This window comes from Quercus robur, chromosome 5 (assembly GCF_932294415.1).
Source record: "Quercus robur chromosome 5, dhQueRobu3.1, whole genome shotgun sequence".
Taxonomy (NCBI): Eukaryota; Viridiplantae; Streptophyta; class Magnoliopsida; order Fagales; family Fagaceae; genus Quercus; species Quercus robur.
The window spans coordinates 2,821,689-3,072,118 of record NC_065538.1 but is presented as its reverse complement, the minus strand read 5'-3'; the positions used below and the strand labels follow the sequence as shown (position 1 = coordinate 3,072,118).

The following is a 250,430-nucleotide window of genomic DNA, read 5'->3' as shown; positions in this document are numbered from 1 at the left end:
GTGGTATACCCCTGGTAGAACAGGAGGTTGTGTCAGAACAAAGACACGCAAGGCAGGAACCAGACCTCATGGCCAGGATGACAGCAATGTTAAAGGATCTAGAGCAAGAGGTTCGTCTTCTCAAAGAGGGCAGGACACAGGAAATCAGAGACAATGTTCCCCCTACTGGGCACCAAGATGGGACGCAGCGAGAAGGAGGGTCAGCAGTGGGAGGAAGAGCCAACCCTCAGTACTTGACACTGGCAGATGTCAATGCCCTCCTGGAGCAAGAAAGGGAAAAACACTCAGGGATCCCCATCAATTCTCTCGGGATCCCCCGTTCCCTCCAGAACTTCTTGGCAAACCATACCCTAAGGGGTACGAACCCCCAAAGTTCCATCCTTTTGATGGGAGGAACGGGAGTGCTGTGGAACATGTGAGTAGGTTTGTCCACACTATGGGCCCCTATGCAGGAGACAGAGAATTATGTCTGAGGGAATTCGCCAAATCCTTAGTGGATAGGGCATACACTTGGTACACCACGCTGAGACCCGAGTCCATCAAAACCTGGGATGAGATGATGGAGAAATTCTGCGCCAAATATTACCCTGGTGAAGACAAAATCACTTTCCAGAATCTGCAAATGGTGAGGCAGAGACCTGGAGAAGATCCTGTTCAATTCATCAAAAGATTTGAAGATGTGTACCTAGACTGCTATGGGGACCATGAAGAAAAGGAGCTCGTGGAAACCTGTATAGCCAACATGCTTTTTGATTATAGGCTCAACCTTGAAAACCTATGTATCGCGCAGTTTGTTGACCTGTTACAGAGAACCAGAAGGACGGCGCAAACCATGAGGACAAAAAGGCTGCCCGCATCCCAAGCTATGACAGCATCAGTAGGAGAGAAAAGGAAGAGACCAGACGGGAAGGTGTTCGAGGAACCACCAGTGATCCCATGTACAGCTGAGGAGTTAAGCCATGTCCTAGACAAATGGATCGGAGATGGTGTTGTTAGGCCATTCACTGTGTCCAGGCCACCAACTGAAGAAGAAAGGAAGAACCCTTTATTTTGTAGAATCCATAATTATGTCAAGCACTCCACCAAGGATTGCTGGACCCTTCGCAGACTCTTCCACAAAAAGTTGAGAGAATGAACCCTGGAGCTCACTCAGAAGGAGCCGGAAGTGCAGAGGAACCCCTTGCCTAACCACAAAGGAAAAGGGGTGGTAGCAGTAGTAATACATGGGAACCCGGCAGAAGCAGGAGAATCTGAAGGATCCTTCCACCCGAGTATAGTCAGGACCCTCCAGAAGAATCCTAAGTTCAGGTCACTATTCAATCAATTAGGATTCGGAACAAAAGCAAGAAGGATGGCCACAGAGTCTCTCATGAGCATAGCAGCAGATTCAGGGATGGAATGCTTTACAGCTGAGTCACATGCTAGTCGAGCTTTCCTGGAGACAACCAATGCAATAACCTTCACTGATGAAGACATGGAGATTGAGCACCCAGACCACCGTAGACCCCTTTATCTAATGGCCACCATAAACGGCGTTCAAGTCAGAAGAGCACTGGTGGATATAGGGGCATCACTCAATCTCATAGTCTTGAGTACCCTGGAAGCTGTTGGCTTGGTTGACAGAAGGATCCTGGGGGCTCCCATGGAAATAACAGGATTTGGAGGATCGGTGGAATCAACAGAAGGATACGTGCAGCTAGCCTTAAGGGTAGGGCCAATAGTAGCTTTGACAAGGTTTCATGTGATTAATGCAGAAGTTTCTTATCACGTGTTGCTGGGACGCCCGTGGCTTCATAAACATCGCCTTATTCCATCCACGTTCCATCAATGCATTAAATGGAGGCTGAATGGAAGGCCCATAAGGATCTCTGCCAACCATAATCCTTTCAGCCAGGGAGAAGTGAACTTTGCAGAAACAATATTTTATGATGAGTTGGAGCCAGATGATGAGAACCCCGCCCCAGGGACCCTAGGGACACCTATCCTAGAAGAAGAAGAAGGAGGGAGGGGCACCCGTGACCTGAGGAACCTTCTAGAAAGAAAAAGACAAAAGAGGGAGCCCAGCTCTTCAGGATCCCGAGAATGTGTGGTGGTGCGGGAACCTGGGGGAAGACTGATCTATCGTTTGTGAAGGTGCGCGGGACCTGAATGCATTGTGCAGGAAAGTCCCGGACCACCAAGATGCATGATGGCCCAAGAAGTAATCCCAGAAGAACCAGTTAAGGAGGCCCAGATTCAGCCTGAGGAAGAATTAAAGGAAATGGATTTGAGGACAGAACCAGGATCCCGAAAGCCTGTCTTCATTAGCAGTCAATTGGTGGCTCAAGAAAGAGAACAACTGGTAACCTTGCTTCAAAAATACAGAGATGTGTTTGCATGGGCTTATGATGAGATGCCTGGTCTAGACCCAGGATTGGTGGTCCATTCTCTTAATGTGGACCCAGGAATGAGGCTAGTAGTCCAACCAGCTAGGGTCTTCCACACTGAGGTAGAAGCTCAAATAGTTCAAGAGGTCAAGAAATTGCTAACAGCTGGTTTTATCAAACCCATCCAACACCCAAAATGGCTTTCCAACATTGTACCTGTGAAGAAGAAAAATAGTCAGATCCGTTGCTGTGTAGACTTTCGTAACTTGAACAAGGCATGTCCTAAAGATGAATTCCCCTTGCCCAATATCGACCTCCTTGTAGATTCAGCTGCAGGAAACTCAATGTTCTCATTTATGGATGGGTATAGTGGATACCACCAAATCCGCATGGCAGCCAAAGATGCAGAGAAGACGGCATTCAGAACTCCGATTGGGAACTTTTACTACACTGTAATGCCCTTTGGCCTCAAAAATGCGGGGGCTACATATCAGCGGACCATGACAGCCATTTTCCATGACATGATGCATGAGGAGATGGAAGATTATGTAGATGATATTGTGGTCAAGTCAAAAACCAGAACAGGACATTTCCAAGTACTTGAGCAAGTCTTTGAAAGATGCAGGAAGTACAAGTTACGTATGAACCCCATGAAGTGCGCCTTTGGAGTGTCTGCTGGAAAGTTCCTTGGGTTCCTGGTACATCACAAAGGTATAAGCGTGGACCCAGCCAAGGCCACAGCTATCGCCACGATGAGAAGACCAACTACTGTAAGGGAACTCAAAAGCTTCCTGGGAAGGGTCTCCTATATTAGGAGATTTGTGCCTGGTTTAGCCTCAGCTACCGCAGGCCTATCCAAACTGTTGAAAAAGGGGAATGAATTTACCTAGGGGATAGAGCAGCAGGAAGCTTTTCAAAGAATTCAGAGCATCATGAATCATCTGCCCACCCTCCAGGCACCAGTACGTGGGCGACCTCTGTTGCTATACTTAGCATCAAACTCTCAGGCAATAGGAGGTTTGCTGGCACAAGAAGATGACCAAGGAAATGAGTAGCCTGTATACTATGTAAGCAGAACACTCAAGGATACCGAGACCAGGTACCCCAGAATAGAGAAAGCCTGCCTAGTGATCATTTATGCATCCCAAAGGTTGAAGAGGTACTTCTCAGCTCACCAAATCCTCTTGGTAACCAAGTCCCACCCCACAGGAAGGATAGCACAATGGCTAGTGTTGCTCTCACAATATGATATAGGTATAAGAACTCCCAAGGCTGTCAAAAGCCAGGCCATAGCAGATTTGCTAGCTCAATTCCCAGGAAAGGAGGAAGGCCCGTTGAGTGAAGAAATCCCTGGTGAGGTAGCAGTGGTGGAGATCCCAGGGAAGAAATGGACCATGAGGTTTGATGGGTCGGCTACAGCAACTTCAAATGGGGTAGGAATTGTACTAAGCTGTGAAAATAGGGATATCATGCCCCTATCTTTCAAGCTTGGTTTCTCATGCTCTAATAATGCAGCTGAATATGAGGCATACTTAACTGGGTTGAATATAGCACTCAGCATAGGAGTGAAACATATGAGATTGTTGGGAGATTCCAATCTTGTAGTCTCCCAAGTGAAAGGTGACTTTGCATTACGGGAACAAAGCTTAGCAGCCTACAGGACTTGGGCACAAAGGCTGGAGATGAAATTTCACACCTTCAGCATAGAATACACTCAAAGAAGTGAAAACAGGTTTGCTGATGCGCTCGCCACCCTGGGACCCCAAATACCGCTTAATGGGAGGGATACGCTGATAAAAATAGGAAGGCAGGAACATTCTATTGTAAGGATCCTTCAAGGGATGTACCTCGGAGAGTCCAAACAGTGGGACTGGAGGAACGAAGTCAAAGAAAAGATGAAAGAGGTAGGTCCTAGAGGGAACATCAAAGAACTAATGGATTACACTCAGATAGAAGGAGAATTGTATAGAAGGCTGCCAGGAGGGATACTGTCCAGATGTATCACCGAGAAGGAAGGAAAGTCGAAACTGGAAGAATTACACGCCCAAGTATGTGGAGTTGCAGAAAAGGTCAGCCTATACAGAAGGATGCAACGCATGGGGTACTACTGGCCAGATATGGACAAGGAAGCAGCAATCACACAGGGGAAATGCCAGGAATGTCGTTTGGCAATTGATAAAGAAGAAAGTTACGCGGTGTTTATTGCAGAAGATTGACGGGTTCCTTTCATAGGATACCTGGCTCAGGGGATCTTGCCAACCGACAGGAAACTGGCCCACAAGCTCAAAAAGTTAGCGTGCAGGTATTTCCTGCAGAATGATATTTTATTCAAAAAGGGATACCATGGGGATCCCCTCAGATGCCTGGGACCAAAGGAAGCTAGAGAAGTAGTCAGAGAGGTACACTCTAGAGATTGTGGAAGTCACCCAGGGAAAAGAAGGCTGTACAAGCAGTTACTGTTGTTGGGATATTACTGGCCAACGATGAAAAGGGACTCTGAGGAGCTGGTCAAAACATGTCGTGCTTGCCAAGTCCTGGGAGATGCAATTCACACTCATCCAAATGTCCTACAGGATATGACGACGCCATGGCCTTTTCATACTTGGGGGCTCGATCTCATAGGGCCTATAAACCCTCCATCCAACGGTTATATATGGATCCTGGCAGCCACGGAGTACTTTACAAAATGGGTAGAGGCCATCCCCTTGAAAAAAGCTACAGGAGCAGCTGTGGCAAATTTCATTCGAGACCACATCATTACAAGGTTCGGGATCCCCAGAAGATTGATCAGTGACAATGGAACCCCATTCATAAACAAAGATATGAAGGGATTAACTGAAGCATACCACATCAAGCATAGAAGATCTACCCCATATTACCTACAAGGAAACGGCCAAGTTGAGGCTACTAATAGGGTAATGTTGAAGATCCTTAAGAAAATGAAGCACGAGTATGGAGGGAAATGGAGTGACCATCTGGCAGATGTGCTTTGGGCATGTAGAAGCTCTGTAAAAACAGCCACAGGATTTTCCCCATTCTCCTTGGTCTATGGAACAGAAGCCATCAGCCCCGTGGAGTTAGTCATTCTTACACCAAGGGTAATTCTGGAGGAAAATCAAGGAGAAAGTGAGGACGCAAACAATGAAAAGAGGCTAGCAGATCTGGAAGGGGTAGAAGAAGAAAGAGAGCTGGCTAAAAAAAGGAGCCGGAGATACCAACAAAGAATGACCAGAGCATATGCACAAACAGTACGCCCAAGAGTGTTCACTGAGGGACAATTAGTATTAAGGATGGCGGAGCACGTGAGGAGGAACCTGCCAGAGCCTTCCAAGTTCACCCCAAAATGGGAAGGACCCTACATCATCAATGCAGCTCATGAGAGTGGGTATTATTACCTTGCCAAAGAAGATGGGACAGTCCTGACGGAACTCATAAACGGGAAATGGCTGAAGCAATACTATGCATAAGGACAAGGGGATCCCGGTACCTCAGGATCCTTTTACCAGCTTCACTATCTGCTAAGTTTTTTTATTATTATCCTTTTTTATTTTTTCAACCTTTATCATGAATTCTGGTCTAAGATAATTTTGTTCAGGAACATGTGATAGATTGACACTTTGTGGTCAATACTGCACCAAATGATTTTTTTTCATTGTTCCTTAAAAATGACCATGTTTTAATGAAGTTCCTGTTTCTTCAACATTTGAATCTCTCTTTAAATACTGCAACGACCAAATTTGGATAGATATAAGGAGGGATACCTGAGTCCAAAAAATATATGTAATACCCTTTTACATATGGCCCAGAATCCACCTCACAAATAATTTCAGATATCCCACAAACAGTTCCAAGTGCATAGGTCTAGGATCACAGAATAAAAGTGAAGTATCTAGGATACCTAGCCTAGCACTTGGCAAAAGGAGAACCTGTCAAAGTTCATGAACTGGGACCGTATCTCAAAAAAAATACATAGGAAAGGATACCAGTGTACCTAGTTTAGTACTTGCACAATAGATTACCGGGTACCTGGACCAGAACTTACAGTGAAGTTTGTGGAAACCATGGTCTAGGACTCAGGAAAGAAAAGAGTCATAAGAAAGTAAAGGCAATATATCCAAGAAAAAAGGCAGATTCACATACTAAGAAATGAGAAGCAGTTTTGAAACACAAAAAAAAAAAAAAGAGAAAGCAAAGAGTAGAACGATGTTCAAAAAAAAAAACTTATACAACCCCAAATTGTTTATGTAAGTCTAAAATAAGCTAAGGAATGAGGCCAGCCAACAGGGAGGCATCCGGAGAAATAACAGGCACAGTCAAAGAAGAAAGGATCCTCTGCCGCTTGACCTTCAAGTCTTGTAAAGTCTTATGAGCATGAGCCAAAGCTTCCTCAGCAGCAGCTATCTCAGTGTCTATACTTTTGAATGATTGCCTTTGAAACAGCATATGAGCCAGCAGACGCAAGTGATCCAGCAGAAAAGACAAATTGAACTTGGCCTCTAGAAGGTCTTGCACCACGCCTCTCCACTCTAGAAGTTTTTCTTCAGACAAGGCATCTACAGAGGAATTCCTCAGGGAAACCAGCACGGCACACAGCAACTCCATCAGAATATTGCCTAGAAAGATGCCTCCCCTAAAGCCACTGGTGAAATCCCCGTGACTCTTGAGCAGACTCTCTAGCAGCGGCAGGCCTTCCACAGGAACAGAGAAGCGCAGGAAGTTGCCATAAGAAGACCCAAAAACATGGAAGTGGCTGGCGGGAAGACTGTTAAATTCCAAGAGATCAAAGTGAGCCAGGAAGGAGGAAAGCCCTGAATCAAGATCTGAGGCAGCCACTTTCGAGGCATCCCCCATCACTGTGTCACCACTTGCAGAAATAGGGGGACTTGCAGCCTTTCGCTCTGGATGAAGGTCAGCAACTTGAACAGGTCTCACAATTCCTTCAGGGATAACAGGCTCAGAACCTGCAAAGCCTGTATCAATATTCAAAAAGAAAAGAAAAGGAAGAACAGATTTATTCTTAAAAAATAAAAAGAGAAGAAAAAAAAAGAAAAGAAGGAAAAACCAGTTCCGGCTTCTTGGGGTAGAGCCTCTTCTTCCTGATCCCCTGACTTCCCCGAGGATTCTGGGAAAGAACATAAGGCAAGTTGAAGAAAAGGTGAAGGACCAACGGCAAAATGGCTAAAGGAAGGAATAGATGCAGGGGGCTTCGCCATAAAAGAAAAGGAAAGAGAAGGGCGAAGGGAAGGAAAGAAAAGAAAAGAAAACACAATGGGAGCAGCACGCACTCACCTTCTGAGTTGTCTGATTCTAAAGAAGAGGCAACACTGGGAGCGGATTTCTCACTGGTTTGACCTAAAAGGGAGAAAGAAAAGGAGGAACTCAAAAAAAACTGAAAAAGAAAATAAAGATATAACGCTATTTCAAGGAAACAAGGCTTACCTGTTTGTTTGGATAAAGGAGTGTCTCCCAAAGCACCTTTATCTGACAAGAATTGAGGAAACACAGTCCTGATAGGACTAGGAGTACGTTCAAGATGGGGATTTTGAGATGAAGGGATCCCAGAGACTTTGGGATCCTGAGAATCCTGGGAATCTTGCATCGGTTGCCCGGTTTCCTCAGCTAAACCACCAGTAGGGGACTCCTTCCCCATAGCAGGAAAAACAACAGAAAGAGCTGTGATAGCTTCCTCTCCCAGAGCCTTGCCAGTCATAGGAGGGGATACCTCCACCTAAAGGAAGAAGAAGAGGAAAAGGCAGCGCCAAGTAAAAAAAAAAAACAACGGGAAATGCTAACAACACAATGACAGAACAGAAAGGAGAAAACAAAAAAAGGGAGACACACATACCACATCATCACCAGAAGATTGGCTTTTACCCTTCTTGTGATCAGACTTGCGCTTGGACTGCAAAGGAAATCATCACTCGTCAGCAAAATAAAAATAAGTGCAACAAGGTGAAAAAAAAAAAAAAAAAAAAAAAAAAGAAGAAGGAAAGAAGTCTTGCCCTTCTCTCTCTCTCAACAGATTCTCTGGAAGTCTTTTGCTTACTACGAGTACGCCCAGAGGGTCCTAAAGGAGGCTGGGATACCAAACCAGAGGATCCTAAAGAACCATGGACTGAAGCAGTCACAGGAACCTGGGAAAAAGAAGACTCTACCTTGGTCTTCTTCCGGGTCCTTGAAACCAAAGGTTCCCTAACATCCTTGCCTTCCTGAGATGCCAAGTGTGCTTGAGATTTCCCAGTTTTTCTTCTTTTCGCCTCAGAACCTATCTCCACACCCCCTGTACTTTCGCCAACATCAACAGCTTTCATTTTCTTCGGCCTGACGTCCTTACCTTTACTCGGAGCAGTGGCAGCACTTATTATCTCCATTGCACCTTTCTTGATGGGCACTCCAGAAGAAGCGCCAATAATGAGACTATCACCCAGCCAAGTCTCAGGAAAGTCCTGTCCATAAGCCACCCAACCTCCCTTGGAGGCATGCCACTCTGCGAACCCAGTCTTGCTGCTTACAGTAGCAGAAACAATCCCAGCAGTAGGAAGGGATAAACGTCTATTGGATGTCGGAGCAGAAACAATGCTAGGATTCGGGGCTTCCCGAACTGTACCAAAGCCAACATAATCAACAAAAGACTTTTGTACTCTTCTCCAATAACTGGTATAGCCGCTAGAAGCAAAGACTCCTCTCTGGGAGTTAGGCACTGCAAATTGAGGGCTCCTCCGTGACCAATAAGAAAAGGCCTGCAGCCTCAGGAAAGGATCCAAGGAAGGAAGGGATGGCACCACGTCCTTAAAAACTGGAGGGATGTCTTGGTCAAAACCAAATTGTCAGAGCACCCGGTGTGCTGAATAATGAGTATATTTTGCGCCACTTGAAGAAGGCACAGGAAGCCAGGAGGGGCTAATGCAGGCAAGATAAGCCAGACTGCCCTCATCACCACGGCGCAAGTCAAAGGTATTACCTGTAGAAGATAAAAAAGAAGACAACACAGAATCACACGCGAAGCCAGGACCAAACTCATGAGGGGATCTCCAATGTAAGCTCCCTGCTTGATCAAACAACTCCACAAGATTAAGGCCACCGCCTTTCAAGCTAATCCAACGAAAAATGATGGGAAAGGCATCAGTAGAATTGCCACAAAGACCCTTCACTATGTCAGGGGATCCTTGGAACTTATCCTTCATAAATTTCAAATTCCTGCACTTGGCCAAAGTAGCTGCAGAACGGTCCCACATGAAAATCTGAAGAATGGCACAGTGAAGAGATGAAGTGATCACGTAACAAGAATCACCCTCAGTCTCATCTCCATGAAGCTGGTCCAATTAAGAGTAAACATGACCCAAAAATAGAGGGGCCAAAGGATACTGGGTGCCTTGAGCCAACTTGATTGCCAACGGAAAAAATGAAGACTTAACTCCGTACCCAGGGAACTCACTAAACAAAAACTTACTAAGCCAAAAAGCCAGAAAACCGGCCCACCTCACTTCTTTATCCTTCTCACGAGAAAGGGTCATCACCCATCTCCCTTACCACCAGAAGAGGCAGCGCGACCACCAAAATGACCAAACAATTTATCCTCTACCACGAGATCCTCACCAGAAAGGCTAATATCAAACGGGCTCTCTTCACCAAACACCGGGAGTAGGAAATTATTAACCACATCTTCCAAGGTGATCGTCAATTCACCAACAGAAAAGAAAAAAGTATGAAGAGAAGGGCACCAACGACGTACCAGATGCCTGAGCCCTTTGGCGTCTCTGAAGCCCTCAAGGTTTCTGGAAATAGCCACTGCCTTTAGGATACCGGCGCGCTCCAAGCGACCCACAAACTCAGCATCAGACAGTTCCTTGTCTACCCATATAGGCCAGCCCTGAATCTTTCCTGGAACAAAATCAAAGAAAATAGGAACCGCTTCTCGGATTCCTTGCCTAATCTGGAGATCGAAAATCTCTCTAGGGTCAGGAACCTGGGCGGAACCAGCGAAACCCGCTTGGCAAAAAAACATCCAAACATGAGGGGATGGAGGAGCCTCACCATGAGATATATGAGGGAAAAACAAACTGGGAGAATACCAAGGATCTCGTAAAGGGAAGGCCGGACGTTCGGTAACCTCGTGAGAATCACTCGGAGCAGAACCAGAAGAACCTTCACCCTCAGAAGGACTGGGAGTACGCTCTCTCCTCTTTCGGGAAGAAGGAGAAGCCATCGGAACAACACGTACAATGAGAAGAAAGGAGATTGAAAGTGCGAAAAAGGGAAGACCAAAGTAACAGAGAAGAAGAGAAACTCAAAGAATGAAAAAAGCTCAGAGAAGCAAAATGATAAGATGAAACGGCTACAATAAAGGCGCAAGTAGCAGTTGGGGAAAATAGTTTATGGAAAGACGCGCTAGTTGCAAAAAATTTAATTTGAAGAAGGGATTAATCAGCAGTTATTAATGAGAAGCAATGGGAAACGAGAAAAGTGGGTAGAGGAGTTTTACCTCAAATACTCAACTGCCACGTCCCGTGTAAAGAGGAAGCTGCAAAAAGTAATAATTATAAGAGAACGCAACACGCAAAAAGGAGGTAACCAAAAGCAGCAGAAAGGGGCCGGGATCCCGAGTAAAAAGGGAAGGGAACCAATAGAAGTAGAGAAAAAGGGGATCCCACGAAAATCTTAGGAAACCTAAATCACTCATGCGTGGGCTTCAGGCAACCCACGAGCTCGGGGGGCTAAATGTTGAGGTCTGAAAAAGATCATAGCAAAATAAGCCCAAGAAGAATAAGTTAAGCCCAAAAAGAGTGAGTTAAGCCTAGAAGGAAAACTCAAGCTAAGTCCAAAGGGATTATACAGGAGACCCATGAGGGAATAAAAGAAAGGCCCAGAGGATCCCGAAGCCCAGAAAAGAGAAGCATCCAAAGAAAAAAAAGAGAGAAGACCACGGCAAAGTATAAGAAGCAAGGATCCTCAGGAACCATCAATAGGCGCGGATCCCTTCAGGCACAAAGAAAAAAGGAAGACTGGGACAGCTCGATAGAAAGAAGACAGAAAAAAAGAAAACAAGAAAACAAAAGTAAAAAAGAGCGCAAGCGACCTCTCATGGCACAGACAGAAGAGGCCTCGGGGAACCAAGACAGGAAAGAAGAATGATAACAAACGATTTTTAAAAAGGCAGAACAGGATTCCGCCCAAATAGGAAAGATAGAAGGCGCCAGAAGTGAGGATGCCGAGAAGGGCATACCTCAGCACTCCCAAAGAAGATGGCCAACCAGAAGCTTTCAAAAGAATCAGAACTGAGAGAAGGAAAGAATGAGAAGAAACAGAAAAGGGACTTACCGAGACAACAGGGACAAGACATACTCTGTTCGCAAAAGAACAAAACAGGGGAACCAATGGTTCCCCAAGAAGCCCAAAAAACTCCATTATAAAAGGAGGGGATGGGTTGCGAAGAAGGGGGCAGCGAAAAAAGTGAGAAAGAAAGAAGAAATTCTCTAGAAAAAGAACTATCAGAGAAAATCAAGAGTGAAGAGAAAATATTAAGGGAAAACAAAATATTGCTTCCCGGTATCCTGTAAAAGCCACTATTGCACATACTCGGATTCAACGAGAATCAAACTTTGCAAGTTTTGAAGGCTGAAATAGTCATTCAAGACTGCAATTTTTGAGCTTGATTGAACCTTGTAGCACGTCCTAGTGAGCTTTCTGTAATCAAACAAACAATGCATTAATGAAACTTTGCTTCATATTTCCCAGGATCCCCACAGCACTAATTTTTATCGCTTAGTTAATCCTGTTTCTTTCCTCCTGAATTTACCTTGTTAATTTTTGGCATTCTACGATATCCTTGTTTGTCATTTTGTTTGTATTGTCAGGAGTATTCTCTGCATTTCACTTGATTCTTAAACAGCTCGTTAGCTGCGGTGAGTCAAGGCCCGGTCCACCAAATCCTCCTTTTCATTTAGGCCTAGGATCCTTGGGCCTGAGTGTCACGAAAAAAGGGCACTCTCACAATGCTATTAGAACTCCATCTATCTCTCACCCTGTGATGCAAGGGATGGACTGGAAAGCATTGTGGAAGATGAAAATTCATGCTAGGCTTAAAAACTTGTTGTGGAAATTGGCTTGGGAAATCCTCCCTACAGCTTCAATTCTTAATAGAAGGTTTACCCTCCCATCAATTGAGTGTCACTTGTGTGGAAAGTCTCCAGAATCGTTGGAACATGTATTTTTGCAATGTGACTATGCAACTCAAGTTTGGCTCTTAAGCCCATGGCCATTGAGGCTAAATACTTTGGATTCTATTTCCATTGTAGATTGGGTGAAGTTGATTATTAACCCAAAATCTTTTCTGGCTCTAGATGATGAAGCTTCTAAAGAGTTCCAACTATTTGCAGCTATTATGTGTGATCACGTTTGGATGTGCAAGAATAAAGCTCGGGTGGAGGGAATCAAAATGGCCCCTATTGAGCTTGCTAGGCAGGTGTGTAATTCCTTTGAGGATCATAAGCAAGCTTGGAAGTTGGAGTATAAAAATTCCTCTAAGTAGTTTACTTGGTCACCGCCTCCTCCTAGTTGGATAAAATTGAATTTTGATGCTGCAATTAGAGAAGGAAAAACCTCAATGGCAGTAGTGGGTAGAGATCAGGAAGGCTTCTGTGTTACTGCATGGGCAGAGCAAAGAATTCCAGGCAGTCCGTTATTTGGTGAGGCTAGTGCAGCCTTGTTGGCTATTCAAAAAGCAGCTGATGCAGGTTTTAAGAAAGTTGTGATAGAAGGTGATGCTTGGAATGTTATAGAACCTCTGAGAAATCAAGTGGCAGCGCCTCATTGGAGCATTAAGACTGTGGTAGAGGATATTTTGTATTTAGCTAAAGGCTTTGATAATGTAAATTATTCTTTTGTTTGTAGGGAAGGTAATGAAGCAGCTCATCTGTTAGCTGGATGGGCTGCCCTTTTGAATTGGAATGGGCTAGTACCCATCTCTAATCTGCCGCCTTTGATTAGTCAAGCTATGGATCGAGATGGTCACAAGCCCAATCTGGATTGTGTCTCTTTGTTTTGCAAGAAATAAAGTATTTATTCAGCCCAAAAAAAAAAAATTTATGTTATAATGTAGAATTAAATAATAGCTTATTTAAATATATTGATTTTTAAACGAATGTCGAGTGTCCTAAAGTTAATGAGGATTTAATATTCTATTATTTTGCTTTTGAAAATATAGTCTTTGAAAATATATTATCTTTGATTTTTTTTTAATTTTTATTAAGTAAAAGGACAGTGCACTACAAGTCACAACTATTCTAAAGTCCCTCAATATATATATATATTTTTTTATGGAATAAAGTCCCTCAATATTATTTTGCAATAATGAAAGATGTTGCATACTCCGTAGTTGGTGGCTAGTTTAAGACCATCCAATAAAGTTCAAAGTTCCATGGCCATGCTAGTGGTAAAACATATGGTCTGAGCAAAACAACAAACCTATTGGTCAGTAAGGTTCTTGATGAGGCCTCCCTTACTTGCCAATCCTGAATTCCCTGGTGCAAAATCCTTGGTTTTAATGGTTGACTGGTTGAGTTTGAACTTTGAACCATGAGTGGGTTTTCAATTTGAATCAATTTATCTGCCAAGACTAATTTTTATCTCTTAACAAACATCAAAGCTATAAAAAAATTAAGAACCAGCAATAATTACTAGCCAGACCCAATTGGTTAACTATTGAATTGAGAACAGTGGGGTCCAGTTGGGAAATTTGTTTTAGTGCATGAAAACCCTCTACTTTTAAAAAATCAAAAATAAAAATTATGAGTTTTTGTTTGGCATTAAAGAGAGGTTTTTATTTTTATTTTTATTTTTTTAATTAGATAATCGAAGAAAGGAAATTTGAATTACGTACATTTCCCTTGAAAAACTTCAAGGGTTGAGACTCTTGGCATGAGAGAGTCTTTCTCAAAGTAGGCAAATGATGGGGTGTCACAAAAGTATCCGATCAGTCTGGTAATGATGAATTAAAAGGATTTTTAGAAGATTCTGAAAATATTCCAACTATCTTGTGTTCTTAAATCATAACTTATAAGTGCTTTATTAAATAAATAGTCAAGTAAATGGATGGCCATTGGCCTAGATCAGTAATCACTATTCACATTTTTTTATCTAAGCATTGGTTTTGTCTTTAACGTCCCCTCAAAGAAGCGTCACTATTTAAAGTTTAAACTAGTAAATATTTTTTAAAATCTTTTGATTAACCTTGTACATAATTTATTTAAGTTTTTCTTACCCTTTTTTTTTACAAGATAGAATTCTACTCTAACCTAATCTAAGTGTATATGTGTGTGAAGTTCCCTCCTGAAAACTTGAACCTCGGCCCTTAAAGTCTCAATACTACAAATAATTGTGTCCTTTGTGATGTATTGAACTTCCCTTTACCATGAAATCAAACCAAGCCGGCCTAGCAAGAGGAGGTAAAGACTACTCTTTGTTAATACTCAAGACTCAATATGAGGACTAAGGTTAGTTTATACTCTGAATATTCTGCTTGATTTTCGATAATGAAAGTGCTAAGAATCAAGAGCCGCCAAGTTCTCTGCTTCATCTTTGGTCTCTCTCTCTGTTTTGTTGTGTTTTCACTTTGTACACCTAATGAAATATTGGGAGAAAGGAACGATGGTGGATTTGGAGGAAATTGGTGTATGTCTACACTAATCTGGAGATGAATTTTATATAATTTTAATTTTTAACATAGGGTCAAATTTATAAATATGAAAATCTCAAGGAATTATTAAAAAAAAAAAATTGAAATCCTAGGAGGTTAGTTTGCAACTCACTTAAACATCATAGGGTGTTTTTATATTTTGGCCCACTGTTTAATTATGATTATATAACCAATTCTCAAATATAATAGTAATACTACCTAACGAGTTTTATAATGAACTATAAAAATCATTTAAATTGTTTTTTATGAAGTTATAATATATTTGCGCATTAAATGGGACATTCCCTAGTCAACCAAATAGCTACATAATTATATAGATTTAAAAGCTTTTGGAACAATCGGCTACTTCAACAAAACATCTCTCAAAATCAAAATCCCAAATACGTCTAAAGAGTTCCCTTTGACATAAGCACATAACAAGAAAAAAACTTATTGGTTGCCGCAACTTGGAGTTCTCACCTAACATAAAAGAGCTAAAAGGTTGAGATAAGATGAATTTTTTTTTAGAAGAAGAAAGATAAGATGAAATTGGAGGGACTTCAATTAAATAATTAATATACATATAAGAAAGTGATCTTCTCCTCACCGGGGTAATACTTAGCACAAAATCTCTCCATCATTTCATCCCAGGTTTTAATGGACCCAAGTCTCAGCATGGTGTACCAAGTATATGCTTTATCCACTAAGGATTTAGCGAATTCTTTTAGACATAGTTCTGTCTCCTGCGTAAGGGCTCATAATGTGAATGAACCTACTCACGTGTTCCACAGCGCTTCCATTTCTTCTGTCAAAAGGATGGAACTTTAGGGGTTCATACCCTTTAGGGTATGGCTTGCCAAGAAGTTCTGGAGGAAATTGGGGATCCCGAGAGAATTGCTTGGGGATCCCCGAAAGTTTTTCCCTTTCTTGCTCTAGGAGGGCACTAACATCTGCCAGTGTTAGGTACTGGGGGTTGGTTCTTCCTCCCACTACTGACCCTCCTTTTGGTTTAGTTTTGTCTTGGTTACCAACAGAGGGAACATTGTCTCTGATTTCCTGTGTCCTGCCTTCTTTGAGAAGGCGAACTTCTTGCTCCAAATCCTTCAACATCTCTGTCATCCGAGCCATGGGGTCTCGTTCCTGCCTTGTGTGCCTTTGTTCTGACACGACCTCCTACTCTACCAGGGGTACCTCGCCCCTCTGTTTGGAAGCTACCTCGTTTTCTCCCACGAGCTCAGAGGCCGCAGGTGGCATATTAGTACCTTTGTTGTTCCTTTGTCTTGGAGGCATGCTCTACGAAAGGATTGTTTCTTCCCTCTTCTTTACCCAATCCTTAGTGAAGTCGCCAAAATATGAGAGTGCTTTTTCCTTAGCACACAAGCCCAAGGATCCTGGGCCAAATGATTATAGTTTGGTGGACTGGGCTTTGGTTCACCGCAGCTAAAGGGCTGTTTAAGAACCAAGTGGTGCACAGGGCATACTTCCTACAATACACACAAGCTAGCAAGCGAGGATATTTGTATTGAGCAACAATCAAAACAGCAAAAGTAATGCAAAGCAATCAGTAAATATACAAAGTAATGGTTAGGGATCCTCAAATTAATAAGAAATACTTCATTAAATTTTCTTTATTATGATTATAGTGTGCTCACTAAGACGTGATACAAGGTTTAAGTAAGCTCAAAAATTACAGACTTAGATGGCTATTCAAACCTCTAAGACTTGCAAAGTTTGAATCTTTTTGAATCCGAGTATGTGCTATAGTGGCTATTTCTAGATACCGGGAGGTGGTTTACTAATTTCTTTAAGTTTTTCTTGACAGAACTTTCTCAATGATTCTGTTGTAATCTCCTCCCCTTTCTTCACGATTCTTCCCCCCTTTTTATAGTGTTATTTTTAAGGTCCCAGAGAAATATTGATTCCCATGTTTTGCCCCCTAGGTACCAGAGCCCGTTTTGTGCCCATCGCCCAAAAGGTTGAGTTTTTCCTATTTCTCATTTTTTTTTCTTCCTTTTGGTGCTGTTTCCTTGAAAGCCCATGACTGACTATCTATTTCGAAGTGCATTGATTTCTGATGTCACGTTCCTCATGATTCAACTTTTGGCCGTCCTTCCTCTTTATCTTTTTTCTCAAATGGGCGGAATCCCACTCTGCCGGTTCAAAAGTTCTTTGCTGCTACTCCCTTTTTTATAGTCCTTCATTCCGGTTCCTCGAGGTACCGTCCACTTGCGCTGTAAGAGGTCATTCTAGGCTTTCTTCTTTTTCTTGCTGGATCTTTGGTACTTGAGAAGGACGTATCTACCCTCTGTTTCTTGTGTTCTTTTGGCTTTTCCTTTAAGCTGTCTTAATCTTCTCTTGGCTGTGCTACACGCTTCGGGGATCCCGAGCCTTTGGCAGCCTCTGGGGATCCCGACTCAGCTTTCTTTTTTACGCTGATTCTTCTCCAATCTTCTGATCTGGGCTTTTTTTCTTTTTCTTCTTTCTTTTTCTCGTAGGCTTTCGAGTTTGTCTTTTTTATGGTTTTTGGGCTTCAAGCCTTTTAGGCTTACCACCTCTTTTCATTTTCCATGGCCCTTAGTGTTTATTTCTTTGGGCCGGGTTGCTGTGATTTTTCGGACCTTAACAAGAATCAACTCAACAAAAAGATTAAGGTTCTAAGGAGTGATAGAGGTGGGGAATATGAATCACCTTTTGGTGAGTTTTGTTTACAGCATGGTATTGTTCATCAAACCACTGCACCTTATTCACCTCAGCAAAATGGAGTTGCTGAAAGGAAAAATAGAACCTTAAAAAAAATGATGAATGCAATGTTGATAAGTTCCGGTTTACCACAGAACTTGTGGGGGGAAGCTATTCTTTCTACCAATTATATTCTTAATAAATTGCCTAAAAAGAAAACCAATAAGACATCCTGTGAATTATGGAAAGGTAGAGTACCTTCCTATAAATTCTTAAAGGTGTGGGGGTGTTTGGTAAAAGTGGTGTTTCCTATTCCTAAAAGGACAAAGATAGGACCAAAAACTGTTGATTGTGTTTTCATCGATTATGCTCATAACAATACTGCATATCGATTTCTAATTTATAAGTCTGAAATTCCTGACTTGCATGTCAATACTGTTATTGAATCCAGGAATGCATCATTCTTTGAAGAAATATTTCCTTACAAATCCATACAAGAATCAAGTTCTCTTAAGAGAAACTTTGAGTCTACGTCTAATACCTCTCATAATCAAGAGTTGATGGAAGAGAAGAATGAGGTTGAGCTTAGACGTAGTAAGAGGGCTAAAACGTCAAAATCGTTTGGTCCGGAATTTCTAACTTACATGTTAGAAGATGAATCTCAAAGCTTCAAGGAAGCTATCTCTACACCTGAGGCGCCTTTCTGGAAAGAAGCTGTCAATAGTGAGATTGAATCCATCTTACAAAATCATACATGGGAACTAGTGGATCTTCCACTAGGTTGTAAACCTCTAGGATATAAATGGATATTCAAGAGGAAATTAAAGGCTGATGGATCTATTAACAAGTACAAGGCAAGACTTGTTGTAAAGGGTTACAAACAAAAGGAAGGTGTGGATTATTTTAACACATTCACCTGTTACAAGAATAACGTCCATTCGGATGTTGATGGCTATTGCAGCATTGCATAACCTACAGATACATCAAATGGATGCAAAAACAGCATTCTTGAATGGTGAATTAAATGAGGAGATTTATATGGAACAACCAGAGGGGTTCATTGTTCCTGGTCAAGAAAAGAAAGTGTGCAGGCTTGTTAAATTTCTTTGTGGATTAAAGCAAGCTCCAAAGCAATGACATGAGAAATTTGACAATGCAATGATGTCAAATGGGTTTAGAATCAATGAGTGTGACAAATATGTGTATATTAAAGATACTGCAAATGGCTATGTCATTGTGTGTCTCTATGTTGATGATATGCTTATTATAGGTAACAATAATGATATCATTAAAGCTACCAAGAGAATGTTGACTAGTGAGTTTGACATGAAAGATTTAGGTGTTGTAGATGTGATACTAGGAATGAAAATTTCTAGAAAATCAGATGGATTTGTTTTATCTCAATCACAATATATTAAGAAAGTTCTTGAGAAATTCAAGGAATATGATGACAGTTCAGTGAGAACACCTATAGATGTAAATTTACATCTAACTAAGAATAAAGGGCAAGGCATATATCAATTGGAGTATTCGAGAATAATAGGCAGTCTTATGTATATAATGAACTGCACTAGACCGAACATAGCATATGCTGTTAGCAAGTTGAGTAGATACACTAGTAATCCAGGAGAAGACCACTGGAAGGCATTAGTTAGGGTTTTGAGGTATTTGAAATAACCCTAAACTATGGGTTGCACTACACTTGGTATCCAGCTGTACTAGAAGGGTATAGTGATGCTAATTGGATATCCGACACGAAAGATACCAAATCCACAAGTGGATATGTCTTCACACTTGGTGATGAAGCGGTATCTTGGAAGTCATCTAAACAAACATGCATTGCCAGATCCACAATGGAATCGGAATTTATCGCATTGGACAAAGCAGGAGAAGAAGCAGAGTGGCTTCGTCATTTCCTGGAGGATATGCCAATGTGGATGAAACTTGTGCCTTCTATTTGTATACATTGTGATAGCAAATTAGCTATTGGTAGGGCACAGAGTCATATGTACAACGATAAGTCTCGACATATACGTCGAAGACATAATACCGTGAGGCAATTACTCTCTAATGGAATTATTTCCATTGACTTCATAAAGTCGAAATAGAATATAACGGATCTGTTAACTAAAGGTTTGAGTAGAGAGCAAGTAAACTGCTCATCGAGGGGAATGGGGTTAAAGCCTATAACCTAAAGTTTCCATGACAGTAACCCCACTTAGTTGACTAGAGATTCCAAGATCTAGGTTTTCAAAGGGACAACAAAATTGTGGAGACTAGTTTTTATGACTATGGAGATTACATCTCCCACCCATTCCTATGATGAAATAGTGATGCCTGTAAGTGATGTTTAAGGTAAGCTTTGCTTTTAATGATTCTTATATCTTAGAATTTCGAGTGGAGTATAGCAGGATACTCTTAATAAGAATCACCTATATGAGTGTGAAATGGGCTGCTTCTATGAGAGTTTTAAGGCTGAGTTCTCTAAAGCACTTCATGAATTTACTACGATATGTTCAGGGCCGAAATGAACACAATTATAATAATTGAAATTTTTTTGAAAAGGAGCAATGTGAATTCTATTATCTTGGTATACACAAACGGCTGACAGTTCAAAAACATCATGATCACTAATTAGCTAGTATATCCGATAGTCTTTCACAAAGGAAGGTTCAAAGCCAAAAGCCACCTCTCCCGATACAGTAACTTTTCTTCTACTCTCTCTGTGTCTGCATCATCATTTGCATTGTGCTTTATCAATTTCTATTCATGTGGGAGATTGTTGGAAAAATAGCATGGAGTGAATAAGAAATTAATGTTTTCTATGTTCACTTGAAGATGTTATTATAAGTGGTAAAAATCCTTGAGTCCCACATTGGAAATGATAGAGAATATGAGTTTGGTTTGGATATTGGGTTAGGCTTTAGGCATGTGTGGACTAGGCCCACTTATCCAATTAATAATAATATTTTATTATTTTATTTTTGAGTCAGTAAGTTTGTATACAACAATTATCTCTGAAACAGGTTTTTCAGTTTTAAGTTATGTATAGTTCCATTGTCCCTCATTCATGAAAAAAAGAACTTTTTCAGAGAAAACTCTCTCAGTGAGATTTTTGTTCATTCATTTTGTGTCAAAGAGAGAGAAAGAGGCATTGAGTAGTTCGTAAAGCATGACCTTATGTACTTCTTTTTCGTGCTGAAGATCATTTTATCCTGGGAGGCAGGCGTACATGAGTCTCAAAGCACCACAGTGAAAGTGTGAGGGGCGAAATCTGCTTTAAGGAGATTATGTCAAACACAAGACTTGATCTCAATTGTTCATCCTTTCACGCATTTGGTCTGTGAGTCTTTAATTATTTGTAGATTTCTATTTATATATATTCAGTATTTATTAATTGTATTTGCCTTTCACATCTATTTGTGTTATTGCTTATTGTTAGATTTGTGCATTGTTCCTTTTGCTTTATCACAAAAGTAAATTGTTGTATTATTTTCAACATTTTGTTTGGTATTAAAGAGAGTTTTTATTTTTTTATTTTTTTTATTCAATAATCGAAGGAGGGAGATTTGAATTACGTACATTTCCCTTGAAAAGGTTCAAGAGTCAAGACTCTTGGCATGAGAGAGTCTTTCTCAAAGTAGGCAAATGATTGGGTGTCACCAAAGTATCCGATCAGCCTGGTAATGAGGAATTAAAACGATTTTTAGAAGATTCTGAAAATATTCCTACTATCTTGTGTTCTTAAATCATAACTTATAAGTGCTTTATTAAATAAATAGTCAAGTAAATGGATGGCCATTGGCCTAGATCAATAATCACTATTCATATTTTTTTTATCTAAGCATTGGTTTTGTCTTTAACGTTCCCTCAAAGAAGCGTCACTATTCAAAGTTTAAACTAGTAAATATTTTTTAATATCTTTTGATTAACCTTGAACATAATTTATTTAAGTTTTTATTACCTCTTTTTTTTTTTTTTTTAACAAGATAGAATTATACTCTAGTCTAATCTAAGTGTATATGTGTGTGAAGTTCCCTCCTGGAGACTTGAACCCCGGCCCTTAAAGTCTCAATACTACAAATAATTGTGTCCTTTGTGAAGTATTGAACTTTCCTTTACCATGAAATCAAACCAAGCCGGCCTAGCAAGAGGAGGCAAAGACTACTCTTTGTTAATACTCAAGACTCAATATGAGGACTAAGGTTAGTTTATACTCCTGAATATTCTGCTTGATTTTCGATAATGAAAGTGCTAAGAAGCAAGAGCCGCCAAGTTCTCTGCTTCATCTTTGGTCTCTCTCTCTCTTTGTTTTGTTGTGTTTTCACTTTGTATACCTAAGGAAATATTGGGAGAAAGGAACGATGGTGGATTTGGAGGAAATTGGTGTATGTCTACACTAATCTGGAGATGAATTTTATATAATTTTAATTTAAAATGAAAATTTTAATTTTTAACATAGGGTCAATTTATAAATATGAAAATCTCAAGGAATTATTAAAAAAAAAAATTTGAAATCATAGGAGGTTAGTTTGCAACTCACCTAAACATCACAGGGTGTTTTTATATTTTGGCCCACTGTTTAATTATGATTATATAACCGATTCTCAAATATAATAGTAATACTATCGAACGAGTTTTATAATGAACTATAAAAATCATTTAAATTGTTTTTTATGAAGTTATAATATATTTGCGCATTAAATGGGACATTCCCTAGTCAACCAAATAGCTATAATTATGTAGATTTAGAAGCTTTTGGAACAATCGGCTATCTCAACAAAACATCTCTCAAAATCAAAATCCCAAATACGTCTAAAGAGTTCCCTTTGACATAAGCACATAACAAGAAAAAAACTTGTTGGTTGCCGCAACTTGGAGTTCTCACCTAACATAAAAGAGCTAAAAGGTTGAGATAAGATGAAATTTTTTTTAGAAGAAGAAAGATAAGATGAAATTGGAGGGACTTCAATTAAATAATTAATATACATATAAGAATATCATCATCTATATCTATATCTATATCTATAGAGTTTAACATTGCTATGCTCCTATTAAATCACATCAGTGCTACATTATTAACTTATTTTTAATATTTTCTCTCTCTTTTTAAATTATTTTTCTCCTTATTAATTTGCCACCTTACAAATACACATTTTCTAGCATTTACTTACTTTTACCTTTTTGTCTCCCTACTATTCTATACCTTAACCTTACAATTTCTCCATCCCTTCATCTTCCTTTTATTTTGACTCTTCTCCTCCCAATTTTTTTACTATAAAAATTTGTTATTTTCTACTCCATTCAACTCCACAAATCTCATATTACTCTTCTCTCTCTTGCTTGGAGTGATTGTCGTGGACGACTGAAGTGAATTTGAAGATAAAGAAAGCTTACTGACCTGACTGTGGAATTGAATCCATGCTTGAAGTATGTAAATTAACTCTTTTTGCCATGGATTAAGGTGTTTTTAATAGAGCACAGTGTAGCAAATGGTGGTGATAAGTAAGTCATAGGGATTTTATTATGAAAAGTTTACTTGTATTATGTTTTAATGCTAAGGCATTTGCTTTTTCACCTAATTGATCCCTTGCATCCTGTTGAAATTGCTTGCTCCTTAAATTAGTACTGTTGCCTTAGCTATTTTTCAGAATTTATTTTTGTCAAGAACATTAACTTAAATTGTTGTCTTCATATGTAGGATGCCCTTTATCCAACAGATTTGAACATTGACTTTTTTCTTTGTTATTGAACCCTTCTCTCTCTTCTTGCTTCGGTTATTTTTTTTTTCTTTGTTTGAGTTCTAGTCGTGGGTTGATCTGAATTAAGGTTCTTTGTTTGATGTTCATTAGCAAGTTTTTACTACAGCATGACTTTATCTCCCCTTTGTTTTGGTGAGTTTTGTGTGTATTTATTTATTTATTTTTTATTTTTTTTAATTTGGAGTGGAAGGCTTGGCATTGGATGAATAGTGGTTGTTGAAAGATTCATCTCCAACATAAAGAAAGAAGTTATTTTGGCTGAAGTTTTGATGAATGAGATGTGGAGGAGAGGAGCTTATGATGGTTTTTAATTTTTACAAAACCCTCCCTTTTTTATCTTATTATGTCTTGTGTGTGTGTGTGTGTTTTTTTTTTTTTTTTTTTTTTGTGGGGAAGAGAGAGACATAAAAGTGGAGTAAAATTATATATTAGCCTTATTTTTTTTACAGAGGTAGGTTACAGAACTCTAACTAAGCTAACTTCAAGTGGATAAATTGTCAACTTTCAAACCACAGGTAAACAATTTAAATTTCAGTCAAACCACAGGTGGGCAAATTAAAATTTTCCCAACAATTAAAGACACTAGAAATACATTAACACTTAATGACATTAACCTCACCTTATTAAAGCAACCTACAAGAGGTCCTTACACCAAAATGATGATAATTCATGCTGTTGGAGGTGCTAAAAAAAGCTTTGTCCTATATTTTATTTTGTTGTCATACTCAACTACTTTCATGAAAGCTATGAAAGGAGTGTAAACTGCTTGCTCATGCAGCATGCAAAGTCAACCCAGAACCGTTGAGCTTTTGCTTGGTTATTTGATCAAGTTGCATTGCCATTTCAACTGTAAGATGATTCTTCCAATCTCTAATTTTACCTTTCCTAAAAAATATGTTGTTTCTAATCACCATATCTTTTAGTTGAATTTCCGCGATCCCACTTTTATTCACCTCCAAACTTGACATGTTCTCAAAACTACATAGGTTTATTATTTTTTGCACTACACCTTTATCTTCTTCCTCAAAGGAGAAAGGGTAACCCATGAACTGAGCCATTTTCTTCACCCAATATACAGCATCATTCATCAAATCTTCATACTTCAAAAATAATATCCTTTCCGGTGATTCCAAACTAGCTCTCCAATACCCCAATACATGGTCCCAATATGGTCCAGAAGAAGATAATCCTTCACAAAAGTACATAAATGCATTCTCCAAATGAAGATCTTCCCTGGCCTTAGTAACTGACTTTTGAGAATGGTGCCATAGAGATACAAATACATCCTTTGGATCCCTGCATATGTAAACAATCTTACAACCAGAATTTATAATGGATTTTGGTAAGGAAGTGTAGGAAATGTGTGTAGCAGAAAGTGGAACATTGAGATCCAGAGTTTGTGAGTTTGAAAGAAATTGGTACTCTATGAAGGGTACCAAATCATGTGATATTTTGGTGAGTAAAGGGTTTGTAGACTCATCAAAATGGGATCGTGTCATAATGGAAAAACTCAGAGCCTTCAACCAAGTTGTGCCAGATTTGGGAGCACTACTCAAGATCACGCTGTTGGGTTGAGGTTTGAAGTGGTCTTGAGTCGACAATATTCCTTCTATGGTATATCGACCGTACCAAAAACCTTCATACTGGTAGAGATCTACCGGCCAACAACCCTTTCTTCCTGGGATGGTTGACATGATCTCTGTGTATATGTTGGGGCTTTTTGTTTCAAACATATTCTCTTCTTTCTCATTGCTCTTTTGACCTTGGTTCATTTTGGAAGACAAGGACTCCATTGCTAGAAAGCAAAAGTAGCTTGGAATATATTGGAAATATATAGCTGAATGGGAAAGAGTGCCATTATATATAAAATACTAAATAGCTCGTTGAATACATCGTTTTTTATTTCCAACCTCCCATAATTGAGCTGGTAATGAACACTATATAAAATAAGTATATCTTGTCGCTTCATTTGTCTTTTCCCTCACTGTCTCGACAATGTCTCCGGTGTAGTTTTAATCCTGGAAGTGGATTACCACTAAAGAAAGATATGCCTGGCTGGAATGAATACAAATATAAAATGGTATGATATTAGCAGGAAATAGAAAAAGAGAAATATGGAATCCGGAAAACCTGGAAGTGGATTACCACTAAAGAAAGATATGCCTGGCTGGAATGAATACAAATATAAAATGGTATGATGTTAACAGGAAATAGAAAAAGGTCTGTGAGACTAGCTTTCTTTATTTATTCCAGCCAAAAATTTCTTTAATTATTCAATAGAATAATTAAAACTATACCAGAAACATTATCGCGCGAGATAGCTAGAGACAGTGAGGGAAAAGGCAAGAGAAAGGAACAAAAGAAAATATCGGGGCTGGATTCTTAAGCCCTATTTTTTTATGTAGCCAGGTTATAATATTATTAGCAGGTAGCAGGGAACCAAAAAAAAAAAAAAGGTCTTTTAATACGAGTTTTATCATTTCAGCTAAGCATATCTTCTTCAGTAGTTATCCACTTCCACGTTTTTCAGATTAATTGAATAATTGAAACTCAGCAAAAATGCACATTGCAATTTACGCTCCGTTTGTTTTAACTAAAATATTTGCAAAGGTAAAATGTAAAATATTATCAAAAAAACATTTTCATTTTATGTTTGATTGTATACATGAAAAAATATTTTCTAGTGTTTGGCACAATGTAAAATGAAAAAAAAAAATTTATTAAAAAATTAAAACTTTCTTTTATTAAATTCCAAAAAATACATATTATATTATATCATATCATATCATATCATATTATATATAATAAAAGTGGACTTAGACACCGTGGTTGTGCCATGTGACTTCACTAAATTGCAAAAATTTTATTAAATTTTTAGATTTTTAAAGAACTAAAAAGAAATAGTATACTACCAGGACTCTAATTCATTCCTATCATTAAGTAAAATTAGATTAACATTATTTTTTTATTTGTTAGGATATATTTCTTAAATTAAGGGATAACATTTTTCTTTTTGTTAAATTTGTCATTTTTCATTTTTGCAGGTTGTCTTTCATCATATACTTAAATAAAAGTTGGGTTTAGACGTTGTGGTTGTGTCATGTGGCTTTACCAAATTACAAAAATTTTATTAAATTTTTAGATTTTTAAAGAACTAAAAATGAATAGTATACTACCAGTACTCTAATGCATTCTTATCATTAAATAAAATTAAATTAACATTATTTTTTTATTTGTTAGGATATATTTCTTAAATTAAGGGATAATATTTAACATACAAAAATTTAATTTAGATAATATTTATCATCTAATTAATATTATTATTTTTATTTGTTAGGATATATTTCTTAAATTAGGGGATAATATTTAACATACAAAAATTTAATTTAGATAATATTTATCATCTAAATTTTCAAAATTTTAATTATTAAATTAATATTATTTTATCAGAATATCAAGCTACAAAACTTGATTATTAAGGGATAAGCATAATCCAAATTCTTCAAAAGGTGATTAATATAAATCTATCCCAAGAAACAATTAATATATATCTCTAATAATTTGATAATCTCTATGTATTCCAAAAAAACAGTATATATCTCCATTAATTTGATAATTTCTACGTGTATATATATATATATATATCAAAATCCCTTATAGCTATCAACCACGTTCTCTTTCTCTCAATCAACTCTTTTTTTTTTCTTTTTTTCTTTTTTCTTTTTTTCATTCTATTCATATGACCTTTTCTTAATTCCAATTTTTATGGGATAAAAACAAACACATTGATTAGATATCTTTAACTTCAATAAGATTTAAATGAATTATATTTCAAATGGAACTCTACCAATATATATAACCCTATATATCCTTTTTGGAGTGAAGCTCATTTCAATATGTGAATACCTAAATCCCATGACAATGCAGGTATACATTCTTTCTTTTATTATTATTATTATTATTATTATTTTCATTTTGTTTGTTTTCTTTAGTGTTATTATTGGTTTTTTGTCTTCATGTGATTTTAATTAATGAATTCAAAACATTCAAAAACATTGTCAAGTTTCTAAAGGCTCCTTCTTAGTTTTTGTATTTTATTTTTATTAAATTGATTAGGTTTTGTGTATTGGTTGCCTTTTGTTTAAACTAATTTTCTTAGCTTTGATCTAATTTATATGCTTAGGGTTAGGGTCTTACAATTAATGATTAAATATGGTTAGAATTAATAGATTAATTTTAACAATTTTCTTATTTGATTTTTATGTTACATCAAATTATCAAGATGTTCTACACGTGTATTATTGAATTATCAACTTTAATTTTAATTTATAACATTATCAAGATTATATTAATTTTAGATTTATCAACTATTTAGTGCATTTTTAAAAAAATAATTATCAATTTAAAATTTAATTTGGAATTATCAATTTAATTTAGTTTTAGGAAGAAATCTTACCCCTTATTTTAGTGAGATAATTATTTACACTTGATAATTTTTTCTTTTATCTTTATTGAATCTATTAAAATATATAATTATTTATACATTTATTTATAAGCTTTTTCATAAAACCATGCAACGCACGGGCCTATAACTAGTATTGAATAAAAATAAACCATCCATAACATGGATATATTTCTTCAAGGAATATATTTAAGGCACCTGTAAATATATAATCTAAAGAACGAAAAAAGCCTCCATCATACCAAAAAATAAATTGATAAAGAATCACCCATATAACATAGATATATTTCTTCAAGGAATATATATTGAAGGAATCTGCTATAATACATATATTGAATAAGAAACATCATTCATAACCAAAAAAAAGGGCAATTAACATATATTATTATAATTACTATCATCCAAATATAATATTGTTTCATAACCATCCCAAACCATGTCTATCAGTGTTGCATAACCATCCATAAGGACATTTAAAATAACAAAACCCAAAGACTACGACAATATAGCTAACATTAATACATAATCTTTCAAAATATGGGATTGTTCCATAATTAATAACCCAAAGACTATCATAATACCACTAACATGTTTCACAAAACATATCCAATAACTTCAAGTTAGAAGGTTTTGTTGAAAAATTTCTCCGACCAAAGATTTCTCAACCTATCTTTTTTAGCCATAAAAGCCCTTCCTGCCTTTTCACCATTAACCAAATGATCAAAAGTGTCAGCAAAGATGTCTACTTCAAAGCATTTAACATTCATCACTACTTTATAAAGCTCATTTGTATCAACTGTATCCAAACAAAATATAATTTTAGTGGTGTAATTTGCACTTTTATAAATGTCAAAGAAGAAAATGACCCATTTTGCTTGGTCTTGTAATTATTCCCATTTTTTGTGGGTATTGAACACAAGGAAGTCACTAAAGTCTAAAAAGAGTATTAAACTAAAATATGCCTATAAGTATTCAGCAAAAATATGCCTATAAGTAAATAAAATATACCTAAAAATATATTTAATTAATTGTAGTATCATATCCTCTAATTTTTCAAGAATTGTGGTGTTATCATGTCTTGTCATATTGTGTTCATGTCATTGTCAGTGTTCATGCTTCATGGTGTTTCAAAACTAATCTCTTCTATACTTAAATTACTCTCTCTCCTCTATGTATAACATAATGTTCTATCAAACTCATGATGATGAAATGATGAAAACCAGTATGTTCAATAAACTCTCTCAAGTTTTTGTTAAAGAGAAAATCTGAGACCACAAATCTTTTTACCACAATTTTGTCATAATTGTGATATGACTAATTGTGAGTGGTAAAAAAAAGAAAATGATTAGGTTATGTAAAAGTGATAAACAACCGCCCACAATCTACCACATCAAAATGATGATAAAGTTGCGGTGAAAAACGTTGTGGTCCCATAATGACACTTATGTTAAAACAGCCTCACAAGCTAGCGTTGAGACTGAGATGAGGTCTTTGCGCATAAATTTTGTCCAATTAGCTTTGTTACCTTCCTTTTAACTCTTGCCATGCAGGCCTAACCTGTATACCAAGTCAAATTTTCCGCCTACCCAAGAGGTAAAAGGAAAAGATTAGAAATTCTTTCTGGAAAGGAACAAAAGACAAATTTCTGAGTCACATTAATATGTGAGACAAGGCACATCTCTTTCACTATTTCAAAAGAAAATGCTTTTAATTTCTTGTCAACTAAGAAAGACAACCACATAATAATAATTTTAACAAGTAGCATATTTTGATTTTCATTTCTCTTTCACCAATTTTCAACTCCTACGCCATTTGGTAGAGAGTAGAGACCAAGTTCAACAACATAAATAAAACACGGTACATCTGGACTTGAATCTATTGATACATGAAATACTATTAACTTATTCACAAAATGTAGAATTCTCATGGACTACTACAAGCCTTTTTTGTCAGCATCAAAGTGATTCATAGTATACTGAACTCCATTCCAATTGCTCATCACGAGTCTGAATTGGCTAAGTTTAACTTAACATCAATTACATCAAAGATAAGAGAGAGCAATAGAGATGAATTTTTTTATGTTTCAGGGTACCATTTACTTCCTCTATTCTCTTCTTGCACCAATGCAACAGATAGCATTACTCAATCCCAGACAGTCAATGAGGGCAGGACATTGGTTTCTGCAGGTGGAAGCTTTGAATTGGGTTTCTCCAGTCCAGGTAATTCCAACAACCGTTACTTGGGAATATGGTACAAGAATATCCCGGTTACGACTGTTGTTTGGGTAGCAAATCGAAGCATCCCAATCAAAGACTTGTCTGGTGTGTTGATGATAAACAACACAGGCAATCTTGTTATTTTTAGAAAGCTGAGTATATTATATTTCACAAGGATGCTATAAGCCTATAAGCTAGGCCAAATTTGCCAAATAACACAGTTTTAGCAAAGTTTTAGGAAAGAAGCACTCGGACAAAATTATTTTATATAACACATTTTTTGAAACTTGAGTTTGACAAACTTGAATTCCAACTCAAACTCAAGTTTGGTATACTCGAATTCCAATTAATATAGGCTCTACTACTTTATATGCCAAAATGTGCTATATAACTAAATAATTTTGTTATAAAGCTTTTTACCTAAAATTTTGCTATTTGGCAAATTTGACCAACCTAGGTTTTTGTTGTGTGGCTCAGTGGCAGAACCACACACAAGAGTTGGGGGGCCAAATTTAAAAAAATTATTTTATAGTATTTATATTATTTACATTTTAAAAGATGTAGCATGTAAAAATTGAAGTTGGCTCTCCCAAATTTTGAGTCATTTCAATGGTACTCTTAAAAGAAAGAGAAATTATATTAAAATCATATAATTTAAGAGGTTTAACAAATTAAACTATGTAAAAAATGAAAAAATTTTGTATATGTCTAATAGAAGAAATACATGACTTTTGTATACTCATTAAAATTTAGAAGATGATAAATTCTCTTAGTAAATTAATTTATATGTGTGTATGTGTGTAAAGGTTTGTTTTAACTAATATATTAACATCATAACTTGGCCCTCCAAACCAAAATTTCTAGTTCTACCCCTGGTGTGGCTATTATAGGATCTTCTTCCTTATTTTTTTTTTTTTTAATTATTAAATTTTGGTAAGACATGCAAATAAGCCCTTACAAATTAAGAAATTTTTTTTTATGATCTTTCATTTTGGGTGAAAAGATGTAGTAAGATCATATTATACTCTTATGCTTTTTTTATTATATTTAAGTATCCCAAAAAGGGATTAAAAACATACTATATTACTTTTTTTATAGATTTTTTTAAAGCGATTGAATATTTAAAAGCGAAATTGACATCCTCAAAAACAGTTTTAGTAACGTCCATTTTAAAGGCATCAAATAAAATTTGTTAAGATGAAGTTTAGATATGAAATGGCAACCTCTTCATCTTAACTAAAATGGTTTTTTATTTATTTATTATTTATTTATCAAAATCTGAGTTTTGAAACATCATACCGTTTAGTAATTAGTAGAAGAAATATGAAATTACATATTTAAATATGTAATGTATGTGAATGTGTTAGAAACCCAATTAACCCAATTGAGTTTGTTAGTTACTTCAAGGGAACCAAGTCTTCCTAATTAATAGTGTGGGGATAATTTTTGCCTAGACCAAGTGTTGCACTTGTAGTCATTTTTGGCTTGGAGAGTCCCACATTGGAGAGTCCCACATTGGAAGGAAAGCCTCCCTCTTCATGCCTTAGTATCAAACTAGCGGTACTCTATCACCATTGGTCATCCCTTATCCCTTATATGGCATGAAGAGGGAGGTTTTCCTTCCAATGTGGGACTCGTACCAAACTAGTGGTATTCTATCACCATTGGTCATCCCTTATATGGCATGAAGAGGGAGGCTTTCCTTCCAATATGGGACTCTCTAAGCCAAAAATGACTACAAGTGCAACACTTGGTCTAGGCAAAAATTGTCCCCACAGATAGATATAGTATTTCGAGGGAGTCCACACCTCCAAAGTAAATATACTAAGTGAACAATCTATCCTATCATAATCTAATTACCCAACTCCTAATAACAAAATTAAAATTAAAGAAAAACTAGGTACGTAACAGAATGCATCAAAACGATTAAAGGCCAAGCTTTGTGCTTCATTGTCCATTTTGAAGGTAGTAGCTAGTTTTGTATTTGATTGTCCATTTAAGACAATTTTTTCTTCTTTTCTGTACTTCACTTTTCTTCTTCAGTCCCCTATTCATTCTAGTTAATTACATTCAATCTATTTCGGTCCACTTCAATCAATTATTTACAAAATATCTCACCTTATATATATAATTATTGAATGTAAAATATATTATTTTATTTCCATGAAAAAAAAAATTAAAAATTTTAAAACACTTTCAAATAATAAATATAAATAGCTAAATTTAGAAAATCTAATATATTATATTAACTATACTCTGTTAAAAAATGGTCACATTATTTTAAGAATGATTTGAGACTAATGCTCATCGTCAGGGCCGGCTGAAGCTATAGGCCACTTAGGCAGTGGCCTAAGGCCCCCACTGATAAAGAGGCCCCCAAATAACAATAATATATTATATAATATCCCATCAAAAAATTGTATAGTTTGAAAAAAAATTGTCTTAATCTTGAATATTTTCTCACATATGAAACTTATTCCGATATTGATGGATTAGATTTATTTTCAGAACTAAAAGTTCTAAAAGAAGTTTTGCAAATAAATGAAAACTCTCTAATTAATGTACTAAATTATATAAAGAGGCTAGAATCTTTTCCAAATGCATGTATTGCTTTCAGAATATTACTAACTATACCTGTTACAATTGCTTCCGCATAAATAAGTTTTTCAAAATTAAAATTAATAAAATCCTATTTAAGATCAACTATGTCACAAGAAAGATTAAGTGGATTAACCATATTACCAATTAAAAAGAAAATGTTAACGGAATTTGAATGCAAAAATTTAATTAGTAATTTTACCTCTCAAAAAGCAAAAAAAATAAATTTTAATTGAAAAAAATATATGAACTTATAATTAAATATAATAAAAGGCCCCATTTAAATATTTCGCCTAAGGCCTCTAAATTTATTGAGCCGGCCCTGCTCATCGTCCAATATTTTCAGTTTTTCACCTAACAAAAAAAAATCGTCAATTTTTGTTGCACATCATGTGAATATGCAATTAGTAAATCATAATACAACACGTACTTTACCGATAGCAAAGTGAAACCTTTTAAAGTATTATTTATTATTTTTATTATCATTTTTATATAAAAATGGTAAAAATTTATTCACGTTGTTTTTTCAAATATCCGCACGCACAATATCCACAATTGCATGCGTGATGTACACATTTTAAAAGACGAAAAGGTGATGTCTTTATTATCAAATGTGAAAATGGGATGTGTACAGAAAATGTGAAATCAGCTGTTAGACAATCCCTACCCAAAAAACATTAAAAATAAAAATAGAAATGCCAGCTTAGTGCAGCTGTTGGTGGTTCTGCAGAAAACACTCTGGTGGTGCAGGAATAGAGCATACGACCTACAGCTGGTCTAAGGAAATTTAGTCACACGACATGTAGTTTAGTAAGGGATGATTAGTGTCAATTCTGGTATGGTTGAAATGCCACGTGTCATGTGATGATTAGTGATTAGAAATTCTGTTGAAATTCTGTTATTCCAAGAGCATTTCTAGCTGAGTTAGTTAGGGAAATTCTCATGTATAAATATCTCATTACTTGTAATCTTATTAGTGTGTGAATTAATAATACAATTCAAAGATACATTGAATCTAGACTTTTCTCTCTAAAATATCTTGCTTTTCATGGTATCAGAGCCATCAATGGCGTCCTCTACTAGTTCAACCTCTGATACTACGGGTCTACAAGTTCTACAAGTACCACTGCTTCTAATCATGGCATCAATCCATCATTGTTGCTTCTCTCTAATATGGCGAGTATGATGACAATGAAGCTAGACTACAATAACTATTTGGTTTGGAGGCACCAAATTGAAGTAATCTTGGAGGCCGACTCTTTGATCAATTTCATTGAAGACTCCAATGGAGCTCCTGATCCATTCATGAAGGACAGCTTGGGAATTATACCACTGAAGCAAATCCTAAATATGTTCACTAGAAGAATCGTGAACAAGCATTGTTTACGTTTATCAATTCTTACTCTTACAGTGGGGCAGAAATCAGGTAAAGGAGTATGGAAGATTCTCAAGAAATGTTTTGCCTCTATTTCTTGTTCTCATGTTCTCGGTTTAAGGGATGAGTTGATGAGTCTCAAGAAAGGAACTAAGACAATTGATAGCTTCTTTCAGAGGATTAAAGAAATTTGTGACAAATTGAGTGCTATTGTTGTTTGCGTAGATGAAGAAGAGCTAATTCATCTAGCACTTAAAGGCACTTCCTCCTGAGTATGATGCATTTTGCTCTGCAATCAAGACCAGAAATGATGTGTTTAGTCTTGAAGAATTGAACACTCTATTGAATGCTGAAGAAAGATCCATCAAGAAACAATCCGGTTACAAAGAATCTACATCAATAGCTATGTTTATGAATCACTTCAATAATAATTTCAATAATCGTGGCAGAGGTAAGAACAATAGCAACAGATGTCATGGCAATGGTAGAGGTAATGGTAATGCTCAATTTCATGGGAATTTTGGTCTTGGTAGTGGTGGTCAAGCTTATGGATCTTTTGGCAATGGTTAAGGTTCATTCTTTGGACCTCCTAGTGGTTCAAGTTCGTCACAATTTCATTCTAAATCTGGCTCACAATTCTCACAAAATCAAAGGCCTACTTGTCAGATCTATGGCAAGAATGGTCATACTGCCCTTGATTGTTACCATAGAATGAATTTTTCCTATCAAGGGAGGCATTCTCCAGCCAAACTTGCTTCAATGGCTACAAGTTCTATGGCTGCTGCTGCTAACTCTACTCAGAATTCACAGTGGCTCACTGATACTAGAGCATCTGATCATGTTACTCCTAATTTGGCTCAACTCTCTCTTCATCAACAACCAACAATTGGTAATGAATCAATCACAGTTGGCAATGGGCAAGAATTACCAGTGACTCATATTGACAATGGTAAGCTAATTACACCCTCTCATGATTTCAAGCTTGATAATATTCTCTGTGTTCCCCAACTTGCATCAAACTTACTTTCTGTTCATAAGTTATGCCTTCAAAATAATGCTTTTTGTTATTTTGATGCATAAAAGTTCTCAATTTAGGATTTACCTATGGGGAAAATTCTTTACAAAGGATTGATTAAAGATGGAGTATATCCTATTCCTCCTCTGTCCACTCTTTCTTCTTCACCAGTCAGCTCTATTGGATTTGTTGCTGTGTCTAATCAAGCATTACCTTGGCATAAGAGGCTTGGTCATCCTTGCTCCAAGATTCTTCATTCTTCTTTATTTGATTTTTTTTCTATTCATGTTCTTGTTAATAATGACATTTGTTCTCAATGTCCAGCTTGTATAAGTGCTAAAATGCACAAGATTTCTGTTCCTAAACATGTATCAGATTCCACCTTTCCTTTAGAATTGATTCACTCTGATGTATGGGGTCTTGCTCCCATTGTTTCAGAACTTGGACAAAGGTTTTATGTCATTTTTGTGAATGATTTTACTCGTTTCACATGGATGTTTTTACTTAGACATATACCTGATGTGTTCAATGTTTTTGTTCATTTTAAATCTCTTGTTGAGAATCAGTTTAACACTACTATAAAAGATTTATAGGTCTGATAGGGGTGGTGAGTATGATAATCATAAATTCAAGTCTTTTTGCTTAGATCATGGAATTCAGCATCAATTTTCTTGTCCATATACACCTTAACAGAATGGTGTTGTTGAAAGGCATATAGTTGAGAGTGGTCTTGCTATGCTTCATCAATCTCAACTCCCTTTGTCATTTTGGTCATATGCCTGTAGCATTGCCATTTTCTTAATTAATAGAATTCCATCTTCTGTCTTGAATTTTGTCTCACCTTGGGAAAAGCTTTTTCATAAGAAACCACCCTTGCAAGCTTTAAAAGCCTTTGGTTCTGCATGTTACCCTTTTCTCAGGTCCTACCCTTTTCTGATTTATGGTTAGCTTCCTCGCTTTCTTTACCTGCTGAGTCTTCCTTACCAGTTGATTCTACTTCCTTTTCTTCTGTGTCTGCTGGTCTTGCTCCTATTGTTCCTTCGCTGCCTAGCCATACTCTCACTAAGATTCCATCTATGGATTCTACTTCTGTCCCTTCTTCCTCTCTACCTTCTTCTGATAATTCTATTGTCCTTGTGTCACATACATCTACCGTCAATGTACACCCTATGGTGACTAGATCCAAAAATAGTATATTTAATCCCAAAGCTCTTGCTGTTGCTACTGATTATACTACCATTGAACCTTCTTCATACTTTGTGGCTTCCAAGCACAAACATTGGGTTGAAGCCATGGATTCTGAGTTCAATAGTTTGCTGCAGCAGAAGACTTGGTCTTTGGTTCCTTTACCATCTGGTAAGAATATGGTAGGATGTAAATGAGTTTTTAAAATCAAGAGGAATAGTGATGGCAGTCTAGCTAGATACAAGGCAAGGTTGGTTGCAAAAGGGTATCTTCAACAATATGGCTTAGATTATGAAGAGACTTTTAGCCCTGTGGTTAAGCCTACATCTGTTAGGATTATTTTGGCTCTAACTGTTCAATTTGGGTGGTCTTTAAGGCAATTAGATGTGTCTAATGCCTTTTTACAGGGTGTTTTGCAAGAGAAAGTGTACATGACCCAACCTCCTGGCTATAGGGATCCTTCGAGGCCTACTCATGTTTGTCTTCTTCATAAGGCAATATATGGTCTTAAGCAAGCTCCAAGGGCTTGGTTTGATAGCTTTAGCACTCAGTTGTTTCATCTTGGGTTTCATGCTTCAGGGGCTGACAGTAACTTGTTTAACCTTACTCTTCTTGTGTGGTTTACCTTCTTCTCTATGTTGATGATATCATTATTACTGGTAGCAATTCTTCCAGTGTTTCAGACATTATTCAACAGCTTAGTGCCACTTTTGCTCTTAAGGATCTTGGACCTTTGAGTTATTTTCTTGGTTTGCAGTTTGAGTATACTCCTACTGGTATTTTTGTTCATCAATCCAAGTATGCTCAAGACCTTCTCATCAAGTTCAAGATGCTTGATTGTAAACCATGCTCCAATCCTTGCTCTTCATCTCATCATTTGGTTCCTACCAATAGTCCTTTGTTGTCTGATCCTACTGCCGACAGGAGTATGGTTGAGGCTCTTCAATATATGACTTTTACTAGGCTTGATTTTTCATATGTTGTTCAACAAGCTTGTCAATTTATGAGTCACCCTACTTCTCATCATCTTGTTGCTGCCAGAAGGATTTTGAGGTATATCAAGGGTTCCTTACATTTGGGAATTCATTTTCAGAAAGGTTCTCTTGCTTTATCTGCCTATAGTGATGCAGATTGGGCAGGAGACCCTATTGACAAAAGGTCTATTACAGGGATGGTTGTTTTCTTAGGCAATTCTCCAATTACATGGTTAGCCAAAAAGCAACCAACTGTTTCTAGGAGTTCTACAGAGGCTGAGTGTAGAGCTATTGCTGTTACTACAACTGAGCTCTATTGGTTAAGAATGCTTTTGAAGGATTTAGGGGTTTATTTACATCATCCCTTGATTTTATGGTGTGATAATGTCCCTGCCCTCTCTTTGGCCTCTAATCCTATTTTTCATGCTCTGTCAAAACACATAGAAGTTGATTATCATTTTATTCGTGAAAAGGTTATTAATAGGGACATGCTTGTTAAATTCATCTCTAATCATGATCAATTGGCTGATTTGTTTACCAAAGCTCTTCCCAGTCCTCGGTTTCATGCTTTGCTCACCAATCTAATGGGAGTTCCTCCCCTTAGCTTGAAGGGAGATGTAAAGCCACAGCAGGCTTAGTGCAGCTAATGGTGGTTCTGTAGAAAGCACTCTAGTGGTGCAGTAATAGAGCACACGACCTGCAGCTGCTCTAAGGAAATTAAGTCACACGACATGTAGTTAAGTAAGGGATGATTAGTGTCAATTCTGGTATGGTTGAAATGCCACGTGTCATGTGATGATTAGTGATTAGAAATTCTATTATCCCAAGAGCATTTCCCACTGAGTTAGTTAGAGTTTGTTAGGGAAATTATCATGTATAAATATCTCATTACTTGTAATCTTATTAGTGTGTGAATCAATAATACAATTCAGAGATACATTGAATCTAGACTTTTCTCTCTAAAATAGCTTGCTTTTCATATCCTATAAGGTAGGTCCTACTAATTAAAAGATGATGTAATGAATTTGGTGCTACATTCAGTAAGCAACGCAAAAAGTTTAATTGACATAGTCTCATATATGATTAAATTAATGATCTGAATCATTTTTTGTCCAGGATATTGCCCTAATGCTTCAATATGTTATTAAAGCATTGCATGGAGTCTTTCACGCTCAGTCCTCACATGGTGTCTAGTAATGTCTTTCACACTAGGACAGCCAGATAGTGCCATGGTGAGCTCTAGTTCATCCTTCAGCATTTGGATGACTTGTCTCACCCCATATTCACCCTTTGCTGCCAAACCAAATATAACAGGTCTTCCAATCTGCAATAGCATACATAGATTACTATAGACTTAAGATTAAGAATAAAAATAAAAGATTAAAAAAAAATTCAGGGGTTTTTTGATTGGAAAACACTGGTTATGGCTATGATTAACAATTTCCAGATTTTAATGCACTCCAAATACCCTATTCCTGATTTATCTTTCGTAATATATTTGTTACGAGTATGTGTGAGTGTTGAGTCCCAAATCAAGAAAAAGTAAAGAAAATTAAAAGATGATATCCATAGTTGGGTCCAAATCCATTTGTTAGGTTCTAAAGATTTAGGATTAAATGTTTAGAGTCTCAGTTTGTATATGTTGGCAAACCAAGAACAAAATCATGGCTAGAATAGGTGTTAGACATTGCTCAAAGTGTTTCAAGTCAAGTCTCAAGAATATTCAAGCTGCAGGAAAAAGAGTCATTTTCTGTGAAGCTCGATCGATTGAAAGATCAGGCTTGACCGATCGAAAATCACAGAAAAATAATTTCTGCAAAATTTTAAATTAGACCCAAGCCCACAAAAAGGTTTCAATTCAACACTCCTAAGTATAAAAGGAAAACTCTAACTATGTTTTGAAGACTCTTGTAAAACTTGTGAGTTACTCCTGTGAGATCTGAGAATTTCTGTACCTTCCAACTCTACAAGTGTCTACCGGAACAAGATCTACAATTAAGTGCTGGTGGGAATCTGGTTGCTGCAAGATTAACAAGCTGTGATCTAAAACCTTTGAGTGAGATCTCAAAGTTAGAATCGTGGGAATTTGTGTTCTGCAAATCCAAAAGAGAAGGGGTCTGTGGATTCGGAGCTTGCACGTGGTCGTGTAAGTAAGTTACTATAGGAGGTAGTAATAGATTTAGGGTTAAATCTTTTGTAAAAAATTCAATTCTCTTATAGTGGATTTTTTTTTTTTTTTCCTTTGAGAATAGCTAGGTCAAATCCTCCCTAGGTTTTTATCTTGAGATGGTTTGTTTCATTGGTTTTCTTGGATGATCATATTGGTGTATTCTTTACTTTTCCGCTGTTGTGCATGATATGATCTCTCTTTATTTAACCTAGATCTCATAAATAACCTAGTAATCATTGGCTAATATTTTAGGATAAACAATCTACTTTAAGGGGTCTAAACAAACAAACACCATTGGCTTTAGATTTACGGGTTGGAATGGGGTTCCAACATGTGTATTAAGAGGATCTTAGTAGACTCCCTAGTTGTCACTCCCACAACAATATCCAATAGTACTCTAAAAGTATTTCAATGATCCGGATATTCAACTTCAGCAAGGTTTTGTTTAATTATTTTTTCACATGCTAGCTAGGCACAAATTGGTTAAGCTCCCACTCAAGCATTAAGCTGAGAAAGAAGGATGGCAATCTAGCAGCACAGTATGATAGAGCTGTATCTCCAAAAGGCATCAGTTGGCTGCACAGACTTCTATTGACACTTGAGACTCACAACAACAACAATTGCACTGGTGCATGACTGTAAATTATACATGGTCTATTGTGACATCAATTACATGCTTAACATTGCATATGAGCAAAAAGAGGGTAGGAGGAGATGTTTATAAATTACATTAATTAAAGAGTTTGGGGTAGAGAGCTTACAAGGACGGCTTGTGCACCAAGGGCTAATGCCTTGAAGATATCTGTTCCTCGCCGTACTCCTCCATCAAAGAAGACAGGAACTCTTCCTCCGACAGCATGAACCACCTGCAACCGCAAGGTACACAAGTATCCTCAAACATGTATGCTAAGCTTGTTGATTGAACTTTCCATGCCAAAGAGCATATTAGTAACTAGACACAGATCCAAACAGAAAATTCAGGATTTCATGGTATGTGCATTTCCTGTATTATAATGCTTAAATTCCTACAAATTGTTATGTTGTTGAGGATGTCTTGCTACCACATTATCACCAAAAAAATTTCACTAATTAATAGAGACACACCTCTTCCAGAACATTAATAGTTGCATCCGTATAATCAAGTTGGCGAGCTCCATGATTGGAGACCATAATCCCTGCAACACCTACTTCTGCAGCCTTTATTGCTGCAAATAGTATCACGTCAGGTGTTAAGGAGACTTGAGATGTTGAACAGCAGGAAAAAGAGTGCTATGAATTTCTGGGATCAGAGTAAACTATCAAGAGAACCTAACGTAGTATAACTTACATGGACTAAAATAAAAATGCTTAACAGAGACGGTAGAGAAGGTAATAATAGGAAGGAGAAGATTACTTAGGATAGACAACAAGTCTCCTATACTATAATTTCCAAAGGTAAAAAAAGGATTTGAGTTTCCTGTATGAGTGGAATTTTTTTCAATTAAAAAAATAAAATCTTATAACGGTTACATTTAGAAATTTAGTGGGTTAAAATATTAATTATAAATGACTGAATTTTTCACTGGAAGGTTAAAGTTTTAAAAGGCTGATAAAGTTCTTCCTGTTACTAAAGGGAAGGAGAAAATTGGGAAGAAAAAGTAAAGAGATGGAAACATCCAAAGTAAAGGTTTGTCTTACCATCTTCACCAGTAAGTACTCCCTTGATGAGAATTGGCATGTTTGTAATTGATTTTAACCATTCTATGTCCTGCAGATGTTGTAATTTACTAATTAAAACATGGTTCTAGAGTGCTGCCCAGCCTACACTAAAATTAAAGAGTACAAAATATGACCATTACAGTAGTATCTTTAGATACTCATCTAGTGAAATGCAACTAATTTGCATATATCTCATTGACTTAAGTCATGTCAATGAGACTTTAAAATCTCTCTTTCCCTAATCTATGCTTGGTCCCTGGTAACTAAACCATGAGACTTTGCCAGTTCGTCAGACTAAAGTCCTGACATATTTGAAAAAGCATATCAAAAGGTAATCTACTTCGTTGCTGGTTTATACCTTCCAACAAAGGGAAGCATCCATTGTCTCCTTGGCATAAGCTTCTAAGTTTGAGCCATTATCCTGCAGAAGTTTAGTTTCTGAACAGTTATAACAATTTTAGTCCCAAGTCTGAATAACCAATTGCACTGCCACAGTACACACATACAGGCAGTATGCAATGAAGACTTGAGGTTGGTAAATGATCAGAAAATTCTATTAAACAAAACATACAGTTATGATATAATAATATGACACTATCCTTGGCGTAAATTTGTTAAATTGTGACGTCTACTCCATTGTAATCTTAAGGATTACAATACACAGAAGTACATCATAGATGCATTTCTCTATTACATTCTCAAACCTAAAGATATTTTGGGCAAAGGCAGAAACTGTGCCATATCCCACACTCTGATAATTGGTGATTAGTAGTGAACTGTAAATCTCAGATTACATGTAGTGATAAAAACAACAATAGAATTCAAAAGAAAAGGAAAAAAAAAAAAAAAAGATTTATAAGAAAAATGATAAAAACAACAATAGAATTAAATTGGAAAAAAGAAAAAAAAAAATTTGTTCACGTTGTGAAATGAAGGAAACATATTGAGCATGCATTTTGAGATATACACATTGTGTACCTTGTATTTCGAAATAATTCATATTGATTGACACAGATAGTGTTACATAAAGCACTTCACACTGATCGCTTGTTTTTTGGCTTATAAAAGGATGCATGATATGGTACAGTTAGAGCAATGTATTTTTCTTAAAGAAAATATTAGACAACTTGGTAAATAGAATAACCTCATCATTCTAAGCTGACATATTTAGATTAGAAAGTATGGAAAACTATTCCACTCACAGAATCAGCTTCAATTGATAAGAGACCCTCAAGATTCTTCAGTCGAGGTGCAACCATTCTGCAGGAGTTATTACAGTTATGCATTAAATGAGATGCATTTGACATAACTCATTGCATTGATATGAGAGAGCAATAAATAAGATATATTTGGTATTAGAGTTCAAATGTCAATCCGGTCCCCTTTTATAAAAGCAGCTATGCCAAACTTTGAAGGCAATTATATTATAGAAGGAAAAAGAAAGAGATGATATTTCACTTGTTCTTTATGTCTGCCTCCCTTCGACCAAGTCTGGGGGTATCAACAGTCAAAACAAGAGCCTTGTATCCATTTCTCTCAGCTCTCTGCACCAACACAGCTGCTATATCTCGCTTCTTGTATACCTACTCACAAAGGATAACCAAATTCAGTGTGTGTTTCTACCAAATAAGATAACATATGAGGAATGTATAACCAAAAAAATTTGAAATAATAAGATATCAAGAATAATTCAGTACATATAATTGAAAGAACCGAACAGCATTGCAGCCAGAAGCAACCTCTTCTACAGTGCAAGACGAAGTAAAGGATAGAACCTACATTAAAATATAATTCAGTGTGCCAGTACCCTGTGTAAGTATGAGCTCAAGTCATTGTTTCAATACCATTATGGTTTTACACGCAGCGGCTGCTCTGGCTGTGGCAACCTCTCCTGCAACAAAACAGCAAGTAACATAAGCTTTTGATAGGGGGAAAAGAAGTCTCAGCTGAGGACTCTTCCTTAAAGATTTAGACCTTCAGGGTGTGCCAACTTATGCAAGGCAGTTGGAGCAATCAGAATTGGTGCTGAGATTTTGTACCCCAATACAGTAGTTGACATATCTATTCTGCTTACATCCACAAGAATTCTAGGCCGAATCCTGAGAAAGCCACAAAAACTGAAAAGATAATAAAATGCCATACCCAGTTTGCTCTATTAAGATTAGAAGGTTTAGTATGTTACATGATTCTATGAAATGCTTCCACATTCTCTTTTAATGTGTACTGATCCTCAGCTCCACCAGCATAAAAATCATGGTACATTTTTGGAAGGGCTTCCCTTGCCAATTCTTGGAACTCATTCACATTTACTGGTTCACCTACCATTTTATCCTGGAAACATGGACATTTTTTCAATTTTTCAATAATCTGTTCCTAGAATAAATCTGAACAAAGATTAGAAGCACAAACTATGATAGACATATTAGAAGGCTAAGGCATGTTTGGACCTAATTGCAAAGATTTCCTAAAGGTGACACTTGGAACGATGGCATTTACCTAGAAGGTCACGAGGTTTGATGTTTTGTTTTAAGAACCATGCTTATATCATGGACTAAAACAATCCACAAGAAAGTATCTGAATACAATAAAAGGTATCATGTTCTTGATCCAAATCCTCTTGTAAAAGTTCATTGTACAGTAAAGCTATACCTAAATTAGATTTAAATACATGCACATCTAATACTTTTGGGTCCTTTTAAACGCTCCAAACCTCTAATCTCTTACCCTTTTTCCCAAAACAGCTTTTGAAATTTCAGTCCATCATTATAAATGGATATATCAACAAAACCAATAGTATTTTAATACATGAAACACAACTAGGAGACAAACTCAACTTTCAAGGGATGTCCAAATATGCTTCTAGTGTACATAATAACACACAGCTACTAGAAGTTACTAAGTGTTCTTCTTAAAAATCAAATTTGCAAGCACACCATCCACTTGGGAAATCTTATTGAAATTTTAGCAGCTCACAGTCACACCCAATATGTAAACCGATCAATATGTACGCCAATCAATAGTTTGCTTTGACCCAATAAACATGATGTGATGAGCCAGTTAGACACTAGAGTAACTTTACAAGACAATAAACTTGGCCTTAGTTAAGCTTACCAATGAGAGCTGAAAACCTTTGAAGATTACACAAACTGGATAGCCAGAGCACCTTCTAAGCATGAAGATTGACTAGAAGGTTAGTTGAATCAATATGTATAGGCCAGAAACATGTGAAGCAGGATATCAGTATATTGTATGTTAATTAGAGTGCCATCTTTGGGTGCTTTTGTTTGTCCATATTGACAAAGTCAATTATAATTGTCATTTTGTAGCATGATTGATTGAACAGGAAAGTGAGATGACAATGGCAAGGCAATAAAAAAAAATTAAAATTAAAATCCAAATAGAGGAAAAGTAGAGGACAAATGACAAGTGCAGTAGTATTAGAATGAGTTGTAATAGGGATACAAACAAAATTTCACAATATTTTTAAATTTGCCAGTCATTTCAGACGTGGGCTATTAGAAAAAGTAAAAATTTATCTATTTATATCAACCGATCAATATCAATCATCAATATATATATAAAAGCAGAGACCTCATGCGCCATGCGAGAGTGCATGAGATCCTATCAAGTGGCACTCTAATTTTGCATTTAACCTTTTTTTACCTCTTTCATTAAGTTTTTTTTACTGTTACCAAAAAGTTCACATTAACTTATTTTACTATTATCTCATTAATATCTCATTAATTGCCTAAGCTTACACAACACCTTTCACTTTTCTTCATGTCTTTTAACATACCCATTGTTTTAATATTTTTATTATAAAAAAAAAAAAAAGTAAGGACTAATAGTGATAACTAACGAGATAAGACTCTAGAGAGAGATAGAGATACAAAAATGTTATAGATTATTAAATAAAATGCACTATTTCACTATATATTACCAAAATAAAAAGACCTGAAACTAACAAAACATTTAAAAGAGAGAGAAAGAGGAATCTAAGAGGTCACCACCTCCGTTATACTAGTCTCTCACCACTATCAAGACATCGAAATCCCTATAGGTAATTTTTTCCCTTTTTAAATTAGGAGCTTAAATATGATTTAGGTTTAGGTAATTTGGTTAGTTAGTTTTTATTTTGAGTATATTAGTAGCGAGAATATTTAGTGTATAATGTAAAATCATATTCTATCATGATTTAATTTTAAATCGTTTATAAGACACATGCATACACACTTGCCCACACCATGTCTTAATGTCGTACTATCAATGAGTGGAAGACAATTAGAGAGATGGACATACTTTTATTTCATAGCATGAAATATGTGAACACAACACAAATTAGTCGATTTCCGTGGCCCTGTTACTTTTTTACATTTATTTTTGGTTTCATGATTTAAAAAAATAATAATCTTACCTTAAGAAGACTACAAATATGCAATGAAGTTACTAAACTAATTTTTAATATCTTAAAATGTAAATGTTTCTTCACTCTAATTTAGTTTACTTTTTTTTTTATAATATATGTAAAACACTATCCAAAACTGTTTTACATAAAATATTGTAAAATTATCCGTGCATCGGACGGCAACTTCCTAGTATATCTAAAAGCTGAAACGTAGCATTTATTGTTGTTACGTTCCTGTTAAGTCCACCTCATTTGCCACGTCATTGACCATATCATTAGTCTTGTGGGGCCCAATAGTTTAGGGGCCCGGCTCGCTCGCTTATGGGGAGTCCACAGGCCCCAAACTAAAGGAGGCCAGGGCCCAAGTCCAAAAATAGGAAGCCCAAAGTGGCCCGAAGATACAGCCGAGGACAGCTTAGTCCTCGGCAAACCCAAAGTCTCATGGATTAGAGTGGAATACAAGCTAACTTGAAAGATCAGAAAATATCTTGGGGAAGTTGTCCTTAATACCCTTCATTGATATGACACTGCACCTAACAGAGCCGGATTCTTAGGCTTTATTGATCATCTCCAACAATTTCGGGATTAGATTGATGGGACAGATATCTGTCCTGGAAAGATCGACCCTACACGTGGACGAGGGACAACAAACGTAGGCTAGTATAAAAGGAAAGGTAAACTAATTAGGAAGAGGCCCCCATCTCACTTCCTGGAAAAAACTCCAGGAATGAGAATGCCCGGATAATATATGCGCTCCACCACGGAAAACCCATCGACGGGTAACCGGAGAAAAACACTAGTGCTCCTCGGACTTGATCCGAGGAGTCCAATCCTTCAATTTATAAAGTTATTGGGCTTGGATATCCGGACTGAAGCCTTTTCTAGTCTAGGTTTATCTATGGTCCGGCCTTTACTAACGCCCCGTGACCCAACCCTAGCCTTTCAAGCCCACTCTCTACAAATTTTATTGTGAGGGATCCATCACGCGCGAGCCCAATGTCATTGTTGGGCCGCTTGAGAATCGTGTCCCTACAATTGGCGCCGTCTGTGGGAAGGCTTACGCGTTGGCACGGGTGGCGCATGAGTCAGCTCTCTAGCAAGCAGAGATTCACGAGTTTTTCCCATCTCCGGCGACGTGCAGTTGTTGCTCCGCCATAAGCTTCTGCTAGGGGCTACGCCTTGTACTGCTAACGGCGCGGGCAGCTCTAGGGGCTTCCGGCCTCAAGCCAACTCTCCCCTCCCTGGCCCAGGGGCTAACCTCCGAAAAATAAATAACTATAGAGAAAAGACTACTTAAAAAGAAATCTTACAAGTTTTGGACAGAACCAAGGCATTGCATGGTCCTCGGACCCAAGCCTATGGGGAAACCAAGTACAAAAAAGAAATCTTATAAGTTTTGGACAGAACCAAGGCCTTGCATGGTCCTCGGACCCAAGCCTATGGGGAAACCAAGTACAAACAAGAAATCTTACAAGTTTTGGACAGAACCAAGGCATTGCGTGGTCCTCGGACTCAAGCCCATGGGGAAACCAAGTACACAAAAGCACCATCGGAGTCCCCTACTTCCCAGTCGATTGCTCGGATGGATTATTTAGAGATTATCAGCCTTGGACGGTGTTCACGCGCTAATCACAGAATATTCAACTGTTATCCCGGTTAGTTTCCTAAGTTTGATTTACTATGAATTGTCGATATAATGCCTGGTAGTATTGATAAATTGGAGTTAGTTAGATTATGTTTCAAGCTATTTTGCTCTAAATATTCTGAAAGAAACACACGCATGGGGCACACTCACTCACAAAGTAGTGTAGTCAAAGGAACAGTATCCAAAACAAGTAAAGAAATTTCCATTATCACTAAAACAAAGAAATAGTACAGCGTACAATGAAAAGCTGGAATCAGTTTGCGTCAAAGCTCATTACATAACCGAAAAGAAAGGAAGATACAAGAGAATAAAATGAAGCTAAGGAAGTAGGTCAGAGGAGAGGTTGGCTACAGCCCCAAGACCTTTTTCTTCCTCAATACTTTCACATGCCCACAACTCAAACAGCAAAAGAGACCCAACTTGAGCCTGACACCGTTGAAGGAAAGGTGCAGGGAGTTGGAGGTTGAGGGGCTTTCTCTAAATATACGCCTGCCGCAAAGCAGAGGCGCTGATGGCGGAAAATCTTTCTTCTGTCACACCAAAATTCTGGCATGGACAGAATCTGCTTCGGATTTTGACTAAAAGAGGGAGAGATCCCCTTCCCCCTCGGTCGAAATGGAGTGTTCTCCTGAACTTATGCTTCCTGTGCCCATACCTTACTACTTTGAGTCTCATGAGGACACGGTGCTTCTGCGGCGGAGAGAGTTCTTTCTTCCCAACCCTTGCCTTAGACATGTTATGTTAAGGGAGGAGAGCTCCAGAAGTGGGAGTTATGATATGGGAGCAAACTGAAGGAGTTGTGCGTATATAAAGCAACTTTCTCCCCCTCCTGTTTATTTGAAAAGATAAGGGGGTGGCAGTCAACTCACGCAGCATCCCAAGGTACGCTACAGACAAAACAGTTCTGGCTCAACTTCCAACATCAACTGCAACCACAAGATTAAAGAAGCCTCGTAAAGGCGCACCTCGGTCATTGTGACATCAAAGAGTACCGCGTGGCCAGAGGTTGCAGAAATATCTCTTAATTCATGGGCTAAGTGGATTCGCGGCCCAGGCCCGCTTTGCGTGAGGGCCCAGGTACTGTGGCCCACGCCGAGCAATAGCCGTTGCCGAGGACAACCCCTGCTCGGCGCCTTATGAAATGCCTGATGAAAGGGAGAATCTGAACTCGAAGAGTTTTGGACAGAACCTAGGACTTGTATGATCCTCGGATTCAAGCCTATGGGGAAACCAAGGACATAAAAGTCATGGGCTAAGTGGATTCGCGGCCCAGGCCCGCTTTGCGTGAGGGCCCAGGTACTGTGGCCCACGCCGAGCAATAGCCGTTGCCGAGGACAACCCCTGCTCGGCGCCTTATGAAATGCCTGATGAAAGGGAGAATCTGAACTCAAAGAGTTTTGGACAGAACCTAGGACTTGTATGATCCTCGGATTCAAGCCTATGGGGAAACCAAGGACATAAAAGTCTTGGACAGAACCTGGGACTTGTATGATCCTCGGACTCAAGCCTATGGGGAAACCAAGGACATAAAAGTCTTGGACAGAACCTGGGACTTGTATGATCCTCGGACTCAAGCCTATGGGGAAACCAAGGACATAAAAGTTTTGGACAGAACCTAGGGCTTGCATGGTCCTCGGACTCAAGTCTATGGGGAAGCCAAGTACATAAAAGAAAAAGCGTAAGTTTTAAATAAAACCCAGGCTTTGCGAAGTCCTCGGACTCAGGCCTTTTGGGAAATCAACTGCTCGGGTGAAGAAGTTTCCCGGCTCAAACACGGGAAAAAGTTAAGGCCAGTGTGTTAAGAAGATGGCGAAACGAACTGATGATCGTTGGCCTAAGGAAATTATTCATTGGAAGGGTGACATGTCCTCGGATAACTACTTCTTACACCTTATCGAACACTTAGTCCCCATCTCGACTAATTTTAAGGTAAGTCTCGTTCTTTACTGGTCGGATTGTTATGTCGAATAATAATTTTGTTAAAGTTATTATGGCGTCTTTTTATTAGCAAGTATTTTGGCCATAGTTGTCATTGGTTCAAATGCTATACTACTGTGCCGAGCAGAACTTGCAAATTTATTAAAACATATAAACAGAACATGCGAAATAGAATAACAGTAACTTTTATTAATATAAAAATTTATTACAACGTACAAAGAAGGGCTTAAGCAAGCCTATACAAAAAATGAACTGCCGAAGCAGTAATAACATCCGTACTACAGATAAGTAAATCGCCAGGTGTCCTTTAAACTCGCCTTCAAAGTCTCTCTAAAATCTCTGCCTCAGCACTGCTCATATCAGGAGAAGAACCTTATATAGAAAAGATGAAGGAGAAGGAAGAAGAATTGGAACACATGGAAGCACTTCAGCAAGCTCTTGTCGCTAAGGAGTGCAAAGGAAAAAGAAGATGGAAGACATGAGCAGGAAGGAGGAGAAGAAGAGGGATGAAATGAAAAGAAAAGAAAGGAGCAAAAGAGGGAAAAGGGGAATCAAAGGATGGCGCCAGTGAACAAAGAGAGGAAGAAGCAAGGGCATTTAGTCTCTGCCTCAATCCTAACTCTTAGCACACTGGAGCCATATTAGGTATGCTCATGAGAGAGCAGATGGAGATGACAAGGGAGGTTTTCGACTCAGTCACACCGGAAGTGGGGTGTGACGAGTCCCTGCTTCGGATTTTGGCTAAAAGAATGGGGAGGCAAATCTTGAGTCTCCGCCATCCTTGCCCCGACCGAGCCATCTCAAATTTTGTTAGGACATGGCGTTTCTGGGAAAGGAAGGGTTTGTTCATGGCTGATTACTATGGGGGATGTATTATCGGATAAGGAATAACCCGATTGAAGAAGTGAACTCTGAGAAGGGCCTGAGGGATTCAGATGTGAGAAAATCACCTTCTGTCTTCTTTCTTTATATAGGGGACGAAGAAAAAGGTATATAACGCGTTCAGATCCCCAGGGAAATCTGCAGAGAAGAATGCGCCGTTTCGTTCCCCCACGCCATCAGTAACCGTTAGATCTGGGAGGTCTCGTAAATGGGAAGATATTAAAGACACGCTACAAATAACCAAACGTCATAATGGCAACGTACGCAAATTCAGGAAAACGGCTCATAGACCGGTACATTCCTCGGGGAGGTGAAGAGTCGCCAACGTTGATCAAGGGCTGAACTAAATGAACTGCAATGAAGGCTTGACATTATCAAAACCCACCTTTCCAACCATGACGTTGGACAGCAGGGTTTTGAGGGGCTAATGTGGGGCCCAATAGTTTAGGGGCCCGGCTCGCTCGCTTATGGGGAGTCCACAGGCCCCAAACTAAAGGACGCCAGGGCCCAAGTCCAAAAATAGGAAGCCCAAAGTGGCCCGAAGATACAGCCGAGGACAGCTTAGTCCTCGGTAGACCCAAAGTCTCATGGATTAGAGTGGAATACAAGCTAACTTGAAAGATCAGAAAATATCTTGGGGAAGTTGTCCTTAATACCCTTCACTGATATGACACTGCACCTAACAGAGCCGGATTCTTAGGCTTTATTGATCATCTCCAACAATTTCGGGATTAGATTGATGGGACAGATATCTGTCCTGGAAAGATCGACCCTACACGTGGACGAGGGACAACAAACGTAGGCTAGTATAAAAGGAAAGGTAAACTAATTAGGAAGAGGCCCCCATCTCACTTCCTGGAAAAAACTCCAGGAATGAGAATGCCCGGATAATATATGCGCTCCACCACGGAAAACCCATCGACGGGTAACCGGAGAAAAACACTAGTGCTCCTCGGACTTGATCCGAGGAGTCCAATCCTTCAATTTATAAAGTTATTAGGCTTGGATATCCGGACTGAAACCTTTTCTAGTCTAGGTTTATCTATGGTCCGGCCTGTACTAACGCCCCGTGACCCAACCCTAGCCTTTCAAGCCCACTCTCTACAAATTTTATTGTGAGGGATCCATCACGCGCGAGCCCAATGTCATTGTTGGGCCGCTTGAGAATCGTGTCCCTACAAGTCTTTTTTCATATTTATTTTTACCTCTATTTTTTTTTTACAATATTAAATATAAAATAATATTGCTTTTCAAATTTATTTTAGGCAGTTTTAATTTACATATTCATCTACTTTAATTTTGATGTTATAAGGGCAAGTTTTGAATCCTAAGCCCAAAAGATGAAAAGATTAAGGCTCAGCCCATCACAATGAATTTGTAGAGAGTGGGCTTGAAACTAAACTTCAATGAGTTGGACAGCAATCACAATAGGTTAAAGATGACAAGAAAACAAAGATAAATAAGTTTTGTGCAAAGAAAATCTTCCTCGGCAAAGTCTGAGGAGAGTAGTTCTTGTATATATTTCTCTTAGACTTGATTACAATTACAGTTCTTGTTGCTACATTATTTTTTGTATAGATTCTCAGATGATCCCTTTTGTAATGGGATCTTTCTTATTTATATTACCCTATTTTGCTTTATCTCAGCCTTCCACGTGTAGATCTAATTTCTGGCTTTGATCATTGTCCCATCAACACATTCTTGAGTTTTTGGGGATAACTGTAAGGCTAAATATTACTGTTCAGGTATCACATCCACATTAATGCGGTCAGGAAGTTAGTTGCAGAACATTTAATGCGGTGGTAGAAGCTTTCCCCTAAATATTTCTCAGATTCCTTTTGTCTTGTTCCCTCTTGACATTTATCCTTACCAATAGAACTGTCCAAAGTGTTACTCTTGATGATAGGTCATACCTTCTAACCTCTACTCTGCTCAGTTGAGGAGGCATTTCTTCTCGAACTACCTTCCCAAACCTTTGTGACCAGAATCCCTTCATAACCTACTGATTTGCAAGTCTTCGCCAATATCTAACCATCTTCGAATTGCTAGATGTCCTCGGACAAGGCCCACGGCTCAATATACACCCCTGGGCCTTTGATCCCTACAGATGTTATAACTAAATAATAAATCAATGGAACAAAATAATATTGACTTTACAAATTCATTTTCGACAGTTTTAACTTTACATATTCATTTATTTTAATTTTGATGTTATACATCATTTTCAGTTTCTTTAAGACATGCTCCATTCTCCACATGTATATATATATATATATATATATATATATATATAAACTGAAGTGTAACATTTATTGTTGCTACATTCTTGTTAAGCTCATCTCATCTGTCACGTCATTGAACATACCATTAGTCTTTTTTCATATTTATTTTTACATCTAATTTATTTTTACAATATTAAATATAAAATAATATTGCTTTACAAATTCATTTTAGGCATTTTTAATTTTACATATTGATCTACTTTAATTTTGATATTATAACTAAATAATAAATCAATGGAATAAAATAATATTGACTTTACAAATTCATTTTAGGCGGTTTTAACTTTACATATTCATCTATTTTAATTTTGTTGTTATACACCACTGTCAATTTCTTTAAGACTTCCCTTCTTCTCGTATATGTGTGTTAAAATACTTAATATTCTAAAAAATAAATAAATAAATAACAAACAGTCGATTATTCCCACATTAGAAAATGAGTGTGAGTTAAAGTGGTTTAAAGCATGTGCTGTGTATTAAAGAGATAAGCCATTTTGGATATACACCACTGTCAGTTTCTTTAAAACATTCTCCCATTTGTGTGTGTATGTGTTAAAATACTTAGTATTTTTAACAACAAAAAAACTAAATAATAAATCACTAGAAAATCAAAACAAAAATGTTGTTAAAATACTTAGTATTCTCAAAAAATGATAATAAATCAATGGAAAACCAAAACAAAAATGTTGTCTATATATATTCCCTTGGGCGATTTTAACTTGAAATATTATTTTGCCCATTTTTCTTCCTTTATTTTGACTTTTCTTATTCCCAACATTTTATTATAAATTTGCCACTCTCTCCCATTCTTTTGCGTATTTTTCCCATAAAAGGTTATTCCTCTCTCTCTCTCTCTCTCTCTCAATTTTTTTTTTCATTTTTTTGATGAAATTTTTTATTTTTCTTGCATCTCTACCTTAAATTGATGAATATTATTGACTAATTCATACCTGATCCTTGATGCAAGTATTTTTTTTTATCATTATTTTTACAACACTAAACACTTTAAATAAATGGTGTTTGTTGTTAATCTTATTTGGGGAATATCATATTATAATACGTCAAATTTTGTGTTGTTTTCAGCTTTTAAACAAAAAAAAAAAAAAAGTCTGGACAAGCTAATGAAGAAAAGTTAGTGCAGTTGAAGACAATGGTTTTTGTGTAGCTCACTTTAATTAACTATTTGTAAATATTTTGTTTAACAAATTAGTAGTGAATTATTATGTCTTTGTTATGTAATGTTCTTAGATACTTGAGTAATTGCTTTAAGCATTTATGAATATTTTATATTGTTCTTCATCTTTCTTATCTTATTATGTATCCTTTGAGACTTTCAAGAAAACATAGTCAATTTTGTGCTTAAAATTATTTATTTATCTATTCATGTTTCACATGTTGGATTAGATATAGTATTAGATTATGACAACATTAACATAATACTTCTTCTTTTTCAAAAACAATTCTCTACTTTTTTTCCCCTTTGGAATTGTACCCTTGGTTTTTTTAAAAGGAAAAATAGTTACAATCTTTATTTTTTTCCCTTTCTTTTTTTATTTTATTTTGAATTGTAGTTTTATTGAGTTTTATTAAAAAAAAAAAAAATTAGATATTTTTCTTGGTGTTTTTGATTGTATGACAAGAAAAAAAAAATTAGGTTTGAAAAAGTTGTTTAAAACTAAAAGAATAATTTCCAAATTATATATACTTTTTAATGATAAACAAAATATTATAAATAAATTTTATTAAAAAATTAATATTTTCACTAACTTACCTTTGAATTCTTGAGAAAAAATGTATTGTTTTGATTTTGGTACAACATATATTATATACATTATATTTTGTGATTGTTAATATAATAAATGAAAATATGATTATGAATTAAAATACTATTTATTAAATTAGTACAAATTGAAAAGAAAAAAAAAATTAATGAGACCATCCTAAAAATATTATCACAAGCAACAAGTGGGATCTGCGATTAGTGTACACTAATTTAGGAGTAGGCTTTATCAAAAAAAAAAAAAAAAAAGGAGAAGGCAATACACTGGATTCTTTAATTAAATTCAAATACAAAGTTGTATTAAATTTAATTGGCCTTGAAAAAGAAAATGTTATTTGTACTTCACTAATCTCCACGTGTTTAACTTTAATTGGAGAATCTAATATACTACACCTAGGATATTGTACCTAATTTCTACCATTAAAAAATTTAAACCTATAAGTTTCACTCCATGATAATTGTGTTTATTATCAAGTTAAGACATTAATTAGTTTTTGGTGTAGACCAGGTTTGAACCCAGGGTTAAGACATTAATTGATTTTTGGTGTAGACTAGGTTTGAACCCAAGATCTCTTATTCGATGACAAGAAATTTACTAGTTGAGCTAAATTTCAGTCCATTCAATCCATTTCGGTTCACTTTGGTCCATTATTTACAATATATCTCACCTTATATAATAATTGAACATATATAATGTATTATATTTCCTTGAAAAAAAAAAAAAAAAACTTAAAAATTTTAAATCACTTTCAAAATAACAAATGTAGATAGCTAAATTCAAAAAATCTAATATATTGTATTAACTATAATTTGTTAGAAAATAATAAAATCATTTTAAGAACGGTTTTGGAACTAACACTTACAAGTCCTGCTCACTATTTTCATTTTTTCACTTAGTCTTTTTTTTTTTTTTTTTTTCCTCGCATCATGCGAGTATGCAACTTGTAAATCATAATACGACACATACTTTACTGATAGTAAAGTGAAACCTTTTAAAGTATTATTCATTATTTTTATTATCATTTTTATATAAAAATGGTAAATATTTATTCATAGTCCCTTTTCACAATGTACCCATTTTAAAACACTGATTAAATTAATGGTCTGTATCATTTTTGTCCAGGATATTGTCCTAATGCTTCCATATGTTATTAGATCATTGCATGGAGTCTTTCACGCTCAGTCCTCACATGGCGTCTAGTAATGTCCTTCACACTAGGACAGCCAGATAGTGCCATGGTGATCTCTAGTTCATCCTTCAGCATTTGCATGACTTGTCTCACCCCATTTTCACCCTTTGCTGCTAGCCCAAATATAACAGGTCTTCCAATCTGCAATAGCATATAAATTACAATTGACTTAAGATTAAGAATCAAAATAAAAGATTTAAAATGAAAATCAGGGGTTTTTGATTGGAAAACACTGGTTGTGGTTATAATTAACAATTTCCAAATTTTAATGCACCACAAATACCCTATTCTAGATTTATCCTTCGTAATATATTTGTTATGAATATGTGTGAGTGTTGAGTCCCACGTCAAGAAAAAGTAAAGGAAATGAAAAGATGATATGCATAGTGGTTCCAAATCCATTGGCTTTAGATTTACGGGTTGGAATGGCATTCCAACATGTGTATTAAGAGGCTCTTAGTAGAGTCCCTAGTTGTCACTCCCACAACAATATCCAATAGTACTCTCAAAGTATTTCAATGATCTGGATATTCAACTTCAGCAAGGTTTTATTTATTTATTTATTTATTTCACATGCTAGTTAGACACAAATTGGTTAAGGTCCCACTCAAGCATCATGCTGAGAAAGAAGGATGGCAATCTAGGAGCACAGTATGATAGAATCTCCAAAAGACATCAGTTGTTTGCACAGACTTCTATTGACACTTGAGACTCACACAACAACAACAATTACACTGGTGCATGACTGTAAAATACACATGGTCTATTGTGACATCAATTACAAGCTCAACATTGCATGTGAACAAAAAGAGTCTAAGAGGAAATTTTTATAAATTAAATTAATTTTAAAGAGTTTTGTGTGTGTGTGTGTAGGAGAGGGGGGGGGGGGGGGGGGGGGGGGGGGGAGGAGCTTACAAGGACGGCTTGTGCACCAAGGGCTAATGCCTTGAAGATATCTGTTCCTCGCCGTACTCCTCCATCAAGGAAGACAGGAACTCTTCCTCTGACAGCATGAACCACCTGCAACCGAAAGGTACATAAGTATCCTCAAACATGTACGCTAAGCTTGTTGATTGAACTCGCAATGCCAAAGAGCATACTAGGAACTATACACACATCCAAACAGAAAATTCAGGATTTCATGAGATGCACATTTCCTGTAATAAAATGCTTAAAATTCCTACAAATTGTTATGTTGTTGAGGATGTCTTGCTACCATATTACCGCCAAAAATATTTCACTAATTAATAGAGACACACCTCTTCCAGAACATTAATAGTTGCATCCGTATAATCAAGTTGGCGAGCTCCATGATTGGAGACCATAATCCCAGCAACACCTACTTCTGCAGCCTTTATTGCTGCAAATAGTAGCACATCAAGTGTTAAGGAGACTTGAGATGTTGAACAGCAGGAAAAAAAAAATGCTAGAATTTCTGGGATCTGAGTTAACTATCAAGAGCACCTAATGTAGTAGAATTTACATGGACTAAAATAAAAATAAAAAAAAAATTTAACAGAGATGATAGAGAAGGTAATAATAGGAAAGAGAAGATTACTTAGGATGATCAACAAGTCTCCTATTCTATAATTTCCAAAGGTAAAAAAAGGATTTAAGGAGTTTCCTTTATGAGTAGAATTTTTTTCAATTAAAAAAATAAAATCTTATAATGGCTACATTTAGAAATTTAATGGGTTAAAATACTAATTATAAATGACTGAATTTTTCATTGGAGGGTTAAAGTTTTAAAAGGCAGATAAGGTTCTTCCTGTTACTAAAGGGAAGGAGAAAATCAGGAAGACAAAGTAAAGAGATGGAAACATCCAAAGTAAAGCTTTATCTTACCATCTTCTCCAGTAAGCACTCCCTTGATGAGAATTGGCAAGTTTGTAATTGATTTTAACCATTCTATGTCCTGCAGATATTGTAATTTACTAATTAAACCTTGGTTCTAGAGTGCTGCCTGGTCTACACTAAAATTAAAGAGTACAAAATATGACCATTACAGTAGTATCTTTTAGATACTCATCTAGTGAAATGCAACTAATTTGCATATATCTCATTGACTTATGTCATGTATTTTCTCCCCACCCTTTAAATCTCTCTTTCCCTAATCTGTGCTAGGTCCCTGGTAAGTAAACCATGAGACTTTGCCAGTTAGTCAGACTTAAGTCCTGACATATTTGAACAAGCATATCAAAAGGTAATCTACTTAGTTGCTGGTTTATACCTTCCAAGAAAGGGAAGCATCCATTGTCTTGTTGGCATAAGCTTCTATGTTTGAGCCATTATCCTGCAGAAGTTTAGTTTCTGAATAGTTAAGACAATTTTAGTCCAAGTCTAAATAACCAATTGCACTGCCACACTACGCACATACAGGCAGTATGTAATGAAGACCTGAAGCCGGTAAATGATCAGAAACTTTTGTTAAACAAAACTAACAGTTAAGATTTAACAATATGACACTGTCCTTGGCGTAAATTTGTTAAATTTTGTGACGTCTACTCCATTGTAATCTTAAGGTTTACAATAAAAGAAGTACACGATAGATGCATTTCTCTATTACATTCTCAAATCTAAAGATAGTTTGTGCAGAGGCAGAAACTGTGCCATATCCCACATTCTGGTAATTGGTGATTAGTAGTGAACTGTAAATCACAGATTACATGTAGTGATAAAAATAACAATAGATATCTAAGGAAGAAATAAAGAGATGAAAGATTTATAGAAAAATGATAAAAACAACAATTGGATTAAAATGTAAAAATAAATAAATAAATAACTATTTGTTCACGTTGTGAAATGAAGGAAACATATTTAGTGTGCATGTTTGAGACATACACATTGTATACCTTGTATTTCGAAATAATCCATATTGATAGACAGAGACAGTGTTACATAAATCACTTCACACTTCAAACTTGTTTTTTGAATGACAATGTTCAGATTAATGGAGGGTTTTTTGGCTTATAAAAGGATGCATGATATGGTACAGTTAAAGCAATGTATTTTTCTCAAAGAAAATATTAGAAACCTTGGTAAATAGAATAACCTCATCATTGTTAGCTGGCATATTTAGATTCAAAAGTATAGAAAACTATTCTACTCACAGAATCAGCTTCAATTGATAAGAGACCCTCAAGATTCTTCAGTCGAGGTGCAACCATTCTGCAGGAGTTATTACAGTTGTTGTTTAATGAGATGCATTTGACATAACTCATTGCATCAATATGAGAGACAAATAAATAAGATATCTTTGGTATTAGAGTTCAAATGTCAATCCTGTCCCCTTTTATAAAAGCATCTATGCCAAACTACGAAGGCAATTAAATTATAGAAGGAAAAAGAAAGAGATAACATTTTACTTGTTTTTTATGTCTGCCTCCCTTCGACCAAATCTGGGACAGTCAACAGTCACAACAAGAGCCTTGTATCCATTTCTCTCCGCTCTCTGCACCAACGTGGCTGCTATTTCTCGCTGCTTGTATACCTACTCACAAATAATTACCAAATTTCAGTGTGTTTTTCTACCTAATAAGATAACATTTAAGGAAAGTTTAACAACATAAAATTGAAATAATATGAGATCAAGAATAATTCAGTACATATAATTGAAAGAACCGAACAGCATTGCAGCTGGAAGCAACTTCCTCCACAGTGCAAGACGAAGTGAAGGATAGAACCTACAGTAAAATATATTCAGTGAGCCAGCACCCTGTGTAAGTATGAACTCAAATTAATGTTTCAATACCATTATGGTTTTACATGCAGCGGCTGCTCTGGCTGTGGTAACCTCTCCTGCAACAAAACAGCAACATAAGCATTTGATAGGGGGAAAGGAAGTCTCAGCTGAGGACTTTTCCTTATAGATTTAGACCTTCAGGGTGTGCCAACTTATGCATGGCAGTTGGAGCAATCAGAATTGGTGCTGAGATTTTGTACCCCAATACAGTAGTTGACATATCTATTCTGCTAACATCCACAAGAATTCTAGGCCGAATCCTGAGAAAGCCATAAAAACTATATAGATAATAAAATGCCATACCCAGTTCGCTCTATTAAGAGTAGAAGGTTTAGCATGTTACATGATTCTTTGAAATGCTTCCACATTCTCTTTTAATGTGTACTGGTCCTCAGCTCCACCAGCATAAAAATCATAGTACATTTTTGGAAGGGCTTCCCTAGCCAATTCTTGGAACTCATTCACATTTACTGGCTCACCTACCATTTTGTCCTGGAAACATGGATATATTTTCAATTTTTCAATAATCTGTTCCTAGAATAAATCTGAACAAGATCAGAAGCTCAAACTATGATAGTCATGTTAGAAGACTAAGGCATGTTTGAACTTATTGCAGAGATTTTCTAAAGGTGACACTTGGAACCATGGCGTTTACTTAGAAGGTTATGAGGTTTGATGTTTTGTTTTAAAGAACCATGCTTATATCATGAGACTAAAACAATCCACAAGAAAGTATCAGGATACAATAAAAGGCATCCTCTTGTAACAGTTTATTGTACAGTAAATCTATACTTAAATTAGTTAAATACATGCACATCTGATATTTTTGGGTCCTTCTAAACCCTCCAAGCCTCTAATCTCTCACCCTATTGCCCAAAATAGCTTTTGAAATTTCAGTCCATCATTATAAATGGATATATCACCAAAACCGATAGTTTTCTATAAATGAAACGCAACTGGGGAAAAATTGCAATTTTCAAGGGATGTCCAAATATGCTTCTAGTGTGCATAATAAGTAATGACACACAGCCACTGGAAGATACTAAGTGTTCATCTTAAATACCAAATTTGCAAGCACGCCACCATTCACTTGGGAAATCTAATTGAAATTTTAGCAGCTCACACACAATATGTAAACCAATCAATATGTAAGCCAATCAATTGTTTGCTTTGACCCAATACGCATGATGTGATGAGCCAGTTAGATACTAGTGTAACTTTACAAGACAATAAAATCTGGCCTTAGTTAAGCTTACCAATGAGAGATGAAAACCTTTGAAGATTACACAAACTGGATAGCCAGAGCACCTTCTAAGCAAGAAGATTGACTAGAAGGTTAGTTGAATCAATATGTATAGGCCATAAACATGTGAAGCTGGATATCAATATATTGTATGTTAATTAAAGTGCCATCTTTGGGTGCTTTTGTTTGTCATTTTGTAGCATGATTGAATGAACAAGAAAGAGAGATGACAATGGCAAGGCAATAAAAAATATATATAATCCAAAGAGAGGAAAAGTAAAGGACAAATGACTAGTGCAGTAGTAATAGTATGAGTTGTTACAGGATACAAACAAAATTTCACAACCTTTTTAAATTAGCCAATCACTTCCAACATAGGCCATTATAAAAAGGAAAAACTTATGTACGCTAATTTAAGCGTAGTACACTAGATTCTCTAATTAAATTCAAATACGTAGTTCTATTAAATTTAATTGACTTTGAGAAAGAAAACATTGTCTACGCTTCGTTGGTCTCCACGTGTTTAAATTTAACTAGCCATAGACCCATGTGATGTGTGCAAATATATAAACATTATGTAATGAGGTATAATATATAAAAAGTAACAATTACTTCAAATATTGTCTATTTTTTAAACAAATTTCTACAAGTATTTTTTGTCTTTTTATCTTTACAAATATATCATTCAATTTTTTTTTATTAATATTTTTTTAAGGTGAACCATATTCTTCTAACTTTTGCTATAGTGTGTTATATTTGCCTAATATACAACTAAAATTTATAAGTTTCAAATTTATTATTCAGATTTCTCATCTCTTAAGGAATAAGGATATTATTATAATAATCAAAATTCATCCAAAATTACAATATTATTTTAACCAAAATTAAAATGAAACCAAAGAAATGAAAGATATATTTTATAATAATTTTTTTTACTCAAACAATTGGTAGGCATATTTCAAATTCAAAGCCATGTAGATTGTGTTTTTATATAAATTCAAATTTCTATTTCCAAAAAAACAAAAAAACTAAGTATTAATCCAAACCAAAATTCAACCAAAGCTATAAGAGGGAAAATACTTTGTGATGAGAAATTAAAAATACACAATACCAAAACCCATATTTGTAAAATTTATTAAAAAAAAAAAAACCATCAACCTTAATTAGAGTTATAAGAAAGAACAAAAGTTCCACCAAAAGAAAGTAGAGAGACAGAATACTCACAGTTTTTGAGTTGGAAGATATGGATTGAATAGGAGAAATGATATCAAATTTATACAAAATAAAATGGAGAGAAAAAAAAAATCAAATTTTTAGATAGAGAAAATGATAAAAGAAGTGTAATGGTAAAGTAGAGAGTAGTAAGGATATAAAGAGGCAAAGGTGGAGGGGAAAGGTTGGAGGAGTCTAATAATAGGTGTGGACCAATAATTATAAAAATAGATGTGGAATAAGTTGTGGTCCTAAAATAACTCTAAATATCTGGTCATCAAATTTGTTCAAGTTCCTTATTTACTTAATTGTTTCTTTTTCTTATTTATGCTAGTTGTACCATAACTCTCGCATGACGTGTTATATCTAATTGCAGCCTAGACACTCATTGATGCTAAACGAGGTAATTGCAAAGGAAATTGGTTAATCAGATTATTTGTTCTTCCAACTCTCCCTTGATAACAACATAAGATAATTATAAAAATAGACGTGGAATAAGTTGTGGTCCTAAAATAACTCTAAATATCTGGTCATCAAATTTGTTCAAGTTCCTTATTTGGAGATAGATTAGTAGTTGGCAATCCCATCTTTCTATCTTCTTAGTCAACTATAGAGGGAGCATTTGCCGATGATGCTATCCTTTAAGCCCAAAGGGATGTGTACAAATTTTTTTATTTTTTGGGTGTGATTTCTCAACTCTCTTAATCTTGTTCTATGGCAATTTATTCATACCATTTTTACTTAATTGTTTCTTTTTCTTATTTATGCTAGTTGTACCATAACTCTCACATGACATGTTATATCTAATTGTAGCCTGGACACTCAATGATGCTAAAAGTGGTAATTGCTAAGGAAATTAGTTAATCAAATTATTTGTTCTTCCAACTCTCCCTTGATATTCTCTTGCTTGATGGTTGTTGAGGTCTAAAAAATCACAACACCCAGGCCTAAAGAAATAACAGAAGGGGCCATAGAAAGTGAAATTAAAAAGAGGTGGTAAGCCCAAAAGGCTTGAAGCCCAAAAGCCATAAAGGGACAAGCCTTAAAGCCTATGAGAAAAGAAGGAAGAAAAAGAAAAAAGGCCCAGATCAGAAGATTGAAGAAAGACCAGTGTAAAGAGCTGAGTTGGGATCCCTAGAGGCTACCAAAGACTCGAGATCCCCAAGACATGTAGCATAGCTAAGATAGGATTAAGATAGCTCAGAGGAAACGCCAAAAAACACAAGAAACGAAGGACGGATATGTCCTTCTCAAGCACCAGAGATGCAGCAAGAAAAGCAAAAAGCCTAGAGTAACCACTCACGATGCAAAGGAACGATACCTCAAGGAACCAAAATGAGGAGCTATAAAAGAGGAAGTAGCAGCAAAGACCTTCGAACCAGCAGAGATGAATTCCGCTCACTTGGGAAAAATGACAAAGAGGAAGGACAGCCAAAAGCTGAACCATAAGGGGTAAGAGGTTTTGAGGAACGTGAAATTAGGAACAAGCGCACTCCGAAATGGAAAGTCAACCATGGGCTTTCAAAGAAACAGCACCAAAAGGAGGAAAATATGAGAAACAGGGAAAGGCTCAACCTTCTGGGTGATAGGCATAAGACGGGTTTTGGTACCCAAGGAGTAAAACAGGGGAATCAATAGTTCCCCGGGACCCTAGAATGACACCATAAAAAGGGGGGAAAGCAGCTGGCAAAGGGCAGGGAATTTTTGAGCGAGCAATAAAAAAAATCTCGACAAGAAATCATTAAGGGAAATATCTCCCGGTATCCCAGAAACAACCACTATAGCACATACTTGGATTCAAAAGGGTTCAAATTTTACAAGTCTTAGAGGCCTAGATAGCCATCAAACCTGTAATTTTTGGACTTATTTGAACCTCGTATCACGTCTTAGTGAGCACATTGTAACAATAATTAAGAAAAACTAATAAAGTATTTCTTATTAATTTGAGGATCCCTAACAATTATTTTGTGTATTTCCTGATTACTTTGCACTCCTTTGCTGTTTTCATTGTTGATTCAATACAAATATTCTCGTTTTGCTAGTTTATGTGTATTGTAGGAAACATGCCATGTGCACCACTTGGTTCTTAAACAGCCCCTTAGCTGCGGTGAACCAAGCCCAATCCACCAAACTACAACTATTTGGCCTAGGATCCTTGGGCCAGTGTGCTGAAGAAAAAAGCACTCTCACAATGGTTTTGTCACTTGTGTTTGTGAGGGTCCTTTTTTGGACAGTGTCCAGGTCCAAGTTGAAGAAAGGACCCTAGGCCTTTTAATTGTTATTTAAATGGACTGGGCTTGGTTCACCGCGGCTAAATGGGTTGTTTACAAACCAAGTGGTGCATAAAGCAAGAACCCTACAATACGTACATACTAGCAAGCAAGAATATATATGTATTGAATAGCAAGAAACAGTAAAGGAACAATGTAATAAAGAGAGAAACAAAACAATTGTTAAGGATCCTTAAAACACTATGAAATATTTCATTACTTTTCTTCGTTGTAAATTACAATGTGCTCACTAAAACGTGTCACAAGGTCCAAATAAGCTCAAAAATTATAGACTTAGATGGCTATCTAAGCCTCTAAGACTTGTAAATTTTGAGTCCCTTTGAATCCAAGTATGTTTTATAGTGTCTGTTTTGGGATACCGGGCGTTATTCCTCTTTCTTATACTACTTTCTTTGAGTTTTTTGACAAAGTTTTCTCTATGATTCACTATTGCTCAATTGCCCCTCAATGTTGGCTGCTTCCCCCCTTTTATAATGTCATTCTGGGGTTCCGGGGTACCACTGATTCCCCCCCTCTGTTCCCCTGGGTACCAGAGCCTATGTCGTGCCAGCCACTTCGATGGCTGTTCCCTTCCTTATTTTCTCATAGTTTTCTTCTTTTGATGTCTTTTCCTCAAAAGCTTCTTGTTGACTTTCCTTTCTGGAGTGTCTCTAGAGAGCTGACTTCTAATCTCTCTTCCTTCAAGGCTTCTACACTTCATCTTTTCAAATTCAACTTTTTTTGCTACCTTTCCTTTTGTCATTTTTCCCAAGTGAGTTGATTCCATCTTTGCCAGGTTGAAAGTTTTCCCAATTACTTTCCTTCATGGTTCTTCTTTCTAGGTTCCCCAAGATACCAGCCCTTTATTCATGAATTATTAGTCCCAAGCTCTTTGATTCCTTTCTGCATCATTGGGTGGCTGATAAAGATGTTTCTGTTCTTCGTTCCTTGTGTTTTCTAGGCACTTCTTTTGAGCTGTCTTAATCTCATCCCAGCTTTGCTGCATGTCCCGAGGACCCCGGGCTTCTGGCAGTCCTTGGGTATCCCAACCTAGTTCTTATCACTAGACTCCCTTTTGATTTTTTGATTTTGACAGGCTGGGCTTCTTCCTTTCTTTCCTTCGTTTTTCTAAGATCTATCCCTTTATGGGTTCTGGGCTTTAAATTTTTTTTAATGGATTTGGGCCTACCATCATTTTCTCTTGTGGTGAGCTCAACCCTTTTATATGGGGTTTACCCACTGTGTTATTTTGGGCTTTGGTTTTATAACTTTTTAGACCTCAACAATGTTTCATAAACAAGTTCAAAAGTTCTCAATAGTGGCAAGAATATTTCATATTTTTTCTCACCTGTCATCTAATGCAAATTGCAAAAGCCACTTATTGTCAAGAGAAAAGCCGATGTAGATCATAGATGATTGAAAGGATCTTAAACATAGCATCTGATCTTAAATACTCCCAGCAGTTTTTGATAATTTGCTTGGGTTGTTTGTTTCCATGGTGCTATGGAAACCTTGCTCAACCCTTAATCTATATGTAGTTACCTACCATGGGGTTAAGGTTTCAAAGGTGGCCTGAGTCTAGCACCAAAAAAAAAAAAAAGAAAGGGAAATCACATCCGAAGCAAAGTTGCAATCCTAAACAAAGTTTTATTGATTTAAATCCAAATTAAATTATCCAATGCAACCTTCATTTAATAGGTCTTATTGAAATCCTATAATACATATTTATAAACAATGTTGAGCTACAGCACAAAGCATATTCCATGGACCACATTAAGACAAGCCCAAACCAAACTCTGAAAGTGATAGCTTCAATTCATATTTCTTGGCATCACTTTAGTTCAACAAAGTATGCTCTCTATGGCGAAAATTGGGAACTTTGTTCCCTTTTCACAATCTTCCGCTGTCCCTTATTAAACTTTCTTAAGACAAACTTATAGCAATAAATTAGACAAACAATTATCCACCACTGTAGGGACTGATAAAAGTGCTACGAGCTTTTTACAGTAACTCAATCAAACTATAGGCTGGAATTTTCTGAATTCCAGCCACCGCCATTGCTTTCCTGAAATCAGTGGCATGATCCCATCTCTCCACCCCAGCATTAATGTTTGATAACACCATGTATCGCCCACTATGCCATGGCTGCAATTCAAGTAGCCTTTGCCCCACTACAGTTCCCAGCTCAATGGCTCCATGGATCTTACAAGCACCAAAAAGAGCCCCCAACACAGAACCATCAGGCTCAAAAGGCATACTTCTTATAAAATCTGTTGCTTCCTTAAGTAAGCCTGCTCTGCCCAAGAGATCAACTACACATCCATAGTGTTCCATTATGGCTACAATCCCAAACTCACGCAGCATTGATTGAAACAACTTTAATCCCAACTCCACAAATTTGCCACGAGCACAAGCTGTCAGGACAGCAACAAATGTGACCTCATTAGGATGCTGGCCTTTCATTTTCATCTTCTCAAACATATCCAAAGCCTCCATCTCCCTCCCATTGGAAGCAAGAGTAGTTATCATCGCATTCCAAGTGCAAACCTCTTTAACCACCATTTGGTCGAAAACATTTACAGCATTTCTCAAACAACCTGTCTTACCATAAAGATCTATCAATGCCGTCCCTGTAAATACAGTCAATTCAATCTCATTCCTAATAACATATCCATGAATTTGCTTTCCAGAAGAGAGAGCTCCTCCATTTAAATTAGCACATGAAGAGAGTACACTAACATATGTAGCTTCATTAGGCCTTACCGAACATGCCATCACATCTTCATGCGCTATCATCTTTTGAAAAAACTTAATTGCCTCACTATAGCACCCATTCCTCTCAAACCCATTAATAATACTCGTCCAAGATACCACATCTCTCTTAGGCATGCATTTAAAGAGCAAAAAAGCAGACCCCATATCCCCATTCTTGCCAAACGCATCAAGCATCGCATTGTACGCAACAATGCATGGTTGCGAAATTTCCTCAAACACCTTACGGGCATCAAACAGCTCACCAAGTTGTGCATAGAATCTTACAAATGATGTTTGAATAAACGGGTCATGCAGAACACCGCGCTTGATGACTTGGGTATGAAGGGGTTGGCCCAAAGATGGTGAGGAAAAGGTTGCGGCTTTGATGAGGGAAGGGAAGGTGTGGCTGTTGGGAGGGGCTCCATGGGCAAGCATGTGAGTGAAGAGGACAAGAGTGTTGTGACCTTGTCCAAGATCTACATAAGCTCTTATCAAAGTGTTGTAGAGGAGGGTGCTCATCCATTTTGAATTTGGCGCGGTTGTGTTTGTACTATGGAGGAGGTGACCTTTGGTAATTAGGAGGGAATGGATTTGTTTGATTCGGTTTCGGTGTTTGAGCAAACGCTGGAGGAGTTGGAGTAGACACTCAGGTGAATGCTGCATAACAACCAAGTCAGGGTCTCCCAACACTTCAACTGGGAGTAAAAACTTGGATAAACCCTCTTTTTCTATGGTGAAGTGCCCACATTTCACACCTAGCTGGAGGTAGTTTACCCATCACAGCCTGCAAACTCTTTCAACACCTTGATAAACCTGTCAAAAATGCAACCAGAGTCAATTTCCCAAGCTGATAAAACCTCTTCTTCCTGATAAACAATTATTAATTTTTTGATAATTTCAGGAGTCTTAGGATGGTTGATATCATACTAGAGTAACTGGACACCAAAGACCAAACCATGACACTGTCAATATAGGCCGAACTGGGCCTCAGTTCAATCAGTCCAAGTGAGCTAGAAAAACAGGCTTTCGAGTGGAAAAAAACTGTTTTGTACTCAAAAGTGGTGATTCTTCAAGCAAAGAACTTTTGGAAAAAACAGAAAATAGATATATAGTGACAAAAAAATGCACTTCATCATTACATACAAAATCCTCTTTCTAATGCATACCAAATGAAATAGTGGATTCAAAACCACTTCAAACTTTCAATGAATTTTCCTGCTCAAATAATATCAAGTTCTGTTAAATCAGCAAATTTGTAAAAGAGAATCATTATTCACAAGTTTAAATTGGCAGAAAGATTTTAACTTTCTACGATGCTGCTTTCTAGAAAAATGTTATTTCAACTGATTAAAATATTACTTTACCTATTTTAACACGCGTCTAAAACTCCCTTTCTTTGTTTTTTGTATCCTCTGCGCTTATTCTATCTCTCTCCAGTGGCGGACCATCACAAGGACCAAGGGGGGCCTTGGGCCCCCCAAAATTTTTGAAAAAAAATTAATGATTTTTTTTTTTGAATTATCCTAAATAATTTAAATTTTTTTAAAAGTACGCTATCATTTTTGGCCTCATATCCGATAATATATATATATATTTAAGAAAGTCTAAAAATAAACATAACTTTCTTTTAAATAGAAGAATAATGCTAAAGATACAAACTATTTTACAAAAAATGTTACAAACTGCTAATATAGTGAGTAGTTATTGGTAAATGAAAAAGTAATATTAATGATGGGTCTAAGTGAAAACCAATAAGAGATTGATCACATTAACACTTTGTAAAAATATTGTAAAATAGAATACAATCCAAAATATTTTTCTTTTTCTTTTTAGTTCTATCATTTTTCCACTGCTACTGCAGTTTTGTGTTTACAGTATAAAAGTATAAGTTTTGTGTAACTAAATTAGATAAGAAAGAGTGAAAGACAAGTTTTGTGTTTACTGTATTCTTGTATTACTTTACTTTTCATTTGCTATCTTTTGACTTCATACACACAAATTTTTATAAATGGCCTCCCCAAAAATAAATTCTTGGCTTCGCCACTATCTCTCTCTCTCTGTCTGAAACTCACCACAATCGGAAAATTTTATAATTAAAAATTAAAATAAAAAACTAAAACAATCATCCCTATTTTTTTTTTTTATTACTTTATCATCGCTATTAATGTAGCTTTTTTTAAAATTTTCAGACTTTTTTTTTTTTTTTTCATTATTCCAGCAACAACTTTCTAAATATGCAAAAAAATATAAGATTGATATCCGAACCAGTAACTAATTTCAGCAGGGGCTGAAAGCTGAAGAGTTGAATTCACCAGCAGCAGCCGCCACAAATTTCAGCGGGGGTTTGGGTCTCGACCTCCTCTATTTTCTCTTTAAGTCTTGGGTTTATCTTGGGCTTAATTGCCATGTGTTAGTTCCTGGTTTCACAGGGAGGTATTTTATCGTGCTTTCAAGCTAGGCCCATAAAACTTCGGGCCCAAAAATTGAGTCACTAAAAATGACTCTTGAATCAGACCAACAAAAGAGATTATTCATTGTACAAGGGAATAAAAAGTAAATATTCATTTTAGTTAAATTTCATACCTGGAAAAGAATTATTATATTGCATATTTTTTGTTGCATCAAAATGCAATGGAAGGAGGACTACTTGTTTCACCATATGTTCCTTAGTGTTTAAGACAGGGTAGTATCTCATTTATAAACTCTTATTTGACAAACATTTAAATGTCTAAAGTTTGGAATAAAAATGAAACTGTTAGGGTTCCGTCAAAGTACCCTAATAATTTCATTTTTAATCTAAACTTAAGGGTCAAAATCTAAATTGAAAAAATTTGAAACAGTAATAAGACTAATTTGTTTTTGAGTCAAATCACAAGGGGGCATTTTGTTTGTCCCAAAGCATACAAAATCTTTTCAACATTTTCATTGAAACGTCGTAATTGAAAGTGTGTAGACTAAATTGTCACTGGTTCAAAATGCATTGAACAAAACTTGGCAAAAGAGTTTCTAGGGACCCATGTACCACCACTAAACACAATCTATGTAAACTTTCACCAAACTCCATCAGGATTGAAACTAGTGTTGTTTGAATTTAAAATGTGTCGGTACGCCACATTCCAAAATTTCTCTGGTCACCTTCTTAAATTTCTCTGGTCACAAGGCCACCTATCTTCCCTCCTCTGGCCATATTCTCTTCTTCGTTCATGCAAAAACTTGCATTTATCTCCAAAATGGCACCTCCCTTGAGCATAGTATCTGCATAGCTGATGTTGCATATGGCCTTGCCTCCGTGGTGGACTCATTGGTGGAAAGTGGTTCGTGCTTGTCAATGGTGGTGGGCTCCTTGGTGGAAAGTGATTCATGCTTGTCAATGGCTGTTCATTATAAGTCCTATCTGATAACCCTCTTGTCCCATAAGTATTTGGATATTTGTCGCTATGAGCTTGATAGTTGTTGCTTTGAATGTAAGATTGATGGCCACTGTACATTCTTTCTATATTACTTGCATGCATTGACTCAACAAACCTCTGAGAAGGTTGCTGATGGTGATAGTCATTTTTTGTTGTATTAGTTTGTTGCTGTGGCTGAGTTGCTGCTTTTCTTGGTTCAGAGAATAAAGCTACTCGAGTTTGCTCAGTTGGCCTTCCTAAATGAGTGAATGATCCCAACTGCTGAGGCCTCATGCCTAGTTTCCCTGAATCAAGGAATGCAACAAACTGTTGCTGAGAATTTGCTGGTTTTCCTGAATTAACAGATGGATCCATCTTAAGAGGTCCAAATCCTGATTTTTCTGAATTATAATTTTGGCCTGACTGTGAAGGTTGAAATGTTGGTTTCCTTGAATTGACCAATAAATCTGACTGTGGTGGTTGGATTGCAGATTTTGCAGTTGAGATTGAATTGAATTGAGATTGGTTTCTATTTGTCTCCTTTTTTGGGATCCTGAAATACAGACAGACAATATAAGCATGTACTAATGCAAGTACAACCATAATGATTGTGTAACCTCTATCATATTCATATATGGTACCAATAAAAGATAACAGTGTTCCAGTATGTAAGCAGAAGTGAGTACCGCATTTTCTTATTTTCCTTCTCTTGGATCCGTGATTCTCTATCAGACCTTGCAACAAACCCCCTGGAGTGCTTTTCCATCAAAACTTTCTGCCTCTTCCCTTCATCTTCCCATCTCTAAAAAGTTGACAACAATGTGATTGGTTTAATACTAAGCAACTAACAGAGGACTGAGAATAAGAAAATTGTTTATATCTTACAAACCTGTCTCAAAGTCTTTAGTCGGTAAAGGTTTCGACCCTTAATTAGGAGGGGATGAAGTGGTGGGAGTGGTTTCTCCCCCTTGCTCCAGAGTACTTCAATCTGTTTAGAATAGCAAGAAAGCTGTAAGTTAACTATTGCAATTAAGTGTAGAAACATACATGTTCACCCCGTTACTGAGTTTTATCTAAGGGCAAGACTTACGTCTAGTTCCTTAGGTTCTCAATTGAATTATAAATACACTGTTGTATTGACCAATATATTAAAAATAGTGTCATCTTTTTCAAGGACAGTTAAATTTAAACATGTGGTTCATTGACATCGGTCAATGAAACCACATACTTAAATTTAGTTGAGGAACCTTAGGTGCATCACCTAAGGAAATGTACATAAGTTTACCCTCCATCTAATGGAATGAGGTTAATCCACCAAATAAATCTATTTAAAATATACCAAAATACAAGCACAGAATAATAATCTCCATCAAACCTTCAAAAAAAGTTTATGGCTGCCTTTTGGACACTAACAAGTAATGCATGCAATGTATACATCCTTTCAGTATTATTCTATAAGGATAATAGATTTTTGACTTACAGTAAAGGTATGCTGTTGCTTGGCAGCACCATAGCTTTCTTTCACAATGCGGCCTGCAACAATCCTTTTGCCACAAGGAGGACCACTGGCACTTCGGGATGCTATATTGAACCTGAGATTTCCACATTAGAAGTGGAAAAGGTATTGAATTCAAACATCAGAAAATACTGAGAGAATAATGTGAGTGTTAGTAATTCATATTAGTAAGCATCATGCTCAAGTTTATCAACCATAGCCCATCTTGACTGAACTTCATAATGAGAGTAAGTACAAAGCATTGACAAGTGAGCAATCAATTGGACAACAATAATTACTTGAATACACCTTATGTGTGCACGTTACAATGCTATGCAAATGGTTACATCAAGCACTACTTCTAAATCTTTTGCCATTGTAAAATAAGAAGGAAAGGTGTATCATTCACTAAAATATAAGACATAAAAAAAAAATTAAAAAACTAAAAAAAAAAAACCCTTACATTTCATAAACATTTTGCTCAAACATAACAACATCACCAGTGCATGCATCACCTGTAAAAACCCCATTTATATTTCAGATTATAAACATGAAAGAGAAGAAATTTATTTGAACAATGCCAATCAATGACCACGAACTTCTACACTCTAGGCTTGATAAAGAAATTTGAGACAAGAAATACAAGAAATAAAGGAGATCATAGTAAGAAGCTGATCTGTATGATTCAATGAGTAATGAAATGTGCACCATCTAAGTAGTATACTAAATATTTAACGGGATTCAAATTATCCTAAAGTATCTTATCGTTGCTGTCCAAGCCCACTAAACCCTGAATTAGTAACTCCATCTGCTTCAATTTCATATGTGCAAATATATAAGAAAGAACAGTATCATAAAAAGGTGATATGTGAACCCTTCAAACCCATAAAAAGGTGAACTAGAAATTCAATGTGGTAATAGTAACAAATACAAATTTTTTACATGTGTTATATTGAAACCAATCAAGTTTGCCATTTCTCAGGGAGTCAAATGTTTGTGTGGATAGTCTAGCTAGCCCTTCATGGTAGCTTTTACCAACAAATATTCCACTCAGGAGTAAGGATTGCTTGGTCCTAGATTGTGACATGTGTATTCTTCTGTTTTCCTTTTGCTTGGAGTCATAGCACCAAAACCGATAAACAAACAAATAACCATCCATGGACCATGAATATTTAAATTAATATGTGCACCTTTACAATTCAACACAAAGCTAGAGGCGGGGTATTTTTTCTCCCCTCCACCATTTAAAATCCTGAAAACAAACATTAAAGATTATGAGAAACCACACAGTTCTTCAAAATCATTGCCACTTCTAAAGAATATGAGCTTACTCTAGATGCTCCTTAATGCGCTGAATGAGTGTATCCTTGTTGCCCGTCAATCTCAGTCCATTCTTCCTCAGATAAACCTTACACTGGTCCACTTTCAGTTTCTCTAGCTGGCCAGCTGCCACCAAAACAAAAAAATAAATTAAATTAAAATTTTCATACATCAAAAAAAGGAAAATACTGCAAGTAATCATCATGTTGTGCATTTCTGTGATTTGGCCTGTCTAAAATTGACTTTCCCTTGTTCTTGTTCATCTCAACAATATTGTGAAGCCTATATATTTCAGCAACAAACTATACTGTGCTATAATAACCTAATATATAACAACCTCTCTAGCTAGCCCTCTGCCACAACATAATTACAGAAAAAATCAATTCCATGTATAAACCAATAATAACATTCAAAGTTCAAACAAGTGATTATCCTCTGATATATTTCTATGATAGCTTCATCAAATTTAAACTTTTTCTTTTTTCTTTTTTCCCTCAACATTGCTGTATATTCAAAGTACTATGCATATACATGAAACTATCCAATACACGCATAGAAGCACACGCACACATTAACGTTTCACCCAATTCTATCAAATATTTATATCATATAATTCAAGAATCCATTAACTGTATTTAATTTCCCAAATACCAAGGCTAAGTTTAATTTGACCCAAAAAAGAACTTTCTTGAACATTAAAAAAATCAAATTAATGGATTAAACCTTCAATGATCTTTTGCACTTCCTCATAGCTTTTCTTATCTTTCTCATCAAGTTCTGGCACTACCACTTCCACCTCACTTGAATCTCCTTCACAATCCATATCATTATCTTCAACAATCCTGCATACACAACAAAAACCCCATTAAAACAAGACGTAAACACTTAAACCCAGATCAGAAATGCAAATTCAGAATTTAACCCCCCAAAAAAACCCATTAACAAAGTAAAGGGCGAGATACAAACCGAGCCTTTGATTTTTTGTTGTTTTTTATTGAGAGGTTAGAGAACTTGGCACTGGTTTTTTCAAGAATAGTGTAGCTTGGGTCTTTATCCGAGTCATCAGAATCTTGATCTGAGTAGGACCCTTCACTGTCACTGTATTCTTCCTCCTCTTCTGCAAATGGGTATTCTTTGGAGTGCTCCGAGACCGCCATTGATGGGTTTGTTTCTTGGTCTGGGTTTGAGCTTTGACGCTTAAGCAAAGCTTATATGAAAGGCAATTTTTTCATTTTTAGAAAGAGAAAGAGAATTTATATATTAGGAAACTCAAAAATTAGAGATGATATTAACGTTGTAAATTGACAAAAAACGGTCGGGAACATTTTGAAATTTGAGAATATTCATGTGGACATGTAGAGGCCCATTATCTTATGTGGTCCAAATGTTCATGAATGTTTTTTTTTTTTTAGTGTTTGTGATGGGCTTTAGAAGTAACAGTATATTAACCACCAAGTGTGGCCCAGTCACTTGTTCATCATTGGATAAGGCTCTGGGGTTCGACTGGATTTGCTCCCCAATTCGAGTCTCAGCAGCTACAACACCTTATAGTCAACGGCAAGCTCCCACCACGAGCAAAGATTAGTTGAGGTGTGCGTAAGTTAGCCCGGACACTTGGTAAAAAACCAAAAAAAAAAAAAAGTAGTAACTGTGTGCTTGATACTTTTAAGCCCATTCATAATGTCCTTTTTTGTAGGCACATTCATGTTGTCTTTTATATTTAAGATTGGGTCTAAAAAATATGAGAAAAAGAGAAGCTTAAAGAAATTTGTTTTTTTTTTAATTGTTAATTACTACATATGAGAAGGCATAAAGATGAGTTATAAATGTAGAGTATAAAAATAATCAGTAAGTTTAGGGGAAAAGAAATTTTCATTAACTTTTTTCATAATTAATCCAAAATTTTCATAATCATTAAGACATATACATGTTATAACTGGTGCATAGTAAATTGATATTAATTGTGGATTTTGTGTAAAAGTAACATCGTTTCAATCACAACTTGTCACCTTAATAAATTATAAAAATGTTATGAAAATAGTTGTGTTCTTTTTTTTTTTTCTTTTTTTTTTCAAGGGAGTTGTATTCCTAACTTTACTAAAAAAGAGTTTGTATGTTTCATGTTCAACAAGACAAGAGGATGGTTTGTGCTTTATGGTTCTTATTTTTGAGGAGAGGATGATAGTTTATGGTTTCTACTTTCTACTTTGGTTGTGTAGGACATAATTGGCTTCTATACAAAGTTGTCAAGTCTGATCTAAGTTAATTTAGAGGAATTTTTCAAGAATAAAAGTAGTAGATTTGAGCCTAGGATCCCACCTGTGGATTACAATAGCCATGAGAGGGTTTTCTTTTTTTCTTTTTTCTTTTTTAACTCCATGAGAGGGGTTATTTTTCAGTCAAAGAAAAACTTGGACATATTTAGTTAAACATAGAGAAAAACAACTATGAGACTATGAGTTGGCTTTTTAGCTAAACTAAACATATATGTTTAGATAAATTGTGATAATGCGTATACAACTTGCCGCCTTTAAATTTGGCGAGTCTAGTTTTAGTTTTTTTAGTTTTTTAGTTTTTTTTTTAGAAACAAATACATACAAGAAAGAGGGAATGCAGTTCTAACACAAAAGCAAACCATAGACTATGAGTTTAGTTATTAGAAACAAGAATGAGTTGGAGTTTTTATAATTGGATAAAATTAATTAAACGTCCTTATACAGTGAAGCTCTGGTTGGCTGATCGAACACTTCAAGGAAATTGGACATAGTGCCAAAAGGGGAATTTCTTCTCTGCGGCACAAAAGTATGCTATAAAAGTATTTGTATAACCAGGTGTTTTTATTTTTTTATATATTTATTATTTTGTCGGAACAGTAATTTTCATAAATTTGTTATCAATTATTGATCACATGTTTAATTGTAATTAGAGTAACATCACTTTTGTATAATAATAAAAAACATATCATCTTTTAAATATTAATCATAACATGTCACCTTAACAGTTACTAAAAATTAAAAATTAAAAAATTTGCATTCCTAAATCTATATATATAATAATAGGTGAAGTTATGAGAAACTTAAATCAGAATTCCAAATTAGAGTTCTAATTTTGCATCATATGTCCTAAATTATTTATTCTCAAAGAGTTTTATTTCTTAATTTTAGAATCAAATATGGGACAATAGTATAAATATTCATCCAAGTGAGCTATTAAGTAAAAAAATCAAAAAGTCTAGAATAAATGAATTGTAAAAAAAAAAAAATGATTCATAATAATTTAAAAAAATGGACAATTTATATTTTATACCTAATAATATCCTTACAAAATTTTTTTAAGAGTTAATAAAATATAAAAATGACTATCAATAGTATTTAAATTATATATATAAGAATTATATTATGCATCTTATTGTATATCTTTAAGTATTTCCATGCATATGCATAAGTTTACAGGCTAGTTTATTATACACGGCTGTTGATAATGAGACATAATTAATTGCAGCAAGAAAGTTAACCCCATAAGGAATCAGATTCCACACAATAGAAGCATATATCTTAAGCATCTTTTACAAAACAATTAACAAACCCTTATAAATGGATCAATGGAATAAGACACCGTATATAATAATTATTTTTTCCTCAACAATCCTTATATAATAAGTCTAAAATTAATTTGAACATAGTTTACAAATCCATTGAAACCATTGCTCCATTGTTCTTGACAAACTCCACATGTTTCCATTCAGTATGCAGTTTCTCACTTGGTGATGCATTTCTTCTAAATCAAAGTGTCAAGCACACATGTGAGTCTCTCTCTCTCATAATCTAACATTTGAATATGCTTTTCCATTTTCCTTCTTTTAAATAAGTTGGTTGAATTCTCATAATGCATTAGGACCAGATATCTCTATTATGTGATTTTATGTTTTGTGCGGTCTTGCTCATGGGTGGACCATGGCCCTTGGTTATGGTTTTTCCTTTGTTAAAGGGAAGGAGCATCGACAGCAGTAGAGGTAAAAATTTAGCTTTTTAGCTCTACCAAAAGTTACTTTATCTATTTTACCTACACACATGCTGCAACAGTAAATCTATTTTAGCTTTCAACATAATAAAATAATATAAACATCACAATAAAATAGTATATCCTCTACAATAAAATAATATATCTCACTACCCAAAAAACATCCACAGCACCAACCACAACCACAACCACCTCTACCATCAACCACAACCACCACCTCTACCATCAACCACAACCACCACCACCACCACCACCACCACCGCCACCACCACCATTCATCAACCATCAACAAACCCCATTCATCAACCATCAACAAAATCAAAACCCATTCATCAAAATAAAAATAAAACCCATCATCAACCATCAAATTAGCCAAAAGCCACCACGAAACCAGAGAAACCTAGCCACCATTCATCAACCATCAACAAACCCCATTCATCAAAATAAAAAGAGAACCCATCATCAACCATCAAATTAGCCAAAAGCCACCACGAAACCAAAGAAACCCAGCCACCATTCATCAACCATCAACAAAATCAAAACCCATTTATCAAAATAAAAATAGAACCCATCAACATAAAACCCAGTCACGGCGACAATGCTGTTTTGTCTATCACGACAACAAAATCAAAACCCAGCATCGGCGATCATGGGTCTTGGAGAACGAAGAGTAAAGGAAAAATGAGATAGCAAAGAGATTGGGGCTGAGAACGAAAAGATCAATCAGCGTTGTCGGCGCTGGGCAAGGGCTTGGGTCGGTGGCGAGTGGAGGAATTGAAGCTTGCAATGGGAAGAAATGAAGAGTGTGAGGACCGACTGAGGGGAGAGAGGAGCAACGGGTAGAAATGGGGAAGGAGGAGAAAGAAAAAAAATTAAAATATTCCAACCATAGTGTGAACACAAAATAAAATAATATTTTTTTTTAACCTTTGAGCTACATTGCATATCTATTTTTAGATGTGCACTGTAGCTGAGAAGCAAAAAAATTTGGTTATAGCTCCACTGCTGTAGCTCTACTTTTGTGATCAGTGGTGCTAAAAAAATAACAATATAGCTATTTAACACCATTGTTGTGAGTGCTCTAATGCTGTGAAAAGGAAATTGTGGGATTGGCTATAGCTTTTCCCTTGCTTAAGGTAATTGGGCATTCCATCCCTTGCTTAACGGTCACACCACCATAATGCATAATGATTTTCAATTAGTTTTTACAATTTTGTTACTTTATTCTTTCTAGAAATGGACTCTCTCTCTCCCTCTCTCTCAAAATTATACCATTTACCAATAATATGTTTCTTCTCTCTCGCAATTAGTGGGTCTCACTCTTTAATGGGACCCACCAATTATGAGGGAGAAAATATATATCTGGTGCAAGTTATATTTTTCCCTCTCCCTCTCCCTCTCCCTCTCCCTCTCTCCATTTTATTTGAATTTGAAAAAGTTGATTTCATATTTAAACTTGTGGCTACAATGGTTTTATTTTTTTATTTTTTTTATAGGGCCACAACTTGTGGCTACAATGTTGTCTCTGCAATAAGTTGAACATTTCGGGGATAAGTGAATATTATTGCCATAGCCATTAATGCCAATTGTCAAAAGTATATGACATTATGACTCAATTTAATGTAACTTTTATTTTTAATCTTTTGATAAGTATAGTTAACAATAACAAGTGCCGCCATTTATAAAGGAGAAGGTCCTGCATGGACAATTCCGCCAACAAAGCCACAAGTTTTAAGCAACTGTAGGTGTCTAGTCCCACGTATTTATAACAAAGAATGTCCAAAAACATATTACAGAATTTATCACACAATTTTTTAAAAATAACGTAATCATGAATATAATTGATAGGTTTCAAAAAAAAATTAATACAGGTCTAATTTATAAAAAATATAATTAAGTCTAAAATCCATATAACACTACTCTTCTACTACTGTTGATTAGATAGCGTATGTTCAATTGATTGAAATCACATTTTATTTTATTTTATTTTATTTTATTTTTTAAACCTCACTTTTAATAGATATAATCTTTCAAAACAATTTATTTTGAAAAGGCTAAAATATGAAGCTATTCACGGATCCATTTTGAACCATGAGATCAAGACCTTTACTATTGTCAGTTGTCACTAGTGAATTTGGCATCACATAGTTTTTAGTAGCTTATTTGTTAAAGGTAAGACAAATTAAAATTAAAAAAATAGTTTATTTTTTATAAAAAAATTCTAGTATTTGTTGCTTATTTAATAAAATGTAAGATTAAAAGTATAAAATTAGAAGTTATTCTTTATTTTCAAACTGTTTAAAACCTCACTTTTCTAGTTGTAACTATACTTGGGCCAACTTTCACCAAAAAAGAAAAAATTGGAGCATGAAATGCAATTAATTTTGTAACCAGAAATTTCATCCAAATACACTCTTACATTCTCTGTATGGGAGCATGGTTTTGCTTCAATTGTTGTATCATCTTTTACCAAATAAATAAGTAAACAACATTGTTTTTTTTTTAAATAAGCTAATTTATTTCATTTTTGTTTCATCTTTCAGCAAATAGAAAGGCTAATTGCAACCCAACTAATAAGGTATGCACTTTTGTTTTCTATATAATTATAAGATGAGTGTTAATAAATCTTGGGTAAACTACGTATTTGGTCTTTATCTTTTATACCATATTTTTATTTAGTTTATAACTTTTCAATTGTTTCAATTTGGTTCAAAAACTTTCTGTGTCATGTCAGTTTAGTCACTGTTGTTATCTCTTGAATGAAAATTGCTGACATTGCTAATTGCCAAACTAATTTTTTATTTTGGCCATTAGCCACATCAGCAATTTTCATTTAAGAAATAACAACAGAGACTAAATAGACACGGTACTGAACAGTTAGAGATCAAATTCACACAATTGAAAAGTTATGAACTAAATTAAAATATGATGTAAAGAATAGGAACCAAATACATAATTTACTTTTAAAAAAAACTTATAGCAAATTTCTTTTTGATAATAACTCATTAATATATATATATATATATATATATATATATATCTCTCTCTTTAAGAAAGGGGCGCCACCAAACTGTACCTATAAAAGATATAGTGGTTGGCTAAAGTCTATTGATACTCAAGCTATTAAAGACAGCCATCCTATTTTCACCAAATTTTACAAAAAGAAATGTTAACTTGCAATCTATTTTACAAATGGTTGATGTGGAGTGTGATTATAGGCAAGTAAAAAAATAATGTCAGAAGTAAGCATATAAGAGGATTAGTAAGAAATTGTCATATCAATAATTTATAAAAATACTGTAAAATAGTTTGTAATTATAACATTACTCATCTTACAACTACATAAATAGTAATACTTCAATAAATGTGTTGTACCTACAATAATAATATCATCAAAACTCCGGTAGTATATGTGGTATTGCCCTCATCATCACATGGTGTGAGGTTGATGAATTCACCAAAAACTCCTTTTGTTTTTTATTTAACAATATAAAAATCATAACTCGGTAAAAGGTTATTAAAATATAATAAATTACCATCAATTTGATTACAAAAGGCTTACAAATTAATTTGATGATCACATCTAATTATTTTATATTCTATACTTAAAATTTGATGCATGAGTTAATTTTATTTACTAAAATTAATAATATTTTTATCATCACTCAAACTTAATTAGATGTTTAGACAACCTCCCAAATTTTCTTGAACAACTTGCTTTTTGATGAGTAAATATTGTTAAGGGAGGAGGGCCACCAAACTTTACCATAGAGAGACTGGCTAAACCAATAATTAAAGTTACTTAAAACAGCCAAACTATTCCTACCGAATCTCACAGTAGATTAAGACTTCGCTTTGCAATTAGGTGTATAGACTGACTATCTTCCAAATTATACTTTTTGGATTAATAGGAATTGGCTAATGCCTATGATTAATCAAGCAGCCAACCTGTCATCTAGTGATCTAGTTAGACTAGATTTTGGCAGTCTATCTGGTTAGGCATGATTAATTAGTATGAAGTTATTGATTTTGAAAATAAACTATTCTTGTTTGGTAATTTAAAAAAAATAAAATAAAAATAAATCTATATAGTATATATAAAATGAAAACGTTTGGTTTTATTTTTTTATTTATTTAATTTATATCTTCTAATCTTGACATATAATCTTTTGAAAGCTCAAGCTCTCGCACTCACATACGCGCGCGCGCGCGCGCACACACACACACACATATATAAATATATATATATATATATATATATATAATTTGGTTTTTAGAGTTCTAAATAATGCTAAAATCTATTAATTTAAACTCATTAGTACTCACAATATTTTTGGACAAAGCAACCCAACGCTCAACCAATTCATATTAAATTTAATTTAATTTAGTCTTCAATAAACAAAATCTAAGTAAAGCCTTAAAAAATAAAACTCTAAGTAAATTAGACAAGTTTTTTTTATTATAAATTCTTTAAACTTGAGCTTTTATTTATGAATACTTATTATTTGAACATTTATCTTATATACATAGTTTTTATTGAACAATCTTGTGCATTGCACGAATTAACAACTAGTGTGTGTGCTCAGGTTAACAATTAACTATATACTATATGATAAAAGTAGAGTCCTAAATGTTATAGATGTTATGGTTATGTCAAATGGTTATAATCTATTTACGCCAATAGGCTATCATTTATTAAATACTTTAGTAAATTACATAATTATCCTATGTTTTAAAACTTTTGCATGATTAATTTCACATTAAACCCCAAATGTTAAAAAGCTTTTAATTAAGCTAGAACTCTTTAAATTGTTTCAATTTACACCTTCAATGAGTCGCTATCAACTAAAAGTAATGGAAATTCACACTGTGGCGAAAATATATCAAAAACGCACACAATTTTTTTTTCTTATTATGTGAAATTAAGAGATCTCTAGGATACAATATTTATGGGAATTATGAAATTATATAATAATGAGAAATTAGTTATTGTTATCAAAATATTACAAACAAAATAATATTATATAAGCTAATGTTCCAATAATCTCATCTCATATTCTATAAGATAAAAATTGTATTGTGGACATTATGATTGTGTCAAGTTGATGCATTATTTTTTTTTTCTTATTTTCCTCTCTCATTTTGTCTTATTATGACATGTGATGCTTCATCGATATAATAATTAACATAATTACCCTAAGTAAAACTATATTACCATTGTTTAAAAAAAGTTTAAACACACCATTGCAATTAAAATTCTACTACACGTAAAAGAATTCTAAAGGACTTCTAAGTATTATACTCAAAAAAATATTCCATAGTTAGTGGAGAACCATTATGTAATAAAACTCATTTGAATTATCAATGTGTTTGGTGGCCTAGTGGAAGGGGCTTTGTGCCAACAAGACTTCCTCATGCGAAACATCTTGAGTTTGAGTCATCCTTCCCCCACAAGCAACATGTTGATGCTCCACATAATTTCATCATTAATGAAGTCTTAGCCCGAGAGTAGTTAGACGCTACTATATAAACATCAAGGTAAAGAAGCCACAAGAACCTACAAAACCGAAGAGTAGCGCCTGAACTCCTACATTCATCAGTCACAACCAAACAGAGTGTTGCATCTCCTCGAATCAATTAAAGCCTTGATCACCCGTGAGCAGTCTTCCTCTAATTCTACACTGAACAAGCTTAGTTCCTTAGCAAACAAAAGCACACGACGTGCTGCCAACCTCTGCCAACTCCACGGACTGAACCAGAGGTAAATTCTGGCTTAATGCAGCGATAATTTGACCCATGTAATCACGAAACACCACTCCAATACCAGCACAACCCGAAGATGTTCAACTTTCTAAACTTTTGTACCTACATATGCACTCATTGACAGTCTCCACTCTCTGCCTCACACAGCACTCAATTGGTGCGTCTCTTTCGCCAGGACGACTCAGATTCCCCCGCAAACTAAAACGTTTTCAAACTGCTTCACTTCCATGTCATCTTCATCTTCATCTTCTTTGTCTCTCAAATTATTCAGAGCCTCTACTATGTATTTCTTTCTTCTCCAAGGACCAACGACAATCCACCTCTATTAATCAATGGAAATGGCTTCTCTTCCCTGTTTCCATTCCATTTCTTGCTGAATTACTCGAAGTTTTCAAATTTCCCATCTGGGTTTTTGTGCTTGGATTGTATTTGTTTGGACTTTACTCAATTGGGTTACACATGGCTTCTTGAAATATAGCTTCTTTTCTTGTAGCCATGTTGCTCTGCTTGACTGCTTCCATTCCATAATGCTGAATCTTATCTGGGTCTAATTCTATTTTGGACTCTTAGATTGTAGTTTCTCACTAAACTTTCAGGATTAGCAGAGTTCTTATCAGGGTCTTCTTGGTTCTTTTTGTTTGTAAGAGTGTGAATTCTTGGTGCCTTCAATGGTGGCTTCTGATTTAGCCTCTCCTCTCCGTACGTGGCTTGTGGCTGCCTGCATGTCTGTTTCCTTTGAGAAAGACCACACTCAAAGGAGACTGAGTCAATGGACAAAGAGAAGGAAGTTTGTGTCAAAAAGCATTAATCGTGGTGTTGCTTATTTTGTGAGTAATAAGCTTACAGACGGTTCTGGAATTCAAACCCTGATAAGTTCCTGTCTCACTTTCGAGCCTTGCAATGAGTTTAACAATTCGAAAGGGCAGTTCACATTATTAGCATCTCCGACTGCCTGGACTAGAAAGCAAAAGAGCATGAATCGTCCTGCTGCACACTCTGGTAATTGAATGTGTGTCTATGTTAATCAAAAGTGATATAATTTTTTATTTGGTGGCTTCTGGTTTCTATGCATGTTATGTAGTTTGAACTTGAGAGATACCTGTAGCTTTGAATGATGGGATTATTATTATTTTTTTTTTTTTTGATGAGTAGCTTTGGATGATGGGTTATTCTTATTTCTGCTAAGCTCTACCAACTTGAACAATTTAGTTAGATTTTTGCAGCAGCCTATATTTGTCTATAAATACTTCATTGATGTTTTGTGAGGAAAGGATCCATTCATTTCAAGGTTCCAATTAAATATTACAAATCCAAAGAAATATTTGTACAACATCATTTAAAATTTAACCGTGAAATAAACTCTTTCCATTTCACTTGAAATGGAGAAGATCCATTTCGTTTTGTGATGCGTATTGCAATATGTATGTGGGGTAGCATACTTGTGTTTGTGCACAATTGTCTGTGTATGTGAAGAGATGCGTCTCTGGAGTTCTTGGAATGTTTTTAATTTTTCCCCTCTCTGTATTGTTTGTGGAACCTCGGAGGGACAGGAAAGCTAACATTTATGGATTTATTATTTTGGTTGTGTAGATACCCAAATGTGAGGCTTTATATCTAACACAAATGCAAGCTCAGAATTTTACATAATTCATTGATTTTAAGGTTCATGACAATACTATAGGATGTTTTAATTGACTCGATAATGGAAGGAAAGTCTTTAAGCTCCTAACTTTTGTTTTTGTGCACATGACACAATGAACTAACCTGGATTCGTAATGTTGCTACCTTCAACTTGCTGGGTTACGGTAAAAAGTTTTGAATGTTTCTAATATATGCTGTTGATGGTAGGTGCTGTTAGTAATGTTTACCAAACTTCAAGCTTAGAGACTCTTTTATTACGGTTTCAGGCAATACTGTGGTTGTGAGACCAGCAGATGGGGTCACAACAAAGAAGAAACAGCTTACAAAGCAGCGACGTGTTGTCGTGACAGGGATGGGTGTGGTAACCCCAATTGGTGACGATACAGATGTCTTCTACAATAATCTCCTTGAAGGTGTTAGTGGCATAAGTGAGATAGAGGCTTTTGACTGTGCTCAGTTTCCAACGGTAAATCTTCGTTGGCTCAGTTCCCTGGTAGTAAATGGTTGCCTCTAGATGTTGACTCCAGTTATCTTTCTAACAGAAAATTGCTGGTGAAATCAAGTCTTTCTCAACAGATGGATGGGTCTCACCCAAGCTTTCCAAGAGGGCAGACAAATTCACACTTTACTTGCTTACTGCTGGCAAGAAAGCATTGGCAGATGCTGGGATTACAGAAGAGGTCATTGGAAAGTTAGACAAACGTAGATGTGGTGTTATAATTGGCTCTGCACTAGGAGGAATGGCAGTAAGGATAAGCTTAGATTATTTTTCACAGGAAATTGACTGTAGTCTGTAGTTGCTTCAAGATTTTTTTTTTTTTTTTTTTTTTTTTTTTTTTTTTTTTTGAGAAATTGCTTCAAGATTTCAAATTTATCCAAAACCCATAATTTTTTTTATCAGCTTTTTCTTCTACTGCTTGTATTTTTATGAGATATTTTAATCAGATTTTTCAGGATGCTATAGAAGCAATTAGGGTTTCATACAAGAAAATGAATCCGTTCTGTATACCTTTTACAACAACCAATAGTGGTTCTGCTTTACTAGCAATGGATTTGGTAAGTTTGATGCCAATGTTGATAGAAATTTTGGACGAGTCAACATCATATGTTGCTGCTGCAACCTTCTAGCTATTTCTAAGTTTGCAAATTGCAGGGATGGATGGGCCCAAACTACTCAATTTCTTCAGCTTGTGCAACAAGTAACTTTTGTATACTGAACGCAGCACACCATATTATCACCGGTGAAAGTGTAAGTGCAAGCTTTAGTCTCATTAAATGGATTTTGCAATAGGATCCTACATTGTTTTGGGAGCTTGTTTGAGAGAATAACACAAATGAATTTTAGTGTTTCCAAAGTAACTCTCATCAAGAAGCACTATTTTGATTTGAACGTTTAGGAGTAATGGTGGCCTTGATCATTTTTCTTTGTTCTTTGGAATAAGTTTATCTTATTCTGAAATGAAATTAGGCCAAATTCTGTTATCTGATTTGTGAAAATTTACAGGACGTTATGCTTTGTGGTGGATCTGATGCAGCAGTTCTTCCAATAGGTACAATACATACCTTTCTCATTCTGGATTTGATTTGAATATTATGTTCTCTACATTGTGAATTACTACCTCAGGCTTGGGAGGTTTCATGGCATGCGGATCTCTTTCTCAAAGGAATGGTGAACCTACCAAAGCTTCACGCCCCTGGGATATTGTATTGCATCCAACTCTATCTTCTACATGGTTACAATTATGCTTTTCATATTACAAAATCAGTTTCATGAGCTCTGGTTCCGAATGTGAATTAGACAGCTCATTGTTGATAGATTTTGTTCATTATAGCAGTATATAATATACTTATCAGAAAATAGGTAGGTATTATACATAATATGTTGAACTGGAAACAGTAACTGTAATATATCATTTAAAGATATATAAGTTATTTACTTATCATAATGTAAAAGTCCAAAAGAGTGATTTTAGAAAAATAAATAAATAAATAAATAAGTAAAAAGAAAATATCCCATCTATTTGCTGAATTGGTTTGAACTATTCTGTGTCACATTACCATTAACTCCAATATAGAATTCTAGATTTCACCCATATCTTCACCTACTTGTAATATAATTTTGCACATGAACAGAGTAGGGATGGGTTTGTTATTGGAGATGGAGCTGGGGTATTGCTCTTAGAAGACCTAGAACATGCTAAGGTATATCCGTAAAATTAATTTCTCTAGTTACCCCAAACGCTCTTGATATTTATATGTTTAGTTTAGTAGCTTAAACTCTTTTATTTTTCCTTTTTGGGTTACTTTTCTCATTTCTTATATGACAGAGAAGAGGTGCAAAAATATATGCAGAGTTTCTAGGTGGAAGCTACACTTGTGATGCCTATCACTTGACTGAGCATCATCCTGATGGTAGGTAGTCAAGTCATTCGGATTACTTTGATAATGCTGGTACTTGTGTATTAGCCTCATCTTTTCCTTTTGACTGTTTCTATATATTTTCCTCTCTCCTGTAGTTTTTTGCTGTCAAATAAGCTATCCATCAAAATTAAATACAACTATTCTTCTATGAGACATGGCAAGCAATATGTATTTTGGCACCTTATATTTGCAGAGTGCATTTGATCTAGATGAAGTTCTTAACTTATTTTTGCCCAAAATCAGGTAGAGGCCTTGCTCTTTGTATAGAGAAGGCCTTAGCCCAATCTGGGGTAGCTAAAGAAGATGTAAATTATGTAAATGCATATGGTAGTTCAACACCAAGAGGTGATCTGAAAGAATACCGGACCCTTATCCGTTGTTTTGGCAAGAATCCAGAGGTATATTGAAGGCAAATTTATCTAGTTCTTATTATCAAATTTACAATATGACATTACTTAGTTTGAGTTCTAATTCTTGCAGCTAAGAGTGAACTCCACAAAATCCATGACTGGTCACCTACTAGGTGCCTCAGGTGCTGTGGAAGCTGTTGCAACAGTTAAGGTAATTAGTTTCTGCTTTGTTTCTTGCACATTGCTAAGGTAATTAGTTTCTGCTTTGTTTCTTGCACATTGCTGAAAAACACTCATATGAGATTTGAAAAGATAGAGGCCAGTCCAAATCTTTTAGATGGCTTTGGCCTTACAGTCATTAACTGTAGTCTATATCAGAGAGCCTATGTGGCTTGAGGTGCTTGCACCGATTAGAGGGTTGTACTGAAGAGGAAGTTCCATGTTTCTTCCCTTTTTTGTTCTTCTTTTTTTTAGTTATTTATTTATTATTTTTGCTTAGATTATTGATGAGATATTGATCTCACTGTTTTGTTATTTTCTCCTTCCAAAAAAGAGAATTTTTTTTGAAACATTTAGGGCATATCTAGTAAGAGTATTTAAATATAGTTTTTTGTTTTGCAATTCATAAAATGGTGGGTCCCACACTTGAATCTATTATTTTGCCTTTTTTTTCTCTTTCTTTTTTTTTGGGGGGGGGGGGGGGGTAGAGAATCTATTGTTTAGCTAATTTTCTCTAAATACAGTTTTTAGAAAATTATATACTTTTTTCCTTGTTCAGAACAGAATTTCGAAAACGAGATATTTTCTAGATACAGAAAATGTTTTTAATAGTATAGTTGTAAACAAATTGAAAACAATGAACCCCACATATTTTTCCAAACTCTTCTATCTCTTAAATTAAAGAGCTTATCTTTGTCACAAAAGAATTTTCACACTTCAAATTTGAAACTTATCATCATAAAAAATAAAAATAAAAAATAAAAAATATACAAGAGCTTTATTCCCTTATCAATATTCAGGAAAAGAAAAGTAATTTACAGATTTTATACGTTACTTTTTGTAAAAGTTTTTATAAAAAATATCAAAAATAGAAATGGCCACCCAAACAATTTTTCTTTTTTGTTTTTAGTATTTTGAAAATTTTTCTTAAAAGTGGGAGCCAAACACTTATAATATAAAACTTATTATCTGAAAACTAGTTTCAATTTTAATTTTTTGAAAATTGTTTTCAAACTATTTTGAAAACAAAAACAAAATGCCTCCTACCAAATGGGCCATTCACTTTTGAAACTTATAGTATAGGGGTGTAACAAATTAAACCTTAGAAAAAAAATAAAAAAATAAACCATGTAACAAATTAAATCATAGGATTGCAAAAAATAATTAATTAAACTTCAGCCCATACAAGTGAAGTGACATTGTATTGGAGGTTTAATATTGGTTGGTGGTTTAGTTAGTGACTTTTTCAAATCTTAGGGTTTAATTTGTCACTTTTTACTATTAAAAAATGCCACTTTTTAAAAATTTAGGGTTTACTTTGTTACACCCCTAAATTATAGGGTTTAAAATGTAATTTCCTAAACACATTTCCTCCTTGATAGACATTGATGCACTAATTCATAATTTGATTGGATTCCTTTCTATTCATCATTATTGTCCCTAAAGTGAGATTTAACTTTCAAATGTAGGCAATACAAACAGGATGGGTGCATCCAAACATCAATCTTGAAAATCCTGATGAAGGCATGGTATGCTTCTATAATATGGTTTCTTATCAAATCTAATCAGCAAATAGTCTATCATTTTAACAAATTATTTCTAAGCATTTTATCAATCCACCAACACCATTTAAGATAACATTACGCTTGAAAGGATACTAGAAAGGCATTTGCTTTTAGAAGCTTGAATTTGTGCTAACTTGGTTTTATGCTATATGAATTTGAATAAGGACATGAATGTGCTTGTCGGCATCAAGAAGGAACCTTTGGACATAAAGGTAGCACTATCTAACTCATTTGGCTTTGGGGGACACAATTCATCCATCTTGTTTGCACCTTACAAGTGCATCTGATGTGTCAACTCAACCTGAAACTATTAGAGGGTTGAACAAAATTAGATTTATTGCAGCTTGTATTGATATTTTTCGATTTGGTAGTAAATCCATTCTATGATTGTACATATTCTAATCAAATCTAGTGGACTAAAATTGGATGACCATCTAATTGATTACTAGTTATTGATTAATGATAATGTTTCTATTACTTCTTTTCATACAAATGGGGGGTGGGGTATTCACATCTTTTGATGGGGGAAAAAGAGTCATTTTGTAGTGCTTCAAATTCTATGATTGTACAAATAATAGTCAAACAACAATTATGGTACAGTATGGACAACTAAGTGCCCGTTTGTTTCCACATTTTGAGCCCAAAAAGCGCTTTTTGAAAAAAGTCAGGCCTAAAATTGCGTTTGGTTAAGCCCAAAACGCAACTTTTTGATAAAAATTGCGTTTTGGGAATAGGCCAAAAACGCGGATTGAACGTGGAAATTTTATGGAGCTCTGAGGGTCCATAAATGAAAACGCGCACTGCGCGTTTTGATGGGTTACCGTTGCTAATGATGAAATTACAGAAATACCATGAACAAACACTACAAATCATAACAATAAACAATCTTTCTCTCAAACATCTCTAAACTCAAGCATAATCAGATTACCAGAATACAAACTCAAAAACACAGTTTTAAAATTAATCAAATCATAACAATAAAAGCAAAAAAAAAAAAAAAGACGAAAGACAGAAGCCAGCTGACCCATCTGGACTGGGTTGGGGACGAAGATGAGCAACAGCACGAAGATGAGAGCTCCCTGGAATGTTCTTGAATGAGGGAGAAAAGGAAAATTTTCTTATCACAGAGAGAGTTTTGGAATCAAGTAAAAAAAAAAGAGAGAGAGAGGGAGCTGGAGAAAGAAAGAGCTCCTGGAACGTTCTGATGAATGAGGGAGAAAAGGAGAGTAAAAGAGGGGTAGAGATAGTTGACAATGTGTGGAGGAGAAAAAAAAGAAATAAAACCTATGGTTGAAAGTGAAATGGAAAAAGGAAAAATAATATAAAAAATAAAAAATCCTAATTGAGAAATGCTACTGTAATATTTTCACAATAAATTTTAAATAACAGATTGTTATTAGTTAATATTGGTTAGTAAAAAAATAATTTCAGTTGTGGGTTCAAATTAGAACTAGTAACAACTTTTCACATAAATTTTGTTGTAAAAATATTGCGAAAAATGTTGTGAACGTAACACTTTTCATAATAAATTTTACACAGTAATTTGTTATTGGTTCTCATTTAAACCTACTAATGACGTTATTATTTTTCTTATCTACCATTAACAACTTGTCATATAGACTTTATTGTGAAATTTTTGTAAAAATGTTGTGTCCATAACTTGCATTAAGAGAGATAATTAAAACAAAAAATTCACTTATATATATATATATATATATATATCTTGTCCTTTTTGGTAATTTATAACTCAAACCTCCACTTTTATAAGTGCTAGCCAAACACTTAGCTTTTTCAAAAAGCACTTTTTAACAATTTTTACCAAACACTCAGCTTTTTAAAAATGCACTTTTTCATTATGCACTTTTTGAAAACTCCACTTTTTCATTATGCAATTTTACAAAAAGTTGAACCAAACTCACCCTAAATCAAAAGCTAGTGAGGAACCTTTTGTATGTAATGGATACTTATCTACACCAATAAGGAAATACAAGCAATACACATCTCGTGATCTATGCAATTATTGCCAGGGCAATCTCATAAGCACTCCTCTCAACCCCATATCTTATGCATTCGGCACATGCATTTCTCTTATAAGACTTTCATCAGAGCTTACTACTAATATTACTTTTATTATATCCCAATCATAGCAAGTCATGTTAACAGATGTGAAAATGTTGTCCCTCAGATTTATTTTTGTTAATATTCATATTGTGTCATTCATAAAATAGATAAACTTTAAGCAAGTACAGGCATTGCATATGGACATAAGACAGATATACAAGCACATATTTATATCATGTCATACTTGTAATAGTAGACAAGATGACTTAGAGATGATATGCTTATTTTTAATTTATCTTTTTTATTAAAAAAAAACTATTATTTTGTCATTTTGTGTGCGACCAAAATCCTCTTCTTAGTGGTTAACTATGCTAAATAAGATAAGGGTTACAATTAATTTTATTATGGGTTAATATTGATCCACAATGGGAAATTTGGATAAGAACACATCAATGACTACATAAAAGATGCATAGAAATGACTCCTTTTATTTCAATCTTATGGATCATGTTAAAAAAGTTTTTTTCAAGAACCTAGATCCCCTTTTTTCTCTATTTTCTCTCCCCTTTCTAGTTTATTCTTACTCTCTGGTATATTATGTGTTGTTTCTCTCTTCTCTTCTTTCTTCTTTGTATATGATTTATCTCCTTCTTTTTCATATTTTGTCCCTGTCCTCCTGGATAACTTCCGGTGTCCACCTAGATAATTCTTGTTTTATCAAGCTCTTTGTTCCTTGTTCATCATGAATGGAGACTTCTGGAGCTTATTTTAACTGTTCAAGCTTGTCCTTTTGCATTAAATACGATGGTGCCAGGTAGGTGATCTTCATTAATACAGAGGTTACTATAGAATCATCAGGAAGCTTTAGAAAGATTCCTTAGAGAAGTTTTCCTTCTTTAGGATTCTACCTCAGTAGCTTGGACAGGCTTCAGACATGACCTCAGTTTTTGGACTTGGGATTTTGCCTTGATAGCTCGAATGGTCTTCAAACCTATGGATTGTGACCTCGGTATTTGGACTTGGGATTCTACCTCGATAGCTTGGATAGTTTTCACACCTGATCAATAGCCTGAGGCTTGATATGCATGGGAGGGCTCATTGTCAAAATGGGTCAGTCAACGTTGGGTTTGTTTCCATTGTTTGGGCTAATGTTAAACAGGCCCAATATCCATCTTACTACACTTAATATCCATCCCACTACATTTTGCATTAAAAACAACATAATTTCTTTCATAGAAATTGTATTTAGATTTTAAACAAAAAGTAAGTGGTGCAAAAAAATTCATATATTTTGATCAACCGAAAGAAAGGCGCAGTTATAAACTTTGGAGAGGAGTAGAGAGTGGGACCAATTATACACTTTAAACAAACAAAAATGTCAAGTTGCGAAGCTCATTGATGACTCGGTCTAAAGATAACCAAAAAAGAGTTCACTTTAGAGGGAGTGGAATGCTTGGCATGTAAGGTACCGCCATATTAGTAACTTCCCGTGTGACTTCCTTTCCAATCACATTGCCCTCCCAAAGGAACCCAAAAAAAAAATAATAATAATAAGAATCCTAAGGATAAAAACGTTAACACTATGTTTGGTTTGAGAGGAAGAGAAAGATAAGGAAGAGTGTAGTGGACCTTTTTGGTTAAATCGGGTTGGGCTGCCTCCTGCGATACTGGGCCTAAATATTCTGAGTAAGGGAGTTGAGACCAGTCCAACTGCAACTCAATTTGGTCCGGCTTGTGTGCAAACTATACCTCGTCTGCCAGGAGCACACTTACGGCAAGCAAAACTGTTTCAGATGAGTCGTAGCAGACAGATATGATAATAATAAGATAAAAGAAAATACTTTGACTTCTTTATTAAAGTATAAATAGATAATCCCTACTTAAGAAAAGATAATCATAATTTAACAACAATTATTTTTATAAGAAAAGTAAGGGAAACAAGTGGGTAGTATATAGGTTAATTAAAAGAGGAAAGAAATCAGATTAAATCTGATCCGCAAGACCAAAACCAGAGAGGGAAGAACGCCTCTTCTCAAAGTGAATAATCTCCTAGGGAGATCTTGCCGTAGAAATTAATCACTTTGAGAGAAGTAGACCTGAATGGTTGGTGCACAAGAGAACTCTTTATTCCCGGCAGAGAGCAGGACTTTGAGAGGAAGAGAGGGAATCAACCTATTGGTGCATGCCTGCCGTTTTAACCCTCTATCTTTTTCTTTCCTTCTCTTTTAATATTCCATTTTCTTATCTTTTTTCTTTCTACTTCTTTTTCTTAATACTTGTTTTCTATTTCCTTGTTTTTGAATTCCTAATACCGTGGTGCTTGTGTCATCCCCCTCTTGTACATGGCAAAGGCCTCTTTATAGTGCCTGCCGTGACCAAATTTTACTATTTTAGCCCTTAACCACCTTTGTGTGGTCTGAGTATACTTGCCGACCACCATTGGTTCGTCTGTGTACCACTCCCCATCACCAGACAAAAGAAAACTATTTTGTTTATTTGTCTGCCGTGGCACCCCTTCCTGCTATGGTGTGGGTGCCTTCTCTCTCCCTATCCCTCATGGCATGCATCTAGTGGTTCCAACTTAGCTTTATTTCTTTTGGGTGGTATGTCATCCCAGCAGGACACTTCCCCCAAAAGAGCCCAAGCAGGAACCTCAAAATAGGTTTTTCCCCTCTCCCCACCGCCAAACCATACCCTCTTACCTCTGACCCATGACCTCACCGTGTCCTGTATTGGCTGGATATAGGCTGGTGAGGTCTGGGCCTTACGCGTGCCTCTCTTCCATGTATGTCCAAAATCTGTCTGCTGCTCATGCGTTTGCCGTGGTTGGCCTACACAGTCTGCCGTCCGTTTTTTACTATTTTCTAGTTCCCCTTTCGTTTATGGCTCACCCCACTTAGGGGCTGGGCCTTACTTGACGGTGGGCTTTACCTTTCTTCTGCCCACCATTTTTCCTGCTACCATCTCCTGCCATATCACTCTATCATTCCTACTGCGAAGTTGTTTGCCTCAATCCTACTGGGCCTCTTTGCGCCTGCCGTTTATTCTTCTCCCAATAGCCCAGTACGGCCATTGGTTCTTTTATTACATCACTGGCGGGCTCCTATGTCCCATTTGTTTTCTCTTGGGCATCCTTGGCCCATTTGCTTTCCTTGGGCTTCCTTGGTCCTTTTCTTAACTTTGCATTCCCATGGGCTTTTATTGAGTTCTTTGGGCTTCCCCGGCCCAATTACATTATCCCTCATCCTTGGGGTTCATAGGCTTGCCATCAACCCCTTACTTTCTTTGCTTTCATTACTTTGGACCTGCCGTGGTCCATTCTCACTTTTCCACATCATATACTGCCCATGGTTTGATTTTTCTCTCTTTTCGAGCTCCTTTAAGCGCATTTACCCCCTCAAGGCCCATTTGTTTATCTCATGGGCCTGTGATCCATTATTCCTACCGCTTGGGCTTAATGGGTTTTCTATCCATTTGCCAGCTCTTTTCTGTCTGTGTTGCTGGGCTTCTCCTTTCCACTTGGGCTTCCAAAATGGCCATCAACAAAGAGAAATTAAGTTTTTTCCGCTATTTGAATAGCATGATAGAAAAGAAAATGGGTTAAATTTGGTGGAAAATATATCACTCGAGCAGGCATTTTGTTTCCACCCAAATTGGGTGGAAATTGAGAGAAATGCCCATTAAAAAATACATTAGCTGCAATCTCTAAAAAAAAAAAAAAATACTGCAATTGTTGACTTTTAAGGGCTTTAAAATTACTTTTCTACCCATAAATTTTTGTTACTTTATTTACTTTATGAAAACATAAGGGCAAAAGCACACATATTTTACTTTTCTATCCTGATATGCATATCAAATCATCCATATAACGAGCCAATGAATAAATACCATGTGGAAGGAGGTAGAACCAACACATTACATTCACTCCTATTACAAAGTTTAGGCTTTTTTTTTCCGTAGTGGTATTCTAGTTATATAATATATTATAAGTCTGTTTAAAAAACTCTATATACTACTTCTGTGTTTGTGTATTTAATAAATATTATTGTTTCTTAAAAAAAAAAAAATAGAGATGTTTATCCCACATTAGTTGTGTATGTTAGAGTTTCAGTCCTTATAACCCTATGTTACTATTACAAAGGTTAGACCATTTTGTAGTGGTACTCTAGCAATTTGGTATACTACATGGGTGACTTGGTACGTTTGTTATAAGAAATGCTTCATTTAAGTCATGACATCGTGGGTTCTAGTTAAGTCTCTGATGGTTGAATAAGTAATCTAAGGTTTAATCCCTGCTTACACCAAAATTTGATTGGTGTCTTGATCTGATAATAAAGAAACATTAGTTAGAAAGGTTAACATGATCTTATTACGAGAAAATATTCAAAAGTATTAGAAGCAATAAACATATATACAGATTTCTCATATTTTCAAACAATCAATTTTGGCTCCTTATCCTATCAAAAAAAAAAAAAAAAAAAAAAAAATGGCTCCTTATATCTAGTCTTAAAGGTTACAGGTCTCTCTTCCACAATCTTACATGAAGATCTATCTCCAAAGAGGTACCTACCTATTGGACTAGTTTCCTTATCCCAAGCCAAAAAAGAACTAGAGTTCATATTGAAACACAATTTAAGTATATATGGGGATTGTTGAGTCTTAGGCTGCGTTTGTTTGGCGTAAAAGCATTTCAGGAAATGGTTTTCCAGGTCACCGTGTGTTTGGTTGCGCATGGAAAATAAAATTTTCCGGAAAACCATTTCATTTGACCATGTGTTTTTACGCTTTGACCCGGAAATTGGTTTACAATTTCATTTTCACTTCAAACCATTTCTGGACTCATCAAAGCGCAAAGAGAGAGAGAGAGAGAGAGAGAGAGAAGAAAGAAACTAGCTCACTCTCACAGTCACACCGATCCACCTAGAAAATTTCTCTCCTCACTCACTCTCATCACTCACACCAAGCCCAAGCCGAAGGACGGAGAGAGCTATTGCCGATGAAGCCCAGATCCAGTCCCCGACCCACGACTCCGTCGGTCTGATCGCGTTGCCTCAAACCCATCTCCGATGAACCTGGTTTGATCGTGCTCGCTTTCGCCTCCACCTTGCGATCTCGCCTCTAGATCGAACCCAATCGCCTCTACCGCGTGACCTCACCTTCGCCTCCGCCGCGCGACCTCGCCTCAACCCAGTCGCCTCTCTCTCTTCCTTCTTCTCTCAATTTGACCAAATTTGATGAATTTTTTTTCTGGGGTTTTTTTCTTTTGTGTTTCTGTATTGAGGAATGATATTATATATTTGTTTGGCAACTGAGAAAATGTGTTTTCTATGGTATTTTCAAGAACACAACCAAACACCAGAAAATATTTTTCAAAATTTTTTTTGAAATGCAACCAAACACTTGAAAATATTTTCATTTCCCGAAAATATTTTACATCTGGAAAATATTTTACACTGAAACAAACGCAGCCTAAGACTATTAATGCACAACTGATTTTAGAATGGTCACCAGATCTTTGTTTTAACCCAGAAGAGGAGGAAGACCACTCCAAACACAATGGCCACGGGAACCCACTTCCAAATCAAAGCCTAAAATTGAGATTTATAAGCAGATAAGTAATTTTTCAAAATACAGATAACATGAGAAACAAAAATGCAGATACATGAGAGAAACAATGCAATCTAGAAAAGCACATGGCAGCCTGAATGAGGCTAACAAAGCAAATGTCATGCATCTTTTCAATATAACACACATAAATACAATAAAGAAATTTTCTGTTATAAAGGTAACTGTAAGCGTACTCAAAGGAAAATTACTCACGCCAAGCTCATAGCAATAGCAATATTACAAGCCTGTAAATATGAATCTTTGCTAGGAAGGGTCTCGTGTAGGTCTCATTTCATAAGACTTGCAGTAGCCTTGTATTTATATTCAATTCTAAACAAGACATCACGACTCAATAAGCTGGAGCCTGGAGGCATGCACTAGTAATTTATTTTACATATAGCTAACAATAACATTTTATTAGATATAGATTTTTTTTTTTTTTCTCAATTGACAACTTTTAATGTTTCCTATGAAAACGTCTATAATTCAAATCCATCCCCATTATAACTATTTAATTATTAATAATATAAAAAGCAATTAATATTTACACGTAAAACAATTCTAAGGGGGTTTTTAGTACTATACTCAAAACCTTGAAAGAATTCATATCTTATGTAAACCATATGGTAGTAAAACTCATTTGAATAGCCACACGAGTATTGAAGTAAAACTTGTATCGCCTAAATTCACCTCCAAATCTAGTATGAGAATTCACATATGGAGATACAAAATGCATTTTAGATAACAATGTAGTAAAAAATTATCAAAAACACTCTCACTTCCTGCTATACATCATTGTTCAATCTTTTACATATTATATAGTGTGATCTAAATATACACGATTATTGTATCATTGTGTATAAATTTTATATTCCTCTTTTAATTAAGTACTCTCTTTCTTGAAGAATAGAATATAAGGTGTATTGTAAAGCTTGTAATGAAAAATAAATAAATCAAATTTCTTTTTTTGGAATAGAATGAAATTTTTTTAAAAAAAAATTATTAATTTACATCCCACTATTTATATAAGATTTACATTATAAATTAAATATTTACATTATAAACTAACCAAATATATTGAAAGTTAGCAGCATAAAAAGTGATTGGATTTGTGAATGAGAAATACAAGTTTCCTATATTCATAGGAATTAATGGGATAATGACAATACAGACATTAGTCTTTTTAGAATGTGGTTGTAATGCCCTTTTCAGCTCGTGGGAAATGACATTGTAGACATTAACCTTTTTAAAGAGAGTTATGTTGGTGTCATAGCTTATGGCACAACTTGTGGCACAACTCACCAATCACAACTCGTCACATGGGCGAGTTGTGGCACTAGCATAATTCTTTTAACGAAGGAGTTTCACGTGGAGAGAGTGGTTGTCAAAGGCTCAAATACGATTTTAGCAGGCTTCGCAGTCATTGATCGTACACGTGTATAATTTACATGAACCTGCCACACTCCAAAGTCCAACAATTGTCCTTTTTCAAAACCGGAGTTGAATGCTCCATATAATTTTGGGGCCATGCCCCAAATATTTTGAAAAACCTTCTAACAATACCCTCTGTGGGGGTTTTTTCCCCGCACACTTGGCTAATTCAAAAAATGTGTGTATAGTATACAGATAATAGATTGTGTGTGACAAATACTACATTTTTTTTCCTTCTTCTTTCTCAATTCTCGTATCATTTCTTCTCTTTCATAATGCATTCTATGTTGCAAAATTCTTCTTATTTCTTTTTCTTCTTCTTTTTTAGTGCTATTTTAGTTTAATTTTTATTTATTTATCTTATGATTTATGAATTTATTTTTTATATAGTTGTCTAATCTAGTTGAAATTAAATTCTATTTATTTTATGGTTTCTTATAGTGATTTTATTTTATTTTATTATTTATGTGGATATTATTTCTTGTAATTGTAAATATAGTCTAGTTTTGTTATGGACAAAATTTAGATACAGTATCTTAGGTACTGTTCCTTAAGTTCTTCTCTCAAAATTCTACCATGTGGATATTTAATTAAAAAATACACTTCTATTACAGGAGAAAAAATCCACAAGATAGAATCTTAAAAAGGGAACCTATGGAACAGCACCTAAGTACTATACCTAAGTCTTGCCCTTTTGTTATATACTGATATTAATTTCTATGAATGTAATGGACTTATGATTTTTCATAAGAATTATAGAAACACCAGATAAAAAATGACCTTAAGATGCTTAATCGAGTGTTTAGCTTGTTAGTATTTTTAAGTGTTGATAAAAATTACACTGATAAGAAATTTGGATAACAATAATCTTGCAGTATTATAAATGCGTTATGACTTACTTTGGATTTAAGATTTTTTTTTTTTTTTTAACTAATGCATAAACACATGTATGCATATATGTATGTTATGGTTGGAGTTTTTCTCTTGCATTACAAATCAATATGATAGTTTTACCTCACTCCTACAAACAAAAATTCCTAACTACGCTCCTGAGTATATGCACTCATTGTCATTGACAATCTCCACTTTGCTAGGTATGCTCTAATAGCTATGATGCATGGGTACAGATATTGGTATGGGTACAATATAGGTACAGGTATAGGGAAACAATATTTAAAAAAAAAAAAAAATTAGAGCACCATACATAGGGGATACGTATATTCATAATTTATTAAATATATTTTATATATATTGTTAAGCATTTATCTTTATATTGTTAAGCATATATTAATTTAACAGCAATAATGAATAATAAAGTGAATTCATAGCTATTAAATGATGTTTGGAATACAAACCAAGATCCAAAAGACTATATAAAAGATAACTAAGCGTTCAATATTGAAACCAATATATAAAACATATAAATAAAAATTCTTACAATTTTGGACCATCTTTCACTATTGAGGATGGGGTTAGAATGATATCTAAGTCATATCACGGATATATCCTAGATGTATTGATATATATATTTTTTAATGATTGGATATATATTTTAGAGATATCTAGTATGATAGTTATCGTATAGAATATCCGCGTATTCTAGATTAATAGTACTCACTTTCTGCTATCTGGGGCACTCAACCTTACACAGCACTTTGGTACGTCTCTTTCGTCCCGCGCCCCCCAAAAAAAGAAAAAAAAAAAGTACATTTAAAGCGTTGTCATTTGTCCTCAAATTATTCATAGCTTCTATCTACTGTGCATTTCTCTTCTTCTCCAAGGTACTAACAAAAACCCACCTCTACTAATATAAAAAAACGACTGTTCTTCTCTGTTCCCATTGCATTTCTTGCTTGAATTTGTTGGATTGGGATTCGGTGCAAATGCAATTATAACATGCAATTCACCCAAGTCCTTCACAGTTTTTTTTACTTTTCTTTATTTTTTATATATTTTTTTTTATTTTAACCATTTTAAACCTCAACCATCCATACTAATTGCATCAACAATTGCACCTAATTGCTATCCGAATTTGTCCAAGTTTTCAAGTTTCCATATGAGTAATGACAGATTACTCACGTGAGCTGTCAGGCCTTTCGGGGATGATAACATTGCAGACATTACTCATTTTAGAACGCTGTTCAAATGTCTTTTCAGCTCGTAGGAAATGACAATGTACGTAGAGTGTAGACATTAGTCATTTTAATGGAGGAGTATCACGTGGAGAGAGTGGTTGTCAAAGACTTAAAAACAATTTCAGCAGACTTAAATGATCGTACAAATGTGTATAATTTACACGAACTGCAGACCAACTATTGTCCTTTTCGGAACCGGACTTAATGCTCCATATAATTTTTGTACTAGCATATGCACTAATTGTCAACGACACTCTTCATTCTGGAAAAATATATTATGGATATATGAGTTGTTGGTAGGTCCCACTCAATTGTGAGAAAGTCTCTAAGCCGACATCCCACTCAACTGTGAGAGAGGGCTTATATACTCTTAAAGGGTATACCTTCTCATCTACTAATAATAATTGACACTCTCTGCCATCCAGGGCACTCTTCCTCACACAGAACTCTGTTACGTCTCTTTTGACTCTGTTTTCCCCGCAAAGTACATTTAAAGCGTTGTCATCTGTCAAATTGTCTCACTTTCCGTCTTCAGCTTCTTTGTATATCGCTCAAATGATATATTCATAGCCTCTATCTACTGTGCATTTCTCTTCTCCTCCAAGTAATGACAAAAACCCACCTCTACTAATCAATAGAAATGACTGTTCTTGCCTGCTTCCATTCCATTTCTTGCTGAATTTGTCAAAGTTTTCAAGTTTCCCATCTGGGTTTTGGACTTACTCAATTGGGTATTACATGGTTGTTTCAAAGTTAGCTTCTTTGTAGCATTGTTGCTCTTCTTCCATTCCATCACTTGCTGAAATCTTTATCTGGGTGTATTCTATTTTGGTCTCTTAGATTGTAGTTTCTTACTAAACTTTCAGGATTCTCAGTCTTCATCAGCGTCTTCTTGCTTCTTTTTGTTTGTGAGAATTAGTGTGAATTCTTGTTACCTCCAATGGCGACTTCTGCTGCAGCCCCTCCTCTCTGTACATGGCTTGTGTCTGCCTGCATGTCCGTTTCTTATGAGAAACACTACACTGATCCAAAGAGACTGAGCCCATGGACAAAGAGAAAGAAGTTTGATTCAAAATGCATTAGTCGTGGTGGTGGTGATGCTGATTTTGTGAGTAATTTGCTTACAAACGGTTCTGGAATTCAAAGTTCTTGTCTCGCATTCGAGAAGTGCAAGGAGTATAACCATTCAGAAGGGCTGTTTGCACTTGTAGGATCTCAGACGGCCTGGACTAGAAAGCAAAGGAGCATAAATCGTCCTGCTGCAATCTCTGGTAATTGAACGAGTACCTTAGACGTGGCAAAACGGAGGTTCAGGTTTGGTTGGAGTCAAAAGTCATGTCATTTTAGGCAAGTTAAAAATGGTCCGGTTAATCGGGGGCAGGTTAGGTCACGTGGACCCATAATTTTTCATAGTAACTTTTTATATATATATATATATATATATGGATTTTGCTTATGTGTGGCATAAAAACACACAATAACTAATCATTTTTTTTTTAAAAAAAAAATTCTTGGAAATTGAAACTATTTTTCAATTTTTGAAAAAATATTTCTAAAAATAAATAGCTTAATTTATGCCTTAAAGACACATATTAACCGGGTCCTCTCTCTCTCTCTCTCTCTCTCTCTCTCTCTATATATATATATATATATATATATATATATACACACACACATCACACTTCTTTTCTTTTTTAAGTGTGTGATGAGGTTTTTTTTTTTTTTTTTTTTTGGGATCTAATGTTATAATTTTTCTTTTTTAAAAAAAATTAAGTTTTTTTTTTTTTTTAAGACATGGATTAGTAATAGAGTGCCATATTTTGTAAGTATTTTAAGTGAAGTTGAAGATATATTTTTACTGAATTGTCCTCAAATTTTTTCTCTATTAAACCTAATTTTTAAGGGTATTTCTGAACCACATAAAAGTACAGTCTAAAAAAGAGAATCCTCTTATAAATAGTATAGATATATATTAGTTAGTTGTAGTGGCAGCAGGGACAGAGCAAGAACTTAAAGTTAGGGGGGGCAATTTTTCTGTTAGTTGCGTACGGTGGCTTTAGCTTCTGGGTCAATTGCTTAACAGCTAATGAATTTTTTTTTTTTTTGTGTTTTTTATGTGTGTATCTAGGTATGGACAAAATTATTTTGTTTAAAATTTTTTAAAGGATCAAGTTGTTTGTTTTAAATAAAATTGGTTGATTGAGTTTAATTGTTTTTAGCTTTACTATTGGTAATTTTTGTTGTTGAATAATTTTTTTGGGCTTGTTTATTTTGCTTTAGATTTTAGATCTGGCCTTTAAAATGAGGAAAATGCTAAAATTACTAACTTTTTTTTCAAATTATTAATATGGTAAGTGGTTATTAGTAAGTAAAAATGAGATGTAAGTAATGAGCTCAGATACAAACCAATAAAAGTTTACTACCACAACAGTTTACTACCACAACAGTTTGTAAAAATGTTATAGAAAATTTTGTGACTAGAGTAGTACTCCTAAATGAATCAATGATAATATTAAGGGGGGCAAAGTGTGATTTTGTAGAACAAAATTGCTAAAATTGGTGACTATGTATATATTAATTAAAATAAAAAATTAGGGGGGGTCATTGCCCCAACTAGTCCAAGTCTCCCTCCGTCCCTAAGTGGCAGTAGCAGAGCTATAAATTTTTTAATAATGTTAGAGATACAAACATTTTAACCAAAATTTTTACAAATTGTTGATTTGATGAGTGATTATTGGTAAATGAAAAAATGATATTAATGGTGAGTCTAGATGAAAATCAGTAAGAAGTTAGTCACATCAACAATTTGTAAAAATGTTGTAAAATAATTTGTGGTGTAGAATTATTCAAATTTTTTTAGGGGGACCAAGTTTTAGAGATACAAATTTTTTTACAAATTATTAATGTAATTATTAGTAAATGAAAAAGTGATGTTAATAGTAAGTTTAGATGAAAATCAGTAAGAAGTTAGTCATATCAACAATTTGTAAAAATGTTGCAAAAAAATAGATTGTAGCAGTGGCATTACTCAAATTTTTTTTAGGAGGACCAAGTTATATATATATATATATATACTTATTTATTTATTGCTTATACATGAAATGTTAGTAATTTTGATTTAATAAATGATATTTTCTTATATAAACAAAAATATTTTTATCAAATAATCGTTTACATCTTTGCAAAACAAAAAAACAAAAAAAAAAAAATCAAAACAAAACAAAAACAAAAAAGTAAGTCTTGACTTGTCTAAAAATATACAAGTCAATTTAATAAAAAAAAATATATATATATATATATATAATATTAAATTATATATGGTATACATTAAATACTCTAGTTTAATGTGATCTATATGACATATAAGAGTAAGTTTAGGGAATAAAAAATGCATTAGTCAATTATATAAATGCACATTTTTTAGTAAGAGAAGTGATACGTCCATAACATTTTTACAACACTTTCACAACAAATCTCATAAATGGTAAGTTTTTATTGGTTCTAATTTAAATCCATAACTTAAATTACTTTTTTACCTATCCATAACAACCAATAACAATCTGCCACTTAAGATTTGTTGTGAAAGTATTATGAAAATGTTATGACTATAGCATTTCTCTTTTAGTAGTATTCTAAGGGGGACCATTATTGAAATTTATGTCTAAAAATATTTTTTTTACCAAAAAAACAAGAGGGATGGAGGATTTTTTTAAATTCAAGGGGTTCATGCCCCCATAGACCCCCTCCCTCTGCCCCTAGTTAGTTGTTAAGTCATGCAACTAATCATTTGATATAAAATGTATTATTTTGAATTCATCACTCATATCAAGAAGGAGTTCAGCTCAACAAATTGAAGCTTGTTTAATAATTATAAAATTATACAAATCCCAACATTGCTAAACAAAACAAAATATCACAAACACAAAATAGTCTAGTCTACCATTTGAAATCTAATTAAGACAAACACACAAGTTTTACTTTTACACAATATCAACATTCCAAAATATAAAAACAAAATTACAAATACTGGCCCTATAGAATAGCTAATTTGATAAAGAATAAAAATATATATGAAATTTACAATCTTGAAAACTAATTTTATGATTTAATATCTTGAAAAATAATCTAATATTTGTGTATAATTTTAGATGCATTGTGGTTGACACTATGTTTCAATTTAGGAATATACATCAAAGTTTGATTGTTTAGTTACTTATACATGGAATATTTTATGAACATCATCATGTCATTGTTAAACAACACACACTCCAATCCATGAAATATCACTTTTTATTATGAAAATCCATTTATTTTGGTTATGAACTATTAAAAAATATGTCTAAATATCCATAATTTATACTAATTTTATTGATATACTTTAACTTCACTCTTATTTTCACACTTATGAATTATTCTCATATACATGCCTATAATTTCAAATATATGTTTTTAACTCTACTGCAACCAAATTATCTTGGCATGCACTTTATCATTTGATATCTTAAAATCATTACTTATCGCATTATTCAAGCAAGAAAAATGTATCAATTATTCATCTTTCAATTCATTTGTATTCAATTAGATAAAAGTCTCAATTGATTTATATATATATTTGAATGGCATTATCCAAAAAATGTTTTTTTAAATTGAAGAATTTTTTATAAAAAATATAATAATAATAATAATAATTAGTGCATTATATTTGTTAATAGAGTTTGAGTTGTGCATTGAAAAGTCAATAACAAACAAATAAACCAACCATGTCTTAATTTATTTATTCTTCTTACCAAAAAAAAGATTTTTTTTTTAAAATAGGTCTTGTCAAGGGTTAGCTTGGTCGAGTTGGGTTATCTGCAAAAAAAAATGTCAGGTTACAGGTCAACCCATTTTTACTTTGGGTAAAAAAAAAAAATGGAACTCAGGTTGGGTATTTTCCTTAGGGTTCAAGTCGGGTCTACGAATTTTGCCATGTCTACCCATGTTAATCAAAAGTGATATAATGCTTTTGATAGAATTATGGTTAAATGATTAAATTTACTATTTGCTAACAGCTTACACAACTGTTAATTTAACATGATATCAAAGTATAAGGTCTTGAGTTTAGTCTTTGTCTTCACTTTACCCTACTTGTGTTTGTGGGCACTAGTTTGTGTATGTGTGGAGATGTGCCTCTAGAATTCTTGGTAAGTTTTTAAATTTCTACCTTCCAGTGTCTGGCATTAACATTGGAGGGATAAGGAAAGCTAACATTTATGGGTTTATTGTTTTGGTTGTGTAGATACTCAAATGTAATGCTTTGTATCTAAAAAAATGCAAAGTTCTGCAATTTAGAGTGCGAATTTGGAATTCTTGATCAGTTTGTAAATTTTAAAGCTCAGCCCACATCTAAGCTACTAGGGTTTCGTGCCACTTATCATACATTATAAAAGAGACCATATAGGTTGAAATAAACAAGATAGAAAAGTGCTTCCTATTTTGTATCTAGGGTTTCTATATCTAGAATTCTCTTGTTTCTTCTATCTTTAGTTAAGTTTACTACGAATTGAGTTATTTAACGTGTATACTTTTATTATTTGATTGGGATTGATAAGGTCAGGTTGCTAGAATTTTTTTACTGCGAAACTAATTTGTTTTATTGGTTTTCTTAAGCGATCATATCTTTTGTTATATTTATATTTTGTTGTACTTGATATTGAAGGTTGTTGAATTAGTCTAAGCTTTCTAATAGATCTAATAATCAAACTCAGCCTGTTTTTGACTGGTCTAAACCAAATTATCAAACCTCAAAGATTAGATAATTTTCTTTAACAGTTTCAGGCGAAACTGTGGTTGTGAGACCTGCAGATGGGGTTACAACAGAGAAGAAACAGCTTACAAAGCAGCGGCGGGTTGTTGTGACAGGGGTGGGTGTGGTAACCCCAATTGGTGATGAAGTAGATGTCTTCTACAATAATCTCCTTGAAGGTGTTAGTGGCATAAGTGAGATAGAGGCTTTTGACTGTGCTCAGTTTCCAACGGTAGATCTTCGTTGGCTCAGTTCCATGGTAGTAAATGGTTGCCTCTAGATGTTGACTCCAGTTATCTTTCTAACAGAAAATTGCTGGTGAAATCAAGTCTTTCTCAACAGATGGATGGGTCTCACCCAAGCTTTCCAGGAGGGCAGACAAATTCACACTTTACTTGATTACCGCTGGCAAGAAAGCATTGGCAGATGCTGGGATTACAGAAGAGGTCCTTGGAAAATTAGACAAACGTAGATGTGGGGTTATTGTTGGCTCTGCACTAGGAGGAATGGGGGTAAGCATAAGCTCAGATTATTTGTGACACAAAATTGACTGTAGTCTTAGTAGTTGCTTTAAGATTTCAAATTTATTTCAAACCCATAATTATTTTTTATCAGTTATTTCTTCTACTACATGTATTTTTAAGAGAAATTTTAATCAGACTTTTCAGGATGGTATAGAAGCATTGAGGGTTTCGTACAAGAAAATAAATCCTTTCGGTATACCATTTGCGACAACCAATATTGGTTCTGCTTTACTAGCGATGGATTTAGTAAGTTTGATGCCAATGTTTGTAGAAATTTAGGGATTTGGGACAAGTCAACATCATATGTTGCTGCTACAACCTTCTAGCTGTTTCTAAGTTAGCAAATTGCAGGGATGGATGGGCCCAAACTACTCAATTTCTTCAGCTTGTGCAACAAGTAACTTTTGTATACTGAGTGCAGCACACCATATTATCACCGGTGAAATTGTATGTGCATGCTTTAGTCTCATTAAATGGAATTTCTAATAGGATCTTACATTGTTTTGGGAGCTTGTTTGAGAGAATAAAACAGATGAATTTTACTCTTAAATATTTATTGGAAAATTCTTTCTCATTTTCAAGTGTTTAATTGCTTGAATGTAAAATGTGATCAAATTTGTAAAATAATTTTTGTTAACTATAAAATTTCTTATAAAAAATTGTAAAATATTTTACCTTTAAAAATTTGGTAAAATATTTTACAAACACACACAGTGACTTCCCCTCTCCCCATCTGGTGGCTAATTCATTGGTCTGATGGGCTGGACAATTGGTATCAACAATCCTTAGGAGCCGCCACTCCAGTGACCAATGTCAGATGTATGGTGGTCGAAGCTACTGCTTCTGCGACTAGTGATGTCTATTCGGTGGCCGGAGACACCACTTTGGCTACGGTCACCTATGGTCTAATCACCGGACATCTGGTTGCAATGGCTTAGCCACCAATCTTGGTGGTTTGCTTGAAAAATTTTACAAATCATACCAAACAATATTTTACATGTAAAACTTTTTTCTTCAAAATAAACAGGGTGTTTCCACAAACAACCCTCATCAACAAACACTATTTTGATGAGAAAGTTTAGTATTAATGGCGGTCCTGATTATTTTTCTTCATTCTTTCGAATAACTTTATCTTATTCTAAAATGAAATTAGGCCAAATTCTGTTATCTGATTAGTGAAAATTTCCAGGACGTTATGCTTTGTGGTGGATCTGATGCAGCAATTCTTCCAATAGGTATGACACATGCCTTTCTCATTCTGGATTTGATTTGAATATTATGTTCTATACATTGTGAATTGATACCTCAGGCTTGGGAGGTTTTGTGGCATGCGGAGCTCTTTCAAAAAGGAATGGTGAACCTACCAAAGCTTCACGCCCCTGGGATATTGTATTGCATCCAACTTCTATCTTTTTATGGTTACAATTCTGCTTTTCATATTACAAAATCAGTTTCATGACCTCTTGTTCCAAATGTGAATTAGACAGATTGCTATATTTATCTTAAAATAGGAAGGTATTTTATATAATTAGTCATCGTGATACATGGGAATATATTATTATTTTGAAATATAGTGTAATATATAATTTATTCTCTAAAATTTATTGAAGATAATTTGGTTTCCTTAAAAATTGAACTTTTTATTTTTGATAAATAAGAAAATTATGTATTGAAAAAGTTACTTTATGCAAAAAGAGCATAAAGAAGACACAATACAAAAAGGAAAAAATGAATTAATTACTAGAGAGAAGCTAACTAATGAACAAAGGGAGCACATCATTAAATGTGAGTCCCCAAACTAGTAACTAGTCCAACAGAGAACCACTAAAAAAAGCAAGCAGTTGATTTCCTGAACTTAAAAATTGAACTATTTCTAAAAGTATTTTCCATTTCTCTATTTTTACAAATATATCATTATATTATTTTGGGTGTTTTGTTTTGTTTTGTTTTGGAGGAACTTGAGTTTGTTTCATTGACATATTCTTTTTAAAAGTACTTTATGTTATTCAAACTTTTGTTATAGTGTATTATGTTTTCCTTTTTATTTTTTTTATACAACTAAACTTTTTTAAGTTTCAAATTAACTATTCAAATTTCTCATTTTCTTCAAAAGATTATGTGATAATCAAACCTCATTACAAATGTACAATTAATATTACTCAAATAATTGATAGACACGTTCAAATACATAGTCATGCAAATTATATTTTGAATTTTTGATATAAACTCAAATTTTAACTTCCAAAATATCTAAGAATTAGCTTAAATCAAAATTATAAGAGAAGGAGCGAGTGCATGTGATGGGGAACTCAAAAAACACACCACCAAAATGTATTAACCTAAAGTAGAGATACAAAAAACACCACCAAAAAAAAAAACACACACACACACACACACAAAATAAAGAATAAAAATCGAGAGATAGGAAGGGAATAATCACATTTTTTTGGGTGGCAATGTGAGAGAAATAGCAAATCAATATATATATATATATATATATATATATAAGTAGAGACCTCATATGGAGAGCATGAAGTTTTGCCATGTGAGGCACTCTATGAAAAGAATTGAAATACTCTCAAGCCACATCAGAGAAAAGAAAAAATTTAAAAATAGGGAGTAGGGGCCCCTTATTTCCTTTGATTCAATGTTTCAAGACTAATTTTTGTTACATTTTTTTTTTAAATGTTTTAAGACTACTATTTGTTTTATTTGATTCAATGTTTCAGACTTTTCCTCTCTCTCAAAAACAAAAAACTATTCGCATTTTTATTCACCCTTTTCACTTCTACTCCTTTATATACACATGCTCACAATCCTTCATGACATCTAATTTCGAATACACTCCAACAAAAAACGATGTCATTTACCTTCAACATTTCAACAACGCCTACATAACTCTAGTATTGTGGTACCATTTGATCCTAACCTGATGAGTAGGCTATGACCAAGGAAGCAAGCTTGCGTTTTTTATTCGGTAATGGTAGCTTACGGTTTTGATGTTGAAGTCGAACATTGTGGATTTTGTAAAGGTTGTGATTCGCTTTGAGTTTTTAGGTGTTTGAGATTTTGGTTTGGGAAAGTCATAAATGAGTTTTTTTTTTAGAACTAAAGAAAAGAAAAAGAAACATTTTAATTGATTATTTATGAAATTAGTATTTTTTTTATATTTATATTTTGTGTTAGAACTCATTATTTGTAGGTGTAAGGACCAACAGATCTAGCAACCTAAGCCCACTTAGAACAATGAGTTGTACAGTTCAATTTTGGCCCAAATCAATAAAATTTGTAAGAGAGAGAAACAAACAACAAGAGAAGGCTCTACCCGAGGATAAAAATAAGGAAGAAAGGGTTGATGTTATAGAATAGATGAACAAATGTCTCCTTACAAGCCTACCCAAGGAAGCCAATGTTATACAGAAAGTTGCACTGTTCACTCTCTTCTCTCAATATTATTCTTCTTGTTTCTTTTTTCTTTTTTGATGCTTGTGTCTGGATCCCTCTTCTCTGAAAACCAACTTTTTCTTCTATACTTCCCCTTCCTTTGCATTCTGACCTTCCATCTTTACCTCCAAGTTTCTCCTCGTGACACTTGTCCCTTTAAACATTTGAAAAAGGTGGTAGATGGAGTTTGCTTAGCTGTGAATTACACTGTTCAGGTCACTTCCTCATCAATGCAGTTGATAAAGCTGTTGTCCACCATTTAATGTGGAGGCAACAGGCTACTCCTAACTAGAAACTTCCCCTACTCTCACTGATTCTCTCTTTTCAAACCATTCTTCTCACCTGGATCGCCTCAGAGTCCTTCGTCTCATCCCCTCCTCTTCTCAGGTGAATTTCCTCATCGGGTATGTGATACCCTCATATCAAATGGAGTTTGCTTAGCTGTGAATTACACTGTTCAGGTCACTTCCTCATCAGTGCAGCTGATAAAGCTATTGCCCACCATTTAATGCGGAGGCAACAAGCTACTCCTAACTGGAAACTTCCCCTACTCTCACTGATTCTCTCTTTTCAGACCACATTTCCCACCTGGATCACCTCAGAGTCCTTCATCTCATCCCCTCCTCTCCTCGAGTGAATTTCCTCATCAAGCATGTGATAACCCCATATCAATACTGCGACTCATTAGTCCCGTCCTCGGTCCTCAAGCACCCACAATAGGTTTTTTTTATTGCTCTTTTGTTTGGTATGAGCCATAATAATAAAAATAAAAATCAATTATGATTTCAAAGTATTTTCCACTATTTTTTAAAGCCCAACTAAAAAAAATTAAATTTTGATAAATTAATGTGTTTTTAACCAATTTCTCTTTATTTAATCATGTTCTCTTTATATTGATACTTACAAATGATTTCCTTAATTTCATTGAGAAAATGAATTGGGAGTTTGCAATTGAGGTCTCCATATTTGGTTGTGAAAATAGAGTGGTTGAGGAAGTGTATGAGAAGTTGCTTAAATTTATGTAATTTTAGGATATAAAAGTATTTTATGCTTTAATTTCTTATTTATAGATTTCAAAATCATTTAATCAATTTAATAAATAAAATCTACTTTTAACAGTAAATATTATAATATGTTATAGTCTAATAGTGTTATACAATTTTTTTTAATAAAATATAAATTAAGAAATCAAGATTCAAAGTATTCAACAATATTGTGAGTAAATATAAATATTATACAACAAAATAAGTATTATATGTAGGTTTTAATATACATAAAATATTATTTCAAATAAAATTGTAAAATAGTTTGCACATCGCACAAGACATCATATAGTTTATATAAAAGAAGATGAATTGAAGAGTACTCAAAAGAAAATGTATTGTTATAAATACCAAATTATCTAAGTTATACTATGTAATAGAATAACATTATATCATTATATACTATATAATGTCATAGTATAACATTTATCAATTAAAGAAAAGAAAAAAAAAAAAGATAGCAAAATTAAAACACAACCAAATTGCATTAACCCAAAGCACAGTTCAACACAAAAATTCATCAACCAAAAGTAGAGATGCAATAAAAAATTAAAAATCTACCAAAAGTAAAGAAGAAGTATAATTGTAAGGTGAAAAACTAATAAAGAGAAAAATATTCAAAAATGAGAAAGTAAGAGCATTCACATCAATCTCCTCAAAATTTTAGCTAAATTAATCCCAAAAACTTAACTTTTTTTTTAATTTAGCTATTCATATTTTTTATACACATATCAAACTTAATATTCTGTCTTATACTTCATTTAAATATTTTTTTATCTCTCTCTCATCTCTCAGTTAATTTTAATTTACACAAATCACAAGCACCACAACCAGCCACCACCGCAGCACAGCCACTCAACAACCACCACGGCATGACACCACCACCATTGCACCACCATATACAACAAAAACCAAAGCCAAAGCCAAAATCCAGCAACATCCGAAAGCCAAAGTTCTCGTGTGTCTCTAGTGGAATGTGTTCCCTGACCAGGTCTTGTACTTTCGATTATACTTCCCTACATTCAATGTAGTTCTATCTTTTATCTCAAAAGAAAACAACTAGATTATCAAACCCAACAAACCCAATGAATCACATACCCATAAAGAATACTTTCTCTGCTTACACAAATTCAAATGACAAGAACCAAAAATTGACATTTTTAAAGAAGGCGAACAACCACATCTCAACCCATTAAAAGTCATAACAGAGCATTTATTAATAAATGCTACGCTTCATGTAAGAATATGATAGTTATATAATATCACAATGTTCGTTAACTAGCTTTCCTTGGAAAAATATAAGTCCAATATTTTCTTAACCTCTTCTTTAGAGAAAGGGAAGACCAAAAGTTTGATTTTTTTTTTTTTTTTTTTTTTTTTTTTTTTTTTTTTTTTTATATAAGAAAATACCCCATCTAATTGCTGAATTGGTTTGAACTATTCTGTGACACATACTTGTAAGTCATGACTTGAGATACAATTTTGCATATGAGCAGAATAGGGATGGGTTTGTTATTGGAGATGGTGCTGGGGTATTGCTCTTAGAAGACCTAGAACATGCTAAGGTATATCTGTAAAATTAATTTCTCTATTTTCCCTAAATGCTCTTGATATTTATATGTTTAGTTTTAGCTTAAACCCTTTTGTTTTCCCTTTTTTTGGGTTAATTGTTCTTATTTCTTATAAATATGACAGAGAAGAGGTGCAAAAATATATGCAGAGTTTCTAGGTGGAAGCTACACTTGTGATGCCTATCACTTGACTGAGCATCATCCGGATGGTAGGTAGTCAAGTCATTCGGATTACCTTGATAATGCTGGTACTTGTGAATTAGCCTCATCTTTTCCTTTTGACTGTTTCTATATATTTTCCCCTCTCCTGTAGTTTTTTGCTGTCAAATAAGCTGTCCATTAAAATTAAATACAGCTATTCTTCTATGAGACACAGCAAGCAATATGTGTTTTGGCACCTTATATTTGCAGAGTGCATTTGATCCAGATAAAGTTCTTAACTTACTTTTGCCCAAAATCAGGTAGTGGCCTTGCTTTTTGCATAGAGAAGGCCTTAGTCCAATCTAGGGTAGCTAAAGAAGATGTAAACTATGTAAATGCATATGGTAGTTCAACACCAAGAGGTGATCTGAAAGAATACCGGGCCCTTATCCATTGTTTTGGCAAGAATCCAGAGGTATAATGAAGGCAAATTTCTTTACTTCTTATTATCAAATTTACAATATGACATTACTTAGTTTGAGTTCTAGTTTTTGCAGCTAAAAGTGAACTCTACAAAATCTATGACTGGTCACCTACTAGGTGCCTCAGGTGCTGTGGAAGCTGTTGCAACAGTTAAGGTAAATTAGTTTCTCATATTGCTGAAACCCCCTCATATGAGATTTGAAAAGATAGAGGCCCATCCAAATCTTGTAGATGGTCTTTGCCTTACAGAGATTAATTGTACCCTATAACAGAAAGCCTATGTGGCTAGTTGCACCAATTAGTGGGTTGTAATCAAGAGGAAGTTCCATGTTTCTTCCCTTTTCTTTTTTTTCTTTTTTTTCTTTTTTTTTTGGCTCAGGTTATTGATGAGTATTGATCTCACTATTTTGCAGTTTAGGGAGTATTAAAAATATAAAAATAAAAAATAAAAAACTTGTAGTTTAGGGATGTAACAAATTAAACCCCATAGTTTCTAAAGTATACTAAACGTTATGGTTAACAAAAAAACAAATTAAACTGTGTAGTTTCAAAAGTAGCAAACTAAACCATAGGGTTTCAAAAAATAATTAATTAAACTTCTGCCCATTTAAGTGGACTGATATTGTATTGGGGGTTTAATATTGGTTGAGAGTTTAATCTATCACTTTGTTTCTATACCCAAAAAAAAAAATGTCACTTTTTGAAATTTTAGGGTTCACTTTCTTACACCCCTAAATTATAGGGTTTAAAACGTAATTTCTCAAAAACAAAATCCTCCTTGATAGGCATTGATGCCCCTATACATAATTTGATGGGTTTCCTTCCTTTCTATACATCACTATTGTCCCTAAAGTGAGATTTAATTCTCAAATGCAGGCAATACAGACAGGATGGGTACATCCAAACATCAATCTTGAAAATCCTGATGAGGGCATGGTATGCTTCTATAATATGGTTTCTTATCAAATCTAATCAGCAAATAGTCTATCTTTTTAAAAATGGATTTCTAAGCATTTTATCAATCCACCAACACCATTTTTGTTTACATGGGGCTTGAAAGGATATACTAGGAAGTAGGAAGGTCCATGCTTTTAGAAGCTTGAATTTGTGTTAACTTGGTTTTGTGCTATTTGAATTTGAATAAGGACATGAATGTGCTTGTCGGCATCAAGAAGGAACCTTTGGACATAAAGGTAGCACTATCTAACTCATTTGGCTTTGGAGGACACAATTCATCCATCTTGTTTGCACCTTACAAGTGCATCTGATGTGTCAACTCAACCTGAAATTATTCGAGGGTTGAACAAAATTAGAGTTGCTAAAGCTCGTATTGATATTTTTGAATTTGGTGGGAAATCCATTCTATGATTGTACAAATGCTAATCAAACCTAGTGGGCTTATTGGATGACTATCTAATGGAGATGCAACTACTTTGATTGCATTGATTAGAGTTATTGATTAATTAATGATAGTGTTTCTAATAGATTTTTCATACAAGTGGGGGGTGGGGTATTCAAGTCCAGTTTCTTGGCGGGGAAAAGAGACATTTTGTTGTGCTTCAAATGCTTCAAGTTATATGATTGTACAAATGATAATCACGCAACAAATATGGTTTGGACAACTAAATCAAAAGCTAGTGTGAACGATCACCCTCATAATTTTTAACTAGTTCACCCATGTCTCAAGCACCCATAAACCTTCCTGCTGTGAGGCACCCATTGTATGAAATGGGTGCACTAGATACTTACCTGCACCAACAAGAAGGAAATACAAGCAATACACATCTTTTGATCTATGCAATTATTGCCAGACGTAGGGCAATCTAATGAGCACCCCTCTCAACCCTCTACCTTATGCATTCGACATATGCATCTCTTACAGTGTGAATCCATCCATATATAGGTAAGATAATTATTGCTCAATTCCTCATTTTTCCACCCCTCCTTTTTTTGTGTACTTCATGCTCTTTCTGGCATAAACTAATGTCATGTAATTACACACTGCGTCTTGAGGTCAAAAAAGTATCAATCGTGAAATGCATATCAAATCATCCATATTACAAGCCAATGAATAAATACCATGTGGATGGTTGGTATAACCAACTCTAACAAAGGAGTATAAAATTTAATCACGACATTCACTCATTAACTTATATAACACTGTGAATTGGTATGTTTGTTATAACAGATGCTTCTTTAAGTCATGACCTCAATCAATATAGGATTTTACAGAAATTCTAGTTGGTTAAAGAGTACTAACATTGGGTACCTACATATGAAATACAAATCATTCAGCTGGAATTGAAGTCAAAATCAAAGAAACATGAGTTAGAAAGGTTAACATGATCTTACTCTGAGTATTTCCATGTAAGTAATCAAAAGAAAATATTCAAAAGTAGAAGTAACAAACATATATCAAGATTTCTCATATTTTCAAACAATAAATTTGGCTCCTTATCTGGTCTTAAAGGTAACAGGTCTCTCTTCCACAATCTTACAAGCAGATCTATCTCCATAGGTACCTATTGGACTAGTTTCCTTAACCTAAGCCAAAAAAGAACTAGAGTTCGCCTTGAAACACAATTTTAAGTATATATGGGGATTGGCAATGAAACTGGAGTCTAAGACTATTTTGCCACAAGAAGTGCAGAGGAAATGCGCAACCTGTTTTCAGAATGATCACCAGATCTTTGTTTTAACCCAGAAGAGGAGAAAGACCACTCCAAATACAATGGCAACGGGAGCCCACTTCCGAATCAACGCCTAAAATTGAGATGTATAAGCAGATAAGTAATTTTCAAATTACAGATACATGAGAAACAAAATGCAGAAACATAAGAGAAACAATTCAATCTAGAAAAGCAAATGTCATGCATCTTGTCAATATAACACACATAAATACAATAAAGAAATTTTTTGTTATAAAGATAACTGGCAAGCCTACTCAAATGGAAATTACTCGTGCCAAGCTCATAGCACTAGCAATAGCACAAGCCTGTAAATATGAATCTTTACCAGGAAAGGTGTCATGTAGGTCTCATCTCATAAGACTTGCAATTACCTTGTATTTATATTCAATTCTAAATAAGACATCACAACTCAATAAGCTGGAGGCACAAGTCATTTATTTTATGTATAAGTAACATTTTATTAAATATAACACACACAAGCAATATCTATAGGATTCCTCAAAAGAATTACAATCTAAATGACAAATAATCAACAGAATCTACGAAAGAAATGGATTGCACACTGCACAAACCAGTGGCAAGCTGGAGGCACAAATAAGAGCCCAATACCAGGCACTGCCCATATCTAGTGGGAGTTCTAACAATCAGTGTTGGTAAAAAGCGGGGCACACTTGAGTGCATTGGTCTCCTAGAGCCTAGGTGCAAAGCACAAGTGCATGCCTAATTGAGAGTGCTCATTTAAAAAAATAATAATTTAATAAATTCGAAAATAATTATTAATGGGCAATACAACAATCAAGTGATCAAATAATCATATAAATTGAAATAAAACATTTTATATTATTCATATAACATTTATATAAGCCCTCCTTTTGCAATTTTACCACAAATATTGCAAGTCAAGTCAATTTTATTTTTTGGATAAGCTAGATATGAGTACTTCCATGCGATAGCCTTTCATGGATCTCGAATAGCCATAATTCCCTATGACTAATAACCTCATAACTTAATGACTATAAGTCTTAAGTGCTATGTTCAACATCAACTTCTAAAGTAACTAAACAATTACCACAAGTAAATTATATCATACTTTTTTTCCATGAATGAACTAAGAATGGGCATAGCAGATTTGGTAATTGGTATCAAGTAGATATTCAAAGGGCAAAAAATAAAATAAAAAGAAGATGGGTGAGTTACTTTTTGGGGAGAAAAAACCAAGAAAAAAATAAAAATAGAGCCTAAAGTTACACCAAAAATATGCCAAAACAATGGTTTATATCAATAATGAGAAGATCCAACCATAACAACAATTCAGTTTTGGTTTAAATTTTATTGAAAAATATAAAAATTAAAAAAAAAAAAAAAAAAAAAAAAAGAAAGAAAAAAAGGAGCACAAAAAAGCATGCCTAAAGCACACTTCTTTGAATGTGTCACGCCTCAGAGGGGAAAATCATTGGAGCCCTGGCGGTTTGCACTTTGCACTTAAAGCGCGCTTTTACCAGCTCTGCTAACAAATATCCATTGACATTCTCAGCCATGGGTTCTTTACATATATACACACACATGTAAAATATCCATTAAAACTGCTAACATGTATGCATGTATCCCAAGCTGTAGCTAAAAGTTAAAACCAGCACAAAGAGTTGTTAAGAAAGTGATGACGCAAAATTACAAGCTTTGAGGTACCGGAAAGGGAAAAATCACATTAATAAGTTTAAATTTTGGAAAACTGTTTCATGACTCACACAAACATGGCTTCACAAGCATATCTGTGCACCAAACAGATTGCAGTTTCAGTAGTACATTCAAGGATGCTCATAAGGATCAAAGAGTTTAGTTGGATGATTCTCATGTTTATGATGTGCATTAATCTGATCAAACTAACCTGTCGATTTAAGTCTCGTGCCTTATCAGCATATATACGAGATTCTGATGTTAACCGACTTGACATTTCACTGACCTCTGCAAAATTGAAATATGAAAGAGATTATATTACTTGTAATATTCAAGACAAATACTTTAAAAAGGAAAAAAATAAAGGCCCCCATTAGCGTGACTGATAGAGAGAGAAGGGGAAGGGGGGAGGCTTTGGATTTATTACTAGTCTAAGAAATAAAGTTACAAAGTAATTCTTTTGATTTCTTTTTAGCTAAATCTAGATAAACAGAAATATGTGACCTTCACACAAAGAAAGGGGCAGAAAGAGGGGGGGGGGGGGGGTGTGGGGATGTGTCCTACAAGAGAGTTATGAAACTATAATTCTGTGTTAACACCATAGAATTTGATGTCACAAACATAACTTCACATTCAACGAGTGTTTCAATCAAGCGCAAATATGTGACCTCCACACACAGAGCTGTGACCTACAAGAGAGTTATGCAACTATAATTTTGTGTTAACACCATACAATTTGATGTCACAAACATAACTTCACATTCAACAAGTGTTTCAACCAAGCGCAAATATGCCAATAACTGTTTCTTAAGAGACAATAGTAAACACAAAATTTTGATAATAGCTAGCAAACCCACAAAATCCATCTTGCCAGAACTTTAAAGCAAGCCTGGCTTTGTTCTTGACACTCCTCATGCCCGTGTGCAGATTCTGGTACAGCAAAGTGGAGGTACCTTTACGAGTGGATAGGTACCAATTGCGCTAGCATTATATCAACCAGGGTGATTGTATCTATAATAGCTCTTGTTTCAGAGCAGCTGATGTTGGTGATTGAACTAGTCTCCAAGTGGGAGACTTGTTGGGCTTTGTGGAGCTTAATTTTGTTTGATCCGGTTTGATAACCTGACCCAACCCGAATAATGTTGCATGGTTTTTAATGGGAAATTTTCTGAGGCTTAGTCCATGGGGTTTTATTGTAGGGTTGCCATGTTTTTGAGGGAAAATAAAAATTGTAGCCACACTTTGTACTTTTCCCTGATAATAGTGAAATCCCTGCAACTCCGTGGACGTATGCAAATTGTCAAACCACGTAAATATTGTCTTATGCGTGTGATTGTTTTCTTTGGCGTGTGTTTTCTCTATTTTTTTGTTTCTCACAGGTTGGGATTTCGGTTAAATTCCCTACAACTGGTATCAAAGTAGGAGATTCTCAAAAAAAAAAAAAAACTCTTGTTTCAAGACTAAACACAACCACATATCAACAAAGCAACATACATGCATATCCAAGCACACACATACAACTACAAGTATCCTAGGACATTGAATGTTCTTTTTGGGGTGCCCTATGTGTGTGCGCGCACACAAAGCAACGCAGACCTGTGAAATAAACCCACCAAGGTGACCAAAGAGAAATTTCTTATTGAATGCAATAATGCAAGATCTTAAGCATTTCATACATTATTCAAAAATTTTGCAAATAGATTATATTGCATAGCTTCAAACAAACATCAGAACAAAATAACATAATTAAATTTAAGTATTTCTGAAAATAAAAAGGAATATCTTACGGTCCAACTTTTCACCAACGCCAAGAACTTCCTGAACATTGCGAGTCATTATTTGGTGGACTTCATAGAGTTCATCATTCAACTTTGCAATATTCCGCTGGGTACGGGTGTCCTGATACAGTTTCTTGGTTTTCTGTATGAATGTGTCTTTTAAACATAAAAAAATTAAAAAAAAAAGTAGGAAAATTAAACTCATCAAAAGAAACACCAACAAGAATGCTGTAAGAATAGGAAGTACACAAAAGAATCATGAAGAAAAAACTAGACATACCAAATTTTATGAAGGCATAAGGTCTGGCAGCAGTTTCAATTTGAGCCCCATTAACACGCTCAAATTCATTCTTGAGGTCTTCAAGGTATTGAAAGGCAAGTTTCTTAGGATAAGCACGGTCACACATTGTCAAGTAACAAACGCGTCCTTCAATAATATAACTAAGAACTTACGTCAAGGTAACATTAAGATTGTTCCACATTCAGACACAATTATTATTTTAACAGAGCATATAGAAAAGAAGATCAGATGTCCAACTTATGTAAAAAGAAACAAATTGTAACTGAGCCTCTTTTATGCAAAGTAGGGTACTTCAGCATAAAGACATGTTGAAAAAGACAGCATAATTTCTAAACTGAAGCTGCTATCCCCATCAAATCTTGCATCTGTTAAATATGATAGAACAATTTTAACTAGACAACAACGCCAACAAGGAACTCAATATCCCACAATCATCTAAAAGTCTCATAAAATCTCCATAACTTCACATTGTGTTTGAAGCCAACCCCAAATTTAATTGCAATAAATTTTTGGCTAGATTGAATCAAGTTGGATTTCACATTGTGTTTGAATACTCTCTAAACTATAAAGAGATTGCATACTCCAGATTGTACTAGAAATAATACTGTAGTTTCTATCTCTCATAAGTAATACTGGGAAAATACATACACACACACACACACACACACATGAAAAATTTCACAAGGATACTGGAAAATATAAGGGCCAGTTTCAATTGACATCCTTGAAGCCTCATTCTGACCTCTTGATAGGTTTTTAAACAAAGCCTTGACTTGCTGTTTGTAGAATTCAGCATCTTTTAAATCACGGCTGTCATCCAGTCCCTCTGCTAGTGGAAGACCATCAGTTACACGGGCAATCAAAGTTAGCTTCACCATCTTCAGCTTAGACCCTTTCAGCTATACAAAAAATGACTCAAACATGTTAGCCATTATCCCGGACCCAGGAGAATATGAAGACAACAATCCTACACAAATAAGAAACTGATATACACATCAACAAATAACACTGCTTAGTATCATAAACTAAATTCACATAATCTAACAGCTACTATATCTCTCTCATCAATCATCCATGAACACCTACTGCCATTTAAGCTTAACGTGCAGAGTCCATAATCACATCTGTCATGGTAACACCATCTATAGTTCCTCTTAACTCCAATGGATCACAATGAGTTATTAAGCAAGGTCACATCTTGACAACTCACCTCTTCAAATGTTACTCTCAGAATCCAAATGACCAAACTCCCATTAAAATAAAAATAAAAAAAAGACCCATGATTTGGCTCTTACAATATTGACATATTTCATTGTGCTGGGCATTAGAGAGGCATTTGTTAAAAACCACAAAGAACAACAACAAAAACCCATTTTTTATATTCACTAAAAACACATAAGAGATCACCAAAATGACCCAATTCTTCTTCTTCATCACATGCTATGAATTCAATTGTGATAATACAAAATGATAAGCATTCCCCATCTGAATCAAGATCTCCAATGATCTATATCACAAGGCACCAAACCAAGCGATATAAGCCACCAAAATCATATCTTTATTCATTTTTAAAAATACCCATTAAACCAAAATGAACAATTTGTTGAAGAAAAATGCCATTCCCATCTGGAAATTCAGATTAACAAACTAAAATAAATAACAAAGACACAGTTTTCACTGTGTATTTTTTTTATATATGTAATGGACATACCTGGTTTATATCATTTGGACTTTGCTTTTGATGTGAAGGATCTGAGGGACGGTGATGACAATGCTCAGAATCTGACCGAGACAATATGGCTATAATAGAGGGGTTTGGTTTTGGAGGACCAAAAAAACGAGAGAGTGCGTGCTTTAAGGTATTGTACCTTGGAATGCCAATTTGGAAATAACTTTATTATTCTCAAAAGGTACAACTTACACAGCCGTGATATTATATATTGTCCTAGTGTAACCTATCTAATTCTCATCTAACTCTTTTTTTCTTTTTCTTTTTCTTTTTTTTTTCTTTTTTATTAACGTTTTTTTAATGTAATTTATTTATTTACGTTTTTGAATTAACAAGTTGGATGACTGAGTGTAACTTGAAAGAGTAATTTGGAAATACAAACTATTTTGCAAAAAAAACTACAAATTATTAATATGGTGAGTTTTTTTTTTTAAGAAACAAAAAAAAAAATGGTAAGTGATTATTGGTAAATAAAAAAACGATGATAATGGTAGACTTAAACGAAAAACCAATATAACTTGCTCCACTTTCCCTTAAAAGTTACCATGACTTTTGAGTAAAGTTGTGGTGTGCCTTTGTATTAGAACTCATTTCCTTCTTTCTTGTGTGTGTGTGTTTGTTTCTCAAAAAAAAAAAAAAAAAAAACCAGTAAGAAGTTGTCCACAATATCAGTTTGTAAAAATGTTGTAAATTAGTTAATATTTATAGCATTACTCAACTTGTAAGTTTGTAATAGAAAAATAATTAAAAGCAGCTAAATTTTATGATTAGAGGTTAAAAAAAAAAAAAAAAACATATACATAGTTTTGAATATTAAAAACCACAACACACCCTTAGCGTGATAGTCACTCCACAAATATAATTGATTGTGGGGTATAGGGGACAAAATGTGAGGTTCAACTCTCCAGGAGAGAGTTTCACACACACATATACTTAGATTATTCTAAAGTATAATTTCTATCTTGTATATAAAAAAAAAATATATAAAGTATAATTTTTCTTTTGGCCCATTTATAATGGGTTTTCAATTTCTCATCCAGATATTTGGATTTCAAAAAAAACTTTTTTAAGTTTTTAGACTTTTAGTACAATTTTTTATTTTTTATAGGAAAAGTTTTAGCAAAATTAATCACTCATATTGTTGTGGGTTCAAATTACCTCAATTATAAAAGTATTTTATCATCAACTAAGAGATTCGGTGTTGAACTTCATTTATAACAAAAACCAATTGATATCTAATCTAATTTGATTGGAAATCGTTTTTTTTTTTTAATATAAGATAGAATTTCTACTTTAAGCTAATCTAAGAATATATGTGTATGAAACTCCCTCCTAGAGACTTGAACCCCAGCCTTTACCCCCACACCCCACAAGCACTTATACTTGTGGAATGATTATCGTACCAAGGATATGCGATGGTATCAAATTCATTACTTAATAGAATGCAATCCTCAAACAAAACTTATATATATATATATATATATATATGCAATACAAACTTGACGGGTATATAAAGGGCATCCTTTCAAAAAAATTTAAATCAATCACTTTTTATAAATTAAAATAGACGATTCTATTCATAAATAAAAAAATAATTAAAAAAAGACGATGCAATATATTATTTATAGTCCACAATAATATTCACTTTTGAAACTATAATTTCTCTTTATGGTTAATTTTTATAAATATTTCTTGTAATGACTCAATTTGTAGCGATCCCAAATTGGTATTGAGTTCGAACGTAAAAGGCCCAAACAATAAATTTGTAGAGAGTGGGCTAAAAGGCTAGGCCATGGTGAGCGGACCGTCGTTAGTCATGGTATTCATGACGATCGCACAGAGGTGAACTGAGTTTATCCAAGAAGACTTTCTCCTCGGCACAGCTTGGGTGGCTCCGGTTCTTGAACCTCGTCCGAGGAGCTTAATGTTCTTCTTATTCCTTTTTACGCTAGGTTTTTATGGTCCTAGAGCCCCCCTCCTTATGCTCCTCCCTTTCTCTCCTTTTATACTAGCTTTTTTCCTCTCTCGAACGTCCACGTGTAGGTTCAGCTTTATAGGGCTGATACTTGTCTTATCAGCCTATACTCAAAGTGGTTAGGGGGTAGTTGTAAAAGCTGAAAAGCATGGCTCTGTCAGGCGCAGAGTACTTAATTGTAGTAATAGCATCCTTTGTTCTTTGTTGCCACACTGTTCAGGAGTTCTTTCCCCATTAATGCGACCAGGACATTTGTTGGCGCATTCAATACAGAGGTGACATCTTTTCCTTGAACCGCTCCTACACTGTACTCGCCCTTTCTTCTTGGAGCGCTCTAAGGGCTACCGTTGATGGCGTGCCATTCTTTCCTTTTAAGTTTTAGGATGCCAAGGACAGGATCGTCCTCGACTACATCTCTAGGCCATTTGGACTTTCACTGCATGTTCTCGGCAACGTCTCTCCTTGGCACGGGCCTTGGGCCCTAATGTAAAGTGGACCGAGATCACAAACTCTCTGGCCCCACATTTCTAATTTCCAATTTTTATTGATTTTCATTTGTATAAAAAGTTCTACAAATTGGTCTATTTTTGGATGGTGGCTCTTTAAATTAATGAATCCTATTCCTCTAAAAACATTTCTAAAAAAAAAAATTCCTCTAAAAACAATATAAAAAAATTAATGATTCCTCTAAATTTGTTACAAAAATCCCATCCTTTTGTTTGTGTCCAATGCAAAAAAATAAAGTGCACAAGAAAAGTCATATTTTAAAACTACATTATATATATATATATATATATATATAAACTACATTTAAAAAAGGATAAATTATACCTTTACATCCTAATCTTTCACCATGATCACACTTGTTAATCCCATAAATTATCAAAACACACAATTGACACACTAAAATTGTTTCAATGTCCCCCCACTTTCTATTTTTGAATTAACTATGATAGAATTTAATACTGAAAGACCATTTTACTCCTCTCTTCAAGATGGACATCAAAAGGATAAATTAGTCCTTCATTGCTAAATTCCATCATACTCCATAATTAACAACAAAACATTTTGTAGAAGGTAAGTGTAATATATTTTTAAAATTAAGGGGTCGACCATATGTTTCAATAATTCAAATGTTTAGTGTAATCGTAGTCATAGTTCATGGTAGAAAAGTGTAATTTTCCCATCAAAAAAAAAAAAAAAAAAGGAAGTTGGCTTTATTTATGATATTATAAAGGTGTGAAATTTTACTTTTATAGTTGAAGGGTTTCAAAGAAATGTATTAATTATTAAATATATTTTTTTCCTTTTATGACTATTATTTGAAAATTATATTTTTACCAATAAATTTAATGCAAATCTTTTCTTTCTTTCTTTTTTTTGAGAAGGAAATTTAATGAAAATCTTATAAACCTAAATTTTCAAATTTTTATTTGAATTACAATTAAGGGAAGATCAAATATCTCTCTCTCTCTCTCTCTCTCTATATATATATAGAGAGAGAGAGAGATACAAGATTATCATGCATATTATAAGTGTTAAATTTTATTAAATCAAATATTTAGGCATTATTTTAATGTAACCCCTATGCATATGAATTTTCATTTTATTATGTTAACTAATGTGCTTTCTTTTTCCTTGCAAGTTGCAACAAATAGGGTACGGAAGATTTGAACCTAAAATCTTCACATTAGAAGAACTTGGTAATACAATTGGCCATTAAGATTCTTGGCTATATGGGTTGCAAAGTGCTTTTTAGTACGATACTAAAATAACAAGTGCACTTGTTTCAAAAAATAATAATAATAACAAGTACATTTTCTCTTGTGGTTTGTCATCATTTAAATCTATAAAACTTTTAGAGCATCCACACCAGCTTGTGTATAATCATCTAAAATACAAAAAGGGCTCCAATTTACACATTTTACCCCAAAATTCTTCCACATCAGTTCATGTAAAAATGTCTATATATACACGACGTCTTGCAAAATGAACAGTATATATACACGGTTACTGTTCACCGTGTAAACAATTTTTTAACATTATTTTCTCTCCCCTGTCTAACGACTTCTCTTCCCCAACCATTACAACAATCCAGTGCGCCAGAATAACCACCCAACCACCAAACCCAGCGCCACCACCAAACACCGAAATCTAACACAGAGTATTAACCAAACTCAACTGAAAATTAACCCAAAATCAACAGAAAACCCAAAATCAATTGAAAATTAACCCAAACACATCCACAGACAAATCAACATAGAGATACACTTACTCAAAAGTGAAAAAAAAAAAAAAAAAAAAAACACAGAGATACACTTGACTGGAACGATCGGAGCTCGTGGGTATGGGTCTTGCCTGATCGGAGCTGTGGATCGGAGCTAGGGAGATCGGTGCTTGCCTGATCGGAGCTGTGGATCGGAGCTATGGATCGGAGCTAGGGAGATCGGGAGCTGTGGAACGGAGATGTTGATCGGTATAGACCGAGAGGGAGAGTTGATTCAGATTTGGGTAAGAGATGGGTTATGGGTGTAGAGAGCTGTATCAGAGAGAGAGAGAGAGAGAGAGAGATTCATCAGAAAAAATGAGAACCAAAAATGGGTTTCGGTTCTCCCAGAGAGAGAGAGAGAGCTTCATCAGAAAAGAAAAAATGAGAACCGAAAATGGGTTCCCAGAGAGAGAGAGAGAGCTTTATCAGAGAGAGAGAAAGTGAGAACGAAAATGGGTTCCCAGAGAGAGAAAAAGAGAGCTTTATCAGAGAGAGAGAAAGTGAGAACGAAAATGGGTTCCCAAAGAGAGAAAGTGAGAGCTTTATCAGAAAAGAAAGAGAGCTGTATAACAAAATGAGAACGCGCGTATAATAGTGTGATCGGTTGAGGAAATAATAAAAAAATTGAAAAAATTGATTATTTAAATAAAGGGGGTGATAAAATAGATGAACTGATGTGGATATTTTGTAAAAGTGAATGTGTAAAATAGAAAAAGTAGGTTTTGAGTGTAAAAATAGATGTGTAAAATACACGAACTGATGTGGTTGCTCTTAGCATGGGCTTACGAATGACCTATTAGTTTTTGTTGTAGTGATAATTCGATGGTTACAATAAGGAGGGTAGATTTGAATCATAGATGTTTTAGAAATACCAAGAGGTAGCAATGAATTGAATTAAAAGTCTCTAAGCATCTATTAGGTTTTTTTTTTATTTTTTATTTTTTATTTTTTTTTTTAAGAGAGTTTCAGCCTATGGCGTCCACTTCTAATGATAGCTCTTTATCATCAGATCAAGATACTAATCAATTTTTGGTGTAGGCAGGAATTAAACCCCAAATTTTCTTATTCAACCATCAGAGACTTTACCAATTAAGCTAATTGGAACCCATAACTTCTCTTAGGTTAGTTTAATATGATAGAGAAATAAATCAGTGACTCTTTTCATTGTGTTAGCAAGATTATTAGCATGGCTTTTGGCACCTCTTGGATTAGTTTAATATGATGGAGAAATATATCAATGATTTTTTTTTTTTTATTGTGTTAGCAAGATTATTAGGATTAGTCTCATATGTGTAAGGATTTTTGTTTGTTTTATTTTTTTAATAGATTCAACAAATACAACGTAGATGTGGGATTTTGAATTCCAGACGATTCCATTGAAAACGCCAAAAATGTAAGGTATTAGTTGAGTTATAAAAGGTTCTTAACCTCTTGTATGTAGGTTATATATTCACTTATGTAATTTTCGATTGTGTTACATTGAGTAAATTTTATCAAGTCACAATGTGTTATATCGTCATTGATTATGTTAGACCATATGGTAGCATAAACTTTTAGAGAATCTTTACTATCACCTTTCGCATAGAATTCTATAAAGGATAACATTTGTATTTAACAAAAATAATTTGACACAATTCTAAAAAAGTTTTAACCCAATATTTGAGTAAAGAAAAATAAGGAAGAAAAGTTAAAAAAGAAAAAAAGATACATTACTACTTCATGCTCCACTCCATTTAGTTTGCCACTTTTCCTAGTATTTCATTTTGGGTTTTATTAATGTATGCCTTTAGATTACATGTTAGTAAACTATTTTAGGAAATTTTTTATGTGAAATAAAAAAATGACAAATAATGCTAAAAATACAAACTATTTTACAAAATATTTTACAAATTGCTAATATGATGAGTGATTATTAGTAAATGAAAAAGTGATATTAATGGTAGACATAAATGAAAACTAATAAGAGATTAGCTATATCAACATTTTGTAAAAAAAGTTGTTAAATAATTTGTGGTTGTAGCATTACTCAAAAATGACTAACCTTTTTGACAATTTTTTCAATTTTTCATAAAAGGTTTTATAAAATAGATGATTAATGGATGCTCTAAATGTAGGAAATACACATAAAATTCCCAGATATATGAGATGCAAAAAAAAAAATAAATAAATAAAAAATATGCACCAGAGAAAACAATCATACAAGATAAAGATTTACGTGGTTTGGCAATTTGGCTATGTCCACAGACTTGTAAGGATTTTACTATTCATAGGGAAAATACAATATACGGCAGTACAATTTTTTTTTTAGCGAAAACTCTATTTTGATTCCTAAATTTTAGGGCTATAGTTAATTTGGTCCCTACATTTTAGTAGTAGTCAATTTGATTCCTACTATTTTCAACTTGTAGTCGATTTGGTTTTTACCGTTAACTCACTAATGGAAAATGTTTACGTGGCAAACGGTGTGCACAGTTGGCACATGTGATAATGACGTGGAAAATAAAATAATAAAAATATTGTTTAATAAATATTTTTAAATGTCACGTAAGCATTTATTTTGAAAAAAAAAATTAATTTTGCAAATTTTAAAGATGGAAAACAAAATTAGAAATCCTAGATTTTCTTTGATTTTCATGGCAACCGAACACAAAATCACCTTAATTTTTCTATCTTAAATCCTTGAATTCATAAATACATTCCACAACATCTCACCTCTATAAAATTGAGAAACACGCGGAACAGAGATAACCAATAGGAAATTGAAATTTTAGAGCACAAAAAATTCAACAAATTCCCCAAGCAAACTTTCTCAGAAACCAAAAAATAAAAGGAAAAAAAAGCCCAAATGAAGAAGACACTCTCATTTCAGGTTGGTGTCTTTGTGATGAGGATTTGATGGGAACAAATCCAACCAAACCTCTCACTATGGACAATGAAAAGACATTTTTCAAATGACTACATTTGAATAGCCAAAGGGATCTGAGGTTGCCGAGACAAGCAAGCTGATGTTGTGCATTGCTAAAGGATCTCTGGAAATTGGCCTATGATATATCTTTGTTATTAAAATTATGATGGCATATTAAAATTAGAAAAATACAGAGGTAACATTTTAAAATATTTATTACATGATGTTTTTATTATTTTATCTTCCATGTCAGCATCACATATGCCAACTATACACACCGTTTGCTATGTAAACATTTTCCGTTGGTGAGTTAACGACAGGAACCAAATTGTGTTGAGTACAATCCAATGTCTTTGATGGGAACAAATCCAACCAAACCACTCGCTATGGACAATGAAAAGACATTTTTCAAATGATTGCATTTGAATAGCCAAAGAGATCTGAGGTTGCCGAGACAAGCAAGCTGATTTTGTACATTGCTAAAGGATGTCTAGAAATTGGCCTATGATATATCTCTGTTATTAAAATTATGATGGCATATTAAAATTAGAAAAATATAGAAGTAACATTTTAAAATACTTATTACATGATGTTTTTATCATTTTATCTTCCATGTCAGCATCACATATGCCAACTATGCACACCATTTGCTATGTAAACATTTTTCGTTGGTGAGTTAACGACAGGAACCAAATTGTGTTGAGTACAATCCAATGGCTTTGATGGGAACAAACCTAACCAAACCTCTCGCTATGGACAATGAAAAGACATTTTTCAAATGACTGCATTTGAATAGCCAAAGAGATCTGAGGTTGCCGAGACAAGTAAGCTGACGTTGTGCATTGCTAAAGGATCTCTGGAAATTGGCCTATGATATATCTCTGTTATTAAAATTATGATGGCATATTAAAATTAGAAAAATACAGAGGTAACATTTTAAAATATTTATTACACGATGTTTTTATTATTTTATCTTCCATGTCAACGTCACATGTGCCAACTATGCACATTGTTTGCTATGTAAACATTTTCCGTTGATGAGTTAACGACAAGAATCAAATTGATTGCAAGTTAAAAATAGCAGGGACCAAATTGACTACTACCAAAATGTTAGAAACAAATTGATTGTGACCTCAAAATGTAGGGACTAAAATGGTGTTTTTTTTTTTTTCCTCTCAAAACTGTAACTACCCAAGGAAAAACACTAGCTACATCTGTGTTATACCTCAAAAGGACTAGTCACAATTAAGGCTCCTTGTAATTGTTAATAAAGCCCAGTTCAACCCAGTAAATACCCAATGTGGGACTCATCACACACCCATACACATCACACAATCAATCAAATTGGAGCATCACAATCTCCCTCACTTAAATCCCTAACGTCCTCGTTAGGGCTCACTTTGTGGGGTAGTGTCTCCGAGCCCACATGGGATTACCGGGCCGGCTCTGATATCATATATAACGACCTAAGGAAAAGTGCTAGTCATATCTACGTCATACCTCAAAATGACTAGTCACAATTGAGACTTCTTGCAGTTGTTAATAAAGCCCAGTTCAACCTAGTAAATACCCGATGTGGGACTCATCACACACCTACACATATTTCATAATCAATCAAATTAGGGCATCATAGTAGGATTGCAGCAATTCTGCACTGAGTAAATCTTGAAGTCAAAACTTGAACATGACTCTCCAGTCTCCACTATTTATATATTTGTTATCATTATGACTTTAGAGTTTGAACCAAAAAAAAAACATTCCATAATTTGAAAACAGAAAACATGTAAGACCAAAACAAAATTTTCAAGAAATAGTTGTCCTTCTCACATCTGTTTATTTATTTTTATTTTTTTAATTCTTATTTTTATACTCAAATATCCAAATACTCCTTAACTATCAGATATAGCAGCACCTCTTTTCAAAAGACATGGGACATGCTACTTGTGAAATAAATATTAATTGAGTCCGATAATGTATCGAATTCCAAGCTTCTTTAAACTAACAATTCATTGTCATTTTTTGCAAAATATTTGCACAAATGAAGAAAAGCATTACTATAAGCTTGGGTCCCTTGAATGGAACAATTCATGTGGTTGCTGGTGGTGGAGGAGCAAGCCTTACACAATTTACAACCCTCCAAACCAAATGGAGTTTCTTTAGAGACTACGACTATGGATTCATAAAACTTACAGCATTTGACCATTCAAACCTGTTGTTTGAGTACAAGAAGAGCAGCGATGGAAAAGTCTATGACTCTTTTAGAATCTTCCGGGATTACAGGGACATCTTGGCTTGCACTGTGTGTAGTTGCCCAAGTATGACCCTAGCATCTTGAATGATGAGGGTTCTTGTAGTGACTTCACATTACTTATGATTGTCTTCTTTCTTCTTCTTCTTTTTTATTTTTATTTTTAATAACAATTATGATTGTCTTACCACAATATAATTGTGAATAAGTAATCTTTTATCAACATCAATACTTGAATGCTAGGGACAGGCTGCTATATCATGATCTCTGATCTTCCAACCAGCCGATCATATCAAACATTATAAATGAAATATCATCATAATTTTATCAACAAACTCATGTTCTAATGATGAAGAAACAGTGAATCAATTGTTCAGTGTGGTGTGGCATTGTTCATAACTTTTACTTTTTATTTTGAGATAGTTACAATATGCTGTTAACCTTACAATTTGAACATTTTTCCCTTTAGACTCCCAATCACTTTGTGTAAGGGGAGATGTCAATCTAGCTACAAGGCTATGGGCATACCTATTATCTTTATAATAGTGGTTTTTGTAACTACTTGTTTTGGACCAGCGTGTTTTTTTTTTTTTTTTCCTTGGATTTAGATGCTCTATATTTCAAAGGTAACTATATCATAGAGTTTTTAAAATCTTAAGTTCTTAACAATTCATGGTAAAATGAATGGTTTTGATTTTATCATGTCATCATCATTTAAAAGGGAAAAATATACATTAAGTTTTGAGTATAGAAATCTATTTGAAATTGATCCAAACTCTAGGATATCTTTTTGCATTTTGCACACATTTAAACAAAGAATTTCAATTTTCCATTTAAAGGTGTGGAAATTAAAACCCACAACTACTTGCTATTGTATTTTTTTTTTTTAGGAAAATTGTTATTGTATATTTAAAACAAAATGAGATATCCAATTGAAAATGTATTAGAAGTAAGTCAAACCTTTTAGAAGATCCTATTGAGATTAATTATTTCTTAAGGGGAAAAAAATGTTATTTATAAGTTGTAATCAAACATAAGCAAACCAAGAAAGAAAAAGGAAACAACCAAACAAGTTTTGGAATATTATTAGAATAGGATATAATAGTCTTTTACTTTTTTATTTTTATTTTTTAACAATGGGATATATAATCATAACATCATTTTGATCCCAACTACCTATGATTGATGCTAAAAACACTCACAGAAAAAACCAACCCCAATTTCCCAAAAAGAATAGCACTAGATAAGGTTGAAAACACTAGCACCGAGTAAAACCAATCAACTTTTCAAAAAGAGAAGTGATATATTTGTAACACTTTTACAACAAATCTTTGGTGGTAAGCTGTTATTGATTCAATAGGATAGTTTTTATTATTATTATTATTATTATTATTTATTTATTTATTTATAAACAATGGAATATAAGTCAAAACATCGTTTTGATCCCAATCATCTATGACTGATGCTAAAAACACTACACCACATAAGGCTAAAAACACTAACACCGTAAAACCAACCAACTTTTCAAAAAGAGAAGTGGTATTTCTGTAATATTTTTACAACAAATCTTAATGACAAATTATTATTGATTCAAATTTGAATCCACACCTTAAATTACTTTTCTTGTTTGCTCGTAACAACTAATAATACCTTGTTACTGGTGAAAATTTCGTTAAGGTAACATTTCTCTTCCAAAATGGACTGCATTGTAAGCCTACCATAAATTTGTAGGCTACCAAATACAGACATATAGTGAACATCTTCTTTTAAACTAAACTAAACTTGGGTTCTAATCCTACAATCCAGTCTAATCTCCCTACTCTCTTCCATCTCCCTGTACGCCACCAGCTCCCTCACTTCTTCCCTCTCCTCCAACGCCATCAGCAAACTCCAAAAATTCCTCAACATCTCAGACCCCATCTATGCCCTCCACCTCTGCCGTGCTGATCTCACTACCGAAGAGTGCACAGAATGCCAAAAGAAAGATTTCGTAGTATGTCCATCAATGAACAAGTGACAACTCAGCTTTAATCTCGGTACCAACGGTCGAATCTTCTCTTAGATATTCCAAAGTCCAATGTTTTTCTATAATTTCTTAAATTCCTCAATTTAAATTATTTACAAATTTTCCATCTTTGGTTTATTTATTTGTTTCACGTTGACCTTTCGTTCTTGGCAGTACAATTCTCTACAGGTGCACCAAATTTCTTTCTTTTTCTTATCTTGTGCTTCTTACTGAAGTTTGGGTGAATACCCAGTTGCTTGTTTTGGATTCTCAATTGTTATTCTGCTTCCTTTGCAGTAGAATCAGTAAGTAGAGGTATTTCTTTGGTGTATTTGTACCCTTGCAATGTAAGCCTATTGTGGGAATTTGATTGGGCTTTCCATTTTGATGGGTTCATTTGGTTGATAATATCGGTGTGTATATGCCAGTGTTTTGCAATTCAATTCTGCTTTCAAGGGGGAAAGATAGTATCTTGAAGTGCTTTTGAGCTATATATTATGCTGGTTACTGTATTAAGTCTGTCTGATTTTTTATGATGACTATATTGACAGTGCTAGTTAGGGTGTTACATGTGTTTTATGCAATTTTGCTTCTTGAAAGTATGTTTTTGGAGTTTCAATTTCATTCATATTTTGCATTCATTCTGCTTTTAGTGGGAAGATAGTATCTTGACATTCTTTTGAGCTTCATATTATATTGGTTGCAGTACAAGGTTAGCACGGTTAATAATATCAGCCCAGGTACCGTGCTCGGGAAAAAAAAAAAATGTGTGTGTGTGTGTATTAAGTTAGTTTAATTCTTGAAAGTATGTTTTTGGAGTTGCAATTTTGTTTTTCACTTTGAAGTATGAACTTATACCCTTTTTATTGAACTCAGATCTTGGTTGGGATGAGAGGACTAATTTTGTTGTCCTTGGCAATATTTTTGGTTCTTACAACCCTTCAAGAAGCATGGTCACATGGGGATCAGCCTCTGTCAAAAATTGCGATTCATAAGGCAACAGTTGATCTTAATCGCGATGCTTATATTAAAGCTTCTCCTACAGTCCTCGGATTAAAGGTATGCCTCAACAGCATTGTGCTTCTTTCATCTCTGTCTAATCATTTAGAATATGTATTTTAATCAGGAACTTGCTTGATTGAACTTGATGATCTTCAAGTTTGCATGCTTTTTAGTTGTAAAAATAAAATATGGCCATTGAATTTCCTATGTGGATTGTAGTTTGTGTTGGGGGATCAAACCACTAAAATTGTGCTTAATGTAGATTTTGTTTTGTGGCTGATGCAAGTTTTGTTCACTGTTTTAGGAGCAAACTACAGAATGGGTGACATTGGAGTATAGTTCTCCAAAGCCATCAGCTGATGATTGGATAGGAGTATTTTCTCCTGCCAATTTCAAGTGAGTAAATGTCAATGCATTTCTGAACCTTCAGTCCACATTTGGAACCTTGTGAACACCTTTTTTTTTTTTTTTTTTTTTTTTTTTTTTTTATGCTTGTAATAAACCTTAATGGCATTGATCTAATTGGAAGCCCTTCCACTTCAACATTTTCAGTGCTTCCACCTGCCCTGAAGTAAACCCTAGAGTTTATCCTCCACTACTATGTTCTGCACCTATCAAGGTTCATCCTGCACAGCACATTGACTTTCTGAAATTCTTCTTGCCCTGATCTTCTTTGACAAAGAAAATGAGCTAAAAGTGTGAACTGGAATGTCTTCTTTTGCAGTATCAGTTTGCAAACTACTCCAGTCCTGAGTACAAAGACACTGGTAAAGGATATTTGAAGCTTCAGCTGATTAATCAGAGATCAGATTTCTCATTTGCACTATTTTCTGGTGGCTTATCAAATGTATGCTCACAAATGTCAATATCTGCATATTTACATGATAACTTATTTGTTTTATATGAAGCAATATTTCTTATGCAATGAAATATTATGTTTTCCTGTTCAGTTCTCTGAAAGAAAAAGAAAAAAAAAGAAAAAAAAAAAAATTTCAACTTTTGATATTTTGGAAATTTCATATATAAACAATGCTTGTGATCACTGCTTCATGGATTATAGTATATATACAACAAAGCTTTAATCTCAACTACTTTGGGTTGGCTAACTCAATCCATTTATGCTATTCTGAATGCTGACTCCATATTTTCCTTAAAACCTTGGCAGTGATGGCTTCTTGCAAGGCCTCTACCTATGTCCTTTTGGCTCTCTCCTCTTGTCTTCCTTCATTTTCTTTTTCCATTTTCATGACCTGTCCTTTTTACATTAAAAGCTTTCTTTTTGCTATTTGCATTTAAAACTTGATTGACCTTTTCTGCAATTTGTTTATTTATGTATTTATTTTCTGTATAATAGCCTAAGCTGGTGGCAGTTTCAAATCAAGTAGCTTTTGCAAATCCAAATGCACCAGTTTACCCACGCTTAGCTCAAGGGAAACAATGGAATGAAGTAAGTCCAATTTTTATTTTCTTTTAATAATTGAAGCTCATACATGACATAACAAGAGTAGGTCTGCTTATTTTGTGCATAGCCTATCAACACAGCACAAGTATTTATCCTGCCTGTTTTGCTTTGTACTGTAAAGCTATTCATTTACCTTGAAGCTTTTGTTCCACTAGTTTTCTAGCACCTTCTTCTACTCTTTTTTTTTCCTTGAACTAATAACGGGTGATGCTTATTCTAAAGTTACCTTAGGTTACTGCTTTTACATTAAGAAGCTTACAATTTCAAGGAGATAACATGGTTTTGAATTGATACTCAGATGACTGTGACATGGACAAGTGGATATGGGATCAATGAAGCAGGAGCTTTTGTTGAGTGGGGTCCAAAAGGAGGCAACCAAGTGCATTCTCCCGCTGGGACACTGACTTTCGATCGTAATAGCATGTGTGGTGTGTAAAATTCTTATGTTTGAATTTTTTTTCTTAAAAACTATCTGGGAATGTTGCCACTCTAAACATCAGGACTCACCAGCATGCATAAAAATAAAATAAAAACTTATCCCTAGAATTGGGACAGATCATGTTCAGAAGGTTGACACATTTGCAAAAGAATTGCATGATGGTTCATTTTTCTTTTAATATTGTTGAAATATCACCCAAAATCTGTTCTTGGGTTCTTTCCCATTGGTCCATAACTCATCTTATTGTTGTATATGAGCAGATGCACCGGCAAGGACAGTGGGATGGCGTGATCCTGGATTTATACATACTAGTTTTCTGAAGGAGTTGTGGCCCAATGCAGTGTATGTTGTATCTTTCTTCTTGCATATGATTTTGATTTTAGGTGTGAACTCTTAAAAATTGGGTTTTGGGCCAAGTTTTATGCAGAGGAGCAGCACCTCCATTGTTCTGCATTTATATGTCCATAATATTAATCTTTGTATAATTTTATTTGAGCATAAGTTTTTACTTTTCGGCCAAAATTTTGTGAAAATTTCAATCCACAAGCTCTTAAATTTCTTTTCTTATTTCATCAATAACAACCAATGGGATAACCCATAGACCCAAAAGCATTGAATTTGAAATAGGAATATTTTCACTAGATTAGTTTTGACTAAAGATAGGAACCATAGAAGTTATTTGTTGGGTACTTTGTTGAAATTTCACTTTCGGCTTTTCAACTTACGAGTAACTCAACATTCAATTATGTTTTTTTATTGATGATTATACAGATATACTTACAAGCTGGGGCATAAATTGTTCAATGGTACATATGTTTGGAGTCAACAATATCAGTTTAGAGCATCTCCTTATCCTGGTCAAAATTCTCTACAACGTGTGGTTATTTTTGGTGACATGGGGAAGGTTTGGACTCTATTGGAAAATTTTATGTACATCTAAATTATTAAATCCCATATTTCAGCCACGGCTAAATGACTCGTGTGTGGGTTATTGTAGTTAATTTATATTTATCATCAGCAACATACTAATTTATCTTGCTTAGCTATTTTTTTTTTTAATTATAATATTAAATGTACAAATATCTGCCTGATCTTACAGTAGTATATTCAATTTCTCACTTTGAATGCACAGTAATTTCATTCTCTTAAACTCAGAATATTGATCTCCAAGATCAAATCTGCCGTGTATTAAAAATTTGCTGCTTTAAGTTTTAGGATCAATGTTTAAGATTATGAAGCCCTATCCAATTTTTATGTAGTTTCTGGAATTTTGCTTAAACCTTTCCGTCTACAGGATGAAGCTGATGGTTCCAACGAATATAACAATTTCCAGCGTGGCTCTCTTAACACTACTCGAGAGCTTATTAGAGACTTAAAGAACATTGATATAGTTTTCCACATTGGAGATATTTGTTATGCAAATGGATACATTTCACAGTGGGACCAATTTACTGCACAGGTTGAGCCAATTGCATCAACCGTGCCATACATGATTGCAAGGTTTCATCTTAATATATCACTCATAATATTTGAGCTTATACTTGTCTTGTACCTTGTCTTATGTGCCACTTGGTGAACAATCCTTACAGTGGTAACCATGAGCGTGACTGGCCAGGGACTGGATCATTCTATGGGAATATGGACTCTGGGGGGGAATGTGGCGTGTTGGCAGAGACCATGTTTTATGTCCCTGCTGAGAACAGAGCCAAATTCTGGTACAAGAATATCATTTCAAACTTTTTTTGCTTTCCATTCACCTATATGTCTGTGTTTTTATATGAAAAAGTAGATTGCTAAGTAATTGGCATTCACCTATAGCTGTGTATTTATATGTTTTATTAATATTGTACCAGTACATCAATCTTCCCATATGTGGCCTACAATAGGACTTAATTTCTAGATGTGCAAGTAAATGGCGTAAACAGTATTATTTTCATTTTCCAGGTACTCCACTGATTATGGCATGTTCCACTTCTGCATAGCTGACACTGAACATGACTGGAGGGAAGGAACCGAGCAGTACAAGTTCATTGAGCATTGCTTGGCATCAGTCGATAGGCAAAAGCAACCATGGCTAATTTTTCTTGCACATCGAGTACTTGGTTATTCATCTGGTATCAGTTATGCAGTTGAAGGATCATTTGAGGAACCAATGGGGAGGGAGAGCCTGCAAAAGCTCTGGCAGAAATACAAGGTGGACATTGCCGTGTATGGCCATGTGCACAATTATGAAAGGACATGTCCCATATACCAGGTATTCTTATTATTTTTGCATGAAAAAGATGTTACTTATCCATATCTTTTTTATGCATCTCACTCCAACAAGGAAGTAAATATGAATTGTTTCAAAGGAAACTACAACATTTTCATTGTGCCTCTAAACTTAAGTCAAATAAGGTCACAACGAAATGTGATTTTGGGTAGCAGGTTTCAGAATAACCTGCTAATGTTATGTATATGTTTTGTAAATAACGAGTTACTGACCTGTAGAATATAGACTTATTTGATTACTTTTTCCCCATCTCTGAGAATTATCTTTCATTATCTTTTCTCAAGCAGAAAATCTCCAAGAAAAAACAAAAACAACAAGGACAGCAATAATAATATTAGCTACATTAGTAATAAGGGGTTCCACATCTCTTGATGTTACTTAGACAGCAAATCTGTATCTGCTTTCCATCTAAAAGTCATTTCTATATACTTTTTCTAGATACACACAAAGAGGACAGAATTCGCAGAATTATATGGTGTATTAAGATTACTTGGCTCTTTTGGTTCTAATATCTTATAAATGCTTTGAACAAACCCTTCATGGACCTGACTTAAAATGGTCTATATAGCCTATTAGGGCAAGCATCTTGACTGTAGTAGGATTGCAGCAGTTGAGCAGTAAGTAAATCTTGAAGTCAAAATTGCACAGTCACGGTTCTCCAGTCTCCACTATAAATTTTTTTTATCATTATAATTTTTAAGTTTGAAAAAAAAAAAAAAACACTCCATAATTGGAAAACAGAACACAACACCGAAACAAAAATTTTCATGTAGTCCTTATCATTTCCCTTTTTCTTTTCTTTTTTTTTACAAAGTCACCATTATTGAAAAATATCCAAACACTCCTTAACTATCAAATATAGTAGTGCCTCCTTTCAAAAGACATGGGACATGCTACTTGTGAGATAAATATTAGCTACAGGCAATTGAGCCTGAAAATGTATTGAACTGCAAGCTTTTTTATACAAACAATTCATTGCCATTTCTTTGCAGAATATTTGCACCAATGAAGAGAAGCACTACTATAAGGGCACCTTGAATGGAACAATTCATGTGGTTGCTGGTGGTGGAGGAGCAAGCCTTTCAACCTTTACAACCCTCCAAACCAAATGGAGTTTCTTTAGAGACTATGACTATGGATTCATAAAACTTACAGCATTTGACCATTCAAACCTGTTGTTTGAGTACAAGAAGAGCAGGGATGGAAAGGTTTACGACTCTTTCAGAATCTCCCGGGATTACAGGGACATCTTGGCTTGCACTGTGGATAGTTGCCCAAGCATGACCCTAGCATCTTGAATGACGAGGCTTCTTGTAGTGAAATCACATTAGTTATGATTGTCTTCTTTTTCTTTTTTTAATTACAATTGTGACTGTCTTATCACAATAAAATTGTGAATAAGTAATCTCTTCTTTAGTAAAAAAACAAAGAAAAAAGGAATAAGTAATCTCTTATCAAGATTATTACTTGAATGCTAGAGACAGGTTGCTATATCTGTAAGAAACCAAAGATATATAAATATGCAGGCATTTGTTTTTAGTTGAGTTGCTGAAACTTTTATCTCATAAGCTGTATATGTTTTGCATTGATCTCTGATCTTCTAACCAGCTGATTGTAAAAAAGCAAATATACGTAAAATTTGTATTTATGCATTGTTTTTTGGTTTCGTGTCTTTATTTCGACAAAATTAAGTAGAACCCAAATGTCAAATGAATGAAAGCATGACTGAATCAATCCTAGTTTACTCTTTGGGGCGTAGTGGAAGAAGGGAGGAGATTTTCGAACAAGGAAAATGATCCAACGATTTTCAAAAATGTCATGTACGGTTCTGTAGAGTGGCAATAAGGGTGACTTATCTATCAACTCTTCTACTATCAATCCCCAAAAACCATATCAAACATTATAAACGAAAAACTCATCATTTTATTAGCAAACTCATGTTCTAAAGATAGTGAAGTAACTGTCCAGTGTGGCATTGCCGTACCCCAATGATGACTCTCGAAGGCGCGCACCATGCAATGGAGTGGCAAGGACCATTAAAAAGCTCATTTCGAAAGCAGATGATAGTATAAAAAACCCACCAATTTTTTATTTTTTATTTTGATGATGGGCATTTGAGTTTTATCATATTTTACATATTTTATCTAAGTTGCACAGACACGGACATGGACACGGATACGACACGGGCACGGATACGAGGATACAACAATTTTTGAAAAATAAGAACACGACACGGTGTGGACACGACAATTAAATAATTAATTAAATTTTATATTTAGGCATATTTTTTAATATTTTTAGACAAAATATGTTTATGTCTAGAATTTAAATTATATAAGAACTACAAATAAGTAAATTAACACCTAAAGTAGTACAATAATACACATAAAATATTTAGAGTACAAACCAAAAAGTAAAGAAACAAAAAAAAAAAAAAAATATATATATATATATATATATATATAGTATAACACAGTGCCAGAGAGAGTGGGATTAAAAAAAAAAAAAAAACGCGTTATAAGTAACGCAATGACAGTTAGGTAAGGTTGGCCAAATTGAAGAAAAAAAAATACAGAGAGAGAGAGAAGAGAAGAGGTCAAACCTGTCGCCTGTCGGTCCTGTCCATGCCGAGAGCGAGAGAGAGAGATCGAAAGGCACGGTGTCGACGGCGACTGTCTATGGAGCTCGCCAATCAGCCCGATCTAGCACTGGCGAGGGATAGAGGGTAGCGAGGCAGACACTAAAGGGAGGGTTGATCTGTGATTTTCTATTTTTCTTTTTCTTTTTTTTCATTACTAGCATGTCCACTGTGTCGGAGTCGCGTCGGAGAAGTAAAAAATAAAAAAATAAAAAAAAATAAAAGGACACCGCTCAGACATCGGAGTCCGGCGAGTCGTGTCGGTATTGTAACGACCCAAGAAAAAGCGCTAGCCATATCTACGCTATACCTCAAAAGGACTAGTCACAATTGAGATTCCTTATAGTTGTTAATAAAGCCCAATTCAACCCAGTAAATACCCAATGTGAGACTCATCACACACCCACACAATCAATTAAATTGGGGTATCATAATCTCCCCCGCTTAAATCCTTAACGTCCTCGTTAGGGCTCACTTTATGGAGTAGTGTCTCCAAACCCACATGGGATTACTGGGCCGGCTCTGATACCATATGTAATGACCCAAGGAAAAGCGCTAGCTATATCTGCGCTATACCTCAAAAGGACTAGTCACAATTGAGGCTCATTGTAATTGTTAATAAAACCCAGATCTACCCAGTAAATACTCGATGTGGGACTCATCACACACCCATACACATCACACAATCAATCAAATTGGGGTATCACAATCTCCTCCACTTAAATCCCTAATGTCCTCATTAGGGCTCACTTTGTGGGGTAGTGTCTCTGAGCCCATACAAGATTACCGAGCCGGCTCTTATACCATATGTAACAACCCGAGAAAAAGCGCAAGCCACATCTATACTACATCACAAAAGGACTAGTTACAATTGAGGCTCCTTACAGTTGTTAATAAAACCCAATTCAATCCAATAAATACCTGATGTGGGACTCATCACACATCCACACACATCACACAATCAATCAAGTTGGGCATCACAATCTCCCCCGCTTAAATCCCTAACGAGGAAAAAGGAAAAAAAGATAGAACTTGCATTTTTTTCCCTACATTTCTTTAAAATACGTAAAAGGAAAAAAAAAAAGATAGAACTTGCATTTTTTTATTCCTACGTTTCTTTTTTTTTTTTTTTTTAGTGGATAAATTTGCTTCTTATGTCACATTTTCCCTAATAATAAAGTAAAAAAAAAAAAGTATTTGAGTTTCACTTAAACTACTTCTTTTTGTTTATATCATTTTCTTCACAGCCTAAAATTCTCATTATATATACACACAGAGTTCACCAAATTGCAAAAATTTTAATATACATATTTTTTGGATAAATATAACAAATCAAATAATGAAAGAAAGTAGTATTTGATTTACAACTATAATAGTTGTGTTTATCTAAAATGTTATCAACAAAACCTAAAATCAATAGAATAAAATTGTAGGGTCACGTTTTTCAGCCCAAGTCCAAGATGTATGGGATCTTAGACCAGTGAGCCCAGTACAATAAATTTGTAGAGAGTGGGTCGAAGAGTTAGGTTTTAGTGTATGAACAACAGTTAACATGGTGTTTATCATAGTTAAGCGAGAATGAACTGGGTTTATCAAAGAGGGTTGGTCTTCGGCAACGGTCCGAGGAGCTTTTTCTGGTGCCTTTCGACTGATAGGGGCTACCAATGAGCCCGGTACAATAAATTTGTAGAGAGTGGGTCGAAGAGCTAGGTTTTAGTGTATGGACAACAGTTAACATGGTGTTTATCACAGTTAAGCGAGGATGAACTGGGTTTATCAAAGAGGGTTGGCCTTCGACAACGGTCCGAAGAGCTTTTTCTGGTACCTCTCGAGTGATAAGGGGATGATACATTACTACTTCCTTATTCCAACATTTCATTTGCCTAATATTTTATTTTTAAATTATCCTTAAATCTTTTTCCAATTTTAAAAAATAATAAATACATTTTCATAACTTTCTTAATAACACCTTATAATTTGATGGGTCATTCTACAGTTTCTATAGTAGAATGCTCCATTATTGATTTGGTTTATTTGATAAATCAAATTTTAATATTTTATTTGAAGTTTTTATTTATTTATTCAAATACATATAAATAATATTCCATTAAAAGCTTAGAATTTTAAGCTGGACAGGAAGGATTAACTTGTTCAAAACATCCCTTAGAAGAATAGGGATTTTTTTTCCCTTCTCTTCAGACAGTAGAAGTTTATGTCCCTTCTGCGAAGGAGATTTGTTTCTTTCATCTTGTTTGTTTGTTCTGGGTCTGTTGTCCTCTCGAGCAGCCAAGGGTGTATCTCGGGACTAGTGGGTATTCTATTTGGTGGGTCTTTGGGAAACACTTTTCTTTCCTTTCTTTCCTTCACAACTCTGTTCTCATTTCCTTAATCGGTCTTCTTCTCTATCTGCTCTTTCCATGGAAGACTTATCTAGAGATTGGAGCAAGTTTTCGCTCTCAGAGAGGGAAAATACAGACTTTGCTCTCCCACGAACCCAGAAGGCCAGAACGTTCGTTGTTGTAGCAAAGTTTCTTACTTCTCGCTTCCTAGTTTTGGAGGCGGTGGTACGCACCTTCAAGCAGATATGGAGGTCACAAAATGGCTTCAAGATTCGCCACATTGGCAATCATATAGTTCTATTTGTCTTCGATAATATCCAAGATGTGGAAAGGATCCTTCAAAATCAGCCTTGGACTTTTGACAAACACCTTGTGGTCCTGAAACGATATGAGGAAGGCTCACAGGCAAAAGATCTGGTCTTTGATAAAGCTTGGTTCTGGGTCCAGGTACATGATATTCCTCTCAGCTTCATGTCGAAAAAGGTGGCAGAGAGTCTTTGTGACACAGTTGGGGAGGTCCGTAGGTCCCCTGAATCCACTGAGGATGATGGTGGGAACTTCTTTCGTGTTAGAGTGAATATTGACATCTCTCTTCCTCTGTGTAGGGGGAGGGTAATTACTCTAGAGAATGGTGAAAAAGCTTGGGTTCGTTTTCAGTACGAGAGGCTTCCGAACTTTTGCTACTGGTGTGGTCGCCTAGACCACGGTGACAAACAATGCAACTTGTGGATTCGAAGTAAGGGGTCTCTGTCAACTGATAAACAACAATTTGGTTCGTTCCTAAAAGCTGCTCCTTACCAGAGAGGAAGTAAAAATGTTTTTTATGTGCCGGGATGGTTTGAAAAAGAGACCACAGGAGAGGAAAAAGGGGAAGCAGTGGTTCCAGGTCCAGTGGAGGATGAATTAGGAGGTAAAGTCATAAATTCCAATTCTTTTTTAAATTTAGAGTCTACCACTATCTTAGGGAATGATGAGAGCTTAAGGGAAGTGAGTGTTGGGGAAATCTTATCTCCAGTTCAACCCCCCTCAAAATTATCGGAGTTGATTCCTATTGAATCTTCTTTCCTTTCAAAACTATCTAAAATTGATGAGGATATTAGAAAATTTGATTCGGAGACTAGTGGGAAGGGGGGTACTCCCTTATCTGAGGCAATTCTCCCTATTGACTATAATTGTCCCAAAAGCCTTAAGGAAGTTCAAAATTCGGACTTTCCTTCTAAACATGATATGATAATGCAAAAGGAGAATCTTGTTCCCCAGGTATTGTGTGATATCACTAATACCAAATCTTCCCCTGCACCTATCCAGGGAAATGGACACGGCTTATGAGGACAGTAGGTACTAACTCATCTCAGCCTGAGGAGGTGCTTATCTGTGGAATTGGGAAGCGAAACCAAGATGATAGTAGAGTTCTCTCGGAGTTACCAGGCAAGAGGCGTCAAGTTTCCAAGGGAGATGTTTCTCAGGCAAAGATATTGGCGGAAGCTGGTCACCAGCTTCGCCAGATGCAATGAATCTCCTAGTTTGGAATTGTCGTGGGTTTGGGAACCTGCGTACAGAGAAAGAGCTTGTAAGTATTTTACGGGCAAAAGATCCCTCTGTCATGTTTATAGCCGAGACATAGGCAGATGAAGCAAGGCTAGATCGTACACTTAGCAATATTAATTTTGATCAGAAGTGGGTGGTACCAAGAACTTCTAGAGGGGGTGGTTTGGTTCTGTTTTGGAAAAATTCTGTGAACTTGACTGTAGTAGATTCCCACAAGTATTACATTGATGCTATTATAAATAAAAATGGTAATGATGAGTGGAGGTTCACAGGCTTTTATGGTGAGCCAGATTCCTCGAGAAGGAATGAAGCTTGGACAAAGCTTAGAAGTCTGAACAGTAGTCAAAATATTCCTTGGTTGTGTGCTGGCGACTACAACGAAATAATCAGACAAGAAGAAAAGATTGGTGGAGCTTTAAGAAGCTTCCACCAGATGCAACGTTTCAGAGACGTGATTGATGAGTGTGGCCTTATGGATATGGGTTTTGTGGGTCCATCGTACACGTGGAGTAAACATTTTGATTCTGGCCAGTCTATATTGGAACGATTAGATCGGGGTTTGGCTACGAACAATTGGTTTTTATTATTCCCAGGTACAAAAATTCACCACCTTCATTGTTACTCTTTGGATCATTTACCTTTATTTATTAACCTATCTGGTTTGGAGCTTCCTGTAAAAAGGAAAGTTTTTCGCTTCGAAGAAATGTGGCTGTCAGATGATAGATGTGGGGAAACTGTTGAAGCTGCCTGGACAAGTACTGATTGTTCGGATCCTAGTAGTGCAATTCTAAAGAAGGTAGCTAAGTGTGAACAGGACTTAACTTGGCGGAATAGTAATTGCTTTGGAAATGTTAGAAGGACTTTGGTAGACAAGAATAAATTGCTGGCTGCTGCAGAATTAGAAGCGATGAGAATTGGAAACAATTCTATTGTTCGCCTATTAAAAGCCGAGGTTAATGTATTGATCGATAGAGAATCTAGATTGTGGAGCCAAAGATCTAGAGTTTTGTGGTTGAGTAAAGGAGATAGCAATACAAAATTTTTCCACAATAAAGCCACCAAGAGATTTTGAAAAAATTCAAGCTTAGGCATTCGAGACCCATCTGGGAGGTGGCTGAACCAGGCAGAGGATATTGGCCAGGCCTTTATCAACTATTACACCGATCTCTTCTCTTCCTCAAATTCAACTAGCCAAGGTGGGACTCTAGAAAAAATTACCAAGGTAGTAACAGAAGATATGAATGCTGATCTGGGGGGAATCTTTCATGAGTGGGAAATCTTGAATGCTATTAAACAAATGGCGCCATTAAAAGCCCCTGGCCCAGACGGAATGCCTCCGTTGTTCTACCAACACTTTTGGCCTATGGTGGACAAGGACGTGACTAGCTCAGTGCACATGTGGTTGAACTCAGGTATCTTACCATCCCCTATTAACCATACTTTCATTACTCTTATTCCTAAGGTTGATAGTCCTGAATTGGTAACTGAATTTCGCCCCATAAGTTTGTGCAATGTTTTTTACAAAATTTTTTCAAAAGTCTTAGCAAATAGACTGAAAAAGTTTCTGCCCAACCTTATTACTGAGCACCAGTCAACATTTGCTAAGAATCGGCTTATTACAGACAACATTCTAGTTGCCTTTGAAACATTGCATTACATGAAAAATCAAAACTCTGGTAAATTAGGTTGTATGGCCCTCAAGTTAGACATGAGTAAGGCTTACGACAGGGTATTACTTGGAAAATCTAATGATGAAAATGGGGTTTTGTGCAAAATGGACTTCTCTCATTATGGCTTGTGTGAGATCTGTTACTTACTCAATATTTATTAATGGAGAACCTAAAGGTCTTATTACTCCGTCTAGTGGGATTAGGCAAGGAGACCCCCTTTCCCCCTTTCTTTTTCTCCTATGTACGGAAGGATTGCACGGTTTGATTGAAGATGCAGCTAGAGTGGGAGGCCTTAGGGGCTTCTCTCTTTGCAAAAGAGGCCCTAAACTAACACATTTGTTTTTTGCAGATGATAGTTTGTTATTCTGTAGAGCCAACTTGGATGAATGTAGCAATATTCTAAAGCTCCTTGGGGTGTATGAGCAATCATCAGGCCAGAAGATCAATAAGGAAAAAACAGCACTTTTCTTTAGTAAATCCACCCCACAAGCAACTAAAGACTCTATCAAAAGACTTTTAGGTGTTCAAGAGATCATGTTCTATGAGAAATGCCTTGGGCTTCCTTCTTTGGTTGGAAGAGGTAAGAAGGCTAGTTTCAATTACATTAAGGAGCGAGTGTGGAGAAAGTTACAAGGGTGGGAAGGAAAGTTATTGTCTCAAGCCGGGCGGGAAGTTCTAATCAAGGCCGTAATCTAAGCCATTCCGTCCTATGCTATGGGGTGTTTCAAGCTCCCTTTGGGCCTTTGTCATGAGATTGAAGCTATGGTCAAGAAGTTTTGGTGGGGTCAAAGAGGAGATAGAAGGAAAATCCATTGGTTGCGATGGGATGATCTTACCAAATCAAAGCTAGTTGGTGGATTGGGTTTTAGAGATCTAATTCACTTTAATGATGCTCTTTTGGCAAAACAAGCTTGGAGACTGATGAACAATAGGGAATCACTTTTCTATAAGGTCTTCAAGGCTAAATTCTTTCCCCATTGCTCCATTCTTGATGCTCAAGACTCACCTTCGGGTTCCTATGCTTGGAAAAGCATTCTTAGAGGTAGGGATGTCATCTTAGAGGGAGCGTGTTGGAGGGTTGGTAATGGCAGATCTATAAAGATTTGGCAGCACCACTGGCTGCCAATAAAACATCCAACTAGAATTTCCTCCCCAGTTCTGGAGTCCATGGAGGAAGCTACTGTGGACTGCTTGATTAATGTAGAAACTAGAAGCTGGAATGATGAGATGATTGACGGAATTTTATTCCACAGGAGGCGGAGCTTATTAAAAAGATCCCCCTATCTCGGTTTGAAGCGAATGATTCTATTTTCTGGCCTTTGTCTCCAAATGGACAGTACTCATGCAAGTTGGGGTATCGATTTCTGAAAGATGAGATGGAGTTCAGCCGGCTTGAAGAACCTCCAGATTATGAGAAAGGCTTGTGGAAGGCAATCTGGTCTCTTGAGTCCCCAAACAAGGTAAAACATTTGATTTGGAGAGCTTGCAAAAATTCTCTCCCAACCAAAGGGAATTTAGTACGTCGGCACATCATTACTGACCAATCATGTGATAGATGTTCAGGGGGATGTGAAGATATTCTACATGCAGTATGGAGTTGTACAAAACTTGATGTGGTTTGGGGAGCAATGGACCTGTGGAGGTTTCAGGCTCATTCTACCTTTCAGAACTTTGGTGAGTTAATGGCTTGGATTATTAAAAATGATAAATCTCCTGAGCTATTTGCTATGTTTGTTTGGTCCATTTGGACTCAACGGAACCAACTAAGGACCCAGCAACCTTGTTGTTCCACGTCCCATTTGGCTCAATCTGCCAATGATAGGTTCCTTGAGTTCAAGGCAGTCCAACCAGCAACTCTTCCTAGTCAGAGACAACAGCAAGTTACTTGGTCTCCCCCTGCACCTAATGCCTTCAAGATTAACTATGATGGAGCAATCTTTGCCGACACTAACAGATCAGGTATTGGTGTAGTTATTCGTAATGGTGACGGTCTAGTGATTGCTTCGTTGGTGCAACCGCTGAACCAAGCTTTCAAAGCAGTGGAGATTGAAGCACTGGCTGCATCTCGTGCTCTTGAGTTGGCTGCTGACATTGGCCTTGACAATGTAATCTTGGAAGGGGATTCTAAAGTGGTGACACAAGCACTGGAAACAGAGGATGTGGGCTGGGCTGCTTATGGTTTGTTGATCAGAGATGCTTGTACCTTAGCTAGGAACTTTTCAGAAGTGTCTTACTCTCATACAAAGAGAGAGGGCAACAAAGTTGCGCACGGTTTGGCTAAGTTAGCTGCAAATTTAGCAGATTGTGTAATTTGGATGGAAGAAGTTCCACCATCTATTTCTCATTTTGTACAGGCTGATTTGGCCCCTCCTTTTCAGTGAAATTTGAAGTCTTCTTTCTCAAAAAAAAAAACATCCCTTATTTTCACATTAAATTTTAAGCTGGACAGAAAGGATTCTTAGTCCCTCGGTCTGGAGAAGACAAAAGGGTTTAAGACCCTTAACCTTCTTCCTTTCCTTTTCCTTCTGCTTCAAGTTATATAACACCATCCTCTACTTTACTCTCTGTGAATTTTCAAAAACAAAACTTTACTCTCTGTGACTGACTCTCTCTCTCTCTCTCTCTCTCTCTCTCTCACAAACACAAGCACAAAAACTCAGCCAACCCAGAGCAGAGTCTGTGTTCATCATCATGATCATCAAAGATCATCAATCACTCAAAAAGTCCCGAACTTTCAGTTTCATTGATTAATCCACCTCCATTGTGTGCTCAATAAAAGCAAATAATCACAATCACCAAAACAAACATGCGTCGTGGAACTGACCATGGCAGAGCTAAGAGCACCGGAGCCAATTGGGTTTAAAAAAGAGACCGGTTGTTCAGTGTATTGTCAGAGCCCTGTAATTGTGCCACACCCTTTTTCCGATTATTTTTTATTTTATGGAAAAGATAGTCTTTGTAGAATCAATAGAATCTGTGATTTCTCTTTTTGTTGAAGGTGTTATGATATATGGGAAATGTACAGTTACTGGTTTTTTTTTTTTGATGTGAAGTGTGACATATTTATGTAAAAGGTTGCAAATTTAAGATATGGGTTTTTGTTATTGTTGGATTAGTTTAAGGAATATTGTGAAAGATTTGAAAAAGACCCAAGTTGAATATGTAAGAAAAGTTGGTTATGATTGTGTAATTATTGTGTAATGTGTCAAAATTTTGGAATTTATGTAATTTTGATTGTGTAATGATTGGATTACACAATATTTACATGGCATGATAGGTATAATTTCATTACAAATGTGATATGATCTATATTATTTGCTACTGCTTTCGCGACTGCATAATTTTTTTTTCCTTTCGTGTAAACTGCGTAAGTTTTTAATGTTTATATATGCTAAATCCAACAGAAATTCCAGGTTGTGTTATCCAGTTTATATATATACGCACAGGAATTTGGTATTAAGGAAGACTGAGAAATGTTACACTTATTTTATTTACTTAATGGTGAATTTGATAGTTTTGTTTCCATCTTGGATAACACCTAAATTCCTCAGCTGTCTGGCATTAATGTCATTTTGGGGGGCGGGGTTACGGCTGCTGGTCATCGTTTGAAGTTGCTTGAAATTAAGTCTGAGAATATATGCTTGAAGCAAATTCATTTTCCTGTTTGTATTCTCTTTCCCTTATTTATCAATTGATTTTACGAGTGTTTATGGGATTTGAGTTTGAGTAATTGGTTTTGAATAAACTTGGGGTTTGTTTTATTTACTGTATTTTACGAACTACAGGTTGCATTCTCTTTCCATTATTTATCGTTTGATTTTATGTGTTTATGGGATTTGAGTTTGAGTAATTGGTTTTGATTAACCTTGGGTTTGTTTTAACTTTTGAATTATACGGACTACAAGTTGGAGCAGACAGACTTGCTGAGGAGACTGTTGGTGGTGAGGATGGATCCTCTATAGTCAAAAGGAATAATTCACAGCAAAGGTCACTGGGTAGTGTTCCAAAGAACTCCGAGTATAAACCCAAATTAGGTAGCAGAAACCGGCAGGAGTGGCATTCACATGGTGGCAAAGATGGTTTTGCAAATATAGTGAGGTCTCAACAAGGAATAAATTCACCAGAGAGTGTAGGCAGTAGATCAAAACAATTCAAGTGCATGGGTACTCCAGATTCAGCCTATAAACAGGATTTTCCTCAATTGTCTGGGCGGTCTGATTCTGAGGACTTGGATGCAGGGAGAATTCAGAGTGGGAAAATCTTAAGTGTCAGTTTGGAGGTGAACATGGAATTCAAGTTGAAAATTTCTGTACATCAGGATGAGACTCAGGTCCTTTCTGTATCTGCTAAAAAATATGAGCCTTCTTCAAGCAAGGATCCAAAAAGTTCTGCAGGCCATAAAAATTTAGAGCATTCTGAGCACTTTGCAATGCTTGACTCTCTTGATCTCTGCCCAACCAAATCTGAGAAAACTGTTATGCTCAAACCTCTTTTACTAGTACAGAATATAGAAAGGCGGAATGAAATCAAGTCCTCCTTGGAGGGGCAAAATGGAATTGTGTTGAGGGCTGGGATGGACCTTCTAAAGAGTTACATATCATTCAGTGATCAGGTCAAAATAGTAAATAAATTCCGAGACCTTGGTCTGGGTCCTGGAGGTTTCTACCAAACAGGTTACCGTGATGGAGCAAAACTGCGATGGAAGATGTACCTCGGTAAAAATTGGGACCCTGAGACAGGTAACTATGGAGACCTCGGTAAAAATTGGGACCCTGAGACAGGTAACTATGGAGATCACCGTCCAGTTGATGAGGCTAAACCACCCACTATACCTGCTGAATTCTATCAGTTGGTCAAAAAATCAATTGAAGATTCCCATTCCCTTATTCAGAAAAATTCCAAATCAAGCAATGTAGAAAGCATACTTCCCTGGATGTCACCAAACATTTGTCTTGTAAATTATTACTCTGAAAATGGTCGACTTCGTCTCCATCAGGTGTGGCTTACCCATATAATCTGACTTACCAATTTCTTTGCAATTTCTATTCTTGGAAATTCTTCCTTCCTTGATTATGTTTTATTTTTCATGAATTATTCATCCATAACTTGCACCTCACTTGTTTCTCTAGATTCCTCGTTAACTATGGCTTTGTGAAGTTTATATGACAGCTAATGACTTCAATTCCATGCAGGATCGTTGTGAAAGCCAAGAAAGTCTTGCTAAAGGTTTACCTGTGGTCTCTTTTTCAATTGGTGACAAGGCAGACTTCTTATACGGTGATAAGAGGGATGTTGACAAGGCAGAGAAGGTTGTGTTGGAATCCGGAGATGTTCTTATATTTGGTGGAAAATCTAGGCATATTTTTCATGGTGTTACAGCCATTCACCCAAACAGTGCACCAAAGTCCTTGCTTGAAGAAACAAAACTCCGGCCTGGCTGGTTGAATCTTACTTTCAGACAGTATTGAAAACCTTGGTATATATTTGGAACTCCCTCAAAGTGATTAAGAAAGTTTCTTGAAGCAGAGAGGTACATGATAGTTTTGTTGATGTAATAACCGTCTATGTAGATATACGAGATTCTGCATAATCAAACTAACCTGTCAATTTATGTCTCTTGCATTATCAGCATATATAGGTTCTGATGTTAACGGACTTGACATTTCACTGACCTCTGCAAAATTGAAATATGAAAGAGATTATATTACTTTAATAAGGAAAAAAAATAAAGGCACTCATTAGCGTGACAGAGAGAGAAGGGGAAGGGGGGAGGCTTTGGATTTATTACTAGTCTAAGAAATAAAGTTACTAAGTAATTCTTCTGATTTCTTTTTAGCAAAATCTAGATAAACAGAAATATGTGACCTTCACACACAGAGAGGGGCAGAGCAGGGCGGGGAGAGAGGGGGGGGGGGGGGGTGGGGAATGTGACCTACAAGAGAGTTATGAAACTGTAATTTATTTTGTGTTAACACCATATAATTTGATGTCACAAACATAACTTCACATTCAACAAGTGTTTCAATCAAGCGCAAATATGTGACCTCCACACACAGAGCTGTGACCTACAAGAGAGTTATGCAACTATAATTTTGTGTTAACAACATACAGTTTGATGTCACAAACATAACTTCACATTCAACAAGTGTCTCAACCAAGCGCAAATATGCCAATAACTGTTTCTTTAGAGACAATAGTAAACACAAAATTTTGATAATAGCTAGCAAACCCACAAAATCCATCTTGCCAGAACTTCAAAGCAAGCCTGGCTTTGTTCTTGACACTCCTCATGCCAGTGTGCGGATTCTGGTACAGCAAAGTGGAGGTACCTTTACGAGTGGATAGGTACCGATTGCACTCTAGCATTATTTCAACAATGGTGAATGTATCTATAATAGCTTCTTCTTTCAAGACTAAACCCACCAGGGTGACCAAAGAGAAATTTCTTATTGAATGCAACAATGCAAGATCTTAAGCATTTCATACATTATTTAAAATTTGCAAATAGATTATGTTGCATAGCTTCAAACAAACATCAGAACAAAATAACATAATTAAATTTAAGTATTTCTGAAAATAAAAAGGAATATCTTACGGTCCAACTTTTCACCAACACCAAGAACTTCCTGAACATTGCAAGTCATTATTTGGTGGACTTCATAGAGTTCATCATTCAACTTTGCAATATTCCGCTGGGTACAGGTGTCCTGATACAGTTTCTTGGTTTTCTGTATGAATGTGTCTTTTAAACATAAAAAGTAGGAAAATTAAACTCATCAAAAGAAACACCAACAAGAATGCTGAAAGAATAGGAAGTACAAAAAAGAATCATGAAGAAAAAACTAGACATACCAAATTTGATGAAGGTATAAGGTCTGGCAGCAGTTTCAATTTGAGCCCCATTAACACGCTCAAATTCGTTCTTGAGGTTTTCAAGGTATTGAAAGGCAAGTTTCTTAGGATAAGCATGGTCACACATTGTCAAGTAATAAACGCGTCCTTCGATAATATAACTAAGAACTTACATCAAGGTAACATTAAGATTGTTCCACATTCAGACACAATTATTATTTTAACAGAGCATATAGAAAAGAAGATCAGATGTCCAACTTATGTAAAAAGAAAGAAATTCTAACTGAGTCTCTTTTATGCACAGTAGGGTACTTCAGCATAAAGACATGTTGAAAAAGACAGCATAATTTCTAAACTGAAGCTGCTATCACCATCAAATCTTGCATCCGTTAAATATAATAGAACAATTTTAACTAGACGGCAACACCTACAAGGAACTCAATATCTCACAATCATCTAAAAGTCTCATAAAATCTCCATAATTTCACATTGTGTATGAAGCCAACCCCAAATTTAATTGCAATAAATTTTTGGCTAGATTGAATCAAGTTGGGTTTCACATTGTGTTTGAATACTCTCTAAACTATAAAGAGATTGCATACTCCAGATTGTACCAGAAATAATACTGTAGTTTCTATCGCTCATAAGTTATACTGGGAAAATACACACACACACACACACACACATGAAAAATCTCACAAGGATACTGGAAAATGTAAGGGCCAGTTTCAATTGACATCCTTGAAGCCTCATTCTGACCTCTTGATAGGTTTTAAAACAAAGCCTTGACTTGCTCTTTGTAGAATTCAGCGTCTTTTAAATCACAGCCATCATCTAGACCCTCTGCTCGTGGAAGACCATCAGTTACACAGGCAATCAAAGTTAGCTTCACCATCTTCAGCTTAGACCTTTTCAGCTATACAAAAATGACTCAAATATGTTAGCCATTATCCCAAATCCAGGAGATTATGAAGACAACAATCCTACACAAATAAGAAACTGATATACAAATTAACAAATAACTCAGCTCGGTACCATAACAAACCACTAAATTCACATAATCTAACAGCTACTATATCTCTCTCAGTCATCCATGAACAACTACTGCCATTTAAGCTTAACATGCAGAGTCCATAATCATATCTGTCATGGTAACACCATCTATAGTTCCTCTTAACTCTAGTGGATCACAATGAGTTATTAAGCAAGGTCACATCTTGACAACTCACCTCTTCAAATGTTACTCTCAGAATCCAAATGACCAAACTCCCATTAAAAAAAAAAAAAAAAAGACCCATGATTTGGTTCTTACAATATTGACATATTTCATTGTGATGGGCATTAGAGAGGCATTTGTTAAAAACCACAAAGAACAAAAAAAAAAACCCATTTTTTATATTCACTAAAAACACATAAGAGATCACCAAAATGACCCAATTCTTCTTCATTATCACATGCTATGAATTCAATTGTGATAATACAAAATGATAAGCATTCCCCATCTGAATCAAGATCTCCAATGATCTATATCACAAGGCACCAAACCAAGCCATATGAGCCACCAAAATCATATCTTTATTCATTTTTAAAAATACCCATTAAACCAAAATGAACAATTTGTTGAAAAAAAAAATGCCATTCCCATCTGGAAATTCAGACTAACAACCTTAAATAAATAACAAAGACACAGTTTTTACTGTGTTTTTTTTTTTTTTTTTTTTTTTTTTTTTTTTTTTTTTTTTTTTTTTTTTTTTTATATGTAATGGACATACCTGGTTTATATCATTTGGACTTGTTTCTCAAAAAAAAATATATCATTTGGACTTTGGTTTTGATGGGAAGGATCTGAGGGACGATAATGACAATTGCTCAGAATCTGACCAAGACAATATGGCTATAAGAGCATTCTCATTAAGGGTGTCAAATGCCAAATATTTGGTATTTGACACCCCAAACTTTAAAAACACACCTCCATCAAAAGTTTTAAATGCCAAATATTTTGGCATTGGTGAACAGTGCGGTCTCGAATTTGAGACCGCACTGTTCACTAATTGTAAAACTTTTATTGTTTTTTTAATTTAGGTGAGGGCCCACTTTCTTTTCTTTATTATTTCTGTATTTCTCATTCCTATCACTTCGTTCTTCCCTCTTCTCTCTTCTCTGTCCCGTGGCGGCGAGGTCTGATGGGTTTGTGTCCGATTGGATGGTTCGATGGTCGTGGGTGGTGGCGATGATGATTCTTGGTCGGCGATTGTGGTCCGATGGGCATGGGTAGTGGGTCCGACGGTCCAATGGTCATGGTGGAGGTTCGGCGTGGGCGATGGAGGTTTCTTCTTCTTCTTCTTCTTCTTCTTCTTCTTCTTCTTTTTTTTTTTTTTTTTTTTTTTTTTTTTTTTTTTTTTTTTCCTTTCTGCTGTGGTTTGTGGTCGTGGTTTTGGTTCGGCGTGGGTCGTGGGTCACCAATCCTGGGTTTGTGTGTGTGTGTGATGGGTTTTGGTTCACCGATCTGGGTTTGGTTCCTGTGGGTTTTGGTTCGGCGTGATGGGTCTGCTGATGGGTTTTGCTGGTTGTTTTTGTAGTGGTTGGGTGGTGGTTGGTTGTGATTTTGGTGGATAGTTGTGGTTATACTTTGGTTTTTTTCTTTTTTTGTTCTTCCTGCAGGGGGTTGTGGTTGCCACAGTGGTGCTGTGACTTGTGGTGGTGGTGGCTGTGGTGGGTTGTGGTTGCTAATGGTGGTAGGGGTGGTGGTTGTGAAATGGGTGGGTGGATATGGTGGCCGGCGGCGCTGGGTTGTGAAAGAGAGACACAGAGGAGAGAGAGTCAGAGAAAGAGAGAGGAAAAATAAAAAAGAATAAAAAATGATAAAGAAAGAATATTTAAATGAAGTGTTAAAAAAAAATAGAAGTTTTGATGGAAGGAATGTTGTAAAGTGGGGTGTTATATCTTATAAAATTGGGATTTGAGAGAGTAAATGCTAAATTTTTTGCAAACCTTGATAAGAATGCTCTAATAGAGGGGTTTGGTTTTGAAGGACCAAAACATATGAGAGAGGGCGCGCTTTTAGGTATTGTACCTTGGAATGCCAATTTGGAAATAACTTTATCAGAGCTGACAGAGCATTCCTATCAAAAGTTGTAAATGCTATATAAGCTATTTTTTAGCATCTAAACTTACAAAATGTGCTCCATCAAACCTGCTGTATTCTAAAAAATTTACAATCTTGCTGCAATGCGCTCTCAAAAATGAGAGCGCACTGTAGCTCAAATCTTATAAAGAAATAGCTTTTTTTTACTCCTCTGACTATTCTTACTTTTCCTCTTTCTTTGTCGCTCACCAACACACATTTTTCTCTCTTTTTCTTCTTTCTTTCCCTATATTGTTTCACCGGCCTTTCTCCATGAGGTTTGATTTTTCCTTGATTTGTTTCAGGATTGGGTAGTTTTTTTTTTTCAAGATAATCACTTGATTTGGCATGGGTTTTCAGTTTTATGTTCAATCTTTAGGGACCACGCTAGAGCCTACTTGATTTAGCATGGGTTTTTTGTTGGAGGTGGACGACGAAGGTACGTGCCGGTGTGTGCTGTGGTTGATTTTGGGTCATGATGGTAGTGGTGGTGCTGTGGTGGTGAATATGGCTGATCGCTGGTTGTCATGAATTTATTTGTGGGTTTGTGGTGGCCTGGGTGGTGAGAATAAAAAAAATATAAAATGAGAAATAAATAATATTTTAATGAAACGGTAAAAAAATGTAAAAATTTTGATGTTAGCTTTATTGTAAAATGATGTGTTAAATGCTATAAAATTGGTTTTTTAGATGCTAAAAGGTAAAAATTTTACAACTTCTGATAAGAATGCTCTGAAGGTACAACTTACACAGCCGTGATATATTGTCATAACGTAACCCATCTAATTCTCATCCAACTCTTTTTTTTCTTTTTCTTTTTTTTTTCTTTTTTATTTACGTTTTTTTTAATGTAATTTATTTATTTACGTTTTTGAATTATCAAGCAGGATGAATGAACGTAACTTGAAAGAGTAATTTCAGAAATACAAACTATTTTGCAAAAAAATTTACAAATTACTAATATGGTGAGTTATTTTTTTTGTAAGAAACAAAAAAAAATATTATGGTAAGTAATTATTGGTAAATGAAAAAAAACGATGTTAATTGTAGACTTAAATGAAAACCTGTAAGAAGTTGTCCAAAATATCAGTTTGTAAAAATGTTGTAAAATAGTTAATATTTATAGCATTACTAAACTTGTAAGTATGTAATAGAAAAATAATTAAAAGCAGCTAAATTTTATGATTAGAGGTAAAAAATAAAAATTGGTGGTGTCTAAAAATGAGCCAACTCCATACTTGTCTATAGTGGTCATGCAGAGAAGGAATAATAGAAAACGAGCTACTCATCCTTGACATGCTCGTCCATAGAGGTTTTTAGATGAGTTCGTCGTGCCAACTCTACAGCTTTTGGATGACCTTCCGTCCATCATTACTTATGACGAGCTCAACGACGGTTATAGAAAATAGGAGCATAAAATATAACCTCCATGGCAGTTATTAAAGGTAGGGGAAGTTATTAAATAAATAACCGTTTCATGAACCTATAAAAACACTAATCTCCGACAAACAAATGTAAGTTTTTCCCAAACACGATCCCCATAAGTTTGGAATTCCCTATTTCGGAATAAAAGACTAACTTTATCATCGGAAGGTTTATGGCTGGTCAACCCTGGTCTCCTCTGATCTTTCGCTTCTTCCTTTTCAGGCCCTCAAAATCATCAAAATCCGTGCCATCCAGCCTATTGATTTTCTGAGTATTGTCAAAAATAAAAAACCATATACACAATTTTGAATATTAAAAACTATAGTGCACCCTTAGCGCGATAGTCACTCCATAAGTATAATTGCTTGTGGGGTGTGGGGGACAAAAGATGAGATTCAAGTCTCCAAGAAGGAACTTCAATTATATATACACTTAGATTATTCTAAAGTATAATTTCTATCTTGTATTAAAAAAAATATATTAAATTTTGTATAAAGTATAATTTTTCTTTTGGCCCATTTATAATGGGTTCTCAATTTCTCATCCAGATATTTGGATTTCAAAAAAAAAAAAAAAAACTTTTTTAAGTTTTTAGACTTTTAGTACAATTTTTTATTTTTTATAGGAAAAGTTTTAGCACAATTAATCATTCATATTGTTGGTGGTTCAAATTACCTCAATTATAAAAGTATTTTATCATCAAATAAGGGATTCAGTGTTGAACTTCATTTATAACAAAACCAATTGATATGTGAGTATAAACAAGCCGAGCATGAGTATTGGGTTGTGGGCTGCATTCGAGGATACTTAGGTGCTTGAGGATGGTAGTAGGGTTTATTAAGTTTGGGGATCACTAAGCAGAGGACAAGAAAGTATAACAACAAACTGATGGTAGCTCCTAAGGAGCCGGGTTTCCTCGGGAGAGCATTATGAAAGGTTGGAGCCCAGTCTTCCTTGGCATGCTATACAAAAGATAATCCTTCCTTTTATGGATAAGGTTCAAGGAAGGTAACCAACAACAAAAGAAGAAATATCTAGGGAGAAAGGCTGCAACCACCACATTAAATGTGTTGCACCTAACCAACTGGCCGCATTTATGTGAAAATAACCCCTCAACAAAGATATCTCAGTTCACAGCTACTCACAAAGTTGTTAGAATGTCTCTAATGGGACAAGCATCCAGGAGATCACCCACAAAATTAACAAGTGGAAGGTTGGGATCGAAGAGGATAAGACTATATAAGGGAATGGCCCCCATAAAAAATGGGGTAGGTAGTCTCTGGGAGAAAGATAGAACATCTTGTATTTAGAAAAAAGCTTGAGTCAATATAAGAACAATTTATCCTTGGACTTGACTGAGGAGTGCTATTCTCGCATTGTGGTGTTTTTTAACTGGTTTAATCCCTTTCAACTAAGGCCCATAATTAATTGGCTGAAACTTTCTTTCTTGTAAGATCTACTCTCTAACAAATATATTGTGTTGGGCTCGCTGGACCACCATCAATTGTTCACAAGTTGGGGGTCTAAACAAACGGGTCCTTACAATATATATACAAACATTGTATTAAAAACCGATTTCAATCAAATTCATTACTTAATAGAATGCAATCCTCAAAGAAAATTTTAATATATATGCAATACAAACTTGACGGATATATAAAGTGCATCCTTTCAAAATTTTTAAATCAATCACTTTTTATAAATTAAAATAGACGATTCTATTCATCAACAAAAAAAGAAAAAGAAAAAGAAAAGACGATGCTATATATTATTTATAGTCCACAATAATATTCACTTTTGAAACTATAATTTCTCTTTATGGTTAATTTTTATAAATATTTCTTATTTCCAATTTTATTGATTTTCATTTGGATAAAAAGTTCTAAAAATTGGTCTATTTTTGGATGGTGGCTCTTTAAAATGGAATGACTCATCCTATGTAAATACTAAACAAAGCGTCAAATTAATGAATCCTATTCCTCTGAAAACATTTCTCAAAAATAAAAAAATTCCTCTAAAAACAATATAAAAAAATTAGATTCCTCTAAATTTGTGACAAAAATCCCATCCTTTTGTTTGTGTCCAATGCAAAAAATAAAGTGCACAAGAAAAGTCATATTTTAAAACTACATTAAATATATATATATATATTTATATATATAAACTACATTTAAAATAAGAGACATTATACTTTTCCATCCTAATCTTTCACCATTATTACACTTGTTAATCCCATAAATTATTAAAACACACAATTGACCCCCCTAAAATTGTTTCAATGTCCCCCCACTATCTATTTTTGTATTAATTATGATAGAATTTAATATTGAAAGACCATTTTGCTCATCTCTTCAAGATAGACATCAAAATGATAAATTAGCCATTCATTGCTAAATTCCATCATACTCCGTAATTAACAGCAAAACATTTAGTAGAAGGTAAGTGTAATATATTTTTAAAATTAAGGGGTCGACCATATGTTTCTATAATTCAAATGTTTAAGTGTAATCTTATTCATAATTCATGGTAGAAAAGTGTAATTTTTCCATTAAAAAAAAGAGGAAGTTGGCTTTATTTATGATATTATAAAGGTGTGAAATTTTACTTTTATAGTTGAAGGGTTTTTAAGAAATGTATTAATTATTAAATATTTTTTTCCTTCTATGACTATTATTTGAAAATTATATTTTTACCAATAAATTTAATGAAAATCTTATAAACCTAAACTCTCTCTCTCTCTCTATATATATATATAGAGAGAGAGAAAGATTATCATGCATATTATAAGTGTTAAATTTTATTAAATCAAATATATTTAAGCATTATGTTAATGTAAAGTAATGGTACAGACACAAATTATTTTACAAATAACTGACGTGGCATGCTCCATCTTAGCTTTTTAAAAACTAAAATACCACGTAGAAATTAACTAATAACGTTTGCAACCAAACCCCCTCCTCCCTCTCTGCCTCGGCAGTACCGTACGCCGTACGGCGCCTCCATCTCAGACCAAGCACTCTCTGTGCCTCCCCTCTTTGCCTCATCGGTGCTAACAAACTCCTAAACACAAAACGTGACAGCGAAAAACCATGGCCTCAAATCCTCTGCCTCACGCCCTCTCTCCTTGCCATAAAATTCTCACACTGCGACCAACGCCGCCGCCAACTCGCTGGAATCGTTGCAGAACCCGCCGGAACCATGGTAGAGAACGGTGTTGCAATCCCATCTCTGCTACTGCCGTTGTGAGCATGGTGTCTCCATATCATCTACCTCCCTCCCTGTAACGACAACGGTTACACTCTGTTTCAGTACTGAAATTTGTTTTTTTTATTTTATTCGAGTAATTCATATGCAAATTTGGTGTAGAGTACTGTAATATTTATGGCCTTGAGGCAATCCAATGAATTATATAATCATGTGGATGGAATGGGTCGAAATTACTAATAACCAAAAAGAATTTTTATGTATTTTGAGCTTGTATATTGCTGGTTTTCAAAAAGAATTCCAAACTTGGACTATTGCTGGCTTTCTAGACTCAAAGATGTTGTTAGAAAATCCGGAGAAGGCATTATTTGTTGTCCCATTATTTGAACTAGGGACTTACTGATGTTGATGGCTCTTATTTTTGAGAACCTCTTATTTGTTCTATGATCAACAGTTGCTTGTGCATTTATTGTAGTTGTTATTTGGACAATGATTAAAGACTTTACTGTACAATTCTTTATTTCCTTGCATTTTACTGTTTCTAATAAAATTACTAGCTCTTGCTTCGTTTGTATTGTTTATAAGCATGCTGATGCAACATTAAGAAACAGCTATTTTGATTGTCAAGTTAGTGATCATAGACATACAAGATGTATATGGATTTTAAAATTTGTCTTCAATCACCATTGTCTTCAACCAATCAACGTGTGCTTACTTATATGTGTCTGTGTGTTTAGTTTAAAAGAATATGCATATATTTTAAATTAATGCAATCAGATGGACTTTCAATAGCACATTGCACACTAGCTATTGCTAATTGAGGCAAACATGTTCATTTTATGCTCATTATGCAGTTGTGTTTGTGATTTGCTTACATTTCATTCTTTTTTTCCACCCTGACAGTGCAATAGAAGATACTGATAATGACAGTGATGACAATAAAGGCTGTGTTTGTGATATTCTTTGAACCTGTTCAATCAACTTCTACTCTACGATTTCAGCAGCAACTAAAATAATGATAAGGGAGGCAAAACAGTTTAATGGTTTTGAACTTCAACATATTCATCATATGAATATGGAATTGGAAAGGAGCTATGTTGGGCTCAACATTTAACTTTCATTTACTTTGGTGCTGCCTCATCAGCTCTCCAATCAAGAGTAGTCCAAAAAAATTCTGTACACTAGAGGATTAATTTTCTATTGTAAGATGTCAAGCTATTGTTTATTTTGGATAATTGTCAGTCTTATGGATAGCAGAATTATCGAAGATGTATATGGATTAGTGGATGCTTTCTAAGGATTGCATTAGTTTAACTTGACAAGGGGTATGCCCGTTAATATTGTAAAGATATATATATATATATATATATATATATATATAGAAAAAGAAGAGGAATGGAGTACCTTGATAAAATTCGCTATTGCCCAATTGCACAATTGTTTGTTATCAATGTTTTTCCTGGTCTACTTATTTTTCACTTTATGGTTTAGTTGTTTTTCGAATCTGATAATGAGTTATCCTCTATTCAAGTAGAGGCTTTGTTGTATTATAGTGTATACCTCTTTGTATTCTATTGTTGTATTTGTATCTAGTTCGTGTTGAAGTAGGTTATGTAATGAACTTGAACATAGTGAGGATCAAACATGTACATCTCTTAATAATATAAATAAAGAGCAAAGATATCAATAGATGTAAAGCTCAAATAATGTTGAATAAAAAAAAAAGCTTTGTTGTAAGTCACCATATGTGCTTAAAAAAGTATAAGCTTTTCCCTAGGCAAATAATACCATAATATCCATTACAAATGAAGAACTATGTTGTGTTCAACACAAAAAGGAAAAACAAAAAGTTTGTCATCTTGATCAAGTTGAACTTAATTTTAACTGAACTTGCTAGCATCTTGATCCTTAAATTGATGCCCATGCTGTTGTGCCTACAAAAAGAACAAAAGAAAACGTATTAAATTATTTAAAAATCAACGTGCTTATAATTGACATAGTTAAATATACAATACTTGTAGTAGATCCAAATGATTCAAGTTGATTATATGATGTTGTTGTGTTCCATAAACACTAAGCTAGTTAGTATTTGGCACTTGACATCCACTTCCCCAAAATTAATTTGGATGACCCTACAAATACAAATTTCATTTAAAAAAAAAAAGAGGTTAAATTTCAAACTATTAACGAGTATAACATTGAATAAAAGTTAAGGAATAATTGATAGTCGATGTATATTGTTTCCCGGAGTATCAAAATAAGTTGGGTTAATACTAGTTACCGCAATTTGATTAGCATAGAATAAATTATAAATGATAAATTATACCTGCATTTGGTTTCTAGCAAATAAAGAAGTGCCAAAATATGGCATCATATATCCACCACTCGAACCTTGACTCAGATGACACTATGCAATTGAAAATAAATCTAAAAAACTACATATCAAGCAAAAGAGAAAAAATTATGCAAAAACCAAGGGACTAGGAGGGTAAAGAAACTGAATATTGACAAAACATTTTAGTCAAAAGGGAGATAAAGAAAATTTGTATTTGGTAAACTATACTTGCATTTGGTTTCCAGGAAATAAAGGAGAGCCAAAATGTGGCATCATATATCCATCACTAGAACCTTGACTCAGATGACACTGTGCAATTGAAAATAAATCTAAAAAATCAAATATACAAGAAAAAAAATTATGCAAAAACCAAGAAGGGTAAATAAACTGAATATTAAAAATCATTTTAGTCAAAGAGGAGATAAAGGAAATCTGGACAACACGACCTTTCAAGAAACAGTTCTGCTAACTCAATTAGCTTGACCATAACAGATGGATGTGAAACCAAAAGTAAAATTTGTACCCTAACCAAAATAAGTAGAGTAATTTTTTTGATAGATAATTAGATTAATAAAATGCAATCGTGTAAATTATTTACATAGTAGATTAAAATCTCAAACAATTAATCTCATAGTTTTTTCTTATTCTTAATACCTAAACATTCCTTCTCTCTTGTGTTCCCATTTCATGATCTTCTTGTGGAGTACTTAAAGTAGGCAAACCAATTTCACCTACATCAACTTCAATTTCTTGGGCCCCTTGAGAATTCTTTCATTAGAAAGAAATAGATGAATTAGACAAGTTATTCAGATAAACAAATATACATGATACAACAAAGAAACTAATAAAATAGATTATTAGCTAAAATTAAATAAGCAAGTACCTATTTTCCTTTTCATTTTTTTTTCTTTTGCTAGTTTTATTCCCTTCCTGTCTCTTTCTTGTTTTCAATTTCCTAATTACTTGGTCTGTTTTAGATTCCTTTCGTTTTGACACCGGTCGCCTTTTACTTCGAGCTACTAAAGGACTAAGCACCTTAATACATTCCTTTGATGTCCCATTAATAACTTCATTAGATATTGTCACTGCACCCAGTGTGTGATGAGATGTTTGACCACTTTCACTACTTGACAATTGATACATTCAGACTCAACTTCTCCTTCAAGTTATCTAAAACTATCATCACAGTCATACAACTTTCTTCAATTTTTGATACCATTGATGCAACTTCATAAAAAGAAGTGTGCAATTTATCATAACGTTGTGCTTCAGGATTTCCACTCAATTCATCTTAAATACATTTAATGTATATCTTCGAGTCCTTACTCCACCGTGGAAGAATATATTTTGATGGTAATATTTTAATTTTCTTTATCATCATGAGCACAGAAAAGGCATGCTTGTAGAGGATTCCTCTAAATTCAAATAAGCAACAATTGCATTGTACCTCCAATTCATCTTCATTAAAGTAAACATGGAAGGTTACTTCCTTTGTATCATCATCAATTTCTATCTCATCAACAACTTGATATGCAGAAATTGCACCTTCTTGTTTAAGAAGAGAAGGATGACAATACATTTTCCTCCTAATCTCATCTTGAACCTCCTTGAACTTTGAATTGGTATAACTATCCTGAAATTGCTTCTCAATGGCATAATGAGTTATGCATGGAACTCTTGAAGTTAGAGAAATAAAATATTTTGTGTTCTCCTTTTCAACTTTACTCTTCAAGACCTCATTATATTGATCAACAAATTGCTTCAATGTAGTCTTCGGCCCCACATAACCATCAAAAAAGGCATTCATACTTTCACTACATTGTGTAGTAGACATTCCTGCCCAAAATGTATTTTTCACATATGTTGGTATCCAATGATGTTGCTTATAATACAACCATTGCAACCATTCATTATCTTGAAGATTATGCACCTCAAGTAATCTTTGACAACTATCTTCAAATTCATCACGACTCAAGGAGTCATATACACAGCAGTCTATATCCCTCTTAATCACCTCATATTGAGAATATCATTTAAATTTCTCAGGAATTTTCTTCATTTTATGCCATAAACAAAACCTGTGTTTAGTTTCAGGGAATACTATTTCAGTTGCTCTCTTCATAGCTTGGTCTTGATCAGTTATAATTGCTTTTGGAGCTCGGCCTGACATACACTTCATCCATGATTTAAACAACCAAACAAAAGTATCAACATTCTCATTTGATATTAGACCACACCCAAGAAGTATTGATTGACCATGATGATTCACCCCTACAAATGGAGCAAATGGCATTTTATATGGATTTGTTAAGTATGTTATGTCAAATGTTATAACATCCCCAAAATATTCACATGTGGCTCTACTTCTTGCATTCGCCCAAAACACATTCCTCAATCAAGACCTATCATTCACATCCATTACATAATAAAACCGGTCATCCTTCTCTTACATTCTAACAAAATAGTCACCAAGTGCTCTAACACCTCCCACCCCAAGTTGAAGCCGCCTTGCTTTGTCAACATGATTTATACAGTCTTTCTCACCAAATGGAAGCTTCTCAAATCCTCTTGATTCAATAACAATAGATTTATAGTTTTTACTGATACGAATTCCAGCTTTATCATTTAACTCAAGCCTTCTTTTCACATAAGAGTTCATCTGTTTATCACATCTAAAATATCTAGCTTTTAAAGGACTCAAAGTATGGACATGGTCAAGTAAAACATTAGTCAATGTAAACTTTCCATCAGGACAACAAGTAGCATTAATCTTGGCCTTGCACCCGAGATTTTTTTTTTGGTCTCAGTTTAAAAGCATTAGTTGCCTTACTTTTTGCCTTGCCTTGCCTTGATTAACACATGAAATAGTGAAATATTTTAAATTCCCATCATGTCCAAGTTTAGAGGTTCTCTTTGACACACCAAAACCTGCTTGTTTAGCATATTGCGTATAATATGCTCTAACTTCTTCTTCTGAATTAAACATCATCCCAACCTTTGGTTCTAAAACAATTTCATTTTCATCTAAAATCTTGTTGACCTCATGCTTCTTTTCTTCAATCTTTTCAATCTCTAACTTTTGCTCATTTTCTTCCTCATCAATAACAATTTCTTCATCTGAAGACATGTAGTCTTCATTGTCTGACATTCATATGATTGTTTCTATTAGAAATACTATTCAATTATTTAGTAAAAAATACAAAAGTTTAAACCATTCAAAAGCCGAGCATACAAAACTTTAAAAATAAAATTGTCATATGGGATTGCAACACCGTAGTTGAGCTTAAAATAATCCAATAAAATTAAAAAATTCTGTCATATAAACTTTAAAAATTTTGTCATATAAAATTCTGTCATATGGGATTGCAACACCTTAGTCAAGCATAAAATAATGCCATAAAATTTAAAAATTCTGTCATATAAACTTTAAAAATTCTGCCATATAAAGTTCTGTCATATGGGATTGCGACACTGTATTCAAGCATAAAATAATCCCATAAAATTCTGTCTTAGTTGAATGTGAATGAATAATCACTAATACTACTTGCAATAATTTCACTACTGAATCTCTTTGAGTGACAGAATTATATCATATATATAATTTCCTTTGTTTCTATAGAATGAATACGTTTTGAATAGCAGAATGTTGGCCTGTTTAACTACGAATGGTTTTCTTATCTAAAGCATGCATTTCTTTGTTGTCTAAAGTAGTTGAGGAATTACTAAAAGTAGAGGAATTAGAAGCATCAGATACCGAAGTGGGAGCATCATTCTCATCAGATGGGATTGCAACACTGTTCTCAGCCATGGTTCCGGTGGGTTCTGCAACGATTCCAGCAAGTTGGCAGCGGCGTTGGTCGGAGTGTGAGAATTTTATGGGAAGGAGAGAGGGCGTGAGGCAGAGGATTTAAGGCCAAGGTTTTTCGCTGTCACGTTTTGTGTTTAGGAGTTTGTTAGCACCGATGACGCAAAGAGGGAGGTGCAAAGAGTGCTGGGTCTGAGATGGAGTCGCCGTACGGTACTGCGGGTTTTTTTTATTTTTATTTTTTAATTTACTTTGTTAATTTCTGACGTGGTATTTTAGTTTTTAAAAAGCTGAGGTGGAGTATACCACATTCGTTTGTAAAATGTTTGTAGAATAGCTTGTGTTTATAGCATTACTCTTTAATGTAACCCCTATGCATATAAATTTTCATTTTATTATGTTAACTAATGTGCTTTCTTTTTCCTTGCAAGTTGCAACAAATAGGGTATGAAATATTTGAACCTAAAATCCTAACATTAGAAGAACCTTGGCTATATGGATTACAAAGTGCTTTTTAGTACGATACTAAAATAACAAGTACATTTTCTCTTGTGGCTTGTCATCATTTAAATCTATAAAACTTTTAGCATGGGCTTACGAATGATCTATTAGTTTTTTGTTGTTGTTATTGTTGTAGTGATAATTTGATAGTTACAATAGGGAGGGAGGATTTGAACCATAAATGTTTTAGAAACACCACGAGGTGGCAACAAATTGAATTCCAAGTCTCTTAGCATCTCTTAGATTTGTTTAATATGATAGTGAAATAAATCAATGACTCTTTTCATTGTGTTAGCAAGATTATTAGCATGGCTTTTGGCATCTCTTGGGTTAGTTTAAGATGATGGAGAAATATATTAATGACTTTTTTTTTTTTTTTTTAAATTTCATTAGCAAGATTATTAGGACCAGTCCCATATTTGTAAGGATTTTTGTTTGTTTTATTTTTTTGATAGATTCAACAAATACATCAAGAACATGGGATTTTGAATTCTTGGCAGCTCCATTGAAAACACTAAGGTACTAGTTAAGTTACAAAAAGGTACTAGTTAAATTACAAAAGGCTCTTGACCTCTTATATGTAGGTTATATATATTCACTTATGTAGTTTTTTCGATTGCATTGCATTGAGTAAATTTTATTAAGTCACAATGTGTTATATCATCATTGATTATGTCAGGCCATATGGTAGCATAAACTTTTAGATAAATCCTTACTATCACTTTTCGCATAGAGTTTTGTAAAGGATAACATTTGTATTTAACAAAAATACTTTGACACAATACTGAAAAAGCTCTAACCCTATATTTGAGTAAAGAAAAATAAGGAAGAAAAGTAAAAAAATAAAAAAATAAAAAAATAAAAAAGAAAGAAGAGAGGATACATTACTACTTCATACTCCATTCCATTTAGTTTGCCACGTTTCCTAGTAGTTCATAAAATAGATGATTAATGTATGCTCTAAATGTAGGAAATATACATGTAATTCCTAGATATGTGAGATCCAAAAAATAGACAAAAAAAATGCAACAAAGCAAACAATTACACAAGATAAAGATTTACGTGGTCTGGCAATTTGGCTACATCCGCGGGGTTGTAGGGATTTTACTATTCATAGAGAAAAATACAAGATGCGGTAATACAATTTTTTTTTTCACTCAAAACAATACACCAAACTCTAGGGCCCGTTTGGTAATGTTGTTTTAGTAACATTGTTTAAGTTTTTTAGAAATACATGTGGGTGAAAAAGTGTTATGAAAATACATATTGTGTTGTTTAAACAACGAAAACTGTTGTTTAAATACCCCTACCATGTGCAGAGGATTCACATTTGTTTAATTTCCAAAACAATAGTTTTTCAATCATGTGCACAGGATTCACAATGGGCTAAAAACGGACTCTCAAGGAAGCTTGACTATGAGCGCTCTGGCTTGGCCAATTTAAAATCATAACACTTTTTATATCGGATTGGGTCATAATTCAAATCAAATACAGCTAGGCTCCACAAAAATTTTTCTAAAAAAAAAGGCTCTACAAAGCCCAACACTAATGACATACATATTGGACCCTTTATTTTATCCCCATATGTTTGTCTAATATTATAAATCTGTAAATACATTTTCATAACTTTCTTAATAACACCTTATGTCTATCAAAATATTATAATTTAATGGGTCACTCTACTGTATAATGCTCCATTATTTGATTTTATTTGAAAAATCAATTCATAATATTTTATTTGAGTTTAAATTTTTGAAAACTCATAATTTTTCATTTTAAATAATACTATCTAACTTCTATTTAATAAAAACATAAATAATACTATTTTCTTAGAAATCCTGTTTGGTAAGAGATTTTTAATAATGTTGTTTCTTGTTTGGGAGGAGGGAATGAAATGTAATGAAAATGAATAAAAAGAATAATTTTAGAATATTCTTCCCTTCCCTTATTTGAGAGTTTTAATGGAGGGAATGAAAAATTCATTCTCTTATTTGGGAGTTTAAGTAGAAGGGAATGAAATGGATAGAAAGGAACACTCATTTCTCTCTATTCTCTTAAAACCTAAAATTTTCATTCCCTCGAAATTGGGGGGAATGAGAGGGAATAAAATTAAATTTAATGATTTTTTTATTAAAACTCTCAAAATACCCCTATATATTCAACCATTTATTTTAAAATAGGAGTCTAATAGTAATATTGACGTAAATTGATTTCATTCCAATCTCTCTATACTACTCCCAAACAAGATTATTTACATTCTATTCATTTTCATTTATTTATTTTAAAATATTCAATCAAAGTTACTTAATTCCATTACATTCCATTCTTTTCCATTCATTTCCCTTACTTAAATATATTCTATTCTATTTCATTCCTTTATGATCATTTCATTCCATTCCTTTATAAATTCTCAAACGAACTCTAAAATATCCAATCAGGGTTACTTAATTCCATTCCATTTCATTATTTTCCATTCCTTTCCCTTACTTAAATACATTCCATTCTATTTCATTCATTTCCATTTCTTTATAATCATTCTATTCCATTTTATTCCCTTATGTACTCACAAAGCTTAAGTGTTGTGAAAATACGTGTTGTGATGTTTAAACACTAAAAATTATTATTTAAACAACAACCATTAAACTCAACAAGAAATTTTCGGGTCCATTTGGTACGTATATTTAAATAATAGTTTTTAATTTTTTTAAAAATATATCCGAGTAATAAAATATATAGAAAATATGTGTATTATTGTTAAAAAAAAAAATGAAAAAATACGTTTAAAAATAGGCACCAGCCCTTAGATTCTTATTCTTAGCCCATAGCCCTGTTCCCTAGGAGACAAAAAAGTTTTAAAGCCCTTCAGCGTCTTCCTTTACTTTCCTTCTGCTTCAAGTTATATTATACCATCCTCTACTTTACTCTCTGTGAATTTTCAAAAACAAAACTTTACTATCTGTGACTGACTCTATACTTCTTACATAGACACACACACACACAAACACAAAATCTCAGCCAACCCAGAGCAGAGTTTGTGTTCTTCATCATCATCATCAAAGATCATCGAAACATTCAAAAAGTCTCAAACTTTCCCTTTCATTGCTTCATCCACCTTCATTCTGCGCCCAGTAAAAGAAACCCCACCAAAACAAACATGCGTCGTGGAACTGGCCGTGGCAGAGATAGGAGCACCGGAGCCAAATGGGTTCAAAAGAAGACCGGGGATTCAGTGCATCGTCACAGCCCTGTAATTTTACCACACCCCTTTTCCCATTTTTTTCCTTATTGTAGAGTTTTAGCATGAAAAAAATGCAGTCTTTGTAGAATTTGTGATTTCTCATGTTGTTGAAGGTGTTTTGATATATGGGAAATGTACAGTTAGTGGTTAATATTTTGATTATGATGTGAAATGTGACATGTTTATGGAAAAAGTTGCAAATTTGAGATATGGGTTTTTGTCATTGTTGGATTAGTTTAAGGAATATTGTGAAAGATTTGCAAAAGACCCAAGTTGAATATTTGAATAGAAAAGAACGGTGTGGGTTTAGTAAGTAAGAAAAATTGGTCATGATTGTGTAATGTGTGAAAATTCTGGAATTTATGTAACTATGATTGTGTACTGATTGGATTACACAATATTTATCTGGCATAATATGAGAATTTCATTAAAAATGTCATATATGATATATGTTATGTGTTACAGCTTTCGCATTACTGAGTAAGTTTTTAATGTCTATATGTGATAAATCCTACGGATATTCCAGGTTGTGTGTTATCCAGTTTAAATATATACACACAGAAATTTGTTATTAAGAAATTTTACACTCATTTTATTTACTTATGGTGAATTTGATGGTTCTGTTTCCATCTTGGACAAAAACTCAATTCCTAAGCTGTCTGATATTGTTGTCATTTTGGGGGTCGGGGTTTCGGGTGTTGGTCATTGTTTGAAGTTGCTCTACTGAGAATATATGCTTGAAGCAAATTGATTATCCTCTTTGTATTCTATTTCCATTATTTATCAATTGATTTTATGAGTGTTTATGGGAGTTGAGTTTGAGTAATTGGTTTTGATTAAACTTGGGGTTTACTTATTTATTGTACGAACTACAGGTCATATTCTCTTTCCATTATTTATCGCTTGATTTTATGAGTGTTTATGGGATTTGAGTTCGAGAAATTGGTTTTGATTAACCTTTGGCTTGTTTTATTTATTGTATTATACAAACTACAGATTGGAGCAGATAGACTTGCTGAGGAGGCTGTTTGTGGTAAGGATGGATCCTCCATAGGCGAAAGGAATAATTCGCAGCAAATGTCACATGGTAGTGCTCCAAAGCACTCTGACTATAAACCCAAATTTGGTAGCAAAAACAGGCAGGAGTGGCATTCACGTGGTGGCATTCAAGAGGTACCAATTAAGTTACAAGAGGGTCTTGATCCCTTATATATATATATATATATATATGTATGTATGTATGTATTTACATATTCACTTATGTAGTTTTTTTGATTGCGTTGTATTGAGTAAATTTTTTATTTTATTTTTGGGTAGAAGCATTGAGTAAATTTTGTTAAGTCATGTATTATATCATCATTAATTGTGTCTAACCATATGGTAGCATAAACTTTTAGAGAATCCTTACTATCACTTTTTACAGAGAGTTTTGTAAAGGACTACACTTTGCTTTTAACAAGGAATACTTTGACACTATATTGAAAAAGCTTTAACCCTACATTTAAATTTTTTTTTTTTTATATAAAGATGCTTGAACCCTACATTTGAGTAAAGAAAAAATAAGGAAGAAAAGTTGAAAAAAGAAAAAAAAAAAAAAAGGGCATACATTACTACTTTTATTTTTAAATTATCCTTAAATCTTTTTCCAATTTTAAAAATTAATAAATACATTTTCATAACTTTCTTAATAACGCCTTATAATTTGATGGGTCATTCTACAATTTCTACTGTAGAATGCTCCATTATTTGATTTGGTTTATTTGAAAAATCAAATTTTAATATTTTATTTATAAAAATACGTATAAATAATATCCCCTTAAAATTTTAGAATTTAAGTTGGACAGAAAGGATTAATTTGTTCAAAACATCCCTTATTTTCACATTAATTTTTTTTTTTAAATCACTTATTTATTAGATTCTTAGCCCCTTGGTCTGGAGAAGAGAAAAGGGTTTAAAACCCTTCACCTTCTTCCTTTCCTTTTCCTTCTGCTTCAAGTTATATAACCCCATCCTCTACTTTACTCTTTGTGACTGACTCTATCTCTCTCACACATACACACACAAACTCAGCCAACCCAGAGCAGAGTTTGTGTTAATCATCATCATCATCAAAGATCATCAAACGCTCAAAAAGTCTCAAACTTTCCCTTTCAATAAAAGCAAATAATCACAACCACCAAAACAAACATGCACCATGGAACTGGCCATGGCAGAGCTAAGAGCACTGGAGCCAATTGGGTTAAAAAAGAGACTGGTGGTTCAGTGCAACGTTACAGCCCTGTAATTGTGCCACACCCTTTTTCCCATTATTTTTTATTTTATGGAAAAGATAGTCTTTGTAGAATCTGTGATTTCTCTAGTTGTTGAAGGTGTTATGATATATGGGAAATGTACGGTTATTGGTTAATTTTATTTATTTATTTATTATGATGTGAAATGTGACATGTTTATGTAAAAAGTTGCAAATTTGAGATATGGGTTTTTGTCATTTTTGGATTAGTTTAAGGAATATTGTGAAAGATTTGAAATAGACCCAAGTTGAATATGTAAGAAAAGTTGGTTATGATTGTCTAATTAATGTGTAATGTGTCAAAATTTTGGAATTTATGTAATTATGATTGTATAATGATTGGATTATACAATATTTACATGGCATGATGGGGATAATTTCATTACAAATGTGATATGATTTATGTTATGTGTTACAGCTTTCGCGTGACTGCGTAAGTTTTTAATGTTTATATAATATAAATACAACAGAAATTCCAGGTTGTGTTATCCAATTTATACATATACACACACAGGAATTTGGTATTAAGGAAGATTGAGAAATGTTACACTCATTTTATTTACTTATGGTGAATTTGATGGTTCTGTTTCCATCTTGGACAAAAACTCAATTCCTAAGCTGTCTGATATTGTTGTCATTTTGGGGGTCGGGGTTTCGGGTGTTGGTCATTGTTTGAAGTTGCTCTACTGAGAATATATGCTTGAAGCAAATTGATTATCCTCTTTGTATTCTATTTCCATTATTTATCAATTGATTTTATGAGTGTTTATGGGAGTTGAGTTTGAGTAATTGGTTTGGATTAAACTTGGGGTTTACTTATTTATTGTACGAACTACAGGTCATATTCTCTTTCCATTATTTATCGCTTGATTTTATGAGTGTTTATGGGATTTGAGTTCGAGAAATTGGTTTTGATTAACCTTTGGCTTGTTTTATTTATTGTATTATACAAACTACAGATTGGAGCAGATAGACTTGCTGAGGAGGCTGTTTGTGGTAAGGATGGATCCTCCATAGGCGAAAGGAATAATTCGCAGCAAATGTCACATGGTAGTGCTCCAAAGCACTCTGACTATAAACCCAAATTTGGTAGCAAAAACAGGCAGGAGTGGCATTCACGTGGTGGCATTCAAGAGGTACCAATTAAGTTACAAGAGGGTCTTGATCCCTTATATATATATATATATATGTATGTATGTATGTATGTATTTACATATTCACTTATGTAGTTTTTTTGATTGCGTTGTATTGAGTAAATTTTTTATTTTATTTTTGGGTAGAAGCATTGAGTAAATTTTGTTAAGTCATGTATTATATCATCATTAATTGTGTCTAACCATATGGTAGCATAAACTTTTAGAGAATCCTTACTATCACTTTTTACAGAGAGTTTTGTAAAGGACTACACTTTGCTTTTAACAAGGAATACTTTGACACTATATTGAAAAAGCTTTAACCCTACATTTAAATTTTTTTTTTTTTATATAAAGATGCTTGAACCCTACATTTGAGTAAAGAAAAAATAAGGAAGAAAAGTTGAAAAAAGAAAAAAAAAAAAAGGGCATACATTACTACTTTTATTTTTAAATTATCCTTAAATCTTTTTCCAATTTTAAAAATTAATAAATACATTTTCATAACTTTCTTAATAACGCCTTATAATTTGATGGGTCATTCTACAATTTCTACTGTAGAATGCTCCATTATTTGATTTGGTTTATTTGAAAAATCAAATTTTAATATTTTATTTATAAAAATACGTATAAATAATATCCCCTTAAAATTTTAGAATTTAAGTTGGACAGAAAGGATTAATTTGTTCAAAACATCCCTTATTTTCACATTAATTTTTTTTTTTTAAATCACTTATTTATTAGATTCTTAGCCCCTTGGTCTGGAGAAGAGAAAAGGGTTTAAAACCCTTCACCTTCTTCCTTTCCTTTTCCTTCTGCTTCAAGTTATATAACCCCATCCTCTACTTTACTCTTTGTGACTGACTCTATCTCTCTCACACATACACACACAAACTCAGCCAACCCAGAGCAGAGTTTGTGTTAATCATCATCATCATCAAAGATCATCAAACGCTCAAAAAGTCTCAAACTTTCCCTTTCAATAAAAGCAAATAATCACAACCACCAAAACAAACATGCACCATGGAACTGGCCATGGCAGAGCTAAGAGCACTGGAGCCAATTGGGTTAAAAAAGAGACTGGTGGTTCAGTGCAACGTTACAGCCCTGTAATTGTGCCACACCCTTTTTCCCATTATTTTTTATTTTATGGAAAAGATAGTCTTTGTAGAATCTGTGATTTCTCTAGTTGTTGAAGGTGTTATGATATATGGGAAATGTACGGTTATTGGTTAATTTTATTTATTTATTTATTATGATGTGAAATGTGACATGTTTATGTAAAAAGTTGCAAATTTGAGATATGGGTTTTTGTCATTTTTGGATTAGTTTAAGGAATATTGTGAAAGATTTGAAATAGACCCAAGTTGAATATGTAAGAAAAGTTGGTTATGATTGTCTAATTAATGTGTAATGTGTCAAAATTTTGGAATTTATGTAATTATGATTGTATAATGATTGGATTATACAATATTTACATGGCATGATGGGGATAATTTCATTACAAATGTGATATGATTTATGTTATGTGTTACAGCTTTCGCGTGACTGCGTAAGTTTTTAATGTTTATATAATATAAATACAACAGAAATTCCAGGTTGTGTTATCCAATTTATACATATACACACACAGGAATTTGGTATTAAGGAAGATTGAGAAATGTTACACTCATTTTATTTACTTATGGTGAATTTGATAGTTTTGTTTCCATCTTGGTTAACACCTCAATTTCTCAGCTGTCTGGTATTGTTGTCATTTTGGGGGGCGGGGTTTCGGGTGCTGGTCATTGTTTGAAGTTGCTTGAAATTAAGTACTGAGAATATATGCTTGAAGCAAATTCATTGTCCTGTTTGTATTCTCTTTCCATTATTCATCAATTGATTTTACGAGTGTTTATGGGATTTGAGTTTGAGTAATTGGTTTGATTAAACTTGGGGTTTGTTTTATTTACTGTACTTTACGAACTACAGATTGCATTCTCTTTCCATTATTTATCATTTGATTTTATGAGTGTTTATGGGATTTGAGTTTGAGTAATTGGTTTTGATTAACCTTGAGTTTGTTTTATTTTTTGTATTATAAAAACTGCAGGTTGGGGCAGACAGACTTGCTGAGGAGACTGTTGGTGGTGGGGATGGATCCTCCACAGGGAAAAGGAATAATTTGCAGCAAATGTCACAGGGTAGTGTTCCAAAGAACTCCGAGAATAAACCCAAACTTGGTAGCAAAACCCAGCAGGAGTGGCATTCACATGGTGGCAAAGATGGTTTTGCTAATATAGTGAGGTCTCAACAAGGAAGAAATTCACCAGAGAGTGTAGGCAGTAGATCAAAACAATTACCGGATGATCTCCGGCACCAAGCAGCTCCTTCCAACGAAAGAGCCAGTTTGGAGGTGGATGTGGAATCCAAGTTGAAAAAAAATTCTGTCCATCAGGTTGAGACTCAGCCCCTCTCTGTATCTGCTACAATATTTGAACCTTCTTCAAGCAAGGATCCAAAAAGTTCTGCAGGCCATAAAATTTTAGAGCATTCTGAGCACTCCACAATGCTTGACTCTTTTGATCTCTGCCCAACCAAATCTGAGAAAACTGTAATGCTCAAACCTTCTTTACTTGTACAGAATAGAGAAAAGCGGAATGAAATCAAGTCCTCCTTGGAGGAGCAAAATGGAGATGTGTTGAGGGCTGGGATGGTCCTTCTAAAGAGTTACATATCAGTCAGTGATCAGGTCAAAATAGTAAAAAAATGCCGAGACCTTGGTCTGGGTCCTGGAGGTTTCTACCAACCAGGTTACCGTGATGGAGCAAAACTGCAATTGAAGATGATGTGCCTCGGTAAAAATTGGGACCCTGAGACAGGTAACTATGGAGATCACCGTCCAGTCGATGAGGCTAAACCACCCACTATACCTGCTGAATTCTATGAGTTGGTAAAAAAATCAATTGAAGATTCCCATTCCCTTATTCAGAAAAATTCCAAATCAAGCAATGTAGAAAGCATACTTCCCTGCATGTCACCAAACATTTGTCTTGTAAATTATTACTCTGAAAATGGTCGACTTGGTCTCCATCAGGTGTGCCTTACCCATATAATCTGACTTATCAATTTCTTTGCAATTTCTATTCTTGGAAATTCTTCCTTCCTTGATTATGTTTTATTTTTCATGAATTATTCATCCATAACTTGCACCTCACTTGTTTCTCTAGATTCCTCATTAACTATGGCTTTGTCAAGTTTCTATGACAGCTAATGACTTCAAATCCATGCAGGATCGTGATGAAAGCCCAGAAAGTCTTGCTAAAGGTTTACCTGTGGTCTCTTTTTCAATTGGTGACAAGGCAGACTTCTTATACGGTGATCAGAGGGATGTTGACAAGGCAGACAAGGTTGTGCTGGAATCCGGAGATGTTCTTATATTCGGTGGAAAATCTAGGCATATTTTTCATGGTGTTACAGCCATTCACCCAAACAGTGCACCAAAGTCCTTGCTTGAAGAAACAAAACTCCGGCCTGGCCGGTTGAATCTTACTTTCAGACAGTATTGAAAACCTTGGTATATATTTGGAACTCCCTCAAAGTGATTAAGAAAGTTTCTTGAAGCAGAGAGGTGCATGATAGTTTTGTAACTTTTGTTGATGTAATAACCGTTTATGTAGATATTCTGGGTGGTCATTGTAAGCCCTACTTAGGCCCTTACCTTTAGATGATGACCCCTTCCCTTTCCTCTCCTATCTCCCCATCTCCCCACATCCAAAGTCCAGACATATGCAAAAATGACGTTTATCACAGTTTTCCTTGTAATTGATTTATGTTTCAGATATCATTTTTACAATTTTCCTTTCTTCCTCCTCCCTCTAAAATAACTTTTAGCTCTTTTTATTTATTTATTTATTTTTCATTAAAAGACCTGTAGAGGTGGCATATTTTGGTTTCAAGTAATACTAATGGTATAAAATTCCATATATAAAATGGTCTATTGTTGCAAATATTGGCGGTACTGGTATAAGATTGCGATTGTTGCCAAGAGCCTTGAAGATCAATTGACACTTTCAAATGTTTTCAATGTTTTCAATAGAGAGACGTTTAGCATTCAAATTTCCTTTCCCTCTTCTATAAAACTAAAAGAAAAAAAATCATTTGTTTTCTCAAAAAAAAAAAAAAAAAAAGGTTCCCATCTCATTAAGTAATAATTCAACCGTGTGCGCGTGCAGTATACCCTACAAAAGCATATAATCTAATCATTTATATTGTCTTCCTTTTAACACATTGGAATCGATTTATTTCCATGGGCATGCCCATTTTCCTAAAAGAAATACATTCTCTCATGCTAGGAGCAAAATAAACCATTTAAATTATTATAATTTTACTTTTGTGTAAGAATGAATTTTGAAGCTACCTGATTCAACAATAGGATCCCTATTGGTAAGGGATGGTGTGAGTACAGTTTGTTTAGATCTCCAACTAGGCCATGGTGGGTGGTCTGCCATACCCTGGGGGGGAATTTTTTTTCTAAATAACAATAAATATTAAAAAATTTAGTTAATTGTCAAGTTTCAAAATAATGTTGAAAACTAGCATCTCGAGTATCTAAAACTCGAGTTTCAAGATAAAAATCGAGTTTTTAAGTCTCGATTTGTATGTGGATTACGCTAAAGTGGGAAAAAATCAAGCTAAAAATCGAGTTTTAAAGATTCGACTTCCACAAATTGAACAAAAACGCCGCTATAGGTCTATAAAACGTCACTATAGGGATTAAAAACGCCACTATAGGACTCCCTAAACACTAAAAAAAAATTTGGCATAAAAACGCCGCTATAGGGCTTTAAAACGTCACTGTAAGACTTAAAAACGCCACTATAGGTGAAATTTTTTTGCATAAAACTCGAGTTTTAAAGACTCGATATCTACGTGGCATTTTCACACTCACAGAGCGAGTCTTTTGAACTCGAGTTCTAATAGGATCTTGAGTTTCTAAAACTCGAGATGCTATTTTCCTTTATTGTTTCAAACATTGTCTAACTAACTATATACAATCCTTTTGCACTACTATTTTGCACATTACCTCCCCTGGGGGGTACTACTTTATGTTTGCATTTGGTTTACCTCATATATTTACCTGAAATATTTGGTGCTTTGGACACTTCATTAACAGCCTATTTGGCAGCCAAACTTCGACAGTCACTTCACCAAAGTTTGTTTGGTACTAGCATTTGGTTTTTGCTTAATGCATGACATAAAAATTCTTATTTTATAAGCAAACCACAAGACAACCACTCTCCCACCCCCCCAAAAAAATGCTTGCATTTGCAATTTCATATGTGCGATCCATGTAAGCTCGTCAGCCTTGGACAGCAATTATCATAACCATACAAGTACATTTTACTATATACAAAATGTATTTGGAATTCCTTGTATCCCATTATTCAACAATGTTGTTTAATATCTACCAACCATATTAGTGCCAGTTCTAAGTCTAAACAATAAGCTATTTAACCAATGCTTTGGAACTTTCAGCCTCCAGGAAATGGAGAGAGGGAGAGGGTGAGCCATGCTGGAGAAGCAGGGCACATGCCAGATATATCAGAATGAAGATCTGAGAATTTTGCATGTGCTCTAGCTCTCCAGCTTGGACCCTCTTTCTTGCAAGTACAGGTTAAATACATTGAGCAGGCCTTGAAATAAAAGAGATAAGTTGCCTGCAAGTTTGTGTTGAAACTTCTACTTCAAAAGATGCATTTGCGAAGGGTCTAAAAAAGATTGTAGTATCACAATGTTTCATCTTCATACATAATCATTTGTCCTACATATTCTTGACATATCATTCTATTTATTCTTTAAATTTAGGTAGAGGGTCCATTAAGGAAACAGCACACACACACACACACACACACAATTTACATTAATATGGACCTTTGGTGGCCTAAATTATTTTCATACGCAGCTAAACTAATAAATAATTTGCAATACAAACCTGTTTGGCCAACACTTCAAGAACATTGTTTGGCTCCTATCATCTGTAGTTAGCAATCCACGTCACCTTAACCATAAGTTATTTTCAAACATCATAATTAAGACAAACAAATTTTTTAAAACCATCCTTTGTTGATCAATCAACTACGATTCTCCAGAGCTGATGCAGGAGACTCTACATGAGCAAGCAAACAAGAATAAACTTTCTGCTTCAACCGCTCAAATGTCTTTGCTAATCCATCATTCTCTGAGCTCAATTTGCTTCTCAGTTTATCCAACCACTCATTTGCATGCTTAAGCTGTGACAATGTGACAGGCTCCATTCGCCGTCCTGCACTGTCCTTACCTTTCTTCTCTTGGGTAACTACACGAAACCTGATATCCAATGCTCCCTCCAAAAATTTCAAAAACCAAGATCTTGTTTCATTTAAGAGAACCTCTCTAAGTTCTTTGATCTCTTTTGCACCATCCCCTTTAGCCCATTCTAATTTCTCAGTCCCACTTAACTCAATAGGGGGCTTTAACATACTTTTACCATGAATAAGACCAGTCTTTTTCCTAGTTTTGTCTGCGTTTGGAGCAGATTGGTGAGTCAATAACTGAAGTGATTTATTCTTTAATGGATCTGTTACATTTGGTTGTTCAATGAGCTGGTATAGTGTGAAGAACTTGGTGAGATATAGGTGGGGGTTCTCTGGTGAGGAATATGCGCAGAGATCAGCAAACATACTGAAAGAAAAATGCACAAGTAAGGCTTGATATAATTATAAACTGGTTCATTTATGGTGATATGTTTTGAAATGAATGATTTTGTCATGAAATGAACTTACTTGAGGCACTTGACAAGAGTTGCATCTGTGGATGCCTCCTTTTGAGCTTCTGCTGCAACCAAAGAAGCTAAATTTCTCCTTCTAAGCATTCCCTTATAAGATTTTAATAAAGGAAAAGAAAGAAGAATTACTTAGTGATAGTAAAGAATTTGTGATATTTTGTTGTTTTAAGGTCTTTTTCCCGTGTCAATTCTAAATTGATTAATAGGCCATCTACTCAGTCAACAAAAACTGATAACAGATAGTCCATTTGGTCAGATAGTAGGCAATGCAAGGCATATTTGGCCATAATTTTAGTGAAATGCAGCAGGATGAATGTACTTGTTCAAATTAAGTACTGCCATATGTGCTACCAAAAAAGAAGCAGCAAAAGATATCCATTGAATTGTCAATGTGGCAGATGAAACAGTAACAATATAACTAATTTATGAAATATAGAAGTTGTATAAGAATAAAAAATAATTAATGGAAGTGGAGGAAACAAGGAAAGTGACGTGGTCCACTATTTCACTAGCAGACTTTCACCTGTTTGAAATTTGTGACAAAAATCTCATCCTATATGTAAACTACATTTAAAATAAGATAATTTATTCTTTTCCATCCAAATCTTTCACTATGATTACACTTAACCCCATATACTATTAAAACACACAATTGACCTCCTAAAATTATAACTGTGTTTTAGTGTCCTTGTGCTGTCTATTTTGATATTAAGTATGACAGAAGGGTAAATTGGTTATTCAATACTAATTTCATCATAATTAACAACGAAACAGATGGTAGGAGGTAATTGTAATATATTTTTTAAATTAAGGGATCAGTCATATGTTTCAATAATTAAGAGGGTTAAGTATAATCATAGTCATAATTCATGGTAGAAAAGTGTAATGTTTTCCTTAAAAAAAAAAAGGAAGTTAGCTTTATTTATGATATTATAAGGTGTGAAATTTTTTACTTTTATAGTTAAAGGGTTACTAAGAAATGTATTAATTATTGAATTTTTTTTAATGAAAATCTTATAAAGCTAAATTTTCATATTTTTATTTGGCTTACAATTAAGGGAAGATAAAATAACTATATATATTGAAGCAAAAAAAAAAAAAAAACTATATATATATATATATATAGAGAGAGAGAGAGAGAGAGGGAGAGAGAGAGAGAGAGAGATACAAGATTGTCATGCATAAAAGTGTTAATTTTTTAAATCAAATATTTAGGCATTATTTTAATGTAACCTCTTAGCAAATGAAATTTTCATTCTATTATGTTAATTAAGGTGCATTTTTTTCCTTGCAAGTTGCAACAAATAGGGTATGGAAGATTTGAACCTAAAATCTTAACATGAGAAGAACTAGGTAATACCATTAACCTTAAGATTCTTGGCTATATGGATTATGGAATGCTTTTTAGTATGATACTAAAATAGCATGTACCTTTTCTCTTGCGGATTTTCATCATTCAAATAAAACTTTTAGTGTGGGCTTATGAATGATATCTATTAGTTTGTTGTTGTTGTGACAAGTCGGTAGTTACAACAAGGAGGGGAGATTTGAACCATAGATGTCTTAAAATCACCAAGAGTCACCAACTAATTGAGTTACAAGTCTCTTGGCATCTCTTAGGTAGTTAGGTTAGTTTAATATGATAGAGAAATAAATTAATGACTCTTTTCATTTTGTTAGCAAGATAATTAGCATGGCTCTTGGCACCTCTTGGGTTAGTTTAATATGATGGAGAAATAAATCAATGACTTTTTTTTTTTTTAAATATTATTGTGTTAGCAAGATTATTAGGACTAGTCCCCATATTTGTAAGGTTTTTTTTTTTTTTTTTTTGGTTGATAAATTGTTAAATTCAACAAATACAACGAGGATGGGGGAATTTGAATTCTAAACATCTCCATTGAAAATCTGAAAGTGCCAAAAAAGGTACTAGTTAAGTTACATGAGGCTCTTGATCCCTCATATGTAAGTTATATATGTATATATATATATATATATATAGAGAGAGAGAGAGAGAGAGAGAGAGAGAGAGAGAGAGAGAGAGAGAGAGAGAGAGAGAGAGAGAGAGAGAGAGAGAGAGAGAGAGAGAGAGAGAGAGAGAGAGAGAGAGAGAGAGTTGAGTTCAAGTTACACCTGGTGTAATTCTAAGCAATGTTATAACAATTAATATTTTTTAATTGGATGTGAGTTTTGACAAATCAACCGTTGGATTACATTATTTTTGTATATTCTTTATACTTGCAAGATTTTAAGGTGATCAAAGATCAATTTCATGTCATCTATCAATTGTATAAATTTAAGTTTTTGTAGTTTAAAATAATGTATAAAAAATGAGTTTATGGATCAAATGGTAAATAATATCCGATTGGTATGAAAATTGGCATGCATGTTTATAATATATAGAACATATAATCCAACGGTGGAATTTTCAAAATATGAATTCATTAACAAGTTATTGGGTGGTGTAACATTGCGTAGAATTATACTAGGTGTAACTTGAACCCAATCCATATATATATATATATGTGTGTGTGTGTGTGTGATTGGGTTACATTGATTAAATTTTATTAAGTCACAATGTGTTATATCATTGATTATGTCAAACCATATGGTAGCATAACTTGTAGAGAATCCTTACTATCACATTTCGCATTGAGTTTTGTAAAGGATAAGGGCTTGTTTGGCTTAATTGTTTGCATTTAACAAAAATACTTTGACACAATACTTAAAAAGCTTTAACCCTACGTTTGAATAAAGAAAAATAAGGAAGAAAAGTTAAAAAAAGAAAAAAAAGAAAAAAAAGAAAAAAAAAAAAAGGGATACATTACTACTTCCATGCTCCATCCCATTTAGTTTGCTAACTTTTTCTAGTATTTCATTTTATCCTAAATGTTTTCTCAATATTAAAAATCAATAAATAAATTTTCATAACTTTCTTAATAACACCTCATGTATATCAAAATCTTATAATTTGGCGGGTGATTCTATTCTACTATAGAATGCTCCATTATTTGATTTATTTGAAAAATCAATTTTTAATATTTTATCTAAGTTTAAAAATTTTGGAGATTAAAATTTTTTAAATTTAAATAGTAAAAAAATAGTATTTTCTTAAAATTTTAGGGTATGTTTGGTAACTGTTTTTTTTTTCCCTTATATTCTGTTTTCAAAAATAATTTTCTATTTTTGAGACTAAAAAACTTGTTTGGCAACCCAAAATGAACAGAAAACAAAAACTGTTCTCAAAACTCAATTTGTGAAGGAAACTGAAAACATGCTAAATGCTCTTTTTAGTTTCTAATTTTTAAAAGTCAATGAAAATATGCATTTAATTTAATGAATCTATCTCATTTAATGAGTTAGAATTAAAGTTCAAATATTAGTAACAACATATTTTAATATTTTCTATTTTTTCTTCAAAAAATTATCTTTTTAATTTCAACTAACCAAAAATGTTTTTGATTTAAAAAATATAAGAAATTCGTTTTTTCTTTATATTCCCAAAAAACAAGTTTTTGAAAATAGAATACAAAAACTGTTATCAAACATAACCTTATACAAATAGATTAAGGGTCTTTTTGAGAACCGCTTATTTTGTTGAAACTAAAAACTTTTTGCCGAAAATACTGAAAATAAACGTAAAAGTTAGCTGAAATAGTACAGTGAGACTCATGAATAATATTAAAAAGTGCAGTAAAATCCATAAATAGTAACAAAAATAAAATGAATAGTAAAATAAGTTGACTTTTTAATTTGTGTTCAAATGCAAAATAAGGGTCTGTTTGAATACCGTTTATTTTACAGAAAACTGAAAACTTATTACTGAAAATACTGTAGCAAAATAATTTTTAAGTTAGTTAATATATATATATATATATATATATATTGGCTGAAACTACCGTAGCTTCAGCTAAAAGTACTGTAGCTTTTTTAAATTATTATTTATTTAATTTTTTTTCCCTGCTATGGTTGATACCCGCGTGATTTCTCCCACACTCTCCCAGTCTGACCCCAGGGAAGATCGGGTTCAGGGTCAGTTTCTTTACTCTTCCTTCCATGCCATTAACACCTCTCTTCCCATTTCACGCCTCTCCCTTGTTTGTCCTCAGATCGTCAACTATCCCGATGAAGATCAATCTTGGAGTTCACTACAATTTTCACCAAACCTGTTGACCCACTATTGAAGGTAACTTGCTGACCCATCTGTTGAAGGTAATTTGGTCAAGACCCGTCCTCTCTCTCTTTCTCACATTTTCTCAAACATATGAAGTACATTATTTCCTCTTTATACAAACTTTCTTCTTCTTCTTCATTGAGTAATTTTCTCTGCGTGTGATTATCGATTATTTGAATCTTGACGGGAACTGAAAAATTTTAAGACTAATTTTTCAACTATTGCCTTTGAGATTTAATTTCATTGTGTTTTGTCATTCTCGTCAACACTCTTGCGTTCTTTGAAGAATAACAAGTGAAGTGCATGATTTTATAATTATGGGAGATTTAGTCCCACAACCTGCCATTCACCCATGTTTTGCTAATTCAACATAAAGCATTTAGCTCAAATAATTGAAATTAGTTGAGAAACTATAGAAGCAACTGCTCTATAATAGTGCTTACTTTTTTAATCTTTTCTTAGGCCATGTTGAATAATTCTAGTGACATAATTAATCATACACAGATAGTGTATTTTATCTAGAATTTATTGGTTTGAGGACTATGCATCATGTTGGCATATCATGGAAAATTGCAATATAGGGTATCTTATGGAAGTGCATTTCTAGTATGGATGAATGGTTGTGTCTGATTTGATGGCAAAAAGAGTCTAAAAGTGGAATACATTGACATTCATTGTCTTTCAAATCTTTGGTTAAGTGATTCCCAGATTCCCCAAATTGTGAACGTCATTATTAATTACTGTTAGTAACTAAGGTGACACAGTTATTTAATTTCTCTTCTATGGCCTATTAGGGGTCCATACAGGGAAGGCCACAGGTGGGTAGTTAGTGCAGGTATAGGTTCTTAGATGATAACCAATTTTGTAGCAGAGCCTATGAGTTTGTCAACTCTTAACGGTAAGAATACCTAAGCAGTGAAAGACTTCCTGATTGATAGGGTAGTTTAACACCTTTTTTTACTAACATTGTGTTTCCTTCTTTTTCTTAATGCTGGTTGTGATTTTTTCTTACCTACTTCTAATGACTTTATGTCACAATACCTAAGAAGACAGAAATATGGTATAAAATAAGTGGTTGATGTTGATGTTTGAAAAATCTTGTTAAAAAATAATGCCAGAGATTAGGTGTTTGTGTCATTCTAATGCAGCACTACTATGATTGGTTAGTTGCTGCATTTATTTTTTAGTTGCTTAAGATACCCCTATTGGATTTGCATAGATGGGTTCAGTGTTCTTATAATTCTAGCAAAAGCTTTTATGTCTCTTGTGTTCTTCTAATTCTAGCAAAAGCTTTTATTTGTCCTGCGTTCTTATAATGCAGCAATAGACTGTTTTGCTCCTACACATGTAGTTTTGCATTGGATTGGCAAATGTTCATAATAATTATGTTGAAAGTCTTATGCATTAATTTGTTTTATTGATCCTGTTCTTTGATTAGTTTTGTTATAGTGCAGAGTGAGTTTGTTGTACTGTTCACTAGTCCAAGCCAATGTAATATCTACTGCTAGTTCCTACCAATGTCGAAAATGAGTAACTATCTCTCCAGTTCTGATGGCCATTTCTGTGGTCTTGACAATTGCGTCATTAGGATGTCCTTGAAACTTCGTAATTTTGGTAAGAGGTTTTATAGCTATCGCTACTGGTCGCCAATAAGTGCCATATCCAAGTATTGGCAAAAGATTTATGTTGTGCATTAAAGAAACAATTCGTTGTATTCCTGTTTATGTGTTGTATTTTATTGTATGATGATTGTGCATGCAAGTTCTTCAAATGGTTAGACACCAACATTTGTTGTATGCGTGGCATAGGAATAACACCTAGAGTTATAGCCAAATTCAAGCGATTGGAGCATGCGGTGGAAGTTGCTAATAAAGAGTTGAAGCAAGCACATGCCTTGACAGACGCAGCATTAGAAAGGGAGCGAGTTGCAAAATGAAAGGTTGAAAGAGCCAAGGCTGCACATATGATTTCTGAAGAGAAAGCGAAGAAGTTTAAGATAGCTCTAATACTTTTGTGGGTGATGTTTGTAGTATTGCTTATTTTGTCTACTAGGTTTGGGGAAGTTAGAATCAGGCAAAGGTGTTTGCCATAATGGGATGTGTATGTATGCAATAATACAGACTTGTATTATTACATTTGTTTTGTATATTAATCATACAACTTAATGTTTTATGTTGTATTGCAAGTAACAATTTATGATATGTATGAAGTTGTACTTCTGTTATATGTGGAGACGTTTGATGGAGATATAAGTTCTGTTGTTATATATGTATGTATATATATATTATATTTATTTATCTATTTACACTTTGCAGCAATTGATAGTTAGGGTTCTTGGTTTCTTTTTCAAAAATTGAGGGTAGATTTTGTTGTCTCTCTCTCTTCTTCTTCTTCTTTTTTTTTTTAATTCCTGGCAGATTACTGTTGCAATCTTGAAATCTTTTGAGTTTGTCTCTTGTTTAGATAAGATAAGTCTATTCAGAAGTCCCCTATAAGCTTTTCCTTAACCTTCTTGGGTTTGTCTTGCAGTGGAAGGTAGACTTACAAGTCTCAGCAAAGGGACTATCAATGTTGCTTTGATAAGCTCCCACATCATCCCAATACTTACCCTTTCTTTCTGTCAATATGAAACAGAGATAGAGTAGTATTGGGGCATTGTAAGAGAGAGAGAGAGAGAGAGAGAGAGAGAGAGAGAGAGAGGTTCTTTTATAGTCAGTTTTGGACTTTTTGGTACTATTCGATTTATGTTTAATTTGTTTTATTACTTTTTTTGTCAGAATTTCTTTTATTTTAATGACTCTTTACAAGATTTGTCACTGATATACAAGGGGGCCCCCATTGTCATTACAATAAGGAAAGGCATAGAACAATATTGGGCTGGTTTTCTGTTGCTGCAAAAAATCAGAATATATACAAATGTTGTAGAGCATACTGAGTTTACTGGTTATTGCTGCTTCTACAAAAGCTTACCAATGAGTTTCACATGTAAGGATAGATACAAATTCATTAATTAAAGGTATTACAATTAAGTTTTGTGAGTCATCAATTCTGGTTACCAACAAAAATCACCATAATATTAAATGGTATTACACTCAAGTTTGTGAACCATCAGTTATGGTTCGCAAAAAAAAAATTACCATAATGTCAATGGTATTTTCAACCACATGTTTTTATATTGTGACCAAAAAAAAAAAAAAAAAATCATAATATGAATGGTAATTATAACCTTAGTAACAACTTAAGTCCTATGATGGAGGCATCCCACATATCGATGTTGTGATATTGTTCCAAACCACTTTCATCTCAGGTTCATTGAAGGAAGATATCACATGTGTCATTTCATCGTAATGACCTCCCTCGCTACTCTCACATAGGCCCCGCTAGAAAGCCCATGTCCAAGGTCACTGTTTTCATGTGCTTTAATAAAATTGTGAAGAACTATTGTAGCAACAATAATGCGTTCTTGAGTGCGTATATGAAAAGCTGGCATACTTCTCAAAATTTTCCATATATTCTTCCAAACTCCAAAAGTTCGTTCTCTGACAGAATGAGAATGGAGATAATTAAATTTCTCCTCTGGATGTTGTGGTAGTTGACCTTGCTGAAAATCGGGGAGGTGGTATCTCTCCCCTTTATATGGTGCAAGGAACCCTCTCTTCATAGGGTACCCTGAATTAACAAGATAATACTTTCCTGCAAACGAGAATGTTTATTACACTGACATTTTCACTACATAATACATACTTTAATACAATAATTAAACTGCATATTTACAAACCAGGTGGAGGTTTTGGGAAGTTGACACTCTCATTATTAAGGCTACTTAAAAAGATTCTTGTGTCATTTGCTGACCATTCACATCCAACACATGCGAATGTGAATTTCATATCAAAATTACATGCGCACATGCAATTTGTTGTTATGACCCCTTTCCTTCCTTTGTATGGGTGTTGCTCATCAACTGGTAGGACCATGGAGACGTGAACCCCATCAATCGCACCAATGCAATCCTAAACTTTGCCACAAAAATACCATGTGAAATTTGCTACGTGTTATAACCATAAAGATAAATTGAATAAAATTAAGTCAAGATACCAAATTAACAAAGTACCTTGAAATGTGGCCAATATCTATTTGAATTGAGAATATGTTGTGGCACGTTAGGAAATGCAGGATCATCAAGCTTGATAATGTCTACCGCCATAACAGTGGCTAACAATGTAATTACCGTCTCCATGTGTCGACTTACTGTCTCACCCAAACGCTGAAATCTATCCTGCACCATTCTATTACACATGCCACTACCAAGTACCACCAATGTTATTGCCACAGACTCTTCCAAGCAAACTCTTTTGGTACCCTTATATCCATACTGAGTGCGCAATGTATTACACAATTCTCCAAACACATGGCTTGATAGTCTAAATACATTGTGACATTTCCACTTATTTCCATTTAAAATATATTGTATCCATTCATACCTTGTTTGTAGATTTTTATGCATTGGTACTTTGTTCATATATGTCTTCATGTAAGCTACGACACTTGCACACCCAACTAAATATGTTGTGAGTACAAGCTCGTCGCTCATTTCGAAACTCATTTCCCTGCATATGTTATGTATATAAGCAAATTAATATATGGTTTAACTAATACTTTTAAATATATTTCCACTAAACAATTAGTTGAAGAAACCACTGCAAATCAGGTAAAATCTATAAAAGATGCCATTGGAAAGTTATCTAGCTATGATCATTGGTATTTCCAATTCATCTCCAGTTGTCCATAACTGTAACCAATCTTTCTTGAATTTTATAATCCTTATATGGTTTAGGAGTTTTGGTGGCTAACTTTGATTTTCTTTGGTTTGTGGATTAGTTCTTAAATTTGGTTTGGATTGGTTAATTTTAATATGACCATATAGAGCTAAGCATATGTTTTCACAGTCACTGTTCTAGCAGTTCATAATTTCATCCAAGATTAGTAAAATGTATATTCAAATCTAGAGGGGAAAGTATAGAAACTTACTGGTGTTGGGAATCAGATGAGTCATTTAGCAAATCCATCCTTTTGTTAATTACTTTGAAATTTTGTTGGCTGGGAATTAGTGCCTTAAAATTTTACTTGCACAAATGGAGTGTTAATAAGAATTTATTAGCACCAAACAACAACAAATGATAGAAACAAAAAACAATTCATAAAATTAATATAGAATGTCAACATACTAGGGAGATTGCAGCATCTTTAAAGCCACCAAACAACTTAGTACATACCTTCAACTCAAAATGAAAGTAAAACCTAAGAAGAAATTGTCTAAATGTTTTAGAATTGCACCACTGAAACAATGCCCTTTTCCGATTCTCAGAGGATGCAAATTTCAAAACTAGATTTCAGTTTTCTATGAAGGAATAAGGGCGGCCTAAAAGTTCCCACTAGATGCTCCACCTTGTGGTTCACAACCCTAAACAATAGACTCGATAAATCAAGTCACCAAAAAAATGAATTTAACTTAATCACTTTATGACAAACCAATTTCCCTATCAGTTCAAGATCTTAAATAGTGTATTCATTGATTCATTAGTCTTCCTTTCAAATATCCCTTCCTATCCAATCACCTTTAGTGCTTGCTTCTTTGATCACTAGTTATATATATATATATATATATATATAATTAAAGAGTTACAATGGGGGAGGGGGAATTGGAACCTTGGTCGCTGGAGAAAACATTCCTACTGAATTGAGTAATTGGTCAGCTGCATCTGCTGATGAGTGTGAGAGTCATTTTCTAGCTTCTTCGAGTATCAAAATTCAAAATTACACTTAAGGATCATAAGACATGTAACTGCTATAGCTTGTTCGAGTATCATGATTCAAGATAACACTCAAGGATCATGAGACGCTAGCTGCTAAAGGTTTCTTTATCTTTTTATTAATATCTTGGTATTTTTCAAGAAAAAACTTATACCTTTTTAGTTTTCAATTAAGGATTTTGCGGGTCAATTTTTGTCTGAGCACACTATTCTTTTTCTTTTTTTACCCCTTTCTTGGCACTAGAACTTTCTAGCCAATTCTTAGCTTCTCTATTTTTCCCTGTGATTGACCTAGACATGTTCTTTTTGAGCATAATATTATTGCAACAGTTTAAAAGAATATTCTTCTTCAGAGTGTAATTACCTACATGTATTCTTCTTTAAAATGCCATAAAGCCACATTAATTCTATTACAAATATTTTAATTAAACCAACCTGCAATATCCTTTGTTAATTTAAAAAATGTGGAAGAGATTTACTGAGTAATGACAGTGAGAATATAAAGGGCATTTATACATTATGTATAAGTTGGTGTTAATGATGTAAAGCATTCAAACAATTATAGTATAGTGTACAACGTAAATCATAGCAGAGATTGAGTTTCAACCATTCTTTGAAATTTTATTTTTCAAACAACAATAGACTCATCACAGCATACATGTCTTACATGGAAGTGCTCATGATTCTTGTTCTCATACACAATATAAAGTATCTCACCTGATATAGCAAGCTTCCATTGCTGACAGCCACAGGATTGTTGGCAACCGTAAATTCTAGATCATAGCTGAATATGTAACACAAAACCACAATCAATAAATACAGTAATGAATTGTGAAATGGCCAAAATTACCAAGAAACACCTACACACACATGTATGGTCATACAATCAAACTCTTCATACCAGCAGCACTGTGAACTGTCATCCATACAAGGGAAACAGCACCGTGCGCGCATTATCTGGTTATCCATATGTACCACATTATCCTTAAAGTGAATCCCCACCTCTGCTTTCTCTACCCAATATTCAATACGAATCAATCTCACATTTTGCACCCAACATTAACCTATATGAGAAAACACTAGTAAACCTCATCACAACAGCCCATTATCACTCTCATATAACAACAGGTCATCCATCTCCACTCAAGTTCACATTGGCAATCACATTAAACAGAAGACCATCACAAAGGAACTTTAAAAGAACACAAATCTAGGGAAAATTAGATGTTACATTTAACACCATTTTTAATTACTACTAGAATAGAAGGAGTACCCAATAGGTACATAAACCCCCATGGTAAGCATAGTTTCTGAAAGTTCAATAACGTGTACAAAACACCTTTGAACGTTTAGACCCCCAAAATACAACTTAACCAACTCAAGCAATATGTCAAACAACTAGTGTGCGGAAACTTAACACATGCTATAATATGAAATTGGTTATAAACTATCTAAGCCATAACAGAATAAAACCACAGCAGATAATGTAAAGGCAAAGATAGAGAGGAAGGAAGATGCAAACACAAGGACAACACACGATGTGTTATCGAAGAGGAAACCGAAGCCCTCGGCGTAAAACCTCTCCGCCGCCCTCCAAGCGGTCAATAATCCACTAAAAAATGTAGTTGGGATACATGAACAGCAATAGACCCTCCAAGCCTAATCTACCGGATGTACCTAAGCCCTCCAAGCTTCTTGCTCCAACGAGGTTGCGCCGAACCTTTTTCTTTTCTAGCTTACCGGATTCCGCTACTAGACCGTAGCATCAACCAATGAAGATTGGTTCCTTCCTAACTGCTTCCCAGAAATCCAAACGACTGTCTCACAGAGATGATAATGGTGAGAACCAGGTTTGGTATGATGCCTCTCAAGGATTTGACAATGGAGAGGAAGAGAGTTGAGGAATTTGAAGAGACTCTAAGGTATAGATTGTGGGTGAAACAATCTTGTTTTTCTTTAGGGTTTCTCTCTCAAAATTCTCTCTGGAAGCTCTCTTTCAATCGTGGGTTAAAGGGGTATTTATACTGGAGTGGGAGAGGAATGTGAAACGTCAGGTTTTACAAAACAGGGGTGGCTCACGGCTTGACCTCGCGGCTTGACCAAGTCGCGAGATCCAGTCACGAGTTAACCGTATGGCCAGTTGTCCTGTTTTTTCCTGTAGTGCTCCAGCTAGCATGACTGTTCATCTTCCAGCATGCTTGGCACGTGTGCAGCTTCTGGCGGCTTGCAGCCGCGAGTCCACCCGCGAGTCCTAGTCGCGAGTCTCTGTTTTCTTGCACACTCTTGAGCAAACTTCACTCTATCTCACTCACTACCCTTACAACAAACCCACCTAAATACAGGGTTACTAAATGCTGAATTACAAGCAAATTTGGCACGGAATAAAGCCAATTAGATGGTTGAATAAATTCAACCTTACAGATTCTGCCAATAAAATTAAAAAAGAAAAAAGAAAAAAGAGAGCAATAGATACATAGAGAAAATCCGATTACTACAACGCCAATCCAAGCAATCCCTATCAAAACAATCCCCTTTCCTTTACCAAAGCTTGGGGTTTTTTTGGTATTGTTTCTCTAGCCACTTCAGTTGGAACTCTTCAGAATGACTATGTGTTGCAAACATGTGCCTAGCCTTTTGGTTTCCCATGAAAAAGCAGGAGCTGAACATATGAAGGCGATCACCCGGTTACACCCCAGGAAGACTCAACACCATGTCCATAACTGCTTGAACCTCAGTAGCTGCTGTGGAAGCAAATGGTGTATGAGTACTTACACTTCTAGTTTCAATGATAACATCTGAGATGTTCTTCAAAGAGTCGGACATCTCTTGCACAATTGAATGTTTTTTACCACGCTACTTGTGAATTCCCTTGAAGAGGTGGACACCACTTGCCAAGCCTTTTCCCTTATTCATTGCTAGTCCTGTTCTCGACAATGATGGGCCTTCAACATCCATTGGGTCAACATCCACAGGGGGCTGATATTGGGGGTCAACAAATTCTTTGCTATTAGTGGAGTCCCCAAACTCTTCGGTACTTTCCTTTGGTATTTGACCACTTGGGGTCCATACATTTTTTCCTGTTGCAACCATACCTTCAAACATGATTTCCATGGAAGCAATATTTGGCAAACATTTTTTGCGAATGGTTGTTGCTTCTGGACATTCCTACATGTGTACAAACAATAGTTATGGCACAATATAGTTGTAGATAGTTGAGGTTATCACAATTATGTAAAGTAACCTTAAGCTTTCGTCCCCACCACTCATCAGGGGCATCAATCCTCCTAGTGTCATGATCATAACCCAACCTAGTATCACGCTCAATAAGCTGCTTCCATATCCTCCAAGATTTTCTCAGATGATCCTATTTGTTTTTAAATTGCAGGTGAGACACCGCTTTATCCATTTCACCCAATTGCTTAATCATTGCATCAATCCCTTCTTTTCTCAAAAATCCTCCGCTCCTATTGCCTCTAAGATTTGAGCAGCACACAAATTAGAAAAAGCTTTTAGTTCCATTGGATCTTACACTCAGTTCTCGCTTCATTTCTAGCGTCCTTCGATTTCCCCTTAACCATTTTTGCTACAATGGATTCTATACTCATTGAGGCATTTCAACAAACAATTCGTATGCATATTATAATCGGTTACATGCCCCCATGAAAAAATGCAAATTAAACTTACATAGTCCAAATACAAACATAGGTAGGAAGACAAACACAAAATTACACGAAGGAAAGAGAAACCCACAGATAAATTTCACGGACAAAATACAAAAACCACACACAAAGTTGAACACAAGAACAGGGTGATATTGGATTAATGGAAATTTATGCCAAATTGATGTTTGAAGAACGCACCAACACATCAGAGAGTATGAGAAGTTTAGATACAAATTACAGATAAATGCAGCGTCTCTCGCTCACAGTGGCGGCAACAACATTCACAGCCAAGAGAAGGCGGACTCGAGTGAAGGAAGAACAGGGGGGGTACTATTGTGTTTATTCTGCTTAAAGGAAGAACCATTGTGTTTCCTCTGTTTTGATGATTTCGAATTTGGTGGGTAGGTGCAGTTCATTGAAGAGGAAGAGGACGGAGCATTTATGAAGCGCATTGAAGACACTGAGATATCGCGTATCTCGCACAGCAGAGAGAAAGAAGAAAGTAGGAAAATAGATCCGTTGCTCAATGCACCATATTTGGAACAGAGGGTTGCTCAAAACGCACCGTAGCAAGAATAGATCCGTTGGTGAATCCAGTTGCTGCAAAACGCAAAAAACGCGTTAGGCAAACGCACGCTAACTTGTTCAATCATCCCTTATTTACTAGATTCTTATTCTTAGCCCTTGTTCTGGTGGAGACAAAAAGTTTTAAAACCCTTCCACCTTCTTCCTTTCCTTTTCCTTCTCCTTCAAGTTATACTTATATATAACACTATCCTCTGCTTTACTCTGTAAATTTTCAGAATCAAAACTTTACTCTGTGACTGACTCCCTCTCTCTCACTCTCTCACTCTCTTTCACACACACACGCAAAACCTCTGTCAACCCAGAGCCTAGTTTGTGTTCTTCTTCATCATCATCATCACACACTCAAAGAGTCTCTAACTTTTCTTTCATTGATTCATCCACCTCCATTCTGTGCTCAATAAAAGCAAATAATCACAACCACCAAAACAAACATGCATCGTGGAACTGGCCGGGGCAGAGCTAGGAGCACCGGAGCCAATTGGGTTCAAAAGGAGACCGGTGATTCCGTGCATCGTCACAGCCCTGTAATTTTACCACACCCCTTTTCACATTTTTTCTTATTGTAGAATTTTAGCATGGAAAAAAGATGGAGTCTTTGTAGAATTTGTGATTTCTCTTTTTGTTTAAGGTGTTTTGATTTATGGGAAATGTACATGAAGATGATAAAATATTGGGTATGGTGGGCTTACCTTAATGGGCCTGACGGATTGGGTCTCTTGGGCCTGCGTAGGTATGGTCCCAGCTTTGGAGGCCCATCACTACTGACGCAGCAAGGGCCCATGATCCGGTAATGAGAATCCTTGCTCACCACGTTTGGAAGAATTGGGAATAGAGTCCCACATTGAAAAGATGTGAGAACCAAAAAGGGAAAGTCAACCCCTTATCACTATAAAAGGCGTAATACCCACAGAAATCGAGGTATGCTTTTATGAACCCTCTCTAACGCACTAAGTAAAACAGAGGAAGTCTAACTTGACCGTCGGAGAGTCTTTGGCCGGCACCACACCGGTGCTCTCTGAAGGATTCTTTAGTTTGTTTCGTCGTGCAGGTTCAATTCGAGTCGCGAGTACGGTGTGACCCATTGGTGACAGTAATCGACGTCATCAGTTGGCGCCGTCTGTGGGAATTCGACGACCGGGTACGGTAACATTTCCTAGATAAAGGAGTTACATGGTACTCACGCGCTCGATGGCAACCACAAATGACGTCCAAGAAGAAGCTCCTACGACTGCCCTTGAGAGACAGGTCAAGACGCTCGCCGCAGCTGTGGAGCGCCTCACCAAACAAAACCACGACCTGACGGAACAGCTGAATCAAAAGAGTGCAGCCGTGAATAGCCAGGGAGATCAAGAAGGGAACAGTGCGGAGAGGAGAAATAATGACGGACCTCAGGAGAGCAACGCACCGAGCAAACAAGTGCGACGGGACGCTAGCATCCCCTCAGTGACGGACACAGCTCCACAACCCATCATCGCAGAGATGCAGGCGATGAAGGAACAGATGGAAGTCCTGATGAACGCTCTCAAGGGGCGAGTGTCCAGCGATCTTGACGACCTTGTCAACCGGACTGACTCGCCATTTACGGCGTCCGTCAACTCCTTCCCCCTGCCGAGTAAGTTCCGCATGCCGAGCATGGACAGTTATGACGGAGTCAAGGACCCCCTCGATCACCTAGAGACCTTCAAGACCCTGATGCACCTCCAGGGAGTGGCGGACGCAATTATGTGTAGGGCATTCCCTACAACCCTGAAGGGCGCGGCAAGGATTTGGTTCAGCCGCCTGACACCAAACTCCATCGGCACCTTCAGAGAGCTGAGCGCTCAGTTCACTACACACTTCATTGGAGGACATCGGTACAAGAAATCCACGGCTTGTCTGATGAACATCAAGCAGAGAGAGGAGGAGACGTTACGGGCCTACATATCACGCTTCAATAAAGAAGCGCTCACGATCGACGAAGCCGACGACAAAATATTGGTGGCCGCGTTCACAAACGGGCTGAAGGGGGGTAAGTTTTTGTTCTCCCTATACAAAAACGACCCAAAGACAATGTCGGAGGTGCTTTACAGGGCCACCAAGTATATGAACGCTGAAGACGCTCTACTAGCAAGAGAAGACAGACCGAAGAAAAGAGACAGACAAGAGGATCCCCGACAGGACCAGGGGCGAAAAAAAGGACGGATGGGAGATCGAAGGGACGAGAGACGTCCAAAACCCATGGGTGGAAGGTTCACAAGTTTCACCCCGTTGACCGCTCCGATAGACCAAGTCCTAATGCAGATTAAGGACGAAGGATCCCTGACGTTTCCGGGAAAGCTGAAGAGTGATCCCAACAAAAGGTCAAGAGACAAATATTGCCGCTTCCACCGTGACCATGGTCATGACACTGCCGATTGTTACGACTTGAAGCAACAAATCGAAAACCTTATCCGACAAGGAAAGCTGAAGAAGTTCGTCAGCAAGGAAAGAATGGATCAACCCCAACAAGAACAACACCCCCGTCGAGAAAACGAGCGGCCAAGGCCCCCAATAGGAGACATAAGGATGATAATTGGAGGAACAACTGCGGCCGGATCGTCCAAAAAGGCTCGCAAAACGTACCTTCGGATGGTACAGAATGTCCAGCTGGCGGGCACGGTACCAAAGATGGCTAGAAGGGAAGGCCCCATTATCGGGTTCTCGGAGGAGGATGCAAGACGCCTACACCATCCACACGACGATGCACTCGTCGTCACCTTGCGGGCAGGCGACTACAACATCCACCGGGTGTTGGTCGACAACGGTAGTTCGGCCGACATCATGTATTATCCGGCATTCCAACAAATGAGGATTGATAGAGAACTGCTAATACCGACAAACGCCCCGCTCGTTGGCTTCGGGGGGAGTAGGATATTCCCTTTGGGCGCCGTCACGTTACCGGTGACGGTAGGAGACTACCCCCAACAAATCACTAAGGACGTAACATTCCTGGTGGTCGATTGCTCGTCAGCCTACAATGCTATTATTGGACGGCCCACTCTCAACTCGTGGAAGGCGGCAACGTCAACATACCACCTGATGATCAAGTTCCCAACGGAGTATGGGGTAGGAGAGCTACGCGGAAGCCAAATTGCCGCACGAGAATGCTACGTAGCTATGATGGAGGTGGAAGACCAGATCCAGGCCTTGAACATAGAAGAACACCGAACGACGGCAGAACCTACTGAGAAGCTAGAGGAGATAGTTCTCGACAGTTCCAATTCAGATCGAACTACCAGGATCGGAACGCTTGTCAAACCCGCAATCCGTCAAGAGCTCGTAGCTTTCTTGAGGAGCAATAAGGATGTGTTCGCTTGGAGCCATGACGATATGCCAGGAATCGATCCCTCGGTCATGGTACATAAGTTGAATGTGTTGCCCTCGTTCCCACCAGTCCGACAAAAGAAGAGAGTATTCGCCCCGGAGCGAGACCAAGCAATAGCGGAAGAGGTCCGCAAACTCCAAGATGCAAGCTTTATCAGGGAAGTCTACTACCCCGATTGGCTGGCGAATGTGGTAATGGTGAAGAAAACGAGTGGCAAATGGCGGATGTGCGTGGACTTCACCGATCTTAACAAAGCATGCCCCAAAGATAGCTATCCCCTCCCAAGGGTCGACATACTAGTGGACTCGACGGCTCAACACCAATTGCTAAGCTTCATGGATGCTTTCTCGGGTTATAACCAGATCCGCATGCACGAGGACGACCAGGAGAAGACTTCGTTTGTAACCAGTCAAGGTCTCTTCTGTTACAAAGTAATGCCATTCGGTCTGAAGAATGCAGGGGCAACATACCAGAGACTAATGAACAAGATGTTCGCACAGCAAATCGGGAGGAACGTCCAAGTTTATGTCGACGACATGCTGGTGAAGAGCCGGAAGGAGGAAGACCATTTGGAAGATCTCAAGGAAACATTCGGCACACTCCGATCCTACAACATGAAGCTCAATCCAGGAAAGTGCGCGTTTGGTGTAACGGCAGGAAAATTCCTAGGATTCATGGTATCTCAAAGGGGGATTGAAGCTAACCCGGACAAAATCCGAGCCATAATGGAGATGGCCCCCCCGAGAAACGTGAAGGAAGTACAGAGCCTTAACGGCAAGGTAGCGGCATTAAATAGATTCGTGTCGAGAGCGACGGACAAATGTTTACCTTTCTTCCGAACATTGAAAAAGTCATTCGAGTGGACGGACGAGTGTCAACGAGCATTCGAGGAGTTAAAAACCTATCTATCTTCACCACCTCTACTGAGCCCCTCGCAACCAGGTGAAGAGCTCTTCCTCTATTTGGCCGTCTCCACTGTGGCCGTCAGCGCGGCCTTAATCAGAGAGGAGGACAGGGCACAGAAGCCCGTGTACTACGCCAGCCGGGCGCTCCGCGGTGCCGAGGAAAGATACCAACCTATGGAGAAACTCGCTTTTGCGTTGGTCACGGCGGCTCGCAAGCTCAAGCCCTACTTTCAAGCCCATACCGTGAACGTAGTGACCGACAAGCCCTTGCGAAGGGCACTAAGTAATCCTGAGGCCGCAGGTCGACTGACGCTGTGGGCAATAGAATTGAGTGAGTTTGACATCAAGTATCGTCCACGTGTGGCCATCAAAGGACAAGCTGTAGCCGACTTCATAGCTGAGTTTACGCATGACGCGGACAAGGGGGCAGAAGAACCCCCTCAGTGGAACATCTACACCGACGGATCATCCAATAAGCGAGTTGGAGGAGCCGGCATAGTATTGCTGTCACCTGAAGGAGACAAGATTGAATGTATGGTCCGTCTCGACTTCACCATTACCAACAATGAAGCAGAATACGAAGCAGTAGCAGCAGGACTCGACCTAGCCAAAGCCGCCGGAGCTGAAAGTGTGGTCGTGCATTGCGACTCTCAAGTCGTGACCAATCAAGTAAACGGAGATTATGAATGCAAAGGGGAAAGGTTGAAGAGATATCTCGATCAAGTGAGGGCTAGAGTCGACGGGCTAAAAGCAACGTTCGTCCAGATCCCCAGGGGAGACAACGAGCTCGCTGATCGGCTAGCCAAAGCCGCTTCAGCAGAACACATGATAACACTGGGTAATGTACTTCCCTTTGTTCAAATCTTTCCGCTAATAGACCCCGACAACATGCAGGAGATACGCTCCGAAAGAAACTGGACTACGCCGATAGCTTCATACTTAAAGGACGGGATATTGCCTGAGGAGAAGGAGGCAGCGAGAAAGCTAAAAGTCCGAGCGGCAAGGTTCGTCTTGATAAAAGACATTCTTTACAAGAGAGGTTTCTCCCGTCCTTACCTAAGATGTCTCGGGGTTGAAGAGGCAGACTACGTGATGAGGGAAGTACACGAAGGAATATGCGGGAACCATTCTGGATCGCGGTTGTTGGTGCACAAGCTGTTACGAGCTGGTTATTACTGGCCGACCATGCAAAAGGATGCTGAGTCCTATGTTAAAAGATGCGACAAATGCCAGAGGTTCAGCAATTTTATCGGACAGCCAGCTGAAGAGCTGACCCCCATAACGGCTCCATGGCCGTTCGCTCAGTGGGGACTGGACATCATGGGACCTTTCCCAACGGCGATAAGGCAGCTAAAGTTCTTGGTAGTGGGCATTGACTACTTCACGAAATGGGTAGAAGCGGAAGCCTTGGCCACCATTACAGAAAAGAACATTAGAAGTTTTGTCTGGCGGAACATAGTATGTAGGTTTGGTATTCCTAGAGTCCTTGTCTCAGATAACGGGAGGCAGTTCGATAACGGCCCCTTCCGTGATTTCTGCTCACAACTAGGAATAAAAAACCACTACTCATCCCCCGCCCATCCTCAGGCTAACGGTCAGGTTGAGGTCACAAACCGATCCTTGCTAAAGATTATCAAAACTCGGCTCGAGGGGGCAAAGGGCATATGGCCAGAAGAACTGCCAAGCATACTGTGGGCATATAGGACAACGGCGAGGACTCCGACAGGAGAGACACCGTTTCGACTGACCTACGGGAGCGAGGCAGTCATCCCAGCGGAAGTTGGGCTCACGAGCTACAGGGTTCACAACCACGACGAGGGAAGGAATGACGAATCCATGAGGCTACAGCTGGACCTTATAGACGAGGTCAGGTCGGAAGCAGAACAGAGGATCGCTAGATACCAGGATCGCATGTCCAAACATTTCAACTCCCGGGTCCGACAAAGAAGCTTCCAAGTTGGAGACCTCGTACTCAGGAGGGTCATGGGTACAACTAGAGACCCTACACAAGGAAAACTCGGCCCCAACTGGGAAGGACCCTACAGAGTTACGTCGTGGAAAAGGAAAGGGACATACCACCTGGAGACAATAGACGGAGAAAAGCTACCACATCCGTGGAATGCCGAGCACTTGAGGAAATACTACCAGTGATAGCGACACGACAACCAGTTTCTCTTTTAAGACTTTTTGGGAATTATTAACTTTTATTGGCACTGTTTAACTATTTTTGCTACAATATTGTCGTGCCTTTTTTAAGCCCAAGGGGGCAGGCACTTTTCCTTTACGCATTCTACAATCAGATGCAATTTTTGATCTTCTACTTGAATGTATGTCATTGCAATTGCCCACAAAAGTTAACGGAAACGATAGAAGTCCGCAAGATGGACGGATTATCCTACAGGGACGATCCCACTACGTCCACAAGGTGGACGGATCATCCTACATGGATGATAACCATAAGTCCACAAGATGGACGGATACAATATGAAGTCCACAAGATGGACGGATCGTCCTACAGGGACGATCACCCTGAGTCCACAAAGTGGACGGATCACTAAGGTGATGAAACAAAAGTCCACAAAGTGGACGGATCACTAAGGTGATGAAACAAAAGTCCACAAAGTGGACGGATCACTAAGGTGATGAAACAAAAGTCCACAAAGTGGACGGATCACTAAGGTGATGAAACAAAAGTTCACAAAGTGGACGGATCACTAAGGTGATGAAATATGAGTCCACAAAGTGGACGGATCACTAAGGTAGTGAAACATAAGTCCACAAAGTGGACAGATCGCTAAGGTGATGAAACAAAAGTCCACAAAGTGGACGGATCACTAAAGTGATGAAATATGAGTCCACAAAGTGGACGGATCACTAAGGTGATGAAACATAAGTCCACCAAGGTGGACGGACTACTTAGGTGATGTGACATAGGTCCACAAAGTGGACGGATCACAAAGGTGATGCAATTAGTCCACAAAGTGGACAGATCACTAAGATGTTGAAATACATGAAATAAAGTCCTTGAGATTGACGGACCGTCCTACATGAAATAAAGTCCCAAGGTGGACGGATACAATAGATGGACGTTTTCGCAAAGTGGACGTATACTGGCTACGTTAAAATTATCTACAAGTCCGTTAAATACGCGATATATTTAAAAGTGATGAACAACGCCACAAAGTGGACGGTCCGCAGAATAAACCCCTCAAAACAGACGGAGAAGGAAAATCCTCACCGATGTAAAAGCTCAATCAACACAAGATAACAAGTCTGCAATGTGGACGGATAATCACAGATTAACAAATATTCTCACAAAAATAATCCCTCAAGAAGGTAGACGGAGTTTTAAACAGAGCACCAAACAATTATAAAAAGCATGTGAACTTTTAAGCCAAAAGCCCCAAAGGCAAATGTTCAATACAAAAAAAAAGGGACGGTTTGTCTTAACAAATGAATAAAAAAGAAAGACGGATTGTTCACAAAATAAAGTACATATGCATCAATCTTTCTTTTCTTCAGCATCTGGGACATCCTTCGACGGGGCGGACTCTCCGTCTCCCTGAGCAGCACCGTCTCCAAAAAGGTCCTCCGTATTTTCGGAGGCGACGGGGAGGGCAGAAGTCTGGGCTTGGTCCTCAAGTTTGACCATTGTCAAGTCCAGCTCTGGATAAGCCTTCTTGACTTGACGGAGGGAATCATCGAATCCTTGGAGGAAGGAGTCCGACAGCTCGCCCAAACAGGACTCCGAGCATCGGTACTCCTCGACGGCTGCCACTTTAGCCTGACGGATCTCTTCTTTGAGTTGTTTTATCTCAGCTTCTTTGTTCTCTATGACCGTCAGCGAAGTGGCCGTCTTCTCCTCAAGCTCCTTCCTCGCCTGCTCAGAAAGCTCCAGCTTCTTCACCATCTTAGACCTCCATCTCTGAAGTTGTCCGAGCTCTTCCTCCGTCTGCTGCGCCTTCGCGCGCACCCGGTCCAAGCTACTCTCACGGTTGAGACACCGGTCAAGTAGTCCCTTCATCATGACCAAGGACTGCAAGTAGAAAAGAGACCGTCACATAATGTAAGTAACAGGAAGAATGAAAAACAAAAACTTATTTGACAAACATAACCAACCTGAGCGACGGCGAAGAGGCCCGTCTCCCCCATGGCCTCCGTCGAATGGTTTCCCAGGTCTTCATAGTCTTCTGCCGTGATGATGGACGACAGTTTCTCCAATGCATACTTGGAGTCATCACGAAGAAGGGAAGGGGGTCTCTCTTGCTTACCGTCTGGGACCGCCATCAATCCTTTGCCCTTCCCCTGCTTCGCTGGGGTGACGGCCTTGTTACCCTCAGCCATTAAGCCAACCACAGGTTCAAGAGAGACCTTTGGTTGCTTAAAGGGACGGTCGGATTTTGTCGTCAGTTTCCTTTTAGGGATTGAAGCTGATGCCTTAGGAACCTCCTCGCCGGATTCCCTCTTCTTGACGGCTTGGGACTTGATCAAAGCCCTCCTCTTTGCATCATCCATCTCTGCAAATAATGACGGATGAAATTAAAACAAAATAAAGCAAAGTAAATGACAAAGTAAAGTTGACGGGCTTACGTTTGTGAACTCGCTCGTCGTATCTTATCGCTTCTTGGGTGGGCTCAGGACCGTCGCAGTACCAATGTATGGTCCTCGGGTTCACCAACTTCGCCCAAGTCCTTTCCTCCGGCGTAGTCTTCTTGCAAACCTTTTCAAGGAAGCTAAACTCCTCGAGGCTGACTTGTGGGCGCCGTCTACCTGCAAAGAAAGATGATCAAGATATACACATATAACTGGACGGATATGAAAAGCAACACAAAATTTAGACGTATGCATACGTGTCTGATTTATAACTGCCCAAGTTGTGTCGACGGGCATGAACTCCGTCTCCCCTGGATGGTTCATCCATCTATCACCCTCCAGGAAGAAGTACCGACTCTTCCAGTCTCTATTTGAGTCTGGGGTCTCAAAGATCACCTTCAACAAGGGGCTCCGACTGGCAAAACTGTACATCCCCCTCGATCCAGAAATCTCGTCTGGACGGTAACAGTGAAGAAATTCACGGACCGTCAATTTCCTTTCCCCGTTTGACATTGCACCGTAGAGAATCTCCATGGCTATGAAGACCCTCCAGGCGTTAGGGGATATCTGGGTGACGGACAACCCCAGATACTGCAAGAATTCCCTATGAAGGGTAGAAAGCGGGAATCGAAGTCCAGCCTTCAATGCCTGTTCGTACACTCCTACACCGTCTACTCCTTCGTAATAACACTTCTCCGACACATATGGTAGACGGATGGAGACATAGTCTGGGATTTGGAAGTTGGTCCTGAAGGTGCTGAAATGTCTCTCCCTGATGACGGATGTAAACCTATGGACAGTCCACTCTGGCAACATGATGAACTGCCTTAGTCCATCAGCGCCTACAACGGACTCCAGTTGTTGATCCCCGTCATCATCGGAACCCTCTACTTCGACTATCTCCACATCCTCATTTGTTGAGGATGAAGAGGAGGCAGACGGACTCCTACTTTCGCCGGGGCTCTCTTGGTCTTTATGACCGGACGGGTATACATCCTCGTATTCCGTCCCATCACGAACCACCGACTGGTTACTTGACGCACTAGACATTTCCTACAATTGACAATAAAACCTAAGACCGACGGGTTTGAAAGTGTTGACGGGTATGGAAAGCCTAACAACAATGCATGGAAGAGAATGTAACTTGACTATAGTAAATTAGAAGCACTTACCAAACTTAGCAGAGGACAGGTGACGGTTGGTGTAATCAGCGAGTATTCGTCCTCAACGGATTGCACAGATAAGGTTGACGGCTTTGCTCTGACAGGGTTGACGGCTTCGCTCTGACAAGTGTTTTCTGAGTGAAAATTGAAAAATGAAAGAGTGAGGCGCCTTATATATATAGGAAGTGCACGGAAGACGAAGCGACGCTTCGATCCTATACAACGACCATTCAGAGAGTGACACGTGGCATGCTTAATAAATGCTGACAACCTGTCAGTACGTACCAACAGATTTGTACCTGCCATGTATCCGTCAACTGGATGATTCTTCCTTTGACGGGATGATCCAGCTAGGACCGTCGTTCTACTTTGCATGAATCCGTCATATCCATATGTAAGGACCGTCACCCCATTGATCCTTTGACCTTAAAGGTGACGGATCATCGGGGTGAAGGGGGCAACTGAAGATGATAAAATATTGGGTATGGTGGGCTTACCTTAATGGGCCTGACGGATTGGGTCTCTTGGGCCTGCGTAGGTATGGTCCCAGCTTTGGAGGCCCATCACTACTGACGCAGCAAGGGCCCATGATCCGGTAATGAGAATCCTTGCTCACCACGTTTGGAAGAATTGGGAATAGAGTCCCACATTGAAAAGATGTGAGAACCAAAAAGGGAAAGTCAACCCCTTATCACTATAAAAGGCGTAATACCCACAGAAATCGAGGTATGCTTTTATGAACCCTCTCTAACGCACTAAGTAAAACAGAGGAAGTCTAACTTGACCGTCGGAGAGTCTTTGGCCGGCACCACACCGGTGCTCTCTGAAGGATTCTTTAGTTTGTTTCGTCGTGCAGGTTCAATTCGAGTCGCGAGTACGGTGTGACCCATTGGTGACAGTAATCGACGTCATCAGTACAGTTAGTGGTTATGTAAAAAGTTGCAAATTTGAGACATGGGTTTTTTTTGTCATTGTTGGATTAGTTTAAGAAATATTGTGAAAGATTTGAAAAAGACCCAAGTTGAATATGTATGAAACGTTGGTTATGATTGTGTAATTATTGTGTAATGTGTCAAAATTTTGGAATTTATGTAATTATGATTGTGTAATGATTGGATTACACAATATTTACCTGGCATGATATATGAGAATTTCATTACAAATGTCACATATGACATATGTTATGTGTTACAGTTTTCGCGTGACTGCATAAGTTTTTAATGTCTATATGTAATAAATCCTATAGAAATTCCAGGTTGTGTGTTATCCAGTTTATATATATACACACAAAAATTTGTTATTAAGGAAGATCGAGAAATAGTACACTCATTTTATTTACTTATGGTGAATTTGATAGTTTTGTTTCCATCTTGGACAAAAACTCAATTCCTAAGCTGTCTGGTATTGTTGTCATTTTGGGGGGTGGGGTTTCGGGTGGTGGTCATTGTTTGAAGTTGCTGTACTGAGAATATATGCTTGAAGCAAATTCATTATCCTCTTTGTATTCTATTTCCATTATTTATCAGTTGATTTTATGAGTGTTTATGAGAGTTGAGTTTAAGTAATTGATTTTGACTAAACTTGGGGTTTATTTATTTATTGTATGAACTACAGGTCATATTCTCTTTCCATTATTTATCGCTTGATTTTATGAGTGTTTATGGGATTTGAGTTTGAGAAATTGGTTTTGATTAACCTTGGGCTTATTTTATTTATTGTATTATATGAACTACAGGTTGGAGCAGATAGACTCAATGAGGAGACTTTTGGTGGTGAGGATGGATCATCCATAGGCAAAAGGAATAATTTGCAACAAATGTCACATGGTAGTGTTCCAAAGCACTCTGAGTATAAACCCAAATTTGGTAGCAAAAACAGGCAGGAGTGGCATTCACATGGTGGCATTCAAGAGGTACCAATTAAGCTACAAGAGGGTCTTGATCTCTTTTATGTAATATATATATATATATATATATATATATTCACTTATGTAGTTTTTTCGATTGCGTTGTATTGAGTAAATTTTTTATTTTATTTTTCGGTAGAAGCATTGAGTAAATTTTGTTAAGTCACAATGTATTATATCGTCATTAATTATGTCTAACCATAAGGTAGCATAAACTTTTAGAGAATCCTTGCTATCACTTTTCAGAGAGAGTTATGTAAAGGACTACACTTTGCTTTTAACAAAAAAAATACTTTGACACTATATTGAAAAAGCTTTAACCCTACATTTGTTTTTTAAATTTTAAAATTTATTTTTATAAAGATGCTTCAACCTACATTTGAGTAAAGAAAAAATAAGGAAGAAAAGTTGAAAAAAAAAGAAAAAAAGAAAAAAAGGGATACATTACTACCTTGTTCCATCATTTTGTTTGCCTAGTATTTTATTTTTAAATTATCCTTGAATCTTTTTCCAATTTTAAAAATTAATAAATACGTTTTCATACAGCCTTTGTAGAATCTGTGATTTATTTTTTATTTTTTTATTTTAAGGTATTATGATACATGGGAAATGTACAGTTATTGGTTAATTTTTTAATTTTTTTATTATGATGTGAAATATGACATGTTTATGTAAAAAGTTGCAAATTTGAGGTATGGGTGTTTGTCATTGTTGGATTGGTTTAAGGAATATTGTGAAAGATTTGGAAAAGACCCAAGTTGAATATGTAAGAAAAGTTGGTTTCTATTGTGTAATTATTGTGTAATGTGTCAAAATTTTTGAATTTATGTAATTATGATTGTGTAATGATTGGATTACACAATACTTACATGGCATGATAGGAATAATTTCATCACATGACTGTGTAAGTTTTTAATGTTTAAATATGATAAATCCAACAGAAATTCCAGGTTGTGTGTTATCCAGTTTATATATATACACACAGGAATTTGGTATTGAGGAAGATTGAGAAATGTTACACTCATTTTATTTACTTATGATGAATTTGATAGTTTTGTTTCTATCTTGGATAACACCTCAATTCCTCAGCTGTCTGGTATTGTTGTCATTTTGGGGGGCAGGTTTTGGGTGCTGGTCATTGTTCGAAGTTGCTTGAAATTAAGTACTGAGAATATATGCTTCGAGGCATATTCATTGTCCTGTTTGTATTCTCTTTCCATTATTTATCAATTGATTTTACGAGTGTTTATGGGTATTTGAGTTTGAGTAATTGGTTTTGATTAAACTTGGGGTTTGTATTATTTACTGTATTTTATTAACTACAGGTTGCATTGTCTTTCCATTATTTATCGCTTGATTTTATGTGCGTTTATGAGATTTGAGTTTGAGTAATTGGTTTTGATAACCTTGGGTTTGTTTTATTTTTTGTATTATACGAACTACAGGTTGGAGCAGACAGACTTGCTGAGGAGACTTTTGGTGGTGAGGATGGATCCTCCATAGGCAAAAGGAATAATTTGCAGCAAATGTCACAGGGTAGTATTCTAAAGAACTCCAAGTATAAACCCAAACTTGGTAGCAAAAACCGGCAGGAGTGGTATTCACATGGAGACAAAGATGGTTTTGCTAATATACTGAGGTCTCAACAAGGAATAAATTCACCAGAGAGTGTAGGCAGTAGATCAAAACAATTCAAGTGCATGGGTACTCCAGATTCAGCCCATAAACAGGATTTTCCTCAATTGTCTGGGTGGTCTGATTCTGAGGACTTGGATGCAGGGAGAATTCATAGTGGGAAAATGTTAAGTTTGGGTACTGCTGATGGCATAACATTACAGGATGATCTCCCGAGCCAAGCAGGTCCTTACAACAATGGAGCAAGTTTGGAAGTGAACATGGAATTTAAGTTGAAAATTTCTGTCCATCAGGATGAGACTCAGGTCCTTTCTGTATCTGCTAAAAAATATGAGCCTTCTTCAAGCAAGTATCCAAGAAATTCTGCGGGCCATAAAAATTTAGAGCATTCTGAGCACTCTGCAATGCTTGACTCTTTTGATCTTAGCCCAACCAAATCTGAGAAAATGATTATGCTCAAACCTCCTTTACTTGTACCTAATAGAGAAAAGTGGAATGAAATCAAGTCCTCCTTGAAGGAGCAAAATGGAATTGTGTTGAGGGCTGGGATGGTCCTTCTAAAGAGTTACATATCATTCAGTGATCAGGTCAAAATAGTAAAAAAATGCCGAGACCTTGGTCTGGGTCCTGGAGGTTTCTACCAACCAGGTTACCGTGATGGAGCAAAACTGCGATTGAAGATGATGTGCCTCGGAAAAAATTGGGATCCTGAGACAGGTAACTATGGGGATCACCGTCCAGTTGATGAGGCTAAACCACCCACTATACCTGCTGAATTCTACCCGTTGGTCAAAAAATCAATTGAAGATTCCCATTCCCTTATTCAGAAAAATTCCAAATCAAGCAATGTAGAAAGCATACTTCCCTGGATGTCACCAAACATTTGTCGTGTAAATTATTACTCTGAAAATGGTAGACTTGGTCTCCATCAGGTTTGCCTTACCCATATAATCTGACTTCTCAATTTCTTTGCAATTTCTATTCTTGGAAATTCTTCCTTGATTATGTTTTATTTTTCATGAATTATTCATCCATAACTTGCACCTCACTTGTTTCTATGACAGCTAATGACTTCAAATCCATGCAGGATCGTGATGAAAGCCCAGAAAGTCTTGCTAAAGGTTTACCTGTGGTCTCTTTTTCAATTGGTGACAAGGCAGACTTCTTATACGGTGATCAGAGGGATGTTGACAAGGCAGACAAGGTTGTGCTGGAATCCGGAGATGTTCTTATATTCGGTGGAAAATCTAGGCATATTTTTCATGGTGTTACAGCCATTCACCCAAACAGTGCACCAAAGTCCTTGCTTGAAGAAACAAAACTCCGGCCTGGCCGGTTGAATCTTACTTTCAGACAGTATTGAAAACCTTGGTATATATTTGGAACTCCCTCAAAGTGATTAAGAAAGCTTCTTGAAGCAGAGAGGTACATGATAGTTTTGTTGATGTAATAACCGTTTATGTAGATATTCTGGGTGGTCATTATAAGCCCTGCTTAGGCCCTTACCTTTTGATGATGACCCTTCCCTTTCCTCTCCTATCTCTCCATCTCCCCACATCCAAAGTCCAAACATATGCAAAAATGACGTGTATCACTGTTTTCCTTGTAATTTATGTTTCAGTTTTCATTTTTACAATTTTCCTTTCTTCCCCCTTCCCCTAAAACAACTTTTAGCTCTTTTTATTTATTTTTTCATTAAACGACCTGTAGAGGTGGCATATTTTTGTTTCAAGTAATACTAATGGCATAAAATTCCATATATAAAATGGTCTATTATTGCAAATATTGGTGGTACCGGTATAAGATTGCGAATGTTGCCAAGAGCTTTGAAAATCAATTGACACTCTCAAATATTTTCAATAAAGAGACGTTTAGGATTCAAATTTCCTTTCCCTCGTCTATAAAACTAAAAGAAAAAATGCATTTGTTTTCTCAAAAAAAAAAAAAGTTTCCATCTCATTAAGTAATAATTCAAGCGTGTGCGCGTACAGTATACCCTACAAAAGCATATAATCTAATCATTTATATTGTCTTCCTTTTAACACATTGGAATCAATTTATTTCCATGGGGCATGCCCATTTGCCTAAAAGAAATACATTCTCTCATGCTAGGAGCAAATAAACCATTTAAATTATTATAATTTTTCCTTTGTGTAAGAATGTATGTTCTTGGAAGGCAATTGTACCTTTTAAGGATTCTTGAATCCAACAGTTATTTTGAAGCTACCTGATTCAACAATAGGATCCCTATTGGTAAGGGATGGTGTGAGTACAGTTTGTTTAGATCTCCAACTAGGCCATAGTGGGTGGTCTGCCATACCCTGGGGGTACTACTTTATGTTTGCATTTGGTTTACCTCATATATTTACCTGAAATTTTTTGTGCTTTGGACACTTCATTAACAGTTTATTTGGCAGCCAAACTTCAACAGTCACTTCACCAAAGTTTGTTTGGTACTAGCATTTGATTTTTGCTTAATGCGTGACATAAAAATTCTTATTTTATAAGCAAACCACAAGACAACCACTCTCCCACCCAAAAAAAAAAACGCTTGCATTTGCAATTTCATATGTGGGATCCATGTAAGCTCGTCAGCCTTGGACAGCTTTAATCATAACCATACAAGTACATTTTACTATATACAAAAAGTATTTGGAATTCCTTGTATCCCATTATTCAACAATGTTGTTTAATATCTACCAACCATATTAGTGCCAGTTCTAAGTCTAAACAATAAGCTATTTAACCAATGCTTTTGAACTTTCAGCCTCCAGGAAATGGAGACAGGGAGAGGGTGAGCCATGCTGGAGAAGCAGGGCACATGCCAGATATATCAGAATGAAGATCTGAGAATTTTGCATGTGCTCTAGCTCTCCAGCTTGGACCCTCTTTCTTGCAAGTACAGGTTAAATACATTGAGCAGGCCTTGAGATAAAAGAGGTAAGTTGCCTGCAAGTTTGTCTTGAAACTTCTACTTCAAAAGATGCATTTGCTAAGGGTCTAAAAAAGATTGTAGTATCACAATGTTTCATCTTCATAAATAATCATTTGTCCTACATATTCTTGACATATCATTCTATTTATTCTTTAAATTAGGTAGAGGATCCATTAAGGAAATAAAACACACACACACACACCATTTACATTAATATGGACCTTTGGTGGCCTTAATTATTTTCATACACAACTAAACTAATAAATAATTTGCAATACAAACCTGTTTGGCCAACACTTCAAGAACATTGTTTGGCTCCTGTCATCTGTAGTTAGCAATCCACATCACCTTAACCATAAGTTATTTTCAAACATCATAAGACAAACAAAGCTTTTAAAACCATCCTTTGTTGATCAATCAACTACGATTCTCCAGAGCTGATGCAGCAGACTCTACATGAGCAAGCAAACAAGAATAAACTTTCTGCTTCAACCGCTCAACTGTCTCTGCTAATCCATCATTTTCTGAGCTCAATTTGCTTGTCAGTTTATCCAACCACTCATTTGCATGCTTAAGCTGTGACAATGTGACAGCAATATGGTTGTCTGGCTCCATTCGCCGTCCTGCACTGTCCTTACCTTTCTTCTCTTGGGTAACTACACGAAACCCAATATCCAATGCTCCCTCCAAAAATTTCAAAAACCAAGATCTTGTTTCATTTAAGAGAACCTCTCTAAGTTCTTTGATCTCTTTTGCACCATCCCCTTTAGCCCATTCTGATTTCTCAGTCCCACTTAACTCAATAGGGAGCTTTGGAGACTTTAACATACTTTTACCATGAATAAGACCAGCCTTTTTGCTAGTTTTGTCTGTGTTTGGAGCAGATTGGTGAGTCAATAACTGAAGTGATTTATTCTTTAATGGATCTGCTACATTTGGTTGTTCAATGAGCTGGTATAGTGTGAAGAACTTGGTGAGATATAGGTGGGGGTTCTCTGGTGAGGAATATGCGCAGAGATCAGCAAACATACTGAGAGAAAAATGCACAAGTAAGACTTGGATATAATTATAAACTGGTTCCTTTATGGTGATATTTTTTGAAATGAATGATTTTGTCATGAAATGAACTTACTTGAGGCACTTGACAAGAGTTGCAGCTGTGGATGCCTCCTTTTGAGCTTCTGCTGCAACCAAAGAAGCTAAATTTCTCCTTCTAAGCATTCCCTTATAAAATTTTGATAAAGGAAAAGAAAGAAGAATTACTTAGTGATTGTAAAGAAATTGTGATATTTTGCTGTTTTAAGGTATTTTTCCTATGTCAATTCTAAATTGATTAATAGACCATCTACTCAGTCAACAAAAACTGATATCGGATAGAAGGCAATGCAAGGCATATTTGGCCATAATTTTAGTGAAATGCAATGGGATGAATGTATTTCTTCAAATTAAGTACTGCCATATATGCTACCACAAAAGAAGCAGCAAAAGATATCCATTGAATTGTCAATGTGGCAGATGAAACAGTAACCATATAACTAATTTATGAAATATAGAAGTTGTATAAGAATAAAAAATAATTAATGGTAGTGGAGGAAACAAGGAAAGTTACCTTCCCTGGCTTCGAAAGTTTAGCAGGTAGAGAAGCCCATAAAATTGCCTCAGCTGATTGGTTTTTTTCTTTATTGTTTGATAAAAAATTAAAGTTCATGTTTTCCTGTTTACTTGAGGTACGTTTTGCAGGAGTGCTCTTCGAAGGCACTGCAGTCTCCTTGTTGTCAGATACAGCTACGTCTGGCTTTGATGAAAGTGCATCAGATCGATTTCGGGAAGGAGTCATTGAGCGTGTCTGTAATGATAGTACAAATGATTGTCACTAAATAGGTTTTTTACACACATTCAAGCTTCATTTGACTAACATTTCTTCATTGAGCCCATCATATGAACCATGTATCATTTATTTGATTGTCCCATTGACATGAATCATTGTCTGAAATTGGTTTTTTTTTTTTTTTTTTTTTCCTTTCCTTATAGGGGACAATAAATCCTAAATAATTCTGAATGATGCACACCACCATTTTCATTTGATGTATAGAAACTGTTTCTTTACTAATTCCTATAAATAGTTCTTGTTAATTCACTTATTTCACTGTATGTACCTTATATTTTTATTGTATCAGGAGCTTTGCAGAATCTAATTACATTAGGATTTCAGGGTTGTACTGCATAAAAACATGCCATCCTAATTAATGGTGCACATATATTATTATTATTATTATTATATTCTAAAATTTTCCCAATGGCTTTTCAATTGTTAACATACTGATATAATTTCCAACAAATATTGCCTAGACAAAGAAAGCAGGATAAAAAAAGTCCTGGAACTGTGTATTTTTTCCTTTAAGATTGGAATATATGTCAAACAAGCAAGAATCATACCTGACCTTTCAGCTCTTGCTGCTTTCCTTTCACTAATCCAATCTTCTTACTTGCTCCAACATTCTCATTCTCATTGCTCTTCCCACCTTCATTTGATTCTGCCCCACTTGCCTTAGCATTATTTGGTGTCAAAACACCCTGCATGTACCTGGATGCAACAGCTGCCTTTTCCTCTTTGATAACAATTTTCTGCCTTGAGCTTTCCTCCTTCACTTCCAATAACTCATTCAATTTTGTGCCATATGTTCCTTCGTTATCAGACTGGACTGGACCCTCTGATGGCTCTAACATTTGCATCAAATCCTTTGGATTCCCCACAAAAGGGTGGCGTCCTGGGACCGGTCTCACTCCAACAAGAATAGGAACTGGTCTTCCTGCTTCCACCCTATCAACATAGAAAAACTGCCCAAGTTGCAACTTGTTGTTCAAGATGAACTCGTTGTCTTCTCTTGATAGTGAGACATATGTTGAATGAGACGAGTCAGAGACTTTTATGAAGAAGCCTTGATTAGGCCACAAGTCAGACCCAGTTAAGGCAGGCACAATGCTAATCACTTGCAGTAGAACAGATCGATATTCTCCGCGTACTTTTACATTGGAATTTATACTCTGAAGAAGCTTTAGTAGTACTCCAGGAGTAAGCGATGCCATTCTTTTCCCTTGTCTTCTGAATATCCAAATTTGTAATGTCTACCTGAATGATGCATTGAAGTTCATGGCATTAACTAATCAGAGTTAGATGTTTATTCCATGAAATTTACCTCATACATTACAAATATTAATCCTATGCATTCCTTCATGTCAAAGACTGCCACGTTTTTCAGTTTGTGTAAGATTTTTCTAGGAAAATTAGATTGACACTTTCTGTCTATAGCTTCCTATTATTAATAAGGTTTCAATCAAGTGTGTGGTAATAGCAATAAAATTGCCTAACAAAATGAAGGTACTGAATTGGACTAATCATTCAAATAAATCAAGTACGAAAGTTTTAAATGTTTTGCACCCTATCAGGCTAGACAATCTGTCACAAAATAAACTGAGGAAAAAAAAAGAGAACTATAATGCTTGAAACATCATAAGGCTATATTCATTGACAAACAAGAATTAAACCCAGAAAGTAAGTACTGGATTTTTTTTTCTTTCCTAAAATGAGTAAATGGTATAAGTTATTAAGCTGTATGTATCACAATGATGTGCTTTGGAATGAATAAAAATATTGACATGAGCAAGAAAGATGTATAAGTACCTGAGAGAGAGAGAGAGAGAGACACAGCATAAAGAGCCAAGAGAAAAAAAAATAAAGAGGTCCTTCTCTGAGTGAAAGAACAAAGTTTTGCATAAAGAAGCGAAACAACTGTAGCTTGAAGACACAAAGTGAGTCTTATTGTATTGGTCTAAGGCTTAAACAAGAGCCTCTATAGCTTTGCATGTCAGGCACGTAATTATAAACTTTCTCTTGGCTTTCAAGCCAAGAGACAATGTATCCAAAAAAAGCCAAGAGACAATATTTACATGTTTGAATTATGTGGTCCTTTGATTTAAAATGACAAATCTGCCCCCCCTTTAATGGAGCGTCATGTTGGATCTTTATTGGTACCGTCAATGGGCATTCTAGTCAGTTGGTTGAGGGTGGTCTTTTCCAGGTTTCATTTCCTTTTACGTTAGAGGAAAGGGAGCCATTGAGAAAGGTAAAGGGATTCCAATGTCTACTTCAGTCATTAATGCAGTATTTAATCATTTTAAATTTTTTGATAAACTTAATCATTTTAATTTGACTAGAGAACTTGCACATATGACACATAAGAAATGGGATAAAAATGTGACCTTTTTTTTGGATAAACATATTGATGTAGATTGTAGAACAATGAGCTCTCACACCAATATGTTAACTCAGGAAAAAAAGCAAAACTTGATACTAATTAACTTTATTAACTATAATATAAGACTTAAAATAACATACAATTGACTTCCTAAATGGAAAAAAACAAACTTAAAATTAATATAGTCCTATACCGAGCATTCTCTCAACTAAGGCTACTGAAAGGGAACTATTACCTAATACTTATCAAGGCTCAGCTTAGATTCATGGAAAAAGTAATAAGGAAGCCAAGTCTCTTTTCTTTTGTCCCCTTCTGACACAAGAAAAGATAGGAAAATAAAAGGAACTCATTAGGACACCTACCCCAAGTGTAAGTTTCAACCAATCCAAATCCGTTGGCCCAATTACAAATCTAATAAAAATGTAGGACCTGAATCATCTGATGTTACTTGATGTAAGTAGATATAATAGTCAGTTCAAACTCTCCACTTGATGGTCGCACATTAAATATCAGCTATCAATCACAAATCACAATCATTAAAATTACCACCAAAAAAAAAAAATGTTTAATAACAAAATGAAGCTAAAGTTACTCTATTCATGGGAAGCAAACTTTATAACATGAAGATATGAATAAAATACATTGCTCAGGAAAATGCATTGGCTTCAGTTTCTGCACGAACCAAGTTAGCATACACACCATTAACATGGGAAGCCATGAGTGTCTCATGGTCCCCATACTCCACAACTGCACCATCTCTCACAACAGCAATCATTTCAGCCTCTTTGATCGTGTTGAGGCGGTGGGCCACAATGATTGTGGTGGCTCGCTTAGTAATTTTCCTTAATGCATCTTGGACATGTTTCTCTGACTCCAAGTCCAGTATACTGCTAGCTTCATCTAGTAGTAGCACCCTTGATCTCTTCAGTATGGCCCTTGCTATTGCAATCCTTTGTTTCTGCCCACCCGATAACTGGACCCCACTTGCACCAACCTATAAAAAAAACAACAATAATCAAGCTTTAGTCCTAAAATTTTGGGATCGGTTATGAATTCTCAAGAGACTAACCAAGGGTAGGTCACATGTATAGTAGTAAAAAATTAAAAGAAATGGTAAGGTAATTAGAGATTGGTCACTTGCTATGGTGTATCATAAAAGGTCCCTTATAAGCCATCTAATTAAAATTTCATCTCACCCTTGATCAAACCTTTAAGAGAATGTATTATTTTAGATCTTATGATAATCCCAGTATTATGCCATACCTGAGTTTCATAGCCTCAGGTAGGCCACTGATGAACTTGTGAATGTAAGCTTCCTAATTAGCAGCCTCTTCGATCTCAGCCCATGACGCATTTGGATCCCCAAATGCAATATTTTCTGCTATGGTCCCTGCAAACAATGCAGGCTCTTGACCCACCAAAGCTGTTTGCCTTCTCAACCACTTAACATCAAATTCCCTCAAATCAATACCTCCCATCATTACCTTCCCTTGAATTGGATGATAAAATCTTTGTATCAACCATACTACTGTTGATTTTCCTGATCCACTTCCCCCCAGTAAGGCCACCATGCTTCTACCTTTGACCTTTAAGTTGAAATCACTTAACACAACCACCTCAGGCCGAGAAGGGTATGCAAATGTCACCCTTTTGAACTCAATATCCACTGGCTTTGACCTTTCAATCTTTCTGCCTTTATGTTGATCATTACCAATCAATGGCCTACGATTAATGATGTTGAGTATTGCTGGAATTGCTGTTGCAGCCATGGAAGTGTCTGGGGCTAGACCAGCTAATTGTCCAAAAGAAAATGAGCTCAAAACAAGAATGAGAAATATCTTATATACCACCCCAAAGTTTGTTGTGTCTTCTTGGACAAGGCGTGCACCATACCAAAGGATTAAGGTATATGCTCCATACATGGCACCTTGAGAGAAGCCAAGTGTTAGGCCTTGAATATGTGACCTTTTCACTGATTTTTCTTAGGCTCTGATAAGGCTTGGTCAAATGACTTAATTAACTGTTCTTGAGCTGAAAATGTTGTGACTGTTCTAACGTTTGAAACTGCACCAGATGCAATATTGCTAGCTTTGGCATATGATTTTTTATCAAGTCTTGGTTCAATATTTATGATCAAACTCAAGTAGCTTGCACCAAGGCTAAAAGGAGTGAGAGCTTCAGCTACAAGGGTTAGTTTCCATTGAAGGAAAAATGACACACCAAGTCCAATGCAGCTGAACTCAATCCCATTAATAAGACTGATAGACGATCGCCAAGGACTGAACGAAAACTAGCACAACCAATTGAGAGCCTTGGGACAAGTACCCCAGTGGAGTTTTCTTCAAAATCAAACCAACCAGGTTCTTGATTTAATATAGATTGGAATAAGAGGTCTCTCACTCTTATTGTGAGATTTGTTCCAACCCAACCACACAAACCTTGCTGTCCTGTAATGAAGATTATACACCCAAAGCCAAGCCCAACAAGTACTAAACAAAGGTCACCAACTTTTTGTTTCATCTTTGATGGGGGTTCATCAACATAAAACTGAAGGGCTTGGCCAAGAATTAGAGGAAAAATAGATAGAACTGCACCTGCAAGCAATCCCAAGAGAAATCCTAATACTAACATGAAGATGTCCGGTCTTTGTAACTTCCAAACTTCTGAAAGTTTATAATTTTCTGGATTTGTTTCTTGTTTTTCTTCCTTCTCTTCTAGTTCTTCATCTAGCATATACTTCAGGTAATTCGACCTTGAAACATCATTGAAGTACTTCAATCCCAATACATCATAAGTTGATTTCTCATTCATAGACAACTCAAACTTTTCCAGTATTATTTTTTGAAGTGTGGTTTGAAACTGCATCAGAAGCAAGCTTGACAAGGCTAGGCCCCGGCTTTTTCCATAAGCTGACTATGGTTGCCAATTTCTACAGCAGAACCACGGTCAAGAACCACAATGGTATGAGCGTTTCTTACTGTTGCTAGCTTGTGAGCAATGACAACTGTGGTTCTGCCAGAGCAAATCTTGTCAATGGCCTGTTGGTCTATAGTCTCAGACTCAGGGTCTAGTGCACTGGTAGGCTCATCCAAGAGAAGGATGCTAGGGTCTTTGATCATGGCACGAGCGAGTGCAATTCGTTGTTTCTGACCTCCTGAGAGATGGGTTCCCCGGTCCCCAACCTGTCCAAGTAAAGTATATAAACCAAGTTAGACGATGAATGCGTTTTGTAAGTATTTATATATGTATAATGGTCTATGCATATGTTGTTAATCATGTCTGATTGCACCTGAGTATCATAGCCTAGTGGGAGGTCAGTGATGAATCTGTGAGCATTGGCTGCAACGCAAGCCGCAATTGCCTCTCTCTTGGTAGCATTCTCCTTCCCCATCATCACATTTTCTATTATTCTTGTGGCAAAAAGAGTTGGCTCCTGACCAAGCATACCTATCTGGTCTCTTAGCCACTTGACTTGCAGTGTCCTTAAATCATGACCATCTAAGGTGATTGTTCCTGCCAAAATATTTGATACCTAACCACATCAGGAATGAAATGTAGTAATACCAACACTTTTGCATAATATGATCATCAGCTTACCTATGATAGGGTCATAGAACCTTTCTATAAGAGCAAAAATAGTGGACTTTCCACCTCCACTTGCACCAACTAATGCAAGAGTCTTATGAGACGGAATCACCAGATGAAGAGAATTGAGAATTTGAGCATTGGGACGAGATGGATATGCGAAAGTAATGCCTTTGAACTCAATCCTTCCACGAACACTTTTGATTGCCCTCCCTTCAGGGCTGTAGGGATCTATCTCTGGAACTCTGTCTATAATTTCAAACACCCGGCTTGCCGCCACAGTTCCTTGTGCAAATTGAGCATAGTATGATCGATAGCGACAATGCCAAGCCCCTGTGAAAATGTAGACATGCATCTTTCATGTCAAGTACTGAGAACATTGCAGAAGATTTGGTGCCTTTTCAAGAAAATTTCAGAATCATTTTAATGTCAACGCAATGCTCGGAAAAATTTGACAATTTGTTTTTTTGTTAAGTGAAAAATGAAAATAGTAGTTAAGATCTATTAGTGTTAGTTCCAAACCCTTTTTAAAATGATGTGATTATTTTCTAACAAAATATAGTTGATACAGTATATTAGATTTTCTAAATTAAGTTATTTATATTTGTTATTTAAAGGTGTTTAAAATTTTGTAAGTTTTTTTTTTTTTCAAGAAAACATAATGCACTATACATTTAATTTATTATATGAAGCGACATATTTTATAAATAATGTAATGCTTGGTTGGGATTTGTTTCTAGTACTCTTTACAAATGATTTATATTTTATATGTATTGAATGACCTAAAGAGAAAACATATATAAGTAAATTTATCACGGAAAAAAAATATATACAAGGTTTTAATAACATAATAAAAAATTAATTTTATCAAGAACCTACCAAAATTACACTGAGAATGTGACACAATGAAGCAACTCCTCTTTCTACAAAAACCTCTACTTCCAAAATATCACTGAAATGGACTGAATGGAGTAGACTAAAATGGATCTAAATAGACTGAAATAGATCAAAAAGAATCGAAAATGGACCAAATGGACTAAGTTAGACCAAAGTGAACCGTATGGACTGAATTAGACTGAAATGGACCTAAGTAGAGCGAAGTAGACCTAAATGGACTGAAGTTGATTGAAGTTGATCAGAATAGACCGAAGTGGACCAAACAGGTCAAAGTGGACCGAAATGGACTGAATTAGAACAAATGGTCCGAATTAGACCTAAATGGATCAAAATGGACCGAATGAAATGAAGTGACCTAAATGGATTGAAATGGACCAAATAGACTAAAGTGGACTGAAGTATACCTAAATAGACTGAAATGGACCGAAATGGACTGAAGAATACCTAATGGACCAAAGTGGTCCGAAGTGGACCAAATAGGCCAAAGTGGAAAAAAATGGACGGAATAGACGAAATTGGATTGTATGGACTGAGTGGACCGAATTAGACTGAAATGATCCGAAATAGACCTAAATGGATCGAAATGGACCGAGCTGGACCGAATGAACTAAAGCGGACTAAACGAACTGAAGTGACCTAAATGGACCGATCTGGACCGAAGTAGACCTAAATGGACTGAAATGGATTGAACTGGACCAAATTGGACCATGTTGGACAGAAATGTTATGCTGATGTTGCTTAAAGGAGAATAGCAACAATAAATATTACGCTTTAGCTTTTAGATATTATAGATGCAATGTGCAGGATTATGTTATAAAATGTACATGTAATTGAGAAACTAATTTTCATTTAATGGAATTAGTTTGCATGATTCTTAGTAATTTCTTAAGAAAATGGATATCAAGCTTATTACCTTCCCCAACATTGACACCAAAGAAACAAGCAATGGCAGCACCTCCAGAGATCTCTCCCCTAGCAACCAAGATACCTCCATACAAGAAAGCCAATGCCCATGTTGAATAAGTAACCAAATAGATTACCCCAATTCCTGCACCCTTAGCAAAGCCAAGCTTTGCCCCAAGAGGCATTGATTTTGTTAAAAATTCAGCATATCTTGCAGTCAGTTTATCCTCGGCAACAAATGAAAATACAGTTCTGATTGAACTGATGGCTTGCTCTACCACACTACCAGCTTTCCTATAGGAAACCTGAAACAAAATCACCAAAAAAGAATGAGCAAAATGCTAAAACATGACACGAAAAGAAGTTGTTTAGTCCATGTTATTCTCTTTTCTACTTACCTCTTCTTTTGCAGCTAGACCTACATAAATAGCTTTGTAAGCAATACCACAGAACATCATCAATGGGATGACCTGGGCCAGCTCAAGGTATTGTAGGGCCTAAGGCGACAATTTTAAGTGGGATCTATTCTTATACTTTGAATATTAATAAAATATTTATTTAACTTTTTTTTTTCATTTAAAGTTTATTTTTTTAGAAAAAAATTACAAATTAAAACGAACCCATCGCATTACTCAATGACTATACAACTAAAATAAACACTATTTATTGAATGAAGTAACCAAATACTAAAAAATTATGATTGAAAAGTTTTATAAAGTTTTATATTTGATATTTCTAAATAGAATTTGAGTATGAAATTAATGAGTTCTTTTAACATTTATGTGTGAGAGATTAAATGATTAACCCATCCAATGAAATTATTTTTCTTTAATTAGTTTTTCTTTGATAAAAAACAACTACTTTTTTATTTATTGGTGAATATTTATGGCTTAATTGGTACTTCTATTGGTACAAAAATGTCTCTATTGGTAAAAATTTAAGGGCCTTTTTTCATTGGAGGCCTTAGGCGGTTGACTATTTGGCTCACCCATTGAGCTGGCATTGAGGATGACTGAGAAGACTACTCAAGATACTTTCCATGACCTCAAAAATCCAACAGTATATCCACAAATGAAGGTAAATATATGGCGGATGAAGTGTGCCATCTACAGTTAAAAACACAATAAATAAATAAAAGGTGCAAATTTGTTAATGCTATTTGTCTTTATAATACGTTACTCAACTTAGCTGTTCTATAAACATTGACATACTGCTGGCTTAAATCTCCAAACAAATACTTCATATGAGATTATCTTATAATTATGAAGAAAATAACAAATTATAATGAAAAGGAATGTGAAATATTTTTTTGAAACATTGAGGTTTAACCTTCTCTCCCATCACTTCTTGTATTTGAGCAACATCACTTGAAATTCCATGCCTGATATCACTAGTGCTGATTTCTGTGTCAAAAAAGCCAATATCCTGTCGCAGAACTGCTCTTAGATATTCTGTTCTTATTCGTTGAGCAGATCTCTCTCCAACCAATCTCCAGCAAGTGATCTCTGCAAATTTTGAGATATAGAAAACAGTACACTGTTGTATTACTTTCGAAGATATTCAAGTCTTAAAAAAAAGGCTCTAAAAAGTTACAAAGGAAAATGAAAGTATTGTAGGTCTTTATTCTGTAATCTCCCTCTTACCCAGGTATGCTCCAACGACCACAATTGCTGATAATCCAGTCATAAGTAGACATACCTAAGAATTGAAAATTTTAAAGAAAAGATGATTAATTTCCACAGTTGGTCAAAATATATTCTGACTCATTCTTTTGGTTCATTACAACAAAATATTTAAGAATTTTAGAATGTATCCTATTAATTTATCTTTCAATTTTGTTAGAATAATAGTTAAGTGATTAAATTTATATTTTCCTAACAGTTTAAACTTTTAGAACAATTGAAAATTTATTATGGTATTAGAGCAAGTGGTCTTGGGTTTTAAGCTTTTGGAACAATTAAAAATTTATCAGGTGGAACATTGAGTTGCATAATAAGGCTAATCCTCCATTTTCAAACCTTTATCTTCCATGTTTCAATACCCATAGACCGCGCGCCCTTCTGAAATCTGAGGTTGGAGGGGCAAATGGTACCTGTTATTTCTAACTCTAAAAATAATGGCACTAGGGGGAAAAAGGTTATTTATACAAGAAGTTGTGTACCTTCTCGACATCCTTCATCATCTGGCCTTCTCCATTTGACGATTCTATGGCAATCTTATTCACAAACTCTCCAAAAAGATAAGAATACCAAGGAAGGGATCCTCCATTAATCAGAGCTCCCAAACAACCCAAGATCACAAGAAATATATCCCACTTTGTTGAATACTTGAACAAGCCAAGCAGCCCAATTGACTTTGCTGGCCCCACAATGACATTGTACTGATCATCCCCCCCATAATGATGACTTGGAGTTTGCTGACCCCCATGTGATAGCCCATGACCATTGTGATCATAACTATATTGCTCACCATGGCGTCCAATATGTGATATTTCATGACCATGGTGATCATAACGAGAATGCTCACCAAGGTCCTGTCCAATATGTGATAGGTCATGACCATGATAATGATAATTACCTTTATGAGACGAGCCATGAAGAAATTCATGTTCTTGAGACTCATATTTAATCATATTAAGCTCATCTTTCGTAGCCAAAGGACCACTACCAGTTCCACCTCTAATGTCCAATGTTGAAACCCCACGAGGCCTACATTCACCAGAAACGAAACTGTTTCCCAAAAATGGACTCTCGCCATCTCTAGCAACATAACTTTGGAGATCAAGCCTCCCTGCAGAAACAGCCCCATAGCCTGAATAATCATGATATGGACTCCTAAAATCTCGAAAGCCTTTTGATCGAGAATGGTAATAGTCATTGGCTGAACGACGAAATATACGACTCTCTGGAGTCCATGGATTTAAAGCTGCACTTAAGTTGCTACTAGCATGCCAGCTAGTAGGCTCAAAGTGCCATGATAGTTCACCTTGCCATGACATGTCATTGTCTGAGGCAAAAGGTGTGGCCGGAGGTCTGTTTCGGATTCTTCTTGGGGTGGGAGTATGGGACCTGTGATGAGAGCTGGAAGAAGTGCCACAGTGCGAGCTGGTGGGTGTGAGATGGAGGTGGTTTCGGTGGCTTGAGGGAGAGTAGAATTCCATTTCAAAGGAGGAGTCAGCCATTGATGGAGGAGTGTGATGGTGTGGAAATGTGGCATGAGCTTGAAATGGAAGTGGTGAAGAGGAAGGGAAGGATAGAATATAGAGGTGAAGAAAAGAATAAGGACTACATTGTTTGAGTTGGCGTCCATTGTTGGTTTGTTAGTCACTATACTTTGCCTCTTCCGCCTATATTTTAGTTTAGTTAGTCTAAGCTGGATTGCGGTTAGTTTAATTGGTAAACTCTTTTGTCGGACTTAATTTTTAATCTGGCTTAAATAAAAAAGAAATTTATTTTGTTGTTGACTAAATGGTAAAGAACAATCATCATAAAATGAACCTCATAAACTTGAAATTTTATCGAATCTTAAAAAAAATGAAAAAGATTAGTTGTTAAAAGGTTCTGTTTAGTATAGTCCAAGTTGCTCTACAGGATCAGAACAATCGAAATATAGGTTCAAGGTTCTCTTTGTTTTGTCTGAGTTGAGGTCTTGTAATTGTAAAGGTACAAGGACTAGCAACATTATGCATAAGAACAGGAGGGTCAAACAATGTCAAAACATTTTGTTGACTCATCAAATTTTAAAGTTAATAGTATCTTACTATGCTTTATTCAACCAAACGGAGATTTTAACCTCTATTTTAAGTTGCAACGCTATTTGAATAGACAAATGGCCTTGTTTTGGGTATGTGAGTTAAGCCCAAAGACAGACATCACAACATAGTGCACGGCCAGCGTATAATGCAAGGAGGCTGGCTACTTAAAAATGTTCATATTCATAGTTGCCTTAAGACATTGACTTATCATTTTAGGAAATATTAAAAAAAAAAATTGTGTCTCTTTGTAAACTAAGCAATGATTTATAGTTGTAGATACTAAATCTTAGCAGTATTTTCTTTTTTTGACTGAAGCAGTATTTTCTTGAATTGTGATGGGTTGTTTTCACTTTTTTTTATGAAAACGATTTGTTTGATACAGAAGATTGTGAGTGTTTGCTAGTGAAAAATAACAAATATTCTCTCCCTGGATGGCAGCAAATTATCAATAGTTTATATTTACAAGGCTTTCCTCATTTGTCATTAAAATGTGATTTAACAAGGGTCCAGACTGGATCCACTGGTGAAGAGACCACAGCATCCAACAATGAATGATAGTCAATTATACATGAAAGATTGACCATGACACTGCCCTCAAAAAATTCTCAAAAAAAAGGATAGATACATTTTTCAAAACAAAATAACAAGTCTTATTCCACAAAGAGGGGAACACGGACCATCTCCAATAGGAACTCCCAAAGCTTAGGGAGGAATAAAAGAGATACATTTTACCATCAAATCCAACTAGCATCAAAATGGACAATTACGTTTTCATAGTTTAAATATGAGACTTTTCAAAAAGAAAACAAATGAAAATACAAGATATTTGCACCAGGATAAATACCTATTACCTATCCACCTGGAAGTAGGGATGGCTATTTTGCCCTGCCCGCTTGACGTGCCTCTTCCTGCTTCGCCCCACGAGGGTTTTTCTAGCCCCGCAAAGGTGGTGGGGCGGGGATGGGGTGAGATTTTAGCCCCGCAACACGGGCAGGACATGGATGAGTTTAGACTTTTTAGACCCAACCTGCCCCGCCTCGCCCCATCCCCGCCCCGTCCTGCATTAATAAAGGTTAAATTGTAAATTTTTCATATCCTAAAACCTTATTATTTAAACAAATATATCAGCAACTTATTTTATTCTACCCAATAAGGCTTTTAGCCTCTCTTTTTTTCTCTAGCAAAGTTGGAAATAAGGTACCAATTTTAACATTTTCTTTTATCTTTATTATAAACAAATTTATATACTATTGAATAATTGATTTTGTATTAAGAGATTTTTATTTTTGTTGTGATATTGTCTTGTTAAACATTTTAATAATATTATTCAATTTTTGCTAAAAATTAGTTTGATTTGATGGGATAAATTTATTTGTAATTTCAAATATATTTTTACTAATGAAACAGATTTTATTAAAAATAATTGTAATAGTTGTGAGTAAATTAATAAGAAGTAGAGTTTTACGGGGTGGGGAGGGGTTTCGCGGGGCCCCAAGGGGCGGAGGTGGGGCAAGAAATTTTCCCCATCATATGGGGCAAGGCGATGATGGGGTAAAACAAAACCATACGGGGTGGGGGCAAAGACCACATCCTTCGGACCCACCCTGCCCCATTACCACCCCTACCTGGAAGGTTATGTATGATATAATTTGGGTGGATTTGATTGGATTGAATTGTTTAAATTTGTATTAAGTGGGCGTGTGCTGATTTCCACATCGAATTATTTACTAGATAAATCTTGAGTTCATAAGTGATTATGAAAAGTCTTGATTGCAACTTTTTTTTTTTATTTTAATAATTTGATAGTTGGGGAAAATGGGATTTGACTGTGAATGTCATTACTCTTTTCCAAAAATATGACTTATATTTTTTCTTTCATTTTTATACCTACAATTATTTATTTATTTTATTGAATGACAATTTTATACCTACAAAGGATGTGTGACAAATTTGACACTTTGACATAAAAAACTTGTTACTCGTAACATTGGTTTACGACTTATGGTTTTTGGTTTTATTCTTCCCCAATAACCCATTGAACGAACACACACACACACACACACACACACACACACACACACAAAGAAGAAAAAGAAAAAGAAAAAGAAGAGTAGCCCATTGAACAAGCTTTTTTTTTGGTTAAATCCAATATATTTTTACAACAAATCATAGGTGATAAATTATTATTGGTTATAATTTAAACTTACCACTAAAACTACTTTTTTGCCTACTAATAACAACCTATAACAACTTGTCATTTATAATTTGTTATGAGAATGTCGTGAAAATATTATGGATATAGTATTTCTCATATTCTTTAGGGAGTGACTAAGAGCTAGGACTAATCCAAGGACCTCAAGGCTTTGTTGATAAGATGAGAATGAGAGATTAAATTCCAAGTAGATAATACCAAGCCCTATGTCTCAGTTATTGCTTTTAAGACCAAATTCTATATGAAAGGCTGAGATTTCAATGAAAGAATTCAGCCTGTTCAACATGGTACAAAGATGAGTACTGCCATTTATATCCACATTGCCTTTTTTTCCTTCTTGGGATACAATTTATGAATCAATGTTTAGTAAATAGGATGATGGTCATTACTCATTAGTCACATTACACACACGAGGGCATAAACATGTGTACCATTATATTGGAGACGGTTTTCACCATTTGAACCAGAGAATAAGTACATGTCAACCCGGCACGGCCAATAAGAGAAAAAAGGCATATTTATTGACACCTATATTTCAATTAGAACAAAGTTTCTCTCCAAACTAAAATTCACACTCAATATAGAGATATATGAGGAGTTTGTAGAGTTTTTCTTCAAACTAGTTTGGAGAGACTTTATTCTTTTAGTTATCATAGTACACACGATCATAAGCCAAAAAGTTCATAATCCACACGCATGCACACACTCAGGAGCTGTTTGGATTTTTTTTATCATCACTCATCACTCCTCACTCAATTTTCGTCACTCGTCACTTAAAATACCCCAGTTTCCCCAAACACACCCGTTTGGCACTCATCATTCAGTTCTGCCGTTACTTTTTGTTTCAAAAAAAGAAAAAAAGAAAAGTCATGTATTGCGGCTAGGCTTTGTTTCAAAAAAAAAAAAAAAAAAAAAAAAAAAACCAAAAGTCAAACATTGCGGCTGAACAGTGAGAAAGTTGTGAGTTTAATTATGGAAATGCCATTAAAAAAAGAGTTATGGAATTGGAACCTGAAAAAACCAAAAATATGTTTTCAATTTCTATAACTCATCACTCAAAAATCAGAGAATTGAGTGATGGAAACAAAATTCAAACGGACTTCTCAGCCATGGGTCCTACCATTTTTGAGTTATGAGTTATGGAAATAACAAATCCAAATAGCCCCTCAGTGTTTGACATTGACTTAAAAAACTAACTCTTTTTACTATTTATAGTCAATTTGGAAACAACTTATTTAGCTGAAATTGAAATTTTTTTTGCTGAAAATATTATAGATAAAGCTAAAAAGTAGCTGAAATAGTACAGTGAAACTTATGAATGGTACCAAAAAGTGCAATGAGACTCATGAAGCAAAAATAAATTGAATAGTAAAAAAAGCCAGCTTTTTAAGCCAATACCAAAAGTAAACTTTAGTTTATTTTTTACTATTTAACTTATTTTTGCTATTATTCAATTTATTTTTGTTATAATTCACGGGTCTCATTACACTTTTTAATACTATTAATAGGTCTCACTGTACAGAAAAAAGTTTTTTTATTTTAGCTAAATAAAAAAAGTTTTTTATTTTAACTAAATAAACTATCTCCAAATAGATACTCAGAATGTATTTGTTTGGAGGTGAAATAAGATAAATAAAAAACTTTAGAGAAAAAATAAGAAATAAAATAGGTTTATTTGTTGTTTGGTTGGGAAGGGAAAGAAACTTTTGTGTGGAGCCAGGCACTTTCCCGCAGGCCCACACAAAACTTTTCTCTCCAAAATTAAGAGAAAGAAGGGAGAAAACGCTCTCAGCATCTTCACAGCAACGGTGAACTCCCACTCCAGGTTCTCTTTTTTTTGCCTTGCCCTCGTTATATTCCACATTCTATTGTATTAATCTATTGTTTCTTGTTGATTTTTTGTTTCGTGTGACATTCAATTTAATTTTTTTTATTTTATTTTTTGATCTGCCTTGTCCTCGTTATTTTCCTTTTGTTCCTAATAAGTTAGGCAAAGAACTGAAGTACTTTCGGAAAAAGATACGTGCCAGTAACTCGTCTAGCGAAGAACAGAAGTTTCAGGTCCGAAAATTACAGATCTCAGACAAAAACAAAGGTTTCATAGAGCTACTGAGGCAACTAACTGTTTGTGACTCTGTATCTGACAAAGATTTTGAAGATCGATTTTGGGAGCCCAGCGCCCTTGGAAGAGATGACCACATTATTTCTGTGGTAGAAGATGAATCTTCTTCTGGGAAAATTATTGCAACTGGGAGCATTTTTCATCGAGAAAAAGTTCTTGAGGAATTGTGGCAAAGTTGGGCACATTGAAGATGTTGTGGTTGACTCCAATGCTCGAGGGTTGAAATTAGGCAAGAAAATTATTGCGTTCCTCACAGAGCATGCTCGTTTGATGGGATGTTATAAGGTGATTCTTGACTGCAGATTGGAGAATGGAGCGTTCTGTGAGAAATGTGGCTTTAAACAGAAAGAAATTCAGATGGTTAAGTACTTTATTTGATTTTATTTTTGTATCACTTACAAACCATTTTTGGCAGCAGTTGTTCTGCTTGTGATCGGATTATTTTCTTGAAATTAAAAACTTTTTGGTAAAAATTAAAAATTAGCTAAAATAGTACAGTGATCCATGAATAATATCAAAAAGTGTAGTGGACTATAAATAGTAGCAAAAATAAGTTGACTTTTTAAGTTAGAGTCAAATGTGCACTAATTGTATTTGGAGAATTTTTTTTTTTCCAATTGGAATGAGGCAAGCTCTATCTGTGCATTGTGTCTAATTCAGATTATTTATTTTATTGCAGTTGATTTTGTTGCGTCAAGAAGTAAATCCGTTACAGGATATAGTTTTTCTGTTGTTATTAGTATCGAAATGCTTGATTATAATGTGAATTTGACTATTTGAGTACATTAGTTTATACCCTTAAAATGATCTTTATATTTGGAGTAAGCAAGTTGTATCCATCAAATTGTCAAGGCTGCTTATCTCTGGTTGCAAAGTGAACACGATGATAAATGTTGAAGATTATTTTGCTTTGCTTCTTTTGCCTTTTATGCAGTGAAGACATAATTTGAAAACTGAAACCATCAATTTTTCGTTAGAATCACTTAGGTAGTTGCACTTTTGAGTTTGTGTGTGAATTTGTTGCTTTCCCATATTGTCTACAATCGTTCTTTTGGAAAATAAAGCAAGTTTGCTTTTTGAAATGGTTTTTGTGGATTTAATGATAATCTGAGGTATATGTGGCAAAAGGGTGTTATGTTAAGCATTTAGGTAGTTGAACCTCTGATTTTTTTTTTTGGGGGGCGAATTTATTGCTTTCCCAGATTGTTTATAATCGTTCTTTGTTTAAATGAAAAATTAGGGAAATTTACAAAAAATAGTGGAATGAGTTGTGCTGCAAGTCTTCTAGAGGTGCTAATATTGTCATATTATGTAGTGCAAGTTTAAGAATCATACATTGCTACTTGTTTTGATTTTAAGTATAGTAGATAAAATTCTCTATGTTTTAGCATTTGAATTTCTTTTTGGGGGTTTGAAAATTTGCATGAGGTATAAGAAGATGCTTCCCTAATGGTTCTCTGGAACTTCACCACCAAAAACAACTTTTGCTTTTTGGTTGCTTTCTTAATCTGAAATTTGAAAATTTTAAGCCTGTTTGGATTGAGGGGGAAGGGAAGGGGGAGTAGAATATAAACAAGACATTAGAGTAGTTCTCTTAACACAACAAATAAATATGATATATATTGGTTTTACATATTCATCTACTTTAATTATGATGTTATAACTAAATAATAAATCAATAAAAAACCAAAACAAAAAATTTTGTCTATACATATTCATCTTGAGCGGTTTTAACTTTACATATAATTTTGCATTTACATGTTCATTTACTTTAATTTAGATGTTTATAACTGAAAAATAAAATCAATGAAGAATTAAAAACAAAAAACAAAAAAAAAAAAAAACAATTTTTTTTTTTTAATTTATAAAATGGCATTCACAAATCTTGCTTAATATTTGATGGTAGAAGAGATATAACCTGACAACTATCCCATGGGAGGAATCTAAATCAAGGATGTTATAGATCTCCTGCTAGAGGTTTATACTCAATGGTGTTTGTTGTTGACCTAATTTGGAGAAAAATCATATTATAATATGTCCTATTTTGTGTTGTTGTCAAGTTTTTGTTTATTTGGAAAAAAATAGTCTAGACAATATGATGAAGAACATTTTGTGCAGTCGAAGAAGAAGAGTTTTGTATAGTTTCCTTTTACTATTTGTAAATTTTTTTTTAACAAACTAGCAGCAAATTGTTATGTTTTTTTTATATGATGTTCCTAGATATTTGAGTAATTGTTTTAAGTGTTTACGAATATTTGATATTACTCTTCATCTTCCATATCTCATTAGTATATTTTTGAAGATTTTTAAGAAAAAAAATTCAATTTTGTGCTTAAAATTATTTATTTATCTATTTATTATTCAAATATTGGATTAGATTATGACAATATTTACACAATACTTCTCCTTCTTTTTTTCAAAAATTTTCCTTAATTTTTTCCCATTTGGAATTGTACTCTTGGTTTATTGATTTATTTTTATATTATTTTTATATTATTAAGGTAAAAGAGTTAAAATCATCATGTATAAAGCTACAACTAGCACTTTTGCTTAGAATCCGCCATCTGTTTCTATTGCATAACTTCAAAACCTTATTAAAATTTTTGAATTTGATTGTACATTGGATATTTGGCTTGATCACATTACATTTGATATGTTTTACATATTGGGAAGGAGTTTGGTTATGATGCGATTTTTATTTTTCTCTTTCTTTTTTGTTTTAAATTATAATTTTGTTGAGTTTTATTATTATTGTAAGGACTCGATTTGTAACGACCCCAAGACAATATTGGGCTCGTACGTAAAGAGGCCCAAACAATATCATTTGTAGAGCGTGGGTTTGAAAGGCTAAGCCTTGGTCACCGGACGGTGGTTTTTCGTGGTGTTCATACATAATTAAATCGTGTTCGTTTTAGGAGTCTTTCTCCTGGAGGCAGGCTGAGAGGCTCTGGTTTTTGGTCATTTTTTCTAGCATCTGCTCTTGATTGCTTACTTTTCCTTTTATACTAGCCTGTATCCCTCATCCAGCGTCCATGTGTAGGTTCGACTTTCCAGGACTGATATTTGTCCCATCAGCCCATACCCAAAGTGGTTGGGGGTGGTTGTAAAAGCTGAAGAGCATGGCTCTATCAGATGCAGAGTATTGAATGGCAGTAATGACAGCTTTCCCTTTGTCCTTGGTCGTTATACTATCCAGCGTCTCCTTCTTTATTGACATAGATATTTTAGATTTTTTCCCGAATTGTTCCTATATCTTTTTTTGCCCTTCCTTTCAGGAGGACCTCGAATATGCCGATGACAGAATCATCATCGGCTGTGTCTCAAGACTATTTGGACTTTTATTACCTATCCTCGGCTATACTCTTCCTCGGCTCGAACCTTGGGCCCCAATGCAAAAATAGGCCAGGGCCACAAATTATTGAACCCCACAATTATTTTTAGATATATTTTTTGGTGTGTAGGGTAGAAAAAATTGGGTTAGAGAAAATTTGTTTAAAACTAAAAGAATAATTTCTAAATTTTATATATTTTTTAATAATACACAAAATGTTATAAATAAGTTTTATTAAAAAAATGAATATTTTCGCTAACTTACCTTTGATTTCTTGAGAAAAATTATATTTTTTTCATTAGATACAATAAAATTTATATATTTTACATTTGTGATTTTTCTTATAGTAAATGAAAATATAGTTATAAAATACATTATTCTTTATTAAATTAGTCCTAATTGTAAAAAATAAACTAAATATAGAGCACCTTAAAAAAATTATAACGCGCGACATATAGGGCCGCGACTAGTATAAATAAATGAGGTGCATGTCCATATATGCACCTAACACACTGTCCTATTAGAAACACAGCTTTCGAAGCATTTAGAGCAATTATTTGATAGCTGCATTTTCATATATTTATGCGAGCTGATAAGGCCATATAACCTTTTCTCTAATATAAATAAAGGAGGTGCATGTCCCAATAGGCACCTAACACACTGTCCTATTAGAAACACAGCTTTCGGCGCATTTGGTGCAATTATATGATAGCTGCATTTTCATATATTTATGCCGCTAGCTAGTACTGTCCTATTATACACGCAGCTTACATGGTCGTCTTTTGATTCTGTTCTTGGGTCCAAGATTTTTGTTGTTACTCTTTTGTAGGAACTTGACCTGTTTCTGAGGTAGGCAGTTCCTAATGTTTTTCTTCTTCAATAAAATCCTTCGCTATTGATAAAAAAATAAAAAAATAAAATTTCCCTTAGCTAAGCTGAGCATAAGTGCCAAAGAAAGAAAAAGGAAAAATATTCTTTCACACTCACATCCATTTTTTTACACATTCATAATTGATGTGAAAATACTCTAATTTAAATATATTCACATTTTCACATATAAAAGTAGATGTAAAAAAAATATATATATATATATATATATATATTTTAAAGAGTTTCAACCTATGGCGTCTGCTTCTGATGATAGCTCTTTTATTATTAAACCAAGACACCAATCAGTTTTTGATGTAGGCGGGGATTCAACCATAAGAGATTTTACCAGTTGAGTTAACTGGAACCAACAAATGAAAAATATTGAATGTGAGAGAATCAAAACTCTTAGAAAAAAATACATGCCCAACACAATTCTATATTATTAATTAAGGAAAATTTTAAGTTTAGATTTATAATGACAGTAAAATGTAAACTTAAATTAAAAAAAGGTTACCATTTTGCTCTATAAATTGAGAGATTTTTTATTTCAGCAGAGGTATATAGATTCGTCCAGTAGCACCACAAACCCATGTTCTGCTACCTACACAGAGACACCAAAATTGTTCTTAGTTGTTGCAAATTGCAAACCTGAGCCAACTGTCCTATACTGTACATATATACATAGACCCACTTATCCACACCAGTCTCCAACCACATCTCACAATCTGAAACCATGAAAGCCCATGTTGCAGTCCTTCCAAGTCCAGGCATGGGCCACATCATCCCTTTCCTCGAGCTAGCTAAACAACTTGTCGTCCGCCATGGCATCCATGTCAGCCTCCTCAACATCACCACCGAGGCTTCTGCAGCTCAAAACCAACTACTCCACTCACCAACTCTCCCTCCAAACCTCAAAGTTATCGACCTCCCACCTGCTGATATTTCAGCACTGGTCACAGAAGACGCTGGGATTGTCACTCGGCTTTGTATCATCGTACAGGAGAGCCTCAAGCCACTAAAGTCGGTCCTCATCGAGTTGGGCAAGCCACAAGCTCTAATCATTGATTTGTTTTGTACACAAGCTCTTGAAATCTGCAATGAGCTTTCTATTCCTACCTACACGTTGTTCACATGCTCAACTGCTTTCCTTGCTTTCACTTTGTACCTTCCTACACTGGACCGTGAGGTGGAGTGCGAGTACGTTGACCTTCCTGAACCGGTTCAGGTCCCAGGTTGCACACCGATACGAATCGAGGACTTGCTAGACCAGGTCAGAAACCGGAAGATTGATGAATACAAGTGGGTCTTGTTCCACTTTAATCGAACCCCATTGGCAACAGGGATTTTCTTGAACTCATGGGAGGATTTTGAACCAGCTTCGCTTAAAGCAATAAGAGAGCACCCTTTCTATAAGCAAATAGCCACACCACCAGTTCATCCAGTTGGGCCGCTTATCAAAGAGGACGAGCCGTTGACTGAATTAGGTGCCAAGTGTGTGGCTTGGCTAGACAAACAACCGTTGGATTCGGTTCTCTTCGTTTCATTGGGTAGTGGAGGGACTCTAACAAATGCGCAGCTCACTGAGTTGGCATGGGGTTTGGAACTGAGCCAACAAAGGTTCATATTGGTGGTACGTAAGCCAACCGATGGTAGTGCCTCAGGTTCATTTTTCAACGTGGATGGTGATGTTAATGATCCAAAGGCATATTTGCCTGAAGGGTTTATAGAGAGGACCAAAGGGGTGGGGCTGGTGGTGCCATCTTGGGCTCCACAAGTAGCAGTGCTCCGCCACCCAGCAACGGGTGCGTTTTTGTCTCACTGTGGGTGGAACTCTACTCTAGAGAGCATCACTTATGGTGTGCCGATGATAGCGTGGCCGCTTTATGCAGAGCAGAGAATGAATGCGGCGATGCTGGTGGAAGAGGTCGGTGTGGCTGTTAAGCCGATGGTGGGAGAGGGAAAAGGTTTGGTGGAAAGGGAGGAAATAGAGAGGATGGTAAGGATGGTAATGGAAGGTGAAGAAGGAAAGGCAATAAGGGGTAGGGCTAAAGAGCTAGAACACAGTGCATCTCAAGGGTTGAACTTTGGTGGATCATCATATGAGTCACTTTTTCGTGTGGTCAAAGAATGGACGACTTCAGATCAAATCTAATTGAAAGTTTGGGACGATTACACACTCCGATCACCTATGCGCTGTTTGAGTTAAATTCTGGTCATGCATGTTTTTGTCTTCATTGTGAAAAATTACATGCGGCATAATATTAGCCTTTGGATACATATTTGTAATGGTTAGTCACATTTCTCTTTCTTTTATTAAATTTGAGTTTGGTGATGGTTAGTGTGTCCACTTTTGGCATGATCCTTGGTGTGAAGAAGTGCCTCTTCGTTAGGCTTTTCCAATTTTCCTACTCTTTTTAACAGGTTTTAGAATTAGGCCCTTCGATGATGTGAAGGGTTGCAGAGGAATATTTTTATTCTTCTTCTATTTCTGTTGTGTGTGGAAAAGGATTTATGAAGAAGTTTTGAAGGTTCTTTTTCCTTTATTGGAGAGTATGGACCTTGCTTCTTGAATGGCAGTGAGCAAGCAGTGGAGAGATGGCCTTTGTTAGAATGAGTGAAGATTAAAGCAGAAGAAGAACAAGTCTAGTCTATGTATAAAAAGAGCCAATGAGTTAGTACTACAGTGCGCAATGCTGCAGTACATTGATTTGTTCAGTTCTTTTTATTTATTTTTTTTTCAAAGGGTACTTGCTCTACAGTACTTTCGATGTTTCAATTTCCACTGTCATGGCTTCCTGTAAGAGCATTCCCATCAACAATTCTATTAAGGATTGGATTGATAGTTATGGGTTCTCTAGCTAAATTTGAGGCCAGCTGGTCCTCCAATGGAAAAGAGAGAATAATAGAGAAGGAAACAAAGAAAAAAGAATGTAAATTGAGTAAAAATCTTCTTATTGATCCTTTTTTACAACTCTCTTGCCTTTATACAAAAGCCTAATCCTTGCCTTCCAACCCGTGGCTGGTACTCACAGCTAAACCCCAATTTCCTAACTAACTTCTAACTAACTGCCTTGCCACCCTATCATAACCACCCTGCCACTTGTCCTCACCATCTTGTATACAACAATCTCAATACACTATACAATATCAATATTGAACCTACTGATGCAATTGCATTACAATCATACACAATCCTTGTTGTATAACCCCACTTGTTATCTGCACTAACCACAAATATCCCTAACAAGTACCCTCCCCTTAAAGCACCTTGCCCACAAGGTGAGTGAACTGTTGTTGAAGCTGGTACAAGTCTTCCTAGGTGGCATCATCAATACTTTCCCCTTGCCATTGCACCAAGACTTGAGTAATAGTTCTGCTCCTCAAATTATGAGTTCTAGTCTGCAAGACAGCCACTGGTTCAGGACTAAGACTGCAAGCTGCATCCACAAAAGGTAATGAAGGACCAGCAACTACATGCTTGCCCAACTTCTCCTTAAGGCAGGAAACATGAAATGTAGGATGGATTCTAGAATCTGATGGTAGATCCAACCTATATGATACCTTGCCAACCCTATGTAAAATCTTAAAAAGTCCATAATATCTAGGTGACATCTTGCCCAAATGCTTCTACTTCAATGATTTCTGCTTATAAGGAATCAATCTGAGGTAGACCCAATCTCCTTCAGCAAATTCCCTTTCAGTCCTATGCTTATTAGCATTCACTTTCATCCTTTCCTAAGCTGCTGCCAAATTCTACCTCAATAAAGCTAGGAGCTGCTGTCTAGTCCTCAATTGCACATCCACACTATCAACCTTAGTGGTGCCTGGAATTTAATCCAATAGCTTGGGAGGAGGATAGCTAAATAAAGCTTTAAAATGAGTCAACTTGGTAGAGGTATGAAAATTGATATTGAACCAAAATTCAACTCATGGTAGCCATTCCACCCAAGTTTGAGGTCTATCAGCTGCAAATGCTCTCAAGTAATGTTCTAGACTCTTGTTAACTACCTCAGTCTATCTATCATATTGAGGGTGATAAGCTGAAGACATAGCAAGCTGAACCCCTTGAAACCTCATCAACTCTTGCCAAAAATGAGAGGTAAAAACAGGATCCCTATCACTTATAATTGAAGCTGGCATGCCATGCAATTTTAACACATGTTGTAGATAGAGGTTAGCCACCTTGACAGCTATATAAGGATGAGATAATGGAATAAAATGAACAAACTTGGTAAGCCTGTCCACTACTACAAGAACCACATCTTTGGATTCAGACTTAGGAAGGCCTTTAACAAAGTCCATGCTCACATTACGCCAAGGTTTTTCAGGTATAGGTAGGGGTTGTAACAACCCATCAACATGACAGGTTTCATACTTAAGTTTTTGGCATATATCACACTCCCTAACATGCTTCTTCACATCAAATCTCAAACCAGGCCAATAAAAGTCTCTCTTCACCCTATGTAAGGTCTTGAGGAATCCTGAATGCCCCCCTAAAGGATTGTCATGGACTTGTTGCAAAACAACAGCCTTCAAAGCATCACATGACCCAAGATAGATCTTACCTTTATACAACAACAACCCATTCTGCACATAATACCCTTTTGGAACCCCCTTTCCTAACTGAAAAGCTTGGAAGATATCTTGCACCTGCTGATCAAAAGCATAACTGGCCTTAAGATCAGTTAACTAGGCTGGAGAAGGAAAAGAAACCATGCATAAGACCCCCTCATAAGCTTCTGAAACTCCATTGGAAGTACAATCATCAAAATCAGCTTTCCTGGACAATGCATCAACCACTAAATTGTCTTTGCCCTTCTTGTACTCAACAACAAAAACATAGCATAGCAATTTAGCAAACCACTTATGTTAAGCTGGTGTGCCAATTTTTTGTTCCAACAGGTACTTCAAACTCTACTGGTCAGTTTTAACTGTAAAAGGTCTGCCCACTAGATATGCTCTCCATCTCTTGATAGCAATGACTAAGGCTAGCAACTCTTTCTCATATGTTGACAAAGCTAAATTTTTACCTTTAAGTGCCTGACGGTGGTAGGCTATTGGCCTGCCATGTTGCATTAACACTACACCTATCCCTCTTCTAGAAGCATCACACTCCATCACAAAAAGGTGATCAAAGTTTGGTAAAGCTAACACTGGAGGATTCATAACATCCTTAAGTTGATGAAAAGCCAACTCAGCCTCATTAGACCAACAAAAGGAGTTTTTTTTTTAATAGGGCTGTCAAGGGGGCAGCAATTTGACCATACCCCTTGACAAACTTCCTATAATACCTAGTGAGCCCCAAAAATCCCCCTCAAAGACTTAATATCCTTAGGAATAGGCCATTGTTGTATTGTAGCAACTTTCCTAGGATTAGTCTGAACCCCCTCAACAGTAATAACATGCCCTAAATACTCCCTTACAAGCAAACATGCACTTTGACCTTTTAGCATACAACTTGTTAGTAGCTAAAATCTCCAAAACCTTTCTTAGATGGATCACATGATCAGCCAAGGACTTGCTATAGACTAGTATGTCATCAAAGAACACTAATACAAACTGTCAAAGGAAGGGCTTAAATACCTAGTTCATCAATGATTGAAAGGTTGAGGGAGCATTGGTTAAACCAAAAGACATCACCAAAAACTCATAATGGCCCTCATGTGTTCTAAAAGCTGTTTTAGGTATGTCTTCTTCCCTCATTCTGATTTGATGATGTCTAGACCTCAAGTCCAGCTTGGAGAAAATGACAGCTCCACTCAATTCATCCAACAATTCATCAATAATTGTTGTTGTCCCTAATTGACCCAACAGACAACAATTCTCTCACAATCTTCTCAATCTCATTTTTTTGGTAGAAAGGATACCTATAGGGTCTTTGGCACACAAGTTGAGCTCCTTCTTTAAGAACAATGGGATGCTTATGACCCCTAAAAGGAGGTAATCCTGTAGGAGTCTAAAAAACATGCTAAAACTCATGTAACAATAATTCCATTTCATTAGGCAGCTTAGCTTCTGATTCACCGGCCTCCATACTAACAATTTGTAACAGCAGTCCCTTCTTCACAGGTACCTTGAAAAACTGCTTACAATCCATAATAAAAGACCCCAAAGATGGAGTTAACCCTTGAAGCAGTAGTTTCTGATCCTTATAGCAGAAACACATGGTTAAAAGTTTAAAGTTCCATTGAATCTCTCCTAAAGTGCTTAACCATTGGGTGCCCAACACTGCATCACAACCTCCCAATGCTAAAACATGGAATTGAATGCAAAACTTCACTCCTTGAATGCACACTGGCACACTACTACAAAAACCCTGAGTTTTAACTACATAACCATTAGCTACCTTAACCTCCAAAATCTTAGAAACATCTACCCTTAACTGCAACCCAGAAGCCAAAGAAGCATCTACAAAATTATGGGTACTACTAGTGTCTATTAGGATTACCAACCCACTTCCATTAACCTTACCATCACCCTCATAGTACCAGGTGTGGGAGTTCCTGTGAGTGCATACAAGGTGATCTCCACCTCTTCTTCCTAACTCACTGCCTTAGTAGCAACCTCATTCTCCACTTCTTCCTCTAAACCTATTTCGGTGACACATTTTCTATAAGCCCAATGCAAGTTAAGAGCAATTTATTTTTAGGCCCAATTCACGTATTTTATCTCATTTTATTCTCTTTTGCATGACCCAAGCTTATGCACCTTTGAGGGATTTGAGGGAGTGTGGTTTGGTTAGTGTGGGTAGACTTTTTATTACTTTTTGCATGAGTCTAGGACATAGGTTGTGCTATGCAAGCTATGACCCAGTGCTCATGGAAAAGATCACATGTCCAAAGTTTTCACCCAAATAAAGACTAGTAGTTATTGCTATATGTGTGGCTGAAACTTTCAAACATTTCCTTTTTTAAGATTTTGGACCAAGCTAGCTTTTTGGCTAACTTTAGCTACACAATGTCAAGCATGACCAGCTTCCCAAGAGGCAGAAAAGGGCTAGGGAAGGGCACCCAATCTTATTTGGTAAATACTTTCTCTTAATAATGCTAAAAGCTAGCCAATCTTTTTCCAAACACAAGAAAACTGAACCAAAACAGAGCTTCCAAAGCTTGATATAAAACCCCCTCTTCAAATTCAAAGGAGCTAACCACCTTTTACTTACAAAACCATAACTTAGAGTAAAAGCCCATACACCAACACCATAGGAGCCATATTCACATTCAAGTCTTAAGAGTGAAAATAATGACACAAATGAGTCTTTCCTCTCTCCCTCACTACTTTTCTTAAATTCTCCTTCCTGCTGTGTGTAAAGAAAAGTTTCAAATTTATGTGTTTCACATGTTTTACCATTTTTCTATTGTTCAGCACCTTAAGCTCATTCTTGTAATGCACCAATAGTCTCTATTTAACAAATATTGGAATTTTGGAATTGATTTCCCCATCTTATTGCATTTTCTAAGAAACCAAGGAGATGTTTGGGCTCTTTTCTTTATTTTTGGCCTATTAAAAAATCTTCCCTGACAATACAAAATAGCATAATTCATTCATTGAAACTTTTCATATTACATCAATATATTCACCACCTGGACCACCTTTCTCAGAAAGGGTCTCATCCTACCACACCATCTCTTCTCACAATGTTCTCTAGGCAGATTTTGCTGCAAAAAATAATAATTGGAATTGTGATATGTCAATTTGTAAATTTCATATAGTAAAATCTATAGTAACTTTAGCATTACTCACTATATTAACATTCCATCCTCATTGATAACAATAAGTTAGGAATAAAAATCCATTGTACCACTTTGGAGTATTTGCAATTGAAGTTGAAATTTCTCGATTTACATTTATATCCTAATTTGTCTTAATGTTTAATCATTTTCAATTAAATAATAGGGTTATTTTTGAATATATAAAAAAGTGAGAAATGTTAGGTTCACAAAATTTTCACAACAAATCCTAGCTGGTAAGTTATTATTGGTTGGCCAAAAAGTAATTTCAATAGTGGACCCATATTAGAATTAGTAACAACTTATTATCTAGAATTTGTTATGAAATTATTGTGAAAATTTTGTGGACGTAGCATTACTTAGCATTACATAGCCTTCTTTATAAAGAGAACTAGGGTTAAAATTTCCCCTCGCAAACTTCTTGTAATAGTTATAAAATTTTTTGAGAAAGTAATTGTATAGAAGATTTAAAAAAGCTAGATAGATAGTTGAATCCAGGGATCTGATCATTCAATTGCCTTAACACATCATTAATCACACTCTCTCCTTTGTGCTACAAACGATGCAGCTCCAACCAGTATCTTATCCAGAAGGTGGAAGTAGATGTGGAGTTCATTCTCCATTTTGAAATTTGACCAACACAATATTCAAGAACAGGAGGGATGTCTGGATATGATGAATAATAATAAGACATTTAAGGACTTTGTCAAAATTGGTCCTACATATTACCTCTTATAAAAGAGCTATCCATGTTCTTGTCAAGAAAAATAAACATTTCAGTTTGCCTTAGGCTGTTATTAATGCAAAAACAATTAACTAGATTAAGGTTACATAGGTGTAAGCTGGAATTGCATAGTGGTATAAAGCATTCACAACCGCAAAAACTGAATCTCCAACCACCCTTTAGTTGAGGATTTGAGATTCATGCAGTGCAAAGGGTTGAAGGATTTGTAGGTTTCAAGTCCTAAAACTTGATAGAATTTAGGCACATCATCTACCTTCATGGACCGAAAAGGATTGAAGTCATGGATCCGAAATCTTCAAACATTTTGGTATTGTTGAAAGAAATCCATGCCTAGCAAGATTGACTTGGTTGCTTGTGTGTATTTTAAAAGATTTATATTGGAGGATTCCAACATGGCATATGAAATGCTTCATGATCAGTTTGCTAGTTAAAATAATAATAAAACAACTACACACAAAACTATAGCAACCAGCCAACCCCCTCCTCCACCACCCCTACCACCGCTCCACTTGCCATAACCACCATTGTAGCAACCACAACCCACCACAGCCACCACCACTACAAGTCATAGCACCATCATGGTAACCATAACCCCCTGTAGGAAGAATAGAAAAAGAAAAAACTAAAGTATAACCACAACCATCCACCAAAATCACACCCAACCACCACAAAAACAACCAGGAAACCCACCTGCTAACTCATCACGCCGAACCAAAACCAGATTGGTGAACCAAAACCCATCACACACACAAACCCAAACCCAGGATTGGTGACCCACAACCCACGCCAAACCAAAACCACAACAGCAAAAAAAAAAAAAAAAAAAAAAAAAAAAAAAAAAAAAAAAAAAAAAAGAAACCTCCATCGCCACCACCACAAAACCCACCACGCACCCACCCCAATCTCAACCCCAACCAAAACCCACCACCACCCACCCACCCACCCTGATCTCAACCTCTTCAAAACCATCGCCGAGCACCACCAATACCCATCAAATTAGACCCACGAAACCCACCAAATCATAACCACAATCGCCGACCACAAACCCTTGAAGCTTAATGGAGATCAGATGCTCATCAAAACGGAGGCATCGTGATGAAAAGGGAAGGGAGATGATGCCTGGGTTGTGAGGGAGAACCAGAGAACGAGAGGGAGAGTCTGAGAGTCTGAGGGAGAGTATGAGAGTCTAAGGAGAGAGAGAATTAAAATCAATAAAATATTATACAATCTTGCTACAGTGCGCTCTCAAAAATGAGAGTGCACTATGGCAAGATTGCAAATTTTATAGCATATACAAGTTTTGATGGAGTGGGTTTTTTGGGATTCAGATGCTAAAAAATAGCATTTATAGCATTTAGGAGACTTGATGAGAATGCTCTAATCTTGTAGGCTATTCCATGGCTTCTACTGACATTGATGCTGTGATATGCTGGAATAAGTTTTCCTGTAGAGGTCCACTCTGGTGGCTTGCTGATTATATTTACAATGACTTCATTTGATGAGCAATGGCATTCTTGATTGATGATATTTTGAATAACAGTGGTAAGGGCTTTGCCAAATCCATACTTATGAACAGTGCAGGCTGAAACTATAGGCCATTTAGGTCACTGCCTAAGGCCCCCACTTGTAAGAGGGCCCCCAAATAGTAATAATATATTATATAATATTGCTTTCTCATCTAAAAAAAATTAAATAAAAAATAAAAAAGCTCGTTTCTCACACTGAAATGACATGAAGGCTAATGCCATCACCATATCTTTCTTGCATAAGAAAAGATTACAAAAGGCCCGTTTCTCATCTAAAAAAAAAAAAAAAGGGCCCATTTTTTACACTGAAGTAACATGAAGGCTAATTCCATCACCAAATCTTTAGCTTGCAAAAGAAAAGATTACAAAAGGCAAAAATCTTTAGCTTGTAGAAGAAAAAATTACAAAAGGTAGAAAGAAGAGACAAATGAGAAAGAAAGAAGAAAAAAAACACCCACTCTCTGACTCTCTCCATCTTGATTCCAAAAAAAAAAAAAAAAAACACTCTTTTTAGTTGGTTTACTCATCAATTGGTGTTGGCAATAGACTTGGTGTGTTCACAGATCTTCATTTCAGGTTCATTTTTTGTTTTCTCCTCCTTTGCCTCTTTCGTCTCCTTCATGGTTTGTTGCTGGGTGTCTGGGTTTTTTTTTTTTTTTTTGAAGAGGAGTTTGCTTTGCTCATTGCTGTTGGGTTTTTATTCTTATTTTGGTTGAACTTTAGTTTAGTTGTACACTTGTACAGGTACTCTTTACTCTTTTTTTTTTTTTTTTTGTTCACTTAGATTTCTTTAGATATTTCTAGAAGCCAATGGAATGGTCCGGACCCACTTAAAGAAATCTAAAGTATTGATTCTAGACTTAGTCTTACACGTTTTGTTTTTTTTTTTTTTTTTTTTTTTTTTTTTTTTTTTTTTTTTTTTTTTTTTTTTATAAGAAATTAATCAGATTTAGTGGGATGGAGCCATGGAGGAATAGTGGGCTAGTCTTAGTCTTAGTGGATCAAGTTGAGTCCTACATATTTTGCTAGTGGGCTAGTCTTAGTGGATCCAATCAAGTTAAGTCCTACACATTTTGCTAAAAAAAAAAGGTTTATTGCTACACAAAAAAAAAAAGAGTATTGATAACACAATTATAAATTTAGAATAATTTACTTTGTATTAATATTAATTTTAATTTTTTTGTGCAGGTTTAAAGTGTAAAGTGATCATATTAAGTAAAGTTGCAATTGTGGTTTTGATAAACCGGGTTCTATTGTTTTATACATTAAATTTATATTATTCTAGTTAAATTGTAATTTTTTTTTTAATTATAGATTGTGTTTCATTTATTCATAAATAGGATAGAATCTTTTCCAAATGCATGTATTGCTTTCAGAATATTACTAACTATACCTGTTACAGTTGCTTCCACAGAAAGAAGTTTTTCAAAATTAAAATTAATAAAATCTTATTTAAGATCAACTATGTCACAAGAAAGATTAAGTGGATTAGCTATATTATCAATTAAAAATGAAATGTTAGCGGAACTTGAATGCAAAAATTTAATTAGTAATTTTGCCTCTCAAAAAACAAGAAAAATAAATTTTAATTGAAAAAAATATATGAATTTATAATTAAATATAATAAAAGACCCCGTTTAAAGCTTTCGCCTAGGGCCCCCAAATTCATTGAGCCGGCCCTGGCTGTGTATCTGCTAGCTGGCCTATCATCTAAAGACTATTTCTAAATGCTTCATGTGTTGTCTATCATCTAAGCTATACACAAGTATGTCATCTATATATACACGAACAAAATCCGCACAATCATTGAAGATTTCATCCATCTTCCTTTGGAAAATTGATGGAGCATTCTTTAAGCCAAAAGACATTACTAACCACTCGAAATGTCCTGGTGGAGTAGTAAAACCTGTCCACTTAATGCTATCTGGGTGCATTTTTATCTGCCAAAATCCTGATTTACAATCAAATTTACTATATGTCAGACTTAGTATAAAAATTAAAGAATTGTCAATTTCTATATCTTCTTCTAAATATCTATCTATTTCTGTATCATCTAAAATTTCTATACATTTTTTAAGTTCTATTTCTCCATCTTCTTCTATTAAAAAACTGTCAAAAAATTCTAAATCTTCTAAGGTTCCACCACGCTTCGCTTGTGCAAACTCTAATGAAATGTTGTCTAAAATTTTATTTACGTATGGTATGGTTGGAACTTCTACTACTTGTTTACTAATTATGACTGTTTCCTGACATGTACAGACTTCCTCGTGAAGAAATAAGGAACTGGTATCCTATGGCAAAATCACAATCGGTCTCATCTAATACAAAAGCTCTGGTTAAGCTATATGTCCTATTTTCATTGTTTTCAAATCTTTGCTAAAGAAATTTAATCTTACTATCATCTAGTAACTGCTTATTTATTATTATGCTTCTACCATTCATCATTTTTGCTTCATAAATTACTTTGCTTTTAACATACTCTGTATCTTTAATAAGCTTCCTATTAATCATGCAATGAGTGCTACCTGTGTCTACTATCCCTACAAGTTGTATTACCCTATTATTTATTATTATTTCTGTGGGTATTCTACACGCTGTTTGTGGATTCATGATATTGCTATCTCTATGTATATACATGTAACTTGTATCTATGGGCTGTAAGTAATCTGAATTATATCCTTCTTCTACCAAAAATGTTTTTCCTTCTAAATCTTCGAAATCTTCTTTATAGCTTCCTACTGACCTATCTCCTATCGATCTTCTTTCTAAAGTTTCTCCCCTAACTATTATTCCTAAATCTTCTAATTTTTTATTTAACAGAGCATTTTCTAACTTTAATCTGTCTATTTGTAATTCTAGCTTCTCTAATCTTAAACTTACTTCAGTCTCCTTTTTATTGAAATCTCTTTCTATTTTTGTCTGAGGCTTATTACTCTCTGCTAGGCAATTTTTACAGACTTGTATTCCACATTCTATGCATTTTTATCTATTTTGTAAACTAGGATAAAATTTACATTCTATGCATTCTATGTTGCTGTCTCCTTTTCCTTGATACCATTTATGCTCACAGCTTGACTCATCTATTAATAAAAAGAAATCTGCTATTTCTATCTTTTCTAAATTATTATCATCTTCTTCGCTTTCTGCTAAACTATATATTGAACTATCATCATTATGCACGCTTTCTACTTCTTCTATATTCTCTAATTCTGAATCACTATAGCTTACTGCTTCCTCGAATAATCCTTCTTCATTTACTTTAGCTTCTATGACTTCTATCTCTTCTAGTTTTTTGGCTTGAACTGGCTCTTTATAGGTTTTAAAACAATCTAACGAAAATGCTTCTTATCTAAACTATCTCTATACTTTCGCACATCTATGTGCTGCATAACTATCTCATCATCAAAATTTGCTTCTTTTCCAAAATTTATGTCACTAAAGTCATACATCATATTTATATAGTCTTCTACATTATCTAATTTTCTAAGAACTGAATAATCTATTTGTCTAAATGTCTTAGCTTCTACTTTTTCTACTATCTTTGGCTTATTAATTTTAATATCTTCTTTCTTGCTTAACTTACTATCTAAAACGTTTTTCTTAGTTATGCTAGGCTTTCTATATCCTAATGCTACTTCGAAACTATTTTTGAACTCATCTAAATCTATCGACCTTACTCTAAACATCATAGCTGAAATTTGCTCTCTAGGCCTATCACCTTCTTCTTCCATTATGCTATCACTATCTTCTGCTAAAGGTGCTTCTCTATACTGATAATCAGAAAATCTAAGGCTTATGGTATTGTTTCCATCAGGGGCGGAGCTAGGAATTTTTGCTTGGGGTGGCCAAATTGCGACATTAATATATTTATCAAGATAACTCCCACATACATATATATATATATATACATGTTTTTTTATTATATATACACACGCATATATATACACACTTTTTTATTTGATAAGTTATATATATACACACCCCCAACAACAACAAAAAAAAATCTTAGTATTTTCAATCAAAATTATATTTGATGGTGATCTTTCATAAAATAAAATTCATTTTTCCCATTTTCATGGTGAAATTCTTAGAAAATTTCATTTTAAATACAAATTATCAAATTTTATACTAAAGTAAGTATAAAATCTTTCAATTGAACTAATGAAATTTTTAGAAACATGAATGATCCAAAACTAGGAGGAATAAATTAGTCTCCAAACATATTTGAAGCCATCTTGCTCTAACCTATTATGTGGCAACTAAAAACACATTTCATGTATAGTTTTAGTGACAAGTTTTTTTTAATGAGTCAATGACTTGTTAATTGCCACATAACGGGTTAAAAAAGATAGATTCAAACATATTTGATGCCAAACTTTATCAAATATTTAATAGATATAAGAGTACATTTTACAATAAAAAAGAGAATTGCAAAAAAAAAGTTATATCTTTATAACTATTAGAACAATTTTTTTAAAAAAGTATCATTGGACTAATTCAAATATTTGGGGGGGGCAACCCTTATTTTTATAGACTAAATTTTGAAAACATTAAAATAATTTTATATATATTTTAAAAAAAAATTCAAAATTTGGGGGGGGGCAACCTTCAACACAGCTCCGCCCTTGGTTACCGTTATCAAAAATATTTACTGAGTTCGGAATTATGATTTCTTTACTCAGAAAAGATTCAAGATTCCAGTTTAAACCTGACAATTGTTTATGGTTGAAGGTATTTGATGAAGTGTTTCAGTTGTAGCATATGACATCATTCATTGCAAGAATTTAAATATTGTGACAATGTTTTAGCAAAACTCAATTGCTTATTGTTGAAAAATAATGATATTCGTTATCATTCTTAAAATTTTTTAATGAGTGAATATTGCCTTTAACAAATAAGTATCAAAATTCTTATACTAATGAGATTAACTTTATATGACATATATTTTTTATGTATATAATTTCATACTGCTTCAAATAAAAACTTTATTTTAATATTTTTATTGAAGAGGTAGCACGTGCCACCCACACTAGTCTATATATAAAAAGTGTGAATACGCTAACTACAGTAACTTGGTTTATTCAATTCGTTGCACTGTTTTGTTGCCTCTTACTTTTTTTTTTCCTTCGGGTAATATCATCCAGCAGTCCACTCCTTTTTTTTTTTTTTCCTTTTTTTTTTTAAAAAAAAAAATTATATATAGCTAATAGTTGACACAATAAATTATCACAATATTTTCACAACTGTTAAGGTGTTTGTAGGGCCTCATTTTGGGGCCCAGGCCCAACAGGTAGGTGGTTCTGGCCCAAGAAGCCCAAGACAATGAATTTGTAGAGAGCGGGTTACAGAACTAGGCCCTAACGAAGTGAATGTTGGTTAACTTTGGGCCATACAACAATTGAACATAAGCATATCTCCTTAGTGTCCACTGGATATTCGGTCCGAGGAGACGTATGGGTGCACCTCTGTTCTTGGTCAAAGGTTATGGTCTTTCTCTCTTTCTTCTGCTCTTTCTTCCTCTTTTTTCTGATCCCCTTCTTCATGGGGATTCCCTTCTCTTATATAGCCCCCTTGAAGTCATCAGAACCTTACACTTGTTGATCATCTAGACCTTCACTTGAGTGCCCGTCCCATCGGACATCTCCCCTATCTTTCTGTGAGTTGTAGTGGCCAAGGTAACACTATTTGTCTGTCCTCTCCACATTAATGCGGCCAGAAAAGTAGCTGTCATGTATTTAATGTGGCAGCTGTAGTTTCTCCCTTGACATCCTATACTCTCTTTCCTCTCCCGGGCTTGTGGGAATCATCCCTGCTACTAATACTCGTTGGAGTGATTCTTTGTTGTTGGTAGGATGCATGTTTGAGCCATACTTGGCACGTCCGAGGAGACATTCCTCCTCAAACCGCCTTTTAAATAAGTTTAGGCCAATAAGAATTGGGCCGGTAGCCCTTTTGGCGCCCACACTTTCTCCTCGGACGTGGTTGAACTCTATATGGGGCCCAAGGCCCATTGTTTGGTATGGGGACTTTACCCCTACAATGTTAATTCCTTATAGATCAAAATAAAATATTATATAAGATCAACCACAACTAAAAATAAAGATATTGTGAAAAAAGAAGTGGTACATCAACAATATTTTTCACAACACTTTCATAACAAAAGTGTGAATGCATAAAACTATAGTAGTAGCTACATTTTTTTTGTTCAATTTGTACTGTTCATTGGCCTTTTTTTTTTCTTGGTAATATTGACCAGTCAACTCCTTTTATATATAGTGGTTCTGCAAGTCTTTTTAGGTGAGGTCATTATAGACCTATGGAGAGTGACTTGATTGTATGAAATTGTCACAATAATTTCCTTAGTGAATGCTTGGAAAAGTAGTAATGATACTTATAGCCCGGAATTTAGAATTACTAGAACAATTTCTTTTTCGTTCCATGCACGTCACGTGTGAGAAGGGAAACAAGGAAAATTCGGACTACATAGACTAATAGCCATGTCCACATCATAAGCATCTGTGATTAATACTGTTGGATGAGAGAGAGAGAGAGAGAGTGAGAGAGAGAGAGAGACGTCAAACATTTTTGGGTCTAAAGATAGGTTTAGAATGTAATAATAAATGAGAATTGGGTCTAAAGATAGGTTTAGAATGTAATAATAAATGAGAATAATTAATGATATCTTAATAAGAATATTTTCAATAATGAGAGTTTTTTTTAACTGTTGGATCTAAGTAGATCTAACAGTTTAAAAAATGTGTAATTCTAAGTGTAATTTGAACTCATCTTATATATATATATATATATATAGCTATTAGTTAACACAATAAATTGTCTCAATATTTTCACAATTGTTGAAATGTTAATTCCTTATAGGTCAAAATAAAATATCATATTAGAACTAACCACAACTAAAAATAAAGGTATTGTTATATTGACACAACAAATTTCACAATATTTTTAAAATTATTAAGATGTCAATTTCTTATAAGCCGAAATAAAATAATAAAATATAAGACTGTGACCAACCACAACTAAAAATAAATATTTTGTGAAAATATTGTAACACTTGTTATGTGAATCAGTGAATGTGTAAAAGCCACTGTAGTAGCTACGTTACTTTTTGATTTATTCAATAGGTATTGTTCATCACTTCATTAGTCCTTTATTTTTGTCTTTTTTTTTTTTTTTTTTTTTTTTTTTTT

The 250,430-nt window shown here is 35.4% G+C and overlaps 15 protein-coding genes, 1 long non-coding RNA gene and 3 pseudogenes across 30 annotated transcripts; 8 read left to right on the top strand and 11 right to left on the bottom strand.

The window, feature by feature from the left end:
* Nucleotides 1–24,250: 24,250 nt before the first annotated feature.
* On the bottom strand, nt 24,251–25,273 carry LOC126727683 (flavonol sulfotransferase-like). The gene has a single exon (XM_050433610.1). The coding sequence runs from the start codon at nt 25,271–25,273 to the stop codon at nt 24,251–24,253; it is 1,023 nt and encodes a 340-aa protein (XP_050289567.1).
* Nucleotides 25,274–33,743: 8,470 nt separating this feature from the next.
* On the top strand, nt 33,744–35,633 carry LOC126724846 (uncharacterized). 2 transcript variants are annotated; one of them, XR_007655136.1, is made up of 2 exons: nt 33,744–35,080; nt 35,227–35,633. It is a non-coding gene; the product is annotated as an uncharacterized LOC126724846 (long non-coding RNA). The 2 variants fall into 2 exon arrangements; XR_007655137.1 differs by having other exon boundaries at nt 35,215–35,633.
* A 2,545-nt stretch (nt 35,634–38,178) lies between these two features.
* On the bottom strand, nt 38,179–44,442 carry LOC126724843 (peroxisomal (S)-2-hydroxyacid oxidase GLO4-like). Its single transcript, XM_050429258.1, has 12 exons — nt 44,285–44,442; nt 43,356–43,504; nt 43,148–43,272; nt 43,018–43,064; nt 42,871–42,948; nt 42,632–42,756; nt 42,376–42,433; nt 41,532–41,594; nt 41,153–41,222; nt 40,580–40,680; nt 40,237–40,341; nt 38,179–38,629 (listed from the first exon to the last, which is right to left on the bottom strand). The coding sequence occupies exons 1-12, from the start codon at nt 44,345–44,347 to the stop codon at nt 38,450–38,452; spliced, it is 1,164 nt and encodes a 387-aa protein (XP_050285215.1). The 5' UTR covers nt 44,348–44,442; the 3' UTR covers nt 38,179–38,449.
* A 10,641-nt stretch (nt 44,443–55,083) lies between these two features.
* Nucleotides 55,084–61,555, bottom strand: LOC126724844 (peroxisomal (S)-2-hydroxyacid oxidase GLO4-like). Its single transcript, XM_050429260.1, has 13 exons — nt 61,505–61,555; nt 60,294–60,348; nt 59,381–59,529; nt 59,173–59,297; nt 59,047–59,093; nt 58,901–58,978; nt 58,661–58,785; nt 58,406–58,463; nt 57,526–57,588; nt 57,141–57,210; nt 56,555–56,655; nt 56,211–56,315; nt 55,084–55,436 (listed from the first exon to the last, which is right to left on the bottom strand). Exons 3-13 carry the CDS (start codon nt 59,521–59,523, stop codon nt 55,257–55,259), a joined length of 1,095 nt encoding a protein of 364 aa, XP_050285217.1. The 5' UTR covers nt 59,524–59,529; nt 60,294–60,348; nt 61,505–61,555; the 3' UTR covers nt 55,084–55,256.
* A 3,834-nt stretch (nt 61,556–65,389) lies between these two features.
* Nucleotides 65,390–68,877, bottom strand: LOC126724840 (putative pentatricopeptide repeat-containing protein At1g10330). 3 transcript variants are annotated; one of them, XM_050429243.1, is made up of 2 exons: nt 68,782–68,877; nt 65,390–67,329 (listed from the first exon to the last, which is right to left on the bottom strand). In XM_050429243.1, the coding sequence occupies exon 2, from the start codon at nt 67,177–67,179 to the stop codon at nt 65,764–65,766; it is 1,416 nt and encodes a 471-aa protein (XP_050285200.1). In that variant the 5' UTR covers nt 67,180–67,329; nt 68,782–68,877; the 3' UTR covers nt 65,390–65,763. The 3 variants fall into 3 exon arrangements, with proteins under 3 accessions (XP_050285200.1, XP_050285199.1, XP_050285198.1); XM_050429242.1 differs by lacking the exon at nt 68,782–68,877 and adding an exon at nt 67,683–67,805; XM_050429241.1 differs by lacking the exon at nt 68,782–68,877 and adding an exon at nt 67,444–67,646.
* Nucleotides 68,878–69,351: 474 nt separating this feature from the next.
* On the bottom strand, nt 69,352–73,977 carry LOC126724839 (zinc finger CCCH domain-containing protein 62-like). The gene is made up of 9 exons (XM_050429240.1): nt 73,687–73,977; nt 73,444–73,562; nt 72,732–72,846; nt 72,591–72,652; nt 71,864–71,915; nt 71,386–71,497; nt 70,795–70,893; nt 70,592–70,707; nt 69,352–70,458 (listed from the first exon to the last, which is right to left on the bottom strand). The coding sequence occupies exons 1-9, from the start codon at nt 73,875–73,877 to the stop codon at nt 69,648–69,650; spliced, it is 1,677 nt and encodes a 558-aa protein (XP_050285197.1). The 5' UTR covers nt 73,878–73,977; the 3' UTR covers nt 69,352–69,647.
* Nucleotides 73,978–82,115: 8,138 nt separating this feature from the next.
* LOC126724833 (3-oxoacyl-[acyl-carrier-protein] synthase II, chloroplastic-like) lies at nt 82,116–89,176 on the top strand. The gene is made up of 13 exons (XM_050429231.1): nt 82,116–83,502; nt 84,411–84,610; nt 84,687–84,890; nt 85,090–85,200; nt 85,298–85,393; nt 85,649–85,694; nt 85,769–85,848; nt 86,278–86,346; nt 86,472–86,560; nt 86,813–86,963; nt 87,046–87,126; nt 88,604–88,663; nt 88,864–89,176. Exons 1-13 carry the CDS (start codon nt 83,172–83,174, stop codon nt 88,984–88,986), a joined length of 1,641 nt encoding a protein of 546 aa, XP_050285188.1. The 5' UTR covers nt 82,116–83,171; the 3' UTR covers nt 88,987–89,176.
* Nucleotides 89,177–100,353: 11,177 nt separating this feature from the next.
* On the top strand, nt 100,354–114,366 carry LOC126724832 (3-oxoacyl-[acyl-carrier-protein] synthase II, chloroplastic-like). 2 transcript variants are annotated; one of them, XM_050429230.1, is made up of 13 exons: nt 100,354–101,204; nt 105,745–105,950; nt 106,027–106,230; nt 106,387–106,488; nt 106,594–106,689; nt 107,432–107,477; nt 107,552–107,631; nt 112,226–112,294; nt 112,425–112,513; nt 112,766–112,916; nt 112,999–113,079; nt 113,801–113,860; nt 114,070–114,366. In XM_050429230.1, the coding sequence occupies exons 1-13, from the start codon at nt 100,874–100,876 to the stop codon at nt 114,190–114,192; spliced, it is 1,638 nt and encodes a 545-aa protein (XP_050285187.1). In that variant the 5' UTR covers nt 100,354–100,873; the 3' UTR covers nt 114,193–114,366. The 2 variants fall into 2 exon arrangements, with proteins under 2 accessions (XP_050285187.1, XP_050285186.1); XM_050429229.1 differs by having other exon boundaries at nt 106,378–106,488.
* Nucleotides 114,367–115,252: 886 nt separating this feature from the next.
* LOC126724836 (25.3 kDa vesicle transport protein) lies at nt 115,253–154,514 on the bottom strand. Of its 3 annotated transcripts, none has more exons than XM_050429237.1 (6): nt 154,493–154,514; nt 120,058–120,266; nt 119,347–119,507; nt 119,076–119,222; nt 117,500–117,576; nt 115,253–115,687 (listed from the first exon to the last, which is right to left on the bottom strand). In XM_050429237.1, exons 2-6 carry the CDS (start codon nt 120,243–120,245, stop codon nt 115,604–115,606), a joined length of 657 nt encoding a protein of 218 aa, XP_050285194.1. In that variant the 5' UTR covers nt 120,246–120,266; nt 154,493–154,514; the 3' UTR covers nt 115,253–115,603. The 3 variants fall into 3 exon arrangements, with proteins under 3 accessions (XP_050285194.1, XP_050285193.1, XP_050285195.1); XM_050429236.1 differs by lacking the exon at nt 154,493–154,514 and adding an exon at nt 121,079–121,246; XM_050429238.1 differs by lacking the exon at nt 154,493–154,514 and adding an exon at nt 121,079–121,246 and having other exon boundaries at nt 115,628–117,118.
* LOC126724831 (probable inactive purple acid phosphatase 1) lies at nt 132,251–139,217 on the top strand. 4 transcript variants are annotated; one of them, XM_050429228.1, is made up of 14 exons: nt 132,251–132,529; nt 132,673–132,803; nt 133,375–133,557; nt 133,805–133,896; nt 134,053–134,119; nt 134,225–134,347; nt 134,855–134,947; nt 135,261–135,390; nt 135,662–135,743; nt 136,173–136,305; nt 136,696–136,901; nt 136,991–137,116; nt 137,346–137,655; nt 138,666–139,217. In XM_050429228.1, exons 3-14 carry the CDS (start codon nt 133,387–133,389, stop codon nt 138,969–138,971), a joined length of 1,839 nt encoding a protein of 612 aa, XP_050285185.1. In that variant the 5' UTR covers nt 132,251–132,529; nt 132,673–132,803; nt 133,375–133,386; the 3' UTR covers nt 138,972–139,217. The 4 variants fall into 4 exon arrangements, with proteins under 4 accessions (XP_050285185.1, XP_050285183.1, XP_050285184.1 ...); XM_050429226.1 differs by having other exon boundaries at nt 132,673–133,238; XM_050429227.1 differs by lacking the exon at nt 132,673–132,803.
* Nucleotides 149,290–177,443, top strand: LOC126724835 (uncharacterized). Of its 2 annotated transcripts, none has more exons than XM_050429235.1 (3): nt 149,290–150,607; nt 150,650–150,864; nt 151,061–151,336. In XM_050429235.1, the coding sequence occupies exons 1-3, from the start codon at nt 150,028–150,030 to the stop codon at nt 151,334–151,336; spliced, it is 1,071 nt and encodes a 356-aa protein (XP_050285192.1). In that variant the 5' UTR covers nt 149,290–150,027. The 2 variants fall into 2 exon arrangements, with proteins under 2 accessions (XP_050285192.1, XP_050285191.1); XM_050429234.1 differs by adding an exon at nt 177,427–177,443 and having other exon boundaries at nt 149,292–150,864; nt 151,061–151,430.
* Nucleotides 151,257–153,634, bottom strand: LOC126724837 (25.3 kDa vesicle transport protein-like; annotated as a pseudogene).
* Nucleotides 169,958–210,142, top strand: LOC126724830 (uncharacterized). 5 transcript variants are annotated; one of them, XM_050429220.1, is made up of 6 exons: nt 169,960–170,361; nt 171,349–171,525; nt 173,602–173,778; nt 175,868–176,061; nt 208,364–209,291; nt 209,447–209,778. In XM_050429220.1, the coding sequence occupies exons 1-6, from the start codon at nt 170,269–170,271 to the stop codon at nt 209,720–209,722; spliced, it is 1,845 nt and encodes a 614-aa protein (XP_050285177.1). In that variant the 5' UTR covers nt 169,960–170,268; the 3' UTR covers nt 209,723–209,778. The 5 variants fall into 5 exon arrangements, 4 of the variants coding, with proteins under 4 accessions (XP_050285180.1, XP_050285179.1, XP_050285177.1 ...); XR_007655134.1 differs by lacking the exons at nt 208,364–209,291; nt 209,447–209,778 and adding exons at nt 177,048–177,385; nt 209,785–210,142 and having other exon boundaries at nt 169,984–170,361; nt 175,868–176,851; XM_050429223.1 differs by lacking the exon at nt 171,349–171,525 and having other exon boundaries at nt 169,958–170,361.
* On the bottom strand, nt 193,042–195,444 carry LOC126724838 (uncharacterized). The gene is made up of 2 exons (XM_050429239.1): nt 194,465–195,444; nt 193,042–193,729 (listed from the first exon to the last, which is right to left on the bottom strand). Exons 1-2 carry the CDS (start codon nt 194,588–194,590, stop codon nt 193,418–193,420), a joined length of 438 nt encoding a protein of 145 aa, XP_050285196.1. The 5' UTR covers nt 194,591–195,444; the 3' UTR covers nt 193,042–193,417.
* Nucleotides 202,431–204,875, bottom strand: LOC126724827 (uncharacterized). Its single transcript, XM_050429219.1, has 4 exons — nt 203,913–204,875; nt 203,653–203,832; nt 203,182–203,579; nt 202,431–203,098 (listed from the first exon to the last, which is right to left on the bottom strand). The coding sequence occupies exons 1-4, from the start codon at nt 204,703–204,705 to the stop codon at nt 202,565–202,567; spliced, it is 1,905 nt and encodes a 634-aa protein (XP_050285176.1). The 5' UTR covers nt 204,706–204,875; the 3' UTR covers nt 202,431–202,564.
* A 1,233-nt stretch (nt 210,143–211,375) lies between the features above and the next one.
* Nucleotides 211,376–215,150, bottom strand: LOC126724834 (uncharacterized). Its single transcript, XM_050429232.1, has 5 exons — nt 214,977–215,150; nt 213,731–214,424; nt 212,904–213,140; nt 212,427–212,518; nt 211,376–212,324 (listed from the first exon to the last, which is right to left on the bottom strand). Exons 2-5 carry the CDS (start codon nt 214,379–214,381, stop codon nt 211,712–211,714), a joined length of 1,593 nt encoding a protein of 530 aa, XP_050285189.1. The 5' UTR covers nt 214,382–214,424; nt 214,977–215,150; the 3' UTR covers nt 211,376–211,711.
* A 1,046-nt stretch (nt 215,151–216,196) lies between these two features.
* Nucleotides 216,197–224,116, bottom strand: LOC126727682 (ABC transporter B family member 19-like; annotated as a pseudogene).
* A 2-nt stretch (nt 224,117–224,118) lies between these two features.
* LOC126727681 (glucosamine 6-phosphate N-acetyltransferase-like) lies at nt 224,119–229,440 on the top strand (annotated as a pseudogene).
* A 4,331-nt stretch (nt 229,441–233,771) lies between these two features.
* On the top strand, nt 233,772–235,767 carry LOC126724826 (anthocyanidin 3-O-glucosyltransferase 5-like). Its single transcript, XM_050429218.1, has one exon. It carries the CDS (start codon nt 233,958–233,960, stop codon nt 235,374–235,376), a length of 1,419 nt encoding a protein of 472 aa, XP_050285175.1. The 5' UTR covers nt 233,772–233,957; the 3' UTR covers nt 235,377–235,767.
* The last annotated feature ends 14,663 nt before the right edge of the window (nt 235,768–250,430 follow it).

What these genes read in the sequence shown, in the direction of transcription:
- LOC126727683 (XM_050433610.1), bottom strand. Translation starts at nt 25,273, where the DNA reads ATGGAGTCCTTGTCTTCCAAAATGAACCAAGGTCAAAAGAGCAATGAG.
- LOC126724843 (XM_050429258.1), bottom strand. Translation starts at nt 44,347, where the DNA reads ATGCTTAGAAGGTGCTCTGGCTATCCAGTTTGTGTAATCTTCAAAGGT. An exon ending in AGTACTTACTGGTGAAGATG is followed by an intron (nt 40,681 to 41,152) that starts GTAAGACAAACC and finishes TACTATTTGCAG; the next exon opens with CAATAAAGGCTGCAGAAGTA. An exon ending in CTATTAATGTTCTGGAAGAG is followed by an intron (nt 40,342 to 40,579) that starts GTGTGTCTCTAT and finishes TTGCGGTTGCAG; the next exon opens with GTGGTTCATGCTGTCGGAGG.
- LOC126724844 (XM_050429260.1), bottom strand. Translation starts at nt 59,523, where the DNA reads ATGGTAGGTGAGCCAGTAAATGTGAATGAGTTCCAAGAATTGGCTAGG. An exon ending in TAAGTTGGCACACCCTGAAG is followed by an intron (nt 59,094 to 59,172) that starts GTCTAAATCTAT and finishes GTTTTGTTGCAG; the next exon opens with GAGAGGTTACCACAGCCAGA. An exon ending in GAGGCAGACATAAAAAACAA is followed by an intron (nt 58,464 to 58,660) that starts GTAAAATGTTAT and finishes TAACTCCTGCAG; the next exon opens with AATGGTTGCACCTCGACTGA.
- LOC126724840 (XM_050429243.1), bottom strand. Translation starts at nt 67,179, where the DNA reads ATGCAGCATTCACCTGAGTGTCTACTCCAACTCCTCCAGCGTTTGCTC.
- LOC126724839 (XM_050429240.1), bottom strand. Translation starts at nt 73,877, where the DNA reads ATGGCGGTCTCGGAGCACTCCAAAGAATACCCATTTGCAGAAGAGGAG. An exon ending in CGCATTAAGGAGCATCTAGA is followed by an intron (nt 72,653 to 72,731) that starts GTAAGCTCATAT and finishes GTTTGTTTTCAG; the next exon opens with GATTTTAAATGGTGGAGGGG. An exon ending in AGCAACAGCATACCTTTACT is followed by an intron (nt 70,894 to 71,385) that starts GTAAGTCAAAAA and finishes TATTCTAAACAG; the next exon opens with ATTGAAGTACTCTGGAGCAA.
- LOC126724833 (XM_050429231.1), top strand. Translation starts at nt 83,172, where the DNA reads ATGGTGGCTTCTGATTTAGCCTCTCCTCTCCGTACGTGGCTTGTGGCT. An exon ending in ACTGTGCTCAGTTTCCAACG is followed by an intron (nt 84,611 to 84,686) that starts GTAAATCTTCGT and finishes TCTTTCTAACAG; the next exon opens with AAAATTGCTGGTGAAATCAA. An exon ending in AAGCTGTTGCAACAGTTAAG is followed by an intron (nt 87,127 to 88,603) that starts GTAATTAGTTTC and finishes TTTCAAATGTAG; the next exon opens with GCAATACAAACAGGATGGGT.
- LOC126724832 (XM_050429229.1), top strand. Translation starts at nt 100,874, where the DNA reads ATGGCGACTTCTGCTGCAGCCCCTCCTCTCTGTACATGGCTTGTGTCT. An exon ending in CTTCACGCCCCTGGGATATT is followed by an intron (nt 107,632 to 112,225) that starts GTATTGCATCCA and finishes GCATATGAGCAG; the next exon opens with AATAGGGATGGGTTTGTTAT. An exon ending in AAGACCTAGAACATGCTAAG is followed by an intron (nt 112,295 to 112,424) that starts GTATATCTGTAA and finishes TAAATATGACAG; the next exon opens with AGAAGAGGTGCAAAAATATA.
- LOC126724836 (XM_050429237.1), bottom strand. Translation starts at nt 120,245, where the DNA reads ATGGTGAAGCTAACTTTGATTGCCCGTGTAACTGATGGTCTTCCACTA. An exon ending in ACTGGCCCTTATATTTTCCA is followed by an intron (nt 119,508 to 120,057) that starts GTATCCTTGTGA and finishes GTAAGTTCTTAG; the next exon opens with TTATATTATTGAAGGACGCG. An exon ending in TTATGCCTTCATAAAATTTG is followed by an intron (nt 119,223 to 119,346) that starts GTATGTCTAGTT and finishes TATGTTTAAAAG; the next exon opens with ACACATTCATACAGAAAACC.
- LOC126724831 (XM_050429227.1), top strand. Translation starts at nt 133,387, where the DNA reads ATGAGAGGACTAATTTTGTTGTCCTTGGCAATATTTTTGGTTCTTACA. An exon ending in TTTTCTCCTGCCAATTTCAA is followed by an intron (nt 133,897 to 134,052) that starts GTGAGTAAATGT and finishes CAACATTTTCAG; the next exon opens with TGCTTCCACCTGCCCTGAAG. An exon ending in TTTCTGGTGGCTTATCAAAT is followed by an intron (nt 134,348 to 134,854) that starts GTATGCTCACAA and finishes TCTGTATAATAG; the next exon opens with CCTAAGCTGGTGGCAGTTTC.
- LOC126724835 (XM_050429234.1), top strand. Translation starts at nt 150,028, where the DNA reads ATGGGTACTCCAGATTCAGCCTATAAACAGGATTTTCCTCAATTGTCT. An exon ending in GTCGACTTCGTCTCCATCAG is followed by an intron (nt 150,865 to 151,060) that starts GTGTGGCTTACC and finishes AATTCCATGCAG; the next exon opens with GATCGTTGTGAAAGCCAAGA.
- LOC126724830 (XM_050429220.1), top strand. Translation starts at nt 170,269, where the DNA reads ATGCGTCGTGGAACTGGCCGTGGCAGAGATAGGAGCACCGGAGCCAAA. An exon ending in CACGTGGTGGCATTCAAGAG is followed by an intron (nt 171,526 to 173,601) that starts GTACCAATTAAG and finishes TACAAACTACAG; the next exon opens with ATTGGAGCAGATAGACTTGC. An exon ending in GTAGACTTGGTCTCCATCAG is followed by an intron (nt 209,292 to 209,446) that starts GTTTGCCTTACC and finishes AAATCCATGCAG; the next exon opens with GATCGTGATGAAAGCCCAGA.
- LOC126724838 (XM_050429239.1), bottom strand. Translation starts at nt 194,590, where the DNA reads ATGGTTCTTCCTTTAAGCAGAATAAACACAATAGTACCCCCCCTGTTC. An exon ending in GAGAGACGCTGCATTTATCT is followed by an intron (nt 193,730 to 194,464) that starts GTAATTTGTATC and finishes GTACACATGTAG; the next exon opens with GAATGTCCAGAAGCAACAAC.
- LOC126724827 (XM_050429219.1), bottom strand. Translation starts at nt 204,705, where the DNA reads ATGTCTAGTGCGTCAAGTAACCAGTCGGTGGTTCGTGATGGGACGGAA. An exon ending in GGCAGTTATAAATCAGACAC is followed by an intron (nt 203,833 to 203,912) that starts GTATGCATACGT and finishes CTTTCTTTGCAG; the next exon opens with GTAGACGGCGCCCACAAGTC. An exon ending in GCCTCTTCGCCGTCGCTCAG is followed by an intron (nt 203,099 to 203,181) that starts GTTGGTTATGTT and finishes TTCTACTTGCAG; the next exon opens with TCCTTGGTCATGATGAAGGG.
- LOC126724834 (XM_050429232.1), bottom strand. Translation starts at nt 214,381, where the DNA reads ATGGCATCGCTTACTCCTGGAGTACTACTAAAGCTTCTTCAGAGTATA. An exon ending in AGCAAGAGCTGAAAGGTCAG is followed by an intron (nt 213,141 to 213,730) that starts GTATGATTCTTG and finishes CTATCATTACAG; the next exon opens with ACACGCTCAATGACTCCTTC. An exon ending in ACTCTTGTCAAGTGCCTCAA is followed by an intron (nt 212,325 to 212,426) that starts GTAAGTTCATTT and finishes TTTTTCTCTCAG; the next exon opens with TATGTTTGCTGATCTCTGCG.
- LOC126724826 (XM_050429218.1), top strand. Translation starts at nt 233,958, where the DNA reads ATGAAAGCCCATGTTGCAGTCCTTCCAAGTCCAGGCATGGGCCACATC.